General features: G+C 42.2%; 3 protein-coding genes and 1 long non-coding RNA gene across 7 annotated transcripts; 2 read left to right on the forward strand and 2 right to left on the reverse strand.

The window, feature by feature from the left end:
• Window positions 1-788: 788 nt before the first annotated feature.
• zgc:110366 (uncharacterized protein LOC550476 homolog) lies at window positions 789-111,935 on the reverse strand. 3 transcript variants are annotated; one of them, XM_067990577.1, is made up of 7 exons: window positions 111,752-111,932; window positions 63,738-63,986; window positions 57,382-57,483; window positions 29,272-29,363; window positions 12,560-12,619; window positions 11,232-11,328; window positions 2,768-2,853 (listed from the first exon to the last, which is right to left on the reverse strand). In XM_067990577.1, exons 1-6 carry the CDS (start codon window positions 111,825-111,827, stop codon window positions 11,233-11,235), a joined length of 675 nt encoding a protein of 224 aa, XP_067846678.1. In that variant the 5' UTR covers window positions 111,828-111,932; the 3' UTR covers window positions 2,768-2,853; window position 11,232. The 3 variants fall into 3 exon arrangements, with proteins under 3 accessions (XP_067846677.1, XP_067846679.1, XP_067846678.1); XM_067990576.1 differs by lacking the exon at window positions 11,232-11,328 and having other exon boundaries at window positions 789-2,853; window positions 111,752-111,935; XM_067990578.1 differs by lacking the exons at window positions 11,232-11,328; window positions 12,560-12,619 and having other exon boundaries at window positions 789-2,853; window positions 111,752-111,933.
• Window positions 44,504-61,106, forward strand: LOC137325451 (uncharacterized). The gene is made up of 4 exons (XR_010963881.1): window positions 44,504-44,588; window positions 56,811-57,076; window positions 60,041-60,196; window positions 61,022-61,106. It is a non-coding gene; the product is annotated as an uncharacterized lncRNA (long non-coding RNA).
• Window positions 111,936-111,939: 4 nt separating the features above from the next.
• On the forward strand, window positions 111,940-176,054 carry dph5 (diphthamide biosynthesis 5). The gene is made up of 7 exons (XM_067990575.1): window positions 111,940-112,225; window positions 121,219-121,343; window positions 126,009-126,117; window positions 165,832-165,952; window positions 169,011-169,050; window positions 171,124-171,227; window positions 175,780-176,054. Exons 1-7 carry the CDS (start codon window positions 112,091-112,093, stop codon window positions 176,013-176,015), a joined length of 870 nt encoding a protein of 289 aa, XP_067846676.1. The 5' UTR covers window positions 111,940-112,090; the 3' UTR covers window positions 176,016-176,054.
• A 26,357-nt stretch (window positions 176,055-202,411) lies between these two features.
• slc30a7 (solute carrier family 30 member 7) lies at window positions 202,412-286,967 on the reverse strand. 2 transcript variants are annotated; one of them, XM_067990579.1, is made up of 11 exons: window positions 286,801-286,967; window positions 286,479-286,580; window positions 261,433-261,546; window positions 260,356-260,443; window positions 257,449-257,575; window positions 256,502-256,654; window positions 254,190-254,246; window positions 253,852-253,987; window positions 207,856-207,946; window positions 207,604-207,753; window positions 202,412-204,961 (listed from the first exon to the last, which is right to left on the reverse strand). In XM_067990579.1, exons 1-11 carry the CDS (start codon window positions 286,878-286,880, stop codon window positions 204,914-204,916), a joined length of 1,146 nt encoding a protein of 381 aa, XP_067846680.1. In that variant the 5' UTR covers window positions 286,881-286,967; the 3' UTR covers window positions 202,412-204,913. The 2 variants fall into 2 exon arrangements, with proteins under 2 accessions (XP_067846680.1, XP_067846682.1); XM_067990581.1 differs by lacking the exon at window positions 286,801-286,967 and having other exon boundaries at window positions 261,433-261,541; window positions 286,479-286,558.
• Window positions 286,968-288,358: the final 1,391 nt, after the last annotated feature.

Genomic DNA, 288,358 nt, shown 5'->3' on the forward strand with positions numbered 1-288,358 from the left:
TGGTACTAGAGAGTAAATTTTCCAGTGCTCACCCATTTATGATTACTGTAGTAATTCCTGAAATACAATTTTTTTTATGGAATGTAGTTTTAAGTGAGCACAGATACATGCAACATAACAGTGAGCAACACCCCCACACAGACCTGGCAGAGTAGAGCTCATTTTCAAACTGCTGGTTGTGGATTGTTCAGTTTCAGGTTTTCAAACTGAATGGTACACCTCAGTACATCTTTACTTTCTAATACATTTATATTTACCACAGTTGTAAATGCAGTCCGTTCATTTACAGGCCAAAGTTCAGGGAAAAATTGTAGCTTATAGGAATTCTGATGAAGGATTCCACCAAAAATGTGAACCCATCTTTCTATTTCAGATGCTGACTGACCTGCTGTGCAGTTGTAGTTTTTAAGATGTTGTTTTTATCCCTTATTCACAAAGCTTTATGTGAATCATTTCAGTGCTACCTAAAAATTAGCAGAGTCTGTAAAGAGAATGTGGGAAGCAGCATTTGAGCTTCAGAGCATCAGCAGGACACCAATTTCAGGGCCATGTGCCAGTAACTCTGTGTAAACCGGCTGTTTGCCGATTAGCATTATCTGACTGTCGCTCTTTTTCTGTGGGTAGGTGCTTGGCACTGCCCTGTCACCTTCCCCAGATGCCCCAACTGAGAGCGGGATTCCAATGTAAAGGTTTTGTGGGCATCGGCCCCACAACCTATCATGATCTGGCACAGTGTGCTCATTCTGTCGTAGAAGAAGCTGCTAGCAAAGAAAGAAATAGAGCCAATCTAGGAACACCACATTATTTATTATAAAAATAACATACATCCTGGAATGATTTCAAGGCTGTTGTGTCATTGCAGGATTCAGATGTCATTTAGAACTACGCTTTGCTGTTGTACTTTGATACCACATGAATCTAGGGATGGACTGGACAGTCAATTTTTGAATTGGCTGTCAAAAAATTTCTAAAATTCAAACCTAACTTTAGGAAGGATGTGAAGGCCTTAGAGAGGGTGCAGAAAAGATTTACTAGAATGATTCCAGGGATGAGGGACCTCAGTTATGTGGATAGACTGGAAAGGCTGGGATTGTTCTCTTTAGAGCGGAGAAGGTTGAGAGGCGTTCAAAATAATAAAGGGTCTAGACAGAGTAAATGAAGAAAAATTGTCCGCATTGGCGGAGGAGTCGCAAACCAGAGGACACAGGTTTAAGGTGATTGGCAAAAGAACCAAAGGCGACATGAGGAAAAACATTTTTACGCAGCGAGTGGTTAGAATCTGGAATGCACTGCCTGAAAGGGTGGTGGAAGCAGGGTCAATTGTGGCTTTCAAAAAGGAATTAGATAGGTACCTGAAGAAGAAAAACTTGCAGAGCTACAGAGAAAGCGCGGGGGAGTGGAACTAACTGAAATGCTCTTGCAGAGAGCCAACGCAGGCTCGATGGGCCAAATGGCCTCTTTCTTTGCTGTAACCATTCTATGATTCTATTCTATGATTTTAACCTGAAAAGACGGTTTTCAAAACAGAAGCCTGTTTTTTCTCATTTATTTAGTGATGTATCTCATGATGCGAAGGCACTCATTGTAAAAGTTTCTAATGAATTTTCAGCAGCAAGGGAGAAAATATCAGAATCTCCCATTCCTATTCTATTCCCCATTAAGTTTTGGACTTTGCAATAGATGTCCATCTGAATTCCTCAATGACTTTGTCATCATACAGAGGTATCCATTATTATATATTTAATATAACCCATCTGAGAACAGATACAACTATTCTACAATTTGATGCAAATACATATAAACATTCTAATTAAATATAAACACTTGCAATTCAAGTAATTAATCCAGGATTACAACATTTTGTTAAAGGCAATCTGGTTTTTGATATGATTTGCTTGATCACATTAAATAATTATCAGGGGTTACTCTCAGTCTAGTCTCAGAGCCAAGCCCTAGAAGTTTCTATGAAAAAACACCAAAGTAACAAACTTGGTTTGGCACATCTAAACATTCTATGTCCTGCTGCATAGTTCAGCTCCCAGAACGTCAGGCATTCAAACAAGCAGTAAAACTGGGGGAAGCAGGGCAGGAAGATGTTCTAAATTAGCAAAAAGAAAAAATCCAAAAAGAAAATGCACAGAAATTCATCTCTGTGAACCTGACCCTTCCATCTCAGAGTGTCTCAGGTTAAATCACTATGTTTAAAATGATCTTCATTTCTTATTTCACTTTTAATTTCTCAATGGCTACTCCACATATTGGAATAAATGCAGCATTTGTCCTCTGCTTGCACCTGTATATGGGAGCATGGGTCTTTACTTGCAGCAGGAACTGAAAATAAGATGAAATGAAGTGGAAAGTGTAAAACAATCGCCCACTGATATTGCACTGAGTGTCAGAAATGGAATAGTCTTCAAAGTCCCAGTGCTAAAAAGTAAAAGTAAAATAAAAGATGTGGGTTAATGTAATCTTCAAGTTTAACCTTAGAAATTGCCTGACATTAGGGCGAGGGCACAACCCCGACTCTTATGAGACTTTCCTGAAGTACTCCTTTAACTGAAAAGATAAAACTAATCAACTGGCGGATTAAATTGTAACAAAGATAACAGAAATCCTCAATAAATGTGTCAATATATAATTTTTTTATACAACTCATTGTGGCCACAGACAGTGTCTCAAAAGCATTCAGTGGACATGTTCACATCACTGGGAGACATCCTTCTTGGCAGTAGGTGGTTCTGATTGAGATTCCTGTTCCTTCCATAAAGGGTAGCTCAGTGTAATCAGCTTTTTGTTACTTTTCAGTGAGTTTAGAAATATCATATCTTCTTTGCTGAGTGAAAAATTAAAGACCTGTAAAACAAATCACAGCCATGTGTTCCAAGTATATCACAAAAATACAGTCCCAATCCTGGAGATTTACAGATTAGCACTCATTGTGTGCGGTGGAGGCAATAAATTATTACAAAGGCGACTGTTATAATTTAGCTGAGATCATTACACGTGTCAGATTTCTAATGTAACCCAAGGAAACACCATTAACCTAATAGCTCATAAAATTATAGCTCAACAATTATAGTGCATTTTGATTTTAGTAGGCCTACATAATCAGAACATTAAAAAAAATGAAAAACATTTCACTTTGCATAGGCCTGGATTCTGTCACCCTCTAAAGATTACTCTCCATGAATGTCACCATCTGAAGACTATTTTCTCCAGACAGTACCCTCTGAAGACTATTCCCTGTGGATGTAATCCTGTGGGGGTAATATATTAGCATGGATTGAGGATTGGTTAAAGGACAGAAAACAGAGAGTAGGGATAAACGGGTCATTCTTGGGTTGGCAGGCTGTAACTAGTGGGGTGCCGCAAGGATCAGTGCTTGAGCCTCAGCTATTTACAATCTATATTAATGACTTAGATGAAGGGACCTAGTGTAATGTATCCAAGTTTGCTGATGATACAAAGCTAGGTGTGAAAGTAAGCTGTGAGGAGGGCACAAAGAGTCTGCAAAGAGATATAGACTGATTAAGTGAGTGGGCAAGAAGGAGGCAAATGAGTATAATGTGGGGAAATGTGAGGTTATTCACTTTGGTAGGAAGAATTGAAAAACAGAATATTTTTTAAATGGTGAGAAGCTGTTAAATGTTGGTGTTCAGAGAGATTTCGGTGTCCTCGTACAAGAAACACAAAAAGTTAGTATGCAGATACAGCAGGCAATTAGGAAAGCAAATGGCGTGTTGGCCTTTATTGCAAGGTGGTTGGAGTACAAGAGTAAGGAAGTCTTACTATAGTTGTACAGAGCTTTAGTGAGACCTCACCTGGAGTACTGCGTACAGTTTTGGTCTCCTCATCTAAGGAAGGATATACTTGCCTTGGAGGCAGTACAACGAAGGTTCACTAGATTAATTTCCGGGACGAGAGGGTTGTCCTATGAGGAGAGGTTGAGTAGAATGGGCCGATTCTCTCTGGAGTTTAGAAGAATGAGAGGTGATCTCATTGAAACATATAAGAATATTAGGAGGCTTGACAGGGTAGATGCTGAGAGATTGTTTCCCCTGGCTAGAGAGGCTAGAACTAGAGGACATAGTCGCAGGATAAAGGGTTGGCCATTCAAGACTGAGATGAGGAGGAATTTCTTCACGCAGAGGGTTGTGAATCTTTGGAATTCTCTACCCCAGAGGTCTATAGATGCTGAGTCGTTGAATATATTCAAGACTGAGATCGATAGATTTTTGGACTCTAGGGGAATCAAGGGATATGGGAATTGGGCGGGAAAGTGGAGTTGAGGTCGAAGGTCAGCTATGATCTGATTGAATGGCGGAGCAAGCTCGAGAGGCCATATGGCCTACTCCTGGCTCCTATTTCTTATGTTCATATGTTTCCCTCTGAAGACTATTCCCTGTGGATGTCTCCCTCTGAAGATTATTCCATGAACATTGGTTGGAATGGTTAATTTGATTTGGAATGTCTGTAGTGGCTCCTCAGTCAATCATATTTAGCCAATGTCACTTGGGTGCAAGTATTGTCTGCATGAGGAATCCTTTGCTCCATAAACTTCAGGTCATAGGAAATACATCTTTGTTTCTTATTGATAATGTGCTGGTGTACAGATTATATAACAATGCAAAGGAGGTAAAGAAAACACACTCACAGTATAAGAGTTATTGGAGGAAGGAAGAGTTCAGACCAAGCGTAAAGGCACACAGGACATTATCAGTGATCACATCTAGCACAATTCAATCTACATCGGATGCAAGATCAAGAAGAATGGGACTGTAATTGTATCTAAAACTGAATTAGCCCGAATGAGAAAAATAGGACTATTAAGTAAACCACTAGTGAATGCGGTATTTGTAGAGTCTGATGTGCATACCCAAGTTACAACCCCAGCTGCACCTAGCCTGCTGACTCGGTCCAGATTTACACATTAAGAATAGTCACTTGGCTGATGTCTTTGGAATTGTAGGACAGAAGAGGGAAAATTGCAGGGGAGAAACCTTTAACCTGAAGGTTGGGAGCCAAGTGCTTGGCTTTTTAAAGTTACCACGGTATCTTCATTTCATTGGTTAAAACGTACTAGTAGATAGTTTTTTGACCATTATCAATATACTTTGTGGAGCTGCAGTATCCTTTCTCCAGGTATTCTTATTTGTTAACTTCAGATCATCTTTGTATGGGATTATCAACCTATGATCTCAATTTTCTTAGGCTAAACAGGATCAGTAAACATAACTATAATAGTTTATATTTAAGATTTGCAAGCATAGTGCCCATGGAGTATTCACATATTAGGAGACCCGAGATCTCTGGTTAATGAACTTGTGTGTTGTGTCATGAAGTTAACAAATGGATTGTTTTGGGAAAGGGATCCTGCAATTTTATATAGTAACTTCTTCAGTGTAGTTTTACAATACCTTCTTTACTGCAGTCATATTTTTAAGGTGTAATTCTACAACATATAAACGGATGGTTTGTTGCAGTTTTGCTACGTATTCTGCAGACATTTTTAATGATTAGCTGATGGTGAAATCCTTCGGTTCAGTTAATTTTGACTACTTTATACACAAGACTAGTGTGTTGATGATGGTTTAAAATAAATGAAACAGAATCTGTTATAGAGTTTAAATGTTCCTGCTTTAATCTGGTCATAAAGTGAAGAGTAGGTAAATTAATGTAATATAAACTGATGGCATGCCTAATTTGCAATAAGCACCCGAAAAGGGGCTGGTGTTATGTGTAAGATGCACTTTGGGCAATCCTCTATGTCTGTCTAAGGGGAATTAATAAATTGTTTAAGGGGAATTAATAAATTGTTTTCAAAATGGGTTGAATTTATCCCTTGAGCGGTGTTTATTAAAGTAAGTATGAAACTTAAATTTGTGTGAGAACAGAAAATGCTGGAAATACACAGCAAATATATCTTCCTGAAATGAGAAAAGGCAGGTTAATATTTCAGGATGAGAATTTTCATCAGAATACCTGATGAAGGGTCTCAATTTGAAACAGAGACAGTCAAGGATGCAAAAAGGCCACTTAGCTCATCCCTCTAATTCTTCCATCTTAGCATTTAGCTGCATGAGTGTTCTTAATGTTTTTATCTCTACTACGTTGTCATCACAGGAGGTGGTGTGTGTGTGTGTGTGTGTGTGTGTGTGTGTGTCTGTAATAAATTATTCCAAACATTGATTACTCTTTTGAGAAAATAAGTTCTTATTGATTCTATCTGTTTTAAATTTATGTCCTTTGGTCCGACTTTCTTGGCTTACTTCAAGTTACATATATATAGCTCTAATATTGGGAACAATACATCAAGTGTGACTTTGCTGTCTGTTACACTTCAAGTGATGCACTCAATCTTCTATGTTGTACTTCAACAAGAAGTAAATAGAAACAAAGGAACTCTCTAGGATTACAAGATACTGGAGCCAGGATGTCTGCAGTCTTTTAATTGGCATCTGTATGAACCACTGTTTACTGAACAGCATATAGGCCGTATAAGCTTAAAAGCAATAGACACTTATACTTGAGCAGGAGAATAATACAAAGGAGTTCTCCTGGTCCCCTGGCCAACATTTATCCCTCAACCAACATCACCAAAAACTAATTTTCTGGTCATTTATCTCTTCGTTATTTGTGGGATCTTGATGTGTGCAGATTGGCTGCCATGTTTCCCTACATTAAAACAGTGACTACACTTGAAAAGTACTTCACTGGCTGTGAAGCGTTTTGGGATGTGCTGAGGTTGTGAGAAGTACTATGTAAATGCAAGTTCTTTCTTTGTGCATACTTCCTTGCATGTATGCAATGGTCTATCTCCCCACTGGTTAATTTAAAGTGTTAGGAAGATGTGGATGGGAATTTTGACTCCCTCCTAACATTAAATTTATAAAGTACCTGGGAGGGGGCTAATGACAGTGCACCAGTACAAAAGGCATAGAATGGCAGCATACAAACACAAAAAGGCACAATGACGCCAACATGAGCGGATAATGACAGAGGACAAGCGTAAAGTGATGCAGAGTGGCATAGCACCAATACGAGAGGCACAAAATGCCAACTCACAAAAATAAAGTGGTACAATGTGGCTGTTCCGCAATAGGAGGGGCTCAAAGTATCAGCACACAAACACGGCAGGACAGAGAGAGTGCAAACCAACACAGTGTCAGCACAACATAGGGCGGAGAATGACAACACACCAACTGTATAAACGTACAGAAGCACAGAGCAGCAGCACCAATACACAGTGACACAGAGTGGCATTGCACCAACAGAAAGCGATACAAAATAGTGCTGGAGCAGCCTGAATGGTAAATGGTGGCACTGCAACAGGAAGTGGTAGAGTGGCTGCACCACAATAGATGGTAGTATAGAGTAATAGCGCAGTGCACCAACGTGAGGGGCACAGAGTGACAGCACTCCAACACAAGGACGTGTATTAGAAGTGTTTCCATTGCCTTTGGGCTAGATTAGAAACTCAAACAACAGTGTCAGTACAGTAATGCAACTAATCACAACTCTAGAGAATTGGATATTTATGGTTAATGTCATTTTATGCAGTAAAAGTCCAGAAATGACAGGACTCTTGTGTGGTACCTTTTCTTTCACACCTCCTGTTCTATGGGTTTAACTACATCCTGCTCTGTGATCAGAAGGATACCTATAGATGAGAGAGGCCATTTGGCCCATGTAGATCATCTTTCCAACAGGAACTCACAATATCCCCCTCCCCAAATCAGAGCACTCAATTGCTTTTTCAATGACACCAGAGATTTTGCCTCCACTACCCATTACAGGTATTATCCATTATTTGAATGAAGTGCTTCTTGCTTTTTACCATTTTATACCAATGTCCCTGGTACAAAAAATATGTAATTTTGTCTCATTTTACTTAGTAGCTGTTCCTTTTAATATAGTCGCTGTACATAGGTAGTTTTAAAAAAATGACTGCAGTTCAGATCTCTGTGCCAAGTGTATTTTGATACATATATTGCAAAGTCAGTTCAAATTGGCTATTGAACTGTGGGCTTGAGAGGAGAAACCAAGCTGAATCTGGCAGTGATTCATGACAGCTAATTATTTTGAACCCTAGTCAGTTATGAAAAGTCATGAAAGATTATTTAAGTGGCTGGATCTATCCATTGAGTTGAGTAATCAGCAGGTAGCCAAATTGATTGGAAACTTCACAGGAAAAGATAAGATAGGCCACTAACTTCATCATCGCTGGGTCAAAATCCTGGAACTCCCTACCTAACAGCACTGTGGGAGAACCTTCACCACACGGACTGCAGCGGTTCAAGAAGGCAGGTCACCCCCACCACCTTCTCAAGGGCAATTAGGGGTGGGCAATAAATGGTGGCCTTGCCAGCGACGCCCATATCCCATGAACGAATAAAAAAAAAACTAACTAACTCACTTAGTCAGAAAAGACTGTACAAAAATATGGGGTCTGATGCATTCGAAGACTGAAATGGGATTTTACATAGGCATAAGATAGTCCAGTGCCCAAAAGCAATTACAAACAGGTTTGCAGTTCATTTCCCTGAGTGTGTTATTGAAAGCTTATCTATATCGCAAGACAAGCATAGACATGCTCAAAAGTATGGGGAGTTGAAATAATTTAGGATCAGAAGGTATAGAAAGACTCAAAAATATAAATATGCCCTTGCCCTGCATTTGTGCTTTAACTTGAAATAATGCTCGGCATTAACTCTTTCTAATCCACTTAATATCATATACCTTATAAGACCCGTCCTCATAAACCTCCTTTCAAAGTCGAAGAGTCAAGTTTCTCTAATCTTTTCTCATAATTCAGTCCTATTACAACTTTCTGGTTCTTCTCCACACCACTGCCAGGGTTGGCAGTATCTAATGTGCCTCACTGACCATAGCATCAGACATCCTCAGACTTAAATTCTATTGATGCTAATCTGAAACTTCACATGTGACTCCAATGCAAATGAAATGTGATACTTCCTTGAAACATATTTTGGTACAAAAATACAAAAGACCTGACAGGAACCTTATTTCTGGTGCTTAGACATTATTTACATTTCAGCAAATGATAAAATAATATCCCAGTTATGTCCCATAATGGGAAGAAGACATTTTTGGAAAGTAGGACTCCCTCTTGTTTGAACGTTTAAAAAAACCTTTCTCCCTTCCACTTTCTTCTCTCCCAATGCCACAAACCATCACAGCTATGAGGCCAGTAATGTGGTCTGCCCTCAGCCCAACACTGGTACTGGTTTGAATCTGTCCCTAGAAAATGTGAGATTACGTCTGGCCTCCGGATACTATCTCCCGTGACGGCTTGGCTGAGACCTGGGCTCCACCTATGTGGTGTCATGGGGCATGGATTCACATCCCAATGGTGCTGCCACTGTGCTGCTGTACTGTGAGCCTTTTCTTCTGCTCTGGTTATCTGCACTGATATAAAACGTATCACTAACCAGCAGCATATGGTGTGCAATATATCACATTTTCTTCTCCCTGCATTATAATAATTCCATTGTTTGTGGGGGAAATTGCCTGACTCTGCTGCAATTGTTTTGGTTGCTTGTGTTTTAGAGGTGGTGTGAACTTTGTGTTTTCTTTTGTTACACTCTGGGTGTGGCTTCTTTCACTATTGTCTTAGTCATGATACAGGATACCAGTGGTCATCTGAGTGACTGCATATTTTTGTACTGCACAATGGAATAAGTAGTCAATCGAGACAAGACATAATAGAAAAATAAAACAAACCGTTTTATCTTTAGGGCTGGGGTTTACTTGCACATATTTCTATTTTTATCACTGGTATGCTAACAAAGGTTAAATTAAAGAGAATAAAATTTAGGTACCAATTTGTGTAGAATCATAAAGTTATTAAACACTGATTACTAGGAAAGGAAGTAGCCTGTATGGGTGCATGAATAAAACATAACATTTAATATGAAAAGAGCAGTGGCATAAATGTGAAGCTCACCTCAGAGATCCTATATATCTAGAGAGCTATATAACCCTTTTGTAAAAGATCTCTCCTAAAAAGGAATAGAGAAGCTTCTCATATTTATTTTCTTAAGCAGTATTCAAAATCAGATAAAAATCTGCAAGCTGTGATATTTTCAAAGAGGTTTAAGGGTGTTGCCTGTGTAGACGGTTTGGCTGTTTAAATCACACATATGAAACATATGATTGTGCTTTCAGTCTCACTCAGCTGCAGTATTTTTCTACCACCTGCTATGTGATTAAATGATTAACCAGCAGAAGTCAATTAATTTTTTAAAGGTCAGTGGGAAAACTGACTGAAGAAATGTAATAATCCCTAGTGGGAATTCTCTAGGAATTCTTAAAATATCAGACAAGGAAAAGGATGTAACGAAATGAATTTGTAAATTGGGAGGTTGAGACGTTCCAGAACATCAGATAGCAAAGCTGACATTTCTAATAATTGATAATCAAATTCTGAGAAAAATCATGGACCTGACTTATTTTAAAGAGATGTGCATGCAGCTGCCTTTTTTTAAGGGTATAAAATCCCTCGGTTTTCCCTCTTTTTCTTGCTGGACATGCACTTCCTGTTGCTGAGAGGGTATATGGGGTACCTTGCCCTAGACATTTGACAATGGCGATCTTGAGAATGGTGATCTAGACAATGATCGGACAATGGCAATCTAGACAATGGCGATCTGCTTGGAAAACTGCAACAGCCTATCAGTGGGCTTCCCTTTGACTTTCTCTCTTTTCCTGTGGGGAGTTGCCTTGCCTCCACTCAGCATCTGCACAATAGCAAATATGAGGTCAGGAACTCAGCATAGTCAGGGGGTGGGGTGGGAAATCGAACCCGCCTTGCATCACTCCACATCATTGATGCTTCAACATGCTACACCACTGCTCCTGAATTTTATTTTTACCTTCAATAGCCCAGCACACTGCAATAGATAGCCCATGCAACTTAAAATACCTGGTATTATCTACAGTATATATTACATGCTGAGACAATAAAGGACTAGCAAAGTCCTATTTAAACAGGCCACTGTAACACAAAAAGACAAAGTCCTCGTTCACGACATTTGCAGTTGATGAATTCTGCTGTGTTACTTCCTGATGTTATCTTTGCAGAAAGTTGCTCAATGCATTTTCACAAGATCAACCCTTATAAAATTAAGTTTAATCTGTATTTCAAAATGAATACACCTGATAGTTATACTAATTTAAAAATGAACTGAGCGTAAATAAAATTGACATACATCACTCGATATCTGTAGGATCCCAGGACATATGCTGACCATCATGCATTCCATTTAGAACTGCAACATCATCCTCCGCAAGGGAAAAATGGAATACCTATGAGGTGCATGGTGTAGTGAAGTTAGTAGACTTTCATTACTCCTTAAAGTTAGCAACGCAGTGAGATAAAATGATGTGGAAACACCAGTATATTTTATTGAAAACAATAATCTGTAATTCAGCTTAACAATTTTCATACAGAATTCTACTGATCATTAGTGGTCTACTGAGGTGCTTTATACGAAACATTGCCTCAAATCATTTTATTGTCATCGACTGACAAACTTTTAAATAAAATTAGGACAATGCAGTGGTGCAGTTTGTTGGAGGTCCACCACACACAGGGGCAGGATGTGGGTTTGTGTCTGTCATTCCCTACACAAGCCACTGATCTTGTGAGCCAGCCATCAAGTTGGAGGGAGGTTCCAGCATCAGTTCCTCACAGAGAATCGATGGCTCATCCTAGACTCTATAAAACTGAAGCATTACTTACTCACTTTTGAATTCCAATCTGTTAAGATAAAGGCCAATATTCCATTAGCCTTTTTGCTTACTTTTTGTACCTGTGCACTAGCTTTTAGTGATGTGTACCTGAACACTCAAATCCCTTCCCTCCTCCAGAGTTCCTAGTAATGGAAATCGCCATTATGGAAATTCTGTTACTCACTGGGTACTTGCGTTCTGTGGCAGTAATTCTGTTACTTACTGGGTACTAACATTCTGTGGCTGTAATTCTGTTTCTCATTGGCACTAATATACTGGGGCCAGTGATTGTGACACATGGGTACTAATCTTCTGTGCCAATAATTCAGATTTGTTGGTGCTAACACCTTGCAGCAGTAATTCTGCCTCACGAAAACTCTGTGCCAGTGTTTCTGTGACACAGTTCTAATGCTTTCGGCCAATAATTCTGTCACTCACTGATATGAAAACTCTGTGCCAGTGACTGCAAATCATTGGTAATAATGCTCTTTCCTCGTGATTATGTGACTAGTTGCTGTACTACCACCCTGTGCCAGTGATTCTATGGTTCACTGGTACTCTGTGCCAGTGATACTGCGACGCATTGATACTAATGCTAAATCACTGATTAGCAATTACGCTGTGTGCCAATGTTTCTGCACATAGTGAGGGTTCAGTGGGGAGAAACCAACTGCCAATGAGGCACTTTATCTACAAGGATGGAAAAAAAATCAAAGTTTAGTGTGGGGAATGGTGCAGAGGGACCATTAGAATTCAATAATGTAAAGTGAGGAAAATATTAATAAAAATATTTTTAAAACCTTACCTGACAGTTTTCCCATATCCTTTCTTTCTTTGTAGACTTTGGAATGGTGACAACTCCATTCTTGGTTTAAAAAAAAGATAGTTAATCATCAAAGACTGACCCTAAACCTTTTATCCTGAGCCAACAGTTTTGTGAGCAATCATTTGGCTTCTCAGTCTCTTTACTCTGATATCATTTAAAGAGATCTTTTCTCATGCTAGTAAAGTAGGAAAAGGTCTAATGATAGTGGGTACATAAGAACATAAGAAATAGGAGCAGGAGTAGGCCAATCGGCCCCTCGAGCCTGCTCTGCCATTCAATAAGATCATGGCTGATCTGATCCTAACCTCAAATCTAAATTCATGTCCAATTTCCTGCCCGCTCCCCGTAACCCCTAATTCCCTTTACTTCTAGGAAACTGTTGATTTCTGTTTTAAATTTATTTAATGATGTAGCTTCCACAGCTTCCTGGGGCAGCAAATTCCACAGACCTACTACCCTCTGAGTGAAGAAGTTTCTCCTCATCTCAGTTTTGAAAGAGCAGCCCCTTATTCTAAGATTATGCCCCCTAGTTCTAGTTTCACCCATCCTTGGGAACATCCTTACCGCATCCACCCGATCAAGCCTCTTCACAATCTTATATGTTTCAATAAGATCGCCTCTCATTCTTCTGAACTCCAATGAGTAGAGTCCCAATCTACTCAACCTCTCCTCATATGTTCGCGCCCTCATCCCCGGGATTAACCGAGTGAACCTTCTTTGTACTGCCTCGAGAGCAAGTATGTCTTTTCTTAAGTATGGACACCAAAACTGTATGCAGTATTCCAGGTGCGGTCTCATCAATACCTTATATAACTGCAGCAATACCTCCCTGATTTTATATTCTATCCCCCAGCAATAAAAGCCAACATTCCATTGGCCTTCTTGATCACCTGCTGCACCTGCATACTAACTTTTTGATTTTCTTGCACTAGGACCCCCAGATCCCTTTATACTGCAGTACTTTCCAGTTTCTCGCCATTAAGATAATAACTTGCTCTCTGATTTTTCCTGCCAAAGTGCATAACCTCACATTTTCCAATATTGTATTGCATCTGCCAAATCTCCGCCCACTCACCCAGCCTGTCTATATCCCCCTGGAGGTTTTTTATGTCCTCCTCACTCTCCACTTTCCCTCCCATCTTTGTATCATCTGCAAACTTTGATATGTTACACTCGGTCCCCTCCTCCAAATCGTTAATATAGATTGTAAAGAGTTGGGGACCCAGCACTGACCCCTGCGGAACACCACTGGCTACTGGTTGCCAGTCCGAGAATGAACCATTTATCCCAACTCTCTGCTTCCTGTTAGATAACCAATCCTCCACCCATGCCAGAATATTACCCCCAATCCAGTGATTCTTTATCTTGAGCAATAATCTTTTATGTGGCACCTTGTCGAATGCCTTCCGGAAGTCTAAATACACTACGTCCACTGGTTCCCCTTTATCCACCCTGTACGTTATGTCCTCAAAGAACTCAAGCAAATTTGTCAGACATGACTTCCCCTTTGTAAAGCCATGCTGACTTTGTCCTATTAAATTATGTTTATCCAAATGTTCCGCTACTGTCTCCTTAATAATAGACTCCAAAATTTTACCCACCACAGATGTTAGGCTAACTGGTCTATAATTTCCAGCCTTCTGCCTACTACCCTTTTTAAATAAGGGTGTTACATTAGCAGTTTTCCAATCTGCCGGGACCTTTGCCGAGTCCAGAGAATTTTGGAAAATTATTACCAAAGCATCCACAATCCCTACTGCCACTTCCCTCAAGACCCTCGGATTTATCCGCCTTGAGTCCCATTATTTTACTGAGCACCAATTCCTTAGTGATTTTAATCATATTTAGCTCCTCCCCCCCTAGAGCCCCCTGTTTGTCCAGTGTTGGGATATTCTTAGTGTCCTCTACCGTAAAGACTGAAACAAAATATTTGTTCAGCATTTTTGCCATCTCCATGTTTCCCACCATTAATTTCCCGGTCTCATCCTCTAAGGGACCTATGTTTGCCTTAGCCACCCTTTTTCTTTTTATATAACTATAGAAACTCTTGCCATCTGTTTTTATATTTTTTGCTAATTTATTTTCATAATCTATCTTCCCTTTCTTAATCAATCCTTTCGTTACTTTTTGCTGTCTTTTGAAGACTTCCCAATCTTCTATCCTCCCACTAAGTTTGGCTACCTTTATATGTCCTTGTTTTTAGTCGGATACTGTCCTTAATTTCTTTACTTAGCCATGGATGGCTGTCATTTCTTTTACACCCTTTTTTCCTCAGTGGAATATTTTTTTTTTGAAAGTTGTAAAATAACTCCTTGAATGTACACCACTGCTCATGTACCGTCTTACCCTTTAATCTATTTTCCCAGTCCACTTTAATCAATTCCGCTCTCATACCATCATAGTCTCCTTTATTCAAGCTCAGTACGCTTGTTTGAGAACCAACCTTCTCACCCTCTAATTGGATATGGAATGTAACCATGTTATGGTCACTCATTCCAAGGGGATCCTTAACTAGGATATTATTAATTAATCCTGGCTCATTACACAGGACCAGGTCCAAGGTTGCTTGCCCCCTTGTAGGATCAGTTACATACTGCTCAAGAAATCCATCCCTAATACACTCAATAAACTCTTCCTCAAGGCTGCCCTGCCCAATTTGATTTGTCCAGTTAATATGATAGTTAAAATCCCCCATAATTATAGCTGTTCCCTTATTACATGCCCCGACTATTTCCTGATTAATACTTCTTCCAGCAGAGTTGCAACTATTAGGAGGCCTATATACTACGCCCACTAGTGTTTTTTCCCCTTATTATTCCTTATCTCTACCCAAACTGTTTCATTATCCTGATCCTTTGTCCCAATATCATTTCTCTGTATTACAGTGATTCCTTCCTTTATTAACATAGCTACCCACCTCCCCTTCCTTCCTGCCTGTCCTTCCTGATTGTTAAATACCCTGGCATATTTAATTCCCAGTCGTTGTCACCCTGCAGCCATGTTTCTGTAATGGCCACAAGATCATACCCATACGTAGTTATTTGTGCCGTTAACTCGTCCATTTTGTTACGAATGCTACGTGCATTCAGATAAAGAACTTTCAAATATGTTTTGTGACACTTAGTTCCTGCTTTTTTCCTTTTTTAACACTTTACCTTTTACTCCATACCTTCTGTCCCTTCCTGACACGCTTTCCTCTGTTTCCCTGCTCAGGTTCCCAACCCCCTGCCACAGCTTTGATGCTGGGTTAATCGCCTTACGCTTTCTAGTTTTTATTTTATCTGTCGTGCCTAAAGTACACTTTCTTTCCGCTGCTCTATGCTTTTCCCTCTCACTTGTTCTTGAACAACTGTTTGTACTATTTGTGTTGTAGATTTCCCCTGGGTCTTCCCCTCTCTTGCTGCTCTCAACTTTATTCCCTTCTGACTCCCCGCTCAGGTTCCCATCCCCCTGCCACTCTAGTTTAAACCTTCCCCAACAGCACTAGCAAACACCCCCGCGAGGACATTGGTCCTGGTCCTGCTCGGGTGTAACCCGTCACGCTTGTACAGGTCCCACCTTCCCCAGAACCGGTCCCAATGTCCCAGGAATCTAAATCCCTACCTCCTACACCATCCCTGCAGCCACGCATTCATCCTGTCTATTCTCCTGTTCCTATACTCACTAGCACAGGTACGGATAGAACTTTGCAGGCAAATGCAGTGGGCATGCTCCCTGTTTAATGTCTTCTTTTAACGGTTCAAATTAAGAAAAAAATACAAATTCTCCATATTTTCAGAAAAGGAGCAAAGATGTAAGGTGCTCTTTCTGTTTAATTTTCACTGTTATTACACTACATTCAGCAGGGATAGTACACCATATACAGTAGTTATATACAGCAGGGTTAGTACACCATATACAGTAGTTATATACAGCAGGGTTAGTACACTATATACAGTAGTTATATACAGCAGGGTTAGTACACCATATACAGTAGTTATATATAGCAGGGTTGGTACACTATATGCAGTAGTTATATAAAGCAAGGTTAGTACACTATATACAGTAGTTATATATAGCAGGGTTAGTACACTATATGCAGTAGTTATATAAAGCAAGGTTAGTACACTATATACAGTAGTTATATATAGCAGGGTTAGTACACTATATGCAGTAGTTATATAAAGCAAGGTTAGTACACTATATCCAGTAGTTATATATAGCAGGGTTAGTACACTATATGCAGTAGTTATATACAGCAGGGTTGTTGGAAAACATGAAACAAATAGTGGAAATGCTGTACTTAGAGAATGAGTCCCATTCCATTACCATTAAGTAATGGCATCTGGAGTTTAGCCATTCATCTTCAAAAGATAACTTCAAAATAAAGGTTTGGATTTGACATTGAGTATAATTTACTGAGACATTTTTATGTTTCCTGACAAATTGTACGAACAGGAAATATATTTTTTGCTGTATAGACTTTATGACATTACACTAAAACAATCCGACAACCAAAATTTCTGATGAGATCATCTGCAATCCTGAGTTATTTTACTTGACCTTTAACATGTTGAATTTTTGATTTTCTCCCCCCATTCCTAAAACACTGAGAAACTCTATGCTGAGACTATCCCAAACTCATGTAGGATACCTGTGCCAAATACCAAGCAAATCCACACCACACCAGATACCATCTCATTTCCTGCACAGGTCAAGGGTCACACAACAGAACAATGGGACCCTGCACTGGTCAACATCTGTATAGCGCACTGAAAGTCAGCTGGATTACTAAAGAATTCCACTAAACACATAAGAATGTGACACTCATTATTAATAAAAAAATGGCAGATACAGAGGATAAACAACAGACGATTAATGCTTATATTTACTGTTAAGTGACTATGGATTAAAGGAGAACATTACTGAGGAGCGAGAATTAGTAGATCTTTCAATGTAAGGTAGCAAATGTAACCCCGCTATTCAAGAAAGAAGGGAAAGAGAAAACAGGGAACTATAGACCAGTTACCCCGACACGAGTAGGAGGGAAAATGCTAGAATCTATTATATGCTTCTGTCTCTGTGCTCTTCTTTTCTTCTATCCTTTTAGGTGGATGGCATGGTGTGGAAGGCAGCTGTTGAGGGGCCCACATTTTCCAGTGGCGGGCACGAGTGCAAGTGTGGGGAGAATGTGATTTACAGGCCTCGTCAGCTCCCTCCTCATTTCCTTTCCTGTCCACACCCCACTACGGACTCCCCTTCTCACCACTCCTTTGCTTTCATCTTGTCCACGGCACCATCTCTTCTGCACGATCCCCTCATTCCCTGTCTTGTCCCCTCTCCCTCATGCACCAGTTACGCCTCTATCCCCACCGCCATTATGCAACATTTCTTGCTGCTCACTTCCCGTTAGCCCACATTGCGTTCTCTCCAGCCACATCCCCCAGCCTCCCTTTACCTGCCATCCACTCTCGATTCCTCTGCGTTCCTCCTCCTCTTTCCCTCAGTCCCTCATCCTCTGTTCCCTACTCCACTCACACCCACCCGTTCCCTTCTCTGTCACTTTCTCTCTTCCCATCCTCCCCCTTCCCCTTTCATCACATCCCTTTGTTCTCTATCCTAGCCCTTCCACCTTTCCATCCCGACCCTGTATTCCATCCCCTCCTATCCGATTTCCCACACTACCCTCATCCTTATTTTCCCCAACACCTTCCTACACCCTCCCACTACTGCGAACCCACAACACAAAGCTGGGAATTGGCAAGTTATTTTTGAAAACACTTAGTGCCGTAATCCGTGTTTAGTTTTGGAAACTGGTGAAGAAGAGGGAAGGAACGAACAGAGGTGTGGGATGGCCCAAGGGCAGACAGGCAAGCAATTCCTCCTATAGTCCATCATATCGCTCCACCGTAACATTCCCCACACCCATTATATTCCCTGTCTGCCTACCTGCTCCATTCCACTCCCCTCCCCCATGCTTCACTCCCCAGCCAGTGTCCTGGCGAGGAATGCCATAACAGATCTACTAGTTTTGAGACATAATTTTAAATTCAGGGTATACAGTAATGTATCAAAACCTTGAACAGCACATAAAATGCAACTATTTAAACTGTCGTGTTGGAAAGCATCTTACAGAGGATTTTACAACAGGAGCATTCTTGCTAATAACCAGCACAATGCTAGAGGAGAACTGTTGGTAGAATCCTTCACATTATCCACAGCAATTACAGCCAGTCTGAGAGAATGGAGTTTCTGTTGTTTATACAGCATTAATTTATTTACTTAAATGGAAGGAAACCATCGCAAACCGTTATAATAGTGATTACTCATTTTGGTTTCCCGTACTCAAAACGGTACATTTTTAACTGTCACTTGTGGTACGTGTCCTTAGCCAGACACCATTACTCACAAAATGTATTTGTGACTGGAACAGGTAAATGACACATGCTCTAGAAAATGTAACTTTTTTTTTGAAGAAGTGGATTGCTTGGCCGGAGAAACATCCTGCTCCACATCTACAGAACACTCTGTCCACCCAGACAATAATAATCTGGTCAACATTCAGCTTTCACTTACTACTAATCAAGATCTTAAAGGCCACGCAGAGGCAAGAAACAGAAACACAAAAAAAAAATGTATGCGGAAAAATAATTAGCAGCAGGAAAAGAGTTCACTAAGCAGACACATCCAGGACAGTAACCTTCCCAGTATTATGACTGGGACTGTAGTGTAATATCAGGAGTGAAACTTTGGGAATTGTAAAATGCTTGCTGTAGTCAGACATAGATTTCCTCCCTTCCCACCATCTTTAGATTTGACCTTTTTCAAACTACATTCCTCCAAGAAAGTTCCTGACACAGGAGATTACGTGGCTTTCGAGTAGGGTGGGGAGTGTATGTATTGTGATGCATAAGACATCACAATGGGACAGGCTGGATGGACCAATAGGTTTTTTTTTGTCTGCCATTTTTCGTCCGTTCGTCTCCCCAACATGGGAGATATGCTGCAGAGATGTACTTGGTGAAACAGGCAGCTTGATTCACCATGCATCTCCAATGAACAAACTCATTTCAAGATGTGGGGGGAGAAGTGCAGGCCTCGCGTGAGACTCAATCAAGAGTGTCACTCCCCTTCAGCTAGCTATCCAATTCAGTATGCTTCTTCACACAGGGCAAATTCCTCTGCTGTATCTTCCATTTCTCTCTGCCACCGTGAGGTGCTACACTGAGTGACCTGGCTGAGAACAAGCAGAGATTCTCACTGAAGGTTGCTGAGCTTGATTGCCAATCTCTGCTGGGATTCAAATCTGGCTGCCTGAATGGGAGTGCAATGCTCTACCACTAGAACTATTGGACTATGTACATTAATATACTTCAGCAAGCTGCAAATAAGTATAAGCCCAGGCAGGGGTGGGACTTAAATGTGTGAAATTGGCATCGAAACTAAATGATATTCTGTTTATTGGGGATTTCTGAGAACCCATCAGATCTATCCACCACTCCCTAAACCCTGAATATGGGCCCAGTGTTTAGCTATATTTAATATTTTGTTTTTATCAGCACAGTTTGGTTCTGTGCCAATCTACGGTGATTTTGATGCTATTATTGGCAATGTTAATTTCTGACTGAGTTAATATAGTTCTAATTGTAGTAGCACTGACTTTGCACGTTAGTGCCTTTATTTGGGAAGAAGACCCATTTAATATTGTTTACACTGACATTTAAACGCTATTGACTTGTGCAAAAGTTTAAACAGCCACAAGTGATGAGGAAATGAAAGGGACATTTGAAAACAATTTTGATCCATAGTTAGCTGATGTTTCAGTGAGATGTAGGGAATAAATTATACAAAATCAATTTGTGGCAGAGAAATGTGAAATACCTTTGAATATTTTCAGACAGAGTATGAAAAGTCCTAAAGTAACCTACTTAATACAAGTGCTCAAGAGACAGAATCGTTACAAAAATTACGTTTACCATTAATGGAGCTGAAATCCAAAATGTTTCTTTAAAAAAAAATTCTTAGGTTTTTATTTGCCTCTTTGGGACATGATGAATGCCGCCAATGGTATGGCAAAGTGAGGGGGTGCACAAAAAGCCAGAGTCAGAGGAATGCAGAGTTCAGGGTGTGTTGTAGGGGTAACAGAGATAGGGAGGGCTGAGGCCATTAAGGGATTTGAACACAAAGATGAGAATTTTAAATTGGAGGCGTTTGGAGGACTGGGAACCAACGTAGGTCGGTAAGGACAGGGGTGATGAGTGAGCGGGACTAATGAGCAATAGGATAAGGGCAGCAGAGTTTTGGATGAGCTGAAGTTAATGGAGGGTGGGTGATGAGACACCGGCCAGGAGCATTGGAATAGTCTAGTCTGGAGGTAACAAGGGCATGGATGAGAATTCCAGTAGCAGATGGGCTAAAGTAAGGGTGGAGACGGGTATTGTTACAGCGGTGGGAAGTAGGTAGTCTTTGTGATGGGGAGGATATGGAGTTGGAAGCTGAGCTTGGGGTCGAAAAGGGAGATGGAATCGGTGGCAAAAAATCCATGAGTTTCTTGCATTTGTGGAGGTGAGGGTGGAAGGGGCAGGGCAGAGGGGTTTCAGGAGATGATTAGTGGTGGAGAAAAGAAGCTGGGGGTTATCTTTGCTTTCCAGAATGACCCTGGAATAGCAAGCAGTTTTGGCGGAGAAGAGGGAGGCCTATAGCACTTGATGTGGTCTAGCCAGATCTGGTTTATTTTATATATTATATTTTCCTACCATGTTCACTACATTTTCACAGTGCATACCTGTTAGGTGAATTTTCCTAATTGTAGAGATACTTGATAGAAAGTAAATGATACACGTTGTTGAGTGGCAGTTTTCAGCAATATAAACCAGATGTTGGGCCGCATAACTCATTGGCAAATTCTAGATCAGATTACAAAAGTGGTTTATAATTGAGAGGTAAAATAAGAGGGAGCCACTGCCCGACTTTTTCTGATATTGGAATCGAGTTAAAGCAGCCAGAAGGTATGAGAATGGTCAAGTCACTGCAGTCAGTACATTTACATACTTGGAGACTCATTCTAAGCTTAACAGCAATGACAAGCCCATGTGGTACAATTATCAAACAATACATATTATGAAATATTCTTTGTTACTGTATGGTCAGATTGGCATAGATTTGATGTAATGTAAATATGTCTACAGAGGAAAAATAATATATTTTATCTGCAAAATTCACCATATCTTAACTGCAATTGTTGAGGACAGTAAACCAGTGAATATATTATCTGCTTATACAGATTAAACATTCAAAGATTTCAGTTAACACAGTTCTCTGAATGCTGCAGTTTATAATTCTAATGCTTTTCACATTTGTTTAAAAGAAAACTTTTCCAAGGTGATAGTTTAGGTGCTTCATTAACAAAGACTGTGTTAACTGAAATATTTGAATGTTTAATCTGTATAAGCAGATAATATATGCAGTTATCCTTTGGTGGTACAATCAATTGTGATTCTCAGCACTCCTCCCTTTTCCTTTTCCTCTCGATGACTCACTCTAACTGACTCTTTGGGGCATGTTCAGTTACGAGTGTACTGCAGCCTAACTAATAGTCCTTAAAGGGATCACAAGAGGCTGCTGAAGAACCGGTAAGTTTCTTACGTTTTACTTACCACAATGTGGAGCCAGAAGGAACAGGATTGCTCTTCGTAGCTCCACAGCATTACCGCGGGCTGCTGCCGGCCCAGGCCCCACCAGCCTCCCGATTGCCTCTCCCCTGTCCTAGGACTTGCCATGTGCGCTGGCTCGGTGTTCGAGCCGCCCGATTTTGGGAAGGCCCCAACTGGCGAGCTCGGTTTTATGGAAATGAGACCTGAAGCCCAATTTGGAACGAGCCTCGGGCTTCCGTATTTGGGCCTGATCAATATCTCCCAGGAAGAGAAGGGAAAGATTGGATGGAAAGGTCACATCTGGGCGACATCTGGCATCTGGCATCACCCAGGGGAATGGACAAGCTTGGTGTAACCCATATGTCTACCTTCTTGCCTGCAGGCAAAAGACCAGGCAGATGAAGAAAAGAGAATAAAGTAGAAAAATTAAAAGGAAATTTGAATACTCCATTAAAATAATGTTAATAAAAGTATCATATATATCTGTGATACCATAAAATGTAATCTTAACCTGGCTTCTAACGAATTTCAGTTCTAGCACCTATGTATTGCATCACAAAATATTTTTTACATGGAGGGTTGTTAGGACATGGAAAGTCCTATCAGAAACAGAGACATAAGCCAAATCCATTAATAGTTTTTAAAAAGGGAACTGGATAAACATTTGAGAAGAGGAAATTTTTAATGACTATGGCAAAAGGGCAGATAATGGGACTAAATGGATAGCTATTTCTGAGAGCATGATGGATTGAATAACTTCCTTGAGTGCTGTAAAATTCAATGATTCTATAAAATGGGGGTGGGAGAATGGACCCAAAAACAAAGCATGGAACAAAATAAAATCCATCAAGCATATTCCCCTCATAGACCACGTATACTCTACCACTGGCCCTACCCAACCCAGTTAACTGCCCAAGGAAAAGTGCAGCAAAATTTCTGAGGCAAGTCAAGCAACAAACATCATCAACGTATGTCTAAAATTAGAAAATATCCATTGGCCTCAACATTATGGTGCATAAGGATTAGCATACAAATGGTTAACATGTTTTTGTGCAATCCTTTTGCCTGCTTTTTTAACAGAGGCATAACCCATTTATTTCAAATGGGATGACTCCCCTGTATTTCACAATGCCATCTCAATATGTCCTGAGCAATTGTCCTTTATACGGAAATTGAACTGGGTTAGGAATGAAAGGCAGTAATTTCATGCTGGCTTCTTCTGACCTGGTGCTAAAAATTTTCAAGCATCTGACAATCTGATCAACAACTAACCTCCAACTGACCAGAACCTCCTTCTGACAACAATTAGACTTTGTGGCCTTAAAGATACAGGCCTGATTTTTACACAGCTGCACTACATATTGCATTACATGGTATAATACTTCTGTAGTTATAAAACAGTGTATTATCTGACTTACTGTAAGCAAAACCACATGAGAACAGCTAGTGTTATAAGTAATACTGACAAAAACTCAATAATTGAGGGCACAGTACTGTAAAATGTCCCAAACAATGTCTGTATAAGATTCCTTCCATCTACACGAAGTTACTTAGAAAAGCCACTACTTATGATATTTCAAAATTCTTTACATTTCTGAATCAGATTTGTGAAAGGCTTTATTGGTAACATTGCATTGAGAGTCAAGAAATCTAGTGATACTGAAAGCCAAATCTTTGCCGTCACATGCATGCTTGGATAAAAAACCATAGGGAAATGATTATAGTTTACATCATGAAGGAAAAAAAGTAATTTTGAGGTCAGCTACTTGTTTTATTGACCTATTTATTTTAGCACATTAAATGAATCATTGATGTAAACGACTAGCACATTAATAGATATTGGTGATGTATTGGTGATACAAATGAGATGTAGTCTCACAGCACTCGTGTGAAGTTTTCAACACAGAATTAGATTCAGTGCAAAGTAAAAGTGAATCCAGTACTTCTCTGCATATAGTTTTGCATCTGCTAAGAAACAGGAATTCATCAGGCACAAAGATGTTGACACACCCTTTTGCACAAAGTTAAACATGCAATGCTCACCGGCATTGCACATGATAAAAACATCTTTGCACACAGAAATGCTGCAAAAGTTCCAGATCACAAAAATAAATTGAACTTTTAATAATTATTCATTTGAAGCTGGGAGTTACATAATTAACGAAGCTGTAAAAAAAAATCCACTTCATTATAATCTTGATGCAAGTAATCTTGATGAAACAGATTTCTTGGTATGATGCTGTACTTGTTTTTTTGAAAAAGAGGTTAAATGATTTTATTGACTCACAACGGACTCACAACAAAGCACAAAGGAAGATGGTAGTGGTTGTTGGAGGCCAATCATCTCAGCCCCAGGACACTGCTGCAGGAGTTCCTCAGGGCAGTGTCCTGGGCCCAACCATCTTCAGCTGCTTCATCAATGACCTTCCCTCCATCATAAGGTCAGAAATGGGGATGTTCGCTGATGATTGCACAGTGTTCAGTTCCATTCACAACCCCTCAGATACTGAAGCAGTCCGTGCCCGCATGCAGCAAGACCTGGACAACATCCAGGCTTGGGCTGATAAGTGGCAAGTAACATTCGCGCCAGACAAGTGCCAGGCAATGACCATCTCCAACAAGACAGAGTCTAACCACCTCCCCTTGACATTCAACGGCATTACCATTGCTGAGTCCCCCACCATCAACATCCTGGGGGTCACCATTGACCAGAAACTTAACTGGACGAGCCAGATAAATACTGTGGCTACAAAAGCAGGTCAGAGGCTGGGTATTCTGCGGTGAATGACTCACCTCCTGACTCCCCAAAGCCTTTCTACCATCTACAAGGCACAAGTCAAGAGTGTGATGGAATACTCTCCACTTACTTGGATGAGTGCAGCTCCAACAACACTCAAGAAGCTCAACACCATCCAGGACAAAGCAGCCCACTTGATTGGCACCCCATCCACCACCCGAAACATTCACTCTCCCTTCACCACCGGCGCACTGTGGCTGCAGTGTGAACCATCCACAGGATGCACTGCAGCAACTCGCCAAGGCATCTTCGACAGCACCTCCCAAACTGGCGACCTCTACCACCTAGAAGGACAAGAGCAGCAGACACATGGGAACAACACCAACTGCATGTTCTCCTCCAAGTCACACACCATCCCGACTTGGAAATATATCTCTGTTCCTTCATCGTCGCTGGATCAAAATCCTGGAACTCCCTACCTAACAGCACAGTGGGAAAACCTTTACCACACGGACTGCAGCGGTTCAAGAAGGCGGCTCACTGCCACCTTCTCAAGGGCAATTAGGGATGGGCAATAAATGCTGGCCTCGCCAGCGACGGCCACATCCCATGAACGAATAAAAAAAAACCAAAACAGCAGGTGATTTTGCATCAGGCAAGGTTTCATTAATTGCAACGACAGATAACTAGCGAATCACAAAGCTTCCCAAGGAGCAAACAAACCACTTAACAAATATAAATTCTGAAAATTCCGTTAATCCAGCTGTGATGTGTGCACTAATTTAGAGAAAGTGAGCTTTACTAACTGGGGCCTGACTATTATTGTGGATTGTGTTCTAGTGAAATGGGATGAGCTTTCTGATCTTTTAGGACAGCCGAGTTTTGGGTACTCTTTCTTCACTTGATAATGCCTAATGAGCTGAGCACCAAGCATTACTCTCATAAGTGAACCCTCACACCCTATGAACTGAAATGTGACTTTCTACCCCCAAAATCTGGTAATGTACTGTTGCCCAGGGATTGAACAAAAACCTTCATTACTGTAATTAGCTCACTGAATTGACACAAGCCCTCATGTTCTCCTAGTCTTTGGATAGCAGAAGAATAAACACACTATCAGACTATGCAACTTGGGCTATGAACTAAAAATCGGGTTTAAAAGAAAGACTTGTGTTTATATAGCGCCTTTCACTACCTCCCAAAGCACTTTGTATCCAATTAAGTACTTTTGTTTTTTGAAGTGCCGTCACTGTTGTAATGCAGGAAACTCGACAGCTAATTTACGCGCAGCAAGCTTCCACAAATAGCAATGAAATAAATGAACAGATAATCTGTTTTAGTGATGTTGGTTGAAGGATAAATATTGGCCAGGACACCGGGGAGAACTCCCCTGCTCTTCTTCAAAAAGTGCCATGGGATCTCTTGCGCCCACCTGAGAGGGCAGACGGAGCCTCGGTTTAACGTTTCATCCAAAAGCCGGCACCTCTGACAGTGCAGCACTCCCTCAGTAATGCACAAAAGTCACAGCCTGGATTATGTGCTCAAGTCTCTGGAGTGGGACTTGAACCCACATCATGCTGACTCAGTGGCGAGAGTGCTACCAACTGAGCCACGGCTGACATTTATTAAAAGTATAACATATACAGTAATGGAAATCAGTATAGCAGATTTCACTTGTTTACAGAACTTTTGACTTACACCTCCTCAGGTAATAAAAGATAATAATAAATGTGACTTCACTTACTGTCTTAGTACTACTAAAACCAGACATAACTTATATGTGAGGCTTAATTTACCAACATGATGTCTCCAGTCTCTATTTTGATGGGAGAAAGCTGTCACGCATACCCTCAAAATTGCCCGCTGTTGGATACGGTGGATGCCAAAGGATCAGGACCCAAGTCCCTCAGGAGCTGCCCTACAATTTTTCATCTGTTGTCAGGACAAAGCCAAGTTGTGGCAGCCTTTTTTTAAAAATTCATTCATGGGATGTGGGTGCCGGTGGCAAGGCCAGCATTTATTGTCCATTCCTAATTGCCCTTGAGAAGGTGGTGGTGAGCCGCCTTCTTGAACCGCTACAGTCCGTGTGGTGAAGGTACTCCCAGAGTGCATTTAGGTAGGGAGTTCCAGGATTTTGACCCAGTGACGATGAAGGACCTGCGATATATTTCCAAGTCAGGATGGTGTGTGACTTGGAGGGGAACATACAGGTGGTGGTGTTCCCATAAGCCCGCTGCCCTTGTTCTTCTAGGTGGTAGAGGTCGCGGGTTTGGGAAGTGCTGTTGAAAAAGCCTTGACGAGTTGCTTTAGTGCATCTTGTAGATGATACGCACTACAGCCACAATGCGCCGGTGGTGAAGGGAGTAAACGTTTAAGGTGGTGGATAGGGTGCCAATCAAGTGGGCTGCTTTGTCCTGAAAGGTGTCGAGCCTTCTGGAGTGTTGTTGGAGCAGCACTCATCCAGGCAAACGGAGAGTATTCCATCACACTCCTGACTTGTGCCTTGTCGATGGTGGAAAGGCTTGGGGAGTCAGGAGGTGAGTCACTCGCCACAGAATACCCAGCCTCTGACGTGCTCTTGTAGCCACAGTATTTATCTGGCTGGTCCAGTTAAGTTTCTGGCCAATGCTGACCCCCAGGATGTTGATGGTGGGGAATTCCATGATGGTAATGCCACTGAATGTCAAGGGGAGATGGTTAGGCTCTCTCTTGTTGGAGATGGTCATTGTCTGGCACAAATGTTACTTGCCACTTATCAGCCCAAGCCTGGATGTTATCCGGGTCTTGCTGCATGTGGGCATGGACTGTTTCATTATCTGTGGGGTTGCGAATGGAACTGAACACTGTGAAATCATCAGCGAACATCCCCACTCCTGCAGCTATGTCCTGGGGCTGAGATGATTGGCCTCCAACAACCACTACCACCTTGCTTGCTAGCAGGACTCCTTGATGTGACAAACAATCAAGCTGGTTTAGCTCAGTCTCTGGCAACCAGGTTAACAATATTAAATTATTCTGTTAATTAAATGAGCTTGGCAAATAACCCTGATTAAGCCTTCCATCTGAACAGCGGTGACCAACTGCCTTTGAAGTGACATTTTATATACCAGATAGGAATGTGTACTCTCTCCAGCATAGGAAGAAACAAGTTAGCAGAGAGACACAGAGAACTGAGATTTTCTCTCAGCTTTCAGTATTCAAATTTAAGGTGAGACACGTCATAAATAAATAGATATTAAAAATAAATACTTACTTTTCATTTGAAATGTGACTGAACTCCCTGTCCATCACAAGCACATTCTACATAACCAATGGTGCTTTCTATGTTTCAGCTACTATAATAGGGATAGCTTTGCATAGTCATTTTTTGGGTTCTTAAAAAAGTACTTTTGACTGAATTTCCCGAATCCTAGAAGTTAGCAAGGGAGATATCCTTATTGGTATAGCATCTCTCAGTCATGCCTTTTGCAGTGTTTCATACTTTAGAATGATTGAATACCAGCAGTGAGCTATGGTCAACACTCCTGATTCACGACGGTACTGAAGCAGAACTTCACATTATGTAAGGCGGCAGCGCTACACAAAATGTCTGCTTCCAGACTGCCTCTAACCAGCTGTTCAACATGGTAACAAGGGGCGCCTGAAATCCACCAGTAAGTGTACTGATGTCTTTAATAACCTGAAAGGATTATGGGGTAACTCAGTAGAATATGCTTATTTTTTAATTACCTAAATAACAGTATAAAACCGTAGGCAAAATATTTCTGAAATGAAAAGTCACATGGTTACAAATGAGTCACCATGCTGCCTTTGAAAGTACCTCTATCCCAATGGGGTAGACAGGCGACCAGAGCTCTCCTACGTATACTTGGACAGCAAGCTAATGCTGATATTTACAGAAGTCTGTAACTCCACATGTGCAGGGAAAAGGTTGGCATTGTGGCCACCTGTCATTTCCCAGTGACCACAGGAATTGATTGGCTTGGAGATCTGTAATGTAGATCAAGAGCAAAAATGTTTCCTTAATGAGTTTATTTTTAAAAAATGCATATGTGGCATAATTTTCAGGTGTAGTCTGTAGGCGACAATGGGTCAGGGCTGAATGGCTGAGATTTAGGGATAGATAAATATTCAGACATTTTGCTCGAGGATCGGGGAGTTTATATGCAAAACTTCCTCAAGAAATTAAATAGACTGTATCATAGGATAGATTGTACGTAGTCTGTGACAGGAGCGAGCTTGACAGGATGACTGGCTTTTTCTCATTTCATGCTTGCTTATGCTCCTTTATTAAATATACTTCGAATGCTGCAGCCACTCACCTGATTGACATGTGGGATGAGGTCACAATCTTCCTTCAGCTGCTCTAAATGAGAAATGAGGAAATTGCTCACTCCAATAGATCGACATATCCCTATGAAAAAAAAATATGCTAGAGAATTAGTTACTTGTCAGAGGATATCCTGAATGTAAAGTACTTTTCAGGCTGATAAAGATGCAGATGCAGCAGTGTCTGTATAATAGGAATTTTCAGAGAAGAGCAGGAACTCCATTAGTAAAACCCAACTAGATATCATATCTTAAACGACTGTTCCATCAAAACCACATTAGGAAACAGTTTTCTAATACAAACATACTGCAGCTCCCTGGTGAATAAAAGCCTCACGATGAGTGCTGGGAAAATCTAATGAGGCATAAGCAAAAAAACAATCAGAAATGCGTCAGCATCAAAAGAAGGAAACTATGTTTTGTGCAGCTTGCCAAATTTATACACAACTGTAAGAATGAGGAACAAATGAAAGGGTCACAGACAAGGACACAGAGTTCCTAACAATCACAATCCCATTGGCAGTGTGATGGTACTGATTGTGCTGGATTATTGTATAACGCACAGCAAAATCTAAATAAGACTAGCATTGGCAGCCAAGTGGCAAGGTTGAAAGTTTAATTATAAACAAAATGACCAGTGAATTATAAGGGTGTTACTTTTAGTTCTTGTTAATACTAATGGAGCCAAAATTCCTTTTTTTCCCCAGAAATAGTCAAAATACCTTTTTTGTTGATATTAATGAACTACTAATAAATTGCAGGAACAAACATTTTTGAAACATGTTATTCATGAGAATGCGATTTTATCAGTGATAGCAAAAAAATAGCAGCCAATTACATTGGATGTAAAGCTTCTCAAGGAGCTAATGAGCCACTTAACGAGTATAAATGTTGAAAAGTCTGTTCATCCAGCTCTGTACAACAACTTACATTTATATAATGTCTTTAACATAGCAAAATGTCCTAAGGCGCTTCACAGAAGCGTTATCAAACAAAATATGACATTGAGCCACATGAGATATTAGGACAAGTGACTAAAAGCCTGGTCAAACAGATAGGTTTTAAGGGGCATATTAAAGGAGGAGAGAGGTGTAGAAAGGCAGAGAGGTTTAGGGAGGGAATCCCAGAGCGTAGGGCCTGGATAGCTGAAGGCATGGCCACCAATGTTGGAGCAATTAAAATCAGGGATGTGCAAGAAGCAAGAATTGGGGGAGTGCAGTGATCCCAGAGGGTTGTAAAGCTGGAAGAGGTTACAGAGATATGGAGGGCGAGGCCATGGAGGGATTTGAAAACAAGAACGAGAATTTTTAAATCAAGGCGTTCCCGGACCAGGAGCCAGGGGTGACGGGTGAACGTGATTTGGTGCAGGTTAGGATACGGGCAGCAGAGTTTTGGATGAGCTCAAATTTATGGAGGATGGAAGTACTGCACAACTGCAGTAGAAAATGGCTGAACAACTGAGAATCACAGAATCGTACAGCACAGAAGGAGGCCATTCGACCCATCGTGCCTGTGCCGGCTCTTTGAAAGAGCTATCCAATTAGCCCCACTCCCCTGCTCTTCCCCATAGCCCTCCAAAATTTTCCACTTCAAAGTATTTATCTAATTCCCTTTTGAAAGTTATTATTGAATCTGATTCCACCACCCTTTCAGGCAGTGCATCCCAGATAACAACTCGCCGTGTAAACATTTTTTTCCTCATGTCGCTTCTGGTTCTTTTGCCAATTTCCTTAAATCTGTGTCCTCTGGTTACCGAGAAGATCCCAGTTTACCCAGAAACCACTTATGCTCAGGCTTGTAGTGGCCATTTTGATTTTCCTACTCAAGAATAGTTTGATGTCAACAAGGTGATAGATATTAATTTCTAACACTTTGTACATGATTTATTTTGCAGCAAAAATGCAATATAAAACTTTTGCGTGTTTTATATAATCAGTGATGGTAACTTTTGGACATTATGGCACATTTATAGGCCAAAGGAAAAATTATTTTCAAAATTCCTAAAGCTTGATATGGAATTCTTATATTTTAAACAAGACTAATCTATCAGTTTAAAATATCACAAAGTAATAAGTACATCTAGGAATTTATAAGGAACATAAAATGATTGAGAAAAAAGAAAATCGCAGATGTTGTAAATCTGAAATAAAAACAGAAAATGGCAGAAATGCATAGTCAACATTTGAAAGAGAAAAATAGATTAGTGTTTCGGGTGGAAATCTTCATCAGAACAGGTGAGGAATCTCACTCAAACTATTAACCTATTTTGTCCTTCAGATTTGACCTGCTGTGCATTTACAGCACTTTCTGGGAAAACAATCCAGTTTTAATTAAAATTATATATTTTGATCTCACTGCATAATCATGTTATTACACAATGTTCACATATTTATCTTTCTGGAATAATATTGCTGTCCAATTTCTTTACATTTTTGATACAATCTGAACAGATGTGGGCCTCACTTCTTTGGAAGTCTGACAGCCTCACATTCCTTTCTGTTGCTTTACGCCCCAGTAAAGTTTTTATTAAAAACACAATTCTTGGGGCTGCCCAATGACTCAGTGGATAAGTGTACCATGTGGTGTGGTACTGAGATAATACATACTAGGAAGGTCCCAGGTTCAATCCTGAATGGTACTGCAGTGGCTGGTCTCAACCCAGGCAGCAATGGGGATGCTATATCTGGCCTCAGTGTTCCTAGGAAGGAGAGCAAGAAACTGCTAGGCCTCCCACTCCTAATAGTCATCCAGTGACCTCTACTGGAAAGCTTGTGTATGCTGATCAGTGTTGGGTGTGAAGTTCTCCGTGGTCGAATAGCTTGTCTGGGCTTCAGATGAAGAATGGTCACCTGACTGAGGCGCCAAAGGGCTGCGGGTGCCTGTGGACCCATGCCTCAGAAGGAATCACGACTTTCAAGTGAGGAAGGGAGACAATTACACTCAACTTTCTTGGACTCTTCTGGTCTGAGGTTCATCTTCTGATTCTGCTCCTCAGATGTTGAGCCCATGATCAATTAATTATGCATACTCTTGGAAGTTCTAAGGGTTTCTGATATGTTAATCCCTGTTCTCACTCATTTTGACAAGCCTGTTTGATATCTTTGTGAGACTTGCGAAATGCAGCAGTCATGCCACTGATTAAATGCCAAATGCCATCTTTATCAGTTAGGAAGTTTGTGCTAAAAAAAAAGTCCTCATTACAAATACAACTTGACATTATCATAATTTGGAAGTTATATTACTTAATAATACTTTATTCCCATCGGAGTTTCGGAGACAGCAACCCACATGTAGCCAATTAAACAAAATCGGGGGAAAAAAATCTGTACAACTTCATTTTGTTAAATAAATATGATGAGTGCCACTGATTGTATGGGTGATCCCATTAGACATGACAGTCTTTCAAGGAATCCAGCAAACAAGATACTATTACTGCATTTATATCAAGAGTGTACAAACCTGCTTAGTGTTATACATTGTGCAGCCACAGAATATTTTACTTTGTACATAAAGCTATCAGCAGGTCAAGATGATATCTGAGGCCCTTACACTGCAGCTAGAAACACTACATTAGATCTCAATTTCCCTGTTATGTTTTTTTTTTGAAAAGGGATGGCATATGATTATAGGGTCTCATATCTAGTGAGCATCAATAAGAATTTTTTTAAAATTTGGGATCTGGATTCTGTCAGAGGTTCATCAAACAAGGTTGACGAAGGGCATCTCTTTGGAAACTAAACCATCAGAAAGAAATTCCATTAATGAAGACTGCTACGAAGGGGCTGCAGCAAAACAGTTGAATCCCTGGCAACGAATGTGTTTGAGATTATCAGGACGATTTTAACCCAAACCTCCTGAAGTAGCCTCCAAAAACTTACCGCCTTGTTTCCGCTCCATTTCCACCCACTCCCACCTAAACTGCGCCCATTTTTCAAGTGGACAAGGTACCTGCCTGAGTCAGGCAGGAATCAAATTAATATTTGCAACACGGATCCCATGATGACATTAGGAACACAATGGCATTTTAACCGTTGACGTGGCTGCCCTGCTCAGTGAATCCTGATCTGCAGGAAGAACAGGCCCTGTAAGGTAAGTGTTATACTTTCTTTAGTGGGGCCAAGAGGACTAGGTGTGCTCCTTCGGGCTTCACAAGGAAAGTCTGGGCCTCTGCTCCCCTAGGATCTCTCTACCCAACCACACGATCCTACCAAAACCCATCCCTGCTCCCCCCCCCACCACTTACCGGAGTACTGGCGGGCGACCTCCGGGAAACCTGATTTTCGCCTGTCAGCAGCCAGCCAGCTGCCTCTTTACGCTCGTTTTGAGTGGGCAACTGGCTGGCGGGATGTAAATGAAGCCCAGGAGTTAAAATAGCCTGGGCTGCGAATTGATGACGGGAGGGGGGAGTTTGACTCTTGCCCCGCCTCCTCCGAAACCCCAATCACAATTAAAATCCGCCACTGTATAACTGCAGGACCATAAACAAGTGATCATATGAGATAAAGACTGGAACAAGAAAAGGCTATGAAGGCCATCTGACTAACCCCATTGTTCAGGACCTGTACAAGCTATTTTTAGCTCCCTCTTTCCATGGAATCGAACTCCACTCTACTCTGTCAAATACTTTTAATGGTTGAATTTGAATAACCATGAGTCATGAATGGAACAGCAATTTTTCATGAACCAACTCTTGGGTGCAGGAATTAAATCTGGCTTGAAATTCCCAAGTCTTCTTGCCACTTATTTTAACATTAATAAACTATCACCATGGCCCTATCCCCACAATGATGGCGTGGGGAGGGGAGGGGAGGGGAGGGGAGGATGAGAGGGAAGTGGGGGACTGGATTGCAAAACCTCTGTTGAGTGAACAGTGGCTACAAGAGCAGGTCAGAGGCTGGGTATTCTGCGGCGAGTGACTCACCTCCTTACTCCCCAAAGCCTTTCCACCATCTACAAGGCACAAGTCAGGAGTGTGATGGAATACTCTCCACTTGCTTGGATGAGTGCAGCTCCAACAACACTCAAGAAGCTCGACACCATCCAGGACAAAGCAGCCCACTTGATTGGCACCCCATCCACCACCCTAAACATTCACTCCCTTCACCATCGGCGTACGTGGCTTCAGTGTGTACCATCTATGGGATGCACTGCAGCAACTCGCCAAGGCTTCTTCGACAACACCTCCAAAACCCACGACCTCTACCACCTAGAAGGACAAGGGCAGCAGGCACATGGGAACAACACCACCTGCATGTTCCCCTCCAAGTCACACACCATCCCGGCTTGGAAATATATCGCTGTTCCTTCATCGTCGCTGGGTCAAAATCCAGGAACTCCCTACCTAACAGCACTGTGGGAGAACCTTCACCACACGGACTGCAGCGGTTCAAGAAGGCGGCTCACCACCAGCTTCTCAAGGGCAATTAGGGATAGGGCAATAAATGCTGGCTTTGCCAGCGAAGCCCACATCCCATGAACGAATAAAAAAAGTCCATAGGAACCAAATACAACTGTCAACTTGTAAAGGCAATATGGACTATGACCACTGGATGCATTTATCCTTAAGGAATGTGGATAATAGGTCTCTTGTTTGAAGTTAAATCTCTCTGTCCAGGATGTCAATGCACAAGACAGCCAGAACTTGTGCATTTACAGCACTGAACAAAAATTTTTTACCCTGAGACTATAGGCGGGAAATTGGTTTCATACCAGAAACCAATTTCATGGCCATAGTCTTAATGGCACCTCGATGCAGCTCGCCAGTTGGGGCCTTCTCAAAATCATCCAGCTCGGACACAGAGGCGGCCACAGGTAGGTCCTGGAAGGGGGGGGGGGGTGGGGGGGGGGAAATCGGGAACGGGTGGGGGAGTAGCGAATGAGAGGGATGAGCGCGGACTGGCACTCTTGCTCCTCTTGGCTCCACTTTAAAGTAAGCAAAAAAACCCAAAAGCTTACTTGTTCTTCGGCGGCCTCCAGCAGTCCCTTTAAGGACCACTGATTAGCCGCTGTAGACCCAGAAAAACTGAACGGAGCATGCAAAGTTTTTGCTGAATTTGGCATCGAGGTCCTAAAACAAGAGTTAGGATCCTGATTAGCATACTTAAGGGGCCCAATGCCGGTTTTGCCGGGCGCCCCGGGCACAGGGATTGTGCCCAGAAATTGGTCCCCCTACTTAATTTTCACCCATTTCCCCTCCCTATGACTTCCCAGGCAAAGAAGGGCTTCTTCCTCAGTGAAATCGCCTCTCTACTTCTCGCTCCAACCTCAGAAGCCTCCATCTCACCTACTAAGCATTTGGACACCTCTTAACTCTCCCACAAAGGCTCGGTGTCCATTCCTCCTTTGCTGTTCTTTTTATGTTAAAGGCACTGGATAAATGCAACTTATTGTTAATTATTTTGCCCTCTGTGTACTTTCCACAGCAATCAGGTCAGTGAAGATAGATGTTGTATGTTCTGCAAACTTCGCCTGTTCCATAATGAGAACAAACTACGTAATGTCAGGTTCTGATCAAAAGGACGGTAAAGGTAGAACATGCATGATTGGTGATGAAAAACATTTTCTGCGATCAATAAAAAAAATTTGAAACCTAGCTTAAATTAAATAAGGAAAAACTAAAGAGTTTACAGACACTAACATTTGGGTGTAAAATCAATGCACTGTTTTCTTAAGTGATGCAGCAGACATGTCTCAACCATGCTACAAGAAGAAGAAAAATAAATTTCAGTGGTCAGCCTCGGAGGACCATTATGTAGTGCAGGAGGGAAAAAATTAAAACGTTCCACTGCAAAAGCCTTTCAAGGAGATGGGTATCCCTGGGATTATTCCTGGTCACCTCAGGGATCAGCCAGTGGCGTGTGAAATATATTGAATAGAGAAATTTCTCTCCATTTGGACATAGCATGTCTGTTCCAACCACAAGTGTTACTTTATCTTTTTGACATTCTCCGCATTTGGCAGATTTATTGCTTTGTTCAAAGTACTTTCCCAACCTCAGTGTTTTTTTCTTAAACATCACATGTTAGTTCATCCCCACTCTGACTGTTTTAAAGACTTAATTAACCATACAGTTTTTCTCCAAATCCTACACTTTGTTCTCAGATATTTTCCTTTCTAAGAGCTGTATACATTGGCAACCTTCTGTTTAGTTAATGGAGAGACCGGGGATTCCCTCTTCACTTTGTGGTAATTTAAATCTGTGTTTCATAAATTCAATCTCCCATGCTAATACTTAAACTTCAGAAAAACTGCTGCTGTCCAAAGTGAAGGTAGAGACCATTCATCAGAATCAAACTTATTCCCAAAGATTCTGGGTAACAAAGAACAAATAAGAAAGGAAAAGCAAGGAAAAGAAAGACTTGCATATATATAGCGCCAAAGTGGTTTACAGCCAATAAAGTACTTTTTGAAGTGTAGTCACTGTTGTAATGTAGGAAATGCAGCAGCCAATTTGAGCACAGCAAGGTTCCACCAACAGCAATGAAATAATGACCAGATAATCTGTTTTTAGTGATGTTGGATGAGGGGTAAATATTGGCAAGGACCCAATTGTAGCTTTGCCTGAAGTCCCAACTCGTGTTTTTTTCCCCGATGGGGGGGGGCGGGGGGGCAGGAATCGTCCTCAGGAAGTGATCACTACAGTGCTGTTCTGTGAACTTCATTGAACTGCACTAATGAAACCACATTTATTGTGGAAGGTCTAAAATATTCTGAGGAATACAGTGCTATGGTTTCAGGCTTCTACCAGATATTTCTGTCATGCGCAGTGCCAAAGACCATTTCTAAGACTTTATATGCACAATATCTGTTATTAACAGAAACCCTTCTTACTATACTTAACTCATTGAAATCACATGAACCCTGTTGTGTTCTTCTTGAATAGCAGGAGAATAAACATGATCAGGCTATATGCTCAGGCTGCAAGCTAAAAATCAAGTTTATTACCAGTAAAAAGTAGATAGTAGCAGAAGATCAATACAATGGATTTCATTTGATTACAGATATCAAAAATAACAACGGTGTGACACTCGGCTAACTCTTTTGGTGATACTAAACCTGGACTAACATCCATAACATAAAACTTATACGCGAGGTTTCATCTAACTACTATGGTGTCTCTATAAGGCACCTCCACATGGGCAATATGGGGGGGCCCCCTCCCTTTGTCCCATCAAGCTTTTAGCCTCCTAGATTCCACACTCTGGAATTCCCTCCCTAAACTGCTCTGCCTATCCTACTCCTCCCTCTCTTTCTTTAAGACTCCCCTTAAAATCCACCTCTTTGATCAAGCTTTTGCTCACCCCACCTAATCTTTCCTTCTTTGGCTTGGCATCCAGTTTTCCTTGTGCCTTTGTGAAGCACTTTGGGATGTTGTTATACGTTAAAGATGCTATATAAATGCATGTTGTTCTTATAGTATGTGTGTTCTTGTTATGTTGCAACTCTAATCCCCACCCCAGATCAAGACTTTACTTATGTATTAAACGTTATTCCTCCACCACCATCTGTAGCTCTTGTGATCAAAAATGAATCAAATTCCTGACTACTGGTCTCCTTAGACTTAACATGCTCTTAGTTTTTTCTTTTTATTTATATATTATAGAGGTTACATGATAAGATGCAACTAACGACAACTCTAATGAGGACAGATGTATTGACAGTGGTTAATCGGAGCTCAAAAGAACTTGGAGATGTTGGTACCCAAGTGCAACAGGCAAGTCTCAGATAGTGCAATACATGCTCCAGCAACCCTAATTCAACAAGTAATGGTTAACTGGAAACATGGATGGAGTGCCAGGCTGGGAGTGGGTTTTGCAAGCGGAACTTTTTCCAGTATTATTCCAGAGGGACTTTTAGGATTGATACATTTTTTTTTTTAGGTGCAGCACAGCATTCTTGACAATACTAACCTTCATTTGAATCAAGCGTGATAAAATAATTTTCTTTTTGACCGATTTGGCATTCCAAGTAAAATTCAAAACACCCACATGTCATTTTAACAAGACCAAACAAGGTTATAGCTAATTAGGAGCATGAGTAATTATTGAGTGTTAACCGTCATCTGCTCAGGCTCCAACCTTCATAGAGTGCACCACTTCCCAGTAGGAAAACTAAAGCAAACATCGATCGTCCATATTTAGCATGCATATTTATTTAACCCTGTCACTGTCAGGTCTGATCATGAAGAAGTTCACTGAATTACACAATTTAGTTCTTGTGGTTATCTTCTTCATTAATTATTTTAATTTTTCTAAAATGACTGATTTTTATTGGACTGCATCAATTTAATTAAAATGTCACACAATAGCAAACAAAGAGATACAAACAGAAATATGGGTTAAAAGATTTTCTTAAAAAGCATTTGGTGCAAAAAGAAATTCTTCTTGTAATCTATACTTCATGTTCCTATTAGCAGCAACACTATACAGTGAATGGCTCTTAAAAACATATTTGATGAAAAGTAAAGTCTATTAAACTTGAAAAAAAAATCTAGGTTGATACAGTCCTCTTCAGACCTAAACATTAGTTTGTACTGTAAGATAACCATATTATCTGAAGAAATATAAAATAAAACAATTTGAACAAGCTATTATTTACAAAAAAACTCTATGAATGCTCCAAGTTAGGTAAGGGCATCCGGTTCCAATCTTTTGCGCACAGTACTGTAATTAGAAACTGACTTATAAGCAGAACCTGACTCTCAATAGCTGTATTGCTCGAAAACGTCATCATTGCTACTAACCTCCAGCTATGTTGTATTATGTATAATAAGCTCATCTTGCTGCATGGGAACCAAAATCTGGCAATCTGAGTAAAATTCCCGAATCAGAGTTCTTGGTTTTCACATTGGTACTTAGTCTGCTACAAAGTTCAGTACTGGTTAATACTCTGGGTGATATTGCTTGTAGCTTTTTGTGCTGTATCAATTTTCAGACCATAAAAACATAAATGATAAATGAAAAATCAAAGTGTAATGAAGATTTGAATTTTCCAATCATTTTGTACCATCAATCATTTAAGTGAAATAATTTAATAGTTTATTTGCAAACAAAATCCACTAACATGAGTTCCTCTCTGCGGTGGTTTTGAGAAATCCAATTTGTAACTTTGTAGGAGAAATCATCTTTGTCCTGTAGTGGATTTTTGATACCACTGTAGCCAGCTGCTGCTCTGTAGATGTGCTCATAAATCATAAAAATAAAAAATTTCAACTTTAATGAACCAAAATCACCTGGAAAGTCTCATGTCAAAGGGTTCAGGCACTGCTACGAGTGTCACACTCCAGGATTGAAAAGTAACAGCATTTCTCAAGCGGACAGATCTAGACTTAATTTCTCACAATCAAGCACAGCATTAGGGCACTTGGCAGAGGATTTTCCTCATGAGCAAACAAAAACTAAATTTAAAAAGGGTAGATTTCATCAATTTTAGTTGTCTCCCCATCCCTCTGCACATTGCACTTCAAGATCCTCAGCCTTATCTACAAATTCCTCCACAGCCTCACTTCTCCCTATCAATGCAACTTCCTCCAACCCTGCATCCCTCTTGCATTCCCCACTTTTCCAACTCCAGTCCATTGTGTGTTCCCTTCTTCCTACATTCTAGCCTTTAGCCATCTCTTGGATTTTCCCAAGCCCCTCTGCCATACTTAATACTTCCCAAACTTCAAAAGGCTCCTTAAAAACTGTCTCTTTAACTGCACTATACCATTCCCTCCAGTTCCCCTACCACTGCTGCTGGGATCCAACCCTGAACTGTAAAGCACCTTGTGACGTTATATAAAGAAGCTACAGAAATACAAGTTATTGTTGTTTTCATAATTTCCCCATGAAGGATAAACTAGATTTGCTTTCTGTTTTTGTGGTGGAAACACAGTTTCTCTGCTCTTTCAGCTGAATAGGAGAAGTTCTAATTTTGGTTTTGTGGACGGACTTAGTATTGCATTATGTAGTTTCATATTTCAGAGTCAGTATAATTACTACTCATTTGTTTCCTGTGTCCCTTTCCTGTCTCCTTATTAGCTCTCTCTGCTTTCCAAATAATTCTCCACTGTTTATTTAAATGAAAAAAAAAACTACACATTCCAGTTAATGTACATGGCAGCTTTTCCTTCTTGCTAGTACTAAAGCCAGGAAGATCGCTTTGGAAAACCAAGTCTAATCTCTATCACAGTATGACCAGTCTAACATGTTCAGCAGAATCCTAGTGATCCTCCAGTACAACTAATGAAATCATCTCCTAACAAACCTGAATATTTCCACTCTAAAACTATAAGCACAGAAGCAAACATTAATGGTAAAGAGTGTCCATTGCATCAAAATGAGTTTGCATTTTACCATCAGACCAAATGTTATCATTTGATAATGTAGTAAAATTAAAAACTGTCTTTATGTGAAAGCACCATCATGTGCACACTGGGAATTCTTTTTGAGATTAACATTTTATTGAGTTTTGAAGCAAAATATATTCAGTTTAAAACAAATACGGCAGGGAAATAACAGTGTAAAGTATCATTATACAAAGTATCACAGTACCCTTCAACTAGAAAAACAATGAGTAAAAGTGCAGAACAGTTTAGGCACTCGCCTTCTCCACTGGCACCTGGTTCAAATCCAGCTCAGACTGACTGAAATCCCCTGTCTCTAAAGGTCCTCTAACACAGATTTTCTCACCTTCAGGAGCATGAAAGTTCACAAAAGGTGCAGTTACACTGCATAAAGTGAGCTGAAAGTGAATCACTCTTGAGTTTGCTGTGGTTTGCAGAGCTCACTTAACGGCCTCAATTTAAACCCCACCCCACCGGCAGGAAAAGGTCAGGTCAGGGGTTAAAATCTTGAAAATCGTGATCCTGCCTCCAACCCTACACGTTGCCAGCAGGCAAGTCCTACTTAACATGCAAAAGTCACGGCCCGGTGTCACGCGGGACTTCAGGAACTTTTATTTAAATGAGGCCCTGTTGTAGTCCCTGAACTCTCTGGGTGCGTCGCCCACTACAGGACTCGCCTCTATCGTTCCCGCCCTTCCCCTGTAAAAATCAAGGCCAAAGTGAACAACAGAGCCTAACACAACTCTCATCCCGAGCTTTAATGAGTTAAGAATCGTGAGAAATGCGAAAGTGATATCCTAGCACTTTGGACAGTGGTGAAAGAGCTGTGAAAAATAAAGGAATTTACTTAGCAGTGCATCATCGGAGTTGATCTGGATCTTTTTTTGATTATACGAAGTGAATATTGGCACCACTGTTTGTTTTATTCATTCATGGGATGTGGGCGTCGCTGGCGAGGCCGGAATTTATTGCCCATCCCTAATCGCCCTTGAGCCGCCTTCTTGAACCGCTGCAGTCCGTGTGGTGACGGTTCTCCCACAGTGCTGTTAGGAAGGGAGTTCCAGGATTTTGACCCAGCGACGATGAAGGAACGGTGATATATTTCCAAGTCAGGATGGTGTGTGACTTGGAGGGGAACGTGCAGGTGGTGGTGTGCCCATGCACCTGCTGCCTTTGTCCTTCGAGGTGGTGGAGGTCGCGGGTTTGGGAGGTGTTGTCGAAGAAATCTTTGCGAGTTGCTACAGTGCATCTTGTAGATGGTACACATTGCAGCCATGATGCGCCGTTGGTGGAGGAAGTGAATGTGTAAGGTGGTGGATGGGGTGCCAATCAAGTGGGCTGCATTGTCCTGGATGGTGTCAAGCTTCATGAGCGTTGTTGGAGCTGCAGTCATCCGGGCAAGTGGAGAGTATTCAATCACACTCCTGACCTGTGCCTTGCGGATGGTGGAAAGGCTTTGGGGAGTCAGGAGGTGAGTCACTCACCGCAGAATACCCAGCCTCTGAATGCTCTTGTAGCCACAGTATTTATATGGCTGGTCCAGTTAATTTTCTAGGCAATGGTAACCCCCATGATGTTGATGCTGGGGTATTTTGCGATGGTAATGCCGTTGACTAACTTGATTGAATTTTATGAGGAGGTAACAAGGAAGGTTGATGAAGGTAGTGTGTTTGTGTAGTCTACATGGATTTTAGCAAGGCTTTTGACAAGGTCCCACATGGCAGACTGGTCAAAAAAGTAAAAGTCCATGGGAGCCAAGGTAAAGTGGCAAATTGAATTCAGTGGCAGGAAGCAAAGGGTAATATTCGACGGGTGTTTTTGTGACTGGAAGGCTGTTTCCAGTGGGGTTCCGCAAGACTCAGTACTAGGTCCCTTGCTCTTTGTGGTATATATTAATGATTTAGACCTAAATGTAGGGGGCATGATTAAGAAGTTTGCAGATGATACAAAAATCGGCATGTGGTTGATAGTGAGGAGGAAAGCTGTAGACCGCAGGAAGATATCAATGGACTGGTCAGATGGGCAGAAAAGTGGCAAATGGAATTCAATCCAGAGAAGAGTGAGGTAATGCATTTGGAGAGGTCAAACAAGGCGAGGGAATACACAATAAGTGGGAGGATACTGAGAGGTGTAGAGGAAGAGAGGAACCTTGGAGTGCATGTCCACAGATCCCTGAAGGTAGCAGGACTGGTAGATAAGGCGGTTAAGAAGGCATACGGGATACTTTCCTTTATTAGCCGAGGCATAGGATATAAGAGCAGGGAGGTTATGCTAGAACTGTATAAAACACTAGTTAGGCCACAGCTTGAGTACTGCGTACAGTTCTGGTCACCACATTACAGGAAAGATGTGATTGCACGAGAGAGGGTACAGAGGCGATTTACGAGAATGTTGCCAGGATTGGAGAATTTTAGCTATGAGGAAAGATTGGATAGGCTGGGGTAATTTTCTTTGGAACAGAGGAGGTTGAGGGGTGATTTAATTGAGGTGTATAAAATTATGAGGGGCCTAGATAGAGTGGACAAGAAGGACCTATTTCCTTTAGCAGAGAGGTCAATAACCAGAGGGCGTAGATTTAAAGTAATTGGTAGAAGGATTAGAAGGGAGCTGAGGAAATATTTTTTCACCCAGAGGGTGCTAGGGGTCTGGAACTCACTGCCTGAAAGGGCTGTAGAGGCAGAAACCCTCATCACATTTAAAAAGTACTTGGATATGCACTGGAAGTGCCGTAACCTACAAGGCTACGGATCAAGTGCTGGAAAGTGGGATTAGGTTGGGTAGCTCTTTTTACATACGAACATACAAATTAAGAGCAGGAGTAGGCCATTTGGACCCTTGGGCCTGCTCTGCCATTTGATAAGATCATGGCTGACCTAATTGTGACCCCAACCCTACTTTCCCATCTACCTACTATAACCTTTGACTCCCTTGTTAATCAGGAATCTATCTAACTCAGCCTTAAAAATATTCAATGACCCTGCCTCCACCGCTCTCTGGGGAAGGGAGTTCCACAGACTCACGACCCTCAGAGAAAAAAATTCTCCTCATCTCCGTCTTATATGGGAGACCTCTTATTTTTAAACAGTGTCCCCTAGTTCTAGTCTCTCCCACACGGGGAAACATCCTCTCAACATCTACCCGTTCAAGTCCCCTTAGGATCTTATATGTTTCAATAAGATCACCTCTCATTCTTCTAAACTCCAATGTATACAGGCTCAACCTTTCCTCATAAGATCACCCCCTCATTCCAGGAATCAGTCGAGTGAACCTTCTCTGAACCGCCTCCAAAGCAATTATGTCCTTTCTTAAATAAGGAGACCAAAACTGCACACAATATTCTAGATGTGGTCTCACCAATGCCCTGTACAACTGTAGTAAAACATCTCTACTTTTATATTCCATTCCCCTTGCAATAAATGACAACATTCCATTTGCCTTCATAATCACTTGCTGTACCTTCATACTAACTTTTTGTGATTCATGTACTAGGACACCCAGATCCCTCTGTACCTCAGAGTTCTGCAATCTCTCTCCATTTAAATAATATACTGCTTTTCTATTCTTGCTGCCAAAGTGGACAAGTTCAGATTTTCCCACATTATACTCTATCTGCCAAATTTTTGCCCACTCACTTAACCTATCTATATCCCTTTGCAGACTCCTTGGGCGCAATTTTGAAATGGTGGTGGGTTGGCAGCAGGGGTGGGGGGGGGGGGCGGGTGAAGGTGCGCATGGCAAACCCGAATAAAAAAGACTTACCGTTTCCGGCGCGATCGCAATGTCATTGATGGTGATTAAAATTCTTTCCGGGTTTCGCGCCCAGCAGCCAGCCTGATTGACAGGCTAGCTGCCGACAGGAGCTGCAACGCCGAGCGGGGTGGGGGAGAGAAAGAGAGAGCGAGACATCATCCGGCGCTGGAACAGAAGATCGGGGGCGGGAGAGGGGGACGATCGGAGAGGGAGACATCGGAGCAGGGTGGAAAGGTAGGTTAATTTTGTGTTTTAACTTTGTGCAATGGTTTGTTATTTAATTTATTTTATTTCTTTTTGCCTGATCCGGCCCTTCATGCCTGGTTTCACCAGGTATGAATCAGAAGCCGTGGGAAAGCTGCCCAGGTAAGTTAAAAATCGTTCTAACTACCTAATATGTCACAAGTAAAGTGCCGTAAGTACCTCAATGAAGTACATTTGGTTCTTTAACTATCACTACGCCGGCTTTAATTGCCGGCGGACTTCCAGATTCGGGACACCCGCATGCACACAGGTGTGTCTGTGGAAACTCGGAAGTCGGCGGGTTGCAGCCGGCTTCCGAACCCGCGCTGCATTTCTGCAATTTTCGCAGCCCCCCTGCCCCTAACGCACCCGCAATTTAAGTTTAAAATGTCTTCTTCACAACTTACTTTCCTACCTACCTTTGTGTCATCAGCAAATTTAGCAACCATACATTCAGTCTCTTCATCCAAGTTATTGATATAGATTGTAAATAGTTGAGGCCCAAACACTGATCCCTGTAGCATTCCACTCATTACATCTTACCAACCTGAAAATGACCCATTTATGCCTACTCTCTGTTTCCTGTTAGCTAACCAATCCTTTATCCATGCTAATGTTACCCCCTACACCATGAGCTCTATTTTCTATAGTAGCCTTTGATGTGGCATTTTGTCAAATGCTTTCTGGAAATCCAAGTACACCATATTCACAGGATCCCCTTTATCCATGTTGCTTGTTACTACCTCAAAGAACACTAATAAATTGGTCAAACATGATTTCCCTTTCACAAAGCCGCGTTGACTCTGCCTGATTGCATTGAGATTTTCTAAGTGCCCTACTATAACCTCCTTAATAATAGATTCTAACATTTTCCCGCCGACCGATGTAAGGCTAACTGGCCTGTAGTTTCCGGCTTTCTGTCTCCTTCCTTTCTTAAATAGAGGAGTTACATTCGCTATTTTCCAATCTGAAGGGACCCTTCCAGAATCTAGGGAATTTTGGAAAATACCAATGCACCTACTATCTCAGCAGCCACTTCTTTTAAGACCCTAGGATGAAGTCCGTCAGGACCTTGGGACTTGTCGGCTTTTAATTCTAAGAATTTTTTCAGAACCCTTTCCCTGGTGATTGTAAATGTTTTAAGTTCCTCCCTCCCTTTCACCTCTTGATTCACAATTATTTCTGGCATGTTATTTGTATCCTCTACAGTGAAGACAGATGCAATATATCTGTTCAATTCATCCACCATTTCCTTGTCTCCATTATTAATTCCCCAGACTCTCTCTCCAGAGAACCAATGCTCACTTTACTTACTCTTTTCCTTTTTAAATACCTGTAGAAACTCTTACTGTTTTTATATTTCTAGCTAGCTTTCTCTTGTACTCTAATTTGTCCCTTCTTATTATTCTTTTAGTCATTCTTTGCTGTTTTTTGTATTCTGTCGATTCTTCTGACCTGCCACTAATCTTCGTGGAATTGTATGCTTTTTCTTTCAATTTGATACTATCTTTAACTTCATTAGTTAGCCACAGATGGTACATCCTTCTCCTAGTCTTTCTTTCTCACTGGAATGTATCTTTGCTGAGTGTTATGAAATATCTCATTAAATGTCTGCTACTGCATCTCCACTGACCTATCCCTTAACCTAATTTTCCCAGTTCATTTTAGCCAGCTGTGTCTTCATGCCCTCATAATTGCCCTTATTTAAGTTTAAAACACGAGTCTTAGACTTACTCCTCTCCCTCAAACTGAATGTGAAATTCAATCATATTGTGATCACTGCTACCTAGAGGCTCCTTTACAATAAAGTCATTAATTAATCCTGTCTCATTACATATTACCAGATCGAGAATAGCCTGCTCTCTGGTTGGCTCTAGAATGTGCTGCTCTAAGAAACTGTCCCAAAAGCAGTCTATGAACTCATCTTCCAGGCTACCTTTGCCAATCAGATTCTTCCAGTCTATCTGTAGATTAAAATCACCCATGATTATCGCTGTTCCTTTCTTACAAGCCCCTATTATTTCTTCCTGTATACCCTGTCCTACAGTGTGGTTACCATTAGGGGGCCTATAAACTAGTCCCACAAGTAACTTCTTGCGTTTACTATTTCTTATCTCTACCCAAACTGATTCTACATCTTGGTCTTTAGAACGAAGGTCATTTCTCTCTATTATACTCATGTCATACTTAATAACAGAACTACCCCTCCACCTTTTCCTAGCTTCCTGTCCTTCCAAAATGTCAAGTACCCTTGAATATTCAGGTTCCAGCCTTTGTCATCTTGCTGCCATGTCTCTGTAATGGCTATCAGATTGTACATATTTATTTCTATTTGAGCTGTCAATTCATCTATTTTGTTACGAATACTACATACATTCAGATACAAAGCCTTTAGTGCCGTCTTTTTACTATTTTTTCAACCTCTAGCCTTGTCTGCTGGCACACTCTTAAGTTTGCATGCTCTGTCCCTTCTTGACACTCTCTGATTATCATTTCCTTTATTGCTACCTTGCTCTCATGCCTTGTCTTCTTTCTTTAATTTATCACATCTTCCCTTACTTGATTCCTCACCCCACTATTTAGTTTAAAGCCCTCTCTTCTGCCCCAGTTACACGATTCGCCAGGACACTGGGCCCAGCACGGTTCAGGTGAAGCTCCCACTTTCCCCAGTACTGGTGCCAGTATCCCATGAATCGAAACCCATTTCTCCCACACTAATCTTTGAGCCACGAATTTAACTCTCTAATCTTATTTACCTTATGCCAATTTGCTCGTGGCTCAGGTAATGATCCAGAGATTAATACCTTTGAAGTTCTGCTTTTTAATTTAGCCCCTAGCTGCTCATACTCCCTAAGCAGAACCTCTTCCCTCGTCCTACCTATGTCATTGGTACCTACGTGAACTATGAAATTGAATCCTCCCCCTCCCACTACAAGTTCCTTTCCAGCCCAGAGCAGATGTCCCGAACCCTGGCACCTGGCAGGCAACACAACCTTCTGGACTCTCGTTCTCGGCTGCAGAGAACTGTGTCTATCCCCCTGACTATACTGTCCCCTACTACCGCTACATTCCTACTAAGTCCCCCTGCTTGAATGGCTTCCTGTACCATGGTGCCACGCTCAGTTTGCTCATCCACCCTACAGCCCCTGCTTTTGTCCATACAGGCTGCAAGCACCTCAAACCTGTTGGACAATCGCAAAGGCTGAGGCTCCTCCACTTCCACCTTCTCGATCCCCTTACCTGCCTCGCTCGCAGTCACACCCTCCTATCCCTTACCACTGACCAATTCAGATGACCTTATCCTAAGGGGTGTGTCCACCTCACCTGGAACCGAGTGTCCAGGTATTTTTCCCCCTCCCTGATGTGTCGCAGTGTCTGCACCTTGACCTCCAGTTCAATGACTCTGAGCTGAAGCTCCTCAAGCCGCAGATACTTACTGCAGACGTGTTGCCCTGGATCACACTGGCATCCAGGAGCTCCCACATTCTGCAGTCACTACACATCACCTGCCCTGCCATCTTTATTATGTGTTAATTAATTTATTATTTTTCTTAATTAAATTTATAATTTATAAACCCTACTACTCCCAATAAGCTTTACAACTGCTAGTAAACCTTCTACTACTAAAACCTTACAATTACTAATTTACACTAGTTTTGAAAGTTAAATGAATCAAATACTCACCAACCAATCACTCATGTGTTTCCCTGTGATATCACACTTGGATTTTTCTCAGAACGTGGTGGGTGGCAGAGTCTGAACTCTCGCTTTCTCCGCGCTCGTAATATCACCGTTCTGGTCTCGCTCTTTCCCGCCACTCGCCAACTGAACTCTTGCTTTCTCCGCACTCTTTATATCCCCGCTCTTACCCGTCGCTTGCCGACTGAACTCTTGCTTTCTCCGCGCTGTTTATATTCAACCGGCACAGACACGATGGGCCGAATGGCCTCCTTCTGTGCCGTAAATTTTTCTATGTTTCTATGAATGTCAAGGGGAGGTGGTTAGACTCTCTCTTGTTGGAGATGGTCATTGCCTGGCACTTGTCTGCCGCAAATGTTACTTGCCACTTATCAGCCCAAGCCTGGATATTGTCCATGTCTTGCTGCACGCGGGCATGGACCGCTTCATTATCTGAGGGGTTGCGAATGGAACTGTACAGTGTGCAATCATTTGCGAGCAGACTCACTTCTGACCTTATGATGGAGGGAAGGTCATTGATGAAGCAGCTGAAGATGGTTGGGCGTAGGACCACTGTATCAGCCAATGAATTGGAGGCAGGGTGGGACTTGTGGTTTTAATTTAGAGTCTCCAAATATGACCAAAACTACAGTAAACAGAGTCTCCAGAGTACAGCAGGATTATTTCTCCAGCAAAATGCAGTGAGTGGAGGATAGTTACACAATACAAATTATGTGCGTAAAATCAATCCCAGCCACTTACAGCAGTGCGTGATTGACAGGGAAAGTACCCAATCATCTCCATTCTGTCCGGGACTTGTGGTGTTACTATACGCAGCCTTGATTATATTCGGCTTTGTTGACGCTGGCTGGCAATAATTATAATCTACGGATACGTTTATTTTGTGCAATAAATAGTATTTGTGTAAACTGGTAGTGAAGGTACCGATTTCACAACACTTTTTTAATATCAAGTTAGCATATTCCAGTGACAATTACATTTGGTAGTAGTGAATTGACTTATTTTTGCTCTTCAGGCAGATTTTTAGGTATGGATCATTAGGCTCCCCTCGAATCTGTGATCTATAAAGAACAATTTGCAAAACAAACTGCAGCATTTGGTGGGAAGAGCTCAAGCTTTGGTAGGAAAATTTACATAGTGGTGCGTAGAAGGAAACTGGAGCTGGGTAACCCAAGCTGCTCATAACCTCATTTACACTAAGAGAAGGGATATATCTTTTGAGTGTGAAACCACCAGATTCTCAGGGGGCTTTAAAGTTTTGCATAGATAGTGAAGTTGGAGTGTAAATGCAGCCAAAAATACCACAAATTTGACAGAACATTTTCAAAAGTTGACACCCATTGACAGGGAATATTGTCTATGATGATATATTGTCATTGTAAATGGCAAAATTATTTTCGAATGGAATACTTTTTTATTCTGATATATTCAGATCACAAAATAGCAGAACAGATCTCGACAAACACAGAGTATTAAAATAAACCAAGTATCACAACAGGTTCATTATTAGGTTTTCAATCATTCACATACAGATAACTGAAAGGCAACTTCCCTCTATTTTTCACCATTTTTTCCCCTCCAAATCATTTTAAAAAATTAATTCTCGGGACGTGAACGTTGCTGGCTAAGCCGGCATTCATTGCCCACCCCTAGTTGCCCTGAGAAGGTGATGATGGGCATTCTTCTTGAACTGCTGCAGCAGTTTGATGCTAGGCCACTTCAGAGGGCAATTATGAGTCAACTACATTGGTGGAGTCACATATAGGCCAGACTGGGTAAGAACGGCGGGTTTCCTTTGCTAAGTGATATTAGTGAACCAAAGGAAAATCAGCTAGGGTTCCAGTTTCTTCGCTTTCCCGGTAAATTTTTCCTAAGGACCGCCTTTTTGATCTCCTTTCTCCAAGAATTAAACCATTACTAAAACCTGAAAATACTGCTGGAAAACTACAAGGGGTTAACCACATGATTCTAGGCTTCAAAATATTTTAGGTGGCTTCAAGTGCCTTTTGCATCTAATTAATAACAGAAAAAAAAAATTCCACTGCATAGAATTTTTTTAAAACTATAGTCCCTGCATTCCACATAACTTTAAGTTTATGCCTTTATCTACATTTGCTTCATATTAGTAGACAATATATCACAAAATAAATTAAATCCAAACTCCAATTACGCAAATGATGGCAAACTGCAGCACAATAAAATTGCTCAGACCTATGAAGTCTTACTGATCTACAATGGACCTCATTGTGATTTAAAACGATGATGTAATCTATTTTCCTGTATCCCTATATGTTTAAACAGAAATATAATCAGACTCTGTTCTTTAATCATAAATTTCGCTACCAACATTTTTCCAATTTGACAGCTCTATACTGTATTTTCATCTTTATATCTTAAAAAACATATATAATCCAAGAGAACATTTAAAAGGTTCCTATTTCTTACATTTACAATATGTACTTTTAAGCACCTCTAACACCTAGAAGAACAAGGGCAGCAGGCACATGGGAACACCGCCACCTGCACGTTCCCCTCCAAGTCACACGCCAACTTGGAAATATATCGCCGTTCCTTCATCGTCACTGGGTCAAAATCCTGGAACTCCTTACCTAACAGCACTGTGGAAGAACCTTCACCAAACGGACTGCAGCGGTTCAAGCAGGCAGCTCACCACCACCTTCTCAAGGGCAATTAGGGATGGGCAATAAATGTTGGACTTGCCAGCGATGCCCACGTCCCATGAACGAATAAAATAAAATGAAATGGAAATAAGGAAAAGAACGTTGGGGTGAAATTGGGCCGTTCAGCGCCCTTTTTTTTGGTCGCTATGCGGACAACTAAGCCTCGAAAATGGGGTCCGAGATGCCTACACGCACACTTCCAATGGGAAGCGCGCAGGATGCTATCTTGGCAAAGGAGTTTGCGCGTGTGCCTCACAAACACCAGCAGCATGCAGAGTAGGGAGAATATGACGCGAATCAGTGTGCATCACTAACTTAAAGGCTAATGCTGCTATTTTGGAACTCCACACTCCATCCAACGCATTGTCTTGACCTCGCACAGCTGAATATGACTTAAACTGCATGAAGGACCCCTCACCAGTGTCATTTAAAGGGATGATAAAGTAGTTGCAGGTGAGTTGCTGCATTATTTCTTCTGGCTGCTTGTGCATTTGTACGTGCTTTTGGAGATAACCTGTACTTGGATAAAGTTTCAGTACTCTACAGGGAGTGGGCTGGCTGATTGACAGGCAACAGCAAGGGAATTGGCAGAGTGGTAGGGGTGGGAGCAGGAATGCTGTCATCCTGAGAGAGGACAGCAGGTTCGTGTTCCATGGAGCCACCACCATTTGCTGCCTCCTGTTATGCGCCACATTCTCCTGCAAGAAAGAGGGAAGTGTGTCAGTGAGTGTCTTGCAAGATATTTGGGTGATGTGGCAGCCATGGCTGAAATGCTACCGGCGTGTGTGAACTGTGAGGAGTTGTGGATGTGAGGCTTGCAACAGTGTGTGAGGGTGAGATAAAGCATATGATTTGAATGGTTGAGTGCTGATTGAAATAGATTGTTGGTAGGTGGGTGATGGGGTGTAGTGAATTGAGCAATGGATGAGGCTAGTGGTGCAGTTGGTAGATATGCCACTTGAAGCTTGAATTCACTCACCTTGACAATTCGTGTTAAATCACTGAACTTCTTCCTGCACTGCATCCATGTTCTTGGAGCCATGCTCCTTGCATTTACCTCCTTCGCTACTTCCTCCAACTGCTTCTTCAGCATATGTCTGCAGGGCCTCCTACCCCCCTGCGCATACAGAATGCCCATCCTTCACTCTACTTCTTGTACCAAGTCCTCCAGTGCATCATCAGCGAACTTTGGTGCATGCTGTCTCCCAGGCACAGCCATTCTTCAAAGTAGCACAGCACAGATTCAGTTTTGAAATGACTCCCACCACTGCTTGCAGCCACAATGCACCTCTCCTTTAAGAACTGTAGGCTGCCTTTAAGAAGCCACTTGCGATATCGGGGCCCCCTGCTGATGCGTGCAGCCAATCAACAGCACAGGTAGAGCTGGCTGCACACAGTAATCATTTAAAATAACAGGTAGCACGAATGTAAGGTGCTGCCTGCATCACGAATGTAAGGTGCTGCCTGCATCACAACGACCAGGTGTGGGTTAATTGCGCACCGTAATCCCCGCGCCTGTTTTCAGTTTAACCCTCGTAGTGTTTTAAATGGTATTCCTTACAATTCATAAAAGCCAAAGAACTGACATTTTACTGCTCAGCTATGTAAGCAATATGCTCCAATTTTTATGCCTTTGGCAATTTCTGACTCTCTTTTCTTTTCCTTTCCATTTATATTTATGAGAAGACTGCACAGATTATCCCATCAGTGACTGAAAAGGACTAAAACCCAAAGTCTGCAGATAGTTTCTGGGTCATACAAAGTTACAAAATTGGTACATTTAGGCAAATGTTTGCAGGTTGTGTGTTTAATCCTCGAGTCAGTACAAATGTAGAAGACCGTCTATTATTTACATTCGAGGTAAAATGCAATTTATTGTATTTTGTTAAATTAACTGAAATTAGCTGGGGATGATGGGCTGCTACAACTGATCTTACCGCCCCCTGCGTTGGGTGGGGAGGGGGAGGAAGGAAAATCAGCCAGGGTTCCTGCTACTAATCAATATATATATATTTTTTTATTCGTTCACGGGATGTGGGTGTCGCTGGCGAGGCCAGCATTTATTGCCCATCCCTAATTGCCCTCGAGAAGGTGGTGGTGAGCCGCCTTCTTGAACCGCTGCAGTCCGTGTGGTGACGGTTCTCCCACAGTGCTGTTAGGAAGGGAGTTCCAGGATTTTGACCCAGCGACAATGAAGGAACGGCGATATATTTCCAAGTCGGGATGGTGTGTGACTTGGAGGGGAACGTGCAGGTGGTGTTGTTCCCATGCGCCTGCTGCTCTTGTCCTTCTAGGTGGTAGAGGTCGCGGATTTGGGAGGTGCTGTCGAAGAAGCCTTGGCGAGTTGCTGCAGTGCATCCTGTGGATGGTGCACACTGCAGCCAAAGTGCGCCGGTGGTGAAGGGAGTGAATGTTTAGGGTGGTGGATGGGGTGCCAATCAAGCGGGCTGCTTTATCTTGGATGGTGTCGAGCTTCTTGAGTGTTGTTGGAGCTGCACTCATCCAGGCAAGTGGAGAGTATTCCATCACACTCCTGACTTGTGCCTTGTAGATGGTGGAAAGGCTTTGGGGAGTCAGGAGGTGAGTCACTCGCCGCAGAATACCCAGCCTCTGACCTGCTCTCGTAGCCACAGTATTTATATGGCTGGTCCAGTTAAGTTTCTGGTCAATGGTGACCCCCAGGATGTTGATGGTGGGGGATTCGGCGATGGTAATGCCGTTGAATGTCAAGGGGAGGTGGTTAGACTCTCTCTTGTTGGAGATGGTCATTGCCTGGCACTTATCTGGCGCGAATGTTACTTGCCACTTATGAGCCCAAGTGACCCCTAATGGAAAGAGAGTTCACAATACCTTCATCCCTTCCCCCCACGGTTAAATATCCACTGACTATGTTAACACATGAATATTGGCCACTTGGGTGCGGTACCAGGGGATTGCTGATGCATGTGAAATTCTACTCATCATGAATCACCACATTTGCAAGATGGAGATTGGAGGAAAAATGCAAGTTTGGGGGGGAATAAACTAACACCCCAAAGCATATTTTAATAACTGAATGACTTGCATTTCCTCAAAGTAGTGCATCAAGAAAGCATACAGAGTGCCCAGTCAGTAGTACATTTTCCTGATGTTGACTGGCTCCAGATTGGGTTGCAGGCCAATCTAAATTAAAATGAATTGGGCCACTCAGACGTAGATGGCTCTTTCGGTTATTGACGTCACCACAGTACATCTGGAGGGAAGGTTAGTACCAAGCAGATTCAAAAGAGAAGGAAATATGACTTTTTTTTTTACGAAAACATAACGAATATATTTAAAACAATGTTTACATGGACATTGGAAATGTACAGTGACCTGTACATACAACTGTGTTTCCTTAAAGTGCAATTATGCTTGTTGCAAAATAAGCCTACATCATGATCAGCAGTGAACTGTGATAAATATAACCGCAATGTGAGGCTGATCGGAATAACACACAAGTACAGATAATTATCATCTTATTGTGTAACATTGTTGAGAAGCGCATGGTACATTACAACAGAACTCACATCTTTCACTAGTTTCTCTTCTACGTCCCCACAGGCCCTCTCCGAGCTCATCTTGACCATGAGACCCACCTCCTGCTCCCTTGAACCTACTCCCACCAAAGTGCAGATCACTCAATTTCCCTTCCTGGCCACCATGTCAGCTGATAGTTAGTGGTTTCCCTCTCCTCGGGTACTGTCCCCCTCCCCTTCAAATCTCCCGTCATCACACCCCTCCTCAAAAAACCCACTCTTGATCCTCTTGCAAACTATCACCCCATCTCTAGCCTCCCTTTCCTCTCCAAAGTCCTTGAATGTGTTGTCGCCTCCCAAATCCGTGCTCATCTTCCCACAACTCCATGTTTGAATCCCTTCAATCAGGTTTCTGCCCCTGTCACAGTAATGAAATGGCCCTTATCAAAGTCACAAATGACATCCTATGTGACTGTGACCATGGTAAACTATCCCTCCTCATCCTTCTCGACCTGTCTGCAGCCTTTGACACGGTTGACTACACCATTCTCCTCCTCCGGGTGGGACTGTGTTCGCCTGGTATCATTCTTATCTATCGAGTCGTAGCTAGAGAATCACCTGCAATGGCTTTTCTTCCCCCTCCCGCATGATACCTCTGGAGTCCCAAGGATCTATCCTTGGCCCCCTCCTATTTCTTATTTACATGCTGTCCCTCGGCGACATCATTCGAAAACACAATGTCAGATTCCACATGTGCGCTGACAACATCCAGCTCTACCTCACCACCCCCTCCCTTCACTCCTCCACTGTCTCTGATTTGTCACATTGCTTGTCCAACATCCAGTACTGGATGAGCAAAAATTTCCTCTAACTAAACATTGGGAAGACCGAAACCAATGTCTTCAGTCCCCGCCACAAACTCCGTTCCCTAGCGCTCCTGTGAAGCGCCTTCGGACTTTTTCACTGCGTTAAAGGTGCCATATAAATGCAAGTTGTTGTTCTTCTTCTTGTTGTTGTTGACTTGTAGCATATTTCAACCTTACAATGAGTATTTTTAGTTATTTTAGTTCAAGAAAATTAGACACGATGATTGTAATAAATTGGATAGCCAGATGGTGAAGGACAGAATACCAGAGCCTGATCTTCAGTTGCTTCCAAGCCTTTAGTCACTGAGATCCACATTACCCACTCCACACCCTAGATAAGCTCTCACATAAATGGATACAAGAGAGTCCCCAATTGATACGCACCACCTGAATACAATTAAAACTAATTGATATAAATCATATGGATACAATTAACAATGATGTCATGTTGTTGACATACAAATGGGAATATGAAATCGCACTGGCACTAGTTTCTCTGTATAAGTATTATAAACTATAACAGTTAGAAACTTCAAAGACTGTCAGAGCTCCATAAGACTATAACCTTTGCTTCCTGCCACTGAGCCAATTTTGGATCCAATTTGCCACATTCCCTTGGATCCCATGGGCCTTGACTTTTTTGACCAATCTGCCATGTGGGACCTTGTCAAAAGTCTTGTTGGAGTATATCGAAAGTTACTAACTTATGCGTTTAGGATTCACTCAACAAATGCAATTAAACCGTTAAATACTGAATGCAGAATTCAGATTCATTTTATCATAGAATTTCTGCAGGTTATTTTTTATAAACCTGCAATATTTCATGTAGGGTTAGATGAAGTAGGGTGGGAGGAGGCTCGAGCAGAGTATAAACATCAGCACAGACCAGTTGGGGCGAATGTCCTGTTTCTGTGCTGTAAATTCTATGTTTTTTTTTATTCGTTCACGGGGTGTGGGCGTCGCTGGCAAGGCCGGCATTTATTGCCCATCCCTAATTGCCCTCGAGAAGGTGGTGGTGAGCCGCCTTCTTGAACCGCTGCAGTCCGTGTGGTGACGGTTCTCCCACAGTGCTGTTAGGAAGGGAGTTCCAGGATTTTGACCCAGCGACAATGAAGGAACGGCGATATATTTCCAAGTCGGGATGGTGTGTGACTTGGAGGGGAACGTGCAGGTGGTGTTGTTCCCATGCGCCTGCTGCTCTTGTCCTTCTAGGTGGTAGAGGTCGCGGGTTTGGGAGGTGCTGTCGAAGAAGCCTTGGCGAGTTGCTGCAGTGCATTCTGTGGATGGTGCACACTGCAGCCACAGTGCGCCGGTGGTGAAGGGAGTGAATGTTTAGGGTGGTGGATGGGGTGCCAATCAAGCGGGCTGTAATATGGTATGTGACATAGGAGAGTACTGAACTACAGACTATTTCATAACTCTCAGGATTTTGTAATAAACCTATGTCATTTATTCTTTCCCCTCTTTTAGGTTTCCCTTCTATTCCAAAACATCCCCAACCAAACGGGCACACAGAAAGCCTGGTGCTAAGTCTCTGTAACTGATGTTCTTCAATCATCCTACTATTTTTTCCTTCAACAAGTGCAGATGTATCTAGCCCCACTTTTAGCCTCCTCAGATGAGCTGTCGGAGATCGGAAACTCATTATATTGAGAACGATGGGCATGACCATCCATGGGTACACCACCTTGCTTGTGCCCCTCAAACATCTGGAATGAACATATGACAAAGGACAGGTAAAGATCAGCCGGTCTACTGAGCCTGTCCTATACTGCTATGGTGCAACTTCTGCACACCATCACCTGCATCTACCTCCCCCCACCCCCCAGTCATGCATTCCCTTGGGATCGGCAAAGAAATCAGAGAAAAAAGTTAGGCCATTTTAGGAAAATACTCCGGGAAATTATACAAATTGGTAGTTCAAACCTACTATCACTAATTAAAGAGTTAAAATAATCTTCTCAAGATACAAAGAAAGTACTTGACAGCAAAAAATATGCCAAGAGTCTTCAACATAATCCAGTTAATAACTATTACTCACCTTCATCATACAATTCTTCCATTGCTTGCCAAGTTTCAGCTCGAAGTTCTTGATTCGTTTTTCCCAGGGCAATTCCATCAGGCCAGTGCATGAGATAAAGATCTGAAATAGGAATATATGTACCTATTTGTTTATTCACTGAAGGAAACATGAATCAAAGCCAATGTTTAGAGAAATATATCAGAAGTACATGGAAGTGCTCTTGATGTGAATAGCAGCTGTACTGACAGTACTCTGGTAAACATTTGATGCAGTCAGATGCCATTTACCCACGCAGATCAGAAAACACCCCGTCTCGATGAGTGAATAATTCAAGATAAAAATTGTGTATTGATTCCAGTGCTATAAACCAGCATGGAAATTGATTTGCAATAAGATGAAAGCATTATTCATGTGGAGATGCTGGGACGATTAGGCAGGCCAGTTAAGCAATCAATCTGGGCAAGTTATGCTCAAATAAACAGCATCCCCATTGCATTGCCAGACCATTGGAAATGGTGAGTTTTTTTGGAACACTAACTGGTGCTGGAAATAAATAAGTTTACGGGTCTGAATATTTCCCTCTTACAGACAAACAGAAAATAAGACTTTTGTTGTAGGTTTGGCCAGCAACTAGTATTCTACATAAAAGCAAAAACCCAGCGGAAGTGTCATAGAACCACCATTCCAACCTCTATGCCAAAAAGCAAAGTAGCTGCCATTTTTGAACAGTTTTGCCTATACGTAAATACTTGTCATTTTTGATATATATGAAAATACAATAAAGGGTAAAGAATATAAAATACAAAAGAAATATCCATATTCTCAAGTTACTGCCGAGTCTGTGGGAAAATGTATGCAGTTTAGCTACTCTGTTTAAATCAAGCTGACTACCAGCTGATCTCAGGCTGGTGTTGATGACAAGCACAGAGGTCTTCATATTGCCATAGCTATCTCCCCAGGTAGAACAGGATGGATGATGGCAAGTGATTTGCAAAGGAAGAGAAATGCGACAAATAAATGCAGGCAGGGCTTTCTCTTCCTATATTCAATACATTGAGAACTCTTAGTTTAATGAAGGAAGTGTTGGGATAGTAAGCCACAACCTTGAAAAATAAGTGATTTTCAAAACATCGTCTGGCAAATCACTCAAAGCCACATTAAAATTGTTTAGTTGCAGTGGCTGAATTCACTGCCCGAGATCTGATTTAGTCTTAATTATTTAATTCTTCTTCATACTGTAAAATTCTACTGAACTTTTCAATTTCCATGTCAATATTCTGTGTCTTTAGCATTGCTGCTTCAAATTTTTTGTTTCCCATTTTTTTTCCTAAATCCAGTAATCGCCTTAAGCAAAAAAAACCTGCAAATGTTAGAAATCTGAAATAAAAACAGAAAATGCTGAAAATACACAGCAGATTTGCCAGTATCTGTAAAGATAGGTTAATATTTCAGGTGCCAACCCTTCATTGCAACATAGGTTGGTAAAATAATTTACTTCTCAATGAACAAAAATAAGAAAGTCATGCTTAACCTTTAGAAATCATTGGTTAGGCCTCAGCTGGAGTATTGTGTACAGTTCTGGGCACTACACTTTAGGAAGGATGTCAAGGTCTTGGAAAGGGTACAGAGGAGGTTTACCAGGATGATACCAGGGATGAGGGACTTCAATTATGTGGAGAGATTGGAGAAGCTGGGATTGTTCTCCTTAGAGTAGAGAAGGTTAAAGGTAGACCTAATTGAGGTATTCAAAATTATAAGGGGTTTTGATAGAACAAGTGGGGAGAAATTTTTTCCTCTGGCAAGTGGGTCAGTATCCAGAGGTCATAGATTTAAAATAATTGGCAAAAGAATTAGAGGGGAAATGAGGAGACATTTTTTCACACAGAGTTGTTAAGATCTGGAACAGACTACCTGAAAGGGTGGTGGAAGCAGATTCCAGAGGAACTTTCAAAAGCCAACTGGACATGGGCTTGAAGAGGACTAATTTGCAGAGTTACTGGGAAAAAACTGGGGTGTGGGACTAAATTGGACAGCTCTTTCAAAGAGCCGACACAGGCTCGACAGGCCAAATGGCCCCCTTCTGTGCTGTAAGATTCTATGATTCTATGGACCAGCACCACACAGTACCCAAAATCAGCAGCTAGACACAAGAAAATCTCTGCCAGTCTCAAACTTTCAAGATGTACAGAAGCTGCTCCCCTGTGCCAGATTTTGTTTGACAGCATCATGTGAACACACTGTACAATTTATAGCAATGCGACTAGGCAAACAGAGCAGCTGAATAGATGCTAGTACTGTATCTACAAAATTACAATACGTTGCCAGTCCTGCAATATATTGGGAGTAGTCCAATATCTGGGAAGTACTGCTATATATAGGCAATACAAATTCTGGGCATGTAATGTCTAGGGAGCACTGCAATGCCTGGGAGTATAGTGACAATTCTAATTCAAAAGACGTTGCTAATGTAAAACTTGAATTGCTTCTATTTTGAGATGGATAAGTGTTATTACAAATATTAATAGAATCAATAGTCTACTGCATTTGTTTTGTACACATTTGACTTCTTATGCCTGTAAAAATACCCATGAATGAAAAGATTACATTGTTCTTTGGTGACATACTTCATGAAAGTTGTATACACTGGAAAGAATACTAAATTTTATTTTCTGATCAGAAATTAGGGTTAACTACACAAGATGATCGGTACTTGTTTATAAAAACTCAAAACATAGAAAGAGTTCAAAAGAAAATTGCTGGAAATCAGAAAGAGGATCAGCTTCTGAAAGGTCATGTTCCAGGTGGACCCCTATACACATAAACGTGCATACAAGTGAGTTAAACAAAGGGTAACATTGTGTCTGAGAGAGACAGTGTGAATGAGCCAAAGAGTAAGAGTGAGAGAGTGAGAATGTAAAAGCAAGTGACTGTAAGAATGCGATTCCGAGTGAGAGTGAAGGACAGACTTCTCGATAGTACTAGGTGTTAATCACACATTACTGTCTGGCATTCTGTTAGTTTTGTGATTTAATTTGGTCCTTTAATTTGAATTATTGTGTACATATTGTGTGAAGTCAACACCATGCCAGTTACATAATTATTATTTTTTGACTCTGGTAGTAGGACTGTACAACAACAGGAATTTTGTAGCCTGGTGGGGTTTATTTTTGGCATACGAATCCAGCCCCCAAATTGGTCCCTTTTGACCACACTTGGTCAAGTGAGCATGTTAATGCCCAAACCTCTGCCAATGGCACTCTGAGCATTGTGGTAGGAAGCACAAGAGTGACCTGGGGACATCACTCCCTCCTCTTCCCCATGGGGAAGCACCTGGCCTATGCTCAGCACCTCCTCATAGCAGCGTGGCCAAGATCGGGAATTGAGCTGCATTCACAGGACCCTCCCATTATATGGCAAGGCAACCACCTGCTTTTTATGTTGCAGTAGAGATGGAGGTTTTACTTTGGCTCGTTGTTTAAGTACAGGACAGCACGTCAGGCACAAAGGCAGGTTGCAGCATCCTGTACCTTGCTTACGCCACTTTCACAAAGTGATGGGTTAATTTAAATTTTGCAAAATAAAAGGCCCTCTTTGAAAAGCAAAAGATTGGCACGAAAAGCTTGCATTGATTCTATTATTGAAACTCCTGTTTCCACAGATGAACACACTACTTAATACGAGAAAAATATGTGGTTATTTGCAGCTATCCCACACAGAAGGTAACCATTTTATCTCACCCTCACAGCTGCTTAGTCACTTCCCTGCCGACCTCTGACACTGGTCCTACATACCTCAAACTTTCAGATTTATGCCAGAAAAATATTTAAAGTGTTTACGGACTAAAATGAAAGATTACCTTATGGAAAATAATGGAATTCTTGGACCTTATTGTTTGATACATTTTTCAGTAACTCCTTATCAGTACCATTGGTGAGTACAAATTGCCAGCTTTCTCCCTGATGAGGCTCTTACAAATTCAAAACAATACTATGTCCTTCATGTAACAACTACAGTTTGCAAAAGACGGAAATAGGCAGGCACTACATTCAACAATACAAATGGTGTACTTTGAAAGCTTGCCCTTTAAAAAGATTACAGGCAAATTCCCTCAGTATTGTTTGTTCAGCTGCTCACTGCCAATAGCACAAATACCAGCTTCCTAATTAAAACCTTTTTCCTGACATCACATCCTGCCTTTTAAAACATACAAAAAGCAAAAAGAGGGCGAACATCAACTTTTAAGACATTAGAATCTTTAAGAACTTGCAGTAAATTTCACAAAGTGCATTTACTTACAGTTCTGTAATCACAACTAAAAAAGACAATATTATGTAAAATTATTTCTCCCCTCTATGATACTAATCAAAAAAGCAGTGCTGAAGATGAACAAGTAGGCACAAATAAGAACAAAATTGCTGGAAATACACAGCAGATTAATCAGTATTTAGAAGAAAAAGGTTAATGTTGCAGGTGGGACCATTCATCAGGAGTGTCTGATGAGTCTCATCTGAAATGTTAATCTGTGTTTCCCTTTAAGATGCTGACTGACCTGCTGTGTACTTCCAGCACTTTTGTTTTTATTTCAGATTTCCTGCAGTTTTCCTTTCAACTATAGGTAGATAGAGGGCTATTTTGGCAAGTATGAGTGTGCTGAAAATTATAGTGTAATAATAACAGGGAATTTTAATATGCTATAACTGGATGAAAAAAAGCAAGACCTTGCATTTACATAATGCCTTTCACAACCTCAGGACACCCAAAAGTGCTTTACAACCAATGGTGTACATTTGAAGTATAGTCACTGTTGTAATGCAGGAAACGCAGCAGCCAATTTGCACACAGCGAAGTCCCAAATCTGTTTTAGTGATGTTGGTTGAGAAATAAATATTGGCTAGGACACCAGGACAACTCCCCTGCTCTTCTTCAAATAACGCCATGGGATCTTTTATGTCCAACTGAGAGTGTAGACAGGATTTAACATCTCATCCGAAAGACGGCCCCTCCAACAGTGCAGCACTCCCTCAATACTGCACTGAAGTGTCAGCCTTGATTACGTGCTCAAGTCTCTGGAGTGGGGCTCAAACCCACAGCCTTCTGTCTAAGAGGTGAGAGTGCTACCACTGAGCAAAGACGGACAAGGATGAATATCTGTAAAGGGACTGAGAGTTAAAAGGACAGTTATGATGGAACCCTTGTGGAACATCATGGCCCCTAGGCTTTTGGGAGCACAATTAACATCATGCCAAATAAGAAAGCTGGTATGAGATGAACAGTGTGGGATGTAAGGTGGAGTGGATGCTCTGGGGTTTTGCACAACTTATCTTTGTGGGGAGGGCAAGGAGAGTCACTCTTTGGGAGATGAAATGGGTACGGTACACAATAGAGTGGATTGTACGTGGCCTGTGGGTGTAATGGCTTGTTTTTATTCCATGTGTTTGTGATATTCTCTTGCAAGTGGTCTTCCTTGTGGGAGGCCTAGAGATTGCAATAATTCAACTGAGTGGTTCCAAAAACATAACAAGCCAGGAGGGAAAAGTTTGAGCAGTTTATGAACACTAGCAACTGGACTGAATTGATGATTTTAAACCAACTGTCAGATACAGAATTTTTAAAAAATAACATTTTTCAGCTTTCTTTATTATTTGACAGACAAATTGAGTAAGGTAAACCCTGCACACGATGATGGCATAGGATCTCAAGTTATATGGGATCATGTCACTGGCAGTGAGACACAGTGGAAAAATATAAAAGAACAGTTTTGTTGTTAACTAAATATTACCAGCATTTCAGTGACATCTGTTTATAGTGTTTATGGATGGTTAGTTTTTTCAATGTTTTCAAACATCTATCTCTGACCCCTCTGACAAAGGTCATAACTAGACTGTAAAATAAATTGGATTTGGATCAATTGGTCTGGAAATGGCATTACATCATCAAAATAAAGCACGTTAAGGAGCTGTCTGCCTTCATTTGACATTGAAGTAGAGTTGCTAATATTGCAATTCTGCTACCAAAATCTGTCAGGTCAAATTTGTAATTTGGAGTAGCACTCCCACGATTTTCTGGGTAGCCATTTTGTAAGTGGGTGGCTCGAGAAGGATGTAGCTGAAGGTTCCTGCACACCTGTACCCTGACCTTGATAGGCTCACTGTCACAAATGTCACTGCAGCTGACCTGGACACAGGGGGAGGGAGTCTAGCTGAATCAGGAGGGAGACAGGGCCACTAAAATTTCCCTAACTGAAAAATCTAAAAAAAATAGTACTCACATGAAGAAGAAGTTAAGTTTATACCATAAAAAGTACAAACAGCTCCTTAACTTAAACCTTACTATTAAATCATTTTTTAAAAACTTGTTTGGGTCTTTGTTCATACCAATATAATCCACACCGAGTCTTTTACAGGACTCCAAACATGCTGCTTTGGTGGTTCCATAGCCATAGTCCCCAGGCCAAAGTTTTGTAGTTATCCACAGGTTCTCCCGATTCACGCCGCTCTCTCTGATTGCTTTCTTCAGATGCGATTCACAGCCATATCTTTTTGCAGTGTCAATGTGACGAATGCCACATTCTTTTAGGGCATACACAACTGAAGAATGGGAATAGCCACCGTGATGTGATGTACCTGAAAGAAAACACGAAACAAAAAAAAGAGTTGGTTTATGACAAGTAAGATTTCAAGAAGTTAGAAGTGTTACCAGTTAGTTTCAGGAGATTTAATCACTATAGCTTACACACAGCAGACCCGAATCTTTGTTAAATGTTGATTTTTGGTACACTGGTTAAACAAAGCAATCTAAAACATTGCTCCTCCTTTACTCCTTAACCAACATTAATAAAACAGATTATCTGGTCATTATCTTATTGCTTTTTGAGGGACCTTGCTGTGCGCAACTTGGCTGCCACATTTCCTACACTACAACAGTGACTACATCTCAAAAATACTTCATTGGCTGTAAAGCGCTTTGGGACGTCCTGAGGTCATGGAAGGCACTATATAAATGCAAGTTCTTTCTTCTTTCTTCCTCTCACTTAGGTATGAGTGCTCTAAACTGTGGGATACTTCTTTCAGCAATTTGAACATTAATTTTGTTGAAATTAGTAGTGTCCCTCCAAACAAGGCCTACAATGTAGCTAAAAAGTATTGTGAGATTATTCACCTTTTAGTTATTGGTCTGACAATGTTCATGAATGGGGGGTGGGATGGGGGGGGGGGAAGAGAAAGAGAGAGAGAGCGGGAAACATCTACAGCATTAAATTTCAGCAGTGAAATGGAGATGGAAAGCACACTGATTGTAGGGCAGTTATTGCAAGTTATCTGACATAGCCATTTTCTTCACCATACCGTATGGCACTTGGAGGCTTTAACTGTCATGGAAACAGGAGATATGAATTCTGACAGTGAAATTTCAAAATAGGTAAAAGCAAATCTATATAATGAATAATATTTGGAAGTATGATTGAGGATGTATCTCAGGGCTCAGGTGACCGAATAAACAGTTTCAGCTTTGCTTTATTGGTTTTATGTTGCAAATAAAGGACCTTAAGTAACATATTCACAGTCATTGTTAATTTTCTATTTGGCCTCTTTATGAAAAGGATCACTGATTCAGAGAAGTTGCTCTGAGAAACAGAGTGTAAAGATACGAATTCTGCTTGTAAACTCTTCAATATCTACATTTGTGCAATACCTTAAAGCCAGTCATAAGAATCCCACATTACCATAAAGTGCTTATTGTACAAATGCCAGAACGTTTTTAAAAGCTGAAGATTTTGCTCCTTTCATGAAATTGGATGCACAGGCTTCTCATCCACAGCAAAGTTACTTGATTTCAGTTTTCTGAATAAACACACTGCCATCTGAGGGGATGATTTAAGATAATGACACTTTTTTTTCAGTGCTGAAATCCAGTTTTAACTGGTCAAATTTACACAGCAACTGAAAGTTTCTTTCTTTGACCATCAATCTTTAACTAACAGACAATGTTGCAAAAATGCACATGTTTATTTACATAGAGCTACACAAGATAAATGCAATAACATTGCAGGCGTCACGTGGTCAGAATGTCACATGATCAAACTTCCAGGAATGCCGCCAACCACAGTTGGCAACCCTACTCCCATTAGAAAATCCAGCAGCATTTTGAATATCCCCGATGGCTTTGGCTCCAGTACTCTGCCTGGAAGATTCTTCCTAATGTATTGTTTTAAATTTACTTTTCACTAATTCAAATCCTTTAGCATTACACTTTTGGCTTACTTTAAAGTAATATTATGGGTTTAACTTGTCTGCACCATTTAATATTTTAGATTCCTCAATCAGATTACACTAAACCCAGAGACCAACAATGTGGACGGACAACTGACAAAGAAACCATTTTAAGATTTATTTCAACTCATGGAAGCACCTGAATTTATTCAGCATTTGTAAAGTGTAAGAAAAATACTTTCCTCCATTTCCAGTGCAGCTAATTACCAGCAAAACATCTGTCTGACCCTGATCTTGCTGACATCTCACCATTGTAATTCATCTGACACATGTTATACTCAGCACTGCAAGATTTGAAAATGTTCATCACAATGACCCAAATTAATCTCAAACTACAATACACATGTGCACTGTAATTACACGCAGCAGTGCATGCATTATAATTAGGTACTAGAGTATGTATAATTTTCAAAACCTGAACCGCCCAACATGTATTTTGATGCATTTTCCTTCTAAACGTCATGCCAAATAACAAGTATGGTGCAGCTAAATCAACATGACCCTAAAATAAAGGATTTTCCTGTAACTGCTTTTGTTTCAGTGATCTTCACAGTAAGTCGGATGATATGCTGCTATATAGGGTCAGGAGTGTTAAGCCATGTAACACACAATGTATTCGTTTTCTGTAAGGTGCAGCCATGTCCCTATAATGCCACAAAATTATAATTCATATGTTAACATAGCCTCAGGTCATTCAGAGTTTAATTGTTATTTGGCCAGGGAATTTTGCAAATTGGAATGTGCTTGTCAGTCTGCAGTGGGACATTTGCAGATGTGTCATTTTCATTAGTAATAAACAATAGATGCATCATGCTCATTATGTACATGCGCCTTGCTGATGATGGTCACACTTCTCGACTGGATTCATTGCCTCAATTGGAAAAGTTGTAGTACAGATGCAAAATGCACCATTGCCTGTCGCTGCCCCTACCATGGCCTCTTTACCACTGGAACTCTTATATATGCCTTAAAATCGCCTCCTAACTCAACTGACTCTAATGCTTTCCTTGCTGACCTCCCATTCTTCATCCTCCAAAAACTCCAATTTGTCCAAATCTCTTCTGTAAGTCCCACACTAAACCTGCTTGCCCATCACTCATGACTTCATTGACCCACACTGGCTCCTTATCCCCCAATAAATTCAATTCAAAATCTTTGTCCTCATCTATAAATCTGTCCACGGCTTTGCCCCACCTGGTCTCTGCAGTCTCCTTAGTCCTATATCCTGTCCTGAAAGCCCTGTCCCTCTGACACTGGCCTTTTGTGCATCCTTTCTTCCCTTCACTCCACTAATGGTAGCAGAGCTTTCTTCTGCCTTAATCCTACTTTTTGTAACTCTCTCCCTAAGCCTCTCTGCCTCACTCCTTTCACTTTTAAAAACTTTCTCAAAACCCATCTCTCTAAACAAGTTTTTGGCCACTCCTCCCAATCTATTTCTGGCTCGGCAACTATTTAAGAAGTGCCTTGGAACCTTTATTTATTTTACATTAAAATTGCAAGTTCTCATTCTCTGATTCAAACTAGGTTCTATTCTACATTCAGAAATTGACCAACAATAACGGAAAGATTCAGTTCTCATAACTCCTTGTGTCCAATATAAAGTGGTTTAAGTTAGCATGATATAGGAGGATGTAAAAAAAATTAACTCTGGTTATACAATTGGACTGCAAGAATGGAATGCCTTTGCAGACAACACAGTGATGTGTTTGTTGGGACAATTAATGAATGTGCTTTTAATGCAGTCAAATTTATAAAAGGCATTGTGGAACACACACAGGCAAAAGCCTTTGCGAATTTGCTGCCAGCTCACGAATCGTTCCTTTTCAGCTGATTCTTTCCCACCGTTGTCTAGAACATTTCCCATTACCAAACAAATTGTTTTCAGATGCTGTGTTCCACACAGCTTCCTTAGAAACCATTTTTTTTATATAAGGAATTGTGGCTTTCCTCAATAGAAAACTCCAGCTGTGAAAATGCTGCATTTCTGGCATATATTATACCCCATTAATAGGGTTCAACAAATCTTTTCTCTCTGAAATAATGTCTTGTGACTGAAGCCTAGCTGTTACGGGATGCAAATGTGGTGTGAAGTATTTTTACGAAGTTCGGTCGACACTTTATCATCATTGCACACGTTAAATGGTATTTACTGTCACATTAGACCCATCAAAATAAGAGGAATGGCAAAGCAGATTACCTGGCGGACAGATTTTATGTTTGGTCAATTTAATGTTAAACACCACCACCCTTGGTACAATCTGTTACACCATGTAAATAACCTAACATTTCTATTAGGCCAATTTGAATAATTAATTTTAATGTCAATAATCCAGTAGGCACTTATGAAAGGTATGGAGCTCAAGGGTTACTGTGCAAATAAAGGGAGTTCCACAACATATTTTTAAGCATTGCTTCAAGAAGTGAACTTATGAAGTGTCTGATGAAATGCAAAATAAACACAATTTAATCTCCTGCAACTGCTGAATTCATGATAAGCAGTTTGCACCTCTTCAATTAATAAGTGAATTTTTAAAAAACATTAAAAAATCTTCCATCACAGAGGGGTTTGAAAACAATTCCCCATTTACTTTTATACTATTCACAATTCTAAGAACAGGTTGTCTCAAAAAAATGCTCAAATGTGCCCTGAAGTACAGTACAGTGATATTTGTAGGTCACACAAAAAGAGTTGGACCCACAAACAGTTCTTTATTTCAGAAGTTGCTTTGTTTAAAAGATTGCTCAAAGTGTCACACAGGAGGAGTAGTGAACAAAAGCCTATCCAACTCACTGATAGAAACCAGAGGTCAGTGCGGCTGTGACCAATTCAAAATGGAACGAAAAGAATGCAAAGCTTTTCAAAGTTCTTCGCAATATTCACTTCAAGAACAAAAGGGCTTTCACACTGGCTCTGAGCCTAGTTCTGTTGCTATTTTATTCCACAAAACATAGTCTCTAAAAACAGCAGGATAGACAGCCCCTAACAGATACGATTGAAGTATTCAGTAAAATACTGTTAACAAAGCAAAAAAAAGTTCTCCAAGAGAACTGGCAACTATAGAAATTCTGCCTAGGACGCAGACAGTTGTTGAAAGAAGGCTACTTATAATGAGCTAATGAACTACCCTGTCCTGAGGAAGATCCGAAATACAGTAGGAGAAACAGTTCAAGCATGCAGTGGAAATCATTAAATGTTCTGTTATACCAAACAGTGAAGAATGGTTTTCACAATTTTTCCTCCACATCATTTAGCAAATAGTTGTTTCCTGAAGCTTATGAGAAAATGAATACGCTGAGTGGGAGTTTCCAAGGGCAACTGATAAAATTGCTACTGTCCATTTTCACCATTTGCATGAAAAAAACCCTAATACGACGATGTCTGTTATGTGGACTTTATACAATGTGGCCTTTTTTCTTGATCACAACAGAAGAATAGTAGCCAGTCAATCTGTCAGTGTGGCAGTTTTTTTTCCCTTTTCTACTTTTCTCCCATCCTATTCTGAAGGCAGTGACTCATGCTGGGGTACAATTCCATAAGCACCAGCAGCCCTCTGGTACTTCACCCAAGTGTCCATTCCTTATGGACAGTGAGTGTAAGTAAGTTATTCAACTAGGGGGTTTATTACAGCCAAGCCTGATTGTTCCTTAAGTAATGTTCAGGTACCTGTTTCAAGCAGTTAGTCACTGAACAGAAATCGGAAGCAGGAGCTCTGGCTGATTTTTTCCCCTCCCTAATTTGGGGTGGTGAATCACAGCACCCATACTGCCACCCTGGCTGGAATCAACTATCGGCACAGACTGGGAATTGTACCTGAGATCTTCCTGGACCGCCTGATCAGTAGCCACGGAGACCATCATAGAAACTGTGTTCTCAGCTTTTTAAAACAACTTTGTAAATCTTTCAAGGTAGACGCAATGAAAATTTCATTGCTGATTTATCATCATCCCCTAAGTACAAGCTGTAGTATCCCTGGTGCAAAAGCCCCGTCAACTACTTACCCAAGAAATTTAGGTATGAAACAATAGGAAAAAAATCAAATACAACAAAAAAAAATATTGGGAAACCTAGTGAAGGACACCACCAGGGTTCGAAACTGCAGGAAATAAGGCAAGGAGAATTAGCAATTGAGGACATCAAGCTTTAGTTTTAAAAGCCTGAGGATTGTAGGAGAAAGGAGAGAGGTAAGGGATGTCAGCATTGCAGTCCTAGGGGAAAAAAAAAAGTTAGTGTGGGAGACAGTGCAAAGAGTTCAACAAAGTGAGGTTGTAAGGAAGAGGAAGAGGGTCCAGAATGCCATATTGCAGTTTAGGATGAACCAGAGATGAGGTTCCAGGAGCAGCACTGGCTATAGCAGTAGCCATAAAATAGTGAGAGAAAAAAAGGTTGATAGAGAGGACGGAAGCTAGAGGTGCAAAAGCTTTTTCGTGTTTTCTGTCCAGAAATGCATGAGTTGTGTTAGAAGGACCTCCTCAGATATGAGAGCAGTATTCAAGTCTTGGGTGGGCTTAGACTTCAGGAGAGTTAATAGTTATCAAGAAGAAAACATGAGTTTGGCATGAAGGAGGAAATCAAACTTTTTGGAGGCAGCTTCAGTACTGGAGGAGATGCAGGAATTCCATTAGGTCAGAAGCCAGAGGATAACAAAGGATGAAGAAAGAACAACAAGTTATTTCAAAAAACAAGGCAAGAGATGGTAGGTGCTGACTGAACTTATAAAAGACATGAAAAAGCAATGTCTTGGAAGAAGTGCTAGCTATATATTTAGATGCAAAGAAAAAGAAAGAGAAACAGAAAACGTGAGAGCACAAGTCATAGGAACATAAGTAGGCCATTTAGCCCCACAAGCCTGTTACACCATTCAATGGGATCATGGCTGATCTGTGTCCTAACTCCACATACCCACCTTAGCTCCATAACTGAGCTAGCATCAACTGCCGTTTGTGGAAGAGAGTTCTAAACTTCTTCCACAAACTTCTTGTGTGTAGAAATGTTTCCTAACTTCACTTCTGAAAGTCCTGGCTCTAATTTTTAGACTATGTCCCCTCGTCCTAGACTCCCCAACCAGCAGTAATACTTTCTCTTTATCTACCCTATCAGTTTCCCTTAGTATCCTGAAAACTTCAATCAAATCACCCCTTAATCTTCTAAATTCCATAGAATCGTTACAGCACAGGAGGCCATTTGGCCCATTGAGCCTGTGTCGGGTCTTTGTAACAGCAATCCAGTTAGTCCCAATCACCTGCTCTTTCCCCGTAGCCCTGCAAATATTTTCTCTTCAAATATTTATCCAATTCCTTTTTGAAAGCCATGATTAAATCTGCTTCCACCACTTTTCAGGCAGCGCATTCCAGATCATAAATACTCACTGCATAAAAAAGTTTTTCCTCACGTTGCCTTTGTTTTTTTTGCCAATCTCCTTAAATCTGTGTTCTCTGGTTCTCGACCCTTCCACCAATGGGAACAATTTCTCTTTATTTACTTTACCTAAACCCTTCATGATTTTGAACACTTCTATGAAATCTCCTCTCCACCTTCTCTGCTATAAGGAGAACAACCCCAGCTTCTCCAGTCTATCCATGTAAATGAAGTCCCTCACCCCTGGAACCATTCTAGTAAATCTTTTCTGTACCCTCTCTAAGGCCTTCACATCCTTCCTAAAGTGTGGTGCCCAGAATTGGACACAATACTCCAGTTATGTCTGAACCGGTGTTTTATAAAGGTTCAACATGACTTCCTTGCGTTTGTACTCTATGCCTCTATTTATAAAGCCCAGGATCCCGAATACCTTTTTAACTGCTTTCTCAACCTTCTTCAACAGCACCTCCCAAACCCGTGACCTCTACCACCTAGAAGGACAAGAGCAGCAGGCACATGGGAACAACACCACCTGCACGTTCCCCACCAAGTCACACACCATCCCGACTTGGAAATATATCGCCGTTCCTTCATTGTCGTTGGGTCAAAATCCTGGAACTCCCTTCCTAACAGCACTGTGGGAGAACCGTCACCACACGGACTGCAGCGGTTCAAGAAGGCGGCTCACCACCACCTTCTCAAAGGCAATTAGGGATGGGCAATAAATGCTGGCCTCGCCAGCGACGCCCACATCCCGTGAACGAATAAAAAAAACCTGTCCTGCCACCTTCAAAGGTTTGTGCACATGTACCCCCAGGTCTCTCTTTGAAATTGTACCATTTGGTTTATATTGCCTCTCCTTCCTGAAAAATGTATCACTTTGCACTTCTCTGCATCAAATTTCATCTGCCATGTGTCCGCCCACTCCACCAGCCTGTCGATGTCCTCTTGAAGTTTATTGTTATCCTCCTCACTGTTTACTACACTTCCAAGTTTTGTGTCATTTGCATTTTGAAATTGTGCCCTGTATACCCAAGTCATCAACATATATCAAAAAGAGCAGTAGTCCTAGTACCGACCCCTGGGGAACACCACTGTTTACCTTTCTCCAACTCCAAAACAACTCATGCAGGGGGGAATGGGACTGACTGGATTGCTGTTACAAAGAGCCGACACAGGCTCGATGGGCCAAATGGCCTCATGTGCTGTAATGATTCTATGATTCCATGGAACTTAGAAGATTAAGGGGTGATTTGATCGAAGTTTTCAGGATACTAAGGGGAACTGATAGGGTAGATAAAGAGAAACTATTTCCGCTGGTTGGGGAGTCTAGGACTAGAGGCCATAGCCTAAAAATTAGAGCCTGGACTTTCAGGAGTGAAGTTAGGAAACATTTCTACACACAAAGGGTACTCTCTGTTCCCTGTCACTTAGCCAATTTCGCATCCATGCTGCCGCTGCCCTTTTTATTCCATGGGCTTCAAACTTGTTGACAAGCCTATTATGTGGCACTTTATCAAACGCCTTTTGATAGTCCATATACACAACATCAACCGTCTCTGTTACCTCATCAAAAAACTCAATCAAGTTAATTAAACATGATTTGCCTTTAACAAATCCGTGCTGGCTTTCCTTTATTAATCCACACTTGTCCAAGTGACTATTAATTTTGTCCCGGATCATTGTTTTAAAAGCTTCCCCACCACAGAGGTTAAACTGACTGGGTTGTTGTTGCCGGGTTTATCCTTACACCCATTTTTGAACGAGGGTGTAACTTTTGCAATTCTCCAGTTCTCTGGAACCACCCCCGTATCTAAGGAAGATTATGGCCAGCACCTCTGCAATTTCCACCCTTATTTCCCTCAGCAACACAGGATACAAGCATTTCTAGTAACTCCTGTTATCAATTTTCACCCCATCCAGTATCTCAACTACCACCCCTTTTACTGTGACTTTGGCAGCATCTTCTTCCTTGGTAAAGACAGATGCAAAGCATTCATTTAGTACCTCAGCCATGTCCTCTGCCTCCATGCGTGGATCTCCTTTTTGGTCCCTAATCAGCCCCACTCCTCCTCTTACTACACGTTTACTGTTTACATGCCTGTAGAAGAATCATAGAAGTTTACAACATGGAAACAGGCCCTTCGGCCCAACATGTCCATGTCGCCCAGTTTATACCACTAAGCTAGTCCCAATTGCCTGCACTTGGCCCATATCCCTCTATACCCATCTTACCCATGTAACTGTCCAAATGTTTTTTAAAAGACAAAATTGTACCCGCCTCTACTACTGCCTCTGGCAGCTCGTTCCAGACACTCACCACCCTTTGAGTGAAAAAATTGCTCCTCTGGACCCTTTTGTATCTCTCCCCTCTCACCTTAAATCTATGCCCCCTTGTTATAGACTCCTCTACCTTTGGGAAAAGATTTTGACTATCTACCTTATCTATGCCCCTCATTATTTTATAGACTTCTAGAAGATCACCCCTAAACCTCCTACTCTCCAGGGAAAAAAGTCTCAGTCTATCCAACCTCTCCCTATAAGTCAAACCATCAAGTCCCGGTAGCATCCTAGTAAATCTTTTCTGCACTCTTTCTAATTTAATAATATCCCTTCTATAATAGGGTGACCAGAACTGTACACAGTATTCCAAGTGTGGCCTAACTAATGTCTTGTACAACTTCAACAAGACATCCCAACTCCTGTATTCAATGTTCTGACCAATGAAACCAAGCATGCTGAATGCCTTCTTCACCACCCTATCCACCTGTGACTCCACTTTCAAGGAGCTATGAACCTGTACTCCTAGATCTCTTTGTTCTATAACTCTCCCCAAAGCCCTACCATTAACGGAGTAGGTCCTGGCCCGATTCGATCTACCAAAATGCATCACCTCACATTTATCTAAATTAAACTCCATCTGCCATTCATCGGCCCACTGTCCCAATTTATCAAGATCCCGTTGCAATCCTAGATAACCTTCTTCACTGTCCACAATGCCACCAATCTTGGTGTCATCTGCAAACTTACTAACCATGCCTCCTAAATTCTCATCCAAATCATTAATATAAATAACAAATAACAGCGGACCCAGCACCGATCCCTGAGGCACACCGCTGGTCACAGGCCACCAGTTTGAAAAACAACCCTCTACAACCACCCTCTGTCTTCTGTCGTCAATCCAATTTTGTATCCAATTGGCTACCTCACCTTGGATCCCGTGAGATTTAACCTTATGTAACAACCTACCATGCGGTACCTTGTCAAAGGCTTTGCTAAAGTCCATGTAGACCACGTCTACTGCACAGCCCTCATCTATCTTCTTGGTTACCCCTTCAAAAAACTCAGTCAAATTCGTGAGACATGATTTTCCACTCACAAAACCATGCTGACTGTTCCTAATCAGTCCCTGCCTCTCCAAATGCCTGTAGATCCTGTCTCTCAGAATACCCTCTAACAACTTAACAACTTTTGGATTCCCTTTTATGTTAGCCGCCTGTCTATTCTCATACTCCCTCTTACTTCCTTTTTCACTTCTCCTCTGAACTTTCTATTTTCAGCCGGGTTCTCACTTGTATTATCAACCTGACATCTGTCATACGCCCCCTTTTTCTGCTTCATCTTACTCTCTATCTCTTTCGTCATCCAGGGAGCTCTGGCTTTGATTGCCCTACCTTTCTCCCTTGTGGTAATGTATCTAGACTGTACCCGAATCATCTCCTCTTTAAAGGCCGCCCATTGTTCGATTACAGTTTTGCCTGCCAATCTTTGATTCCAATTTACCCGGGCTAGATTCATTTTCAACCCAATGAAATTGGCCCTCCAATTAAGTATTTTTATTCTAGATTGCTCCTTGTCCTTTTCCATAACTAATCTAAACCTTATGATACTATGATCACTGTTCCCTAAATGTTCCCCCACTGACACTTGCTCCACTTGACCCACTTCATTCCCCAGAACCAGATCCAGCAATGCCTCCTTCCTCGTTGGGCCGGAAACATACTGATCAAGAAAGTTCTCCTGAATACACTTCAGAAATTCCTCCCCCTCTTTGCCCTTTATACCATTACTATACCAGTCTATATGAGTAGAGTTGAAGTCCCCCATTATCACTACTATATCGTGATACCTGGGATTCCAGGGAATACAACCCTAGTTTGTGTAATCTCTCCTCATAATTTAACTTCTGGAATCCAGGTATCATTCTAGTAAATCTACGCTGCACTCCCTCCAAGGCCAATATATCCTTCCTAAGGTGCAGTGCCCAGAACTGAAAACAGTACACCTCGGTGTGGTCTAACCAGGGCTTTGTATAGCTGTGGCATAACTTCTACCCCCTTGTATTCTAGTCCTCTAGATATAAAGGCCAGCATTCCATTAGACTTTAAAATGTCATGGACAGGCACAGAAAATAATCATAATTATCTATGTACATGGACTCCTAAGTCTCTTTGGGCCTCCACTGTTTCGAGCTTTTCACCATTTGGAAAGTGCTATGATCTATCCTTTTTAGGTCCAAAGTGGATGACCTCACACTTGCCGACATTGAAATCCATTTGCCACAGTTTTGCCCATTCACTTAATCTATTAATATCTCTCTGTAATTTTATGCTTCCCTCTACACTGCTTACAATGCTGCCTATCTCTGTGTCATTGGCAAACTTGGATATGTGGCTCTCTATCCCATCATCTAAGTCATTAATAAATACAGTGAATTGTTGAGGCCACAACACAGATCCCTGTGGAATATCACTAGTCACATCCTACCAATTTGAGTGCCTGCCATTATCCCTACTCTCTTGCTCCTGCCGCTCAGCCAATTTCCTAACCAGGTCAATAATTTGCCCTCAATTCCACGAGCTTTAACTTTAGTTAAGTCTCTTATGAGGGACTTCATCAAATGTCTTCTGGAAGTCCATATAAATAACATCCATAGACATTCCGCTGTCCATTACTTTAGTCACCTCTTCAAAAATTTCAATCAGGTTTGTCAGGCATGACCTATTCTTAACAAATCCATGCTGGCTCTCTCTGATCAGCTGAAAATTTTCAAGGTGTTCAGTCATTCTATCCTTAATTATAGACTCTAGTAATTTACCAACAATAAGACCATAAGAGCATAAGAGACCATAAGATAGGAGCAGGAGTAGCCATTTGGCCCCTCGAGCCTGCTCCGCCATTTAATGAGATCATGACTGATCTGATTTTTACCTCAACTCCACTTTCCCACCCTTTCCCCATATCCTTTGATTCCCTTGCTGATCAAAAATTTGTCTAACTCAGCCTTGAATGTATTCAATGACTCAGCCTCCACAGCTTTTTGGGGTAAAGAATTCCAAAGATTCACGACCCTCTGGAAAAGAAATTCCTCCTCATTTCCATCTTAAACGGGCAACCCCTTATTCTAAGACTATGCCTCCTAGTTTTAGATTCCCCCATGAGGGGTAACATCCTCTCAGCATCTACCCTATCGAGTCCCCTCAGAATCTTGTATGTTTCAATAAGATCTCCTCTCATTCTTCTAAACTCCAATGAGTATAGACCCAACCTGTTCAATCTTTCCTCATAAGACAACCATTCCATACCCGGAATCAACCTAGTGAACCTTCTTTGAACTGCCTCCAATGCAAGTATGTCCTTCCTTAAATAAGGGCACCAGAACTGTATGCAGTACTACAGGTGTGGTCTCACCAGCACCCTGTACAGCTGCAGCATGACTTCCCTGCTTTTATACTCCATCCCCCTAGAAATAAAGGCCAATATTCCATTTGCCTTCTGGATTACCTGCTAGTTGTTAGGCTAACTGTTCTATAATTCCCTGGTTTCCCTCTCTCACCTTTCTTAAATAGCGGAGTGACATGCGCAATTTTCTTCATGAGGTCAAATAATTTTAAACAAAAGCAAACAAATTGAATTTTGACAGTTTCTCAGGTAAATGTAAAGGCTTTGATTATCATCACCTGTGATTAATGACAGCTATGCTAACTAACAGTATGTAAGGAACTTAAGGAGGCAAAATTGTTCTGCTCCCCCCACTTCCTAGTATCTACTACTCACCCCCAAGACCACTACTCTGCTCCCACCCATTCACTTCCCCCAAGTGGCCATTGCCCACCTTCCACACTGTTAACAGCCCACCACCAATAATCTCTCAGCTATTCACTACCTTCTGCAAATATTAACTACTCGCAACCGCCCAAGTTGTTAATTTGCCGTAGCTACCAACCTGAATTTTTTTTAATATTCATTCATGGGATGTTCACGTCGCTGGCGACGCCAGCATTTATTGCCCATTCCTAATTGCCCTTGAGAAGGTGGTGGTGAGCCGCCTTCTTGAACCGCTGCAGTCTGTTTGGTGAAGGTTCTATCACAATGCTGTTAGGTAGGGAGTTCCAGGATTTTGACCCAGCAACGATGAAGGAACGCCGATATATTTCCAAGTCGGGATGGTGCAGGTGGTGGTGTTCCCATGTGCCTGCTGCCCTTGTCCTTGTCCTTCTAGGTGGTAGAGGTCTCGGGTTTGGGAGGTGCTGTCGAAGAAGCCTTGGCGAGTTGCTGCACTGCATCCTGTAAATGGTACACACTGCAGCCATGGTGTGCCGGTGGTGAAGGGAGTGAATGTTTAGGGTGGTGGATGGAGTACCAATCAAGCGGGCTGCTTTGTCCTGGATGGTGTCGAGCTTCTTGAGTGTTGTTGGAGCTGCACTCATCCAGGCAAGTGGAGAATATTCCATCACACTCCTGACTTGTGCCTTGTAGATGGTGGAAAGGCTTTGGGGAGTCAGGGGGTGAGTCACTCGCCGCAGAATACCCAGCCTCTGACCTGCTCTTGTAGCCACAGTATTTATATGGCTGGTCCAGTTAAGTTTCTGGTCAATGGTGACCCCCAGGATGTCGACGGTGGGGGATTCGGCGATGTCAATGCCATTGAATGTCAAGGGGAGGTGGTTAGACTCTCTCTTGTTGGAGATGGTTATTGCCTGGCACTTGTCTGGCACGAATGTTACTTGCCACTTATCAGCCCAAGCCTGGATGTTGTCCAGGTCTTGCTGCATGCGGGCACGGATTGTTTCATTATCTGAGGGGTTATGAATAGAACTGAACACTGTGCAATCATCAGCGAACATCCCCATTTCTGACCTTATGATGGAGGGAAGGTTATTGATGAAGCAGCTGAAGATGGTTGGGCCTAGGACACTGCCCTGAGGAACTCCTGCAGCAATGTCCTGGGGCTGAGATGATTGGCCTCCAACAACCACTACCATCTTCCTTTGTGCTAGGTATGACTCCAACCACTGGAGAGTTTTCCCCGATTCCCATTGACTTCAATTTTACTAGGACTCCTTGGTGCCACACTCAGTCAAATGCTGCTTTGATGTCACCATTCAATACACCTCGACCCCAAGTACTCACTATTTTATTATCCCCCAAGTACTCTCTACCTCAACTACTTGCCATCCCTCCACTCCTCACTCCACTACCCTATGTACCCACTACTTTCCTCGCCAACTATTGATTATTCTCCCCAACCAACTCACTACCTCCCAAAAACTATCACTTCCCCAGCTATCTTATCTGCTCCCATTTTCCCTCCCAACAAACCCAACACCCTTCTCCCAAACAATGTATAAAATACATATCTTATAAAATACAATGTTCTCTAATTTTCCATGATCTACGACCTACATATACCATGGGAAATTCAATTATCTGTAATGTATTAAAAACAGGCCAATAGTACTCAGTTCCTATTAATTCTTGTCAGATACATTTCACATTTTTTGATTGAAATAAAAAAATAAAATCATAACTAACTATCCAGACTCATCTATAAACATATAGTCACAAAAATCTACCAAACCTGAAAGTCAAGCCATTAAAGCACTCAAGATCATTTTAAATCTTTATCAGCTGCCATATATGTGTTTGCTCACTAACTCCGGTATTTTATGGTCAATAAGATTTTTTACATAATAAACACAAAAAATAAATGTCACCATATCCTTAAATTTACCCACAAAATTATTTTTTTCTACATTTGAGGATATTTTTTAACGTTTTTATTTGAAGGCCTGTTTGAATACAAGAAGTCAGGGGCTGCATCCTGTGCTGCAGCTCCTCATTTTGGGATTTGTATCCACTTTATCCATTTGTCCAATAATAATTTTGCAAGGTTTATGGTATTGGAACATTCTTTAATGTTTTTCATAGCCTTAATTTGTTTTGGATATCCACGGGTGGCTATCGCACGTCAGAGTACTGACCTCATCCCCCCACCCCCCCAAACAACCCTGTGATACGTAATTCTACAGACTTTTTTAAATTGCGCATGTGTGATTCTGGTCCTATTCACGATCTTTAATACATCTAAAAATAAATCTAATGTTTTTTTTCCATGGACTCTGACCTGTTTCCCCTCAATTGCACATGCAGAACCCCTTGCTTATGTTGATGATGCTATCCTCTCTATTTTTTTTCCTTCGAAGATTGACGATCCAAAAACTCAATTTCATAACTTTATATATTAAAGAGCTAATTTTAACAGGCACTGACCCCTCCACCAGATGGTACATGCACAATCCAATGCACAAGCTTAATAGCACTGAGGCCCCTCCATCATGCAAGCAAAATTCGCCATGACTTCTATTTTAAAAGTGTAGTATAGATATTAAAAGGGAATTTAATATGGTAGAGATATTGTCCATCCTTTTCAGGATATTTTCTGGTGATACCTGATCACTATGCATCATACATACAGAGCAAAAGAGCACTGCTATCACCACTGCTGACTGGGCATGTGTAATCTGCCTAATGTACTGCAGGCCCATTTTATTTTTTGGGTCGTTTCTTTTTTTTTTATTATAAACATTTGTGGATCTGGACAAGCTAGGTCAATGGACAGAGAAGTACTAGATGACATTCAACATGGATCAGTGCACAGTCGTAAGTATAGGTGGAACGATGTAGAATTACTGAAGGGAGTCCAGAGGCGGGAAATGAAGCTGATTCCTGAACTTGGAGCGAGGGCAATGTTATGAGTAAAGGTTGTTTTCCCCGGGAATTTGCTCTATGTAGAAACGAAGGAGGCAAACTTTATCTCCCATAGTGCCCAGGACTCAACTTTTTATGGATTGCTAGAGCAGTTGTCAGAAGCAGCAGAAGATGCACCCTTCTCTCCTACTAGCCTCCAATAGGCCCCACAATTAGCAACAACTTGTCCTCAGCTCCTGCCACAAACCCTGCTTCCTTGGAACTGATTCCATCTCCCTCCCTAGCCATGTCTCAGGCCAAACCAGACCATTCACAACCTTGGCATGCTGTTCGACCGTGATCTGAGTTTCAGACCATATATCCTTTCCATCGTAATGCCGTTTATTTCCACCTTCTCAACACTGCCCGCCTCTACCTTTTCACGGCTGAAACCCTGATACTTCCTCTGTCTCGACTATTCCCACCAGTCCCCTTGCTGACCTCCCTTTTTTCACCTTCCATAAATACAAATTCTATATGGAGGTCTGGGGCATGCATCCTGACCGACACTAAATTCAACTCACTCGTCACCCCATCCTCGCTGTCCTATATTGGCTCCCTATCCTCCAATGTATTGAACTTAAAATCCTCACCCCTGTCTTTAAATATCTCCATGGCCTTGTCCTATCCAATCTCTGCAGTCTCCTCAATGCTATATCCCCCCGCTAAACACACTATTCCTTTTAATTCTGGCCTTTAGTTTATCCATCTTCCCTTTGCTCCATCATTGGTGGCCTGGGTTCTACTCTGGAATTTTCTTCCAAAATCTCTCCCCCATTCTCGCCTCCTTTAAAAACCTTCTCCAAAACCACCTTTCAGTCACTCCTCCTAAGCTCTCCCTTTCTCACTCAGCATCTGTTTTCCTTACGCCTATCTGTGAAGCAACATGGGCTTTTTAAAAAAAATGTTAAAAGGATTATATAATAAAGGAAGAGAGTGGTGTATGGAGCTCTTGGGTCTCTGCTTCAGTATTGCTCCCCAGGGGTCCCATCATTAATATAATAATGTAAGTAGCCTAGAGCTGAAATTTTGTGCAAAATCCCCTGCGCATGGATTGACGTAGTGTCCCCAGGCTGTGATCTACATTCACTATGACATTGGAGACATGATTTTCTGCCAAATGCCTGCTCCCAAGCTGTCTTTGACAAACAGCTTGAAAACATAAGCACAAAAGAGGACCAAGGCAGACTAAGGGGCGAATAGGCACCTGCCATATTGCCTTTAGAATTATACACCATTTCAGTACAATAACCTTCTCTAATAGCAGTTTAAAAGTTAAACAACAACCAAAAGGATATTGTACAAAACAGGATAGCAAAAGCTGGTTTTAAAAATATTTAGATAGCTACTTTGCAAAAAAAAAACACTTTATTTTGCAAATGTATGTTTGTTTTAAGTTTTTTAATTAACTAACAGTAACCTGTTAGTGACAAGTTAGTTATTGGAGTCATAAAGCCAAGAGTGAGGATTGGTCCAGTTTATACAGAACTAAAAAAAGTTTAACAAACTGCTACAAGAACATTTGTTTGTGAAGGACACAATTAGGTCACAAGATTAATAGTAGCTACAAATCCCACATTTCCCATTCTATCCAGGCAGCAGCTCAACGACACCTTCCAATACTAATCACAGCTGTATTCTTCCACAAACCAAACTCACTGCAATCTCCCCAAGTAATCCATTGATGAAAATGTACTGCCGTTGTGATTTCTCTCATTATTCAGGGTATTTAGAGGCCCATTCCCACTCTGCTAATTTTGACATATAAAGAGAGAAAGACACTTAAAGGTCCACGGTCATTAGGGAGAACAGGTCAGGACTGTGAATGTAAAAGTACAGGGCAAACATCCATATGCTTGTCACACATTTAAAGAGTTTAGAAACTTCTGTTTGTAAACTGCAAACTCTGAATAGAGGGCCATTGAAAATATAATTATATACTCAGACCCTTCCACCACTACCAATCTATCTATCTATATACATAAAGAAAGAACGTGCATTTATATAACGCATTTCACGACCTCATGATATCCCAAAGCGCTTTACAGATAATTAACCACTTTGGAAGTGCAGTTACAGTTGTAATGTAGGAAACGCGGCAGCCAATTTGCGCAAAACGAGGTCCCACAAACAACAATGAGATAATGACCAGATAATTTGTTTTAATGATGTTGGTTGAGGGATAAATATTGGCAAGGACACCAGGAGGAACTCCCCTGCTCTTCTTCAAATAAAGCCATGGGATCTTTTACGTCCACCTGAGAGGACAGACGGGGCATTGGTTTAACATCTCATCCGAAAGACGGCACCTCTGAAGTGCAGCACTCCCTCAGTACAGCACTGAAGTGTCAGCCTGGATTTTGTGCTCAAGTCTCCAGAGTGGGACTTGAACCCACAACCTTTTGACTCAGAGGCGAGAGTGCTACCACTGAGCCACAGCTGACAAAAATTAAAGGTTTTGCATCTGGCAAAGTGCATAATATGTCCAAAGCAGGCAAAGCTTCGGTTGCTTTATAGTGAATGTGAAATTTGATCTAATCAAAAAACACAGACTTATGTCATTATTTCTAAAAGAAAAACTTTTGATTCATAAAAAAATGATGCAAACAATTCCCTGAAATTCTTTTTCCTCCCAATTCCTTTGAGCAGCCATGTTAGTTTTACATCTATTCCACTATTTAACCCTAAACACAAAAGTTATATTACAAACATAAAAACTTGTATGGGCTTCCATATATGCACAGCCTCAATGCCCCAGTGAGTTTTTAGCCAATGACAATTATAAAGCTTTTTTATGCCTGGCAAAAAAAATCCTACAGATCACTACTGAGATTAAGTCAAAAAACTACTATATATTTCTCCACTCTCCACTGCTAAAATAATTAGATCCATCAATCATAATCAAATCTTTGCATATACTGTGCCACACATTAAACATGTAGAGTAGAACTATAAAACATTTTTGTCCGTGTAAAATTATTCATTGGATTCTCTCTCACTGGCACACATTGGGTTCTGGTCAGTTACTGCTGGCTGTTTCTGCACGTTGCACAGAATACACATTCGAGTCTGGCTTATTGTCACACCTCAGGACTAGGCGAAGGTCTTAATCTGGGTAGTTTGATTACAGCCATTGGAGTTGGCTTGGGGCCTATCCAAAGTGTTTGGCACCGATCAATGAATCAAACCATCTCTTTCAATTCAAACATCCTATGATCTTTTTGTGGTAGTGAATGACAGCTGTGCTGTGGGTGGACACAAAGTCTGGTCTGTGAAAGGGGCAAGGGCAATAATTCTTTGTAGTCTCAGCTCTGTGGCCAAGTGCTTTGATTCTGGGCTTATATTTGATAGCCTGCGGTCAGTTCACCAGTCTGAAACCAGCAGAGAGACTGGGTTAGGCAGAGGCTCCGTGGTGGCGTTTTGTCATGCAATAAGAGCAGTGACTAAGGTTCAAAGGTCATTTTATGCTAAGTATTAGCGCAGAAGAAGTCTCTTTGTTGTTTTGACATTGAGAATAGGCAAGTTGGTAATTACTGTAAATATACTGTCTGTAGTTAGTGCTATTCATTCAACTGTATAATGTTAATTACATTGGTCTATTGGTTTATAGCTGAGCCTAGATCCGATAAAGTGTACATTCTTCCACTTGTGAAGTTAAGGAGACCACTTGTTGGCATGTGATTATATACCAGTAACCCAGAGTACAGTACCAAGGGTTCTCTGTTTGACCGCTGCGTTTTGCTACATTTATTAGGCTGGTAAAGGCACATTCTCGTTTGTAGGGGACCCAAGGTCCACTTACAGGAGCGGTCAATGAGGCCAAACCCAAGCAGGAAAAAAAATAAGTGTCATTCATATCAAAAACTTAATCATACTAATTTGCTGAAATATAGATCAGAAAAGATACCAGAGAAAAGCCATCAAGTTCAAACATTGCAATTTGAACCGATCATATCACTCAATTTCTTTTTTCAACTTAGTTCCAGCCACTATCTCGATTTCCGACCCAGCTGATTATGTACTTGGATAAGTAACATTTATAACACAAGAAACACATATAAATACTCGAATAATAATTTGCACTAAAATCATTAAGCATACTAATGAGTTAATTTTAGAAATCCCTGGAAGAAGTTTCCATTATAGGGACTTGTGCCTATAACCCCCGTCTCCCACCCCCGTCCCCCCCGCCACCTTTGGGTCTTGGATTTCACTTGAACTGTAGGGATTTTCAGCTGCTGATTGACATGGTCGGGCAGTGAATGACAAGCCCAGTCATGTATCAGGCGTACTCAATTTTCGACCCTTGGACTTATCAGATTGAGGATGGCAAATATATCAAGGGAAATGGATGGATAGTAAGTGACTTGGAGGAAACAAGATCATCAAAAGCAGAGGAGAGGGAACTGTTCAGCAGGTCAACGGTGGCAAGGACAAGAGGGATGGAGGGCCAAGTCAGCTAGGGGAAGGAGGGGGAAGTTAGCAGGGTTGGAGGAAGAAAGGGAGATATGGGTAGTGAGAAAGATTAGCAAGTGGTCAGAGACAGCCTTATCAATGATCAAGACCTCGGAAGTGTAGAAGTTATGTAATGGCATGGTTGAGTGGTGGCCATGGGTGAGTGTGTTTAGATAAAGGGCAAGATTGACTGAGGACAGGAGGACACAGAAGTTAGAGGAGCTTGGGCTGGCAGAGTTTAGGTGTAGGTTGAAATCACCAGGGATGAGGAGCCACTCGGTGCAGAGGCTAAGGGAGAAGGTCTTGGCAAGGAAGGCACGGTGGGGTTTGGGAGGGCCGTAGCTAACAAGGATTTTAAACATGAGGCAGAAGGGCTGGAAGAGGATGAGGTACTTGAGGGATGAGAAGGTACCAAGTTAATAGGGAGAAGGAAGCAAGGTGGGCAGGGGATTGATTGAGGAGCCGGCAGAAAATCAGTGACTGATCCCAAAATGATACTGGTCTTTTTAAAGGCTTTATCTACCTGCACTACTTTCTTCATTCCCATTCCTCTCAAAAAATATTACCTCACATTTCTTCACCTTAAATTGCATCTGCCACTTCTTTGTTCATTTCACTAACCTATGTCTATTTGAAGTCTTTATAGTCCTTCTCACTGTTCGAAAAAACCTTCTACTTTTGTGTCACCGGCAACTTTCGATCTTGTGCTCCCCATGCCCAAGTCCAAATCATCTATAAACTGAACAAAAGTTGACATAACACTGATCCCTGGTGTACATTACTTCCAACCCTTCTTCAATCCGAGCAACACCCATTTTGCCTAACCCTTTGTTTCTTCTGTCAACCAATGTTCTATCCATGCTGCTGTATTTTCTCTTATGCTGTATACCTCAATTTTTGTACCAAGTCTCCTGTGACACACTTATCAAACACCCTCTGAAAATCCAGATACATCCAGTATAATTTCTTTACCTATCCAATTGGTCACTTATTCAAAAAAACTCCAAATAATTCCATGCTGGCTGTCCATGATTAATCCTTGCATTTCTAAATTCTCAAAATCCTTAATTCAAATAAAATTATTAAGAGTTTGTCCATGACTGAGTTGCTCTACAGTTATTTTTATCCCGGTTATGTGCACATTTGGTTAAAAACAACTTCTTGGGCAAAATACTGCAATGTGCTGGGTGCCCAGGGAACCACATTTTTTTTATTTGATCATGGGATGTGGGCGTCGCTGGCAAGGCCAGCATTTATTGCCCATCCCTAATTGCCCTTGAGAAAGTGGTAGTGAGCTGCCTTCTTGAACTGCTGCAGTCCCTGTGCTGAAGATTCCCCCACAGTGCAGGTAGGGAGTTCCAGGATTTTGACCCAGCAACGATGGAGGAACGGCGATATATTTCCAAGTCGGGATGGTGTGTGACTTGGAGGGGAACGTGCAGGTGGTGGTGTTCCCATGTGCCTGCTGCCCTTGTCCTTTTAGGTGGTAGAGGTCGCGGGTTTGGGAGGTGCTGTTGAAGAAGCCTTGGCGAGTTGCTGCAGTGCATCCTGTAGATGGTACACACTGCAGCCACGATGTGCCAGTGGTGAAGGGAGTGAATGTTTAGGGTGGTGGATGGAGTACCAATCAAGCGGGCTGCTTTGCCCTGGATGGTGTCAAGCTTCTTGAGTGTTGTTGGAGCTGCACTCATCCAGGCAAGTGGAGAGCATTCCATCACACTCCTGACTTGTGCCTTGTAGATGGTGGAAAGGCTTTGGGGAGTCAGGAGGTGAGTCACTCGCCGCAGAATACCCAGTCTCTGATATGCTCACAACACGAATGGATGGTGTCCTCAGTGTGAAGACGGGACTTCGTTTCCAAAAGGACTGTGCGTTGGTCACTCCTACCAATACTGTCATGGACAGATTCATCTGCGACAGGTAGACTGGTGAGCACGAGGTCAAGTAGGTTTTTCCCTCGTGTTGGTTCGCTCACCACCTGCCGCAGGCCCAGTCTCGCAGTTATGTCCTTCAGGACTCGGCCAGCTCAGTCAGTAGTGGTGCTACCGAGCCACTCTTGGTGATGGACATTGAAATCCCCCACCCAGAGTACATTCTGTGCCCTTGCTACCCTCACTGCTTCCTCCAAGTGTTGCTCAACAGTGAGGAGGACTGATTCATCAGCTGAGAGAGGTAGGTAGGTGGTAATCAGCAGGAGGTTTCCTTGCCCATATTTGACCAGATGCTATGAGATTTCATGGGGTCCGGAGTCAATGTTGAGGACTCCAAGGGCCACTCCCTCCTGGCTGTATATCACTGTACTGCCACCTCTGGTAGGTCTGTCCTGCCGGTGGGACAGGACATACCCAGGGATGGTGATGGAAGAGTCGGGAACGTTGGCTGAAAGATTTGATTCTGTGAGTATGGCTATGTCAAGCCGTTGCTGGACTAGTCTGTGGGACTGCTCTCCCAATTTTGGCACAAGTCCCCACGTTAGTGAGGAGGACTTTGCAGCGTCGACTGGGCTTGGTTTGCCTATGTCGTGTCCGGTGCCTAGTGGTCCGATGCCGGGTGGTCCGTCCGGTTTTATTCTTATTATGACTTTTTGTAGCAAAAAGCTACAAAAGATTGTACAACTGAGTGGCTTTTCAGAGAGCAGTTAAGAATCAACCACATCTGGAGTCACATATAGGCCAGACCAGGTAAGGAGGGCAGGTTTTCTTCCCTAAAGGACATTAGTGAACCAGATGGGTTTTTACGACAATCCAGTAGTTTCATGGCCACCATTATTGATACTCGTTTTTTTTATTCCAGATTTTTATTTAATTAATTGAATTTAAATTCCCCAGCTGCTGTGGTGGGATTTGAACTCATGACTCAGGATTATTAGTCCAGGCCTCTGGATTACTAGTCCAGTAACATAACCACTATGTTATCGTAACCCTTAGGTACATATATCCTTTTAGGGAAGGAAATGGGGAGATAATTGGTGGATAAAAATTGTGCAGAAAAGAAAAACTATTTGCCTGACACAATCAATTCCATAACAGGACTCCTGCATTAAATTGCATGTATGCCAAATCATCATAAAAGATATATTGTTGGCTAAATTTCTACTGTAACATATTGTATAAATTACACAGGAATGTAACTCATCACATCTCTGCATGTACAGGAAGCGACATGATGCATAAAGGTCCCAGAAGTGGCTTTTTGAATATTTGCTATGAAGTCAAAATGATAAAGTAAAGCAAAATTAGTACAATTCTTCTGGTTTAATGTTTAGTGGACAGCAATTTCAAATCCGGTCATCTAATGTGCAAATTGAATATATTTAAAAGTTGCTATAAACACAAAATATACCATTAGCATTTCAACAAAAAAAAATTTAAGGTTGAGATTTGTTTTTAAAACAAAATTTATGGTCAAGCTCTCCATTTCAGTCACCCAGTGCCTGTATCAAATACTCCCAGGCCAGAATGAAGACAAGCAGGGAGTAAAACTCCTTTTTCTCTACCCCAACATTGAGCCCCAACCGTAGAAAAGCATTTCTTACAGTACCAATGTAACAATTTTCCATTTCACAATGCAGCCATCCCATGGTCTGATGGGCAATTTTGTTCTGAATTATGGGCAACATGTTTGGAATAATGTTGCCACAGAGCAAACAATCTATGGGGTGTACACCATAAATAATTCAGCATTCCTACCACGTGATCCAAATGGCTCTGAACTAATGAAAAACACCACATCAGCAGACTATGTAGCTCAGGCTAAAAACTTCCCATTTGTGTTAATTAAAAAGTACAATTATAAAGAAACATGAATAAATCAGCAAGTTAAAAAATACCAATACAATCCATGATTTTAACTGTTAATTTAGGTTTTGGAAAACAGTTTAACAAAAATCTTTTGAAGTGCTTTTCATGTAAGTGCACAACTTTGTTCTCACAGAGTCCTGCCTCAGTGCAATGACTTTTACATGCAACAGAACTACATCAACTGAACTATAAGACCAAGGGAAAGCTTGCTATATATATTTCCAGAAATCAAAAGTCAGAACAAAGGCACAATGACAGGAGATAGCTCGTGCATCATGTTGACTGGCAGCAACATCCTGCGTCTATTTGAACTAGGAATGTTGATTCCGACACAGTGTGTTTTTCAAATGCTCGTCAGGTACTTATTTTTGATGGTTCAGCCATTGGGGATAATGATAGCATCTCAACCTCCAGTGACAACCTTATGTATATTAATATATCACAAGAATAAGATGTTCGACCAACCAATCTGGGTCCAACGAGGAACTGTTTACAGACAAAGATATGAACAAAAGGTAAAGCAAAGCTCCCCTGTATTTGAATGTCAAATCCAGACAGCTCATGCATTCTTTCCTTCACAAAGACAACAAAAATCTCTCCCAGAAGACAGTCACAGAGACTATTTTAATTGTTAGAATACTTGGCATAGCTACAAATGTCTATAAAATAATATAGATTCTGATGATCTGAAACAAGACGAATCCTTACATTTGTCACGGAAGGCATACTGGGTACAAGGATGTTATATGGTATAATACATTCAACTATTTGGTGATTTCAATTACACAATATTTGTGGCCCAAGTATGCACGTTATCTCATGTGGAAGGAAATTTGGAATAAAGAATTTATTGACCCTATGTGAGCCAATAATTCAAATACAACATCGGTTCCAGCAATTACCAGCTGTTCAACAATAAATCAAACGGTGGTCCACTCGCTCGATCAGGAAATGCTAGCTGTAACCGGGGAAGCTCTCCCGCAGTCTAAGATTCTAGAATGTCAGCAGTACAAAAGTATTTCAATGCAATTACACAACTGACTTACAAAAAAACCACACCTAAATAAACTGCATTTATATTGGCGCCATTGGAATCTGGGAGACCAGTTTCTGTGAGTTCTACTAAGGTGTTTATGCTACCAAATCCAGCTTCCTTATTCAAGCATCAGAATCCTCGTCCCAGTTTTCTGGGGGTCTACAAGTCTTTCACCTGGATAAGGGAGCTAGATTGAGCACCTAAAGAGTGGGCTCCAGGGCTCCCAAAATCTGAATGAAAGAGTGGTAATATAAAAACAACTATTGAGTCAAACAAACCTTTCCATGGAAGCCAAGTCCCTAGAGCCAGAATCACAAACTTTCCATCGCTGCACCCTCTCCTTAATAACCAGCATACATACAGTCTATAATTGTGCACATAATCACTGTACCGTCTTCCCTTTAATGAAATAACCAACACACACACACGCACACAAAATCATAGTCTTTTCTTCCCAGTAACCAGCGCACGCGCGCGCACACACACACACACACACACACACACACACACAAACAGTTCTGATAACCAGCATCGACACAACCCTTCACTGCATTCTCTCTCTTCAGGGTAATCAATGCACACACAGTCCATACTACACCAGACCATTGAAAGAACAAACACCTCTACACAAGACCAAAATTCCATTCAGTATAAGGAAGTTTTTTTCAATGATTGCAAGAGTCATACACAATACATTGTATAAATAGGATATACACTGCATGCACGGTTTTTGAGCAGTTTTATTCTAGTGTGGAGACTTCTGTAACTCATGACATTATATGTTCTCCTTGATTCGTACAATAAATGTAGTTAACAGCAGCTTCAGATGCAGCACCTACCATTAATTGAGCAACTGTTATCAAAATTGCTTCGCACAGCCCTAATCAGCTGCATATATGAATGGAATAATGTAAGGAATCTTATAACACCAGGTTATAGTCCAACAGTTTTATTTTAAAATCACAAGCTTTAGGAGATTATCTCCTTCGTCAGGTGAGTGAGTGAAAGGTTCTCAAATCGCATATCTTATATTAGGCTGGGACACGATCACACCTATCAAAAGGTGTCACTGGTGTTCAGACAGGTTAGCCATGGAAAACAGTACATCCCACTATACTGAATACACAATGGGTCAGATTACAAAGCCAGAGAGAGAAAAAGACCCAAAAGGCAGACAGAGAGAGAGAGAATGTCCAGCTGTATTAAAAACAGATAACTTTTTTTTCCCTGCTGGTGGGGTTACGTGTAGCGTGTCATGTAACGCTACACGTAACTCCACCAGCAGGGAAAAAAAGTTATCTGTTTTTAATACAACTGGACATTCTCTCTCTCTCTCTCTCTCTGCCTGCCTTTCGGGTCTCTTTCTCTCTCTGGCTTTGTAATCTGACCCATTGTGTATTCAGTATAGTGGGATGTACTGTTTTCCATGGCTAACCTGTCTGAACACCAGCGACACCTTTGATTGGTGTGATCGTGTCCCAGCCTAATATAAGATATGCGATTTGAGAACCTTTCACTCACTCACCTGACGAAGGAGATAATCTCCGAAAGCTTGTGATTTTAAAATAAAACTGTTGGACTATAACCTGGTGTTGTAAGATTCCTTACATTTGTCCACCCCAGTCCATCACCGGCATCTCCACATCATATGAATGGAATAACAGTGATAAATACTTCTGAACTTCTCATACTGTAATATCAATGCTATCTGAAACACTGACAAGCCACAGGAAGTTCAAAGCTGACCTGTTATAGTTACAGGAGGAGCCAACACTGACTCAACAACTTCAGATATCCCTTTTTCACCCTAAACTCTGGGGAAAGTGATGGATATCAAAATTATGGACCAGATTAGCAATGCTTTAAGCAGAACAAAATTTTTTTAAAAATAGTGCTAGTTTCACAGCCTCTGGTTACTGGTAGTCATAAGATCTATTTTATTCTTTTAAGCTCCAGAGTTCTTTCTGTGCATTTATAGTGCAGTGATTATGTACAGCAGAATGGAGGGGGGAGACTGACTGCGCATATTACTTTACTTGTGGGAGTTGTGACCTCAGCACTGCAGTCCCCTAATGCATGAGGTGATTTTAAAAGTAGGACTGAAGTGGTTAAGTGTCCCTAGTCTGAACTCAAATATTGGTACTTTGATCCTTCCATCTTGACCCAACTGTAATTCTTTGTTATTTTCATCTACATTTTTAAAAATTGTATTTCAGGTGGGGTAGCTGTGTTAATCAGGAATAACATACTGGCTGTTGCAAGAAAGGACATAACTAATAAAAAGAGATAGAAACATAGAGTCATAGAATGATACAGCACAGAAGGAGGCCATTCGGACCATCGTGCCTGTGCCGGCTCTTTGAAAGAACTATCCAATTAGTCTCATTCCCTGCCCTTTCCCCATAGCTCTGCAAATTTTCCCCTTCAAGTATTTATCCAATTCCCTTTTGAAAGGGATTATTGAATCTGTTTCCACCGCCCTTTCAGGCAATGCATTCCAGATCATAACAACTCACACAGTAAAAAAAATTCTCCTCATCTCGACTCTAGTTCTTTTGCCAATTACCTTAAATCTGTGCCCTCTGGTTACTGCCCTATCTGCCACTGGAAACAGTTTCTCCTTATTTACTATATCAAAACCCTTCATGAATCCAGACAGAATCCATATGGATTGAGATAAAGGATAGGAAGGGATTGGTCACACTATTAGAGTATACTACAGACCACCAAATAGTGGAAAGGAAGCAGGGTGAGAAATATCTAGGCAAATATACAAAATGAGTAGAAAATACAGAATCATAGTCATGGGGGATTTCAACTGCCCCCAAATAAACTGGCAGGTAGAGGGAGTGAAAGGGGAGAAGGGGGGAGAGTTTTTACAGTGCGTGCAAGACTCCTTTCTGACCCAGTGGGCCCGATATTAGGAGGGCGGCGGGTTCGCAGCAGGGTGTCGACTCAGAGCGTGGATAACGCGCCCAGTGAAATCGGGGTGCTCTGCACGCAATCGCAGGCTAATTGAAGCCACTTACCTTTGCTTCCGGATTTCGCGCTGGAAAGCTGCGCAGCAGGCGGACTGCGCATGAACAACATAGGCTGTCAGCTGGAGGAGCCCTATTTAAAGGGGCAGTCCTCCACTGACTGATGCTGCAGAAAATAGGAAAAGTTACAGCATGGAGCAGCCCAGGGGGAAGGCTGCTCCCAGGTTTAATGATGCCTCACTCCAGGTCTTATTGGATGGGCTGAGGAGGAGGGGGGAGGACAGAGATCTTCTCCCCGGTGGGCAGGAGGAAGTGGCCTGCCTCTGCCACCAAGAAGGCCTGGCTCGAGGTGGCAGAAGAGGTCACCTGCACCACCAACATATCGCGCACCTGCATACAGTGCAGGAGGCGCTTCAATGACCTAAGTAGGTCAGCCGAAGTGAGTACACTTACTCATTCCCCTACACTCCGTCTGCCACATCACCGCCCCCACCCCACATCTCCTTCTGCACAGCCAACACTCCTCACACCCACTCAAAGCTCATCCTCATCTTACCTGCACTTACTCACCTCGCCAGTACTCATCCCACCACTACCACTCAACCCAATCCTCATACAATCTCATGGCTCTATCTCATACTCACCCTCTCATGCATCTCTTTCACGGTCAGCCTCACTCAACCTGCCACTACCTGTGCTGCAGCCACAGGGCATGCATCACATATGCGCAGTAGGAAGCATAAGGAAAACGTGTCATGAGCATGAAGAGGATGCACAGGGTGTTTGAGGGTTTGTCATGGTTTTTACTTATATTGAATTTCTGATCAACTCACATTACATATTATATTGGCACCACTACTGCCACGTCTTTGCGAATCTTGTTTGGTTTGTGCAATAATGCCCTTTCCTGAGGATCACTATGAAGACTCACAACTGATGCCACCCATTGTGTCACTGCAGAGTGTATTTGCAGGGCTCTTTTCTGCAGACGACTGAGAGACGTCGGTGATGTCCCCGGTGGCACCCTGGAAGGATGCGGAGGAGAAGTTGTTGAGGGCAGTGGTGACTTTGACAGCGACAGGTAAGAAGATGGTGCTCGGGCCAGCCGGGAACAGCTCGGCATGAAGGAGGCTGCAGATGTCCACGACTACATGTCGAGTGACTCTGAGCCTCCGTGTGCACTGCTGCTCAGAGAGGTCCAGGAAGCTGAGCCTCGGTCTGTAGACCCTGTGGCAAGAGTAGTGCCTTCTGCGACGCATCTCTCTCTGCCGTTGCACTCCCTCCTGCTATGCAGGTGGATGTATCACAGCACTGTGTTGTGGGGCTCCACGTGTCAGAGGTGGACGGCGTGGCCGGCGAGGCTGGTGATGCTGTTCATCCTCCAAAGAGGTCATGACTGCAGCTACGGCGGCCCCCATCCAGAAGATGTACATTTGAGGGGGTCCGCAAGATAGGTAAATGTGTCTGGACACTGGGGTAAGTGTGCAAGTTGGTGAATTTTATTGTTAGGAGGAGGGTGGTGGAGGACAAACTTTGTCCAAAGTGACAGAGTGGCCTCCTGCAATGAGTGAGGGTCTCCGGCCCCCCACACCTGTCAAATGGACCTCTGCAGCTGCCACAGGCTGATGGCTGTAACACATCCATTTCAACTGGGAGTGTTTCCCCCAGTACGGGAAACAGTCCCAGTTGCCTTGAAAATCCCACCCCTCCTAAAATATCATGTTAATCAGGTCTGTAAACGACCTGAAGTACCTAAATAATTACCTTAAGTGGCATCCAGCCGGCAATTAAAGCCGGCGGGAGTCCCACATGCGGGGGCTGCGCGCGCATGTCAGCGCGTCACTGGGGAACCCGAAAGTGGGCAGGTTGGAGCCGGGCTCCGGACCCACCCCGGGAATCCCCAATTTTCGCAGCCCCCCCTGCCACCCGCTCGGGGGTGCAAAAATCGAGCCCAATATGTAAGAAGCCTAACAAGGGAGGAAACATTGCTAGGCCTAGTAATGGGAAATTAAATGGAGCAGATAAGAGAAGTAAGCGTGGGAGAACATCTAGGGAGTAGTGATCACAATATAATAAGGTTTAAGGTAATGACAGAGAGAGATAGCTGGTACAAAGACCAAGGTAATAGATTGAAAAAAGTCAACTATGAGATAATAAGTATGGAGCTAAGGAAGGTAAACTGGAGAAAAATATTGGCAGACAAAGAAGTAGAACAACAGTGGGTAATATTTAAAAGAGAGATTGATTAGAGTTCAGGAAAAATATATTCCACTAAAAAATGAGAACAAACTAGTCAAGAATGAGATGCCATGGATAATAAAGAGGTGAGGATAAAATTGAATCTTAAAAAAAAGACATACTCAAAGTACATAACAATAAAGGGAAGGTGATAAGAGGGAATATGATCTCAGGAAAGAGCTTAATAAGTCAATTCGGAAGGCAAAGAGGAAAATGAAATGACAATATCAAAGATAATAAAACAAAATGGTAAAAGTATTCTATAGGCACATAAATAACAAAAGGAGAAGTAAAACAGGGATAGGGCCACTCAGAGATGAGTAAGATAAACTTACAGGGGATGATACTGAAATGGCAGGGATACTGAATTGATACTTTGCCTCAGTTTTCACCGAAGAAGCTAACAGGAAATGAACAATGGTAAACGTCAAGAGGTTCAACAGTTCAGATAGAAAAAAAGGAGGTACCAGCCAAACTTAAGGAACACAAAACCCCAGGTCTAGGTGGATTGCACCCTCAGATACTCAAAGAAACTAGAGAGGAGGTAGCAGAGGCACTAGTATCCATATATAAAAATTCAATATGAAAAGGAATAGTGTCAGAGGACTGTTGAACAGCAAAGGTAATTCCTATCTTCAAAAGGGGAAGAGAGAACTAATCCAAGGAACTATAGACTTAACATCAGTGGTAGGAAAGATACTAGAAACGTTGTTAAAAGATGAGATAACAAAACATCTAGAGGCTGCCTCCCAATAATAACAACCAGAACTTGCATTTATATAGCGCCTTTAACATAGTAAAACATCGCAAGGCACTTCACAGGAGCGTTATCAAACATAATTTGACACTGTTGAGTGAGGAACCACAGACATGATCATGGCACTGGCCATCCAATTTCTCAAATAGGAATTGTTAACATGATACAGGGGAATGAAACCAAAAAGAGACAAATAATTTTGTAAATAATAGTCAGAAATGTAGGTCCTTTGATGGCTTAGCAGAGATTTGCACCATCTGTTGTAGCGCTAAACCTTACAGACCAGGAAGGTCCTATGCTTAATCTGCTGAGTTAACTGATCTCAACTATTCGAATCATAGAGCACAGAAGGAGGCCATTTGACCAATCATGTCTGTGTTAGCTCTTTGAAAGAGCTATCCAACTAATCCCACTCCCTTGCTCTTTCCCCATAGCCCTGCATCCTTATCTTATTGAATTCTTTGAAGAAATAATAGAAAGAGTAGACAAGGGCAATGCAGTGAATGTGGTATACATGGACTTTCAGGAGGCCTTTGATAAGTTGCCACATAAGAGGCTCATAACAAAAGTCAGGGCATGTGGGCCAGGTAGAAGAATAAATTGAAAGATGGCTACATTACAGGAAACAGAGGGGAGAAATTGGAGGTATGGTGTTGAAATTTGCTGGATGCCAAATTTGGGGGTATAGCTAATAACGTGGAGGACTGCACCAAAATACGAGAAGATGTAAACAGGCTTACAGAATGGGCTGATAAATGACAAATGAAATTCAATATGGTGGTGAAGTGTGAGGTGGATCATTTTGGTTGAAGGAATAAGGAAGCCACTTATTCCTTGGAAGGTAAAAACTAAATGGGGCAGAGGAGCAAAGGGATCTGGGAATACAGATACATAAATCGTTGAAAGTAGCATCACAAGTTTATACGGCCATAATAAGTGCAAACAAAGTATTGGAGATCATTTCTAGAGGAATAGAATACAAAAGCAGGAAGGAACTGTTATATTTATGTAGGACCTTGGTTAGACCGCTGAGTACTGTCTGCAGTTCTGCTACAAAAAGGATATTGAAGCACTGGAGAAAGCACAGAAAAGATTTACAAGGACGTTATCAGAATCGAGAGGATGCAACTATCAGGAAAGATTGAGCAGGCTGGGGCACTTTTCTCCGGAGAAAAGATTAACAGGAGAGCCAATTAAGGTCTTTAAAATTATGAAGGGGTCGATACAATATGCAGGAACTGTTTCCACTTGTGGGTGAGTCCAGAATAAGGAGGCATAAATATAAGATAGCTACTAACAGATCAAATAAAGAATTTAGGAGAAATTTCTTTACACAAAGAGTGGCGCGAATGTGAAACTCACTGCGACATGGACTGGTTGAAGCAGATTGTACTGATGCATTTAAGGAGGCTTAATGTATACAAGAGGGAGAAGGGAATAGAGGTACATAGTGGCGGGGTGGGAAGAGGTAATTAGAGTGGGAGGAGGCTCGTGTGGAGTATAAACACCGGCATAGATCAGTTGGGCCAAATAGTCTGTTTCTGTTCTGTAATTCTACGTAAATCAATTTTAACAGCACAGGAAACAGACACAAAGTCAGGCGATATATTGACAGTGTCTCAGAAAAAATTCTCGCCGCAGAATCTTCAAAACTATTACAGTGCCAAAACAGTAAAGACATTTTTAAACATTAGTTTTCCCCTGCGGAGCTTCCAGGACAGAAAGCCCCTCGTATTGGAGACATTGGCATTCCCGTCAGAAACATATCACCAGAGGCTTCAACTTGTACAAGAACAGGATGGAAACAGCAGACTGTGGCGACGGCCTATTCCCTGAAAAATTCTGGCTGAAGTTAGGGGATTCTGTAACACTATTATGATTGGTTGGATAGGTTCAGTGTTTATTGAAATGCTAGACTTCAGTGCAAATCTTCACTAGGTTCCCAAAGCAAAATCTTACCTTTTTTTAGGGAAATAAGAAAAAGTATTAAAAACTCTATAATGCTTTTTGACTAAACAATAATTAGTTCTCGATGTTTCCTTTCACCTCTTACAATCCAAGATGATTTCTACATTGTGAGTTGGACTGTGAACTCCAGCTAGTGATGGGCCTGATAAAGCACCCAGGGCCGTTACAAATACCTTAGTTACCTGAATGCTCCGTGAACTGTGCAGTGTTCAGTACACAGCAGCAAGGACAAACATGGGCTGAGTTAGCAGTCACAAGCTATTGTCCATTTTATTTATCTGAGTGGACATGGGTCTTATTCTGTGGTCTGTGCTATCCTGCAAAAGGTTAAAACTGTTTCAATAAAACTGACAATCCCCTCCCTTGAATTACAGTGGCTGTCAGCTGATAAACAAGTGGTAATAATGATTCCGAGCTTTCACTATTTTCTGGGTAAAGCAAAAAGCAGAACCACCAGATACCGGGTGAAGCACCAGAGAGAAGCATTATATACAGGGTAAAAGACCAGAGAGAGGCATTATATATCGGGTAAAGCACCAGAGAGAGACATTATATATCGGGTAAAGCACCAGAGAGAGGCATTATATATTAGGTAAAATACCAAAGAGAGACATTATATACAGGGTAAAAGACCAGAGAGAGGCATTATATACTATGTAAAACACCAGAGACAGGCATTGTATACTGGGTAAAACACCAGAGACAGGCATTGTATACTGGGTAAAACACCAGAGAAAGGCATTATATACTGTGTAAAAGTACAAAAACAACTCGCATTTATATGGCACCTATAATGAAGGGACCAAGTATAATGTATCCAAGTTTGCTGACGATACAAAGCTAGGTGGGAAAGTAAGCTGTGAGGAGGACGCAAAGAGTCTGCAAAGGGATACAGACAGATTAAGTGAGTGGGCAAGAAGGTGGCAGATGGAGTGTAATGTGGGGAAATGTGAGGTTATGCACTTTAGTAAGGAAAATAGAAGAATGGAATATTTTTTAAATAGTGAGAAACTATTAAATGTTGGTGTTCAGAGGGATTTCTCAAGGGCAATTAGGGATGGGCAATAAATGCTGGCCTTGCCAGTGACGCCCACATCCCATGAATGAATTAAAAAAAAAAGATTTAGTGTCCTCGTACACGAAACACAGAAAGTTAACAGCAAGCAATTGGGAAGGCAAGTGGTATGTTGGCCTTTATTGCAAGCAGGTTGGAGTACAAGAGTAAGGAAGTCTTGCTGCAACTGTACAGGCCTTTGGTAAGACCACACCTGGAGTACTGTGTTTTGGTCTCCTTACCTAAGGAAGGATATACTTAGAGGCAATGCAATGAAGGTTCACTAAATTGATTCCTGGGATGAGAGGTTGTCCTCTAAGGAAAGATTGAATAGAATGGGCCTATATTCTCTGGAGTTTAGAAGAATGAGAGATGATCTCATTGAAACATATAAGATTCTAAAAGGGCTTGACAGGTTGAGTGGATGTTTCCCCTGGCTGGAGAGTCTAGAACCAGGGGACATAGTCTCAGGATAAGGGGTCAGACATTTGGGACTGAGATGAGGAGGAATTTCTTCACTCGGGGTCGTGAATATTTGGAATTTTCTATGCCAGAGGGCTGTGGATGCTCAGTTGTTGAGTATATTCAAGACTGAGATTTATAGATTTTTGGACTCTAAGGGAATCAAGGGATATGGGGATCAGGCCGGAAAGTGGAGTTGAGGTCGAAGATCAGCCATGACCTTATTGAATGGTGGAGCAGGCTCGGGGGGCCATATGGCCTACTCCTGCTCCTATTTCTTATGTTTCTTATAACATAGTAAAACGTCCCAAGGCACTTCACAGGAGTATTATTAAACAAAATTTGACAACGAGCCACATAAGGAGATATTAGGACAGGTGACCAAAAGTTTGGTCAAAGAGGTAGGTTTTAAGGATCGTCGTAAAGGAGGAGAGAGAGGTAGAGGTTTAGGGAGGGAATTCCAGAGCTTAGGCAGCTGAAGGCACGGCCGCCAACCGTAGAGCGATTAAAGTTGGGGATGCGCAAGAGGCAAGAACTGGAGGAGCGCAGAGATCTCGGAGGATTGTAGGGCTGGTGGAGGTTACAGAGATAGGAAGGGGAGAGGCCATGGAGGGATTTGAAAACAAGGATGGGAATTTTAAAGTCGACGCATTGCCGGATCGGGAGTCAATGTAGGTCAACGAGCACAGGGCTGATGGGTGAAAGGGACTTGGTGCGAGTTAGGATACGGGCAGCAGAGTTTTGGATGAGCTCAAGTTTATGGAGGGGGGAAGATAGGGGGCCGGCCAGGACAGCATTGGAATAATCCAGTCAAGAGGTAACAAACGTATGGATGAGGGTTTCAGCAGCAGATGAGCTGAGGCAGGGGCAGAGACGGGCGATGTTACGGTGGTGGAAGTAGGTTGTACTGGATAAAGCTCCAGGGACCGGCATTATATACTGGGTAAAATACCAGAGAGAGCCATTATATACTGGGTAAAGTACCAGAGAGAGTCATTATATACTGGGTAAAGCTAACGAATGAGGGACGCTGATTACCAAGTAAACCATGTTAGAGAACCTCTCTGGATACATCGAGGGCATCCTGAAACCCATCGTACAGGGAACCCCCAGCTTCTGTCGCGACACTACAGACTTCCTACAAAAACTCAGTACCCACGGACCAGTTGAACCAGGAACACTTCTCACCACGATGGACGTCTCGGCACTATACACCAGTATCCCCCACGATGACGGCATCGCTGCGACAGCATCAATACTCAACACCAACAACAGCCAATCTCCGGAAGCCATCCTACAACTCATCCGCTTCATCCTGGATCACAATGTCTTCACCTTCGATAACCAGTTCTTTACCCAAACACACGGAACAGCCATGGGGACCAAATTCGCACCCCAATACGCCAACATTTTCATGCACAAGTTCGAGCAGGACTTCTTCACTGCACAAGACCTCCAACCAACACTATACACCAGATACATCGACGACATTTTCTTTCTATGGACCCACGGCAAGGAATCACTAAAGAGACTACACGATAACATCAACAAGTTCCATCCCACCATCAAGCTCACCATGGACTACTCCTCAGAATCAGTTTCTTTCTTGGACACACGAATCTCCATCAAAGACGGGCACCTCAGCACCTCACTCTACCGCAAGCCCACGGACAACCTCACGATGCTCCACTTTTCCAGCTTCCACCCTAACCACGTCAAAGAGGCCATCCCCTATGGACAGGCCCTGCGAATACACAGGGTCTGCTCAGACGAGGAGGAACGCGATGGACACCTACAGACGCTGAAAGACGCCCTAGTAAGAACGGGATATGACGCTCGACTCATCGATCGACAGTTCCGACGGGCCACAGCAAAAAATCGCATAGACCTCCTCAGGAGACTAACACGGGACGCAACCAACAGAGTACCCTTTGTCGTCCAGTACTTCCCCGGAGCGGAGAAACTACGCCATGTTCTCCGCAGCCTTCAACATGTCATCAATGAGGACAAACACCTCGCTATGGCCATCCCCACACCTCCACTACTCGCCTTTAAACAGCCACCCAACCTCAAACAGACCATCGTTCGCAGCAAACTACCTAGCTTTCAAGAGAACAGCGTCCACGACGCCACACAACCCTGCCACGGTAACCTCTGCAAGACATGCCAGATCATCGACACAGATACCACCATCACACGAGAGGACACCACCCACCAGGTGCATGGTTCATACTCCTGTGACTCGGCCAACGTTGTCTACCTCATACGTTGCAGGAAAGGATGCCCCAGAGCATGGTACATTGGCGAGACCATGCAGACGCTGCGACAACGGATGAACGGACACCGCGCAACAATCGCCAAACAGGAGGGTTCCCTCCCAGTCGGGGAACACTTCAGCAGTCATGGACATTCATCCACCGACCTTCGGGTAAGCGTACTCCAAGGCGGCCTTCGAGACACACGACAACGCAAAATCGTCGAGCAGAAATTGATAGCCAAGTTCCGCACCCATGAGGACGGCCTCAACCGGGATCTTGGGTTCATGTCACGCTACACGTTACCCCACCAGCGAACAAATGTTATCTGTTTTTAATATAATGGGTCATTTGCTGGCTCTCTCTGCCTTCCGGATGTTTCTGCCTCTCTCTGTTTTTTTTCCCTGTTTGTTTTTTTGTTGAATGTGTATTCGGGGGTTCTGCAGGTGACACCTCTCTGTCTGAACACGGTGATTGCCTTGGCAACGGGCAGTTGCAGGGGCAGTCTGTAAACACCATGTATTGTTCTATATGTATAAATGCGTAGGCTTCAAGGAGCTCTTGAAACATTTGCCTGAGGAAGGAGGAAATCTCCAAAAGCTTGTGAATTTAAAATAAAATTGCTGGACTATAACTTGGTGTTGTAAAATTGTTTACAATTGTCAACCCCAGTCCATCACCGGCATCTCCACATCATGTTAGAGAAAGGCACTGTTTATTAGGTGCAGCTGACTGCAGAGAAACATCATTTGCTACATAAGCCACATTCAAAAACTGTAAACTGGGTAAAATGCATTTGAAAGAGACACTGTACTGGATAAAGCTGACTACAGAGTGCAACCAATTACTGGGTAAAGCCAACTGCAGAGAGACACTGGGTAAAGCATATGATAATGAGACATGATTTACTAGGTAAAGCATACTACAAATGTGCACAGTGTACTAGATATAGCACATGACAGGGACTCCCCATTTACAGGATGAAGCTGATGCTACTTCTGGTCTTGATAACAGTTAAGTTATTCAGTAACAATAGTGTTTCTATGTACTTGCCTCATGTTTTCCATTAAACAAAGACTAGATCTTAATGTTTCTTCCCCCAAAGTAATCTTTACTAAGGTACTCCATCTACTCCAGCAGCAGTGACACTTAAGTCACTCTATAATCATTGAACTATTTACAGATATGTACATTATTTAAGAGGATTAGTGAACAGAATCACCAATGACGTTACCCATTTATAGCTGACTTTCCCCCGCCCCGCCCCCTACATAGTTCCCCAAAAATTTTTTTAAAACAGAGTAGGAAAGAAAACCACAGGGTTTGGAAGACTTATATCAACTTAGATAAGTAAATTCAGAGTGTGAAAGTTTAAAGGGACCACATTTAATAAATAAATGAGTCAGGTTTCTCTTTCTAATGAATCGCCCTGGACATTGTTCATCGGTTACTGTTTTGTATTACATTTCTACTCAAGCCTAATTGACATTTTAGAGATTACCATTTTTCTTGGCTATGGGTGCAACGATTGGTTCTCGGCTGCAGAAGATGAACCCACTCACCTGTCCATATATGTGATGTCAGTGTGAGATATGAATATATCTGATAGGTGAATGATACTCTCAAGGTTAATAATTTTCACTGGGACCACTGACATGTACTTTTAGCTACAGCAAGCATTGAAAAGAGATCTTGGACTGTGATAGGGTAACTAAAATGGATCCAACTATTTATTTAGAAGAAACAATGCCACATGGAACATGGTGCAACTACATAAGCAGTAGACGCATACATAGAAAGCACTGAATTTGCTATTGAGAAACGTCTTGATTGACTTATAACCCAGAGAGTCAGAGGCAAAGCAGCAAGAGAACAAGCTGGGACTCGTAGTATTAGCCTACACCTCCAACAGCAAAATCACACTCGCTAGAGGCCTTTCTCCAGTTTTGGTCTTGCTAACCTGTATGGAGCTTCCCAGCCTAAACGCAAAGGTAGTAACTCCCAACAAAAAGTCTTGTGACTTTAAAATAGAGACACAAGCGCAAGTTTATGTATGAACAGTTGTTTAAGTTTGGATCTGGTGCTGTAGAAACTGATCTAAAATATACATGGGAAGGTTTCTACAGGAAGCGGAGACAGTCAAAGAGCAAAAGAAAGACAGAGGCCATTCAGCCCATCTACCTCATTCTTTCATAGAAGCCTATGATTCCTCCAGTCACAGCAACCAACTGCCTCTTGAATGATTACAGAGATTTACCTCCACTACCCTCCTCGAAGAACTTTCCAGCTATCAAAACTCCTTGTATGAAGAAGTGCTTCTGATGTCAATCCTGAACTGCATTTACTAGTTTGTTCCCTTGTGCTGTAGTTATAATTTAATTTGAAACAATGATTGAGATTAACCGTTTCTATTCCACCATATACCTCTCTAAGTTCCCCCATCATCTGTGCCTAACGTCGGTGGGGAAACTTTTAGAGACAATAATTCGGAGCAAAATAAATTGGCACTTGGAAAAGTATGGGCTAATAAATGAAAGTCAGCACGGATTTGTTAAAGGAAACTCGTGTTTGACCAACTTGATTGTGTTCTTTGATGAAGTAACGGAGAGGGTTGATGAGGATTTTTTTTAAAAATTCGTTCACGGGATGTGGGCGTCGCTGGCAAGGCCGGCATTTATTGCCCATCCCTAATTGCCCTTGAGAAGGTGGTGGTGAGCCGCCTTCTTGAACCGCTGCAGTCCGTGTGGTGACGGTTCTCCCACAGTGCTGTTAGGAAGGGAGTTCCATGATTTTGACCCAGCGACAATGAAGGAACGGCAATATATTTCAAGTCGGGATGGTGTGTGACTTGGAGGGGAACGTGCAGGTGGTGTTGTTCCCATGTGCCTGCTGCTCTTGTCCTTCTAGGTGGTAGAGGTCGCGGGTTTGGGAGGTGCTGTCGAAGAAACCTTGGCGAGTTGCTGCAGTGCATCCTGTGGATGGTGCACACTGCAGCCACAGTGCGCCAGTGGTGAAGGGAGTGAATGTTTAGGGTGGTGGATGGGGTGCCAATCAAGCGGGCTGCTTTATCTTGGATGGTGTCGAGCTTCTTGAGTGTTGTTGGAGCTGCACTCATCCAGGCAAGTGGAGAGTATTCCATCACACTCCTGACTTGTGCCTTGTAGATGGTGGAAAGGCTTTGGGGAGTCAGGAGGTGAGTCACTCGCCGCAGAATACCCAGCCTCTGACCTGCTCTCGTAGCCACAGTATTTATATGGCTGGTCCAGTTAAGTCTCTGGTCAATGGTGACCCCCAGGATGTTGATGGTGGGGGATTCGGCGATGGTAATGCCGTTGAATGTCAAGGGGAGGTGGTTAGACTCTGTCTTGTTGGAGATGGTCATTGCCTGGCACTTATCTGGCGCGAATGTTACTTGCCACTTATCAGCCCAAGCCTGGATGTTGTCCAGGTCTTGCTGCATGAGGGCTCGGACTGCTTCATTATCTGAGGGGTTGCGAATGGAACTGAACACTGTGCAGTCATCAGCGAACATCCCCATTTCTGACCTTATGATGGAGGGAAGGTCATTGATGAAGCAGCTGAAGATGGTTGGGCCTAGGACACTGCCCTGAGGAACTCCTGCAGCAATGCCCTGGGGCTGAGATGCTTGGCCTCCAACAACCACTACCATCTTCCTTTGTGCTAGGTATGACTCCAGCCACTGGAGAGTTTTCCCCCTGATTCCCCCTGATTCCCATTGACTTCAATTTTACTAGGGCTCCTTGGTGCCACACTCGGTCAAATGCTGCCTTGATGTCAAGGGCAGTCACTCTGTGGTTGATGTTCGACTTTCAAAAGGCATTTGGTAAAGTATCACATAATAGACTTGTTAGCAAAATTAATGCTCATGGGATTAAGGGGACAGTGGCAGCGAGGATACAAAAATGGCTAGGGGATAGAAACCAGAGAGTAGTGGTGAACAGTTTTTTTCAGACTGGAGGGAAGTATGCAGGGGTCAGTATTAGGACCACTACTCTTTTTGATATATATTAATGACCTGGACTTGGGCATAGAGGGTATAATTTCAAAGTTCGCAGAAGACACGAAACTCGGAAATGTAGTAAACAATGTGGAGGATAGTAACAGGCTTCAGGAGGACATAGACAAACTGGTGAAATGGGCAGACACGTTGCAGATTAAATTTAATGCAGAGAAGTGTGAAGTGATACATTTTCATAGGAAGAATGAGGAGAGGCAATAGAAACTAAATGGTACAATTTTAAAGGGGGTGCAGGAATAGAGAGACCTGGGGGTGCAGATGCACAAATCTTTGAAGGTGGCAGGACAAGTTGAGAAGGATGTCAAAAAAGCATATGGGATCCTGGACTTTATTAACAAACACACGGAACAGCCATGGGGACCAAATTCGCACCCCAATACGCCAACATTTTCATGCACAAGTTCGAGCAGGACTTCTTCACTGCACAGGACCTCCAACCAACACTATACACCAGATACATCGACGACATTTTCTTTCTATGGACCCACGGTGAGGAATCACTAAAGAGACTACACGATAACATCAACAAGTTCCATCCCACCATCAAGCTCACCATGGACTACTCCTCAGAATCAGTTTCTTTCTTGGACACACGAATCTCCATCAAAGACGGGCACCTCAGCACCTCACTCTACCGCAAGCCCACGGACAACCTCACGATGCTCCACTTTTCCAGCTTCCACCCTAACCACGTCAAAGAGGCCATCCCCTATGGACAGGCCCTGCAAATACACAGGGTCTGCTCAGGCGAGGAGGAACGCGATGGACACCTACAGACGCTGAAAGACGCCCTAGTAAGAACGGGATATGATGCTCGACTCATCGATCGACAGTTCCGACGGGCCACAGCGAAAAATCGCGTAGACCTCCTCAGAAGACTAACACGGGACGCAACCAACAGAGTACCCTTCGTCGTCCAGTACTTCCCCGGAGCGGAGAAACTACGTCATGTTCTCCGCAGCCTTCAACATGTCATCAATGAGGACAAACACCTCGCTATGGCCATCCCCACACCTCCACTACTCGCCTTTAAACAGCCACCCAACCTCAAACAAACCATCGTTCGCAGCAAATTACCCAGCCTTCAGGAGAACAGCGTCCACGACACCACACAACCCTGCCACGGTAACCTCTGCAAGATATGCCAGATCATCGACACAGATACCACCATCACACGAGAGGACACCACCCACCAGGTGCACGGTTCATACTCCTGTGACTCGGCCAACGTTGTCTACCTCATACGTTGCAGGAAAGGATGCCCCAGAGCATGGTACATTGGCGAGACCATGCAGACGCTGCGACAACGGATGAACGGACACCGCGCAACAATCGCCAAACAGGAGGGTTCTCTCCCTGTCGGGGAACACTTCAGCAGTCATGGACATTCAGCCACCGACCTTCGGGTAAGCATACTCCAAGGCGGCCTTCCAGACACACGACAACGCAAAATCGTCGAGCAGAAATTGATAGCCAAGTTCCGCACCCATGAGGACGGCCTCAACTGGGATCTTGGGTTCATGTCACACTACACGTAACCCCACCAGCGAACAAATGTTATCTGTTTTTAATATAACGGGTCATTGACTGTCTTCCTTATCTCTCTCTCTCTCTCTTTTTTTTTGGGGGGGTTTGTATATTCGGTGGCCTTTTTAGGTGACACCTTTCTGTCTGCTCACTGTGATTGCCTTGGCAACGGGCAGTAATCACCAGGCATTGTTCTGGGATTTTAAAATGCGAAGGATTCGAAAATGTCATTTCCACACCACCTGAGGAAGGGGGAATCCTCCGAAAGCTTGTGGGATTAAAAATTAAATTGTTGGACTATAACTTGGTGTTGTAAAATTGTTTACATTTATTAACAGAGGCAGAGAGTACAAAAGCAAGGAAGTTATGCTAAACCTTAATAAAACACTGGTTAAGCCTCAGCTAGAGTATTGTGTTCAATACTGGGCACCACACTTTAGGAAGGATGTCCAGGCCTCAGAGAGGGTGCAGAAGAGATTTACCAGAATGGTGCCAGGGAGGAGGGACTTCAGTTATGTGGAGAGACTGGAGAAGCTGGGGTTGTTCTCCTTAAAACAGAGAAGGTTAAGAGGAGTTTAGATAGAGGTGTTCAAAATCATGAACGGTTTTGATAGGGGAAACTGTTTTCAGTGGCAGAAGAGTCAGTAACCAGAGGACACAGATTTAAGGTGATCGGCAAAAGAGCCTGAGGCGACATGAGGAAACATTTTTTTACTCAGCAAGTTGTAATGATCTGGAATGCACTGAAAGGGAAGCAGATTCAATAGTAAATGGAAGGAGATTCAATAGTAACTTTCAAAACGGAATTCGATAAATACTTTAAGGGAAAAAATCTACAGGGCTATAGTAAAACGTCCCAAGGCGCTTCACAGGAGCGTTATCAAACAAAATTTGACACCAAGCCACATAAGCAGCTATTAGGACAGGTGACCAAAAGCTTGGTCAAAGAGGTAGGTTTTAAGGATTATCTTAAAGGAAGAGAAAGGAGTTTAGGGAGAGAATTCCAGAGCTTAGGGCTTAGGTAGTTAAAGGCACGGCCGCCAATGGTGGAGCGATTAAAATTGGGACTGCGCAAGAGGCAAAAATTGGAGGAGCGCAGAGATCTCGGAGGGTTGTAGGGCTGGAGGAGGTTACAGATATAGGGAGGGGCAAGGTCATGGAGGGATTTGAAAACAAGGATGAGAATTTTAAAATCGAGGCGTTCCCTGACAGGGAGCCAATGTAGGTCAGTGAGCACAAGGGTGAACGGCACTTGGTGCGAGTTAGGATATGGGCAGGAGAGTTTTGGATTAGCTCAAGTTTATGGAAGGTGGAAGATGGGAGGCCAGCCAGGAGAGCATTGGAATAGTCAAGCCAAGAGGTAACAAAGGCACGGATGAGGGCTTCAGCAGCAGATAAGCTGAGGCAGGGGCGAAGATGGATGATGTTACGGAGGTACAAGTAGGCGGTCTTGCTGACGGAGCGGCTATATGGTCGGAAGCTTATCTCAGGGTCAAATAGGATGCCAAGGCTGTGAACGGTCTGGTTCAGCCTTAGACAGTGCCCAGGAGAGAGATGGAGTTGGTGGCTAGGGAACGGAGTTTGCAGTGGGGACTAAAGACAATGGCTTCGGACTTCCCAATATTTAGTTGGAGGAAATTTTTGCACATCCAGTTGGACAAGCAGTGTGACAAATGAGAGACAGTGCAGGGGCCGAGAGGGGTGGTGGTGGTGAGGTAGAGCTGGATGTTGTCAGCGTACATGTGGAATCTGACATTGTGTTTTCGGGATGATGTTGTCAAGGGGCAGCATGTAGATGAGAAATAGGAGGGGGCCAAGGCTATATGGAGCACTACATAGCTTCAGCATGAGGACCTTAAGATGTATCCTCTACTGGTTTGGCAATGTAACTGAGTATTCTGCTTGTTTGTTGATTGCTACTCCACAATGACTGAATTTAGTAACTGCTAGGTTCACTCCCAGATATCTTAGTCTTTCCCTTGGCTATCAGACTTAATGGTCTCCCTCCCCCCCCCCCCCCCCCCCATTTAGTATCTATAAATTTGACAAACTTGCACTGTGTTTCGGAATACAAATTGCTTACATAAATTAGAAACAGGAGGGCCCCCCCGCACAGATATCAACTCACTACACTTCCCCAGCCTGATGTCATTCCTCTAATCAGTACCCACATCCTCCTATCTTTCAGCAAATTCCTTAACCACCTCTAAGTTTTACCTTAAGCTTGTACCATCAGTCTACTCTCAATCATCAGAAAAGTGATGGAAGCTGTCATTGACAGTGCTATCAAGCAGCACTTACTCACCAATAAGCTGCTCACTGATGCTCAGTTTGGGTTGCGCCAGGACCACTCGGCTCCAGACCGCATTACAGCCTTGGTCCAAACATGGACAAAAGAGCTGAATTGCAGAGGTGAGGTGAGAGTGACTGCCCTTGACATCAAGGCAGCATTTGACCGAGTGTGGCACCAAGGAGCCCTAGTAAAATTGAAGTCAATGGGAATCAGGGGAAAACTCTCCAGTAGCTGGAGTCATACTTAGCACAAAGGAAGATGGTAGTGGTTGTTGGAGGCCAATCATCTCAGCCCCAGGATATTGCTGCAGGAGTTCCTCATGGCAGTGTCCTAGGCCCAACCATCTTCAGCTGCTTCATCAATGATCTTTCCTCCATCATAAGGTCAGAAATGGGGATGTTCACTGATGATTGCACAGTGCTCAGTTCCATTCACAACCCCTCAGGTGATGAAGCAGTCTGTGCCCGCATGCAGGAAGACCTGGACAACATCCAGGCTTGGGCTGATAAGCGGCAAGTAACATTCGCTCCAGATAAGTGCCAGGCAATGACCATCTCCAACAAGACAGAGTCTAACCACCTCCCCTTGACATTCAACGGCATTACCATCACCGAATCCCCCACCATCAACATCCTGGGGGTCACCATTGACCAGAAACTTAACTGGACCAGCCACATAAATACTGTGGCTACAAGAGCAGGTCAGAGGCTGGGTATTCTGCGGCGAGTGATTCACCTCCTGACTCCCCAAAGCCTTTCCACCATCTACAAGGCACAAGTCAGGAGTGTGATAGAATACTCGCCACTTGCCTGGATGAGTGCAGCTCCAACAACACTCAAGAAGCTCGACACCATCCAGGACAAAGCAGCCCACTTGATTGGCAACCTCCACCACCCTGAACATTCACTCCCTTCACCACCGACGCACCGTGGCTGCAGTGTGTACCATCCACAAGATACACTGCAGCAACTTGCCAAGGCTTCTTCGACAGCACCTCCCAAGCCTGCGACCTCTACCAGCTAGAAGCACAAGGGCAGCAGGCACATGGGAACAACACCACCTGCAGGTTCCCCGCCAAGTCACACACCATCCCGACTTGGAAATATATCGCCGTTCCTTCATCGTCGCTGGGTCAAAATCCTGGAACTCCCTTCCTAACAGCACTGTGGGAGAACCTTCACCACACGGACTGCAGCGGTTCAAGAAGGCGGCTCATCACCATCTTCTCAAGGGCAATTAGGGATGGGCAATAAATGTTGGCCTTACCAGCGACGCCCACATCCCATGAATGAATAAAAAAATTTTTAAGACTTTCTAACATCCACTTAGAATATCATTCCTTCAAAAAAGGCAAGGAGTGTCAGGAAGAATAACCCCCAAAGTCTCTTTACACCAAGTCCTGGTCACATAGTCTGAATTCATTCTGTAAATCTACACTAATGGACTGAGTGAAGCTGTCCCATTTACAATGTTGATAATTTTATTTCCTGTTTGCACATGTGGTGGCACTACCTATGTCAAAGCATACAGGTGTTCTTTATATCAGCACCACTTCACAGAACTGCACCGAATTTAAGTTTACAGTTTCAATTAGAGTTCAGATATAGAGGGAGGATGAACTTGTTCTGACCTCCAATTTTTTTTTCTATTTGTTCATGGGATGTGGGCGTCGCTGGCGAGGCCGGCATTTATTGCCCATCCCTATGTTAGTGTAGATGAGTTAAAGAAGAAATAGATACTTCACCTAGTTGGAGAAGATAGTAGGTTTCACAAAAAAACACTCACTAGTTTGGAGAGGCATTTTCTTCAGTTCCAGGTAAGGAGAATAACCACACCTTTTCCACAATAGCCTCATGTACAAGAGATTCAGTGACATTTTTGCAAAACAAGGTACCTCAACCTAACAAGCAACATCATATTGAAATGTTTGCAAACAAAAATTATTTGCTTAAGATTTTTCAATAAAGACAGTACCTCTCTAATGAAATTGTATGTGAAGCTCCTGACTGCATATATCCTGGAACATTTGGAAAATGCTGGAGATGGACAATATGTCAATCAACATCTGAAACAGAGGTGGCCCTAGAGAAGGAGCACGCCAGTACGCTCGAGGCATTCCGCGACCAGCGAGAATCGCAGGGACTGGAGTGTGTACTGGACACCGGAGATAATAATTATTTAATTTGATAAGTGTCCTTTGTCTTTTGTATGATTTGGGTGTTTATTAGTGGTGCCCATCTAAAAAGGGGGCACTTTTGTTAGATTCTTTGGTTGATGACACTGAGGCAACCCAGTGTCTCCTAATGGGTGTTTTAGGAAAGGCATCTGAAACAGAAAGATGTTTCAAGTGTGACCTTTCATCAGGATTTGTAAAAGATTAATTTATCTTTCCCTTTCTAACTAACAAACTGTGCCTTGCCAGCATTTCCTACTTTTATTTCAGATTATCAGCATTTATGATGTATCTTTTTGAATCTGCACATACTGAATAGTGTAGAAAGTGGTTAGTTTTTCACACCATAAGCAAGCAGCGTAGAACATAAATAAAGAGCAATATGCAATTTCCAGAACTCGCAATGTTGGGGGAATTATTAGGTGCAACATTTATGATCAGATGCTGTGCAACACATGAACCTGAGTTTATTTTGCAGACTTAGATACATCAAATTAGGTCACATTTTTAAACCAGCAGGAATGATTTTACCAGGCTTGAGCTACTTTGCGGGAGATGCACAATATGTCAATTAGCCTCTAAAACAGAGGTGACCCTGGAGAAGGAGCATGCAGTGCAAGGAACAGGTTGGAGTTTGCATCCAGGTTACAGTGAGTAAACCAGTCTGGACTCAAGGCCACAGACACATTACATAACTCACCAAGACCGAGTATTGGGACTTTCAACCCATTCGCCAGCTCCACTGTCGGAATCCCAGGCCCCTCTATTCCATTCATTCCCGAATTTCCACTTTTAAAAAAAAATAATTTCACCCTTTGCCCAGGGATCCCGTTTCCTAAGTTACACGGTCGTAAAACGCCGCGAAGTAGCCGTGGGTGTTTTGCGGCTCTGCCGTAATCCGGTGTGTCGTCATGGTGATGGCGAAAGGAGCGGGCTGGCTATTGACGGATTAAATACCACATTTATTAACGATATTAATGCTGTGAACGGATACTCGCACTAAAGACGGAGGTAGATTCCGCCCTAGTGATCCCTCGGCATGTTGTATTTGATCGGCCTGGGGCTGGGGGACGCCCGGGACATCACCGTGAAAGGGCTGGACATCGTGAGGAGATGCAGCCGTGTCTACCTGGAGGCTTATACCTCGCTCCTCACTGTCGGCAAAGAAGCGCTGGTATGTGTCCAATGGAGCCAGCACGTCCTTTTAAAAAGATAACATTGTCCTCTAATGCAATGTACCGGGTTCCCTGTGAACAAATGGTTGTGTTTCTACGTTATGTTGTTGTTAGGGTTCCTAATGACCTAGTATCGAATGAAAAAGGAATAACATACTGATATATCATTATGAAGTAGCAGTAATAATGTGAATTGTACACTGCACCTCCAGCGCCTCTCAATTTATCACAGGGGATCTGGAAAAACGCTAATAAAAATTCAAGTAAATAATAACAACAACAACTTGCATTTATAGAATGCCTTTAAAGTAGTAAAATGTCCCAAGCATCTTCACGAGCGTTATCAAATAAAAATTGATACCAAGCCACACAACAAGATATTAGGACAGGTGACCAAAAGCTTGGTCAAAGAGGTAGGTTTTAAGGAGTGTGCGTCTTAAAGGAGGAGAGCGAGGCGGAGAGGTTTAGGGAGGGAATTCCAGAGTTTAGGACCCAGGCAGCTGAAGACACGGCCTCCACTGGTGGAACGAATAAAATCGGGGACGCACAAGAGGCCAGAATTGGAGGAGCGCAGAGATATTGGAGGGTTGTAGGGCTGGAGGAGGTTACAGAGATAGGGAGGGGTGATGTGATGGAGGGATTCGAAAACAAGGATGAGAATTTCAAAATCGAGGCATTGCCGGACTGGGAGCCAATGTAGGCCCGTGAGCACAGAGGGGATGGGTGAATGGGACTTGGTGCGAGTTAGGATACGGGCAGCAGATTTTTGGATGAGCTCAAGTTTATGGAGGGTGGAAGATGGGAGGCCAGCCAGGAGAACATTGGAATAGTGAAGTCTAGAGGTAACAGAGGCATAGATGAGGGTTTCAGTAGCAGATGAGCTGAGATAGGGCGGAGACGGGCAATGTTATGGAGGTGCAAGTAGGTGGTCTTGTGTTGGAGCGGATATGTGGTCTGAAGGTCATCTCGGGTCAGATAGAATGCCAAGGTTGTGAACGGTCTGGTTCAGCCGCAGACAGTGGCCAGGGAGAGAAATGGAGTTAGTGGGTAGGGAACAGAGTTTGTGGCAGGGACTGAAGACAATGGCTTTGGTCTTCCCAGTATTTAGTTGGAGGAAATTTTTGCACATCCAGTAGTGGGTGTCGGACAATAGTGACAAATGAGAGACAGTGGAGGGTCGAGAGAGGTGGTGGTGAGGTAGAGCTGGGGGTCGTAAGTGTATATGTGGAACCTGACATCGTGTTTCCGGATGATGTCGCTGATGAGCAACATGTAGATGAGAAATATCTCCACTGTTATCAAACCTTACCTTAGACAAGCAGAGTTTTAAAATTTCTGCCAAACTAAAACATAACATGGATGTAACAGTTTTGTTTTTAGTGATTGCTGGCCATCTAGTTGTCAGAAACAGAAAATGACAAAAATGAAGTACATCCAAAATCTCCAGCATGTAGTATGCAAGTTATAACAAATAGTGATTTCAAGGCACAAATCTGATCTTTGGTTTCAGATAACTGGTGAAAATCTAATGGAGGGGTTCACGTGATGCTATGAATGAGTGAGACAAACGTAAACCCTCAATTAGATTAACTTTGTAATTACTTCCTGATATTCCTTGTAACATTGTGTTCAGTTAAATTACAGCTTTGGAATGCAGTGGTGGGATATTTTAATGCTTTTAGTCCAGATCCATAGTGTGCACTGCATGCATTGTTTGCATTGTGAGAATGATCACACAGGCGATGTGACAATAATATTAAAACAAAAACAGACACTCAAGATAAATACATTCTACTCTTAGTTTGAAATTGCTTAATTCAAATGATCTGTTAATTCAAAAAAAAATTTGGAGCAAAAAATGCCTTCTGTGCTGTTTTATTTGAAGTGCTTAATTCAAACTACTAGACTATTCAATTTTTTTTCAAGCAAAACATGACCTTGAATTAGCAGACGTAGACTGCGTTGTGGTCATCTTCTTGAAGTGCCAGTTTCCCTGGGGAGGATAGGTTGGACTGTATCATGGTGTGGCCACAAAACTCTTCAGCTATGTTTACTCCTTTTTTCGGGTGCTAAATAGAGACCTGGACTTATCGAAGGAAATCTCCAGATGTAATTCTTGGTTAGAGTGGTAAATGCATCATGCAGTGCTGTACTGCACTGTGCAGACCAGGAACGCCTTGAGTTTGGTTCCTGGTGTGTGCTGCATTAGCTGTTCTCAGTGGAAAGGACATGTCAATCAGCCTTCGTGTCTCTGGGCTAGGGAATATTCAGCCAGGGTTCCTGCTCCTGCTCAATGAACCCTACTGGAAAGTGTGGATGTCTGGTGAAGTTTGTACTGGGCTTTTCTCTGACACTCTCCGTGTTTGACTATCCTGCCAACCATTATCTCGTAAAACGGGTACGGTAGCATAGTGGTTATGTTACTGGACTAATAATCCAGAGGCATGGACTAATAATCCGGAGTCATCAGTTCAAATCCCACCACGGCAGCTGGGGAATTTAAATTAAATAAAATCTGGAATTAAAAAAACTAGTACCAGTAATGGTGGCCATGAAACTACCGGATTGTCGTAAAAACCCATCTGGTTCACTAAAGCCCTTTAGGGAAGGAAACCTGCCGTCCTTACCCGGTCTGGCCTATATGTGACTCCAGACCCACAGCAATGTGGTTGATTCTTAATTGCCCTCTGAAATGGCCTAGCAAGCCACTCAGTTGAACAATCTCGCTAAAAAAAAGTCACAGTAAGAAAAAACCAGACGGACCAACTGGCATGGGACCGCTAGGCACTGACACGACAAAGGCAAACCAAGCCCAGTCGACCCTGCAAAGTCCTCCTCACTAACATCTGGGGACTTGTGCCAAAATTGGGAGAGCTGCCCCACAGACTGGTCAAGCAACAGCCTGACATAGCCATCCTCACAGAATCATACCTTTCAGCCAACGTCCCAGACTCTTCCATCACCATCCCTGGGTATGTCCTGTCCCACCGGCAGGACAGACCCACCACAGGTGGCGGTACAGTGATATACAGTCAGGAGGGAGTGGCCCTGGGAGTTCTCAACATTGACTCTGGACCCCATGAAATCTCATGGCCTCAGGCCAAACATGGGCAAGGAAACCCCCTCCTGATTACCACCTACTGTCCTCCCTCAGCTGATGAATCAGCCCTCCTCCATGTTGAGCACCACTTGGAGGAAGCAGTGAGGGTAGCAAGGGCACAGAATGTACTCTGGGTGGGGGACTTCAATGTCCATCACCAAGAGTGGCTCGGCAGCACCACTACTGATCGAGCTGGCCGAGTCCTGAAGGACATAGTTACCAGACTGGGCCTGCGGCAGGTGGTGAGCGAACCAACACGAGGGAAAAACCTACTTGACCTCGTCCTCACCAATCTACCTGTCACAAATGCTTCTGTCCATGACAGTATTGGTAGGAGTGACCACCGCACAGACCTTGTGGAGATGAAGTCCCGTCTACGCACTGAGGACACCATCCAACATGTTGTGTGGCACTATCATGGTGCTAAATGGGATATATTCAGAACAGATCTAGCAGCTCAAAACTGGGCATCCATGAGGTGCTGTGGGCCATCAGCAGCAGCAGAATTGTATTCCACCACTATCTGTAACCTCATGGCCCAGCATATTCCTCACTCTACCGTTACCAACCAGTCGGGGGAAAAACCCTGGTTCAACGAGGAGTGTAGACGAGCATGCCAGAAGCAGCACCAGGCGTACCTAAAAATGAGGTGAAGCTACAACACAGGACTACATGCATGCTAAACAGCGGAAGCAACATGCTATAGACAGAGCTAAGTGATTTTTTTTTTTTATTCGTTCATGGGATGTGGGCATCGCTGGCAAGGCCGGCATTTATTGCCCATCCCTAATTGCCCTCGAGAAGGTGGTGGTGAGCCGCCTTCTTGAACCGCTGCAGTCCGTGTGGTGACGGTTCTCCCACAGTGCTGTTAGGAAGGGAGTTCCAGGATTTTGGCCCAGCGACAATGAAGGAACGGCGATATATTTCCAAGTCGGGATGGTGTGTGACTTGGAGGGGAACGTGCAGGTGGTGTTGTTCCCATGCGCCTGCTGCCCTTGTCCTTCTAGGTGGTAGAGGTTGCGGGTTTGGGAGGTGCTGTCGAAGAAGCCTTGGCGAGTTGCTGCAGTGCATCCTGTGGATGGTGCACACTGCAGCCACAGTGCACCGGTGGTGAAGGGAGTGAATGTTTAGGGTGGTGGATGGGGTGCCAATCAAGCGGGCTGCTTTATCTTGGATGGTGTCGAGCTTCTTGAGTGTTGTTGGAGCTGCACTCATCCAGGCAAGTGGAGAGTATTCCATCACACTCCTGACTTGTGCCTTGTAGATGGTGGAAAGGCTTTGGGGAGTCAGGAGGTGAGTCACTCGCCGCAGAATACCCAGCCTCTGACCTGCTCTCGTAGCCACAGTATTTATATGGCTGGTCCAGTTAAGTTTCTGGTCAATGGTGACCCCCAGGATGTTGATGGTGGGGGATTCGGCGATGGTAATGCCGTTGAATGTCAAGGGGAGGTGGTTAGACTCTCTCTTGTTGGAGATGGTCATTGCCTGGCACTTATCTGGCGCGAATGTTACTTGCCACTTATGAGCCCAAGCCTGGATGTTGTCCAGGTCTTGCTGCATGCAGGCTTGGACTGCTTCATTATCTGAGGGGTTGCGAATGGAACTGAACACTGTGCAGTCATCAGCGAACATCCCCATTTCTGACCTTATGATGGAGGGAAGGTCATTGATGAAGCAGCTGAAGATGGTTGGGCCTAGGACACTGCCCTGAGGAACTCCTGCAGAAATGCCCTGGGGCTGAGATGATTGGCCTCCAACAACCACTACCATCTTCCTTTGTGCTGGGTATGACTCCAGCCACTGGAGAGTTTTCCCCCTGATTCCCATGGACTTCAATTTTACTAGGGCTCCTTGGTGCCACACTCGGTCAAATGCTGCCTTGATGTCAAGGGCAGTCACTCTCACCTCACCTCTGGAATTCAGCTCTTTTGTCCATGTTTGGACCAAGGCTGTAATGAGGTCTGGAGCCAAGTGGTCCTGGCGGAACCCAAACTGAGCATCGGTGAGCAGGTTATTGGTGAGTAAGTGCCGCTTGATAGCACTGTTGACTACACCTTCCATCACTTTGCTGATGATTGAGAGTAGACTGATGGGGCGGTAATTGGCCGGATTGGATTTGTCCTGCTTTTTGTGGACAGGACATACCTGGGCAATTTTCCACATTGTCGGGTGGATGCCAGTGTTGTAGCTGTACTGGAACAGCTTGGCTAGAGGCGCAGCTAGTTCTGGAGCACAAGTCTTCAGCACTACAGCTGGGATGTTGTCGGGGCCCATAGCCTTTGCTGTATCCAGTGCACTCAGCCGTTTCTTGATATCACGCGGAGTGAATCGAATTGGCCGAAGACTGGCTTCTGTGATGGTGGGGATATCGGGAGGAGGCTGAGATGGATTATCCACTCGGCACTTCTGGCTGAAGATGGTTGGAAACGCTTCAGCCTTGTCTTTTGCACTCACGTGCTGGACTCCGCCATCATTGAGAATGGGGATGTTTGCAGAGCCTCCTCCTCCCGTTAGTTGTTTAATTGTCCACCACCATTCACGACTGGATGTGGCAGGACTGCTGCCCTTGTCCTTCTGGGTAGAGGCGGGTACAATTTTGTCTTTTAAAAAGCATTTGGACAGTTACATGGGTAAGATGGGTATAGAGGGATATGGGCCAAGTGCAGGCAATTGGGACTAGCTTAGTGGTATAAACTGGGCGACATGGACATGTTGGGCCGAAGGGCCTGTTTCCATGTTGTAAACTTCTATGATTCTATGATTCTAATCATCAGCAAAGTGATGGAAGGTGTCGTCGACAGTGCTTTCAAGCGGCACTTACTCACCAATAACCTGCTCACCAATGCTCAGTTTGGGTTCCGCCAGGACCAATTGGCTCCAGACCTCATTACAGCCTTGGTCCAAACATGGACAAAAGAGCTGAATTCCAGAGGTGAGGTGAGAGTGATTGCCCTTGACATGAAGGCAGCATTGGACAGAGTGTGGCACCAAGGAGCCAGTAAGATTGTAAGATTGAAGTCAATGGGAATCAGGGGGAAAACTCTCCAGTGGCTGGAGTCATTCCTAGCACAAAGGAAGATGGTAGTGGTTGTTGGAGGCCAATCATCTCAGCCCCAGGACATTGCTGCAGGACTTCCTCATGGCAGTGTCCTAGGCCCAACCATCTTCAGCTGCTTCATCAATGACCTTCACTCCATCATAAGGTCAGAAATGGGGATGTTTGCTGATGATTGCACAGTGTTCAGTTCCATTCGCAACCCCTCAGATAATGAAGCAGTCTGTGCCCGCATGCATCAAGACCTGGACGACTTCTAGACTTGGGCTGATAAGTGGCAAGTAACATTTGTGCCAGACAAGTGCCAGGCAATGACCATCTCCAACAAGAGAGAGCCTAACCACCTCCCCTTGACATTCAACGGCATTACCATCAGCGAATCCCCCACTATCAACATCCTGGGGGTCACCATTGACCAGAAACATACCTGGACCAGCCATATAAATACTGTGGCTACAAGAGGAGGTCAGAGGTTGGGTATTCTGTGGCGAGTGACTCACCTCCTGACTCTCCAAAGCCTTTCCACCATCTACAAGGCACAAGTCAGGAGTGTGATAGAATACCCTCCACTTGCCTGGACGAGTGCAGCTCGACACCATCCAGGACAAAGCAGCCCATTTGATTGGCACACCATGCACCACCCTAAACACGGCGCACCATGGCTGCAGTGTGTACCATCCACAGGATGCACTGCAGCAACTCCCAAACCCGCGACCTTTACCACCCAGAAGGACAAGGGCAGCAGGCACATGGGAACAACACCGCCTGCACGTTCCCCTCCAAGTCACACGCCATCCCGACTTGGAAATATATCGCCGTTCCTTCATCGTCGCTGGGTCAAAATTCTGGAACTCCCTACCTAACAGCACTGTGGGAGAACCTTCACCACACGGACTGCAGCGGTTCAAGAAGGTGGCTCACCACCACCTTCTCAAGGGCAATTAGGGATGGGCAATAAATGTTGGCCTCCGCAGTGACGCCCACATCCCATGAACGAATAAAAAAAGAAAAATACGATTTTTAAAAATTGTTCCAAAATTACTATGTGATGCTTGACCTCCCAATCGGAGCGGTCACCTCTAGTATTACTGTGGCTGGATCTCTTAGGTTGTGTCAGCATCTGCTTTTGGGTTGGCGGGTGGAGGTGGGGGGTGCTGGGAATGCTGGAAACTGAGCTCATTTTGAGAAACAGCATATAAATGGCCACTTTGCATTGTAAGAAAAAGAAACTTAGAAGTAATATTTTTAATTTTCCCTGAAGCTCAGATGGTTAAGCCAGTGAGTATCGAACCATAAGACCAGAAAGGCCCTAGTTTGCATTCCCTGCTCCGTACTGAGTACGTTGATATCAGCCAGGGTTATTGTAAGGGCATGACAAATTGCTTCCATGCTCCCATTGTCCTGGGTTAAAGGGGAGAATTCGACTGCATTCCCAATCCTGATTGCTCTTCAGCTGAAGATGACTCAAAATCCTTGAGTGTTTTCACTCTGTTTAAAGAGTGAGCACAATCCCTATTTCCATGATTTATGATGTGGAAGCATTAGTTAATAATGATCAGGTTTTAGCGAATTTTCATCAGTAACAAAACAAACCTCAGTAGGCTGATTCCGCAAAGCTCCAGTGGCGGGATGGAGTGTTGCCGGTGACGGGTGTGAGACATAAAATCAGATATGTAACCTCATGCATCCAACTTAGGAATAGAGATATCTGGAGGTATATGTACTCAAATCATTGAAGGTGGCAGGGCAGGTTGAAAAAGTGGTTAAAAAAGCATACGGGATCCTGGGCTTTATAAATAGAGGCATAGAGTACAAAAGTATGGAAGTCATGATGAACTTTTATAAAACATTGGTTCAGCCACAACTGGAGTATTGTGTCCAGTTTTGGGCACCGCACTTTAGGCAAGGTGTGAAGGCCTTAGAGAGGATGCAGAAGAGATTTACTAGAATGATTCCAGGGATGAGGGATTTTAGTTACGTGGATAGACTGGAGAAGCTGGGGTTGTTCTCCTTGGAAAAGAGAAGGTTGAGAAGAGATTTGATAGAGGTATTCAAAATTATTAACAGTCTAAACAGAGAGAAACAGTTCTCATTGGCGGAAGTGTCAAAAACCAGAGGACATAGATTTAAGGTGATTGGCAAAAGAACCAAAGGTGACATGAGGAAAATCTTTTGTGCACAGCAAGTGGTTAGGATCTGGAATGCACTGCCAGAGTGGGTGGAGGAGGCAGATTCGATCATGGCCTTCAAAAGGGAACTGGATAAGTACCTGAAAGGAAAAAAAATTGCAGGGCTGCGGGGATAGGGCCGGAGAGTGGGACTAGCTAGATTGCTCTTGCACAGAGCTGGCACGGACTCGATGGGCCGAATGGCCTCCTTCCGTGCTGTAACCTTTCTATGATTCCCAAATGTTGCTATTTTGGACATGCAGATTAGGTTGATTGAATTGCAGAACAAAATCTTTTTTCAAACACCATCATTGCCCATTTTATCCACAAAACATCGGGGAAACTGACCAGTGGCTCTTTATTGAAATGGTATGCATGTCAAGCCAGAATTTCGGCGACATGTTTGATAGGCAGATCATAGGAGCCAAGCTATATTTTATAGTGAACATTTAAAAAGAATGACCTTGGACAGGTTATGGTGAGTGAATTAGCCTGTGGCAACTTGATGCATTTTGAGGCATCAGCTGAGAAATATAGGCACATTGGTAACCAAAATGGAGGCTGGACCGATGCCTAGAAATGGTTCTTTTTAATTGCCAGAGTCATGTACTCAGCTATCCGAATAGATAAATTATGGCTAATTGGAATTGAATTCTCTTTCTTCTACAGGAAGAATTTTATGGCCGTGAACTCATCATTGCAGAAAGAGAGATGGTCGAACAAGATGCTGATGAAATTTTAAGGGATGCTGCTGATAATGATGTTGCCTTTCTTGTGGTAGGAGATCCGTTTGGGTAGGTAAAGCATTAGCTGTTAAAGTTTTCTCCTATACATCTGAAATTCACATAAACGTAGGAAGATAAGTTATGCATTCCATCATTTATTTAAAATACACCAGAAGTAATTTGACAGCTGCTCCTGGTGTCCATTAGATCCCTTATCTATGCATTTGTGTGTAGACTGATTCACTGAAATAGATGGTGATATATTGCAAGTAGTGATGGAAAGTGATATAGAGAAGGGCAATTAAAGTAGCGATTAGACCATGTTTAAACGGAACCTAGCTTTGGAATTAGTTGAAATCAAAGATTGTAAAAGCAGTGAATGGAAAGCGATCTGGATTCTTCAAGTTGAAGTTGTTGTGGTTTTGGTGAGTCTGCAGTTATGACCTTTGCTTTGCAGCATCAGCCTGGTATTGTTACCTCGAGGGGCCATATGGCCTACACCTGCTCCTATTTCTTATGTTCTTATACTACAGGGGATATCTGCACTTGAAACCTAGTCTGGCATTTGATAATGGATTATTAAATAAATATGAATAGTATAATATCTAGGGAGTGGTCTGAATAGATGTAGAGAGAGCCAGTTACAATATATATTATTGTTCTTTTTTCATCCTGTTTGCTGCACTCCATAAATCACAGCCTGTAAGGTGTACCCTGTTAAATTTGTAATGGTATAAATGAAGCAGTCCCTGCCCGCATGCAGCAAGACTTGAACAACATCCAGGCTTGGGCTGATAAGTGGCAAGTAACATTAGCGCCAGATAAGTGCCAGGCAATGACCACCTCCAACAAGAGAGAGTCTAACCACCTCCCCTTGACATTCAACGGCATTACCATCACCAAATCCCCCACCATCAACATCCTGGGGGTTACCATTGACCAGAAACTTAACTGAACAAGCCACAAAAATACTGTGGCTACAAGAACAGGTCAGAAGCTGGGTATTCTGCAGCGAGTGACACCTCCTGACTCTCCAAAGCCTTTCCACCATCTACAAGGCATAAGTCAGGAGTGTGATGGAATACTCTTCGCTTGCCTGGATGAGTGCAGCTCCAACAACACTCAAGAAGCTCGACACCATCCAGGACAAAGCAGCCTACTTGATTGGCACCCCACCCACCACCCTAAACATTCACTCCCTTCACCACCGGCACACCGTGGCTGCAGTGTGAACCATCTACAGGATGCACTGCAGCAACTCGCCAAGGCTTCTTCGACAGCACCTCCCAAACCCGCGACCTCTACCACCTAAAAGGACATGGGCAGCAGGCACATGGGAACAACACCACCTGCACGTTCCCCTCCAAGTCACACACCATCCCGACTTGGAAATATATTGCCGTTCCTTCATTGTCGCTGGGTCAAAATCCTGGAACTCCCTACCTAACAGCACTGTGGGAGAACCTTCACTACAGGGACTGCAGCGGTTCAAGAAGGCGGCTCATCACCACCTTCTCGAGGGCAATTAGGGATGGGCAATAAGTGTTGGCCTCGCCAGCGACGCCCACATCCCATGAACGAATAAAAAAAGCCACAATTTTGTAAAATGCATTAAGTCTGAAATGTTGATGTTTAATATTTCAGTGTGCTTTTATTATGCTTAGAACAGTTAAACTTTGGAAGATAAGGGTACGGCCAAATCCTAATAAATGTATCATCACTTTGCCAAGAAATAGCCTCCTTGTTTCAGGATTTCTGTAACTGGGATATGAAAAGCCAATCAACAAATCTTTGATGCATAGCCTATTTACTAATCGATTTAGTGATACATTCTTTTTATTATGATTGAAACACAAAAATGATTGCATTCCTAAAATCTGCTATTGCCTCTCTACGGCACTTTAGCACCCAATATTGATATATTTGCTGTGCTGATTATTAAACAGATATTTGTGGGGGATTTTGAGGTTAGATTAGGACTGTATTTACTCATATTACATTTGGGTTATGAATACTAAACAGTGGGAGTGAATAAGAAGGTGAAAGTGATTAAGAAGCAGTTTGGTCTGTTGGTCAGATGTGTTCTCCATGATATAGGTTCAGATGATGATGGCCATTCAGCCAACTTAGAATCATAGAATTATATAGCACAGAAGGAGGCCATTCAGCCTATGGTGCCTGTGCTGGCTCTTTGAAAGAGCTATCCAATTAGTCCCATTCCCCTGCCCTTTCCCCATAGCCCTGCAAATTTTTCCCCTTCAAGTATTTATCCAATTCCCTTTTGAAAGTTATTAATGAACCTGCTTTCACCACCCTTTCATGTAGTGTATTCCAGATCATAACAACTTGCTGCATAAAAAAAATTCTCCTCATCTTGCCTCTGGTTCTTTTGCCAGTTACCTTAAATCTGTGTCCTCTGGTTACCGACCCTTATACTTGACTTCACCGTGCCAGAATATCATCCCTACCGTCTTCCTATTACAACATTTAGTTGTTTTTAAAAAATGAGTATAGTGTCAAACACTCTTCCAGCTGTTTGTCACTCTGTAAATAAATACTTTCTGATGTCTGTCCTAAGTTTGTCCTTCATAAACCTTTGCTCTCTAGTCCCCATACCCTGGCACAGCTGAAAATATTGTTTTGGGGGAGTTTACTTCCTCTACCCTGTTAAGCATTTTATATAGCTCCATACGGTCCCCCTCTGAGGCATCAATTTCCGAGGCAGAAGAGCTTTAGGATATCAATTCGCTCCTCATATAACTCTTGTTCATCTGGTATTTAAAGCTTGACTTTTAACTGGTGTTCTATTGCCCTAACATTCTGGGTCGTGTTAAGTATATTATGATCCCTGCAGATACTAGTTACACAAAAAGTCACCTATTCTCGGTTTATTAATGTGTTGTATTTCAGCATTGAAGGGGAATTTTCACAAAGTACACAAAATTTTCAATTTGTTCCTCATATAGCTTTAGCCTCTGACCAAGCAATCAGCCTCATTGCTCTCCACTGCACCTACTCCAGACCCTGGGAACCACGTATATCTGGAGTTGGTTGTATAACTAAAAGTGATCCAGATTTAGTGAGCACTAAGTGATCTTGAAAGGAAAGCTTTGTATAGTTTGAGTGAAAATTCCTGTTCAATATTGAAATACAACTTTAACACATTAATAATGCGAGAATGGCTGTCTATTTTCATGCAACTGGTATCCTCCGGGCTTGTGATATACTTCACACTACCTGGAACATTATGACTGTAGGAGAACACCAATTACAAGCCAAGCTTTAAACACCAGATTAACAAGAGTTTTTGTGTGAAACTTCATCTGCTCACCTGTGTAAACAGGTATGGATTGTGTATAGACGTCACTTGTTACTTGAAAACTATGTGACCTGTAAGTTTGTTAAAGAAAATATGCAGCAAGTGATGCAATTGATTCTGTAAAAAAAATGTCAAACCCATGTAACCTATTCCTGGCCAATGAATTGCTGCAGAACTGACGCTAGTGAATGGGACAGCTACAAGAATACTTACTCATTTGTATGAATGAAGTGCAATTATCTACATGCACCTGTCCAGGATGTGTCTGGTGTAGCGCCAATTACTGAAATGAAATGACAGTGTTTGAAACTGTGGATATTTTCAAAATTTGTGACTGACAGGTGCACAGTATTGGTCGATGGGTTTAACTTTTTCTGAAGGGCATAAATGCCTGACCAGAAATAGTGAGAGATAACTGAATCCATAGTAGCTTTTAAAAGTGAGATGGATAAATATTTGCCAAAGTAGCATTTTAAAGGCTACGGGGCAAGAGCAGAGGAATGGGATTAGGTGGAGAGCCCTTTCATAGGCACAAAGGGCCGAATGGCCTCCTTCTGTGCTTTAAGGTTCTATGATTCTATGAAATGTAAAAGTTTTGGAATTCATCACAAGGTCTGACATCAGCATTGTAAGGTTTAGTAAAAACTATTGGGCACCTTTGTATGAGCCGTAGACACCACCCCATCCCTGACAGATTGTCAAGATAACTCCAACATTCATAAGACATCTATTCCTTACTTCTTGATTTACCTCATTTTATGTCTTAATCTTTTCACTTTAGTGGTGTCCTGCATGATGGCCCTTGGGCATTTGCCTATGTTTCTCAGTTTTAAAAAAAACATAAGAAATAATGGAACAAGAAATGACCATTCAGCTATCTACCTGATCATGAATTCTATCCCGCCATTTTAATCTGCTGCAAAAAGTTCTGCATAATACTCCTCAGTTTCCAACGGTAATCCGAGCAAAACTGTAGAATATTTCCACTATTCAAACCTGTTCCAGAGCAGCAAAGTTCTACACAAAGGGTGGGGTTCACTTCTACAATTCCCAATCTCAGCGGTGAGGGGGCACTGAGTATAGGCCAAGTAGTTCCCCACAGGGAGGAGGAAAATTCTGCCCCACCACTAGTTTTAAAAAAGTATTGGCAGAGGCCTGAAATCAGATTGCTTGCCTGTGCATGGTGTGTAACACAGGGAGACTTCAGTAGAAAGGGAAGGAGGCAATAATGTAGTAATTTAAAAACCTTCAAAGGGAGAGCCCTGTCTCCTTTTAGATAGAAACCTGTAATAGATTATTGGCATAGGATTGATTAGATCAGGGATGGGGTAGAACTTGATAAGAGATCTTTTGTAAGTTGAATTGTGAGTCAGTTATAGTGTTTAATTCACTACATTCTCAATGTTCTCCTGCAGGGCAACAACACATAGCGATCTAGTTCTGCGAGCAGTAAAGGCAGGAATTCAGTACCATGTTGTACACAATGCTTCCATATTAAATGCAGTCGGATGCTGCGGTCTACAGGTAAAGCATTCTTAACTCTGCTTTCTCAATTTAAAAAAAGTGCTGCCATCTGTTCCAGCATTCTGAATTTCTTGTATCACAGGTCAACCCCCTTGTTGTAGGTATCTATTTTTGGCGAAAAATATTACAGGTCCAGGTGGTAGATATATATTCTGGTTGTTTTACTGAATATCTTTGTGATAAAAGCTGGATTGTTTTCTAGACACAAGTTTTAATTTTACTTCTTTCCCCCCGCCCCACCCCATCCCACAAAAGACGAGAAGAGATCTGTGTATTTTTCTTATCTGTTTGATGGTTGCTGGTGATGTAAGTAACTGGTAAAATTTTTTGTTGTATTACAACTAAATGTCAGGCTTCCTATTATCAGACTCACTTCAGAATTGGTTACATGTTTGTGTCTGTCTATAAACATTAACTTAAAACCTCAGTAACTTATCAGAGAGTTCAATCTCATAAAAGACTTCCTGTCATCAAACATTGGGTTTATTTCACAAACTTACATGCTGTGACCCTTGTTTGTGTCTCCTCTAACATTGATCTGTCACTTCAATAGTTTAAACTTTTCTTATGATAAATTAACCTCATCAGTTACTTCTCTCAGAAAGCTTAGTATTGCTTTAACAAATAATAATTTTTAACAGGATAAATAATTGAGGCTGTGTCAGCCATCCCTGATTCTACATAAGGAGAAGCGTAAATGGCCCATTGGCAACAGCGGTTGGGGCCAGTTCAGCTAGTTATAGAACTTGAACTAGAAAAGGTCTTGGGCATGATTTTCAGGTCTTCAGTTCAGAAAGAAGGAGTGAATCTGTGGGGAAATTATACCTGTAGGAGGGTACTAAATCAGAGGACAGTGGGCAAACAGTAATATGAGGAGTGGTAGGGACATTATCAGCTGGGAGACTGCTTGGAGCAGGCTCTCTGCATCCAACGTTGAGATGGGGTGGAGAAGAACAACAGAGCATTCCTGATATCCCTGTTGCATATCTTGAGACAATTTAAAACCAAGGCAACTCACTCCATTGGCAACAAATGATGACCAAAGTTGAGAATAAAGTGTAAAGTTCCACTGGGCAAAGGTCTCTCAATCCTTTGACTTCTAAAGACCACTCAACTCTATTGAAAACTATCTTAATATCCCAGGAGAGCACCAGGCTAGATTCCTGTTTTAAAAAAAACTGGCCATATGAATTGTGTTGAGAAGATGCCCTTCATTACTACATGAATTCCTCCTGTAGATAAACCCTATCTGATCAGGATGGATCAGCTTGTGAATCACATTATTGGAATGGGTTGCCAATATAGAATTATTGAGTCATACCGCCTGTGCCAGCTCTTCGAAAGAGCTGTACAATTAGTTCCACTCACCTGCTCTTTCCCCATAGCCCTACACATTTTTCCTTTTAAAGTATATATCCAATTCCCTTTTGAAATTTATTATTGAATCCGCTTCCACCACCCTTTGAGGCATTCCAGATCATTACAACTCGCTGAGTAAAATAATTTCTCCTCATCTCCCTCCTAGCTTTTTTGCCAATTATCTTAAATCTGTGTTCTCTGGTTACCTACCCTCTTGCTAGTGGAAACAGTTTCTCCGTATCTACTTTATCGAAACCCTTATAATTCTGAACACCTCTATTAAATCTCCCCTTAACCTTCTTTGCTCTAAGGAGAACAATACCAGCTTCTCTAATCTCTCCACATAACTGAATTCCCTCATGCCTGGTACCATTCTGGTAAATCTCCTCTGCACCCTTTCCAAGGCCTTGACATCCTTTCTAAATTGTGGTGCTCAGAATTGGACACAATACTCTAACTGAGGTCTAACCAGTGATTTATAACGGTTTACCCATATCAATTAATATATTGTAATATCTTGGCATAAATGTTACAATGGCATTGGCCAATAGGAGGCATCAATCAGATGGTTCTTGCCTTTCTCAATATGAGAGAGGGACACACCTCTCCAACTAGTTTCAGTAATTTACTGGAACATATTTGTAGAAAGTGTAAGTCAGTTAGGTAGCCATTGGATCCAGGAGCCTTGCAAGGACCTAATGATCATGAAAGTGACGGAAGAATCAATTAAAGTAGAGTCATCTTCGTTCCAAACAAGAAAGGCAGTTATAGTAGGTTGAAGTTCAGCCTGCAATTTATAGAGCTCAGAGTAGAAATGATGAAACTATGAGTTAATACCAGCAGGGGAGGTGAGTTTCCAATCATTCTTTGAGTTCACCCCTTGGACAACTTGATCTCTCTACTGATTATGCAAGATAGGCATGGAGTTGACCTGTGGTATCTGCATGCTCATAACAGTGGTGCTGGTCAGCAAAGTTAGACATTAACTTTAGAGTCCATGAGAGAAATACCACAACACACCTGCACTCCTGATGACTCTGATGCTGATTTTCTACATTTTGTTCTCCTTGCTTCCTCCACCTTCCCTATCCTGACTCCCACCCTACTACCATCTCTTCCCGCCCCCCCCGCACCCTCACAAAGATTATTTCCACCTTGTTTCCCAAAAGTTACAGCTAAGTAAAAAGATGAAGCTGCAGATTGGGCAGTTACCGTAGCTTCAAACAGAGACATTTTATTAGGGCTAGTGGGTCTCATTTCCATACTGATTTTCCCCAAAATCTCGGTGAATTTTTAAACCTGTAAATTGTGCATTTTTTTTGTGCTAAGAAGTACACCTTTTTTGACAGGATTTTGAATGGTGGCAGTAGAAAAAGAATTGACATTTTCCTTTTTTAAAAAAGGTGTGATTGTTTTACCTGTATTGTAGAGAATCAATACGGTACACAATACATTGAAAAAGGTTAAAATATGATACAATTAATGGTGTCTATGAATACATATTCAGTATTATACTTCAGTAAAGTTGGATGTTCTGGCTGATATACAAGGAATTCTGTTAAGGAGAGTTTTTTGTGATATTTTGTAATCATAGCTTGTTTTTGTTGGATATATGGGTGTATAACTTACTGTATGTAGTGGGAAAAATAAGCTGTTTACTTTTGGTGTACAATGTTCATTTCAGTTTTAAATCTGGACTAGTCTATTGACCTTGAGATTAAATGTCTGTGTCCCCAAAGAACATTTTTGTTGTCTTTACCACGTCAGAATCCAAAACTGCAGAAAATCTTTATCATTTTCCCCAGGTTTCCCCTCGTTGGAGGTTTCAGGCTTCCCCCAGATACTGGATATAGATCATCTTGTGGTTACCAATGCTTCTTGGATTTTTTTTCATGCTAATATATAATGATTTTCCATCAGAATTCCAAGGAGATTGCATATCGTGTCCCAAGGAATTTTTTATTTGACAGCTATTGATGTGTGGTTTAACTGGTGAACCGTTTCCAAAATATATAGAAAGAACCCTAGAGGGGAGGGTTCCTCTGTGCACTAGGTGTAACAAAATCATAAACACATTTTTGATTTCATGAGCATATAGAGGAAATCCCTTCACAGTATTTTTAAAATTTTATTTCATCTAGTTAGTGTAGAAATATTTTGCACTGGGTAATTTTGGTTTTAGGGAACTTGGGGAAGTTATGATATGACATGCCACACTCCATTTCTCCCACTCATTAGAAATTTGCTGTTATAAGTGCTATGACTAATGTTCTTTGTATTTTAAATGGCACTTTTTAATTATTCCATATGGTATGTCATGAGGTTGGAGATAATGGGGAACATTTTTCTCTGTTTTACTTTGTGACAAAATCTCTTGGAGTATCAAGTAGGTTTTGTTTCTTTTTACTCACAACGGCTTTTTCACTGAGATTAGCAAATGGAGGAAAACACAGCCCATTTTCAGAGTGTGCTCATTTTACTTTGGATAAAAATGTCAAACATTACAACTTCCTATAGTGGTCTGTCTTGGATGGGTCAAAAGACAAAGCTTTTGGTTTGGCATAACAGTTTATCAGTGCCTAGAGGCAATCCTTTTATCCTGGAGGGAAATCTACATGAGATGTAAATGACATCAGTCAAGCTATGTTTTCAATGAATCAATTTGTTAATTTCATTTCAGTTCTTTCCAATGTGTTTAGAGCATGTGATATTTTTCTAAGTGGACTGCTTCTACTTCTGATTGTAATGTTTGTAAACATTTGGCATTTCCAGATCTAACAAAGTGTTGATTTATGTAGATCTAAAGTAGTGCTGTCAAACTCAATTTACATGGTGGGCCTGATCAGAGATCCTGGCGCTTGGCATGGGCCACATCCAGCAAAACTTATTTAGACGCACTGGGATAAAAATTAGTATGCGTTTCGCGTACTAATTTTTTGAGTGTAAACCGGGTGCAATGTATACCAATTTCTGGGCGCACAGCCCTGCACCTGGTCTGTGCTGGCAGCATGCTCGCTGCCATATTGGGCCTCACTGTTTTTAGGCGGCCGCCTGAAATCAGCGTTGGATCAATTTAAATATGCAAAGAAGGGCCCTGCAGCTGTTTCAGGTCCCTTCTGCAAAATATGTGAAAAACTAGGGTCTCACCAATTTCACCAACCCCCCCTCCTGAGTCCCAATCTCACGACCCCTAGTCTCTGTTCACCCAGTCCAGCCCCGTCCAATTACGCAACTCTCTCCTCCACAAGCCGGTCCTGTTTCCAGTCACCCCAAGTGGGTGCCGGCTCTCTATGCCGGGGGGCGGGAGGGGGACGCGCTACAGTGGCAAGAAAAATAAAAGGCGCAGGCTGTTAGAAGCAGTGCCCGGAAGATTCATGTCTTATTTCAAAAGACTTGGCAACCTTAAGCGCAGGGCATCACGGGCCAGATGAAACTGTTCCACGAGTCGAATCTGGTCCGCAGGCCGTATGTTTCACACCCCTGATCTAAAGCTATTCAGAAGGAATGGAGATAGGTAACATCTGCATAAGATAAAGTTCATCCTGGTGGTGTTTCCTCTCAGGGAGCAGTTCTCTAATAATATATTTTTAGGTCACTGCTAAGAGAAATGTTTGATCCACAGTTTAGAGATGGTTTCATTTTTTGTGGATCCGAGAAATAGTTGTGTTATTGAAAGTATCGTGGAAGATTCCAATCTTCAACATAAAGTTATGTCATTTAGTTAATGTAGCTGCTTGGTGATGTTTGCCTTTCTTATAGGAAGCTTCAGACCCTGGATTTCTACAATAGCTGATTCTGCTTTTTCTGTTATCTCAGAAGACGCAAGTTCCTAATCTGAATCCTGAAGCTCAGGTAAAGCTAAATTATACAGAAAGGTTTTTTTTTATTCGTTTCATGGGATGTGGGCGTCGCTGGCAAGGCCAGCATTTATTGCCCATCCCTAATTTTCCTTGAGAAGGTGGTGATAAGCTGCTTTCTTGAACCGCTGCAGTCCGTGTGGTGAAGGTTCTCCCACAGTGCTGTTAGGTAGGGAGTTCCAGGAGTTTGACCCAGCAACGATGAAGGAACAGCGATATATTTCCAAGTCGGGATGGTGTGTGATTTGGAGGGGAATGTGCAGGTGCTGTTGTTCCCATGTGCCTGCTGCTCTTGTCCTTCTAGGTGGTAGAGGTCACAGGTTTGGGAGGTGCTGTCGAAGATGCCTTGGCAAGTTGCAGCAGTGCATCCTGTGGATGGTAAACACTGCAGCCACAGTGTGCCGGTGGTGAAAGGAGTGAATGTTTAGGGTGGTGGATGGGGTGCCAATCAAGCGGGCTGCTTTGTCCTGGATGGTGTCGAGCTTCTTGAGTGTTGTTGGAGCTGCACTCATCCGGGCAAGTGGAGAGTATTCCATCACACTTCTGACTTGTGCCTTGTAGATGGTAGAAAGACTTTGGGGAGTCAGGAGTTGAGTCATTTGCCACAGAATACCCAGCCTCTGACCTGCTCTTGTAGCCGCAATATTTATGTGGCTGGACCAGTTAAGTTTCTGGTCAATGGTGACCCCCCAGGATGTTGATGGTGGGGGATTTGGTGTTGGTAATGTCGTTGAATGTTAAGGGGAGGTGTTTAGACCCTCTCTTGTTGGCGATGGTCGTTGCCTGGCACTTGTCTGGCGCGAATGTTACTTGCCGCTTATCAGCCCAAGCCTGGATGTTGTCCCGGTCTTGCTGCATGTGGGCACGGACTGCTTCATTACCTGAGGGGTTGCGAATGGAACTGAACACTGTGCAATCATCAGCGAACATCCCCATTTCTGACCTTATAATGGAGGGAAGGCCATTGATGAAGCAGCTGAAGATGGTTGGGCCCAGGACACTGCCCTGAGGAACTCCTGCAGCAATGTGCTGGGGCTGAGATGATTGGCCTCCAACAACCACTACCATCTTCCTTTATGCTCGGTACGACTCCAGCCACTGGAGAGTTTTCCCCCTGATTCCCATTGACTTCAATTTTACTAGGGTTCCTTGGTGCCACACTCGGTTAAATGCTGCCTTGATGTTAAGGGCAGTCACTCTCACCTCACCTCTGGAATTCAGCTCTTTTGTCCATGTTTGGACCAAGGCTGTAATGAGGCCCGGAGCCGAGTGGTCCTGGCGGAACCCAAACTGAGCATCGGTGAGCAGGTTATTGGTGAGTAAGTGCCACTTGATAGCACTGTCGACAACACCTTCCATCACTTTGCTGATGATTGAGAGTAGACTGCAGGGGCAGTAATTGGCCGGATTAGATTTATCCTGCTTTTTGTGGACAGGCCATACCTGGGCAATTTTCCACATTGTCGGGTAGATGCCAGTGTTGTAGCTGTACTGGAACAGCTTGGGTAGAGGCACGGCTAGTTCTGGACATGGAGTTATACTGCCATCTTGTTAGAAGAGTGACAGGGGAAGGGTTCTAGAGAACCGATACAGTTTACCAAATGTTCTTGCTGTCTCTTTCTATTTATCTTGCTTTTTCCATCCGTTTTCTCTGCTCCTTGACTCCTTTCTGGAATACTGTTTCAAGGCATGTTCATGAACCCCACCTAAGTGGCCACTGTATGTGTGAGCCTAAACAGTGAGTGTCACCAAGCTATTTAACTGTAGCGCTCATCACTGCTGCATCCAATCTTGTCCTCGCCCAGCAGGCACCTTTAGATAGCGATGAGGACCAGGAATCTTAGTTGATTTTCCCCTCCCTTACCCAGAGATGTTGAGGTTAACTATAGCATCCCTACCACGTTCAGATTCAGATCAGCTAACTCAGGAAAGACCAGGGATCAAACTGGAACATTTCTGATCACTATGGCTCACCCATTTCCAGTACAAACCAGTTGTTATATTTTTGATCTCTTATGATTTAACTATTCTCATTTTGAGGAGACATAATTACACATTGCCCATGTTGTCTCAATTGGTATACAATTTACCCACTTGTCTCTGTAGTATTTATTTTATTTGTGATCAGCCATTAAGTTCTCTGATGTACAGGATCTCCTGGACGATTTTACTCTGAGCCATTGTGTTCATTCTGTCTTTGCAGGAGCGATGGCCTCTACTGTGGGAATTTTTGTGTTTTTTTTGTTTGCTTCTGTAAAAGCTGTGATTTGTCTTTTTAAATGATGTTTTGGCACTCCTCAATGAACCTCTCCTCCTTTTAGAAACTTCTTCAAAGCCCATCTCTTCGACCAAGCTTTTGGTTGCCCCCTCCTAATTTCTCCCCTCCTGCCGTGGTGTTCCTGTAAAGCACGTAGGAACGGTTAAAGGTAAAATATAAATGCAAGTTGTTGTTCCACAGGGCTGACAGAGTCTTCTGGAGTACTCTTGGTTTCTAACTATTCTGTGAGAAATCTGGAAGATGTGTTCAGATGCCATCAACATGCTTGTGACGTTGTATTGATGCATCTTATTTTACTTGCAGACCACAATAAAAGAAAGAAATAACAAATCTAGATGAGAATGTAAATGCATAGGGGAGAAGGTGGTGATAAAATCTTTTGTATTTATACACAGTGTGAATGGTGCTAGCTTAGAGTGAAATTGAAAGAGAGCTAAGGGTTTTAATGGACTCTGTACTCAATGGCTGGGGATTTCTGCTTGTGAGCTCACCAATTTTTTTTTCTCTCTCAAACCTCTTTCCCATTCATTTTACAGGACAGAAAAATCTCTGGCTGGCGAGCACTTAAGTGGAAAACCTCAGCCTAAATATCTAGACACTAGAGCAGCAATTGTCTGATCAAGTAGAATGCTGACTGTGTTAAATCAGTAGCGTATAAATCTAGAGGATGGCAGGCTGAAACTATAGAGTGTTCTGGTCGGACCACACCCAAGTCACGTGTCTGGTTTTGTTACCAAGGCATAAAGGACACACTCAAGCCTCAGAGGTGGTGCTGAGGAGAGCTTATTAGGCTTGATCTTTTTTTTTATTCGTTCATGGGATGTGGGCGTCGCTGGCGAGGCCGGCATTTATTGCCCATCCCTAATTACCCTTGAGAAGGTGGTGGTGAGCTGCCTCTCTGGTGCCAAAGGATTGAATTATGAAGAAAGTCTGGAGAAATTGAGCTCTTCAAGCGTAAAATGAAGTGCTTGAGAGTGGACCTATTAAAGGTATAGAAAAGCTAAATCTGGATCACTAGTTCAAAGTGAACATAAGCAATAGGACAAGTAGTTTCAAAAACGGTGAGTCATTCAAGAGACAGTTGGATGCTGTGATGGGAAATTATTGGCTTTCTAGATGAATAGTCTAATGGGACAAATTGCCTTCCTCCTCTATTTATCTTATGGCACCTGTGTATCCTAAATCACAACTAGTTTTGGGTTATTTGGCCTATCAACAGTGAGGGTTTTTGACCTGAAGTTGGATTTTGGTCTATTTTGAAACTTGAAGTACAATTAAAATCATCTCCTGGAACATGTTCCTTTTATCTTCAGAATTTCCCTCCTCTCCTGAAGATGGATGACATGCCCTCCAGAACCGCACACAAGTGGTGATTCTTCATTTGTGGGTCCATACAGGGAACATCAGCAGGCCCTCCACCCTTGTTGGGGCATTGCACCCAAATACAGTCCAGTATTTGCAAAATGCCCAAACATGCAATTCCAGGAGAGCCACTGATGGTGATCAGGAGTAAAGTCCTAGCAAATTTGTTTCTCCTTCATATCCTGGAGTCACTGAAGCTAATTGTATACCATTGGACTGTGACTGGCTAATTCAGCACAGACTGCAACAGCAACAACATTTATATAATGCTTCTCAAATGCTGTGAGATCTCTGAGCTCTTTACAATAAGGAAGAAAAGGATATATTGAGCATAGCATAGCAAAGGGGAATGGAGGGGCTACAATGGGGAACCAAAGGCATGGTCAGAGAGGAGGGTCTTGAGGTATTTCTTGAAATTAATGAAGATGGCGGCAAGGCGGAGGGAACTAAGTGCAGAATTCCAGAGGGTAAGAGCACAGTGGTTGAACAAGCAGCTGTTGTTGGTAGAGTGGAGTCAGCTCTGGGTGAGGAGGGGTCCAGTGTTAGAAGAGCAGATGGCATGTGCAGAGATGCAAGTCAGGAGGAGATTACTGAGGTAGGGTCAGGAGGAGATTACTGAGGTAGGGTCAGGAGGAGATTACTGAGGTAGGGTCAGGAGGAGATTACTGAGGTAGGGTCAGGAGGAGAATACTGAGGTAGGGTCAGGAGGAGATTACTGAGGTAGGGTCAGGAGGAGATTAATGAGGTAGGGTCAGGAGGAGATTAATGAGGTAGGGTCTGGAGGAGATTACTGAGGTAGGGTCAGGAAGAGATTACTGAGGTAGGATGGGGCAAGGCCATGGAGAGGTTTGGAAACAAGAACAACGATTTTGAAATCAACACATTGGGGCATGGTATGCCAGTGGAATTTAGAGAGGATAGGGTGGTGGGAGTGTGGGATATATTCTAGGTGAGGACATGGACCGTTGCATTTTAGATGAAGCTCTGGGTGAGGAGGGGTCCAGTGTTAGAAGAAATGCAAGTCAGGAGGAGATTACTGAGTTAGGGTCAGGAGGAGACTAGTGATTGAATCCCAGCTGTTCCAGGTTGAATCATTAATTTGGGAAGTTTGGTAATAAATTGGGGCAAGCAATCATTGTATCTATTATTTATCAATATTAGTGTTTTACCAAAAACCTTTCATAGCTTCGTAGTAAATATTTCTTGTTGATTTTTCCATGAAGGGAATCATTTGGCCCAACAAGCCCATCCCTTTTGATTGATTTCACTTCACGTTCTCCCAATTTTCCTCAATCCTTTCTTTGTCCAGAAAGATATGTTTCCTCTTAAACCCATTTCTATTTCTGTGGGCTTCTCTTATTCCTAGATTTGCCGTATGGAATTTCCTTGTGGGTTCGAACGGACGAACTTGCATTTATATAACACCTTTCACTATCTCAGGACGTCCCCAAGCTGTTTACAGCCAATTAAGTACTTTTAAAGTGTAGTCACTGTAGTAATGTAGGAAACACGGCAGCCAATTTGCGCACAGCAAGGTCCCAAAAACAGAAGTGTAATAATGACCAGATAATCTGTTTTAGTGATTATCCGATCTCCTGCTGCAACTTCAGCACAAGATCAGCGGAAACCCTTCAGCTGAAGTTACAACAGGAGATCAGGAAAACCCCCGTGGAAATTCTACCCCTTAATCTTTAATTTAGGCCCCATATTATTTGAACCTTTTGCAATAATGAGCAACATGATTGGATTAACTTGGTCATTCACCTTCACTGTTTTGAAAACTTCTAACAGGTCACCTTAAAGTGGTCACCTATTTTCCAAAAAACACAACCAAACTTCCTGAACCTTTCCTCATATAACTTTTTCATTGCTTGATTTTGTACCCCTTCAAAGGTACTAATATCCTTTTTGTGATTTGTGACTGGAACTGCACACAGTGCCCTAGATTGGGAATGAGCAAAGACTGAGAGCAGTAATGCAAATTCGATTTGTTCTTTGTTCCTTTCATCCAGTAGATTGTTTGCCTTTTTACTATAATCTGTTCTATCCAGTTTGAAGAGTTCCCAGCATTGGCGCACCCTCTGTTTCCTGTTTTTAAGCTAACTTTCTGTTCAGCGTCCTACTTCACTCCCTGTTTTACGGCTGCTTACCTCAGCCATTAATTGTCAATATGGAACCTTGTCAAAACGTTTTCAAAAACAAAGTATATAACATCAGCCGCATTTCCTGTGTCCACCATGTCACTAATGACTTTCTTATCTTTAATCCATGCTGTTTGCTTTTTAAAATTTTCTCTCATTTGATCCCTTAAAATACTTTTTGGAGATTTTTTTCAACAACTGATGTTAAATTTACTGCTCTATAATTTCCAGGTTTGTCTCCTGACCCTTTTAAAATAAGTATTATCATATAAATTTGATGTGTATATATAATTTTTGGTTGCTTCTTAATTCTTTCAAATTCTTTTTCCTTAAATGGGAAAATCAGATGTTGAGAATTTGTCTGTTGATTGAGTGTATCTCGTACACATATCAAAGGCAATGGTATTTTCACACCCACAGGAAAATCCTCAAGTGGTTTCCATATTTTTATCTGCAATCTTACAGCTCTGTCCCACCTCCCCATCCCAAGTAGAGCAACCGACTCGTCTCGAATGGTGATGTTTTACTGTGATCTCCATTCTCTCCTGCCTACGTATGTCCCAAACCTATTCATTTTAATAGGACTGCTGATAATAGAAATGCATTTGGGGTATGACTCTGTTCCCTCCCAGCCCCGCACCCACCTGTCCCATCGTTCCCCCTTAGAATCCCTAAAATCCAATTTACACCTCCCCGCCCCATAGCATTGACACCATCCTCACCAGTTGCATCTTGTATGACTTTTACCATAGACCATGTTATCTCTCCTTTTCTTGCTTGACCTGTCTGCTGCTTTTGACACTGTCAACCATTGAGTTCGTCTCCCTTGTTTCTCTTCCATGGTCCAATATCATGTGATAACCTGGTTCTTTTTTTTAATATGGACACTTCATCTCAAACAATTTCTCCTTCCATGCCTGAACAGTTACCTGTAGTGTGCCCCAGGGTTCCATCATCAGTCACCTCCTGTTACTTACATGCTACCCATTAGTGACATTATCCATTATTGTAGGATCACCTTTCACATCGTTGACTTTAAGGCTATCACCGTTCTGTCTGACTGTCTCTCTGACATCAAATCTTGGATAAGTTGTAATTTCTTCCAGCTCAACATCAGCAAAACTAAAGCTATCCTTTTTTGGTTCCTGTTGTTGTCATTAGCACCTACGATGCTCTGGCGATGCTTCCATCAACCTTTCAAGCTACCCACTCAGGCTGGAGCAGCTGCTCTGCAACCTCGTTGTCTCTTTTCACCATCCGTTGCCCTTTATGCTCTGCATCCACTCAATTTTTTAGACTGCATTTTTCCATTTCAGGAACATTGCCCATTTACGTTCCACCTCTTTCTTTCTGCCGCTGAAACTCTAACCCATGCCTTTATCACATTGAATATTAACTCCTTGAATATCATTACTGGTCTGCTCCTTTCACAAACTTCAATGAATCCAAAGCTCTGCAACCTGAGACCTTTCGCATCTCAGATCACACATCTTCGCAAAGCTCCACTGGTTCCATGTTGCCCAATGTACTGATTTCAAGCTCTTTGTCCTAGCTTACAAATCATTCCACACCCCTGGCCCATCTCACTCCATCCACATTTCTCAGCTTGCTCGGTTTTTATTCATGTCTTCGGTCCCTTGCCTTAATTCTTTTCTCCCAACTTGATGTGAAAACCGAAGTCAACTGTGATAAACATTATGATGTTGTATACCTAGACTTCCAAAAGGAATTTGTAAAAGTTCCATATGAAAGGTTACAAGTTAAGTTCAAAGCTGTGGGGATTTAGGGCAGAACTTGGGAATGGATCAGCAATCAGCTGAAGGGTAGAAAACAAAATGTACTGATTAGGAGAGTAATATCAAGGTGGGGATAAGTACTGAGTGGGATGCCCCAGGGCTCAGTGTTGGGACCACTACTGCTTCTGATTTGCATAACTTACTTGGATTCAGAAATTCAATGCAAATTTGCAGACAGTGCCAATCTTGGAAGGGCAGTGGAATTGAAGGAGGCAGTCGAGAAATTACAGAATTAGATAAACAAAATATCTGGGTGGGGCAAACAATGGCAAATGAAATGTAATTTTTTTTATTCGTTCATGGGATATGGGCGTCGCTGGCAAGGCCAGCATTTGTTGCCCATCCCGAAATGCCCTTGAGAAGGTGGCAATGAGCCGCCTTCTTGAACCGCTGCAGTCCGTATGGTGAAGCTTCTCCCACAGTGCTGTTAGGTAGAGAGTTCCAGGATTTTGACCCAGCGACGATGAAGGAACGGCGATATATTTCAAAGTCAGGATGGTGTGTGACTTGGAGGGGAACGTGCAGGTCGTGTTGTTCCCATGTGCCTGCTGCCCTTGTCCTTCTAGCTGGTAGAGGTCGTGGGTTTTGGAGGTGCTGTCAAAGAAACCTTGGCGAGTTGCTGCAGTGCATCCTGTAGATGGTACACACTGAAGCCACGTGCGCCGGTGGTGAAGTGAGTGAATGTTTAGGGTGGTCGATGGGGTGCCAATCAAGCGGGCTGTTTTGTCTGGATGGTGTCGAACTTCTTGAGTGTTGTTGGAACTGCAGTCATCCAGGCAAGTGGAGAGTATTCAATCGCACTCCTGACTTGTGCCTTGTAGATGGTGGAAAGGCTTTGGGGAGACAGGATACCCAGCCACTGACCTGCTCTTGTAACCACAGTATTTATGTGGCTGGTCCAGTTAAGTTTCTGGTCAATGGTGACCCCCAGGATGTTGATAGTGGGGGATTCGCTGATGGTAATGCCGTTGAATGTCAAGGAGAGGTGGTTAGACTCTGTCTTGTTGGAGATGGTCATTGCCTGGCACTTGTCTGGCACGAATGTTACTTGCCACTTATCAGCCCAAGCCTGGATGTTGTCCCGGTCTTGCTGCATGTGGGCACGGACTGCTTCATTATCTGAGGGGTGCGAATGGAACTGAACACTGTGCAATCATCAGCAAACATCCCCATTTCTGACCTTATAATGGAGTGAAGGTCATTGATGAAGCAGCTGAAGATGGTTGAGCCTAGGACACTGCCCTGAGGAACTCCTGCAGCAATGTCCTGGGGCTGAGATGATTGGCCTCCAACCACCACTTCCATCTTCCTTTGTGATAGGTATGACTTCAGCCATGCAGACAAGTACAGAGCTCAAAGCTCAATATGTCCAACCATTGCAAAGCAGCAACCAGCAAGGCCAATAGAATATTCAACTACATAATCAAAACAGTAAAATACATCAAAGGAAGTTGTGATCAAACTCTATAATGCTCTGGTCAGACTGCACCTTGAGTACTGTGATTATTTCTGGTCACCTAATGTTAGGGATCGGAGTTATGAGGAACAGCGGAAGAGACTTGGGCTTTACAACCTGGAAAGGAGGTATCTGAGAGGTGACCTTATTGAGGCACATAAGATACTAAATAGTGTGGAAAAGTTTAATGGATTACTACTTTAAATTAAGCTGTGGCAGTAAGACAGGTGGGGGCAGTTCAGACTAGTAAAAAGTAACTGTAGGACTGTTATCAGGAAGTTTTTCTTCATGCAAAGAGTGATCAACACTTGGGATGGACTTCTAGGCTGAGTGATGGAGGCAAACACCCATTTCAAAAATCATTAGATGGAGCAAGGGGGAGACTGTAGGGTTATTCTGGAAGGATGAATTAAGATGGGCCGAATGAACTTCCCCATTCATTAATATCTTGTGATATCCTCTTTTTCTTCATGATTGTGTGCCTTGAAACATTCTCATACATGAGGGGTGCTACACAAATGTTGTTGATGGGGATGGGGGAAGAGAGAAAGTTTTCATTGAAAATTCTCAAACAAAGCATCTCACAACATATATGAGGGATGAGAATGACATCAGGATTGGTTCATGCTCCCTGCAGTACATATTTTGCAATTTACTAACTTTGAACACAGCAGTAATCAGACAAGGTCAGAAAAGCCTGGTCCTGTTCTGTGATTGACATCATCGGCTGTAATGTCAGACATAAAATAGGAACATAGGAACAGGAGTAGGCCATTCAGCCCCTCGAGCCTGTTCCGCCATTCAATTAGATCATGGCTGATCTGTATCTTAACTCCATTTACCTGCCTTGGTTCCATATCCCTTAATACCCTTGCCTAATACAAATCTATCAATCTTAGTTTTGAAATTTTCAATTGACCTAGCCCCAGCAGGTTTTTGGGTGAGTGAGTTCCAGACTTCTGCTACCCTTTGTGTGAATACGTGCTTCCTGACTTCACTCCCAAATGGTGAAATTTTGATTATTTAGTTTAATTTTTATTATTTAATTTTTTAACTTCAGCTCTTTAATTTTGTTCATTTTTCCTGTATTTCTTAAATCCAAAGGCTTTGATTCAGGACAGAGGTAAAGTTAACTTGAAGTGTAACAGTACTTGCATTTATATAGCACCTTATCCTACTGAAATATCCAAAGCACTTCACGCACACCTAATTATGTTTGCGGTGCAATGACTTTTGCTATGAAGGGAAACGCAGTAGCTATTCTGCTCTAGCACTAGTAATTTTTTTTGGTGCTATTAGGTGAGGGAGGAATTTTGCCAGGAAACCAGAACTGTTTCCTGTTTGAAAATTCAGAAAAATTGTGTTAACGTAAAAAATAGGCACCACTCTACCACACATTTGGACTTCCCAACAGTGGCTTTTGAAGATATGTTTTTGTTTTGTTAGCAGATTTTCCCATTACAAAAGGGTTGTTAATCCTTCAACAATAATTGCCGTATGATACAAGCCCGAGTGGTTACTAAGTAACAAGCTTTAATAGATTGACTCACAACAGCATCTCTGTCCTTATCTCCTAGTTGTAAATCATCCCACCCCCATGCTGACTCTTTGTTGAACAACTCGGGATAACTTTGCGTTAGTACACCCACACCCTTTCACCTTATAGGCACACTTAGGTGCAGTCTCCCCTGCTCCCACCCCTGTACTTGCTTTGGTTACTTTGGTAAAGTTTTGAAATAGTAAGCTTTGGTAAATTGCTAAAAAAGAAAGAAACAAAGACTTGCATTTATATAGCACCTTTTACAACCCCAGGACTTCCCAAAGCACTTTACAGCCAGTGAAGTACTTTTGAAGTGTAGCCACTGTTGTAATGTAGGAAATGCGGCAGCTAATATGCGCATAGCATGGTCCCACAAACAGCAATGTGATAATGACCAGATGTTCTGTTTTAGTGATGTTGGTTGAGGGATAAGTATCGGCCAGGACACCAGGGAGAACTTCCTCTGCTCTTCTTCTTTTACATCGACTTGAAAGGACAGACAGGGCCTCGGTTTAACATCTCATCTGAAAGACGGTGCAGCACTCCCTCAGTACTGCACTGGAGTGTCAGAATAGATTTTGTGCTCAAGTCCGTGGAGTGGGGCTTGAACCCACAACCTTCTGACCCAGAGGCGAGAGTGCTACCACCTGAGCCATTACTGACACCTAAAGCTGTGATGCTGTCGTTTTCTGTATTTTAAACTTTGGTTGTGATTTGGTCCCCTCCTACAACTGGTTAATGTACCATTTCCCACAGCTGGAGACTAACCAATAATTTAGAGTCTTCAAAAAGGAAGTCCACATCCCATATGCTGAGTACAGGGTCTCGCTGGAAATAGTGAAGACATGCATTTGTGCTGGAATAACTTTTTTTGTTGCAAAAATGCAATAATTTTACAGCTCAAACATCTACAACATAGAAAGAGCTATTTTATCACCAAACATATTGTGGTTCACAGTAACCAATAACCCACTGAAATGACTTTTTTGGTAACACAGCAGTAACCACACAAGGAAAGAAAAGTCTATTCCAGTTTCATAGTTAATATTACGGGCTCTGTTGTCAGTGTGAAGTTCCTGTTCTTTAATTTTGTTTACCTTAGCCACATTCGTAAAATACATCTGCTTCACTTCACTGCATTATAAACAGCTGTAGTCTCTTTGTGGTAACCAGTATTATTAGTTATATAGTTTGACGTGATGAACCATGCACGCAGTATCAAGTGTCGACAGCCAGTACAAGCAACTCTATACTATAGCCAGCCGTTGCCCTGTTTAATCTCCTGCTTGACTATATTTAGAAATTTTTACGGATGTATTGGTATGCTTTGTATTTCTCAGTTGTAGACTTTGGATGTGTGCGTTTTTTTATAAAAGATTCAATTCCCTACCATTCTGCTCTGTGCAATCTTAAATCCCAGTATAAAAAGTTATTTGTCGTAAGTGGCACTGTTGGGGCTGATTAGTCAGATGATATTGTGCACCTGCCCATGTAATATAGGGTTTTGTTTCCATGAGTTACGTTGCTGACTCCAAAAGTGCAAAAAAGCATTATTTAACTGGAGGGAGGGATTTTTCCAAGAGAAGATTAAAATAAAAACCTGGTAGAAATTATCTGGCAAGACTGATGTCATTGGCTGATTGTGGATCTGTTAATGTAATTTTCACATTTTATAGGGCCCTTGAATAATGTACATATTTTAATCGAGAGTAAGGCTCACATTTTCAAATGACAAGGAACAGTTTTTCATGGGCCATTCTTCTAAACTCTCTGATTGGAGGAAACCACTCGTATTTTTATGTCTATAGAATTCAGATATGTTTTACAATGAACAGACAAAACACAATTTTTAGTGCATGACCTTTATGAATAGCTGGCATTGTAGTTTAAAGCAAAAGCATCAGAACACAATTTACAGTATTTTTAACAATTTAATTAAATTCCATCAGACCTCAAATCACTCAACTTCTACTCCCTTTGAAATACAAAGGCTGAATCTCTATCACCTTCCTATGATGTGGCCTGGAAAATATTTAAATTTTTCCGACACACAGGCCTAGAAATTGGTTGACGCTGCGCCCATTTTACGGGCATAAAATGGGCGCCAAAGCATCCAGTATGGCGGGCGGCGTGCACACGAATATTCCAGGCCGGAAGTGCACAGCCCACCATATTGGTAAAGGAAGAAAATGAGCCGCCCGGGGCCCGCACCTGAAACAGGCGTTGGGTCCTTTGCATATGCAAATAAAGGGCCGAACACCTGTTCGAGGCTGTCTTTGCAAAATTGGTTTTCCCTGAACACAGCCAGTGCCGGGCCGACTACGTTCAGAAAAACATTGATCGAAATGCAACCTAACCAGTGACCTTTAAAGAGCAGGGGTGCTCATCCCGGCTTCACTGCAGTGCCAACGACTGTTGTCGACTCCCACTCAGCCCCATCCTGATTGCCTCCTCCCCTCCAAATCACCTTCCTTCTCTCTGTCGATTGTCCACCCCCACCAGGACCGACCGGAGGATCGTTCCCAGCGAAGCAGCAGCCCAAAATCCAATGGCAATTCGCCAGCAAGCTGCCTGGGGTTCCCAGCATGCATATCGCAACTCGCCGGTCTCATTTAAATGAGGCCCGAGGCCCAATATCGGGTACTCCTTGGGCCTACCTATTCCAGTGCAGGGACTGTTCCAATTTCTAGGCCACAGTTTTATCATTTCTCTAACCAACAGCTACTCCCTCTAACTTTTGGTTCCACCCTTTATCCGTCATCTATTGGTATTCTTGGTCTCACTAACTTCTCTGACCTCAAGTGAATTCCCATATCTCCTTCATTTCTGCCTCCAAAAAACTCAGTTTCCACTGTTATGTGAAACACTTCTTTTTACCTCAATAACCCTTAACTCTCTAAGAGGAACCAGTCCGTTCAAGACTCAGATACTGCCCCAATCTCTGGAGATGCTCTTCTAACACCTCTCTCACACTCATGTACAGTATAGAAGACATAGTTTGTTATCTGATAGGCGATCCCTCTGTAATCTCAAACCTTCACCTTTCCTTTCACAGCCTTTCTTGTCTATGTCCATTTTACTGATACTTTTATGACCTGAACTTTCTTCTCTTGTCATTCTAAGCTTCAAACAAACTGGTCTACAAGCCGTTCTTTCTTCTTGCATCCTTACACTGTGTTGAAATCTAGACTCTTATTTGTCAGGTTTCTCCGAACTCCCACCATGTCTTTTTTGAAGGCTGGTTGTCCAAAACTACAAACATTGTTCCAAATGTAGCCGTGCCAATGATCTGTACAGGGTTAGAATAACTTGATTTAGTTTGTAATTAAATGATGCTCAAGATGTATCCTAGGACTCGCTTGGCTTTATTGGTAACATGTTCATTGACTGGAACTTTTCACTGAATTGTCAATAATGACAGCAAATTCCTTTCTCTTTTTGCACCTTTGCTGACTGACATGTATAACATGCTGGAGTTTTCTTTGACTGAGTTCACTGGGAAAGTACGTAACTAAAATTGAAACTTGGTCTGGATGTGCAAAAGGAAAACTGGAATTAAAATTAAATGTTAAAGAAAGGTCAAGAATTCCATATAAACACAAAGCTGGAGTCTGGCCCCACCTAAAACACGATTCCAATGCGCCCTTAACTGGCTGCATGCACAATCCATCTCTGCTCAATCAATTTGTTCTCTAGATTCAGGAACTGTCCCTCTAGATTGGAAAATTGCACATGTCACTCCGCTTTTTAAGAAAGGAGAGAGAGGGAAACCGGGGAATTATAGACCAGTTAGCCTAACATCTGTTGTGGGGAAATTGCTGGAGTCTATAATTAAGGATAGGGTGACTGAACACCTCGAGAATTTTCAGTTAATCAGGGAGAGCCAGCATGGATTTGTGAAAGGTAGGTCATGCCTGACAAACCTGATTGAATTTTTTGAAGAGGTGACTAAAGTAGTGGACAGCGGAATGTCAATGGATGTTATTTATATGGACTTCCAGAAGGCATTTGATAAGGTCCCACATAAGAGACTGTTAGCTAAATTAGAAGCCCATGGAATCGAGGGAAAAGTATGGACTTGGTTAGGAAATTGGCTGAGCGAAAGGCGACAGAGAGTAGGGATAATGGGTAAGTATTCACATTGGCAGGATGTGACTAGTGGAGTCCCGCAGGGATCTGTCTTGGGGCCTCATTTATTCACAATATTTATTAACGACTTAGATGAAGGCATAGAAAGTCTCATATCTAAGTTTGCCGATGACACAAAGATTGGTGGCATTGTAAGCATTGTAGATGAAAACATAAAATTACAAAGTGATATTGATAGATTAGGTGAATGGGCAAAACTGTGGCAGATGGAATTCAATGTAGACAAATGTGAGGTCATCCACTTTGGATCAAAAATGGATAGTACAGGGTACTTTCTAAATGGTAAAAAGTTAAAAACTGTGGATGTCCAAAGGGACTTAGGGGTTCAGGTACATAGATCATTGAAGTGTAATGAACAGGTGCAGAAAATAATCAAGAAGGCTAATGGAATGCTGGCCTTTATATCTCGAGGACTAGAGTACAAGGGGGCAGGAGTTATGCTGCAGCTATACAAAACCCTGGTTAGACCGCACCTGGAGTACTGTGAGCAGTTCTGGGCACCGCACCTTCGGAAGGACATATTGGCCTTGGAGCGAGTGCAGTGTAGGTTTACTAGGATGATACCCGGACTTCAAGGGTTAAGTTACGAGGAGAGATTACACAAATTGGGGTTGTATTTTCTAGAGTTTAGAAGGTTAAGGGGTGATCTGATCGAAGTTTATAAGATATTAAGGGAAACAGATAGGGTGGATAGAGAGAAACTATTTCCGCTGGTTGGGTATTCTAGGAGTAGGGGGCACAATCTAAAAATTAGAGCCAAACCTTTCAGGAGTGAGATTAGAAAACATTTCTACACACAAAGGGTGGTAGAAGTTTGGAACTCTCTTCCGCAAACGGCAATTGATACTAGCTCAATTGCTAAATTTAAATCTGAGATAGATAGCTTTTTGGCAACCATAGGTATTAAGGGATATGGGCCAAAGGCAGGTATATGGAGCTAGATCACAGATCAGCCATGATCTTATCAAATGGCGGAGCAGGCACGAGGGGCTGAATGGCCTACTCATGTTCCTATGCTATCTCCATAATCCGGCTGCCTGCACAATCCATCTCTGCTATCGCCATGATCCGCTGCATGCACAATCCATCTCTGCTATCTCCATGATCCGGCTGCATGCACAATCCATCTCTGCTATCTCCATGATCCGGCTGCATGCACAATCCATCTCTGCTATCTCCATAATCCAGCTGCATGCATAATCCAGTTTCATGCACAATCCATCTCTGCTATCCTCATAATCCGGCTGCCTGCACAATCCATCTCTGCTATCTCCATGATCCGGCTGCATGCACAATCCATCTCTGCTATCTCCATAATCCGGCTGCATGCACAATCCATCTCTGCTTTCTCCATAATCCAGCTGCATGCACAATCCATCTCTGCTTTCTCCATAATCCGGCTGCATGCACAATCCATCTCTGATATCTCCATATTTTGCAAGGGTGCAGAAATCAATTGGAGGGATTCATAGCATCACCCATTCTCAAGGGTTTTTTTTGTTAACCCTAATGCAGAGGATAGAAAATGGCCATTCCCACTACTGTACTGGAACTCCAGGCCATTGTTTTAAATTGTGTAATTCAGTTTTGGTTGCTCACTAAATAATATAAATGTATTAAACACTATCAGAGCCCTTAGGGGGGGGAAATGCATTTTCTAACAGTGAAATGTTTAAATCTTTTTTCTATCATAACAGGAAACACCTTTGCTGTCTTTTCTTGAAGCTGATCTTCAATCTGATCAGGGCATGCATCAGATGATGCAGGTTGAGATATGGGAGAGGATGCTGGATTATATCTGTTAGAATTGGAATTTTAATTTTGGGAAAATAATTCTTCCTAATTGTTGCAGCAGTTTTGGCTTGAGAAATCATTTTTTTAAATTACAGCTGTGTGTCTCCTTCTTACTTTCCATTTCCATAATTGGTATTCAGCTAATATGTAACACTCCATGTTTAGCCCTTTTGAAGATTAGAGTAATATCTCTCTGCACTGAAATAAAATATAAGTCTTGTTTTAAGAATTTATTCATAGAATTCAGTGGAGAGCTCAGGGTAGTGTTTCCTGTAAGGACTTAAAGAAACTCATTACCAGTAGAAAATAGACACTACTGCTGGTAAAGAACAAAGAAAGAAAGAACTTTCATTTATATAGCGTCTTTCGCATCCTCAAAAGTCCTAAAATACTTTACATCTAATGAATTGCTTTGAAAATGTCATCACTGCTGCTTTGTAAGCAAACGTGGCAGTCAGTTTGCGCACAGCAAAATCCCACAAACAGCAATGAGATAAATGACCAGTTAATCTGTTTTGGTGGTGTTGGTTGAGGGGTAAATGTTGGACAGGACACTCCTGCTCCTATTCAAACTATGCCGTGGGATCTTTTGCATCCACCTGAACAGGCAGACCAGGCTTTGGTTTAATGTTTCATCCGAAACACAGTATTTACAATAGTGCACTGAAGTGGAAACCTAGATTATGTGCTCAAGTATCTGGAGCGGGGGTTGAACCCATGGCTCCCAACTCAGGCGAGAATGTTACCACTGGGCCAATCTGACACAGCTGGTAAGAAATGCAGTTATTTATTTACATTTTTCAGATTCAATATATGCGTGTGTTCATGCCTTAGTTAATGAATCCTGTCAGGATATAAAGCAAAGTGAGCAGCATCAGCCCAGTAGTGTAGTGTGAACCACACTAAATAGTTTAATTTAAAAATATGATTGCCATGAAAGCACAGGGCTGGTTTCCTGTCTGTCTGAGCACACAACTCCAGTCTTCTAAAAGGAAAGAAAAATGTAAAATGAATGATGTGTTAATAAGAGCTACTTTAACTTTCACTCATTATTGTGCCAGATCATTCCGATTACAGATGCAGGAAGACATTGCCCATATAGATGCCAAGTCCAAAACTGTTTTAGCTGGTGAAGGCTATGTGGACTCTTTGCCAAAACAGAGCAGTGACATCACTGTTTAGTGGGAAATCTAGTTTTATATATTTCTTATTCCATTTTTTTTGTACGTCGTTGAGTTCTCAAAATGCTCTCATGAAGAATGTTGTTCCACTACATGTCCCATGCAAGTTACAGCTATGTGGCCTTACAGTGACGCTTAATGTTCACTGAAGTTTGTTGTCTAGTTTCTTCACGTATTGCTCTGTCTGTTGTAGTTATTAAATCAGGGGTTTCCAGAGCTCTGTTCCTTTTCCCACTCTGTTCTTTCTCCATATCAATGAACTACTCTAAACATCTACCAGCCCTATCTATATTTTTGCTGATAAATCCGCTATTCATTAATCAGCTTCCTTTAGATTACACACCACTTTCATTCCTCACAAAACACAGTGGTTGAATCACTACATCTTGAACTCCTCCATATCCTTTGGGTAATGTAAATCTTGTTTCTTTCAATTCTTAAAAGACATTCTTTTCACATCTCTCACAATTCCAAACAGATATTTACTTTTGGCTCCACCATTACTCTTTCTTCAGTTGATATTCTTTGCATTACTGTTTCATCTGATCTCAATGGATCGTCCCTATCTCTGTTGCTAAAGCTGCTTCCAAGAAGCTTGTTTTTCTCGTGCCAAACACTTCTTTTCCCCTCAATAACTCTTAAGCCTGAGACTGGGATATTGTTTCCAGAACTCCTCTCACGCGCCTGGACAGGATACAAGAAGAACATTGTCACCTGTCTGGCGATCTTACTTTTGACTCTAGCCTCCTGCATCACAACCCTTTCTGTCTCTAGTGATATAACCAATGGTCATTGCTTCTTTGAACTTTCTTTTCTTGCTCCACTAAGCTCCAAAATTGCCAAGTATTATTGAAAGATATCTCAGTTGAGGACAAATGAAATGCTTTTCAAAATACAATATTAAATAAGCAAGATAACCATGTACCCAAGAAAAATAAGGGTAAGCTAAACAAGCAGTCCACAAAATGTATGAATTAAAATTTCCTACCGAACACCACTGTGGGAGGACCATTACCACTAGGACTACAGCGGTCAAGGAGGAGACACACCACCACCTCAGGCCAGAGGGGACGGGCAATAAGTGCAGCCTTGCCAATGTTGCCCACATCCCGAGAACAAATTTTTAAAAAATTTAAATGGAAATATAGAAATATTTAAAAGGGATATGGGGATAGGGAGGGAAAGTGGAGTTGAGGTAGAAGATCAGCCATGATCTTATTGAATGGTGGAGTAGGCTCGAGGGGCCGTATGGTCACTCCTCCTCCTATTTCCTATGTTCTTATGAAATAAGGCCATCTATACAAAACCTACAGGGAAAAAGAAGGGAGAGAACTTCGGGAGTAGTTAGAATTCTAAAGGATAAAAATTGTGATAAATTCAAAGATGAGTTAAAATAATTAATAAATATTTTCTACAAATATAAAGAGGATATTGCTAACACTATCCAGTAATTGTTACACACTAAATTTCATAGACAATTTAGCATATATCCCATTTATCCCAATTGTGTTAATCTTCAGGGTGTTGAAGGAGACGTAGGGGAAAATCTATGGTGAACTGACTCATTGAGGGAAGGAATTATTGATGATGTTCCACTGGACTGGAGCAAGCAAACATATAGTACCTATATTTAAAATGGGGACAAACCTGACCCAGGTGTCAACAGGTTCATTAGCCTCATATCAATAACTAGCAAAATAATGGAAAAACATTGTTTTACAATTCAAAAGGGAATCGCATATATACTTGAAAAGGAAAAATTTGCAAGGCTATGGGAAAAGAGCAGGGGAGTGGGACTATTGGATAGCTCTTTCAAGGAGCCGGCACAGGCACAATGGACCGAATGGCCTCCTGTGCTGTAAGATTCTCTGATTCTACATTCTAAGAAGTGGACAGGAGAAGTACCGACACAACAATAGCCTAATGACAAACAGCGAGCATGGATTTAGAAGGGGAAAATTCCGCCTAACCATGAGGACATTACAAATAAGCTAAATAGTGGAACTCCATAGTTTATTTGGACTTTCAGAAAAGTTTAGACAGTTTTGCATGAAATAATTCTAATTAATCTAAAAACCTTGGGAATCCAGAATAGAACGTAGTACTGGATATGAAATTAGTTAAAAGATAGCAGACAGGCAGTACTTGTGAGAGGAGTAGTGTCAGATGGAAGGTGGGGGGAGGGATGGTGTTGAGAAGAATTCCACAGTAGTCTGTGCTTTATCTAATCTACAGATGCTGAAACAAATTGTAAACTTGTCAATTTTGTAGACAAGACCAAAATAGGAAGAATATTAGGAACAGAAGATGCAGTTAGTGATTTGTAGGGAATTTGGATCAATTGTGCAACTGGGCAGACAAAAAAAACAAATAAAATGTTAATGTTTGACAAATATAAGGCATTGCTCATTGGGTGCATTAAGGTGCAAGATCAGCATTGTCAGAGGGAGACTTTGAAAGGTACCTGGGAGTAATAGCGAACTCTTCTCTTTGTCACTGACCAGATAATCTGACAAAGCAATTAGTAAAGATAATAGAATGTTGGAATACAGAGCCAGACAGGTTATGCTAAGCTTTATAATGCACTGGTCTGACCATATGTGAATTACTATATTCACCTGTAGTCATCACTACAGAAAGAATGGAGATACATTGGCGAGGGGGGTAGGGAAGGGCAACAAGAAGATTGCGTGTAAATAGGATGATTTATGAGCAAAGATTAGAGATACTCTCACGTGCTAGGATTTGGAGAAAAGAAGTTTAAATGGAGATGTCATGAGCTATATAAAATATAGCTACTAAAAGGTATTCCTGGACTGGGCAAATACAATAAAGAGAATGTGCTGCTGGCGGCTCATCATTTACCACCATTTTTAGTAGAATATGTGAAGTTAAGTGTCCCTGAGGGTGCAGGATCCATCTGAGATGTACAGACAGTCGTTGCTAGTGGCAAGAAGATTGGAGACCTTTATAACAGGTCCCCTCTCACAAACCCTAGAACACACCCTTGCAGAAGGAGATGGGGTTATGCCAATGCAAACATATCACCTTCAGCTGTACAGAAAAAGTGACCCAACCTACCAACATCTCTGAAAGGGATTGGATAGCCCTGTTTCCCCCAGTCCAGCTGTGCTGCTGCACCCATGTTTGCTAAGATCTGTACAAATATGCATAATTAGGCTGTCAATATACCCTCCTGTAAATCCCAACATGAGAATATATGCTGATACTATGTGAGTGTGCAAATTTTTATATGAAGAACAAGTTTAAGAAATTTTAAAAATTGCTTTTACCTAGACCGTTAAATGTTAACCAGTTTTCCGCTTTAAACCTGTAATCTGCTTGTTTGTAATGTTTAGTTCCTTGAATTAATATGTTGGGGAAAGTATATATTAAAAGGTGTACCCAGAAGATTGCTTGAAAGTAAGTCAAGCTATGAGGAGAAGAGGACATAAATTTAAATTAGTGAAGAGTAAATTTAATATTCATATTAGAAAGATTTTTTTTAACTCAAAGGATGATAAATGCTTGCAATATGTTGTCAGTCCCAGTAATAGAAGCGAGAATATTAGGGGAGCCAATATACTGTTGGATGTTGGACTGGGTGAGTTATACTGGAGGAATGAGCATAATTGGGCCAAATGGCATTTTCTCATCCTTGACTGGTCTTCTGTGGGCCTGTCCCACAGGCTCTTCCTCCTCTCTGTTGAAATCATACCGTTCTACTCCCAACTTATTTTTCCCCAGGCCCTCAAAAGTGTAGAACATTGTAGTTCCCAGTGTCTGCCTTTCATCCTGTAATCTACAAGCTTTTAAAACCCAAGATTGGAATCATCGAATCTTACAGCACAGAAGGAGGTCATTCGGCCCATTGTGCCTGTGTCGGCTGTTCGAAAGAATTGTCCAATTTAGTGCCACATCCCAGCTTTTTCCCCATAACGCTGCATATTGGACCTCTTCAAGCAGAAGAGGTCCAATATGCAGCCTTTCAATTGCCTTTTGAAAGTTCCTATGGAATCTGCTTCCACCATCCTTTCAGGTAGTGCGTTCCCGATCTTAACAACCCTCTATGTGAAAACATTTCTCCTCATTTCCCCTCTAGTTCTTTTGCCACTTATTTTAAATCTATAACCTCTGGTTACCGATCTACTTGCCAGAGGAAACAATTTCTCCCTGTTTGCTCTATCAAAACCCCTCATTATTTTGAATACCTCTATCAGTTCTCCCCTTAACCTTCTCTGCTCTAAGGAGAACAATCCCAGCTTCTCCAATCCCTCCACATAACTGAAGTCCCTCTTCTCTGTTATCATCCTGGTAAACCTCCTCTGTACCCTCTCTAAGACCTTGACATCCTTCCAGAATTGTACACAACACACCAGCTGAGGCCCAACCAGTGATTTGTAAAGGTTTATATGACTTCTTTGTTTTTGTATTCAAAGCTCACATTTACAAAGCCAAGGGCTTGATTTTAAAAGTAAAAAACAGGTGGGTTGGGGCGGGGGGACATTGAAAATTGCCTCCATTTCAGACCCACCTCCAACCCGCCAATTTCTGGTTTTCAACGGGGCGGGATGCCAGTCCGCTCCCAGGAGGCGGGTCGGGCTTTAAAGCCTTTCAAGGAAGCTTCAGACCTCCATTTTTAACTAATTCCTAATTTCAACTCCGGGTGGCCGGGATTCCCGGGCCTTCTGTTTTATGCCTCGTGAAAGGAGGCGAGAAGGCACGAGACTGCAGATAAGTGCCTAGAAAGGCACAGCTTGTGGGCCCGGAGGAGCAGGAGTGCTTCCCCCAGACCCAACAAACCTACCTGCGCGGACCCCCGACCCCGATCCTCCCTCTCCGACCCCAACTCCGACCCCTGACCCCGATCCCCCGATCCTCCCCCTCAACAATCGCGGACTCCCCGATGACCCCCGATCCCACACCCCCATGACTGACCCCTGATCCCATCCCCCATGACTCGCGACCCCTTTGCCCACCTGTGCCCATCTATGACCACCTGTGCCCATCTATGACCACCTGTGCCCATCTATGACCACCTGTGCCCATCTATGACCACCTGTCCACCTGTGCCCCTTTCCCACCTATGTTCCCCCCCCCATGTAAACAAAGACTTACCTGCAGACGTCCTCTCCCTGGCTGGTCTCCTGTCCGACTGAGATCAGCCGGTCAGTCGGACGGGAAACCGATAAAAAAAAATAATAGACGTCCTTGCGTCAAAATCGTAAGACTTTCCGGGAAACTCATACTAATGGGTTTCCCAACCTCAAATTGACCACCCCGCCCCCTTCCCAGCTCCGTTTCAAAATTGAGTCCCAAGTATCCCATATGCTTTCTTAACCGCCTTGAAAGATTTGTGAATATGCACCCCCAGGTCCCTCTGCTGTTGCAACCCCTACAAAATAGTACCGTTTAGATTATACTGCCTCTCCATGTTGTTCCTCCCAAAGTACATCACTTCAACACTTATCCACATTAAATTGCATCTGCCATGTGTCTGCCCAATTCACCAGCCTGCCTATGTCCTCCTGAAGTCTGCTACTATCCTCCTCACTATTTACTACATTGCCAAGCTTTGTATCATTCACAAACTTCGAAAGTGCTGTCCCTATACCCAAGTCCAGGTCATTTATATATAACAAGAAAAGCAATGGTCCTAATACCGACCCCTGGGGGAACCCCACTGCATACTTCTCTCCAGTCAGAAAAGCATCCGTTCACCAATACTCTCTGCCTCTATCCTTTAGCTAATTACGTACCCTAATTAGTGTCACCTAATCACCACTTCCTGATTTAACAAACCCCTTCCTTACTCTTTTCAATTTTGTTGGCATACTGCACTATGGGATTTATCTCTTCACCTAGGTTCTTCAGTATATTAAAAGAGTGAGCAGGCTGAGGGTTTCTGGGGAGGCAGCTTGTCCACGCACACAGTGTAATGCTACGAGCAAGCAGGTTTGTGTGGACTGAGTTGATCCCTTCCCCCTACACTGAGATGCAAAGCCTCACTTCCAGTTTCACTTCTGTAACAGTGTTCCATTTAATGGATCAATTGAGAGATAACAGTTGCCCAGCTGAGGCTGGTAGATTTGAATGACAGAAAGTTTTGAGTCTTCAAGTTATGTCCTGTTTGGAAAGTCAGTGCTTGTTGCGACGCTACCTGAGTTAGTGCTGGAAACATACAAAATGTAATTTCTGTTGAAAAATTCATGAAAGCTTTAATATTCAGAGATACATTTGTATAGCTAACTTAGAAATTTATATTTAGAAATATATTGCTTATTTGTACTTGCAAAACTCAATGTACAGTTTCATAGCATATACTGAACACTATGTATGCTACACACTCACATAGTCTATTGCCATGTTTATGTATTTCTGTTAATGATTTTTGAAAGTCAAACTCCAGTCCAAAGTTGGTATTGCACCAACAACGTTCATACAGTTTAACCCCATTCACAACAAGATTTGTGTGTGGTGGAAATAAATGGGTTGGTTTGCTGGAGTTCATATATGGGGTTGGAACTGCATTGATCCTGACTTCGCTGCGTGTTGGTGGCTTGGTAAATTTTTTTTTGTGAAATGATTTTGTGGGAGTCACAACCCAATTCTTGTCCCAGTACAAAATTGCACTGAATTCCACACTGATTTGTCAATCTTCCTGAGGCCACAGGATGGCTGGTGTGGTAAATGGAAATATTGTACCACTGGTGCACTAAGGATGCTCTTCTGAGGTTGGAGTTGAGGTACATTGTTGGGGTGGAGTAGAGAGCGCTTTATTGTGCATCCAACTTGTATTTGGCTTGGGAATACTTGATATTGACACGAAGCCCCCAAAGTGGAAAGTGTTCCATATCTCAGCAATATTGTCCAGTAATTGATAAGTATATTATTTGTGTTTAAAACACCCTAGACAGCCATAATCTTTCCTCTTGTTTCATTCCAAATATTTTCCTTGCCTTGCTTCCATTGTTTGCCTTGTCAGCTTTTTTATGTTCTTGCTGCAGTTTCTCAGAAGCCTCTGTTACCAGTAATGAGCTCAGGGTGAGCTGCTGCAGTTTGGAGCCATTTCAGTTAAGAACATAAGAAATAGGAGCAGCAGTCGGCCACATGGCCCCTTGAGCCTGTTCTCCGACATTCAATCAGATCATGGCTGATCTTCGACCTCAACTCCACTTTCCTGCCTGATCCCCATATCCCTTGATTCCCCTAGAGTCCAGAAATCTGTCTATCTCAGCCTTGAATATATTCAATGACTCAGCATCCACAGCACTCTGGGGTAGAGAATTCCAAAAATTTACAACCATCTGAGTGAAGAAATTCCTCCTCATCTCAGTCTTAAATGGCTGACCCCTTATTCTGCGACTACGCCCCCTAGTTCTAGACTCTCCAGCTATGGGAAACAACCTCTCAGCATCTACCCTGTCAAGCCCCCTTATAATTTTATATGTTTCAATTAGATCACCTCTCATTCTTCTAAACTCCAGAGAGTATAGGCTCATTCTACTCAACCTCACCTCATAGGACAACCCTCTCATCCCAGGAATTAATATAGTGAACCTTCGCTGCACCGCCTCTAAGACAAGTATATCCTTCCATAGAACCATAGAAAAGATACAGCACAGAAGGGGGCCATTCGACCCATCGTCTCCTTATCTTAGATAAGGAGATCAAAACTGTGCACAGTACTCCAGATGAGGTCTCAGAAAAGCCCTGTACAATTGTTGTAAGACTTCCTTACTTTTGTACTCCAACCCCCTTGCAATAAAGGTCAACATTCCATTTGCTTTCCTAATTGCCTGCAGTACCTGCATGCTAACTTTTTGTGTTTCTTGTACCAGGACACCCAAGTCTCTCTGAACACCAACGTTTAATAGTTTCTCACCATTTAAAAAATATTCTGTATTTCTATTCTTCCTACCAAAGTGAATAACCTCACATTTCCCCACATTATACTCCATCTGCCACCTTCTTGCCCACTCACTTAACCTGTCTATATCCCTTTGCAGACTCTTTGTGCCCTCCTCACAGCTTACTTTCCCACCTAGCTTTGTATCATCAGCAAACTTGGATACATTACACTAGGTCCCTAGCCTAGTGAGTAGGCGAGAAGGTGGCAGATGGAGTATAGTGTGGGGAAATGTGAAATTATCCATTTTGGTAGGAAGAATAGAAAAGCAGAATATTTTTTTAAAAGGTGAGAGACTAAGAAATGTTGGTAGTCAGAGGGATTTGGGTGTCCTTGTACACGCATCACAGAAAGTTAATATGCAGACACAGCAAGCAATTAGGAAGACAAATGGTATGTTACCCTTTATTGCAAGGAGGTTGGAGTATAAGAGTAAGGAGGTCTTGCTGCAGTTATATTGGGCTCTGGTGAGACCACATCTCGAGTACTGTGTACAGTTTTGGTCTCTTTACCTAAGGAAGGATCTACTTGCCTTAGAGGTGGTGCAATGAAGGTTCACTAGATTGATTCCTGGGATGAGAGGGTTGTTCAATGAGGAGAGATTGAGTAGAATGGACCTATATTCTCTGGAGTTTAGAGGAATGAGAGGTGACCTCATTGAAATGTATAAAATTCTTAGAGGGCTTGACAGAGTAGATGCTAAGAGGCTTTTTCCCCTGGCTGGAGAGTCCAGAACTAAGGGTCATAGTCTCAAGATAAGGGGTCGGCCATTTAGGACCAAGATGAGAAAAAATCTCTTCACTCAGAGGGTTGTGAATCTTTGGAATTCTCTACCCCAGAGCGCTGTGGATGCTAAATCATTGAGTGTATTCAAGACTGAGATCGATAGATTTTTGGACACTAAGGGAATCAAGGGATATGGGGATAAGGCAGGAAAGTGGAGTTGAGGTCAAAGATCAGCCATGGTCTTATTGAATGGCGGAGCAGGCTTGAAGGGACGTATGGCCTACTCCTGTACCTATTTCTGATGTTCTTATATACCTTTTTTGTAAACATTTTCATTGGACAAAGCAAATGGTAAAAATGTTCACATTTCATGCTTTGGATTACTTGTCATTTTTAAATTGAAAACTTTATTTCTTCTATTGAATCCACAGTTGTGTTCTGGATTAGTGCTTCTGGGAATTTTGTAAACTTTGTATAACCTGCTTACACTATTGATCTGATTTTAATTTGGATATGTAGATTTGACCCAAGCCTGTACAGGGCCTGTAAATTGCACTCGTTCAAGGTTTCCAAACTCTCTCTTTCCCATTTTTTTAAAAAGAGAGTGGAATGCGGGGAATCTGTTTAGACCTGCAAAATGTATCCACAAAAGGTCAATAGGTCAGTAAAAAATATTAGCTTTGTGGTACGTAATTGCTGCATCTACAAGCCACTGTGAGCTTTATATACTTTGTACCCTCTCCTCCTCTGCTGAAGCCATTGATTCCTGGTGTACTATTCTGTGAGTGACCGATGCCCTTATTTCCGTGCCCCCCCCCAATGTCTATGCCTTGACAGTGAATGTCAGCGAGCTATTTGATCATGCAGGCTGGGGGCTTTACAGCCTACATCTATCCTATTCTCATCCAATGTCCTCATACTTGCACTTTCAACAGAGGCTGTGGTTGTCAGTTAGGAATGGCAACAGTGCCCATTGTTTCTCCTCCTCACCTGGAGCTGAGGCCAGGTGTAGCGCCTCTACCGCTGACCTGGTTGAGATCAGCTACCTCAGCACATACCGGTGATAAACACTAGGACCTTTTTGGTCTGAGTAGCTCAGTTAATCACTCAATAAACTCACTGTCATTGGAGAGTGGGTGATGTAGGAGGTAGGATTGTGTAGATGCTGTTTCTTAGCTTCCAGTGGATGAAATGCAGTCAGTCGTAGTACTAACAAGGTGTTAAATAGACAAGAACCTGAACATTTTAACACTTTGTCCAGACCGGTAGCAGAAAAGCCATAGGAATGCTTTTTATCCTGTTGAGTAAATTAAACCATTATTCAAAGCTAGGGGATGTCACATTACACATGTGATACATAGATAGAGCATAGTAACATTCAAGCACATCAGGAAAGGATGTTGAACAAGATCGAGAAGGTAAGAATTTGTTCCTCTTCTAGTCCTTGTCATGATCCTTGTCATTCCCTGACTGAGAGGACAAGTGGGCAGCCTGTTTACAGACTTTGCCAGTGCCACTCTGCACCCAGCCTTTAAGCAGTGTGTAGAAACATCTGGGTTTCACTTGCCCTCTGATCTCCCCTTTTTAATACAACTGAACTGCCTTCTCTCCACTTGGTCCTTCTTCCTGTAAATACAGCTAAAATGGGAAATCAGCAATATGAGAAATTATAGTGTGTAGCCCATCCTTTGCAACCTGCATTGAGATATCATCACGCCAATGGGGCATGCCAATGCAAGGATGAGATCAAATGGGCTGAAGAACTTTATTCATTCAAGTCTATCTTGCCAAGAGGACTTACATATGATGGTTTAGGTCTATTTTGGGAAGTTTGTACTACATGTGGTTTCCATGCCATTATTTTTTTAAATGTAAAAAGTACTTCTGTTTTGATGTTTATCTTCACAGCTAGTATTGTAAAAGCTATTGAAACACGAGGTACTGGTGCAACAATACTGAATAAAGGAGAATGAACTAACAATTCTACGAAATGTAGAGATTAGATTCTTAATATTTGGTTTTCATAATCTTACCAGAGATCCCTCAATATGTTTGCTCTTTTGCCCTGCCCAGCTGAGGTCATTTGATCATACAGCCAAATTCTTGCAGCTTAGTGCTGCCAATGGAAGATGGGAAAGGTTCCCAACAACTGCACTAAATTCTGCTAGGTAGGCACTGGTGGCTGTCAGACTCTACTTGTACTGTGATGTGAATGTCACCTTATCTCCAATCTTGAAGAGGGCAAATACAAACTTTGGACCAGTTTTGTGCCTTTTTGTATAAACATTATTTCACATGTATTACAACAGTGACTACTCTTCAAAAAGTACTTCATTTGGCTGTAAAACGCTTTGGGAGGTCCTGAGGTTGTGAAAGGCGCCATAGAAATACAAGCCTTACTTTCTAACTGTTAAAATGCCTCCCTTTTTTATGCGATAAACGTAGCCTATTCTTGACCAAGTGTATTGACCTTCAGTGGAATCTAAGTGACAGTCTACACCCCAATTGTGTATTGTGTATATTTTCAAGTATTTAGTTAAAGCAAAAAAATCCAGGCTGATACTTCAGTGCAGTACTGAGAGAATGCTGTATTGTCAGAGGTGCCATCTTTCAGATGAAACATTGTACCAAAGCCTCGTCTGACTGTTCAGGTGGACGTAATAGATCCCATGGCACTATTCAAAGAAGAGCAGGGAGTTCTTCCGGCCAACATTCCTCCCTCAACCAACACTATCAAAAAACAGATTAACTGGTCATTCACCTCATTGGCCACGTTTGCCTACATAACTTTGACTACATTTCAAAAATAATTAATTCGCAGTGAAACGCTTTGGGACATCCCGAGGGTGTGAAAGACTATATCATTGCAAGTTTATTCTTTGTTTAAAGGTTTACTTTATGGAGGTTATACTTTGCCCAGCAGTTCCACTAATACTCTGAAATACTCAAAGATGTAAATATAAAACAACATAGAAAAGATACTGCCAGTGATGTCAGACTGACCAGTCAGTATCAAGTCAATGTGAAACTGTCCATAAAGCTAAACAAATACTAAAATATATCTCGAGGGCATTTGACTAGAAGTAAAACAATATTCTAAATGCGACTACAAATGATCTTGTACAGATCACTGGTGAAGTCATATTTAGAATATTGTGAGGTTTTGGGTGCCTTACTTTCAAAAGGACGTCGATGTATACAAGAGGGTTCATAAAAAAAGGACAGAAATGATTGTGGGACTGAAAGCTAGGTTGCGTTGCTGATCTTGTTAGTATTGATGGGGGGAAAAAAAATGAGCAGGGATATGCTCTACATTTTTAATGTGCTGAAAGACATGGACCGACACGGAGCAGGAATTGGGAGCTCCTCTACCGAGAAAGGAAAAATCAGAGGAAGATCCCACCCCAGCTCTTGTGTGCTACCTAATCACCTCTTTCAGAACAACATTGCAGAAGATAATAGAGAGGGGGTTTACCTATTTTCCCAGTTGAGGCTGATGTATCATTTTTTTAAATTCGTTCATGGGATGTGGGCGTCACTGGCAAGGCCAGCATTTATTGCCCATCCCTAATTGCCCTTGAGAAGGTGGTGGTGGTGAGCCACCTTCTTGAACCGCTGCAGTCTGTGTGGTGAAGGTTCTCCCACAGTGCTGTTAGGAAGGGAGTTCCAGGATTTTGACCCAGCGAGGATGAAGGAACAGCGATATATTTCCAAGTCGGGATGGTGTGTGACTTGGAGGGGAACGTGCAGGTGGTGATGTTCCCATGTGCCTGCTGCTCTTGTCCTTCTAGGTGTTAGAGGTCGCGGGTTTAGGAGGTGCTGTCGAAGAAGCCTTGGCGAGTTGCTGCAGTGCATCCTGTGGATGGTACACAACGTAGCCACAATGCGCCGGTGGTGAAGGGAGCAAATGTTTAGGGTGGTGGATGGGGTGCCAATCAAGTGGGCTGCTTTGTCCTGGATGGTGTCGAGCTTCTTGAGTGTTGTTGGAGCTGCACTCATCCAGGCAAGTGGAGAGTATTCATCACACTCTTGACTTATGCCTTGTAGATGGTGGAAAGGCTTTGGGGAGTCAGGAGATGAGTCACTCATAGAGTCATAGAGTTATACAGCACGGATAGAGGCCCTTCGGCCCATCGTGTCCGCACCGTCCATCAAGCCCTGTCTACTCTAATCCCATATTCCAGCATTTGGTCCGTAGCCTTGTATGCTATGGCATTTCAAGTGCTCATCCAAATGCTTCTTGAATGTTGTGAGGGTTCCTGCCTCCACAACCCTTTCAGGCAGTGAGTTCCAGACTCCAACCACCCTCTGGGTGAAAAAGTTCTTTCTCAAATCCCCTCTAAACCTCCCGCCTTTTACCTTGAATCTATGTCCCCTTGTTATAGAACCCTCAACGAAGGGAAAAAGCTCCTTAGTATCCATCCTATCTGTGCCCCTCACAATTTTGTACACCTCAATCATGTCCCCCCTCAGCCTCCTCTGCTCCAAGGAAAACAAACCCAATCTTCCCAGTCTCTCTTCATAGCTGAAGCGCTCCAGCCCTGGTAACATCCTGGTGAATCTCCTCTGCACCCTCTCCAAAGCGATCACATCCTTCCTGTAGTGTGGCGACCAGAACTGCACACAGTACTCCAGCTGCGGCCTAACCAGTGTTTTATACAGCTCCATCATTACCTCCCTGCTCTTATATTCTATGCCTCGGCTAATAAAGGCAAGTATCCCATATGCCTTCTTTACCACCTTATCTACCTGTTCCGCCGCCTTCAGGGATCTGTGAACTTGCACACCAAGATCCCTCTGACCCTCTGTCTTGCCTAGGGTCCTCCCATTCATTGTGTATTCCCTTGCCTTGTTAGCCCCTCCAAAGTGCATCACCTCGCACTTTTCCGGGTTAAATTCCATTTGCCACTGTTCCGCCCATCTGACCAACCCATCTATATCGTCCTGCAGACTGAGGCTATCCTCCTCGCTATTTACCACCCTACCAATTTTTGTATCATCAGCGAACTTACTGATCATACCTTTTACATTCATATCCAAGTCATTAATGTAGACCACAAACAGCAAGGGACCCAGCACCGATCCCTGTGGTACCCCACTGGCCACAGGCTTCCAGTCACAAAAACAACCTTCGACCATCACCCTCTGCCTTCTGCCACTAAGCCAGTTTTGTATCTAAAGTGCCAAGGCACCCTGGATTCCATGGGCTCGTACCTTCTTGACCAGTCTCCTGTGGGGGACTTTATCGAAGGCCTTACTGAAATCCATGTATACCACATCCACTGCGTTACCCTCATCCACACGCCTAGTCACCCCCTCAAAAAATTCAATCAAATTAGTCAGACATGATCTTCCCTTGACAAAGCCATGTTGACTATCCCTGATTAATCCTTGCTTCTCCAAGTGGAGACTAATTTTGTCCTTCAGAATTTTTTCCAATAATTTTCCTGCCACTGATGTTAGGCTCACTGGCCTGTAGTTCCCCGGTTTTTCCCTACTCCCCTTCTTGAATAATGGTACTACATTAGCGGTTCTCCAGTCCTCTGGCACATCCCCTGTGGCCAGAGAGGTTCTGAATATATGTGTTAGAGCCCCTGCAAATACCCAGCCTCTGACCTGCTCTTGTAGCCACAGTATTTATCTGGCTGGTCCAGTTAAGTTTCTGGTCAATGGTGACCCCCAAGATGTTGATGGTGGGGGATTCGGCGATAGTAATGCCGTTGAATGTCATGGGGAGGTGGTTAGACACTCTCTTGTTGGAGATGGTCAGACACTCTCTTGTTGGAGATGGTCATTGCCTGGCACATGTCTGGCGGGAAACCCAAGCACCAACAACGACTTGCATTTATATAACATCTTTAATGTAGAAGAACATATCATGGCACTTCACAGAAGTGTAAGGAAATAAATAGATGCTGAGTCATAAAATGAGATGTCAGGAGAGGTGACCGAAAGCTTGGTCAAAGAAGTGGGTTTTGAGAAGAGAGTAAAAGAAGGAGATAGAGATGGAGAGGCAGAGAGGTTTAAGACGTGAATTCCAGAGCTTGGTGCCTAGCCAGCATTAAGTACACCCACCATTGGTGGGGTGATGGGAGGGGTAAGGGGGATAAACAAGATAAATAAGAGGAACTGAGAGTTTGGGAGGGGTGTTGTAGCACTGGAGAAGGTTACTGAGATAGAGAGTGATTTAAACTCCATTTTTAGTTTTTAAAAAAGAATTCATAAACAAAATGAGAGTCATGGATTATGTGGGTGCAGGTTATTTAACTTAAATGGAGATGACAGAACTAGTGTGCTTAAGGACAAAATAAGCAAGTCTCAGTGAGTTGCTGACATTGTCAGTTAACAACTCTTAAAGAAAAAAGATCTGGTGAAGTATCTGGTTTAGAATAGGACTGAAGGTTATGGACATAAGTGTAGCTATAAATGATCAAGTACTCTACAACCATGGTTCCTGTGCTGCTGACATCATGTGAATGTCATCTGTGGTATGCAACTGATCAGGGTGAAATAATGTTGATTGTAATATTAAGCTGATGTCTGGAGTTTCCGTTGTTATTTTCAGGGGTGATGAGGTTTTCTTCACTTGGAAATTTTATCGTTTAACCTGTGGTTATTCACTTTTTTCAGGAATTGAAATAATTTGGAGCAACCATTACATGCAAATTATGTTTGGTCTGTCCAAAGGAGCAAATTCAGTGAGCCAAATAGCCTTCTCTAGTTTTGTGCATTCCTACATTCTTAGAATTGTTACAAAGATGTTTCTGTTTCCAAATACAGTTAAAATTTAAACTTATTTTTTCACTGCTTCCACTTACTTGTAATCATTTGATATGTATATCTTTAATCTCTTATGGGACTGGTCAACAAAAAATAAATTCCTGACGCAGTCAAACTTTCTGATAAGGTTACCAGCTGGTAAACAGCTTTTGAAAAACCCTCCAGTGAGGCAGTGGTCCATATTTATGTTCTCATTTCATTGTATTTTTACAGTTTTTAACCATACTAATGTTTTAAAATCAAATACATGCCAATCAGACAAATGCGCCCACTACTCAGGCCATGAGCAATGTAGTAGTGGTCTATTACTAGAAAGAGAAGCACCCAAACAACTAAATCGGAACAATGATTAGTATGTTCATGAGGGCAAAAGGATACCTCATATTCTTTTGTAGGCTTCAAGACTATTAGCAGTGGAAAATAACACTTTAGCTATAGTCATTCTAAAGACTGAACTCAGTCCAATGTAACAGTGTTGCTTCTACTTCTGCCAAGGAGTGGGTGTGGTTTTTTGAGGGATGAATACGTCTGTCTCCAAATAGCACTCAGAACGCTTAACAACATAGGAACCTAGCCACATTCTTACCATATCCTTCAATCTCTTCTCTTTCCACAAATGAACCAACTTATGCTCTTCACTTCAATAACCTTCTCCTGTAACTCATGCAATTGGTCTGTTCGCCTTTGTGTGGAAAAAGTTCTTCCAGGCTTCCTTTGTTATTCCTAACTTCTTATTTTTTAGTGTGCATCCCTTGGTATTTGATCCCTTTGTAATAGCGAACAATTGGCCTGGACCAATTTTGTGATCTTGAAAAGTTCAGTTAGGTGTTCTCATATTCTGTCCTTTTCCCTAAGGGAACAAGCCTATATTCCTTACCATTCCTCATAAATTAAATTCCTGATAACTAGAATGATCTTCACTTACTCTCTGCATGCTATCAAGGACAGTTGTGTCCCAAGTCTGCTACCTATCTTTTCTGTTTCTCATTATCAGATTCCCAGCTTGATTTGCATTTTATTCACAATCATATGGTTGAGTTTTAGAGAAATACCAAAATATGTGACCAACATCCTGACCTTGGCCCACATCTCTGTCAGGAATTGGGGGAGCATTCCCCAACCTTTTCGTTTTGAATCAATGAGACTGGCATTGCAGGAAGTCTATTTATTCCTATCCAAAAGCAATTTTTTCCCCTCTTCATCTGCAAAACTAAAATGAAAAACTGGAATTTCCGTCAAATAACTTGTGACATGTAAAAAATATGACAATTTAAGTTAACTTGCAGTATGTAAAACTGGTGTGTAACTGTGTTGTGATTGTTTATCCATTCATAAGAATGCATCTGTGTCAATTTTGGTCAAGTATTTCTTGATATTTTTTCCTAGTTGTACAATTTTGGAGAAACTGTATCCATCGTGTTCTGGACGGAGACTTGGAAACCTGAAAGCTTCTATGACAAGATCAAAAGGAACCGGCAGATTGGAGTTCACACATTATGCTTACTCGGTGGGTGACATTTGTACCTTTTGCCCTCTGCCTGCATTGCTTTGTACAACTAAATCTTGGAGTTTAAAATGCTTTGCTGATGTTGATTTGCCAGAAATGTTTTATTTCTCAACCAACTATAGCTTGAGAGTTGGAGCTTTTGCATGCACTAGTCATTTGCTCACCTCTGCCTGTAAATGCAGATGCTTGGGTACCAAAAGCAGTTGACACAAAGCACCTCTCGTGCACCCTAACCTGCCCATCCTCGTCTTCTTCCCAGCACCTCACAAAGCAGATTCCATTAGGAAACCCATTAACACTGTATTGTGGCTATAAGCAAAAAAAAAATCTATAAAACAATTGGCACAAAGGTTTATGAAAACCTAATGCCAAGAATCAAAAAACAGACAAAAAATGATTAACAAGTGGCCTCTAATGTGCTCAAGCAATCTCTTTGGCTTTTTAAATTGACTCACATGTGCTGCTCAGTGTCTAGCAACCCTGAACACTCAGTTGCTACAGATGTTATTTTCAGTTGCCATAGACACCATGTTAATGGCAGAAAAAAGATGCGGGAGCCATTAGATGGCATTCATGAATATTAAAATGAAACTTCTGCCCATTTCATGTGGGATCTTCCTCTGTCCGTTTCCTGACCCACTTGAAATGTGCATTATGTGCAAATGGGCTGGAGACCCAGCATTATGGGTCTCTGCCCCTTTTTCCTCATTCCCCCACTCCCCCTTGACTTGCATCCTGAAAACTGGCGCATACAGAGTGTTGGAATAAGGCAAATCACCCCCTAAATCTTCAATTTTGCCATTTTTGGGCTTGTGTCTTGCCAAAATCAAACATCTGTCTTCTGTTGCAGCCACAAAGTTCCCCCACATGGTTTCACATTTTTTGCATGTGCACATGCACGTACAAGTGGTTGGGGTAAGTTACATGAAAATACATGCAATTTTCAAGTAACAATGGCAAAAGTTTTTCTGACTAAAAATTGCATCTTTTCCCAAATATTAATTCTCATGTGTGTATTCAGTATCGAATAATGGATGATGATGGTTCAGGCCATTATGTACACGAATGGCACAGCCACGAATAAACGTATAAGTGAAAACCAACAAAACTCATCATAAAGCCACCCTTACAAGGTACTTTTCCGCTGGGGAGGAATGAGGCACTGCAACACTGAACAGGTGTTTCATGTTAATGCAAAAATACAAAAAAGTACCCTACATAATCTAATAAAGTACATGCATGTGCAGTTTTCAAGGGTCCAATTTGGCAGAAACTCCAAGGATTGCTGAAGATGGCAGAATGTGGTGGTAAAATGGTTTGACATTTAGTTACTATAACACATAATATGTTTTTAATCACCTAATTTAGAATGCTGCTGAATGGTAGATTTGCTTAGTCTTGGCACTATGCTTCTATATTTGGCAGAATAGCCTGTTTTACAAGATAGTAACGGGAATGTAAAGCAGATAAGTTTGTAAAGAGGCCAGTTCCATCAGTGGAAAGAAGGTAAATCCTCCATTAAGGAGTCATTATCTTAATGGAAAATTGTTTAGCCAACCTTTTATTAACTGTATACAAATGCATAATGAGATATCATCATGTCACTTGAACATGACATTATCATGTAAAAGATTATTCAAGGCACTTCTCTCTCCCAAACAAAAAAGGTTTCCAAACACTTTCTAATGAAGACAGTGTCCCTTTAAGTGTTGGCTTGATTTCAATAATTGTGGATTTTTTAAAAGACTCAAGTAAATCATTTAAGATTCCAATATTGTTATGTTAAAATACCATAACTTTAACCCTGTGACATTAGCAATTTTTCTCAGAATGCCGGCCTCACTTGTTTTATGTTTGTTGGCGATCTACCAACATATATATTCTTGCAAATATGTGCTTCAGTAAGTGCTCTGGGGACAGAAATGCCGGAGGGTCCTTGGGTTAAATGCAATATATCTATGTCTTCAGCACTGAGTATAAATATTAAATCTTGTAAAGATGGTGCCTGGAATGGGACTGAGTCAATTACACAGGAAGTCCCAGGTTTCTCCTCTGGTCTGTGTGGAGTTAGCTGATCTCAGCCAGGGCATCAGTTGAGATGCTACAATTGTCCTCAGTGCCTTTGGGATAAAGAGGAAATATCAGCCAGATTTCCAACTACTGACCACTGTCTTCTAGAAGGTGGACATCAGGTGAGTACAGGATCAAAATCACCTGATCCTGTACTCACCTGATGTCCACAGCAAGTGTGATGTTCCCCATGCTGTCCTGATATTCAGCTAGGGTTACACATGAGGAATGAGTATTTACTGGAGGACTGAAAGTGCCGGAGAAACCATATCCTACCAATAGTCACACTTTTAAAGGGAGTGGGGGGAGAACATGGGGGGAGAATGGGGAAGAAATTAACTCTTATCCATAGAGGTAACATCATTTAGGTTCTTGTACCTGTAATGTACAACTTTACACATCAGAACTCAGGGGTTCCAAAGGTCATAAAGCATCATTTATTTAATATGGAACTATAGTTGAAGGAACCAGTGCATTTTCCCTTTATTGCTACAGTATGTTAATGCTCAAATGCACTACCAATAAAACAATTTCAGGTTTTAGTTGTGTTTTCTATTAAGTAACAGATGTGCTTAGCAAGTAAATAAAGATCCATTTTACTTAGTGACAATATTTGCTGCCATTAACTGAAGTCCTTTTTTGTGCAGTGTGTGGGTGTTTTAATATCTGATGTCACCTGCTCTTTGAGCGTTAAATTCAAGTGAGGAGAGGTCACAGGGTTTCTCTTTCATTCAAAGGTAGATAAATGGGTCTCTTCACACTCTGGTGTTTAGTCATTTCACATGAACGATGAGAAGGAACGTCTCAAATAAGTGGAATTAGGCCCCTGCTAAGTTTTAATGGCTGTTGAAATTATGTACATAAATTCACAGAGTATCTTAATGTTTTCCCATATCTTGGGGGGCAAGCAGTCTGAAACTCAAGTGTAGATCTGGGCCGTTGATTTTTTTTCTTCTAAATAAACTTTCTTTTTATATCTTCTATGCAGACATCAAAGTAAAGGAACAGTCACTGGAAAATCTAATGAGGTAGGTTTCCCCTTTGTTTAAGAAGCAGACGATTGTGATATTCTCGTATCCACTCTGGGGATTCTACATTTACCCATTTTGGCACATATTGCGTCTGCAGTATAATATACACACTGTTACAGTTGGTCATTCGAAGCTGAACATGAATTAAACAAAGTATTTTGCTAAACTTGATTACCTCACTGATGCAAAGAAAATCAGTTTCCCTTGTCACTAAATTGCGCGGATTGTGTAAAGTTAGACAAGTAATGCCCAGTAGATTGACACTCAAGCTAACGTCGACTGTTTTCAAGTTCTCATTTAAAATAGAAATCCCAGACAAACTGGAAAACATCCAATGAGAAGCATTTGAAATTATTATTTCAGTTGTGTTCATTTTGAATGACAACTTTGTTAACTTGTGTTTTGATTTGGATCAAACAAAGAATTTGTGGTGGCATCAGTTTAAGTGTTCATTACAAATTACAATTTAAATCTGTAGCAAAATTGTAACATCTTAACTGGACAGAAGCAACCGTTTTTAAAATGTTTCATAATAAAGCTATTGTATCACATTATTAGAAATATTTCACGGGTGCTGTAAGTGTAGAATTAAGACCAGCTGATAAAATATTTAGTTCCTTGTGTAACAACATTTTATTTTTCCCCACTTTCCTGCAAGTCTTTTTCCCCTTTCCCCTGTTCCGAAGGGAGTAATTTATCATGGTTTATGGTTCCATGGGCACTAATGGTCCCCTGATGCCTTGCCTGAGTAGCCAGTTTTCTTATGGACAGTGGTGGTGAGGTAATCACAGCCCAGCTCAATCGGACACTTTCATTGTATTTCCCCTACCACTCTAGCCAGGCTCTCTACCCCCTCCACTACCACCCCAGCTGAGATCGGCTACCTAAACATGGACCAGGGATTGAATCTAACACCTTTCTAGCCTACATGGCTTAGTATCACACCATGCATTTCTTCAGTGAGCTGTCGGGGAGATGCAACATCATTCTTTTGTAACATCAGTATCTAAAATTACAGCTTTACTGCTGAGGTTCAGAAGTGAATGATGAGAAGGGGTCACTCATTTTTTTGCATGTTGTTCGTTGTTTGACATTTATCTCTTGATTATTTGTCTAGATAGCTCACCTGATAATTCCATTGTTCAATTTTCATTGAACTGCAAAGTTCATATTTCCTCTTACTTAATGCTAGGTTCTAGCAGTAAGTTTTCTCTTTTATTTGTTACACCCATTTTGTAATCGGGTTAGTTTAATTAAAAGAAAGGATATACTTGCCATAGAGGGAGTGCAGCGAAGGTTCACCAGACTGATTCCTGGGATGGCAGGACTGTCATATGAGGAGAGATTGGGTCGACTCGGCCTGTATTCACTCGAGTTTAGAAGAATGAGAGGGGATCTCATTGAAACACATAAAATTCTGGCAGGATTAGACAAATGCAGGGAGGATGTTTCCCCTGGCTGGGGGGTCCAGAACGAGGGGTCACAATCTCAGGATACGGGTTAGGATATTTAGGACTGAGATGAGAAGAAATTTCTTCACTCAGAGGGTGGTGAACCTGTGGAATTCTCTACCACAGAAGGCTGTGGAGACCAAGTCACTGAATATATTTAAGAAGGAGCTAGATAGATTTCTAGACACAAAAGGCATCAAGGAGTATGGGGAGAGAGCAGGAATATGGTATTGAGATAGAGGATCAGCCATGATCATATTGAATGGCGGAGCAGGCTAGAACGGTCGAATGGCCTACTCCTGCTCCTATTTTCTATGTTTCTATGTCTAAAAACCCAAGTACAGTATCTTGTAATATTTCATATAAGCTTTTTTAAACCAAAGTGGATATTCAAGTTTGAAAAAAATCTGATTCTTTGAACAAATTTATGTTTTTTTTAAAAAAAGTAGAAGTTTAAATCAACCAAGACATTCCTCTTTGATTTCAAAGTGAACAAGAGAAACTGCTATAGTCCTGCTGTGATTTTTTTTCATAACTTTGGTGGAGTTGAGATGGATGAAGTCTGAATTATAAGAAAAGGAGGGGAAAATGCATTTTAATGGTTAATATTTATTGATAGGGGAAAGAAGGTCTTTGAACCTCCCAGGTTCATGTCTGTAAATGAGGCTGCAGAACAGCTGCTGGAGATCATTGAAAACCAAAGAAATAAAGGAGAGGAGCTAGGTGAGTATAACATTTTCTGCGTTTATAACCGAGATTGAACAGGGTCAATAAAGACAAAAAGACTCTAACTTGTTGCAGCTGGAGTGTGGTCGAAGAACAATTAAAAAAATTAACTGCTGCAGTATTTCCCCTTAGACATCCTTCAGGGACATCAGTAATAGCTACGGTTTGTATTGTGATTGTGATCTTTCTTTCAGTGTGTTGTGTCTAATTAGCCTGTGATGTAACAAAGAATCCTACACCCTACGGCAAGTTTGAGATGTGAAAATACGGTCATTTAATTTGAGTTGTTTTACATTTTGAATGTCATAGTCCAAACTGTGTTTGGAATTGTAGTTCCATAATTGTCTTTGGGCATTTTTACTCGCGTCTTGGTACAGTTGGGCAGTATTAACCTTTTGAACACTTTAATAGTTTTTAAAATATGCATGTCAAAATATAGATCAAAATAGGGGAAAGAAAGGAACTTAAAGCATCATCACTATCTTCCATAGAACCATTACTCCAAGACGTCGGGAAATGTAGCTATATTTCCATACCATCCATCTACCTCCTTTCTGCCCTTATACCCTTAAGAAACCACAACAGCTTGCATTTATATAGCACCTTTAATGTAACAAAATATCTCAAGGTGCCTCACAGTTGGGGGAAATAGGAGGGAGTCCAGCGGAAGTGACCAAAGGTGCTACCAAGGTGGTAGGTTGTAAGGAGGATTTTGAAGGTGAGGAGACATGTTGCAAGACAAAGGGGTTTAAGGTGGGAGTGCTAAAGTGCAGGAGCAAGATGGCTGAAGGCTCTGCCACTAGTGGTAGTGAAGAAGTAAAGCTGACCCCCATGCTTATGGATTATGCTGCCGAGGGCGATATATAGATAAGGAATAGGAGGGGGCAAGGATGGAACACTAGGATCACCAGAGGTGACTGAGTACACGAGGAGAAGTCATTGCAGTAATGTGCTGGCACGCTGAGACAGTTAGGAATGGAACCATAAGACGTCAATCCCACAGAGGAAAGGTGGTGAAGGAGACTAGTATGGTCAACCATGTCAAAGGCTGCAGGAAGGTGGAAGAGAATTAACACATAGTGGTCTATAGTCACACAATGTTGTTGGTGATTCTGACCAGGCAGTGGTTGGGATGGAAGCTGAATTGAAGGGATTAAATGGGGAGCGGCAAGAGAAGTGGACATGGAATTGGGCATCAGAGGAAAAAAGGGAGTTTGAAGATTTGGCACTAGTTACAGACAACAGAAGGGTAAAGAATAGGGTTTTTAAGTGGAGGCATAATAACAGCAGGTTTGAAGGTGGGGGGAACAATCCCTGAGGAGAGTAAGCAGGGAAAGGACAAATGCAGAGTAAAGCTCCCTCTACAATGCTCCAACAACTCTCCTTAATACAACCTCTGTTGAGCACTCCCCACACTATATATGCCCTACTGCATTGAATTGAGGGCAGTTTTAGAAACTGAGCTGAGACTATCAAATAAAAATTCCTGCAACTCTGTATGTAGAAATCTATTTTTATCTGTCAGATATATCGACTCAGTCTAGTGTCTCTTGAAACGAAGACTGGAGTAAATATTGCACAATTTACATTAACAATTCAACCATAACTGCACTGCAGGTTTTCCAGCTGAATATCCTTACACCTCATTAAGAAAATGTTAAATGCTCTAAATACACTTGGTTGCCTTCTCTAAATTGAACCAGGGCTCATGTACAAACAGCCAAACTCAACAAATATCCTCTGATCAAGCAAACACTATCTTTATTTGCATTTCACAGGAAACATGTTCAACCTTCCTGTTTTCCCCCCTTCCTCAGTCCAGCCAAGCCCAGTCTCCAGTATTGTGTCTAGTTAGGATCAAATTAATATGCTGTGTTTGTAATTCCACCCAGATGCTCTGAGCATTACATATATTTTGTGTTCCTATAATCTTTGTCCTCTTGGGAAGTGATCCAAGTATATTTGTACCTCCAAGTTTGATAATTGAATAATAGTCTGATGTGATGATTAACTTTGTGATTTGCATGTGATGGAGGATTAAAACCTTAAACTCCTGTTGTGAAGCTGATCTCAAACTAAATCAACTGATCTGCAGTTGTTGTCCCGAAATGCAACCTTTAGCAGAAACCTGCTGAGTAGGTCAGGAAGAAAAAGTGAGTATCCCTGGTACTTTGTCCCTGTGTGAACAGAGACTAAAAATCAGACTCACTTTTTCTGCATTAATGCAGTGTGTATCTAAAATATAAATTATGGGGAGTGTGAATTCCTTATGGCTTTTACATTAGATGTAAGAAGTTATTTGATTGTGTTATATAATTAAGCCAAAACCTTCTCATTCTTAATTAAAATACTCTTATTTAAAATGTATCCCTTCCTGTTTTTCCTATAATACACTTACCAAGAATATTTCCTCAAACAGCAGATTTTGATTAGAAAGCAAAAAGTAAGAACATGACTAGATTTCCAGTGCGTCAGCCTTGGCTCAGTGGTAGCACTCTCTCCTCGAGTCAGAGGGTCATAGGTTCAAGCTCCACTCCAGAGACCTATAATCTATGCTGACCTATCAGTGCTGTACTGAGGGAGTGCTGCACTGTTGGAGGTGCTGTCTTTCGGATGAGATGTTAAACCGAGACCCCGTCTGCCCTTTCAGGTGGATGTAAAAGATCCCATGGCTCTAATCGAAGAAGAGCAGGGGAGTTCTCCTGGTGTCCTGGTCAATATTTATACTTCAACCAACATCACTAAAACAGACTATCTAACCATTAATCACTTTGCTGTTTGTGGGACTTGCTGTATGCAGATTGGCTGCCACGTTTCCCTACATTGCGCCACTTCCAAAATACCTAATTGGCTGAGGTCATGAAAGGCGCTATCTAAATGCACATTCTTTGTTTCCTTTCCAGAGTTTACCCTATCTTATTATAGTAGGTAAATTTCCCTTCCGATACATAAAACGTGGAGAGGGGAAGAAGAGAAGGGAGATTTCAATTGTTTTTCAGGCTGTTAGTCCATAAACACTAACTTCCCCCCTCAGTAACTTATAAACACGAATTTGAACCATTTCCTCTCACTGGCTGCTGCTTTCTTTTCAGAAGCAGACTTGCTGAGAAAGGTCACCATCCTGTTGCTTATTTGTAAACTCTCATGGGTCCCCTCAGTAACCAGCTCTTTGCTGGATTTTCACCACACTTCCTGCGTGGCCTGCCATCTACCTGGATTTCTTCAGAAACTGGGCACTATGGGCATGATTTTGACCCGAGCCGGGAAGGGGGCGGGGTGGGTCAAATTGCAGACGGGAAACCCGGAAGTACGGGTTTCCCGGATGTCCTTATGATATTGACGTAAGGACGTCTTTTATTTTTTTTGTCGGTTTGCCGTCCGACAGGCCGGCCTGATTGACAGGCTGGTCCCAGTCGGGCGGGAGACCAGCCAGGGAGAGGACGTGTTCAGGTAAGTCTTCAGGTAAGTCTTTGTTTGTATGGATAGTGGTGGTGTGGGGCATGGGTTGGCACGGGGGCACCAGTGGGCATGGGGGTCACAGGGGAGCAGGAGTCAGTCATGGGGGGAGAGATCGGGGGTCAGTCACAATGGGGGGGTGTCAGGATCGGGGGTCCGCGATCATTGGGGGATTGGGGGAGAGGTCTGCGATCAATGGGGGGTCGCTGCAGGTAGGCTTGTGGGCCTGGGGGGAAGCACTCCTGCTCCTCCGGGCCCACAAGCTGTGCCAGAAAGGCACTTAGCTGTTCGTTTCGGGCCTTCTCGCCGCCTTTCACGTGGCATAAAAGAGAAGGCCTGGGAACCCCGGCCCCCAGGGGTTGAAATTGGAAACTGTAGAAAAACTGCAACCTCCTTGAATGGTTTTAATCTCCCACCCTGATGAAAACCGGAAGTGGGCGGGTTGGGGGCGGATCTGAAATGGTTGCGATTTTGAATGCACTCCTGCCCCCAACCTACCCGTTTTTCCCTTTTAAAATCGAGAAATAAGAATTGTCATTGGTGGGTATCAACAACCCTTTGGTCAATGGTTTGTCATCTCAATCATTTTAAAATCATTTGATTAGACTTTCTGCAAACTCAGGGGGCAGTTTAGCCTCGTTAGATTCTCTTTGAAAATGGGTTCATATGGCTTAGTGGCTAAAGGTACTGCCTGATATACTGACCGAAACAGGCCAGGAAGATCCCACTATCACCATCAACAGACAGACCTGTAGCCAGCAATACCTCACCCTAATATCACACAGCTCAATATGCAGTCTCCATTCATAAGTAACGTATGGAAGTATGTAATATCTATATTTTTACTGCTGGTTGTTTATCCACAGTTCAAGTGGACGTAATATGAGAAAAACCTCCACAGTTAAATTGGCATTGCGTGGGAACGGGGCGGTAAGTGCACTGAAACAATTTTAACGCACTTAGCGCTCCATTCGCGCTGGGCTGGTTGGGTTAAAATCGCCGCCTAGAAGTTCAGTCTTGTTCATTGGTGAATATGTTGAATGCTTTTTTAATGTCCAGATGTGTGATCCTGTTCTGTCTTTCAATAATGCAGCACTGACTGAAGAGACCATGTGTGTTGGACTGGCCAGAGTGGGTGCCAAAGACCAGAAAATTGCAGCTGCAACCCTACGGCAAATGGCGAAGGAGGATCTAGGTGGCCCTTTGCATTCCCTGATCATAACAGGCCACATGCATCCTATGGAAATCGAGATGCTTAAACTGTTTGCTGTGGATAGTTCAAGTTTTAATAAACTTATAACACTTGATGGATCAACGTATTACTCGTAGGAAAAAAATAAAATGCAATTTCAAGTCTTCATTTTTAAATTTTGTGTTTCCTTGAAAGTAGAGGAAAAACTGGAGTGTCTGATAACAGAAGTGATAAAGGAGAGTTCTGTTGAAAGGTCTACATCTGAAACGTCAACTGGTCTGTTGTCTCCACAGATGCTAACTGACCTGAATGTTTCAGGTTTCAAGCATCTGCAGGTTTTTTTGCTTTTTGTTTATAAAAGGCAAATCCCTGAATACATTAGTTTTAAAATTATAAGGAGTTATGGTGGGATTCAATACTTAAGCTAAAAGCCGTTAATAAAACCTCCCTTAGTAATCGAGTGGGTAAAGACACTTTATTTATTCATTCATGGGATTTGGGCATCGCTGGCAAGGCCAACATTTATTACCCATCTCTAATTGCCCTTGAGAAGGTGGTGGTGAGCCGCCTTCTTGAACTGCCTCCAGTTCGTGTGGTGAAGGTTCTCCCACAGTGCTGTTAGGAAGGGAGTTCCAGGATTTTGACCCAGCGACGATGAAGGAACGACGATATATTTCCAAGTCAGGATGGTGTGTGACTTGGAGGGGAACGTGCAGGTGGTGGTGTTCCATGCGCCTGCTGCCCTTGTCCTAGGTCAAGGGTTTAAGAGGTGCTGTCGAAGAAGCCTTGGCGAATTGCTGCATTGCATCATGTAGACGGCACACACTGCAGCCACGGTGTGCCAGTGGTGAAGGGAGTGAATGTTTTGGGTGGTGGATGGGGTGCCAATCAAGCGGGTTGCTTTGACCTGGATGGTGTCGAGCTTCTTGTATTGTTGGAGCTGCATCCAGGCAAGTGGAGAGTATTTCATCACACTCTTGACTTGTGCCTTGTAGATGGTGGAAAGGCTTTGGGGAGTCAGGAGGTGAGTCACTTGCCGCAGAATACCCAGCCTCTGACCTGCTCTTGTAGCCACACTATTTATGTGGCTGGTCCAGTTTAGCTTCTGGTCAATGGTGACCCCCAGGATGTTGATGGTGGGGGATTCGGTGATACTAATGCCATTGAATGTCAAGGGGAGGTGGTTAGACACTCTCTTGTTGTCTGGCACGAATGTTACTTGCCTCTTATCAGCCCAAGCCTGGATGTTGTCCAGGTCTTGCTGTATGCGGGCACGGACTGCTTCATTATCAGAGGGGTTGCGAATGGAACTGAACACTGTGCAGTCATCAGCGAACATCCTCACTTCTGACCTTATGATGGGGGCGTGGTCATTGATGAAGCAGCTGAAGATGGTTGGGCCTAGGACACTACCCTGAGGAACTCCTGCAGCTATGTCCTGGGGCTGAGATGATTGGTCTCCAACAACCACTACCATCTTTCTTTGTGCTCAGTGTGACTCCAGCCACTGGAGAGTTTTCCCATGATTCCCATTGACTTCAATTTTACTAAGTCTCCTTGATGCCACACTCGATCAAATGCTGCCTTGATGTCAAGGGCAGTCACTCTCATCTCACCACTGGAATTCAGCTCTTTTGGTTGGTGTAACACTAAGCCATACACACCAAAATGTCCCACAGTTACTTCTCTTTATGTACTGAATTGGTTCATCTCTTCCAGGGCAGCAGATAGGATGCTACAATTGGCATCCGCATCCCTTGAGTAGGGAGGGTAAAATCAGTTAGCGTTCCTGCCCCTGCTCACCATTTGGAGAGTCCTGCTGCAAGCGTGTGTGGGTATATATTGGAAAGGAGAAATTTGCAGGGCTATGGGGAAGGAGCAGGAGAGTGGGACTAATTGGATAGCTCTTCAAAGAGCTGACACAGACACGATGGGCTGAATGGCCTCTTGTGCTGTATGTTTCTATGATATCAGGGGAGCAAAGGATGAGCCAACCTTCACTGTTTAGGTTCACACCTAGAGAACTGAGCAAGGTATTGGAGGATTTCTGGCACATGTTGAATCAGATCCGATGAATTACTGCCTTTATGAGCAAAAGGGAGAAAATTGTTTGCAGCTAATCAAAGCAGTGAATACCACATGTATGGAAACCTGGAATTGTTGCATAGGTTTGGAGGAACACATCATGAGGAAATGTAAGGAATACCACCAGGACCAGAGGCTTTATTGGAATTCAGAGAGCAGAGGATGCAGACCCGGTGATGACTAAACTGGAGATCACTCATAATAATCAGACAAAATGGACCAATAGAGTGAGGTTGCTTATTAAGATTAGAGCTAGTCTTGCTCCAGTTCAGAAATACTGAAGCAACGTTACTAATATGCTTTGAATACAGATCATCCTGAATTATCCCTCAATAATTCAACCTTGAATTGTCTATTCATTGTGGTCTAAAATCACCAGTCTATTATGCACTCCTCAGCTTCTTCTTTCTGCTTTTAAGAACATAAAATACAAAATGAAGGAACAAACCAATCAGTATCTGTCGTAAAGTGTGGGCTTGGACAATTTGCACTGTATGTACTTTACCCAATTTAATCACCTGAGTTACCGCAGGTAAAACTTCCAAGAGGATAAAACTGGAAATGTCTTCCTGTTCCTCAATGGTAATGGAGCACAAATCCCAGTCTATCTATTTAACATTACACTCTACAGTATTCAACTCTATCTGGTTACATTCCACTAATCATATACCCATGATCCCAACAGCACTAGAACTACAGTGTTCCATGGAATATTTGGTTATCTTTGTCTATACTTATTATTACAACAACTTGCATTTATATAACATCTTTAATCTAGAAAAAAATCCCAAAGCTCTTCACAGAAGCATAATCAAAAAATGGTCACTGAGCCAAAGATGGAGATATTAGGAGGGGTGACCAAAAATTTGGTCAAAGAAGTTGGTTTTAAGGAGAATCTTAAAGAAGGAGAGGGAGATGGTTCGGTTTAGGGAGGGAATCCCAAAGAACAGTGCCCAGGCGGCTGAAGGCATGGCCGCTATTGGTGGGCAAAGGAAAGGGAGATGCACAAGAAGTCAGAGGATTTTAAATTTGAGGCATTGGGGGACTGGCAGCCAATGTATTATTTATGTTAGGCAAGGGTATTAAAGGTTACAGAACCAAGGTAGTAGATGGATTTAAGATATAGATCAACCATGATCTAATTGAATGGCTGAACAGGCTCAAGGGACTGCACAGCCCACTCCTGTTCCTACGTAGCTCAGTAAGGATAGGGGTAATGGGTGAACAGGCAGCTTCAATTCTATTCTTAACCAGATATTCATCTAGCTCCTGTTTAAAGATTTAGTAGAAAGCATTAACTGCTTTTAAAGGGAACTGCTGGGACAGATTTTCTATAGGGTAAGAGGAGGTGTAGAATCATCTTTTTGTGATCACAATTCAAATTGTATAACCCACTTTATGTCTTTGAAGAACTTGCCCAACTTTTTTTTCTAATTAAAAGATCTTCAATGCTGTGAGCCTTATCATAATTTAAAATTTTTAAGACCATAGTCATCACTGTTACTCTTCTAAAACCTTCTCAAATGAATCATGGACTTTTTGAAGTTAGGATGCCCAAATTTTCACAATAATCCAAATTTAGCCTTACCAGTAAGTATATATAGGATCCAAATAACCATTCAACTTATGATCAGGGACCCTTGTAAAGAAGGCCCACCACCACCTTCTCAAGGACAACTAGGAATGGGCAATAAATGCCAGCCTTGTCTGTGACACCCACATCCCGAGAATGAAAAAAAATACATCCCACTATTCAATTGGCTTAATTGATAACAGTTTTACATTGGACGCATTGAGTGAATGGTCAGTAATTATATCGCAATGCTGTTCCTTAACCCTCAGTCAATAGATACCTACCCATATGTTTCCTGTACCAGTGCATTTACTTTACATTTATTCATCTAAGATTTAATGTGCAATTGCTTAATCTATCCATTTAGTTTGGCGAAATCCATTTGAAAGTTATTGATCCATCTTCATTAATCAGCTGGCTATGCAGCTTAGGTAATTATTGGTTTTATATTATTCATGGATAGGGCTGCACTCCCTCAGGAATTTTGGTCAAATTTCACAATTTTTATATGCTAGAAAGGACAAACTTTCTGGGTTGTGTACAGATCTAATTTAAAAAATGATAAATAAAAGCTTAGTATCAACCATGTCCTTTTTAATGGGCAGGTGAAATGTTTTTTTTAAAAAACAATATCCTTGGTAAACAGAAAATACTGAGAAAGAAGCAGGTTAAATGATATCTTTAAAGATTAGATCAAGAAATCAGCCAAGCCTTTTGCTAAATCCACTCAACATTTAAATCTGGCAATTTTAAAATCATTCTTCGATTTCACCAAAGGCATGAAACAGTTATATTGTTAAAACATTTGTATTTAAGCAGTTGTTTTTGATGATGAGGCATATCATTTAAAATGCAATAAAAGTGAAACCACAATCCTGCCTGTGATGTTAGGACGACTTTGCTTTCCAGGGTCTGGGCTGCTGTCCTGTAGTTCTTATTTACCATTCTGATCACAATATTGATCCCACTATTATTAGTTATTGTCTCAAAGGCAGGATCTTTACAAACTCAGATAATTAAAACTAATCCAAGTCATTTGATTTGAGAGGGCTGGATTTCAGTGGGGTTTTTCTGATATCGTGGATTCTGTGCAACTCATCTAAAATCTATACCCTTTTTCTGAAGAGTATAAACAAGAAAAGAGCCAGAATAGAATTTCCAACAGAACCCTCTTTTGCCAAGCCAGTTTTTCAGTTAACTCCAGTTAATTTGCCATTAATTCTAAACATCTCCAATTTGCCCTAAAGCCACAGATTTTCAAATTCCATTTAAATGCCCGCCAACTAAATTATGTCCACCAAATGCACTGATTTAGTTACCCCCTTAAAAAGAATTCCAGTAGATTTGTGGGGCTTTAATCACTATTGCACCTTATTGTTTCTAAGGCCATGTTGACCTCGCCTATGTTCTTTAGATAGATAATGGCATAAAACTTGAGCACTTTCATCAATATGATTTTAGAGCCACTGTTAAGATTTTAGAGTCACTAGACTAAGGGATATGGGGCTAAAGCGGGTATATGGAGTTGGGTCACAGATCAGCCATGATCTCATTGAATGACGGATCAGCCTCGAGGGGCTAAATGGCCTTCTCCCGTTCCTATTTTCCTATGTTCCTATGACCTATAATTCTCCAGTTGATGTTTCACTCCTTTTTTGAAACTTGGGATATAATTCCTCCAGATCTTGGACACAGCACCTGTCTTTCTGGAGCTCTGAAAGATATTAGCGGGGCTTCCTCAATTGCTCTGGGGATTTATACAGGAAATAACTGAATCATACAGATCAGGAAGGTGCTACCAGATCAGTGCTGATCTTGACCAGAATGGCGGTGAGGTGTTACAATATGTCTGAGCATCCTTAAGATAGGGAGGAGTAATTCAGCTAGGTTTCCACGCCTGGTCAACCTTCAGTAACCCTTCTAGGGGTGCACGTATATGCACTTAGGGTGAGGTCAAGATCAGGCTAGAGTCAAATGACTTGTTAACACTCACCATCAAGGCTCACACATGAATAATGTTCACTAACGTAATGGATGATAATCAGCAACCAGGAATTGTAACCCAGTAAGGACTCTTCCTTTCGGAGAGGATGGGTGGGAAATTGGTAAGAAAAAAGTATATGAATTTATAGTGTTGTATTTCCTTGAGGATTCTAAGGTGTATCACATCTGATTCAGATTCCTTGTAGGCTTTGAGTTTCTTTTTAACTCATACTTTGTTGACTTCTATTTATGTTACATATTCATGAGAGTATTTGACTGAATCTGCAGCTTTCATTCAATGTAGAGTGATGTGAAGAGTTAGCGTAACGCATCTGCCAATTTATAAATCTTAATTATTTCTACCCAGCTTATTCCCCACCTGGTCTTTAACATTGTACCTACTAAATACATAGCTGACAATGTCTGGATACTTTTCCTTCTCTTGTAAATTCAACATTCTGTGTTTTACGTTGATCAGATAGGGTTGTTTTTTGAATTATTGATTATTTAATCATACCTCTGGATAATTCTAAATTCTATTTGGCCTTCAACTATTCTTTCAGTTGAGGATATCTAGACTCAAATTAACTTATTTTTGAGATAAGTCTGCACCTCCATGTTGCACTGAGCTCTTTCCAGCCTGATGTGAAATCAAGACCCACATGTTTCTTCATCAAAATCCGCTGGATTTAGTTTGAATGTATGTCGTCACATGATAATTGTAGATACATTTTTAAATATTGAAATTTACAAGTGAAATATGAACATGTTATGATTATGTTTCTGTTTGATTTCATTTGCAGAGTTTGGTACTTTTTGTTGAGAAAACTGGTTATGATTAGACCAAATTTAAGCAAATTTTGCTACTAGTTATAAATAGATTAGTTAATTAACTGCTAGCAAAAGAAGATGGGAGGATATAATCCAGGCCTTTACAATTCTGAGAGGCATAGATGATGTAGATGTAAGTAGTCTATTTGAGTTGTACTGTGAGCACAGTATTAGAACACACAGGTTTGAATTAACCAGCTTCAAGTAAGACTAGAGATTGCAAGGAACCTTATGGAACTGACTCCCAACAAAACCATTTCATGCTGTGTTGATTAACTGCTTTAAAAAGAACTGGATAAATATCTGGCTAGGGTTTAAATTGAAGATTATTTGGGTAAATATAGCAAGAAGTGATCAAATACTCTTCTGACATGGTGGTTTTTCTATTGCTGGGACTATGAAGGTGCTATCCATACAGGTGATTTGCCAGATTTGAATGATATGGATGTGGGTGGCTATTGTGGAACTTTGCCTGCTATCCATGGGAGGAGGGAGGGTCAGGAAGAAGATTTTTAAAACTTTCCTTACAATGACTAAATAAGTGTGATAGTGTCCATAATATGGTAGATTTTATATGGTCTAGAAGGATCAGACTTGATGGGCCAAAAAGCCTTTCCTTGTTCTATGTTGTCTTGTGTAATAAACCAGTTACTGTTAGTAATAAATGCAACATTATTAGTAGTAAATCATTTTACTGGTGCTGTTATTAATAAACAGGACACTATAAGGAAATATAGGTTTAGAAGGTATTTAGGGGAACCAGGCTCGAAAGGGTTAAACAGTCAAAACTTTAGCTGAAACTACTGCACCATAACATAGACTGCTTTTAAATTAACTTACTGCAGCTGCAGGCATTAACAGCCATGGGAATCTTGTTATTGCAAACTATGGGAGGGATATAATGGTACCCCCACTCCTTCAGACATACTGGAATACTGAAGCTAGCTAGTACTCCCATTACGTTCAAGGCCTGTAGGATGATTCATCAACTGCAGGGACAAGGAAACACTGTGTAAGAATCTTGTTATTGAGAATAAGGAGAGATAAGGGGGGGGGCCACAAGGCATTGTAGCTGCAGTAAGTATTAGGGATGTTCAAAATCCAGTTGGATGCTAAGCTGAGTGAGTTAGGGTACATGGAGTTGAGCTTTGATGCAGTGAATGGTCTTTTTTTTTCATTAATTTGTCTTATATTCTTATAGATATTGTGCTTCCAGCCCTTTCCCAAAGGCACTTTTGGTCCAAATGCTTTGAAAATACCTTTTGCATTTTTGCCTTGTGGGAACTATCTGCCCTCTTACTGCCTCCCAATGACATGATGTTGAGTGAGGAATCACAGACATAATCACAGCACTGGCCATCCAACTTCTCAGATAGGAACTGTTAACATGATACAGGGAAAATCAAACCAAAAAGGGAAAAAATAATTTTGTAAATAAATAAGAGTAAGAAATGTAGGTCCTTTGATGGCTTAGCAGAGATTTGCACCATCTGTTGTAGTGCTAAACCTTACAGACCAGGAAGGTTCTATGCTTAATCTGCTGAGTTGACTGATCTCGACACATAAAATCATAGAATAATACAGTACAGAAGGAGGCCATTCGGCCCATCGTGCCTGTGCCAGCTGTCTGGAAGAGCTATCCAATTAGTCCCACTTCCCTGCCCTTTCCTTATAGAACTGCATTTTTTTTTTCCTTTTAAGTATTTATCCAATTCCCTTTTGAAAGTTCCTATGGAATCTGCTTCCACCACCCTTTCAGGCAGTGCATTTCAGATCATAACAACTCACTGCATCAAAATGTTTCTCCTCACCTCCCCCCTGGCTTTTTTGCCAATTATCTTAAATCTGTGTCCTCTGGATACCAACACCCCCTGCCATTCAAAACAGTTTCTCCCTATCTAGCCTATCAAAATCCCACATAATTTTGAACACCTCTATTAAATCTCCTCTTAACCTTCTCTGCTGTAAGGAGAATAATCCCAGCTTCTCTTGTCTCTCTACATAACTGAATTCTCTTAACCCTGGTACCATTCTGGTAATTCTCCTCTGCACCCTCTTCAAGGCATTGACATCCTTTCTAAAGTGTGATGCCCAGAATTGGATGCAATACTCCAGCTGGGGCCGAACCAGTGATTTATAAAGGTTTAGTATAACTTCCTTGTTTTGTGCTCTATGCCTTTGCATATGTTACAGCTGTAAATTGGTTGTTTTCAGGACAAAGCTAACAGTCTGTGTTAACTGGTTTATACTTGTGTTGCAATCAACGTGTAATTGCACATAATAGTGTCTTACTCCTGAGTGAGTGTTAAAGGCCGTGGATATCGTCTGGTCACCGCATAAATATTTCAGCTCAACCACCTGTTGTAGTAAACAGAATTTAAAGCAAATAGCCTCACCTCATAAGTAAATATTAAAAAATAGAGATTTTCTTATGATTTGAAACACAACGGATCTCCCTGTCAATGAGTGCGATCCAATGTGGTACTGCTGGATACTGGATATGTATGTTTGTGCACATATAAGGTGACAACAGGATCAGGCTTGACTGTGATGCCTCCTGTGATTCAAAAGCCTGTCAATATTCACTGTGTAGGCTTGAGCAGGAAGAAGGGCTCTTGGACGAAGTAATTGGGGACCATCTGTAGCTATGAATTGTACCTTAGCATAAGTCAGTATCTTCAGGAGAGGAGGAAAGAAAATTAGCAAAAAGAAATACAGTGGGGTGTTGGTGACATGGAGTGGGTTTGGGGAAAGGGGGAAACACAGTGGGGTGTTGGTGACGTGGGGTGGGTTTGGGGAAAGGGGAAATACGGAGGGTGCTGGGGATGTGGGTTGGGTTTGGGGAAAGGGGGGAAATACAGGGGCTGTTGGTGACATGGGGTGGGTTTGGGGAAAGGGGGGGAATACAGGGGGGTGTTGGTGATGTGGGGTGGGTTTGGGGAAAGGGGAGTGGAGGCAAGTTGGCATTTGTGGTGGAGAGCCTTTGTCAGAATACTGTGCTGGCAGAGGGACCAGTGACCTTGGCATTGGCCCAGTTTGTTCTCTTCTCGTGTCTGGCGAAGTTGCTGTGTTTTGCCAGCATTTTCAGTTTCAATTTCAGACCTGATCTGCAGGTTTTCTGCGTTTTTTATTTCTCCTGCTTTTCCCTGGGCAAGCCTCTCTCTGCCTTGACTATTTACATATTCTTTTATGTGCCTTTAATTTCTTCAAGGCTTTGTTTCTATTGTTTGACTGAGGTGATCTTTTATATAACTTAACCTGCTTTTCTTTCACCGATCCTCTCTCTGATTGGAGTATATTTTTGTTTTCCTCCTTTTATTTCTGATTCTATTAAAATGCTTATTTGTCTTTGATTTTTCAGTGCTGACACATTGTCCTGACTTTTTTCTCCACAGCTGACCTGCTGTATGTTTCCAGCATTTTCTGGTTTTATTTCAGACGTTCATGGGTGTTTTGTTTTATTACAGGCACAAACAATGCAAGGCTAAGAACTGCCAGACCGCACCCGGTTTATTTCAAGACTCTACACTTACAAAGTTTGCTTTTAGATTCTAATAGCCTCTGATTTACTAAGTAGAAGTTGCCATCATAAACAGTGGTTGATTCTGCTCTCGTAGAACTAACGGTCTCTGGCATTGAAGTGCTGTAACATTCTGTGCAGCCACATATTTCTGGGTCAAAAGCAAAATACTGCGGATGCTGGAAATCTGAAATAAAAACAGAAGGTGCTGGAGAAGCTCAGCAAGTCAGGCAGCATCTGTGAAGAAAGAAACGTTAACTCTGTTTCTTTCTCCACAGATGCTGCCTGACTTGCTGAGCTTCTCCAGCATCTTCTGTTTTTATTACATAGTTCTGGGTAGTTGTTTACATTTTGGCATTGCCTCATTAAGATCAGGATTGCTACTTCCCAGCCCACAAGCCTTGATGGGATCTAAGTCGAGTTTACATTCTGTGATGTTATTTTTAATGAGTTATTTGATGTTCATTTGGTGACTACACAATGAGTTCCTGTTCTGATTCATGATGTTATTCTTCCAGGAATAATGTGACCATACATACTCTCTCAGACATTCAACTTGCTAAATATTTCTCAGTTTGAAAGGGCTATGATTTACTGTGAAACCAAAGAGCCTGGATTAGTGCCTAATCAAATTTTAGTTTTCATCTACAGTCCTTCACAATGTTTTGAGTAGATTAAATGGCAGAGACTCCTTTCATTGGATCATGAATATCTCAATATTGCTCAGGCGTATTGTGGGAGAGACTAGAAATAGGGGCCACAGTTTAAAAATAAGGGGTCTCCCATTTAAGAAGGAGATGAGGGCAAATTTTTTCTCTCAGAGGGTCGTGAGTCTGTGGAACTCCCTTCCCCAGAGAGCTGTGGAGGCAGGGTCAATGAATATTTTTAAGGCTGAGTTAGATAGATTCCTGATTAACAAGGGAGTCAAAGGTTAGAGTAGGTAGACGGGAAAGTAGGATTGGGGTCACAATCAGATCATCAATGAACTTATCAAATGGCAGAGCAGGCTCGAGGGGCCGAATGGCCTACTCCTGCTCTTAATTCGTATGTTTGTATGTTCGTAACCTTTTCCATCACTTCTCCAAAGATATCTTTGGAATAGTTTTATTTTCACATCCTGGGACAAGAATTAGAAATTCACTCACCCTCTCAGCCCAGTTCTCAGGCACTGCTTTGAATGTGAGATGCAAGAAAGCAATCATTTTAATGTTAGTATAATATTACTCTGGTAGGTTAGCACAATAAAGATAAACTAATTGAAAGAGCTCGGTTTAAGAAACAGAAGTATGTATTACATTTATACGTCTGTTGCAGTTCTGTAATATTGTCCAAGGCTCCAGTGATGTGGAATTTGCCACCATCTTTGGCCAAGATTTCAAAGCAACCAATAGCTCAGGCTGGCTCACAAGGACAGGAAATCATGTGCAGTGTGCCCACGATTTACCAATATGCACTCCCAGTGGACAAGGCTCCGTGCCAGGAGCGTGCATTCAGAAAATTGGCCCTATGATGTCAACGATAGTATGAGAGAGTCTCTCTGCCTTTCATAGAATGTAAGGAATCTTACAACACCAGGTTATAGTCCAACAGACTCACTCACCTGATGAAGGAGATAATCTCCGAAAGCTTGTGATTTTCAAATAAAACTGTTGGACTATAACCTGGTGTTGTAAGATTCCTTACATTTGTCCACCCCAGTCCATCACCGGCATCTCCACATCATTTCATAGAATGTATTAAGAGATGCAGGTACTTTTATTGAACTGACAAAATATTGAAGTACTACAAGACCAGGCCCCTACTTAAAGCCCTACCGTATAAATGTATAAGTATATGCAATCAAGGCTATTACCTCTGTGTCCACTTGCATGCATACATTGGCTGACAGTCTGGACCCAAGCTCCTCTACCTATCTTTTGGTTGAATCCTGCCTCTGCTCTGACCCTCTCCACAGGAACATAGGAACAGGAGTAGGCCATTCAGCCCCTCGTGCCTGCTCCGCCATTTGATAAGATCATGGCTGATCTGTGATCTAACCCCATATACCTGCCTTTGGCCCATATCCCTTAATACTTTTGGTTGCCAAAAAGCTATCTATCTCACATTTAAATTTAGCAATTGAGCTAGTATCAATTGCCGTTTGCGGAAGAGAGTTCCAAACTTCTACAACCCTTTGTGTGTAGAAATGTTTTCTAATCTCGCTCCTGAAAGGTCTGGCTCTAATTTTTAGACTGTGCCCCCTACTCCTAAAATCCCCAACCAGCGGAAATAGTTTCTCTCTATCCACCCTATCTGTTCCCCTATCTCCCATGTTCCTCCTCTTCTCTGCCATCAATACTCCAAATCTTCCTTCCTCCTTATTTTCTGCCACGTGCCCCACATTGGTTCCCCCACCTGACTTAGTGCTGCTCCCACACTGATCCTCTGCTACCATCATAGGCTCAATGAGCACATGGTAGTGCAGAACCTGGGCATGCTGCTTTAGCCCAAGATGAGTTACCTTCTCCACAAATGCTCTGTCACCAACACCGCCTTATTCCATCTTTGCAACATTGTCCACCTCCACCTCTAGCTCTTTCCCCCTATCGCCAAGACCCCAATCCGTGCCTTTATTACCTCAAGACTCAATTTCTCCAATGTCCTCCTAGTTGGACTCTGCTTGCACTCTCCACAAACTAAAGCGCATTTAAAACGGAGTGGCGGGAGAGGCGAGCACCGAGCTCACTAGCAGTGATGAGTGCAAGGACCTCAGACTGGAAGGGGAGGTTAGAAGTGGTGAATAATTGGAGAGTGCCATGGTACATGACTGGTTTGATCATCTACTGCCATAACCACCTCAAACAACATCAGCTCTCCCTTTCTGCAACAAAATCTTACTACTCCAGGATCATTCTGAAGAGGAAGGACGATTTCAAGTACCTCTTTATCACATGCTATCTCCTTCAAACCCCTCTCTTCTCCATCCTCACTTCTAATGCCAGTGGAAACAGCTCATAGATATCTTCAGCTCCACAACTGAAGCTATCCAGCCAGTTCCCTCAGCTTTCTCCTGCTCTCCTCCAGCACACCTTCCCTTACCCCAGCTCTGATCCCACAACACTCAATAACTTCTTTTCCATACAGCCAGCTCTCATCAGACTCCTTTGCTCCATGAAACCCTTTCAATTCAGCTCTTGACCACTCAACTGCTTCTCCTCAGCGCAATGTTCACTGACATTGTAAAGTGCTCACTATCCGCAGGCATTATTTCACCCTTCAGCGTTGCCGTCATCATCCCTTTAAAAATCCCATCATTGACCTCTCCGTCCCTCCCTCACCTGTTACCGTTGACTTCATCAACCTCCACTAGTTCCCTGTCCTCCATACGTTCATTTTAAAATTTTTGTCCTCTTTTAAAAATCCTCCATAGCCTTGCTCCACCCTACCAATGCAATCTCCAGCTCTATGTCCTAATTCACACCCTCTGCTTTCCTCACTGGCTTACTGTGCACCCCCTCCCTCTGCTCCACCACTGATGGCAGGTTCTGGATCCATCATGCTCCTGCATTATGGAATTCTCTTCCTTAAACCCCTCCATCTAGCCGCATCGCTCTTCACTTTCAAAAGCCTCCTCAAAACCTGTCTGATTGACCACTCTTCAGCCACCCCTGCCACTTTGTTCTAATTCCTGCTTGCTATCAGTTTACCCTCTCCTCACCCAGTGAAGCAGCTTGGTACATTTTGCTGTCTATGTCTCCATATATCCCAGTAAGCTTTATGAGATTCTAACGTCCCACAGAACCACAAGGGATCACTTCACCATTAACCATCCCACTTCTGTGGAAAATGAATGGCCATAAAAATTTGAAATTGTAAAAAGGCAGTTTTGTTCCCAGAGACCGAGTCAGCGTGGCCTTGTTATACATACAGAATACATTTGGGTAAATAAAAAAACTCATGAGGTTCCTGGAATGACCCATTATTTCCCCTGGAAACATTCTGTACTTCACTGTGTCTCAATGTGTATCCTCTATGGAATTATTAAGAGGGTACAGACAGACGAGAGTGTTTTGCATTACATAACACCCTTCACTCTCCAGTTCCTTAAATGTCTCCTAAGTTGGGATCCAGGTACCCTGGTTTATTCAGTACTTCACCAACTTCACTTGTTCCACAACTTGCCTTTTGAAAAACAAAGTTTTAAAAAGAAATGATCCCCTGTTTCTAAATCCTGTACTGAAATTTGACCTGGTTTCAAATGAAACTTCCTTCGAGGATGATGCTGCTGGTTGTTTATATATTCCCAGGGAAGTAGCAGGAGCAAATTACATTTTCATCAGCACTTCCTGATTCACATGTCATAGAATGGCTGCTGCTATTTATAATTACTGGAAAAGATTCCTGGTATCAGAGCAGTGTTTAGTGCCGATGTTGATGCTGATATGACTCAGGGGGTGGGTCCCACTCTTTAAAGCTATCCAGCTTATCAAAGCATCTCTCAGCCTTTCTGAACTTGAGTTATTAAAATCACCATGCATCATAATGAGCCCTAAATATCGCACATTGATTTTCTGTTCAGTTTTGAATGGCTACATGAAGCTAAAACACAATACCTTAAACAAGGAACTACCGTTCAATTATCACAATGTTTAATATTAAAAAAGAGTTGTCTGGCCCATGTTTGTTTTCTGCAGTGATCAGTAAAAAGGGAGCTGACATAAATAGAAACATCCAGTGAAGAGGCAGCACAAACATGATGTGCCAAATGGCCTCTTTCTGAACTCTGAACTTCTAAATGTCTATGGCGCTCTCTGTGTCCAGGAAAGGGAGAGGCCACTTCTATTCCTGGGACAGCTTCAAACGGATTGACCGCTGAGATACCAAGATCCCCCAGATGAACATTTTCTTTTTGTTAGGAGAGATGATATATTTTGGAGATATTATTGATGCAACCACTCATTTGCCTGACAATCTCCGATATTATTACTCTATTGACTGGGCCATCTGAAGGCACTACGACAAAGCACCATAACAAAGATTTTGGGACCAATGGATTTAGTGCCCAGAATAGGTCATTTTGGCACATTATAGCAAGGAGTTAGCTCCCACTGAGCCCACCCACGAGGAACCAGCTAAAAGAGAAACAGATATTACAGGGAGACCGAAACAGCGAAATTGTCCATATCCCTCCTAACAATCCACAAAAAACTACAGGGCCAGGCTAGGAAAGTTGAATAACAGTGATAATGAGAACCATCTTGAAACTGAACCTTTACACAGGGTGATCCCAATGATATCAAGGGAAAAAATTGCAATTCCCCTGAATCAATCAATGTTGGACAATTTCCTATGGTGTATGAAGGATGTCTGAGTGACAACGAATTATTGAGGTATTCTGAAAATACCATAGGGGACAAAATGCTACTTAGTAAAGAGACCTCTGCTTGAGCAGTAACTGAGACTCCTGTAATCACTCTCTCTCCCAGACACATGTTTTATTTGTGGCAAGAACATAATATCCTGCCAGGCCTGGAAATGCAAGCAGCTCCAAGCAGCTACTTTGATTTGCACGAGCACCAGTGATAGGATTGTAGGCCTCACCTTTGTTAAATGGAATGCCAATTTAAGCAGGCGTGTATCCTTATGAAAGTTGGAGCACTGTGATGTACTTTTTTTCCCCGCAAAATATGACCTGCGTGTATGAGTTTGGGGGAGTAGGGATGCTATTTGCAAAACTCTTTAATCTAATATGATACTGTTGGAGGTCTGGAGGGCTTCTCACAACTGAAGAAGTGGAGTTGAGGTGGTCCTCAGCAATGTACATGCCTCTAATATCCATTCTGGTGCTAATTGTACATCTTGACTCATTTTGGAAGTTTGCCAATGTTTTTTGATAGTTAGGTAATGAGCAAGGAAGATCATGAGCAGGTTTAGCTGCCTTAGCCTCTCAATAGTGTGTGTTGCCAGGCTCCGAGTTGATTTGTGTCTGTTAACGTTATATTGCCAAATAAATCAGATAAACCAATTGAGAATATGATTTATTCAGTGCACAGGATTGACCTGGTACTAACCAAACGATAGTGGATGCCGTAGATAGAAAAGTGCTGCATTCTACAGCACTGACATCAATCACAAAAATTGTTCAAATGATGTAAACAAAAAAAATACATCCTCATATTCAAGCCACAGTTTTCTTGGGCCAACCTGATATTGAATCCAGGAGTGATAAAAATGCAATTTGAAACTTTACTTCAAAACTGGGGTTCCTACATTATTCCCACACGAGCAGGATGAACATGTACTAAATGATACATCCTACGTCAAGGAATCCACCGTCCAGGAAGCCATTAAATTCTTCCACAGAAGGCAGAGGGAGTGACTCATGTCATATGCCTGGAAAGGATTAGGGGCAGCTCAGGTCTGGATAGGTCAAATATCTTGGAATGGCATGTGCCCAATTGCCAGCTGACTGTGTGCCAGCGTTATACCACCAGAACATACCAAATTCCCTGAACCTGGATTGAGTTTACTGCAAGGTCAACGTGAACTCTTATCGGCACAGGGAGATAATATCCCGTCTGTTCTGATGCCAGCTCCATAAATAGAAACATGATAAGAGTCCCAATATTACTCACAGGCCTATGATATGATGAAGAACACCCATTAACAAATTGTTGAAAATATGTCGATTTTATAAATGACTCCAAGGTTCAGAAGTCTGGAATCAATCTAAAAACTCTTCTTAAAAATACAATCTTGCAGCTTCTACAATATCCAGAACAGAGGATTACTTTTCAACGTCTGTTACCAGAAAAAATTGTAAAAATTTTCTGTTCTTGACCAGCTCAAGTAGATTTATATTAACGGTATATTTCTTCTTTTGGTCCCCTAGTTTGGCTTGCATTTAATAATCTCCAAATCAAACTACTGAGAAATCTGCACCTACCTAGAAGTAAAGGGAATTAGGGGTTACGGGGAGCGGGCAGGAAATTGGACATGAATTTAGATTTGAGGTTAGGATCAGATCAGCCATGATCTTATTGAATGGAGGAGCAGGCTCGAGGGGCCGATTGGCCTACTCCTGCTCCTATTTCTTATGTTCTTATGTTCTTATGTTACCTGGAGAGTTTCTGTTTACCCATTACGCAGAGCACACTCTCTCCATTTAGGGACACATCCCACGTTTCCAAATCCAGAAAGAGCAGCAGAGTCAAGGTTTTAGGGATCTCCAAGTGCGCACACTAGTACTGCTTGAGTTTAACCAGCTAAAACCATGCAGCTTACCAGAGCTGCTTCCCTTTGGTTGTCCAGCTAGGGTCATGCTGTCTTGCAAGATTATCTGGTGCCAAGTGGGAAATGTTCTATTCCCAATGACAGGTCTTCAAGCTCCATTAGTCAGTCAGGTTGGCTGGTCAATCTTCAGCAGTGTCTTGGAGTATTGCATGACTGCTTAGTTTAGGTATTGGTTTATTGAGTCTGCCACAGAGGTTTGTTCCAAACTTTCATCAGCACATGTATCATCTTGGGGCTACTTCATCCCAGAGAGATTCTGCTTACATCTCCCTAAGGGTGATAGGCACAAGTTGGTTGTCAGTCAACCAACAAGCCTTGCAGGTGGACAGTAGGTACCAGGAGCTCCTCACAATCAGCACAGCAAGCAGCACAACTCATCATAAGTGTAAGAATTATAGTGAACTATTAGGTGACTGGTTAAAGTTACATAATCATAGGGGTGTAATTATGAGTATGGATCTGATTGGGGCCTTGTTACAAGAGGAATTCTGCTTGGCTCCATTTTGAGACTGATGTTTTTCATTTTCATTAACGATTCAAAGGAAAAATTAAATCTTCACTTTGCGGATGATATAAAGATATGCATGGGGATTATATTACCATTACCAACAAGCCAGGGGATCAACCCTGGTTCAATGAGGAGTGTAGAAGAGCATGCCAGGAGCAGCACCAGGCGTACCTAAAAATGAGGCGCCAACCTGGTGAAGCTACAACACAGGACTACATGCATGCTAAATAGCGGAAGCAACATGCTATAGACAGAGCTAAGTGATTCCACAACCAACGGATCAGACCAAAGCTCTGCAGTCCTGCAACATCCAGTCGTGAATGGTGGTGGACAATTAAACAACTAACGGGAGGAGGAGGCTCTGTGAACATCCCCATCCTCAATGATGGCAGAATCCAGCACATAAGTTCAAAAGACAAGGCTGAAGCATTTGCAACCATCTTCAGCCAGAAGTGCCGAGTGGATGATCCATCCCAGCCTCCTCCCGATATCCCCACCATCACAGAAGCCAGTCTTCAGCCAATTCGAATCACTCCACGTGATATCATGAAAAGGCTGAGTGCACTGGATACAGCAAAGGCTATGAGCCCTGACAACATCCCAGCTGTAGTGCTGAAGACTTGTGCTCCAGAACTAGCCGCGCCTCTAGCCAAGCTGTTCCAAAACAGCTACAACACTGGCATCTACCCGACAATGTGGAAAATTGCCCAGGTATGTCCTGTCCACAAAAAGCAGGACAAATCCAATCCGGCCAATTACCGCCCCGTCAGTCTACTCTCAATCATCAGCAAAGTGATCGAAGGTGTTGTCGACAGTGCTATCAAGTGGCACTTACTCACCAATAACCTGCTCACCAATACTCAGTTTGGGTTCCGCCAGGACCACTCGGCTCCAGACCTCATTACAGTCTTGGTCCAAACATGGACAAAAGAGCTGAATTCCAGAGATGAGGTGAGAGTGACTGCCCTTGACATCAAGGCAACATTTGACCGAGTGTGGCACCAAGGAGCCCCAGTAAAATTGAAGTCAATGGGAATCAGGGGGAAAACTCTCCAATGGCTGAAGACATACCTAGCACAAAGGAAGATGGTAGTGGTTGTTGTAGGCCAATCATCTCAGCCCCAGGACATTGCTGCAGGAGTTCCTCAGGGCAGTGCCCTAGGCCCAACCATCTTCAGCTGCTTCATCAATGACCTTCCCTCCATCATAAGGTCAGAAAAGGGAATGTTCGCTGATGTTTGCACAGTGTTCAGTTCCATTCGCAACCCCTCAGATAACGAAGCAGTCCGTGCCCACATGCAGCAAGACCTGGACAACATCCAGACTTGGGCTGATAAGTGGCAAGTAACATTCATGCCAGGCAATGACCATCACCAACAAGAGAGAGTCTAACCACCTCCCCTTGACATTCAACGGCATTACCATCGCCGAATCCCCCACCATCAACATCCTGGGGATGACCAGAAACTTAACTGGACGAGCCAGATAAATACTGTGGCTACAAGAGCAGGTCAGAGGCTGGGTATTCTGCGGCGAGTGATTCATCTCCTGACTCCCCAAAGCCTTTCCACCATCTACAAGGCACAAGTCAGGAGTGTGATGGAATAGTCTCCACTTGCCTGGATGAGTGCAGCTCTAACAACACTCAAGAAGCTCGACACCATCCAGGACAAAGCAGCCCGCTAGATTGGCACCCCATCCACCACCTGAAACATTCACTCCCTTCACCACCGGCACACTGTGGCTGCAGTGTGTACCATCCACAGGATGCACTGCAGCAACTCATCAAGGCTTCTTTGACAGCACCTCCCAAACCCACGTCCTCTACCACCTAGAAGGACAAGGGCAGCAGGCACATGGGAACAACACCACCTGCACATTCCCCTCCAAGTCACACACCATCCGAACTTGGAAATATATCGCTGTTCCTTCATTGTCGCTGGGTCAAAATCCTGGAACTCCCTTCCTAACAGCACTGTGGGAGAACCTTCACCACACGGACTGCAGCGGTTCAACAAGGCGGCTCACCACCCCCTTCTCAAGAGCAATTAGGGATGGGCAATCAAAGCTGGCCTTGCCAGCGACGCCCACATCCCATGAACGAATAAAAAAATAATTTATACCAATTTAAATAAGTTGCGTGAATTAATGGGCCATTGTGTGACAGATGTAATTTAATGTGGGCTGGTGTAGTACCACACACTTGAGGTGAGGAAATACCCACTAAAGGTAATAGATCAAGAAAGAGATCTGGTGGTAGTAGTTGACCACTCATTATAGGGAAAGCAAATAAGGTTTTAGGTTTTATAGCCAGGGCCAGTGTACAAGACAAAGGGTACTATTCTTAGGCTATCTAAGGCCCTGGTATGTCAACACTTTGACAAATTTTGGTCTTTGCACATTGAGTCACTTTAGTCCTCTGAAAAGAAGCTCAACAAATTCCTCAAAGAAGAGGACATTTCCTGTTATAGAGGTAGGTTGGTAGCTTGTTGTGATTGTGATGCATCATGGGCAACCACATTCTCCCGAAGTATTGGGGAGTCACAAAGGAGTTTTCCACATTTTTTCCAGAATTGTCCACAAATATTTTTCCGATCGCAGGAGGTAGTGTTGCTGCGGGCTGGGTGAATGGCATGTGAGGTTGCATCATTGACTGGGTCTGGATGGGGCCGGCTTAATATTATTTTCTCATCCTCTTTTTCCCAAGACTGGGAATTTCCTCAGTGCTGCTCCTGCTCCACTGAGGTAACTTTAGCGGTAGTGCAGCAGAAACTCTGTTTACTCTGCACTACTGGCAAAGATACGGCAACAGAGCAGGAACAGCTCCAGGAAATTCCCGGCCCATATGTTGGTGTGCCTATAAAAAGCCTTTTTATTGGCCTTATTTTGCTCCCCTCTTGACCTTTCTAATCTTTTTTGTAGCATTCCTATTTTTTATATATTGTCCTGTCTTTCATTTTTATTTTCTGCCCTGTAAGCACTTCATGCTTTTTTTAAAAAAAAGACTTTCACATTTAATCTATCTCCAAAAGACTTTCAAATGTAATCTATTTCCTTATTCATCTGTGGAATCTTCAATACATTCCCTTTTTTCTTTACTGGAATGTACTTAATTTGTGCCCTTTCTGACTCCTGTTTAAATATTTCCCATTGCTGATCAATGGTTCTATTTGTCAATTTTCTTCCTATTCAATCTGGACAAAGTCTTCTTTTAATCTCACTCTAATTTGCTTTTGGCCTCGACTTCTTTTCCCTTTTCTAATTTTATACTCAACTCTTGTTATATTGTGGTCATTGCTTCCCAAATGTTCTCCTACATTTAGCGCACCGACTCGCTCTATTTCATTACCCAGAACGAGGTCAAATAGAACTTTCTTCCTTGTTGGAGCAGCAACATAGTAACTGAGAAAACACTCCTGATCACGCTGCAAAAAAAACCCTCCCCTTCCTCAGCATAATTTCCCTAACAAAGTCTATTTTTGGATAATTAAAATATGACAATTATAACTGTTAATTTACACCTCTCTAATTTGTCTACAAATTTCATCTTCAATTTCCTAATCACCGTTCAGCAGACTATAAAATACTCCCGATAGTGTAACAGATCCCTTGCTATTCTTCAGCTGAATTTGAAGGAATTCTGTTAGGACTGCATTTCTATTTAAATCTTCGTACTCTAGTTTCATATTACCTCTAATTAATACTACTACCCCTCCCCCACTTCCTCCCCCTATCCTTTTTAAAACGTTTTAGACACACCTATTTAGTTGCTGATCTTGACCCATCTGTAGCCATGTTTCTGTTAATGTTATATCATGACCTATTTTGCGATGAAGACACAAGGGGCTCGATTTTACCGTCGGGTTTCCTGTGGGTTTCCAGCGGGGGGGGCCCCGAAAATCCCAATATCCAGTCACGTGACCGGATCGCGCCACGATCCCGACCACTTCCGGGTTCCCCGATGACGTGCGGGGCTGCGTGTGCGGCCCTCGCTGGTGGGAATCCCGCAGGCAATTAAAGCCAGCGGGGTTCCACTTGAGTGTACTTACCTTGCTTGTTGAGGTCATTAAATGAGCTGAATCAGCTGTCAAAAGAGGAAGTGTGGGATTTTACCTTCAACGCAGAGTGTTTCACACACTGGGGGAAACAGTCTCCCTCCAACCAGGTGTGTTGCAGCCAGCAGCCGGTGGCAGCTGCCAAGGTGCACTCCATGGGGGGGGGGGGGGGGAGAGCCCTCACCCACGCAGGAGGCCACTGCGTCACATAGGGCAACCCCTGCCCCCCACCACCCCCCACCAAGCCAGAGGACAGACCGACGCGAAACCGCAGCCCCAGTCCGAGGAACTACCCACCTACCCTGCACAACCCCTCAGACCAACACCTGCCAGATGGGTGGTGCGTGGACACCCTCGGAGGACAAACAGCATGACCAGCCCCAGCAGCCTCGCAGTCCACGCCATCCGCCGCAGAGCCGTGGAGCCCCCCAACACGGTGCTGTTGCACGCCCACCTGCACAGCAGGAGGGAGGGCAACCGCAAAGAGAGATGCGTCGCAGAGGGCACTACCCTCGCCACAGGGTCCACAGACCGAGGCGCAGCTCCCCGGACCTCTCCGAGCAGCAGTGCACACGGAGGCGCAGATTCACTCGACATGTAGTCGTGGAGATCTGCAGGCTCTTTCATGCAGAGCTGCTCCTGGCTGGCCCCAGCACCAACTGCTTACCTGTCGCTGCCAAAGTCACCACTGCCCTCCACAACTTCTCCTCCGCATCCTTCCAGGGTGCCACCGGGGACATCGCCGATGTCTCTCAGTCGTCTGCGCAGAAGAGCCCTGCAAATACACCTGCACCTACTCTGCAGTGACACACTGGGTGGCATCAGTGGTGGGTCCTCATAGTGATACCCAGGAGCGGGCATTATTGGACACAACAGACAGGATTCGCGGAGACATGGCAGTGGTGGTGCCAATATAATGTGTGATGTTTGTTGCTCTGAAATTCAATATAGGTAACACCCATGGCAAACCCTCAGACACCCTTGTGCATCCCCTTCATGCTCACGACACGTTTGCCTTACGCTGCCTACTGCACATATGTGATGCATGCCCTGTGGCTGCAGCACAGGTGGTGGCAGGTTGAGTGAGGCTGGCCGTGAGGGAGATGCACGAGAGGGTGAGTATGGGATAGAGCCATGAGATTGTATGAGGATTGGGTTGCGTGTTAGTGGCGGGGTGAGTACTCGCGAGGTGAGTAGGTGCAGGTAAGATGAGGATGGGGTTTGAGTGGGTATGAGGGGTGATGTGACAGAGTAGTGTTGGCGGTGCCGAAGGAGATGTGGGGTGGGGGCAGTGTTGTGGCAGACGGAGTGCAGGGGAAAGACTTCGTGTTCTCACTGTGGCTGACCTACTGCGGTCATTGGAGCGCCTCCTGCACTGTATGCAGGTGGGCGATATGTTGGTGGCACAGGTGACCCCCTCTGCCACCTCGAGCCAGGCCTTCTTGGTGGCAGAGGCAGGCCGCTTCCTCCCGCCCGCCGGGTGGAAGATCTCTGTCTTCCCCCCCCTCCTCACCCCATCTGATGATACCTGGGGTGAGGCATCATTAAACTGGGAGCAGCCTTCCCCCTGGGCTGCTCCATGCTGTAATTTGTTCCATTGGTTGCAGCATCTGTCAGTGGAGGACTGCCCCTTTAACTAGAGAGCCTCCAGCTGACAGATCGTACTGCGCATGCACAGCCCGCCCGATGCGCAGACCAGCAGTGCGGAGCCCGGAGGAGCAGGTAAGTGGCTCCAATTAGTGGATTGCCTGCTACGATCGCGCGGGCAACCCACTAATTTCACCGGGCGCGGAGGCCACGCACCCAAAACCCAACCCGCCGGAAACCTGCAGGCCTGCTAAAATCAGGCCCAAAGTGTCTGCAAAGGGATATTGACAGGTTAAGCGAATGGGCAAAAATTTGGCAGATGGAATATTGTTGGCCAGAGGGTGGGAAAATGTGAAGTCATCCACTTTGGGAGGAAAAATAAAAAAGCAAAATATTATTTGAATGGAGAAATACTACAAAATGCTGCGGTACAGAGGGATCTGGGTGTCCTCGTACACGAAACACAAAAAGTCAACATACAGGTGCAGCAGGTAATCCAGAAGGCAAACGGAATATTGGCCTTTATTTCTAAGGGGATGGAGTATAAAAGCAGGGAAGTCATGCTACAACTGTACAGGGTGCAGGTGAGACCGCACCTGGAGTACTGCGTACAGTTCTGGTGCCCTTATTTAAGGAAGGACATACTTGCATTGGAGGCAGTTCAGAGAAGATTCAATAGGTTGATTCCGGGAATGGAAGGGTTGTCTTATGAGGAAAGATTGAACAGGTTGGGTCTATACTCATTGGAGTTTAGAAGAATGAGAGGAGATCTTATTGAAACATATAGGATTTTGAGGGGACTCGATAGGGTAGATGCTGAGAGGATGTTACCCCTCATGGGGGAATCTAAAACTAGGGGTCATAGTCTCAGAATAAGGGGTCGCCCATTTAAGACGGAAATGAGAAGGAATTTCTTCTCCCAGAGGGTCATGAATCTTTGGAATTCTTTACCCCAAAAAGCTGTGGAGGCTGAGTCATTGAATACATTCAAGGCTGAGTTGGACACATTTTTGATCAGCAAGGGAATCAAAGGATATGGGGAAAGGGCGGGAAAGTGGAGTTGAGGTAAAAATCAGATCAGTCATGATCTCATTAAATGGCGGAGCAGGCTCGAGGGGCCAAATGGCCTATTCCTGCTCCTATCCCTTATGGTCTTATGGTCAATACGGAAGGTGCATCTGTTGTTTTTCAACCTTTAGATATTTTGCAATTTTCCTCCTTTTTGGGGATTTAAGTTTCAAAGTAAATCGTTCTGATATCAAATTCTCCCTGATGTCCCTGTCCACTGCCTGGGGCATCTCCTCCAAGTACAGGCTGGTGAGATTCCTCCTCTCCAGACAGTACATGTCCCCTATCTTCACAAACATCAAGGGTCCTGCTCTCTGGATTGAGATGTTGGTGTAACATGCAGCATTGTGACAGATAGATTACACACTTTCACCTCGTGCACTGGGATCACTCAAACACGACGGGCTTAGTTTCAGCATCTTGGATGCCATGGTAGATCACACTGAGGCTCTGACATGGTTTGCAGAATATCCATCATCAGCTAGGATTTTAAACCTGTGATGCCCCAGAAACGAGGTGCGCATCGCCTTTCTCAAAGACCTGTAGGAATGTGGATTTGCCTCTGGAATACATTACCGGCTGGAGTGGTGGGTGCTGACTCTCTGCTCGCCTTCAAGAGGGAGCTGGACCGGTTCTTGACTGGAGCAGAGATCGCATCATATAGAAGGTAAGTGTTGTTATAGATAACACTCAGTCCATGTGATCTCCTGGACTGGTTTTGATCACCTGAGGGGTAAGGAGAGAAATTTTCCAGCGTAGTTTTTCCCTTACTGGCTCTGGGTTTTTTCTCTGTTTTTTGCCTCTCCCAGGAGATTACATGGCTGCAAGGGGGCGTGGGGGAAGGAGGGAGGAAGTGTCAGTCATGATGGTCCGGCCATCTTGTGTGGGGCAGGCTTGATGGACCAGCTGGTCTTTATCTGCCTGTCAATTTTGTATGTTCGTATGTCGATACGGGGAGGGAGCAGGAATATGGTATTGAGATAGTGGATCAGCCATGATCATTTTGAATGGCAGAGCAGGCTCGAAGGGCCGAATGGCCTACTTCTGCTCCTATTTTCTATGTTTATTTTAATCAATGGCTCTAATCACATCAATTTTGTTTCTTATACTTTGTGCATTAATATACTGTTGTTTAACAGTAGTTGAACCAATCTTTTTTCCATACACATGTCAGTAAGAGAACTTGGATTTATATAGTGCCTTATTACATCCATAGGAGGTCAAAGTGCTTTGCAACCATTTGATTTATTTTTGAAGTGCAGCCACTGTTATGCAGTAGTGCAAGAAGGTGATAAATGCAGATGGTAGAAAACAAATCAAGGAAATCTTTTCCAGGGAGTTTATAGGATGCATTGAGAATTATGCCGTGTGCCACGTTAATGAACAAAAACCTTAAAAACATTCCCTATGGACCATGTGGCCTTTGGTAAACACCTACCACATGAAACAAAACTATTGTCACACTCAAGTGAGGGAATGTGTGGTACATTTTGTCAATTAATCAGAGAAGTCTGAAGATCAACCAATTAAAAAATTCCTCCTGTAATGGCCACTTACATGAGGTACATTGGCATGTTTGCAAATTAATTTTTTTTGAATACTCCATTCTGTTCCACCCGCCAAAAGATTTGAACAGTTAGTGGAGAGTTACTATCTCAGTGCAGGCACAGTGGCCAGTAGTAAAGATGTCTGTCTTTTAAATAAGCAATTTATTTTTAAAGTTGAGATAGGGCAGTTTGTTTTACAGATCTTGAAGAAGAGATGTGCATAGATCTGAATGTTAATTTTTGGAAAGAACTTGCATGCTTAGGAAGAGATTTATGAAGCTTAGTTGCAATCTGCTGAAGTTATTGATTACAAGTTATTGTTCACTCTAACATGCCAATGTTAAGTGATCTCAGGGTTTTAAAGAAGTATACGTGAGGACAGAAAGTAATAGGGAGCAATGTTCCATAACTTAGCATTAAATCCAAAGGGGCTTGTTAGTGTTAGTTACTCTTGCAAGGGAAAATAAAAAGAAAATTTTGAAAAACTTGCACAAAGTACTGCAGTTGTTGTCAAAATATTTATTATGCATATTTCTGTAAGTTCGACAAGTCGTTTGATAAGACAATTTACTGTAGAGACTTTACTTCATCATAGTTGTGTGTACTTCAAATTGCTTTGGTGATGTTTATCAGTCTGTTTTAAAATATTAAAAATACTGAGTCTCTTTTTAAAGGATCTCCTCAAGAGATTGATCTAGAATGATTTTAAATCAACCAGAAAAACTACTAAACAGCTCAAGACCCACAAGTGGGATTTTAGAAAGTTCAGTTTAGCGGCTTTGAACAGGAAAGACCTCTACAGTCTGACAACCATATTTTTTAAACAAAATAATACAACTCTCTTCTCTCCTCAAATGCCCAATTAATTCCTGGGTAGAGGCAAAGGCTTGGTACAGTACAAAGAACCCCTTTGATTTAATGTTGAAAATGTTCCCAGAAGCAGCAATAATGCATTATACAGCCAACAGAGTGACTATTCCATTTAAAGTGAACAGCAATAATTCCCTACCAACACAATATAAATACTTTTGCTTTGATGCACTAGTATTTATTGAAGTTTATCAGATAAACTTGCCCTGTACGAATTATTCACACATTTTGTCTGCAAGTGTCTGAAAGCCAATACCCACTTACAGCGCGTGAATTGTGAGATACAAACCTGGAATGACCTGAACTTGAGCAAACCACATAATTGTTTTACAGATAGCCTCTGGGGAGGGAGAAGGGAAAGTCTGTGCAGTACCATCATTTTATCCTGCACAGACAGGGTCTGATTACAGCTTGTGTGTGTGTAAACATTTCAATCATACTAAGGTTTCCAAGCTGTAAACATTTGCTTTGGACAATGCAGTTTTGGCAACCGTTGCAAGATACTGTATTATACTTCCAATTCATTTCCCTATGCACCGTATTTAACCAACAAACACCTTCATTGCTGGATGAATTCCAATAACTTACAAAAGTAGATTTTGTTCACTGTTGAAACAGCTAAAACAAAATGAAATCTTTGTCTATTTTCTAAAATGCAACCACACTGTAGTCTTTTGCTTTGCGCCCAACCCTATCACAGACACTAGTGGAATTTTGCCTTATTCCTGGCCAGTGATGGACAGTCAAAATGACTCTGGCCAATTTTTCCTGATGCGCCACAGGGCACTGATTAATTGTTAATCCTCTCATTATTACTCTGCAACTTAATGGACTCAATTTTTTGAAGCTAAGTTCCATCAGCATCACAGTTTTCCTGCAGCCTCATTAATGTAACAATTTATTGAAAAAAAATTATCCAATCACTAGTTCCATATTAAAAAAGTTGGACTTGATTGGCGTATTACACCCGTTTAAAATGTACCAGCACTAATATAAATGAGAAACCACTTGCTCAACTAATCAACTCATAACAGGCCCATTCCTTCTGCAACTACTGACATTGTTAAGGTCTCTCTTTGAATCTGCTATGACTGTGTAAGTAATTTATAATGTTTATTTTCAGTGTTTAAATCTGCAGTTTCACTGAATTTCACCTATAAAAAGATTAGATTACCTGCAAATAACCAGTGCCAAAGTAGGAGTCAGGACTCTTATCATTTTTTTAAAATTACTGTTAACATTTTATGACAGAATATTTTATTTCTGATGAGATTCAAGTCTGGCTGTCCAATCTTTGCGTGGATCCTCTGCTGCACTGTCCGATTTCACCCTCAGCCCAATCTAGGATGAACACACAATAGTCACCTCTGTGCAAAATTGCCATGACGCAGGTGGAATTTCTTTATATCCAGCAGCATATAATGGACAGCATAACAAAGGACTGTCTTGAGAATAAACTACTGATCTGTATCTTGCTACCACAAAAAGGATAAGTTCTCTAACCTCCTCCCCCTCTAAAAAAATCTATTAAAATCCATTAGAACCATGCTGATCACCATGATGTACACCACTGGCCAATGATTATAAAACTTGTCCCAATGTGTCCAGTATCCACTTTCTATCCTCCAAATATTAGTTCTTGTCCACTGTAAAAAGGCACTTCAGAAACTGAATATGGTTCATTTCATTTAACCTGTATAGCATACAACTAATTAGAAAAAATTTAGTACATAGCAGAATGATAGCAAGGACAACAATATTTACAAGAACAGGAATAGAACTGAACTGTGGGAACACATCTGTCAAATAGGACGATGGATTATAACACCACAATTTTTGGCTTATCATACAACAGAACACCGACTCAGTTATAATTCCTTGATGAAGTCAAGATGAAATAAGACACTTCAGGCCTAAAGGTGGCTCCAGATCAAGCAGGTACCGACTACGCACATTACTTCACTATTCCTTGACTTGATTGAGAAAGTCCTTCCACTGATGCAAATAAATAGTGCTCTGTCCACACTCAGGCTCACTGTACAGCGGTGGTGTTTCAATCCAATGACCCAACAGCAGTTAAAACTATTTCCTGATCCCAGAACCAAGGGTTTGGACCTATGTGTTTTTAAGACATCTTTACATAGCTGCAAAGTCAATCTGGACATAAAGCTGTCTTACTCCTGCCTGCAAATAAAAGGGACAAAAAACAAATTAGTTTATTACTTCACTTCAATGGGTGGATAAAGTAGGAATGTGTTTCATGCCCCACCACCAACATGTCTCAGTTATCAGCAAATAAATTCATGTTTTCCTTTTTAATTAAACAAAAATATAAAATTTATAAAAGTAAGTTTAATAACCAAAGTATTGTGAAAGTACATGTTTGCGCTAAATATTATACTACATCATGTTCTAGTACATGAATGGCTTTGTAGGTGTTGCTTGAGGAAACTTTTGAAGCAACATGGTTCTGTGCACTTGCCTCTGCAATTTGCTGCACAGTAAACGCACAGTTGCAGCTGTGCCACCAGGGAAGATACCAAGTGGAGGGAGGCATCAAAGGCTCTGTATGCACTATCTACCAGCCAACAAAAGGACAGCACAGAGTGAGGCTGGAACCACCCATTCCATTAGAAAGTAACACAGGATCCAGGAAGGAAGGAATGAAAGCTAAATCATTTTACCCTTTTAAAGATCTATCTACATAATATGTTTCCTATTTGCTTTCTGATTGCTGCTGACCAGATCATCATTAAGATTTAACTTGATCAGCCAAGCCAATGCTGCTGAAAATGTAATGTTAGTGGCAGATTATAAAACGGCCAAATTTACAAAAATGACAGTGGACTTGAGTAAGATTGACTGGGGGATCCTATTAGACCGGGATAATTGCAGCAAAGTTGAAAAATGGAGTACTTTTAAAACCATTTGCATGCCTAAAGAAGCCATGTATGCAAGGTAAGCTATTCTGACGAGATTAGGGATAGGTATCAGTATGGCCAAGGAACAATGGAAAAGATGATAGTGGATAGGTGTGGCAATGATAACAAGGACTTTATTAGCTATGTTAGGAGTCAGAGAGCCATCAAGGACTGTGTAGGGCCATTGAGGGATGCTGCAGGGCAGATTTTAGTGGAGCTAAAGATATGGCTGAGGTTTTAAATGGGCACTTTGCATTGGTCTTCATTACTGAAGATTATGCTTAGTTACGAGTACTGTTATACAGAAATTATGTTAAAAATGAACGTGTAGAAGTGGATGCAGAAATAGCTCTAGCTAGAATTAGGGTTCTTAATGCAAATCAGGCTGCTGGCCTTGATGGCAATTCACCCTACGGTGCTAAAAGAAATGGGGATTGTGTTATGTGAGCTCACTGAAGCCTGGGATTGTTTACATGGACTGGAGAGGGGACTGTGTGGTGCCAATATTTAAAAAGGGCACTAAGTCAGAACCAGTAAATTATAGGCTCATTAGTTTAAGTTCAGTTACAGGCAAGTTGCTAGAAGATATTGTTAGAAATGCATTGTATGATCATCTAGAAAGAGCAGAGGTTATTAGAGAATCTCAGCATGGCTTCTAGAAAAGGAGATCCTGTCTCATGAACTTGACTGAATTTTTCTTTGAAGAGGTTACAAAGTTGGTGAATGATAGAAGTTTGGTATAGACTGTGTACGATGATTTTCAAAAATTCTTTGGCAAAGTGCAGAAAAGGCTGCTAAGTAAGGTTGCATCTTAAGGGATTGGTGGGCAGATTTTAGTTTGATAGCAAATTGGTTGCATTTGCGCCGCAAAGGGAACTCGAGGCCCTGGAAAAGGTCCAGAGGAGGGCCACTCAATTGATACCCAGTTTAAAAGCCCTTAGTTATCAGGACAGGCTTAGAGAAAAATGTAGACTTTGAGGGGGATATGATTGAGGTCTTTGCATAACTGCGGGCTGGATAGATGGTGTGCGTAGGTTGCATCATGTTGGGATGGGGCCTGTTGGACTTTTCCTATACTTTTTCATATGTACGTAACTAATCAAATTGCAGAAACAGAAAGCAGCCACCACCTATGGACACCTGAGACAGCACTTCCAGAAACTACACTGACAACAGCATCAAGTGAGCATTTCCACTTGGTCTTGGGAATAGAATGGCCCAAACTCCCAACAGGATACCAAACACGAGAAACCGGCAATTCTTTCTTTCCCTATGCTTTGCACACTGCCGGTGAGAATGGCCTCAAGCTCATCAGTTGCTGAATACCCAGCCTCCACACTAAAGACCCTGCACCATCTGTGAGTAACATCACAGGAGATCAATTAGTACACTTAAAAACATTTTTTTGAGGCAAACCATACTCAAAATGAAGCATTTTTTTCTGTTTCCACGAAATACATCAAAATAGTTGCACCGAAGTAATAGTGCTTTGTTGGTTTATATAAATGACTCATTAAAGATGTGTCAAATCCAAACAGTAAGCTCATTCTCCAGTGTATTACCTCTCAGCATTAATTTTTATTGGATACAGAATGGCTGCTTCCTTTGAGTTTCTGTGAACATTCAATCAGGTGAATTTATGTTGGTCTGCACTGCCATGGATTGAAAGCAAAACTCTTTCATATTTAACATACATTTGCTTACACACAAATGACAGAATCTTGTTTACAATTCCAGCGAGAAGCATTTCCTAAACACCAAAGAGATTCAATTTGATGAGAACCTTGAGCTTGGAGTTATCATGAAAGTAAGTAATTCTTAAAAGGTCACCAGCAATTTTTGAACCTTGCATATGGGCAAAGAGAAACATTCTTATAGAACAGCATAAACTTTCTCTTGACATACCTGAGTGAAAATGTTGTGCGTTTGGCTCAAAATCCATCGTGCATCTGCATCAGGAGCTACCAGAAGCTTTACTGTGCCGATATAAACTTCACTACACAAGGTCCAGAAGTGGGGATCATTTAAACTGTAAACTCCTTGCAAATGCTGAACCTGGAAGAGCAAATGAGAGATTGTGAGTTCCAGTTCAGTGAAATACTAAGTGCACTCTTTGTTTTCCCCAGTCATACTGCATATAACATCCATTCTACGTACCCGCTGGTAGCACTGGGGCAGCATGTGATCCAACGATGGAGGAGTGCGCTGCATTAAAATCCCAATGGATTGCTTTAAGAGTGGAACAACACTGTCAGAGAAAAAGATCACAGTCAGAAGAATTTTCCTCTTTTACAACACCATTAAACTCCGCTCTGCCCATCACTGCTTAGAAATGCACATTATATTTTAGCTTCCACAACAAATTATTTATACCAGTACAGTTCTAGGGCACACATGGTACTCATTACTGCCAAATCTCAAGATAAAAGGTAGTTATGACAAGGGAAAGCCAGGGTCTAACATGCATTTAGTGCACTTTAACACTCCAATATCATGTTCTAAGCACCGATTCATTTTTATTGTTTTCAACTGAAACTAATTTCTAAGTGAATGTTTTCCATTCACTCAGAGCAGTGCTTCTTCACCAGATGACTGCACCACTTTGCTGGATACAATACACGTGAAAATGCTACATGGTCTTTGTTTAAATTACAGATGTGTAATTTCACCAGCAATAAGCAATGTGAGGTTATGAACTCATTATAGGAGGCCACTACTTTTCTCAACAATTAATCCTCTCTCAGGAGTACCTCATTAGTGTAGGCACGAAAGCAGGGATTCATGTGAATCAGAGGTCTACATTCCTGGCAGTCTGTAAAAGCCATCCCACTGATAATGGTGACAGTTTCAGGCACTGCAGATTTGGAGAACACATCTGCACTAGCCCCTAACTTGGCATGCTGTGGTTTCCCCCAGATTTATTTTTCTTTTTTCAGTCAGTCCCCATGCAGCTTGATAGCCGCTAGGAGGAAGGGCGCTACATGGGAGGATTAGAATGATCAGGTTTTTTGAAAGGTAGGTCATTTCTCACTAACTTAATGTGCCAGTCACTGAGGTGGCAGATAGAGGAGGTTTAATGGATGTTTTATACATGGATTCTCAGAAGGTGTTTGATGAGGTTCCACACAAGATGTTGCTAAATAAAACTGAGCTGCATAGAATTGGAGGCAACCGTGTGGACAGTTAGGAAACTGGTTGGGAGGTAGGAAGTGGAGATTTGGTATAAAATGGACATTCTTGGATTGGCAGATATTGAGAAGTGGTACCCCCCAGTGACTGGCAGTGGGGACCCGCCTTATTAAACTGAAGAAATGTCAAATAAAAACAAGCTGGAGATAACATACACATAAATAAATAGATAACTAGGATTTGGACAGAGAGGAGATTATATCCAATTTTGCAGATGATACTAAAGCTAGGAAGTATAGTAAAGTGTGAAAAAGAGCAGGAAATTACAAGAGGAAATAGATAAAGTGAGTAGGCAGAACAACAGCAGACGCAATCTAATGCAACAAAGTATAAAGTTGTACACTTTGGACGCAGGAATGTCAGATGGGGGTACGCGCAGGGAGAGGGATAGATAAAGAAAGGGATTTAGGAGTCTAGGTACTTAAGTCATTAAAACTAGCTCCCAGGTGCAAAATGTGATCAAAAAAGCCAATGGGAGGCTGGGCTTCATCAAGAGATATAGAACATAAAAGGAAAGAATAGCTACTGTAATTATACAAGGGGTAAAAACAGAAAATGCTGAAATGCTCAGCAGATCAGACAGCATCAGTGGAGAAAGAAACAGAGTTAATGTTTCAGGTCAATGACCTTTTGTCAGAACTGGAAGATGTTTGAGATTATATAGTAATTACACAGAGCCCTGGACAGCCCTGATTTTTAAAAAAAAAATTCATTCTCAGGATGTCGGCGTCGCTGGCAAGGCCAGCATTTATTGCCCATCTCGAGTTGCCCTGAGAAGATGATGGTGAGCCTTCTTCTTGAACCACTGCAAGCAGTCTGATACAATGGAGTGGCTGGCTAAAATAAGCAGGAATAAAAACAGAAAATGCTGGAGAAGCTCAGCAAGTCAGGCAGCATCTGTGGAAATATAATAAGCAGGTGTGGCTTGCTAGGCCACTTCAGAGGGCAGTTAAGAGTCAACCATGTTGGTGTGGGACTAGAGCCACAGATTTGCACAGTTTACAACATAGATGCTAGATTTGTCCACTTCTAAGTACGAGTCCAGCGTTTGTAATTCCTCCTTGACATGAAGCCATGAAGGTACTTGAATATCTGTTCATTCATATATAAATGTGGCCTTTCAAACTTTCAGGTTGCAGTGGCCTAGTTGAACACATTCTTTTCCCTTTGTGGTAACAACAGAAGCTAAAGAATCAACTTGTTTCAATACAAAACAACCCCATATGTTCTGAATATAATATCCCCTGGTTGCAGCCTTGGAGACCTTCCAGTGATTGGCGTGGGGTCCCATTTATGCCTGGAGCTGGGTCATTGGTGCTGTAAAGTTGACCTACATGCTCAATGATAAAATTCCCCATTATGGTAATTTGGATCTAACATACTCTGATGTGGTACTTCGAGCCTTTCTCTCCACTAGAACTGGATTGTGTGCCTGTGAAGATTTCCAATTTCCTTTTGAATTTGGCAATTGGAAACTTCACTGAGGTGCAGGTAAAAATTTTATGTAAAGAGTTGCTTGGGCTTTATATAACTTCTACATAGAAGAGCAAGGGAGTTTTCCCAGGTGTACTGGCTAATACTTATCCCTCAACTAACATCACTAAAACAGATTATCTGGTCATTATCACATTGCTGTTTGTGGGACCTTGCCGTGCACAAATTGGCTGCCGCGTTTCCTACATTACAACAGTGACTACACTTCAAAAGTACTTAATTGGCTGTAAAGCACCTTGGGATGTCCTGAGGTCATGAAAGACACTATATAAATGCAAGTCTTTCTTTCTGTTTTCAAATTGGCACAAGAAGCTACTTATTTGGATCCTCAACTAATTGTTGGCCTCTTTCTAAATAAAGGGAGAAGGAAACACTTCATCATTCATGATGAAAATAGTCAAATAAAGATCTGGAATGTGGTGCTTCGTGTGCACTCACTATGGGCATTTCTTTCACTTCAGATTCCTGGTTCTGTGATTAGCGTGATTAGCAGGGCTCATACACAGACCATTCCTGAAATCCACCTTAGTTGCAAGTAACAATATTTTCACAACAAATACTGCTTATGGGTTTTTCGCTGCATTACAACAGTGACTACACTTCTAAAGTACTTAATTGGCTGTGAAGCGCTTAAGGACGCCATGAGGTCATGAAAGGCGCTATAGAAATGTAAATTCATTCTTTTTTTAAAAAAGCACTGACAGTACATTTGACAACAACAGACATACACAAAGTCACCAACTGAACAAAATGCTGATTAGCTTTGAAGACACAAAACTACAGGAAAATACCATGAAAATTTATCATCTTAGGATTCATTTTTTGTGTCACTGAATGTGAATACTGCACTTAATATATCCCACTACTAGGATATATTAAGTGCAGTAATTCATGATTTTATATAGTGACAGCATAATAATTGGGGTGGGAGAAGAGAAGGGGAGCTCTTATAAATGTCAATTTTATTTTCAAATGTTATTAATTATGAAGTTTTATTTCATATTTAAAGACTGAAGCTACTTTTCACTGGTACGTTCTGGTCTTCTGATCCGCTTACAATTACATACTGAACGAAAGGAAGAACCTCAGCCAATCCCCATGTAACTAAATATATCACAACCCCCTGTAGGCATCAAACTAAAAAACAAGCCAACCGTGCTTCCACACACAGCACTCTACAAACACCACCAACCGTGCAGCTCAGGAGCCCAAATGCTTCACATTCAATTAAAAAGATACAGTTCCATAAAATTATCCCTACTTCAAAAATACATTATATAGATAGGTGTTTAAAAGCACAGTTAAAAATATAATGAACATTTTTTATATAATTAATAATTGCTCAATTACATAAATTTTGCAAGAGAAACTCATCTCGTAAAAACAGGAACTTTATGTAGCCCAGTCAGCAGAAAATAACTACTTTTTTTTTATTATTTATTAGATTTGAGCCAAAGAGGAGGTCCATTGCCACAGATGAAAAATATGAAGATCATAGATGCAGGAGAAGCACTCATTGTTTATCTGAGTCATGGACAATATTTGTAACTATCTAGGTGGAATGAAAATGAATCACTCCTGTGCCCATTAAAGTCCATTGTGACATAAGGTTCCAGTCGCAATCCTGTTCCTAACGGACTAAAAACATTAGGAATAAAAATACTCCGCTCCTGGATATTTGGTGCATCCATAACTATTTAGAGGTAAATTAAACCTTTTGCTTAATTTACTGATACCCGAGCTGGAATCTCACGACGTGATAAATGAATGCCATTGGTATTTGACATTGGTACCAATTGTGCCTCCATAAACTTTCTGGAACTAATGCCATAAGAGTAAATGTTTGACATAATTTGATTGGGCAACTAATGGCCAGTCCTTTTTTGTATTTGGGACCGAGAAGGTCTTTTTCATGGGATGTGGGCGTCGCTGGCAAGGCCAGCATTTATTGCTCATCCCTAATTGCCCTTGAGAAGGTGGTGGTGAGCCGCCTTCATGAACCGCTGCAGTCTGTGTGCTGAAGGTTCTCCCACAGTGCTGTTAGGTTGGGAGTTCCAGGATTTTGACCCAGCGACAATGAAGAAATGGCGATATATTTCCAAGTCAGGATGGTGTGTGACTTGGAGGGGAACGTGCAGGTGGTGTTGTTCCCATGTGCCTGCTGCCCTTGTCCTTCTAGGTGGTAGAGGCCGCGGGTTTGGGAGGTGCTGTCAAGGAAGCCTTGGCGAGTTGCTGCAGTGCATCCTGTGGATGGTACACACTGCAGCCACGGTACGCCGGTGGTGAAGGGAGTGAATATTCAGGGTGGTGGATGGGGTACCAATCAAGCAGGCTGCTTTTTCCCTGGATGGTGTCGAGCTTCTTGAGTGTTGTTGGAGCTGCACTCATCCAGGCAAGTGGAGAGTATTCCATCACACTCCTGACTTGTGCCTTGTTGATGGTGGAAAGGCTTTGGGGAGTCAGGAGGTGAGTCACTTGGCGCACAATACCCAGCCTCTGGCCTGCTCTTGTAGTCACAGTATTTATGTGGCTGGTCCAGTTAAGTTTCTGGTCAATGGTGACCCCCAGAATGTTGATGGTGTGGGATTTGGCGATGGTAATGCCGTTGAATGTCATGGGGAGGTGGTCATTGCCTGGCACGAATGTTACTTGCCACTTATTAGCCCAAGCCTGTATGCTGTCCAGGTCTTGCTGCATGTGGGCACGGACTGCTTCATTATCTGAGGGGTTGCGAATGGAATCATCAGCGTACATCCCCATTTCTGACCTTATAATGGAGGGAAGGTCATTAATGAAGCAGCTGAAGATGGTTGGGCCCAGGACACTGCCTTGATGAACTCCTGCAGCAATGTCCTAGGGTTGAGATGATTGGCCTTCAACACTCACTACCACCTTCCTTTGTGCTAGGTATGACTCCAGCCACTGGATAGGTGGTCTGGAACTTAAGGGTAGTCTTGTGTAGTCTGGTGAAGGAGAGTGTATTGCAGTGAAAAGGCAGCTACCTCGGTTTGGACCTGAAACTATCTGTGTAATTTGTTGGTTCTATTACAATTTGGACAGAACTATAACTTCTGATCAACAAAGGGTAATATAGGACATGTTGGTCTGAAAGGGGTGCAGAATACAAGGCTTATGAGGACAGACTATTTGGTTCACTTTCCAATGATTTGCATGCAAGCCTTTTTTGAATATACCTGGAACATGCTCAATAATGCTGCTAAATACAGGTGGATAAAATTCCCCATTACACCCAATAGGTGGGTCTAACATACTCCTTTCTTTCTAGTAGAACTAGATTGTTGCTGATGGACATTTATAACCTGCCTTTGAACCCAGCACAAAACTGAAGACCTCACTTCAATCTGATTAAAAGGGTTTTTGGGCCATTATACAGCTTTTGCATTCATAAAATGTTGTCGTGCGAGGTTGTTCATTGGCGTTAGTTCACTTGTTGCTCTTTCCCTACATGTAGCAGTAGATGTGCGTTCGTGATCCTCATCTGATTCTCTTTTTTTTTTAAAACCCAGACTTTGCTTTGGCCATATATACACCAGTTTTTCGAGCCTGTGCTTATACTTTCCCAAAATTATTGACAGAATACACAAACACTAAAACCAGCAGCAGACACTGAGGATTCTCTGTGCCTCATTTGGCAGTGGGGAAGGTTTTCTGCAGAAACTTAAAAATCCAACATAATGTGTACAAAGTTATAGGATGCAAAATGCATCTATGATTTCATCATGCAAAAGTTAACAATCGTCCCTGTGTCTTTGTGGCACTGAGTGGAGGCCACACAGGGAGGAAAGATTGCCTCAGATTACTCGCATGCCCCTAACAACAGCTGAAGCCAAAGCAACATTGTCAGAAGCCCAGGAGCGGGTTACTTGCCGCCTCAACTTGGCATGTTCTGTGGTGCGAAAATAAAATAAAATATATTTTTGTATAGTGGTTCATGTTATAAACTGACATAAAATTGTAAGATATAAACTCAAACATTTATAAAAGACAAAAACTGAGTGTAATGTATCCAAGTTTGTCGACGATACAAAGCTAGGTGGGAAAGTAAGCTGTGAGGAGGACACAAAGAGTCTGCAAAGGGATATAGACAAATTAAGTGAGTGGGCAAGGTGGTAGCAGATGGAGTATAATGTGGGGAAATGTGAGGTTATTCACTTTGGTAGGAAGAACAGAAAAACAGAATACTTTTTAAATGGTGAGAAACTATTAAATGTTGGTGTTCAGAGAGATCTGGATGTCCTTGTACATGAAACACAGAAAGTTAACATGCAGGTACAGCAGTAAAGAGTAAGGAAGTCTTGCTACAACTGTATAGGGCCTTAGTGAGACCACACCTGGAGTAGTGAGTTTTGGTCTCCTTACCTAGGGAAGGATATACTTGCCTTAGAGACATTGCAACAAAGGTTCACTAGATTGATTCCTCAGAGGACGACCTTCTCATCCCAGGAAAGATTGAGTAGAATGGGCCTATACTCTCTGGAGTTTAGAAGAATGACAGAAAATCTTACATGTTTCAATGAGATTACGAGACGGTTTGACTGGGTAGATGCTGAGGCTGTTTCCCCTGGCTGGAGAGTCTAGAACTAGGGGACATAGTCTCAAGATAAGGGGTCAGCCATTTAGGACTCAGATGAGGAGGAATTTCTTCACTCAGAGGATTGTGAATCTTTGGAATTCTCTACCCCAGAAGGCTGTGGATGCTGAGTCGTTGAGTATATTTGGCTGAGATCGATAGATTTTTGGACTCTAGGGGAATCAAGGGATATGGGGATCGGGTGGGAAAGTGGAGTTGAGGTCTAAGATCAGCCATGATCTTAGTGAGTAGGCTCGAGGAGCTATATGGCCTACTCCTGCTCCAATTTCTTATTTTTATATATCTTATAGACACAATGTAGAACCCAACAGAAGGAAGAATTAATTTTTAAAAAATATACATTTCATCAACATTACTGAACATTAGAAATAGAACTGCAGTATAACTAAGAGATACTATGCAGCAGTTTAGTTTTTTTTTTAAAGTGACAAGAATGTGATTTCATTATCTGTACAGAATTATGCAAGGAATCTTACAACACCAGGTTATAGTCCAACTGTTTTATTTCAGGTGACGAAGGAGAAAGCCTCCAAAAGCTTGTGATTTTCAAATAAAACAGTTGGACTATAACCTGGTGTTGTAAGATTCCTTGCATTTGTCAACCCCAGTCCATCACCGGCATCTCTACATCATGTACAGAATTAGATGACAGTGGGTGTGGAAGTGGTTATGGCTTGATGCTAAATTTGATACACCATATACAACTTGATAAAATTAAATATTTCACAGAACTGGTGCTCCTAACCAAACATTTTCCTATGAAGGAAAACTTCACTGTACATGCAGTAGAGTTTAAACTTGTTAAAAAATGGACCACTTTGAAGTGCATGATACTTTCAGTTTACCAAATATGATGAAAGTTCCCCATGGGTTGCTGTACATTTTTAAAATGTTGGACTATAAATTCAGCCACACAGCGCCCGTTTTTTGGGTGCTAACCAGCATACTAAGCTGCCAATATGGTGGGCAGGTAGCAGGCACGCATTTCCAAATGGAAGTGTGCCACCCGCCCTATTGGTGGAGGGGTTGTGCTGGCTGCAGGAGCGCACGCCTGCAACATTCAAAGTCAAAACACTGTATATAAATTAGGGTCCTGCACTTCACTGATGATTCTCCAGCAGCTCTGTGCAGCTTGATTAAAACGAGGCCCGAGATCGGGGTGCCTTGGGCCTCACCATTCAGGCACAGAGAATGTACCCTGTGCCCCCAAAAATGGGTCGCCCCCATTTCTACCCCATTATCTCCACTTTGCAAGGATCCTGCTACAGCTTTGATGAGATCACTTTCATGGAATGAACAACTATAAAGGTCTGCAGCATTTTGTCAAACAATTGACATTGAATGAAAGAGCCAAGCAAAATAAAAAGTTTATTAAATAACACAGTTAGCTTGACATTGTGTTTTTAATACAAAAATACAACATTTGCAAAGCAGAAATGACTGGCAGTACTGGCAATTTTTTCATCTCGTTGCAGCATTTCTAAATATCTGATGTATTTCTTTTAACTGAAAGTAAGAAATCCTTTATATATCACCTTATATCTCAAAGAACTTCACATACAGTGAATTACTTTGAAGTGCAGGTTATGTAGGCAGAAATAAGAAATTCCTCTGATCTATCCTTTAGTCTGAGTCATTGTCACATGAAATTTGTGCATCAACATATGCCCAAGTATGGCTCATCTTCAACTCGTGACTATTGGCATTGCCTACTTTTAAAAAAAAGTTGCAGTAGAATACAAATCCTCAACAAGTATTCAGATGATTGCATTCTCTCCCAACTAAGTTCTTGACACTCGACTGAAGGAGACTGTAACTATTAAATACTATGTGGCATGGAGTACATGCTGTGAATGAGCCCAAGAATTTCTTCCCTTCCTGAGAAAGCAGCACTATCTGCACTGAAGCGTTAGCTCAGTGTTCTCAGTTGCAGTGTTTCACTTCAGTCATTGTTGGGTAGAGTGTCATTAATATGAATATTCTTCCCTATCTGTTCAAAATTCATATTCCATAACGCACCTTCCAGGAGATAAACCAGAGCATGTAGTTTCTGTGACAAGGCAAGTCTAAATAGGCCTAAAATACCTACAACTCCCTCAGTATCAGAGCAGAGTGAGTGGCACTACCCAACAATATATTTTTATTTTTTAAAAAAACTTTCGAACAGCAGAACCGAAGGGTGCGTCGGAGTGGGTCACCATACGGATAAGTGTCATCCTCGGCCAGCCCTGGTCTGGCTGTTTCCATGACCCATTGGTTTTGATCATAGTGCACAATTGGACTATATTTTTTGCACAGCCTGATCATCACGCTTCAAATATCCCTCAATATCCCTGGATATAGAGTTTTCAGGCAGGATAGAGTGGGTGATAAAAGAGGAGGGGTAGTATTATTGGTTAAAGAATCAATTACAGTTGTGAGAAGGGATGATATGCTAAATGGATCATCAATCGAGGCCATATGGGTTGAGCTAAGAAATAAAAAAAGGGGCAGTCATACTACTAGGAGTGTACTATAGGGACATGGAAGAACAAATATGTAGGCAAATTTCTGAGTGCAAAAATAAGAGGGCAATTATAGTAGGGGACTTCAACTACCCTAACATCAACTGGGATTCAAATAGTGTGAGGGGCACAGAGGGCAAAAAATTCCTGATCGGTGTCCAGGAGAACTTTTTTAGCCAGTACGTGACAAGCCCAACAAGAGGGGATGCAATTCTAGATTTAGCCCTGGGAAATGAAGATGGGCAAGTGGGTGAAGTGACAGTGGGTGACCATATTGGGGATAGTGACCACAATTCAGTTAGTTTTAGCATTATTATGGAAAAGGACAGAGTTAAATCAAGAGTAAACGTTTTAAATTGGGGGAAGGCAAATTTTACAGAACGAAGAGGTGATTTGGCAGAAGTGGACTGGACACAACTACTCGAGTAGAAATCAATGGCAAGCCAGTGGGAGGCACTAAAAAGTGAAATTCTACAGGTATAATGCAGACACGTCCCCTCAAAGAAAAAGGGTGGCACTGCCAAATTTGGAGCGCCCTGGTTGTCTAGAAGTATACAGGGCAAGATAAAGCAGAAAAAGAAAGCTTATGACTCTCACAGAAAACTAAATACTGCAGAAAGGAGTATAGAAAGTACAGGGATGACATAAAAAAGGAAATAAGGAAAGCAAAGAGGGCATGAAAAAATATTAGCTAGTAAGATTAAAGAAAACCCAAAGATGTTTTATCAGTACATTAAGAACAAGAGGATAGCTAAGGAAAAGATGGGACCTAGCAGGGATGATAAGGGTAACTTGTGTGTAGAAGCAGAGGATGTGGGTAGGGTTTTAAATGAATATTTTGTCTCCGTATTCACAAAGGAAAGGGATGATCGGACGTAGTAGTTAAAGAGGAGAGGTGTGAAATATTGGATAAGGTAAACATAACGAGAGGGGAAGTACTAGAGGGACTGGAATCCTTGAAAGTTGATAAGTCACCAGGGCCAGATGGATTGTTTCCTAGGCTATTGAAGGAAGCCAGGGAGGAAATAGCGGATGCTCAGAGGATCATTTTCCAATCCTCACTAGATACAGGGGAGGTACCGGAGGACTGGAAGACTGCAAACGTAGTACCATTGTTTAGTTCGAGGGAAAGGCCGAACAATTATAGGCCGGTCAGTCTTACCTCGGTGGTGGGCAAACTATTCGAAGGAATACTGAAAGATAGGATAAACTGTCACTTGGAAAGTCATGGTTTAACCAGGGATAGTCAGCATGGATTTGTTCAGGGAAGGTCATGCCTTACAAATCTGATTGAATTCTTTGAGGAAGTGACAAGGAGGATTGATGAGGGTAGTGCAGTAGATGTTGTCTATGTGGATTTTAGTAAGGCATTTGACAAGGTCCCACATGGCAGACTGGTCAGAAAGGTAACAGCCCATGGGATATAGGGAAATGTGGCGAATTGGATCCAAAATTGGCTCAGTAACAGGAAACAAAGGGTAAGTGTCGATGGATGTCTTTGCGAATGGAAATCCGTTTCCAGTGGTGTGCCACAGGGCTCAGTGTTGGGTCCCTTGCTGTTTGTGGTATATATTAATGATTTGGACTTGAATGTAGGGGGCATGACTGGCAAATTTGCAGACGACACAAAAATTGGCCGTGTAGTTGATCGTGAAGAGGATAGCTGTAGACTCCAAGAAGATATCAATGGGTTGGTGGAGTGGGTGGAAAAGTGGCAAATGGAGTTCAACCTGGAGAAGTGTGAGGTAATGCACTTAGGGAGGGCAAACAGTAAAAGGGACTACGCAGTAAACGGGAATATATTGAGAGGGGTAGAGGAAGTGAGAGACATTGGAGTGCATGTGCACAGGTCCCTGAAGGTGGCAGTACAGGTAGATAAGGTTGTGAAGAAGGCATACGGAATACTCTCCATTATTAGCCGAGGTATAGAATACAAAAGCAGGGACGTAATGATGGAACTGTATAAAACGCTGGTAAGGCCACAGCTGGACTTCTTCAAGCGGATGGGATCCTGGACTTTATTAATAGTGGCATAGAGTACAAAAGCAAGGAAGTTACGCTAAACCATTATAAAACACTGGTTAGGCCTCAGCGGGGTATTGTATTCTTTGAGCCGGCGCAGACACGATGGGCCGAATCGCCCCCTTCTGTGCTGTATCTTTTCTATGGTTCTAAATGGACCATAATCCCAATAGCCCCTTTACAAATATGCCTGCTGGAACAAAGGCCTGAAGTGTTCCTTTAAGTTACTGAATGGGTGCAATGTTAGGTCATACAAATCCTTACAAGTTCAAATCCACCAAAGATGTCAACTTCCATCACCATCTGCAGAGCAGTTTTTTTTTAGGCAATAATATCACAGATGATCAGTAGGAGGCATTTGCCTAAACTTTATTCTTTGGCAAATAGCAGCAGAATTCAAGTGGGTCAACTCAAGATTCTTCACTAAATGTACCATTAACCTGTCATGGATACAAAGGAGTTGACCATCTTCTCCCATTATCTGCGCCTGTCCTTGGGTCCAAGTATATTGGACATCAAGACCATCACCTGAATCCAGATCAGATATATATTAATGACCTGGACTGGGGTGTAATTTCAAAGTTTGCAGATGACACAAAACTCAGAAATATAGTAAACAATGTGGAGGATAGTAACTGACTTCAGAGGACATAGACAGACTGCTGAAATGGGCAGACACATGGCAGATGAAATTTAACACAGAAGTGTGAAGTGATGCATTTTGGTAGGAAGAATGGTACAATTTTGAAGTGGGTGCAGGAACAGAGAGACCTGGGGGTGCACATACACCAATCTTTGAAGGTGGCAGGACAAGTTGAGAAGGCTGTTAAAAAAAGCATATGGGATCCTGGCCTTTATTAATAGAGGCATAGAGTACAAAAGCAAGGAGTTGCACTAAACCATTATAAAACACTGGTTAGGTCTCAGCTGGGATACTGTGTTGAATTCTAGGCACCATACTTTAGGAAGGATGTCAAGGCCTTCGAGCAGGTCCAGAAGAGATTTACTAGAATGGTACCAGGGATGAGGGATTTCAGTTATGTGGAGAGACTGGAGAAGCTGGGGTTATTCTCCTTAGAAAAGGGAAGGTTACGGAGAGATTTGATAGAGGCGTTCAAGATCATGAACAGTTCTGATAGAGTAAATAAGGAGAAACTGTTTCCAGTGGCAGAAAGGTCAGTAATCAGAGGACACATATTTAAGGTGATCGGCAAAAGACATGAGGAAACATTTTTTAAAAAAAACAGCGAGTTGGAATGCACTGCCTGAAAAGGGTGGTGGAAGCAGATTCAATAGTAACTTTCAAAAGGGAATTGGATAAATACTTGAAGGGGAAAAAATTACAGGGCTATGGGGAAAGAGCAGGGGAATGGGATTAATTGGATAGCTCTTTCAAAGAGCTGGCACAGGTATGATGGGCTGAATTGCCTCCTCGTGTGCTGTACCTACTATGATACTATGAAATCGTATTTCACCATTGCTAAACGGACACACCTGAAATCACGTACATTTGCCAAGTCCCATTCCACTGTGCATTACCTTACATTTACATTTAAATCTAGCTGCCATTCTTTACCCCACTGCTTCCTTGTATGACACCTGGCCACAGAGCTTGTCTTCATTAGTAAAATTTAATACAATTGTACTGCTCGCCTCCAAATCATTTATGAATAGCGTGAACAGCAGAAAATTGTTATAGAACTCCACTAATCATTCCCTTTTCCCCTGGTGAAAGCTTTTTCCATTTATCATCAACCTTTCCAATCTATTATAAAACCAGTTTCTATCCAATTAATTAATCTGCAATTCTATGAGCTTCGATTTTTCTTAATGCCTCCAAAAGTGTTAAGGAATTATATCCACGAGACTGAACTAGTTCAGTTATGTCCTCTAACAACGCCAGGAGTTCAGTAAAGCATGACCCATGTTTCTAACTCCACACCGTCTGTCCTTTGTACTTTGGGTTAGCATTGCAGCATCCCAACTTTCAAGCATTTTTGTCACCAGATTAATTCCTCACTTTTACTGGAAGAGGGAAAACCATCCTTATTCTACAGCGTTAATAAAATAAGCCACATCGTTCACTACAATACAGATTTGCAATTATAACTCTTTCCTTAAATTCATGAATTTGTGTTTACTTGGCAGAACTTTATTTATATTGATCCCCAGTGTCATCTACTTCACAAAAACTAAAAGTACATTATCATGTATATATAAATAACTTTCTGAAAAGATGCCAATTATGAAATGTCACAGTAATTAATTGAGACATTTTGAAAAATGTCCAGGAGATTTCTTGACAAATTGCAGTTTCTCCAACATTCATACGAGACCACAAATCAGCCAATATCTCAACATAACAGACTAGAACCTCAAAACAAAAAAACTACAGCAACAGCTATGATTTTAAGGAAAAGGTGTGATTGCTGTAAACAGGATACTTTTAATAATGTGAAACATTAACTGTCGACTATCTAAAGATGAAAGATAAATCTTCACTGTTATTTATTCCAAACTGCCAAGTACTCAACAGAAATTCTTCTGCAAATAGACTGAATTCAGAAAACCATGTTAACATTGCAATATAAAACAAGACTTCTAGCAAACAGACAAATGTGTAACATTAGTCTTGCCTAACCAATAAACCACAACGGAAGTATTTTTAAACCGTGTACATTTGTAAACTACAAAGCCTTCTGAGAAGTCACAAGCATTATGAAATTTATGATCCTTTCAAACAAACTCTCCTGTGCCCATTGTTGGGTAGATTCAGTGTCATTAATATGAATATTCTTCTCTATCTGTTTAAAATTCATATTCCATAATGCACCTTCCAGGAGATAAACCAGATTATGTGGTTTCTGTGATAAAGAAAAGGCTCAGATAGGCTTAAAATACCTACAGCTCTGTCAGTATCAGAGCAGAGTGGCACTACCCAACAATATATCTATTTTTAAAAAACTTTTGAGCAGCAGAACTCATGGGTGCACCGGAGTGGGTCTCCATACGGATATTAGATGAACGGATGTGTAAGAGCAGGAATATACCCTTCTCTTTCCAACCGGATAAGTGTCATCTGCAGCCAGACCCGGTGGGGCCGTTTCCATGACCTTGGTTTTGATCATAGTCCACAATTGGACTATAATTTTATCATATCCTGATCATCATGCCTCAAATGGACCATAATTCCAATAACCCCTTTACTACTATACCTGCTGGAACAAAGGCCTGAAGTGTTCCTCTAAGTTACTGAATGGGTGCAATGTTAGGTCACACAAGTCCTTACAAGTTCAAATCCACCAAAAGTGTCAACTTCCAGCACCATCTCCACAGCAGTTATGCTTTTTTAGGCAATATCACCACAGATAGTCAGGCATTTGCCCAACCTTTATTCTTTGCTAAATAGCAGCAGAATTCAAGTGGGCCAACTCAAGATTCTTCATTAAGTGCACCATAAACCTGTCATGGATACAAAGGAGTTGAGCATCTCCCCCATTATCTGGACCTGTCCTTGGGTCCAAGTATATTGGGCATCAAGATAATCACCTGAATTTCTCTGAATTCAGATCAGCTTCATTTCAGTCTAAGGCTCCTGGTGGATGTTCTCAAAACACTCTGGAATGGTCAATTACTTCGTGTGAGGCATTGCATTCCAGCCATGTGGTGCTATATTCAACTCCTCCTAAGATCCACTAGGGCCCATATACTGTGGCAGATAGCCCAGTCATGTAATTTCTACGGTGAAGGCAGGATACAATCTTCCAAACGTGACCGCATTTTTGGAATTGTGTGCACGTTTTCTTTGCGGGAAGTTCCCTTATGTTGCAAGCTTTCTCCCCCAACCCCATGATATCTGGGGAGGAGAAAGTGGCTCTAGTAAGGGCCTTGGTTGGCTATGTTCTTCGATCCAGGGATCTTGGACCCTGGGATCCAGTTCTTTAGCTCTGTGTGTGTGCAGTACGTTTAGTTATTGGGTTTCCGGCCCATATTACATAGTCAAGGATTGTAATCAAGAGTTGTATATAAAGACTAACTGGGAATTTACTCATTAGTTGGTTCCACCCCAAAAGTTTCCAGTGGACAGATTGCTCTAAATTCTAGTCATGAGGACTGTTCTAAATCTTCCCATCCCCTATTACTGATATACTGCATTAACATCTGTCCAAATACTGTACTGGATGTTAATATTTGATTTCTCTGCTGTAGGTGTGTGATGTGTATTTAGACATAGGTAACCTTGCTGTTGCATTGTAACGTGTTACCTACTGTTTCTTGACAAATAAAATTAAAAGTTGGGGAAAAAATGTGGCACTTCATACGGCAAAACTAAAATCAAGCAGTACTTTATGTGGTTGACGCTGGAGGTTCTTTTTAAATTCTAAGACGAGTTTCTCTTTTTGATGTCACTTTCTTTTTACAGGCCTGATAAGCACCAGCTTCATGCAGAAGAAGAGAATGGCAGGCATGGCAGGCAGAAAGGATGACCACTGAGAGGCCACTCACAACAAAATAACAGGTTTAGAGAAGTCTAGTGTTGTTGAGAAGTCTTGAGGTGTTCAGAAGTCTCATCAATATCTTAGGCAGCAAAATGTTAGAAGAGGATGGCTCAGATTTCACATCATACTCCACATCACTGCACTGCTGAAACATTAGATTCATGGTCTGCAGTACACTGAACTCACCCACAACATCAAGCAAATTGGAAGAGATCAAGTCCATAATATGGCAACTGCTGATCCCTAATCCACTCACTGTATTCCAGGCCTCTCAGTGCAACCCCTTGGACCTAGGAACAGCAGCTTCTCTGAATTGCTGTACAAAGTTGTGGGTCTACCAGGCTTTAGCCACTCTGGAAAATAAGTCCAGTCAGTGAGGGCTATCTAGATTCTATAATTAAATCAGGTTAAGCACTAAAAAAAATATTGATTCTATACCTAGAGCATGGTGACAGAAAGTAGCACCTCTCTGGTGAATCCAACAGAGTTCTTTGGGGAGGCACAATGATGCCAGGTATCTGTTTCTTCATGCTACCCTCAGTGTTGGTTGAGATATCGCCTCTTCCATCCCCAATACATATGTATTCCCCATTCTTTCACAATACAATTATCAATATCCATAATTACTTCTCCTTAGCAATCACCCTCCAGTCTCTTTCTAAACCTTGAACTCTGCAGAATGTCAGCCTCACTGGATTTATAGCATTACTAAATTGTAACCTAAACAATGAAACCCACATAAATGCACAATTGGGCATTTACTGCTGTAACACTGAATCTGCAGTGCCCCGCAGGGTTACTGGAATAATTGCACCCAGAAACAGTATTGCTTTTTGGACAATTTTTCATTTTCTTTCACCCATTCCATCCCACTCTCTCCCCAATATTAACAATTCCTGAATGACAGCTGTCATCCTCGGTTAAGAGTAACTCTCAATCCTTCTGCCAGGGGAGACTGCAGTCCAGGGCTATTCTCCTTCACAAATTCCCTCAGTGTGCATTCTTAATCTCCATGCTCTGTTCTCCACCCTCCAAGCAACACCACACAGAGTCCCTCTTGGTAAATAAATTATAGTGTGCCAACCTTTGGGAGGTGCTGAGGCACAATTAATTTGAAATGTCATGTTACAAAAGAATCTACATTTACTTTGTTTAAAGTACTCATAATATGCTTTTGTAACCCGCTATAAAAATCACCCTAAGATCTGTTGGTGTGAAGCCGCACACTGTAACTAGAAGCACAGCTGTGAATTTTCACTTATTTTCTCCACTAGCCAGCTGAAAACCAGCATTTGGAGAAGTCAGTTTCACTTGTGTCTTCCTGTGTTTCGATCAAACGAATGAGTTCCATGCAGATAAAATTTGCTACCTGCCATTTTTTAGCCCACTGCTTAACTGCTCCAGATCTTTGGGATGTACATTTTCTTTTTACGACACCTGGCCACAGAGCTTAGCTTCATTAGTAAACTTTAATATATTTGTATCACTCTCTTCCAAATCATTTATGAATAGCATGAACAGCAGAAAATTATTGCAGAACTCCACTAATCACTGTATTTTTCCCTGGTCAAAGCTTTTTCCATTTATCATCACCCTTTCTACTCTTATGAAAGCAGTTTCAATCCAATTAATTAATTGGATTCATTGGCATTAATCAGCATCCCAACTCGCAAACATTTTTGTCACTACCAGATTAATTCCTCACTCTTATTGCATGAGGGATAACCATCCTTATTCTACAGCCCTAATAAAATAAGCCACGTCGTTCGCTACAATACAGATTTGCAATTATACCCCTTTCCTTAAATTCATGAAATTGTGTTTACTTGGCAGAACTTTCTTTATATTGATTTCCAATATCATCTACTTCACAAAAACTAGAGTATATTACACACAAATATGAGAGAAACGATTACAGGCTATTATCTGTAAAGGAAACTCACTACACTAACACAATAAATGGTTTCCTTAAATGCAAGGTCCATATTGGCTATTGCCTCTTCTCTCATCATGCATACGATCACATATGTTGGTTATTGCCTCTCCCCTCTACATGCTTGTGATCACACCGTTTGTTTGTCATTCATTGGCTCTCTTCATGCTTGCAGCCACATGACTTCTTGGTCATTGCCTCTCCTCTGTCAATGTTATGATCACATTGCTTGGGATACCCTTGAAGTCTCAATCCACAGGATGGCTGGTTGGATTTGGGAGTTGGTCGACCATGTCTGTTGCTGTAAGACACTGAATGTTCTCCAGTTGCGCAGGGAAATTGTCCATGAGTAGGGTAATATTTCCGTCTCACTTCCAGACTCACTTCAAAAAGTTTCACTGTCACTTGAGTCTTTTTGTTGCTTTTGTACGTCTTTGGTAGCGTTCACCACATTCACCGCACATTGTAGTTTCTCAGATTCACCAATGCACATTACAGGCCTTTTCTCTCCATCGATACTGAGCAAATGCCTGGAGAATGTAGTCCCGTTGGTTGTTTTCCTACCTGAGTTTTATCTCTTAATACCAAGTGTTTTGTTGAGTTCAAATCAGCACAGCAGGCCAAAATCACTCATTTAAAACATTCTCTGGACAGTAAACATGAGAAACTTGGTAGGGCACTGATCCTCAGTTATTTGCGGTATTAGAATTGGCCGCATTGCTGACCAATCAAAACACCATGCCATGCAGCTTCTTGAAGCAGTGAGGTCAGGCAGTACTTTCTCTGTATTCGTCTTTGGCATGCCCAAGTTAGGAACAAACTTGTCATCCCTTTTCCAAGAACAGGGTTACTTATTGTTCTCATTTGGGCAAATCACTATCAGTGTCTCTAGTTGTGGAAAATGATTACATAGAATTATACAGAAATTACAATACAGGAACAGGCCTTTTGGCCCAATCAGTCTGTGTTGGTGTTTATCCTCCATGTGAGCAGTAGTCTTAATTCTATGTGCCCACCCTGTTTCCATATCCCTTTTTCCATCAAAAACCAATCTAACCTATTCTTAAATGTTGATATGATCTCTGCTTTAATCACTAACTCTAGTAGTGAATTCCATAGTTGTTTCTCATTTGCTTGATTGAGCATATCCACTGATTTGGCATTCTAGCAGTTTTGTCTCACTGTTCAGGCACATTTACAGTGCATTCAGTGGCACTCTGCACCTTTAAGCAACTTTAATTTTCTTTCCTGGTTCCGCTACGGACCTAGGTAACAACTAAATTGGATGTAATTTCCACGTGTTTTGCTTCACTATTTCTCTTGTGCTTCCTGCCCACAGAGCAAACTAATCGAATTGACTGTCAAATCACGTGCACGCCACAACATAGTGTTGAAACATCAAAGAAAATTGCAGTGTCTTCCATGAAGAATTAAATGCGGATCACAGAATGACATGCCATTGAATAAGCTAAACTCTGGTCAAAAAAATGCTTCAATATATTGAAGGTGTTTTTGTTAACGTGAAAACCAATGCAATTTAAACACAGAGGGTCTAAGACTACGTAAAAATGTCAATATCCCAAAATATCAAAGCTCGTATGGAAACTTCAGTGGATTTCATGAAATCAAATGCATTTCAAAGAACTTTAACCTGCTTTGGAATAGGAATAATGATCAATCAAAAATTTCACTTTTGCTTTTTATGATGTTCTCTGACCTCATTGATGGATTAACTGCCGTTCTGGGTACTTATCATCATGCATATATAAATAACTTTCTAAAAAGATGCAAATTATGAGACATCACAGTAATTAATTAAAAGACGTTTTGAAAACGTACAGGTGTGATTTCTTGACACATTGAAGTTTCTCCAACATTCGTACAAGACCACAAATCAGCCAATATCTCAACATAACAGACTAGAACCTCAAAACAAAAAAACTACAGCAACAGCTATGATTTTAAGGAAAAGGTGTGATTGCTGTAAACAGGATACTTTTAATAATGTGAAACATTAACTGTCGACTATCTAAAGATGAAAGATACATCTTCACTGTTATTTATTCCAAGCTGCCAAGTACTCAACAGAAATTTTTCTGCAAATAGACTGAATTCAGAAAACCATGTTAACGCTGCAATATAAAATACAAAGCAAATAGACAAATGTGTAACACTGGTCCTACCTAACCAATAAACCACAACAGAAGTATTTTTAAACCGTGTACATTTGTAAATTTCAAAGCCTTCTGAGAAGTCACAAGCTTTATGAAAGTTATGATCCTTTCAAACAAACTCTCCTGTGCCCATTGTTGGGTAGATTCAGTGTCATTGATATGAACATTCTTCTCCATCTGTTCAAAATTCATATTCCATAATGCACCTTCCAGGAGATAAACCAGATTATGTGGTTTCTGTGATAAAGAAAAGGCTCAGATAGGCTTAAAATACCTACAGCTCTGTCAGTATCAGAGCAGAGTTGCATTGCCCAACACTATCTATATATTTTTTAAACTTTTGAGCAGCAGAACTCAATGGTACATCGGAGTGGGTCTCCATATGGATATTAGATGAGTGGATGTGTCAGAGCAGGAATATATCCTTTCTTTTCCAACCGGATAAGTGTCATCTGTGGCCAGCCCTGGTCTGGCTGTTTCCATGACCCATTGATTTTAAATCATAGTGCACAAATGGACTACATTTTTTTCACATCCTGATCGTCATGCCTCAAATGGACCATAATCCCAATAGTCACTTTACTACTATACCTGCTGGAACAAAGGCCTGAAGTGTTCCTCTAAGTTACTGAATGGGTGCAGTGTTAGGTCACACAAGTCCTTACAAGTTCAAATCTACCAAAGATGTCAACTTCCATCACCATCTCCAGAGCAGTTATGCTTTTTTAGGCAATATCACCACAGATCGTCAGGCATTTGCCCAACCTTTATTCTTTGTAAATAGCAGCAGAATTCAAGTGGGCCAACTCAAGATTCTTCATTAAGTGCACCATAAACCTGTTATGGATACAAAGGAGTTGACCGTCTTCCCCCATCATCCGGGCCTGTTCTTGGGTCCAATATATTGGGCACCAAGACAATCACCTGAATCTCTCTGAATTCAGATCAGCTTCATTTCAGTCTAGAGCTCCTGGTGGATGTTCTCAAACACTCTGAAATGGTCCATTACATTCCAGCCATGTGGTGTCTTATTCAACTCCTTCTAAGATCCACTAGGGCCCATATACTGTGGCAGATAGCCCAGTCATGTATTTTACATAGCGGAGGTAGGATACATCCTTCCAAACATGACCACACTAACATCTGTCCAAATACTGTACTGGATGTTGATAGTTGATTCCTCTGCTGTAGGTGTGTGATGTGTATTTAGACATAGGTAACCTTGCTGTTGCATTGTAACATGTTACCAACTGTTTCTTGAAAAATAAAATTAAAAGTCGGGGAAAAAATGTGGCACTTCATACGGCAAAACTAAAATCAAGCAGTACTTTATGTCGTTGATGCTGGAGGTTCTTTTTAAATTCTAAGACTAGTTTCACTTTTTGATAACACTTTCTTTTTACAGGCCTGATAAGCACCAGCTTCATGCAGAAGAGGAGTGGGCAGGCAGAAAGGATGACCACAGAGTCCACTCACAACAAAGTAACATAATTAGAGAAGTCTAGAAGTGTTGAGAAGTCTTATCAATATCTTAGACAGCAAAAAGTTATAAAAAGATGGCTCAGATCTCACATCATACTCCACATAATTGCACTGCTGAAACATCAGATTCATGGTCTGCAGTACACTGAACTCACCCACGATTTCAAGCAAATTGGAAGAGATCAAGTCCATAATACAGCAACTACTAACCCCTAATCCACTCACTGTATTCCAGGCCTCTCAGTGGAAACCCCCTGAACCTAAGAATAGCAGCTTCCCTAACTTGCTGTACAAAGTTGTGGGTCCACCAGGCTTAAGCTGCTCTGGAAAATAATTCCAGTCAGTGAGGGTTACCTAGATTCTATAATTAAAATCAGGTTAAGCACCAAAAAGTATTTATTCTATACCTAGAGCATGGTGACAGAAAGGAGCACCTCTCTGGTGAATCCAATAGAGTTCTTTGGGGAGGCACAACGATGCCTGGTATTTGTTTCTTCATGCTCAGTGTAGGTTGAGATATCTCCTTAATACATATGTATTCCCCGTTCTTTCACGCTGCAATTATTAATATGCATAACAACTTCTTCATAGCAACACCTGTGCCCACCCCCACATCTTTCTAAACCCTGAACTCTGTAGAATGTAAGACTCACTGGATTTATAGCATTACTAAACTGTAACTCAAACAATGAAATCCACATAAATGCAGCAGCACGGAATCTACTGTGCCTCGCAGTGTTATTGGAATAACTGCACCCAGAAACAGTATTTTTTGATAGTTTTTCATTGATGCAAGGAATCTAGATTTACTTTTTAAAGTATTCACCATAATATGCTTCTGTAACCTGCTATAAAAATCACCCTAAAATCTGTTCGTGTGAAGCCACTCACTGTAACAAGCACAGCTGTGACACCGAGCCACATAAGGAGATATTAGGACAGGTGACCAAAAGCTTGGTCAGAGGTAGGTTTTAAGGAACATCTTAAAAGGAAGAGAGAGGTAGAGGGGTTTAGGGAGGGAATTCCAGTACTTAATGCCGAGGCAGCTGAAGGCACAGCCGCCAATGGTGGAGCGATTAAAATCAGGGATGCGCAAGAAGCGAGAATTGGAGGAGCGCAGAGATCTCTGAGGGTTGTAGGGCTGGAGGAGGTTACAGACTTAGGGAGGGGCGAGGCCATGGAGGGATGCGAAAACAAGGGTGAGAATTCTAAAAATCGAGGCATTCCTGGACTAGGAGCCAATGTAGGTCAGCGAGCACAGGAATGGTGGGTTAACGGGTCATGGTGTGAGTTAGGATACGGGCAGCAGAGTTTTCGATGAACTCAAGTTTATGGAAGGTGGAAGATGGGAGGCCAGCCAGGAGAGCACTGGACTAGTCAAGTCTAGAAGTATCAAAGGCCTGGATGAGGGTTTCAGCAGCAGATGAGCTGAGGCAGGGCGGAGACGCACGATGTTATGGAGGTGGAAGTAGGCGGTCTTGCTGATGAAGCGGATATGTGGTCGGAATGTCATTTCAGGGTCAAACAGGACGCCAAGGTTGCAACCAGCCTGTTTTAGCCTCAGGTAATGGCCAAGGCGAGGGATGGAGTTGGTGGCTAGGGAACGGAGTTTGTGGCAGGGACCGAAGACAATGGCTTCGGTTTTCCCAATATTTAGTTGGAGGAAATTTTTGCTCATCCAGTACTGGATGTCAGACAAGCAGTGTGACAAATCAGAGACAGTGAGGGGTCAAGGGAGGTGGTAGTGAGGTAGAGCTGGGTGTCGTCAGCATACATGCGGAACCTGACGTCCTTTTCAGATGATGTTTACGAGGGGCAGCATTTAGATGAGGAATAAGAGGGGGCCAAGGATAGATCCTTGGGGACGCCATTGGTAATGGTGCGGGAGCAGGAAGAGAAGCCACTGCAGGTGATTCTCTGGCGATGACTCGATAGATAAGAATGGAACCAGGCGAGCACAGTCCCACCCAGTTGGACAACAGAGACATGTTGGAGGAGGATGGTGTGGTCAACCATGTCAAAGGGTGCAGACAGGCAGAGAAGGATGAGGAGGAATAGTTTACTACGGTCACAGTCATATAGGATGTCATTTGTGACTTTGATAAGGGCCGTTTCAGTACTGTGGCAGGGGCGGAAACCTGATTGGAAGGATTCAAACATGGAGTTGCGGGAAAGATGGGCACGGATTTGGGAAGTGACAACACATTCAAGGACTTGAGAGGAAAGGAAGGTTGGAGATGGGCGGTAGTGTGCAAGGACAGAGGGGTCAAGGGTGGGTTTTTTGAGGGGGGGGGGGTGAAGACAGCAGATTTGAAGGAGATGGGGACAGTACCTGAGGAGAGGGAACTGTTAACAATATTAGCTAACATGGGGGCCAGGAAGGAAAGTTGGGTGGTCAGTAGTTTGGTGGGAATTGAGTCAAGGGAGCAGGAGGTCGGTCTCATGGTCAAGAAGAGCTCGGAGAGAGTATGAGGGGTGATGGGAGAGAAAGTAAAGAAAGATGTGAATTCAGGGATAGGGCGGGGGGAACCGTAGGGGAAGTTTGGCTTGGTGGGCTAGTGGAAGGGAGGGAAGCGGCAGAGGTAGCTGAACAGGTGGTCTCAATCTTATGACAAAGTGGTCCATGAGCTCCTCACACTTGTTGTTGGAGGAGAGGTTGGAGGAGGCAGAGGAGAGGGTTTTAAGAAGACGGTTTGTAGTGACGAGAAGCCGGGGGTTATCTTTGCATTCCAGGATGATCCTGGAATAGTGAGCAGTTTTGGCAGAGGACAGCAGGACCCAATAGCGCTTTATGTGGTCCAGCCAGATCTGGCAATGAATGGCTGTATCAGCTGTCTGCCATAAATGTTCAAGTCTAGCTACACCATTCAAACCTGGCCTCCTGCCCTCCATGGACAATAGTCATCTCCCAGTCCCAGCAGAAGAGGAACCAGTGTACCTCATCCCCTCATACTATACAGAATCATACAGCCTCAAATCCTGTATCTCTTTTTTGCACGTTTTCTTTCTTCTCCTAAAGTCATGAACTCCTACTGGCACATTCCTCCAAAAGTACCTGTTACCATCTGGTACCTCACTCAAGTGTTAAGAGCCTCAACAACAAATATCAGCAGACTTTGAGGGCCATGACAGCCAAGTCCAATCTTCTTCTCATGTGCTGTCCATACATGTGCACTTTACTGCAGGAGTTACTGTATAGCAATAAGGAATGGGAATTCTGGCTAACTGTCCCACCCTTGGCCAAAGGCACTCAAGACCATTAACTACAACCTCAGCTGAGATTATCCAACAATTGAGACAGAAACCTGGGACTGAGTCATAAAGGGACCTTTTTTTCCCCCTCAGTTCTGGAATCATTCTTGTGAATCTTTTTTTACCCTCTCCAATGCCTCCATATTCTTTCTATAATAGAGACCAGAATGATGCACAATACTCCAAGTGTGATCTAACAAAGGTTCTATACAAGTTTAACATAACTTCTTTGCTTTTCAGTTCTATCCCTCTAGAATGAACCCTAGTGCTTGATTTGCTTGTTTTTATTAACCTGCGTCACTACTTTTAGTATATCTAGACCCCTCGATCACTTTGCTCCTCTATCCCATTTAGAATCTTATTATCCAAGCAATATGTGGTCTCCTTATTCTTCCTACCAAAATACACCACCTCACACTTATCTATATTGACATTCATTTGCTAATTACATGCCCATTCTGCAAGTTTATTAATGTCCTCTTCCATTTTAACGCATTCTTCCTTTGTATTAACTACACCCCCCAATTTGGTGTCGTCTGCAAATTTTGAAATTGTACTTCCTATTCCCCGAGTCCAAATCGTTAATGCAAATTGTGAACAACAATGGTCCCAGCACCGATCCCTGTGGAATACCACTTCCCACCTTTTGCCAGTCTGAGTAGCTACCCTTAACCCCTACTCTGTTTTCTGTTGTGCAGCCAGCTAGCTATCCATTCTGCTATCTGTTGACGACGGTAGTGCGGTTGATGGGTGTATGGACTTTCAAACGGCATTTAATAAAGTACCACATAATAGACTTGTTAGCAAAATTAAAGCCCATGGGTTTAAAGGGACAGTGGCAGCATGGATACAAAATTGGCTAGGGGCCAGAGAGCAGAGAATAGTGGTGAACGGTTGTTTTTCAGACTGCAGGGAAGTATACAGTGGTGTTTCCCAGGGGTCAGTATTAGGACCATTGCTCTTTTTGATATATATTAATTACCTGGACTGGGGTATAGAGGGTATAATTTCAATGTTTGCAGATGACACGAAACTCTGAAATGTAGTAAACAACGTGGAGAATAGAACAGACTTCAGGAGGACATAAACAGTCCGGTGAAATGGGCAGAAACATGGCAGATGAAATTTAACGCAGAGAAGTGTGAAGTGATGCATTTTGGTAGGAAGAATGAGGAGAGGCAATATAAACTAAATGGTACAATTTTAAAGGGGGTGCAGGAACAGAGAGACCTGGGGGTGCACATACACACAAATCTTTGAAGATGGCAGGACAAGTTGAGAAAGCTGTTAAAAAAGGATATGGGATCCTGGGCTTTATTAATAGAGGCATAGAGTACAAATGCAAGGAAGTTACGCTAAACCTTTATAAAACACTGGTTAGGCCTCAGCTGGAGTGTTCAATTTTGGGCACCACACTTTTGGAAGGATGTCACGGCCTTAGAGAGGGTGCAGAAAAGATTTACTAGAATGGTATCAGGGATGATGGACTTCAGTTATGTGGAGAGACTGGAGAAGCTGGGGTTGTTCTCTTAGAACAGAGAAGGCTAAGGGGAGATTTGATAGAGGTGTTCAAAATCTTGAACAGTTTTGATAGAGTAAATAAGGAGAAACTGTTTCCAGTGGCAGAAGGGTCAGTAATCAGAGGACACATATTTAAGGTGATTGGCAAAAGAGCCAGAGGCGACATGAGGAAACATTTTTTTTTTAAAAACGCAGTGAGTTGCAATGATCTGGAATGCACTGCCTGAATGGGTGGTGGAAGCAGATTCAATTGTAACTTTCAAAAGGGAATTAGATAAATATTTGAAGGAAAAAAAATTACAGGGCTATGGGGAAAGAGCAGGGGAATGGGACTAATTGGATAGCTCTTTCAAAGAGCCGGCACAGGCACGATGGGCCAAATGGCCTCCTCCTGTGCTGTAACTACTATGAAACTATGAAATCGTTCTTCATTCTTCACCATTGCTAAATAGACACACCTGAAATCATGCACGTTTGCTGAGTCCTATTCCACTATGCATTACCGTACATTTATTTTTACATGAAAATCCATCTGCCATACTTCACCCCACTGCTTAACTGCTCCTGATCATTTTGGATGTACATCTTCCTTTTATTACACTTGGCCACAGAGTTTCACTACATTAGTAAATGTTAATACAATTGTATCACTCTACTCCAAATCATTTATGAATAGCATGAACAGCAGAAAATTGTTGCAGAACTTCACTAATCACTGCTGTTTCCCTATGTCAAAGCTTTTTCCATTTATCATCACTGTCTCTAATCTATTATAAAACCAGTTTCTATCCAATTAAATAATCTGTAATTCTGTGAGCCTCAATTTTTCTTAATTCCTCCAAAGGTGTGAAGGAATTATATCCACAAGACTGCACTAGTTCAGTTATGTCCTCTGAGAACTCCAGGAGTTCAGTAAGGCATGACCTATGTTTCTAACTCCACACCTTCTGCCCTTTGTACTTTAGGTCAGCATTGCAGCATCCCAACTTTCAAGCATTTTTGTCACTAACGGATTAATTCCTCGCTCTTATTGGATGAGGGAAAACCATCCTTATCCTACAGCCCTAAAATAAGCCACATTGTTTGCTACAATACAGATTTGCAATTGTACCCCTTCCCTTAAATTCATGAATGTGCGTTTACTTGGCCGAACTTTGTTTAAATTGACCGCCAATGTCATCTACTTAAAAAAAACTAGAGTACATTACTCACAAATATTACAGTGAAACCAGTACAGGCCATTATTTGTAAAAGAAACTCACTACACTAACAAAATAAACTGTTTTCTTTAAATGGAAGGTCTATATTGGCTTTTACCTCTTCTCTCATCATGATTACGATCACACTGTGTTTTGGCCATTGCCTCGCCTCTCTTCAGCTTGTGATCACACCATTTGTTCGTCATTAATTGCCTCTCTTCATGCTTGTGACCACATGACTTCTTGGTCATTGCCTCTCCTCTCTCAATGTTATGATCACATTGCTTGGGATACCCTTGAAGTTTCACATCTCCTCGATCCACAGGATGGCTGGTTGGATTTGGGGGTTGGTCGACCATGTCTGTTGCTGTAAGACACAATGTTCTCCAGGTGCGCAGGGAAATTGTCCACGAGTAGGGTAATATTTCTGTCTTCTTTTCCAGACACACTTCAAAAAGTTTTACTGTCACTTAAGTCTTTCTCATAGAATAAAAAAAAATTACAGCACAGAAGGAGGCCATTCGGCCCATTGTATCTGTGCTGGCCGAGAAAGAGCTATCCAGCCTAATCCCACTTTCCAGCTCTTGGTCTGTAGCCTTGTAGGTTACAGCACTTCATTGCATATCCAAGTACTTTCTTTTGTAAAAGCGATGAGAATTTCTGCCTCTACCACCTTTTCAGGCAGCAAGTTCCAGACCCCCACCACCCTCCAGGTGAAAAAGATTCCCCTCAGCTCCCCTCTAATCCTTCTACCAATTACTTTAAATCTATGCTGCCTGGTTATTGACCTCTCTGCTAAGGGAAATAGGTCCTTCCTATCCACTCTAGCTAGGCCCCTCATAATTTTGTACACCTCAATTAAATCTCTCCTCAGCCTCCTCTGATCAAAGAAAACAGCCCCAGCCTATCCAATCTTTCCTCATAGCTAAAATTCTCCAGTCCTGGCAACATCTTCGTAAATCTCCTCTGTACCCTCTCTAGTGTAATCACATCTTTCCTGTAATATGGTGACCAGAACTGTACGCAGTACTTCAGCTGTGGCCTAGTGTTTTATACAGTTCCAGCATAATCTCCCTGCTCTTATATTCTACGCCTCGGCTAGTAAAGGAAAGGATCCTGTATGCCTTTCTTAAACGCCTTGTCTACTTGTCCTGCTACCTTCATGGATCTGTGGACATGCATTCCAAGGTCCTCTACACCTCTCATTTATTGAGTATTCTCTTGCCTTGTTTGCCCTCCCCAAATGCATTACCTCACACTTCTCCGGACTGAATTCCATATGCTACTTTTCTGCCCACCTGACCAGTCCATTGATATCTTCCTGCAGTCTACAGCTTTCCTCCTCACTATCAATTACATGGCCAATTTTTGTATCACCTGCAAACTTCTTAATCATACCCCTTACATTTAAGTCTAAATCATTGATATATACCACAAAAACCTAGTACTGAGCCCTGCAGAACCCCACTGTAAACAACCATCCAGTCACAAAACATCCGTTAACCATTACCCTTTGCTTCCTGCCACTGAGCCAATTTTGGATCCAACTTGCCACTTTCCCTTGGATCCCATGGGCTTTTACTTTCCTGACTAGTCTGTCATTTGGGACCTTGACCAAACCCATGCTAAAATCCATGCAGACTACATCAAATGCGCTACCCTCATCGACCCTCCTTGTTACCTCCTCAAAAAATTCAATCAAGTTAGTCACACACGACCTTCCCGTAACAAATCCATGCTGACTGTCCTTGATTAATCCATGCCTTTCTAAATGACAATTAATACTGTCCCTCAGATTTGTTTCCAATAATTTGCCCACCACCCGAGGTTAGGCTGAATGGCCTGTAATTACTCGGTCTATCCCTTTCTCCCTTTTTAAACATCGGTACGTTAGCAGTCCTCCAGCACCATGCCTGTAGCCAGAAAGGATTAGAAAATAATGGTCAAAGCCTCCGCTATTTCCTCCCATGCTTCTCTTAATAGCCTGGGATACATTTCATCCGGGCCAGGCGATTTATCTACTTTCAAAGATGCTAATCCCCTTAATACTTCCTCCCTCAAAATGTTTTTGTCGCTTTTATACGTCTTTGGTAGCGTGGATACATTCTCCACACATTGCAGTTTCTCAGATTTGCCAATGCACGTTAGAGGCCTTTTTTCTCCATCTATGCTCTGCACATGCCTGGACAATGTAGTGCTGTTGGTTGTTTTCCGACCTGAATTTTTAAAAAATCTCTTTTAATGCCAAGTGTTTTGTTTAGTTCAAATCAGCACAGCAGGCCAAAATCACTCATTTAAAACATTCTCCAGACAATAAACATGAGAAACTTGGTAGGGCATTGATCTTCAGTTATTTGCAGTATGAGAATTGGCCGCATTGCTGACCACTCAAAACACCATGCCATGCAGCTTCTTGAAACAGGGAGGTCAGGCAATACTGTCTTTGTAGTCGTCTTTGGCAAGCCCAAGTTAGGAGCAAACTTGTCTTGCCTTTTCCAAGAACAGGGTTACTTATTGTTCTCATTTGGGTAAACCACTATCAGTGGAAAATGATTACACAGAATCATATAGAAATTACAATACAGGAAGAGGCCACTTGGCCCAATGTGCCCACCTTGTTTCCATATCCCTTTTTCCTTCAAAAACCTATCTAACCTATTCTTAAATGTGGATATGATCTCTGCTTTAATCACTAACTCTAGTAGTGAATTCCATAGTTGTTTCTCATTTGCTTGCTTGAGCATATCCATTGATTTGGCATTCTAGCAGTTTTGTCTCACTGTTCAGGCACATTTACAGTGCATTCAGTGGCACTTTACACTCTTTAAGCAACTTTAATTTTCTTTCCTGGTTCCGCTACGGACCTCGGTAGAAACTAAATTGGATGTAACTTCCACGTGTTTTGCTTCACTATTTCTCTTGTGCTTCCTGCCCACAGAGCAACGTAATCGAATTGACTGTCAAATCACATGCATGCCACAACATAGTGTTGAAACATCAAAGAAAACTGCAGTGTCTTCCATGAAGAATTAAATGTGGATCACAGAATGACATGCCATTGAATAAGCTAAACTCTGGTCAAAAAAATGCTTCAATATATTGAAGGTGTTTTTGTTAACATGAAATCCAATGCAATTTAAACACCAATGGTCTGGGACTGTGCAAAAATGTCAATATCCCAAAATATCAAAGCTCATATGGAAACTTCAGTGGATTTCATGAAATCAAATACATTTCAAAGAACTTTAACATGCTTTGGAATAGGAATAATGATCAATCACAAGTTTCACTTTTGCTCTTTATGATGTTCTCTGACCTCATTGATGGATTAACTGCCGTTCTGGGTACCTATTATCATGTATATATAAAATAACTTTCTAAAAAGATACAAATTATGAGACATCACAGTAATTAATTAAAAGACGTTTTGAAAAACGTACAGGTGAGATTTCTTGACACACTGCAGTTTCTCCAACATTCATACAAGACCACAAATCAGCCAATATCTCAACAGAACAGACTAGAACCTCAAAACAAAAAAAACTACAGCAACAGCTATGATTTTAAGCAAAAAGGTACGATTGCTGTAAACAGGATACTTAATGATTTGTGAAACATTAACTGTCAACTATCTAAAGATGAAAGATAAATCTTCACTGTTATTTATTCCAAACTGCCAAGTACCCAACAGAATTTTTTCTGCAAATAGGTTGAATTCAGAAAACCATGTTAACATTGCAATATAAAACAAGACTGCAAGCAAATAGGCAAATGTGTAACACTGGTCCTGCCTAACCAAAAAACTACAACAGAAGTATTTTTAAACCCTGTACATTTGTAAACTTCAAAGCCTTCTGAGAAGTCACAAACATTATGAAAGTTATAATCCTTTCAAACAAACTCTCCTGTGCCCATTGTTGGGTAAAATCAGTGTCATTAATATTAATATTCTTCCCTATCTGTTCAAAATTCACATTCCAGCACCCACCTTCCAGGAGATAAACCAGATTATGTGGTTTCTGTGATAAGGGAAAGGCTTAGATAGGCTTAAAATACCTACAGCTCTGTCAGTATCAGAGCAGAGTGGCACTACCCAACAATATATCTATTTTTTAAAAAACTTTTGAGCAGCAGAACTCAAGAGTGCACCGGAGTGGGTCTCCATAGATATTAGATGAATGGATGTGCAAGAGCAGGAATATATCCCTCTCTTTCCAATCGGAGAAGTGTCATCTGCGGCCAGACCCAGTCTGGCTGTTTGCACGACCCATTAGTTTTGATCATAGTGCACAATTGGGCTACATTTTTTCACATCCTGATCATCATAACTCAAATGGTCTATAATCCCAATAACCCCTTTACTACCATGGCTATTGGAACAAAGGCCTGAAGTGTTCCTTTAAGTTACTGAATGGGTGCAATGTTAGGTCACACAAGTCCTTACAAGCTCAAATCCACCAAAGATGTCAACTTCCATCACCATCTCCAGAACAGTTATGCTTATTTAGGCAATATCATCACAGATGGTCAGGCATTTGCCCAACCTTTATTCTATGGTAAATAGCAGTAGAATTCAAGTGGGCCAATTCAAGATTCTTCATTAAGCATACTATAAACCTGTCATGGATACAAAGGAGTTGAGCATCTCCCCCATTATCTGGGCCTGTCCTTGGGTCCAAGTATATTGGGCATCAAGATCATCACCTGAATCTCTCTGAATTCAGATCTGCTTCATTTCAGTCTCCTGGTGCAGGTTCTCAAACAATCTGGAATGGTCCATTACTTTGTGTGAGGCATTGCATTCCAGCCATGTGGTGCTATATTCAACTCCTAAGATCTACTAGGGCCCATATACTGTGGCAAATAGCCCAGTCATGTAATTTCTATGGTGAAGGCAGGATACAATCTTCCAAACGTGACCACATTTTTGGAATTGTGTGCACCGTTTCATTTTGGGGGAAGTTCCCTTCTGTTGCAAGCCTTCTCCCCCACCCCCATGATATCTGGGGAGGAGAAAGTGGCTCTAGTAAGGGCCTTGGTTGGCTATGTTCTTCGATCCAGGGATCTTGGACCCTGGGATCCAGTTCTTTAGCTCTTTGTGTGTGGGTGTTGCATAGTGCAGTACGTTTAGTAATTGGGTTTCCGGCCCATATTACATAGTCAAGGATTGTAATCAAGAGTTGTATATAAAGACTAACTGGGAATTTACTCATTAGTTGGTTCCACCCCAAAATTTCCAGTGGACAGATCGCTCTAAATTCTAGTCATGAGGACTGTTCTAAATCTTCCCATCCCCTATTACTGATATACTGCATTAACATCTGTCCAAATACTGTACTGGATGTTGATATTTGATTCCTCTGCTGTAATGTGTGATGTATATTTAGACATAGGTAACCTTGCTGTTGCATTGTAACGTGTTACCTACTGTTTCTTGAAAATTAAAAAGTTGGGGACAAACGTGGCACTTCATGTGGCAAAACTAAAATCAAGCAGTGCTTTATGTGGTTGATGCTGGAGGTTCCTTTTTAATTCTAAGACTATTTTCTCTTTGTGATGTCACTTTCTTTTTACAGGCCTGATAAGCACCAGCTTCATGCAGACGAGGAGGGACAGGCAGAAAGGATGACCACTAGGAGTCCACTCATATCAAAGTAACAGGATTACAGAAGTCTTGAAGTACTTCAAGAAGTCTCATCAATATCTTAGATAGCAAAATGTTAGAAGAGGATGGCTCAGATCTCACATCATACTTCACATCACTGCACTGCTGAAACACCAAGTTCAGTATACTGCAGACCATGAACTCACCCACGATTTCAAGCATACTGGAAGATCAAGTGCATAATACGACATCTGCTGACCCCCTAATCCACTCACTATGTTCCAGGCCTCTCAGTGGAAAGCCCTTGAACCGAAGAACAGCAGCTTCTCTGAATTGCTGTACAAAGTTGTGGGTCTACCAGGCTCCTGCTGCTCTGGAAAATATGTCTAGTCAGAGAGGGTTAACTAGATTCTATAATTAAATCAGGTTAAGCACTAAAAAGTATTGATTCTATACCTAGAGCATGGTGACAGAAAGTAGCACCTCTCTGGTGAATCCAACAGAGTTCTTTAGGGAGGCACAATGATGCCAGGTATCTGTTTCTTCATGATGCACTCAGTGTAGGTTGAGATATCTCCTCTTCCCTCCCCAATGCACATGTATTCCCCATTCTTTCACACTACAATTATTAATATCCATAACTTCTCCATAGCAATCACCCTCCGGTCTCTTTCTAAACACTGCAGAATGTCAGCCTCACTGGATTTATAGCATTACTAAACTGTAACCTAAACAATGAAACCCACATAAATGCACTATTGGGTATCTACTGCTGTAGTACGGAATCTGCAGTGCCCTGCAGTGTTATTGAAATAATTGCACCCAGAAACAGTACTGTTTTTTGGACAATTTTTCATTTTCTTTCACCCATTCCATCCCACTCTCTCCCCAATATTAACAATTCCTGAATGACAGCTGTCATCCTCTGTTAAGAGTAACTCTCAATCCTGCTGCTAGGCAAGTCTGCAGTCCAGGGCTATTCTCCTTCACAAATTCCCTCCGTGTACATTCTTAATCTCCATGCTCTGTTCTCCACCCTCTAAGCAACACTGCACAGAGTCCCTCTTGGTAAATAAATTATAGTGTGCCAACCTTTGGGAGGTGCTGAGGCACAATTAATTTGGAATGTCATGTTACAAAGAATCTACATTTACTTTGTTTAAAGTACTCATCATAATATGCTTTTGTAACCCGCTATAAAAATCACCCTAAGATCTGTTGGTGTGAAGCCACACACTGTAACTAGAAGCACAGCTGTGAATTTTCACTTATTTTCTCCACTAGCCAGCTGAAAACCAGCATTTGGAGAAGTCAGTTTCACTTTTACGTCTTCCTGTGTTTCGATCAAACGAATGAGTTCCATGCAGATAAAATTTTGCTACCTGCCATTTTTTAGTCCACTGCTTAACTGCTCCAGATCTTTTTGGATGTATATCTTCCTTTTATGACACCTGGCCACAGAACTTAGCTTCATTAGTAAACTTTAATGTAACTGTATCACTCTCCTCCAAATCATTTATGAATAGCATGAACAGCAGAAAATTGTTGCCAAACTCCATTAAACACTGCTTTTTCCCCTGGTCAAAGTCTTTTCTATTTAACACCCTTTATAATCTATTATAAAACCAGTTTCAATCCAATTAATTGGATTAATCGGCATTAATCAACTTCCCAACTCTCAAACATTTTTGTCACTACCAGATTAATTCCTCACTCTTATTGGATGAGGGATAACCATCCTTATCCTACAGCCATGTGATCACACCATTTGTTCATCATTCATTGCCTTTCTTTATGCCTGTGATCACATGACATCTTGGTCATTGCCTCTCCTCTCTCAATGTTATGGATCACATTGCTTGGGATACCCTCGAAGTTTCACATCACCTCGATCCACAGGATGGCTGGTTGGATTTGGGGGTTGGTCGACCATGTCTGATGCTGTAAGACACTTAATGTTCTCCAGGTGAGCACAGAAGCTGTCCATGAGTAGTGTAATATTTCTGTCTTCACTTCCAGACCCATTTCAAAAAGTTTTACTGTCATTTGAGTCTTTTTGTTGCTTATGTACGTCTTTGGTAGCAAAGTGGATACATTCTCTACACATTGCTGTTTCTCAGATTCGCCAATGCATGTTAGAGGCCTTTTCTCTCCATCTATGCTAAGCAAATGCCTGGACAATGTAGTGCTCTTGGTTGTTTTCCTACCTGAGTTTTTATCTCTTAATACCAAGTGTTTTGTTTAGTTCAAATCAGCAGAACAAGCCAAAACCGCTCATTTAAAACATTCTCTGGACAGTAAACGAGAAACTTGGTAGGGCACTGATCTTCAGTTATTTGGAGTATGAGAATTGGCCGCATTGCTGACCACTCAAAACACCATGCCATGCAGCTTCTCGAAACAGAGAGGTCAGGCAATACTGTCTTTGTAGTCATCTTTGGCAAGTCGAAGTTATGAGCAAACTTGTCTTGCCTTGCCTTTTCCAAGAACAGGGTCACTTATTGTTCTCGTTTGGGCAAATCACTGTCAGAGTCTCTAGTTGTGGAAAATGATTACATAGAATTATATAGAAATTACAATACAGGAACAGGCCATTTGGCCCAATCAGTCTGTGTTGGTGTTCATCCTCCACATGAGCAGAAGTCTTAATACTATGTGCCGACCCTGTTTCCGCAAGACCTTTTTCCTTCAAAAACCTATTTAACCTATTCTTAAATGTTGATATAATCTCTGCTTTAATCACTAACTCTAGTAGTGCATTCCATAGTTGTTTGTCATTTGCTTGCTTGAACATTTCCACTGATTTGGCATCCTGGCAGTTTTGTCTCACTGTTCAGGAACATTTACAGTGCATTCAGTGGCACTCTGTACACCCTTTAAGCAACTTTAATTTTCTTTCCCGGTTCTGCTGCGGACCTGGGTAGTAACTAAATTAGATGTAATTTCCACGTGTTTGCTTCACTATTTCTCTTGTGTTTCCTGCCCACTGACGTCACAGCAAACTAATCCAATTGACTGTCAAATTACGTGCATGCCACAACAAAGAAAATTGCAGTGTCTTCCATGAAGAATTAAATGTGGATCACAGAATGGCATGCCATTGAATAATCTAAACTCTTGTCAAAAAAATGCATCAATCTATTGAAGGTGTTCTTGTTAACATGAAATTCAATGCAATTTAAACACCAATGGTCTGGGACTGTGCAAAAATGTCAATATCCCAAAATATCAAAGCTCATATGGAAACTTCAGTGGATTTCATGAAATCAAATACATTTCAAAGAACTTTAACATGCTTTGGAATAGGAATAATGATCAATCACAAGTTTCACTTTTGCCCTTTATGATGTTCTCTGACCTCATTGATGGATTAACTGCCATTCTGGGTCCTTATAATCATGTATATATAAAATAACTTTCTAAAAAGATGCAAATTATGAGACATCACAGCAATTAATTAAAAGGCGTTTTGAAAAACATACAGGTGTGATTTCTTGACCCACTGCAGATTCTCCAACATTCGTACATGACCACAAATCAGCCAATATCTCAACAGAACAGACTAGAACCTCAAAACAAAAAAAAACTACAGCAACAGCTATGATTTTAAGCAAAAGGGTGTGATTGCTGTAAACAGGATACTTTTAATAATTTATGAAACATTAACTGTCGACTATCTAAAGGTCGAAGATAAATCATCACAGTTATTTATTCCAAACTGCCAAGTACCCCACAGAATATTTTCTGTGAACAGACTGAATTTAGAAAACCATGTTAACATTGCAATCTGTAACAAGGTTTCAAGCAAATATACAAATCTGAAACACTGGGTGTTGCCTAACCAATAAACCACAACGGAAGTGTTTTTAAACCCTGCACATTGTAAACTTAAAAGCCTTCTGAGAAGTCACAAGCAGACTATAGCTATGAAACTTATAATCGTTTCAAACAAACTAAATTCCTCCAACAGTGCAACTGGAAAGTATGAAATTATTTGCTACTTTTGGTACCATTAAAGTCTTTTAGAAATGTTATTCCTTTTGTCGTCTTCATTTAACTCCAGCTTCAAAACGTGGGGTGTGCTCCAATTCAAATGTTACATCTTCAGCTATCAGAAACGAGTGATTAATTATAAGATGTTTTAAAAAATGTACAGGTGTGATTTCATAATCAATATGAACTTCACAACCAACTCTTCCAGCAGTTAGAGGTCAATTTACATAACCACAGCCCCTCTGATCCTGTTAGAGCCACGCTACAGTGAGGCCCTTCATACTGAAGCTGTTCTTGTAGTTTGAGAACACAAATCATGCAAGGTACATCAGAATTGTAATGAAGGGACTACAACAATTGGAAAAATAAATCTCACTAGTTTTTTTTTAAGTAAAGTTAGAATATCACTAAGTATTAATGAGCTAATTGGAATAGGATGTCAGCTCTCTTCTGCACCTGAATTAAGTGATCTGGGAAAGTGCAGTTAGAAGGAACACAAACATCATTTGCCCTTTTTAGGTGAATTTTGTTCATCTTTGAGGTCAGAGATGTTAGAGATGTTAATGTTGGGAAATGTAACGCCCTTACATTTCAGGCACCGGTGTCAGTGTTAGCCACTCCAAGACTAAATTGTATTTTTAAAAAATTTGTTCTCTGAACATAGGGCAAACTGGCAAAGCAGCATTTTTATAGTCCATCCCTAAATGCCTCATGAAACTCATGCCTCCTTGAATTCATGCGGTCTTTTTCATGGAGAATGCTGCAATTCTTACAGGATTAGATACACAAAAAAAGATTGCTTTACGCCGTTCAAACAACATGCCGTAACACACTTTCTGACAAATGGCTTGTATTGCACCAATGTGACACTTTTCCATTTTTCACACCAGCCATTTGTGGCCTGAATGATAGTCGATTTTGTACTGGGTATCTATGCCAAGTAGGGAATACATTGAGATTGCTCCAAAATTGCCAGTAATAGGCGTTACTGTGCCATGGTAAACGAAATTGCATGGAGACTTGTTCCAAACTCATTCATTTCAAGCAAGATCCTTATAGGCAAGGGGCAAAGAAGACTTTCATGCCATCGGTCTGGATTTGAAGCCAGGTCCTTGAAGTGGAAAATGAATGTCTAAATCGTTGCACCATCCAGGCCTCTACTTCCATCCAACACTTTAAATTTTAGCTCATATTTTATCAATAGGCATTAACGGACCCTCAAAGGGTGAATTAAAAAACACAGCCCTTCACTGTTGCTGCTAAATAGTTATTGTCACAATCACAACGGTAATGCTAATTATCTGTGTTGCTTTTAGTTCTAAAACTTTAATCCGCAACAGCTTTAATGTTACTGAAGGCAAGCTTTCTAGCCGTTAATGCATATATTGATTGTGATGCAAAGCACTTTACAATTGTTTTAAGACCCACTTTGAAAGAATTTCAATATTTTGTGAGCTTATAAAGAAAGAGTGGGTGTTTTTATAGCCCAGGCAACAATTAAGGGGATACTAAAGAATTTTGACGACAATTAGTTTTTCACAGTAGAGATTATGAACCAAGAAGGCATGACTGCATTGTTAAACGATCATGAAGATGGTATTACATCTTACATTAATTTCTTCAAAGATGGTTTGGAAATTAAAAAATGTTAAATCTGCTGCTACTTGCAGTTAATCATGTTGAATTAATCAATCAATCATAATGGCCTGCTGCTTCCACTCATTTTATCTGAATAAAATATAACTGGTGTCATTTTGAGCTGATTGATTATTAGGAAATGGAGGCATTGTTTTAATGTTTTCTTTAAGTTGTAACAAAGTGCATTAATCCCCTTAAAAACTCAATGTATAGTCATTGTTTTACACCAAATGTTCCGTTTATACAGGATTATTATTCAGTTTGGATCAAGTGGATTTGATTCAAACTGAAAGTATTGGCAGAGTCTACCCACAACACTATCCCAACCCACTTCACATGACAGGCAGCATCAAGTCACCAGCCCAACACATGAGCAGTGGTTTTCTCCTCAGACACCAGGTGCCCAGGGATTCGAATAACATTGTTTATGCCGGTCTGACTTCCCCCAGATACACGTGCAGTCAACTTTAACAGCAGCATCAGAGGAACTACAAGTTTCATTACAAATCAGTATGATGTGAAACTGCTTAAAATTTAGAACAATTACAGATTTATAGCGATAGTAGAAACGGGGCTGGATGTTCCACTTTTTCCAAACAGTCTTTGAACATTCAGGATTCTAATCTGTTATTATATTGTCTTTTCATCTTTGGATTTATAGATAAACACAGAAAATAAATTTAACACAGGAAAGCCATTATAACTTTTGAAAACTAAACACAAGATACAGACAATGCATTACTTTTCATAGAATTTACAGCACAGAAACAGGCCATTCGGCCCAATAGGTACATGCCGGTGTTTACATATTTCTTCCTCCACCTCCTTTTCACTACTTCCTTTTTGTACTGCTATTTAAAAGTGGCAAAACCAAAGCAACATTAAAAAGGTGCTGGGGACGAGCAAAGGGAACAAAGGGCATTAAACAATCAAAGAATTGATGTTGTCTCACAAACTGCATGCCACCGTGAGGCAGCAATTCTTTTCAACTTGGAAAAGAATTTCCAAAAAAGTACAAGATGCATAATCCAAAAATGGACACTGAGCCAAAGGAGATATTAGGAGGGGTGACCAAAAGCTTGGTCAAAGAGGTGGATTTTAAGGAGGGTCTTAAAAGAAGAAAGAGATACAAAGGGGTTTAGGGAGGGAATTCCAGAGCGTAGGGCCTAGGGAGCTAAACGCACAGCTGCCAATTGTGGGGCGTTGGGAAGGGGATTGCATAAGAGGCCAGAATCAGAGCAGCAGAGAGTTTGGGGCTGGGGATCGAGGGTCTGTAGGAGGTTACAGAAATAGGGATGGGTGATGACATATTAGGATTTAAACGCTTAAAAATAACAAACTTGCATTTATACAGTACCTTCCACGACCTCACGACATCCCATAGTACTCCACAACCAACATCCTTTACAGCCAATTAAGTACTTCTGAAATGTAGTCACTGTTGTAATATAGGGAAACGCAGCAGCCAATTTGCACACAGCAAGGTTCCACAAACAGCAATGAGATAAATGCCTAGATAAATCTGTTTTCGATGGTGCTGGTTGAGAGATAAATGTTGGCCAGGATGAGAATTTTAAATTTAGGGTGTTGGGGGAACCAGGAGCCAATGTAGGTCAATGAGAACAGGGTTGATGGGCGAGTGGGACATTATGCAAGATAGGATAAAGGCAGCAGAGTTTTTGATGAGCTGAAGTTTACAGATAAGTGGTTATTGGAGCTGTTCAGGAATTTTGCCCTATGGATATGTGACACTTTGCAGATGAACTAAACAAATAGTGCCATACTCGAGGTTTCACAGGACTGAAACAGAACAAAGTTTTTTTGCAAGGACGCTGCACTGTAAATGTTAGTACAGAAATGTATACAATGGACCAGAATTTGCTGTCAAAATAACGGTGAGGCTAATGGCACTCGCATTATTTATGCGTAAATGGTACAGCTTCAGGCGAGGGGCAGATGTGCGGTTAAACGCAAATATCCAAAAGTTACAGTCTGAGTTGTGCCGCCCCACTGTTCGCTTTGCGAAAATGGCATCGCGCTGTCTGCCTCACCACTGAAATGCACTGAATGGTGTGAAGTTGCTGTATTTGCATGGTAGATACGAACTAAACCCGCTACAGAAAAGTTAAGTACCTTTTTAAACACATGATAATAAATGTTAATTACTACCAAACAACCTCCCAGGCACTGAAAATTAACTATTACAAGTGTGGAGACTCATTCCTTCAGGTATTAATTGTTGGAGATTTTTAAAAATATAAAATTTTAAATTTAAAAGAACTTTTCCTTTGTCTCTTTTTTTTCTCTCTCTCTTAATGCAATCTTTCTTTCCCTCTCTTTATTTCTCTTTCTGTACCTGATTAGACATTGAATTCATCCACTCTAATTTACACTTCCTTCTTTCTGAACTTGTGTTAATTATTTCTCAATCCTTCAATCTGGTTGGTTAAGGAAGTACACTGTTCACTCTGGTCCCCGATGCAGTTTCCCTCGCTGTGCTATTATCAGCTCACACTTTTAGCAACTTTCCATGTAAAGAAGTGTAAAAACCTAAACTGCAAGGGCAAGTCTAACTAACGACAGAAGCCGTTAGATGCTCTGCTACAGCAAAATCTGGGCCAATGCTTTTTGACCCCTTAATTATTCTCGCAAAATCAGAAAAAATTTTATAAAATTTAAGAAGGCTTGAATTAGAGAGTTCAGGCAAATCTTTTGTCAAACTATGCCGTTTTTACTTCACATTACCAGACTCCATGCTATTAACTAATTGGAACTGACAATGAACATCTGTAAGTGGTTAGGAAATAAAAAATGATGCAGATTGTGAAATAATGAAATTTGTTAAGTACAAAATTATTTTTCCTGTGGGTTATAAAAATGCAGAGTAAGTGATGACTGCACAAAACGTGACAAAAGGATAATTGAAGGCTACATTTAGACCAAAATCCAGAGCTTGATTTACACACTAGAGGTGTTCAAGGCTCACCTGGTGATTAGCTGGTTATTTTGGTCAAATCTCACAGGAGGAATAAAAATTATAATTTGCATTTCAACAGTTTGACTTAAAAAATATTTGTACTGAGCAATAACTTTTCCAGTTACTAAGCTTTCTATAGTGCCTTTAATGTACAAAAATGTTGCAAAGAAGCGCAAGGAAAAATGGATGCTGCGCCAAAGCAGGAATGATCAATACCCAATAACATAATAACAGTCACCTATGTATCTTAGATAGGGGCTTAGATAACAAATGAGAGAGTTTAATTGGTTTATAAAGTTAATCTGGACTCCCATGACTTTGTTACTATCTCACTCATTCCTTGCTATTCGCTTATCTTCAGCCAAAAGGTCTGCAAAGCAACCTGCTCTCATGTTAGCTCCATGGTGTCTTGTTCTATATAGGAAAATTTTCTTTAAAACTAACACAGCTTTTGCAATTGTTCCCAAATTCCATGACATTTTCAGGACCATTCACGATCACGCATGGTCAGAGAATGAGATCTACGCTGCAGCACTCTGCTCCTTATGTGAGGTAATTGCTGCCCATTGGTACAAACATAGGCCACAATTTACAGGAAAATTCCATACATTATAAAATCATATCCTGACTAGTCAGGACAGGGAACTGCTGATCTCTGCGTGGGAGAGCTGGGAGGATACAGCCACTCTTAGTGTGCAACAGCTGGAAGTCATTTATCTCGTGGATGTGGCCTTATGCAGCTCAAAGATTCCAGTCTAGCTTTGGGCATGTATGTGTGTGAAATTGTAGTAGGGGGTGGGGAGAGAAGGGAAAGAGAAAGAGGAGACAAGAGAGTTATTTGGCTAAGTGAACGAGTTGGTTCTTATGTAAGCAGAATATTTTTGACTTTATAAGCCAAATGCCAGTTCCCTCAAATGGTTCCTACTTCAATTTTTAAAAAATTGTCTCAGGCATACAGCAGTTAACTCTCCAACACTTTGCAATTAACTGCTTGGAAAAGGGAAATAATTCCTCTGAAATTACCCTCTCCCTGGCTTGCTTTTCCTGTCCCAGATTCTGTCCTGAAAAATTATACAACAGATTTTAATAGTTTTTTTTGGGGGGGGGGGGCGCACAGATTATTAAACTAGTTCCAACTAATTACCAGGAAGCACACAATTTTTATTATTTCAACTAGTTTTTTTTCCGGTTTTAAACAAGAATAAATTTGAAGGATCAATTTAAATTCAAAACTAAATGAGAACGCAAGTGAGTGCAAGCAGGATAGAGAGCTGTTACATGCAAGATAAAGAAAAAAATGCTAATTTTCACCACACCTTCCAAGACTGCCACCTGTATGACACAAAGTATACAGCAACATAAAACAATATGTAACCAGATAAGCAGAGAACAGAGTACTGCTACAGCCAAGAGACAGTAGCAATGAGAGGCCTTCGCCAAAATAAAATTCTTACATTTAAGTGAGGCAATTTCAGTCCCGTTTCCATTTCACTCTGCTTAAATCTCAGCAGAGTACCACTTATTGTAGTACTAATGTTGTCAATAGGATTTCAGTGAATCAAAAGAGAGAGTGAAATTTTCATATTATATCTAACTGAACTGAAAATCACCTGGTAGCACAATTAAAGATTTTGTTCTTCCAAACTTGGGTTACGTTTTGAGAGTGTATTATGATTTATACAACACTAGCATAAAGCACTGGTTGTTGGTGAATTAAGCTTACCACACATTAAATAGAGTTGACTTGATTAAGATTTTTCATAAAGTGGATTTGTATGTGGACACTAAATAAGTCTGGTAACACTACTAAATACCAGTCACACGATGGGGGTACCAGATACAATGAGTGCAGCTCAAGTAAAATTAAAATTGCCAGCATTATGTTTATTCCTGTCCCAGCACAAAGCTCAAAAGGATTTCTAAAATGTATTTGTGTTTTTGAAGAAGTTGTTCATAGACTTCTAGAAAACTTCTATTTATATGGCCCCTTTCATGTCCTCAGGATGTCCCAAAGTGCTTTACAGCAATTAATTACTCTTGAAGTGTAGTCACTGTTATGTAAGTAAACGTGGTAACCAATGTCTGTACAGCAAGCTCCTACAAACAGCAAATGAGAAATTAACAGTAGATCTGTTTTGGGTAATATTGGTTGATGGATGAATGCTAGCCAGAACACCAAGGGAAGCTACCTGCTCTTCAAATAGTTTCATGGGATCTTACACGGCTACCTCAACAGGCAGATGGGGCCTCAGTTTAACATCTCATCCGAAACACAATATCTCTGAGAATAAAGCACTCATTCAGTACTGTACTGCAGTATCAGCATAGATATATGCTTCATTCATGGAGTGGGGTTTGAACCAGAAACTTTGGACCAAGAGGGAAGAGTGCTATCCTCGCCCATCTTCTGCATAAATCAAAACACAGGTTCAACCTAGTTTGGAACATTATAAAACAAGGGCCTATTGCCAGAGCAGAACCAGTGCTAGAAACAGACTAGCAAAAGAACTAAACTGTTAATAAACCTGAAGTCTAGACTGACACACTTAGTTGAGTAAGTTCACTTAATCAGTAAAATTTCTTCAAAGTTCAGATGGTGGGTCTAGAACTGAAACATTAACCCCTCTTCTTACACAATGGGCCTGTTATGTATTTCAAACATTTTCTGTTTTTGTTGTGATCATTCAAACCTCAGCTTTGAGCATCCCCTAGTGGTAACAACCATTTTTGCCATTAGTAAAACTGCTCTCCTGCAGTTCGTTTCCCACATGAATATTATTATTCAATGTGGGAACGAAGTGCAGCAGTTTGTGGTAGATAATAGAGCGGATTTTATTTACACTGTATAAAAGGATGTGACAAAACAGAAAGGCGAGTATTTAGAAATAAATCAAGAAACTAAAATCTGATACAATATGTAACTTATAAGAACATAATAGCAGCAGGAGTAGGCCATACAGCGGCTTGAGCCTGCTCCACCATTCAATAGGATCGTGGCTGATCTTTGACCTCAACTCCACTTTCCTGCCCGATCCCCATATCCCTTGATTCCCTTAGAGTCCAAAAATCTATCAATCTCAGTCTTGAATATACTCAACAACTGAGCATTCACAGCCCTCTGGGGTAGAGAGTTCCAAATATTCACAACCCACTGAGTGAAGAAATTCTTCATCTCGGTCCTAAATGTCCGACCCCTTATCCTGAGACTATGTCCCCTAGTTCTAGACTCTCCAGCCAGGGGAAACATCCTCTCAGCATCTACCCTGTCAAACCCTCTCAGAATCTTATATGTTTCAATGATTCCTCATAGGACAACCCTCTCATCCCCCTTTCAATCAACTAGATTGATTCCTGGGAAGAAAGAAAAAGTGCTGTCGTGGGATAAAACTGGAGGCAAGGAGAGTGAATTTATACCCCTTCCTACTACTGCTTTCTGCCCTTCAGCTGTTTGCTGACTTTAATCAACAATTTACTTTCTGTGCACTTAATGCATTTGCCAACTGTATAGATAAGTTTAAAAAAAAATAAAAACTAAAAAAAATGGTGGAAATCGAAGGTCAGAAAGGAAATGGGGAGGATGAGGATACAAGATTGATGGAGGGAGCTGGCAGTGGCAGATTAAGAAGGAAGATTGGGAGGGCAAGTGGTCAAGTGAGATTGGCGTGAGGAGAGGGGAGGCTGGAGGCTTGGTGTCTGGGTGTCAAAGTATGTTGGAGAACAGGGGTAGAGGACAATGGAGCCCATCAGTTTTCACCCAATGCTGGTAAATTGGTCAAGAGAAGCCAGGACCTAAAGGGGGACAGGAAAGAAGAGCTTGGTATGTGAATACCTAACCATTAGCATGATGGAACTAGGAATGACAGGAGAGGTTTTATTGGAAGTGCGTCCATGTACCCCACACACACTGACTCCAAGCACATTTAGTGTGAGCTTGTCTACACCAATTTAACTGTATTCTATTACAGTCGCTATGTGACTCTATGCTGCCCTGCAAGAACTCTCACAGAAACACCCAACAAACTAACAAAACTAGAAACACAAAAACTCCAAGTTACTCACCTTATTCCTATGAGGAAAGAAATCAACATGGAGCAGATAGGATCTGCTATCATAAGGCCATAGTTCTGCATCAGAAGAGCAGATATTATTACACCTATACTGCCAAGTGTGTCTGCCACAATATGCAGATAGACTCCTATAATGACAAGAGGGGAAGACATAATTTTATGATTTTAAGCAATATCATTTTTGATTTATATTACTGAAAACCTCCTACATTTAGAAAATGAACAATAAGGTAAAAAAAATTGCTTGTGCAGTTTTTTTGATAAAGGAATAATGAAGTTCAGCTTGAAGAGTTAGTGAAAATTTTAATGCAAAATGATCAATTCACAAACCTTCTAAAATCTGTTTACTGGATCCTTTTGCTTTAAGGGTATCACATTGGTGATCTTCTGTACAGAAAAACATAGTAACCATAGTTACAAAACTACAACATATGCATTGATAGAAGACTTCCAGTGAGTTACAAGGTAGTTGCATAATTGAGAGTTCCAGGAGATATCAAAGAGCAGTTTGTGGCATCTAAATCTTGATGTCTATTTGCTTAACTGAGTCACTGGTTTTGTAACTCAATGGTTAAAGACAACTTCAGCAATTATTTTGTGAAAAACTACTCAGGTGCTAGCTTGAAATCAATAAATGGAATTGATTGCATTTAGTCTCTGGATATCAGCATGTGCACATTACTGATCATACAACTGTAGTAAGGGGTTTATGCATAGAGCAGTGAAAAGGGCAAGAAACAAGTTAAAAATGTGAAATGTTGTTCCCCCCCCAAATTGCAGTGCCCCCTTTAATTCGTGCTCAGCTGCTATCTTCCAGTATAGCTCAGATATAAACTGGATGTAGTTTTAAGTGTTCTGTAATCTATCAGCTTCATAACCAAACACAGAGTGCCACCAATAGAAAGATTAAGCATCAGGTTGTTTTACACATTGGCAAGTGATTTACAATTGTGCATAAATACAGAAGATTTTTTCCTCAGGGTTTTCCAGGGTTGGACATACCAGGAACTGCATGTTTCACTCATGCGCATTTGCCTCGTGTTAACAGAACCAGAATGATTGATCTAATCTTTAAACATAAAGTTCTAAATTGTCGGAAATATGCTCAAAATCATTAGCTGCAAACTATATACTTAGCTTTTCCAATAAAAAAGGCTCTCTTTCCCAAACATAGTAATTAAAATACTATTTCTCCTCCTTCTGTTTCTTAAGGTATTACATTGTGCGGAGGTATTCTTCCGTGCAGATCTTACACCTTCCAATACCTCACACAAATGGCATTGCTTATGTGTAGCTAGGCAGTCAACATCAGTAGACCATTTGAACTAGATTCTATCCTCTCTTTTGCATATATTCACACTTCAGCAGGCTTATTAGACAGCAATCAGGAACAAGAATCCTAGTCAATTTGATCATCCCCACCTCAGGGATGCTAAGACCAACTAAAAACAGCTGCCCTGGCCGAAATCAATTTGCTCAGCAAAGACCAGCGATCAACCCAGGAGCCTTCAAGGTCTGCAGGGCTCAGAACACCACTATTGGTGCATTTATCTATTGAGCCATTAGGTAGTTCTTAAGATCACACTAAGTTTATGCCATTACAACATGTTTTGTCTCTGTATTGCAAGTGTTACAAAAATTAAGATAGTGTATCGCTTTAGATCATAATTTCATTCTGATCCAGCAGAGGGACCTGGGGTACAGGTCCACGTCTACAAAACATTAAAGGCAGCACCTCAGTTTGACAACTGTAAAAAAAAACTAATAGAATTCTAGGTTTATCTCAATAGGTATAGAATATAAAAGCCAAGAGGTAATTATGAGCCTATATAAAACTTTAAGACCTTAGTTAGAGTATGGTGTGCAATATTGGGCTCCACATTATGGGAAGGATATTGAAGCTTTAGCGAGGGTACAATGCAGATTCACTAGGATGCTGCCTGGTATAAGGAAATACAAATACGAAAAAGACTTGACACTTTTTTTTTTAAGAATGTTGCAGATTTGGGGGCGATATAATAGAAGTGTTTATTATAAAAGGATGAGACAGGGTAGCTAGAAACAGACTGTTTCCAGTAGTTGAAGGGTTAAGAACAAGGTACTATTGATACTAGTTTAAATGTGAGAGATTTAGAATAGAAGACAGGAGAAACTTCAGAGGGGCTGTGGAATTCACTTCCGGGGTTACTGGTTGAGGGAGAAATTGTGTCAACATTCAATATTAGATTGGATAAGTGGAAGAAGGAAAAGGGGTTTGGGAACAGGGTGGGTAAATGTGATTGGAACTGTTTGCTCATGTGGAGGGTTGGACCAAATGGCATGTTTGTGTGTTGTGGCTTCTATGTGACATGGTCAGTATTTCAGAGTCAGTCACAGCCCACTAGAGTAAACACAAAACCTTTCATTCCCTGAACTGTGCTTCATAAATACCAATCATCTGATACTTGACACCTAACAAAAATGAACCCATTTTATCCCAAGACATTACATAATAATAATGATTATCTTAGTGGGATATGTCACTGGAGATAAATCCAAGGACAGAACAAATTAGGCATTATGTCAGTTTTCTGACCAATAAACAAAACATTCACCAGGTGCAACTTCAGATTCATGAAGAGAACTGGCAACACATAACTCACCATGACAGTGCTCCTGAGCATGGGAATGCCCATGCCCATGGCTATTACCATGGGTATGTACAGATCTGTGTTCGTGACTGTGGCTGTGCCCATGTTCTCCGTGACTCAGTCCAGGAATTCCTCCATTGAAGAGTGAGTGACTATGGCCATGACCTAATGCAATAAACAAAACACAGTAAAGCTTATTAAAAACTATACATGTCTTTGAATGTGAATATCAAACTTAAATACAAACGAACAAAGCCATCTGTCAACTGGTTTAATCTGTAAACCCTTCTACGCATGTCCATTGCACATTGCAACATAAAAATAGAAATAAGCACTCAGCACAAGGAGTCGCTTTGCCAGATCTGATCGAAAAAGTCACAGTGGCATGAACCCCTGTATCATGACTGGTTGAACAGTCATAATCCTTTAAGTCTGGAGCTCCTCCTAGTGGCTCAATGAGTAACTAGACCAGCTCAGGCCAAGGCAACAGTAACCTACCAACGAAGAGCACATGTGAAATGTCAGACGAGAACAGAAATGAGATTAGCTGCAATGCCCCAACAGTCAAATAGCCTATCAACACTTGCTGAACTGGCTCATACACAAAGAACTCAAACAAAGGTTGTAGGTGCCTGTGCAAGCATAACCCAGCAAGAATCAGCACTTCTAATTTGCTGATTCTGACTTACATTTTTCCCACTTTGGGAGAGGGAGGGGGAAAAGAGAAAAAACAGGAATCTGTGTAAGTCAGAATTAACAAATTAATGTTTTAGAAATAACAGCAAACACAACTAAACAAAACACTTCACACTAAAAATAACTCTTCTTGCTAGTGTTTCAGTCTTTCAATCTAAAATGTTCCTTCCCATGATATTATGTGTCTTATTTCACCTATTCAAAGAAACTAACAATTTGAATACTTGCAGGCAACGTACAAATTTATAGAATTGTTCCCTTACCACCATCGTGAGAATGTCCATGGCCACCGTGTTTAAATACAAAAATGCCAACCAAATTCACCAGAAACCCAAGCACAGAGACAGACAGCAGTCGCTCGTGATGCACATCAGGGGGTTCCAGAGCTCTCTGAAAAACAATTGGAGATAAAAGAACTAAAACTTGATACAGTCTTACAGGTTGAAGAGTGACTGGTGAGAGGGGGCACAAGTTCAATCCCACATTCTTAAGAGTTCCTGATCTCGAACACACTGCTGCACAAGGCTCATCTCTGATGCCATTGAACTACAGTCAGAAATGTATACAGGCCTTTATAATCAGTTCACTTTTGGAGAAACAATTCACTTGATGAGTTGCTGACCAGCTGACAACACACGAGAAAGGTTCTGCATCACAAAGAATTGGCTGTGTTTTCTAGCAAAGTTGTTAAATGTTTTACTTTATTGTAATTTAAATATCAACTAACTGTACAGAAGAATAATTCCTGCTCAAGTCATCACCACTTTATATTGCAATTGTCATAAAGCTTATTGCTGGAATAATTTTATTTTGCACATTAAGTTTTTGTAAAATTGTCACAAGTGAAAAAAAGTCCCCAGATTACACAGGAACAAGAACACCTGGTCACCACATTACAGGAAACATGTGATTGCACTAGGGAGGGTACAGAGGACATCCATGAGGATGTTGCCAGGACTGGATAATTTTAGCTATGACAAAAGATTGGATAGGCTGGGGATATTTTCTTTGGAACAAAGGAGGCTGAGGGGAGATTTAATTGAGGTATATAAAATTAGGACAGGGCTAGATAGAGTTGATAGGGAGGACCTATTTCCCTTAGCAGACGGATCAGGGACCACGGGTCGTAGAGTTTAAAGTAATTGGTAGAAAGATTAGAGGGGAGCTGAGGAGAAAGTTTTTCCACCCAGAGGATGGTGGGGGTCTGGAACTCACTGCCTCAAAGGGTGGTAGAGGCAGAAACCCTCAACTCATTTAAGAAGTACTTGGATGTGCACTTGAAGTGCCGTAACCTACAGGGTTACGGACCAAGTGCTGGAAAGTGGGATCAAGCTGGATAGCTCTTTTTCGGCCGGCATGGACACGATGGGCCGAATGGCCTCCTTCTGTGCCGTAACTTTCTATGATTCTAACACCAACATAAAAAAGGCGTATACCCTCCTAGCCTCATTTAAAAAAGAAATTCAGCAAAGTACAGAGAAAGAGACAATAAATCACTTCCCTTAAGTTAGTTATGGAGTGATACACACTTATTTTGAAAGCAGTATTAGTTTTTTAAAAAAAACAGTATTTGCAATATGATAAAAGGAGATAAACACAGGGTTGTAACTGCACTTCATACTACCCACTGTAGTATATGGATGAAGAGCAACATCCAGTGCACATATTGTTAATTATGTACAACAAACGATATTTTAGGATTCATTCCAGGACTATGTGAAATCCCTAAAAAAAGGGAAGGGGCATAAAATGGACTGAAAGTCTCAAAACCCCCGTAAGTTCCAACTACCAGTTTAGAAAAAAAGTTTGGTCACTTGCGTAAATGACAAAATATGAAACCTGGGGGGGTGAATACAAGGCTGACATCCCAAGGATATTACTGCCCTTGAGCGGGCGCAAAGATGAACAACAATGATAATTCTGGGTATCAGGAATTTAAATTATGGACGAAAAGCAAACAAATGAGTCAGTTTTGTTTGGAAAGAGGAGACTTTTGTTTCTGTGGAGGGAGGCAGGATTGAGGGATACTGAATGTATGTAGGGGCAGGGTCGATCAAAAAGGGATGGCTTGTACATTTTACACAAACACATTATCTGAGTGCCTCTGTCCTTGTTTACAACTAAGTGAGCTTGTATGTTACTCCAACAAAAATAATGTTCGATTGGAAGGACAGATATGTAGCTGAGTTTTACTTAGTGGTTACTTTTTTGTCCTGTGGTGATCTCTATCTGGTCAATTAATTGTCCTCCTTCACTGCAACACATTACTTAGGGAGAGGGCTCTCGATAAAGCTGCTACAATACTCCATGGATAGATTCACCTGCGGATCATCCCTTACCCCAAGTAAGTTAGAAGCAGGAAGTTAAAAGAAATCTTCCACACGAAGGATTATTCAAACATTGAATGCTTTGCCATAAGTGGCTACTGAGGCAGAGACTACAAAAAAAATTGGATAAGTATTTAAAATATATTATATTATATATAAAATGATATAGAAGAGTGCAGGGAAATTGGATTAGAGTAGACAGTCCTATTTAAACAAGCACAGGCAGAGTGTGATGAATTGTTTCTTTTTGTGCTATAAATTCTAGGTTCCTGTAAGTGCCCAGTGATTTGTTCCTGTGATGGCCCAGCTGGGATCAGGGACCCCACCCATTTCCACAAAGATCCTACGCTACAACTGTAACCCAGCCCACCCATACTCGCTGTCTCGGGTCACATAGAAAAATGAAGTACTACAGGGTGCATGTGCTCACAGTAGTGTTGCCAAGCAAGGGGGTAATGACTTCAGGAGAGGAGAAGGGGAGGGATGGAAAATGGACACCACTTCTGAAGATGATATAACTGAATCTGTACAGTTAGGTACGAGGTGAGCCACTGACCTATGATTTCACTGAAATTCCACGCCGTTAGGAGCAAAGTAGCACATATATCACCGCCACATTTTCTTTTAATCTAGAAAGAAAGGCCCAGCAAAGAACCCTTTGCCAAGTGACTAACAGTCTGCAAATTCCAATAATGCAGATTGCATCTAAACCAAACTGACACTCAATCTTCCTATAGCTACAATTCAGACTTAATTATAAAGTATTCCTTCCAAGACCCAAGAGGAATTTGCTGGGAGTGAAATTCTAGAGCTGACATATAACCACATTTTTTATTAACCAACCTCTATTCCTTCTGAGAAAATGAAAAAGGCTGTGAAGATCAGAAATAATCCATTCACAAATCCAGCCAGAACCTCTGCTCGGACATATCTGCCAAAGGAAACAAAATACAGACAAAGGAATAGAATAACATTTTGCTACCACATGTCCAGGAGCATCAACTGGTTTCTTCAAATCGATAAACATGATTATTTTTAACAATCAGAATGAAAATGATGGTGCATTTGCCACTAATAGCACACTGAGGCTTGCCCAAATCAAGTGCTTGTTTGAGAGTCCTCTATTTTTCCCATGCTGTCTACACATTGCTTGCATTGCCATGACTATAGCAATGTAATGTTGACTCTTAGCTGTGTTTTAATTTCTTTTTGGCACGTTTACATTTTGTCTACAAAATTAACCATTTCTTGATCCCAAATCTGGATGCATCATACAAGCGTATAGATAATAGCATCAGCTTGAAACCCCAAGCAAAATTAAGGTGATAAAAAAGCAAAGAATTTAAGGGTCTGTCACACTGGCTCATCTCGTGATGCCCACATGGTTTCAGTCAGACGCAGATGCTCACAGAGGAGCCACCGTCAAAGTGGTTAAAGAAGCTGCAATTTTGGACATGTATGCTCTGGTGCACAGAGATGAATACATCATTTATACTTTTGGGGGAAGTGAACCATATGAAAAATAATTTTCAAGAGTTAGCCAACAATGCTCCAGCATGCTTAATAGTGGTGGGTTACAAAGCAGTACCAACATTCGGCTGTGAAACGGTGGAGGGTGGGACCAGAGAGGGGAAAATAGGAGAGAGGAGGAAATTGTCAAATTTTTGTTTTAGTTCAGTTAGAAATAAAAACCAAATCAATTGATTTATGACTTTTTTGTGGAGAGAGGAGGGAAGAATTTAAATTTATCCAAGAGATCAAATCAATCTCTGGTCCAGTTTGTGGTTCTATTAACAGTTGTTAATGCAGCAACCACCCTGAAACCCACTCATCTCAGATGGAAGGGAAAAGAGGAAATGCTTGACTGCTAAATATATGCATCTCTACGCAATCAAATGTTATAAGCCCACCAGCTCTTACCCATAGGAAAAGGTATCATTTGACCTCCATCGGGAGATCACAGATGCCGCCAGTCCAGCCAGAAGGGCAGTGCAGTCAAAGAACATGTGGAACGAGTCCGAAATGAGACCTAAACTAAAGCACAACCGAACAAAGTCACAGCACATTTCCAACAGAGCTCCAGAGTTAGTATGTTAAAATTCAATCTCAGACCTGCAATGAAACAGTCGTCTTTCAGACAATTACAAACTTCTTCCTTCCCCACCCAAGTCTGTTGGAAATGGATATGTTCCAATGCAATGGGGTAGCTCAGAGTGATTTCTCCAATAGCTTTTTCTTCCTCCCCTTGAAGTACCGATCTTCAGGTTAGTGCCTCAAAACAGCAAGGCCAAGATGGGTGAAAATGGGGAGAGAGCAAAGCCATCTGAATTCAGGTGACTAATCCGAAAGTTTATAGCCCAAATGAATGGTCACCTAACCTAGTTTAATCCTCACTACCCTCCCCGAGGGCTACACATAATCTCTGAGCAGCACTGCTCTAGCTATGAGGGACAAATGTAAGGAATCTTACAACACCAGGTTATAGTCCAACAAATTTATTTTAAAATCACAAGCTGTCCCAACATAGTATAAGATATGCGATTTGAGAACCTTTTCATTCATTCATCTGACGAAGGAGATAATCTCCGAAAGCTTGTGATTTTAAAATAAATTTGTTGGACTATAACCTGGTGTTGTAAGATTCCTTACATTTGTCCACCCCAGTCCATCACCGGCATCTCCACATCCTAGCTATGAGGGAGGAAGAGGAAGAACTTGCATTTATATATAAAAAAAAATACTGCAGATGCTGAAATCTGAAAGAAAAACAAAAGGTTCTGGGAAAACTCAGCAGACCAGGCTTGCATCCTTTGCCACAACTTGCTTTGTCCACAGATGCTGCCCGATCTGCTGAGTGCGTCCAGTATTTTCGGTTTTGTTTTCATTTAATCAACACCCTGGTGCGCTAGTGAGTGCGGAAATAGGAGCGTAGTGCAGATGAATACGTGGCTGGAAAGATGGTGCAGGAGGGAGGGCTTTAGATTCCTTGGGCATCGGGACAGGTTCTGGGGGGAGGTGGGATCTGTACAATCCGGATGGTTTGCACCTCAACAGAGCCGGGACCAATATCGTCGCAGGGAGGTTTGCTAGTGCGGTTGGGGAGGGTTTAAACTAGCTTGGCAGAGGAGTGGGAACCTGAGCGTAGATTCAGAAGGGAGAGAAGCAGAGCAAGAAATGGATGGCAGAAAATTATTAAGCGAGGTTGGAAGGCAGAGGAAACAAAGGCTAGAAAATAGACAACAAACAAGTTTGGCAGTGCTTAATGGTATATACATAGAACCATAGAAAAGATACAGCACAGAAGGAGGCCATTTGGCCCATCGTGTCCGCGCCGGCTCGAAGAACAACCAGGTGCCCATTCTAATCCCACCTTCCAGCACCAGGTCCGTAGCCCTGCAGCTTACAGCGCTTTAGGTGCAGGTCCAGATACTTTTAAAAAGTGTTGAGGGTCCCTGCCTCTGCCACCAATTCGGGCAGCGAATTCCATACACCCACCACCCTCTGGGTAAAAAAGCTTTTCCTCATGTCCCCTCTAATCCTTCCGCCAATCAGCTTAAATCTATATCCTCTAGTTCTTGAACTCTCCGCTAGGGGAAACAGGTACTTCCTGTCTACTCTATCTAGGCCCCTCATAATTTTGTACACCTCAATCAAGTCTCCCCTCAACCTCCTCTGCTCCAAGGAAAACGACCCCAGCCTATCCAATATCTCCTCATAGCTGCAATTTTCAAGCCCTGGCAACATTCTTGTAAATCTGCTTTGCACTCGCTCCACAGCAATAACGTCCTTCCTGTAATGTGGTGACCAGAACTGCGCACAATACTCCAGCTGTGGCCTTACCAGCATTTTACACAGTTCCATCATTACATCCCTGCTTTTGTATCCTATACCTCGGCTAATAATGGAGTGCATTCCCGTTTACTGCGTATTCCCTTTTATTGTTTACCCTCCCTAAGTTCATTACCTTACACTTCTCTGGGTTGTACTCCATTTGCCACTTTTCCGCCCACTCCACCAACCCATTGATATCTTCTTGGAGTCTACAGCTATCCTCTTCACCATCAACTACACGGCCAATTTTTCTGCCGTCTGCAAATTTGCCAATCATGCCCCCTACATTCAAGCCAAATCATTAATATATACCACAAACAGCAAGGGACCCAACACTGAGCCCTGTGGCACACCACTGGAAACGGATTTCCATTCGCAAAGACATCCATCGACTTTTACCCTTTGTTTTCTGTTACTGAGCCAATTTTGGATCCAATTCACCACATTTCCCTATATCCGATGGGCTTTTACCTTTCTGACCAGTCTGCCATGTGGGACCTTGTCAAATGCCTTACTAAAATCCATATAGACAACATCCACTGCACTACCCCCATCAATCCTCCTTGTCAGTTCCTCAAAGAATTTAATCAGATTTGTAAGGCATGACCTTCCCTGAACAAATCCATGCTGACTATCCCTGATTAAACCATGCCTTTCCAAGTGACAGTTTATCCTATCTTTCAGGAATCCTTCTAATAGTTTGCCCACCACCGAGGTAAGACTGACCGGCCTATAATTGTTCGGCCTTTCCCTCGTACCTTTTTTAAACAACGGTACTACATTTGCAGTCTTCCAGTACCTCCCCTGTATCTAGTGAGGATTGGAAAATGATCCTCTGAGCATCCGCTATTTCCTCCCTGGCTTCCTTCAATAGCCTAGGAAACAATCCATCCGGCCCTGGTGACTTATCAACTTTCAAGGATTCCAGTCCCTCTAGTACTTCCTCTCAAGTTATGTTTACCTTATCCAATACTTCACACCTCTCTTTAACGACTACATCTGGATCATCCCTTTCCTTTGTGAATATGGAGACAAAATATTCATTTAAAACCCTACACACAAGTTATCCTTATCATCCCTGATAGGTCCCACCTTTTCCTTAGCTATCCTCTTGTTCTTAATGTACTGATAAAACATCTTTGGGTTTTCTTTAATCTTACTAGCTAATATTTTTTCATGTCCTCTCTTTGCTTTCCTTATTGCCTTTTTTACGTCATCCCTGTACTTTCTATACTCCTCTAGGCTTTCTGCAGTATTTAGTTTTCTGTGACAGTCATAAGCTTTCTTTTTATGCTTTATCTTGCCCCGTATACTCCTAGACAATCAGGGGGCTCTAGATTTGGCAGTGCCACCCTTTTTCTTTGAGGGGACGTGTCTGCATTATACCTATAGAATTTCACTTTTTAGTGCCTCCCACTGGCTTGCCACTGATTTCTCCTCAAGTAGTTGTGTCCAATCCACTTCTGCCAAATCACCTCTTAGTTCTGTAAAATTTGCCTTCCCCCAATTTAAAACATTTACTCCTGATTTAACTCTGTCCTTTTCCATAATAATGCTAAAACTAACTGAATTGTGGTCACTATCCCCAATATGGTCACCCACTGTCACTTCACCCACTTGCCCATCTTCATTTCCCAGGGCTAAATCTAGAATTGCATCTCCTCTTGTTGAGCTCGTCACGTACTGGCTAAAAAAGTTCTCCTGGACACCGATCAGGAATTTTTTGCCCTCTGTGCCCCTCACACTGTTTGAATCCCAGTTGATGTTAGGGTAGTTGAAGTCCCCTACTATAATTGCCCTCTTATTTTTGCACTCAGAAATTTACCTACATATTTGGTCTTCCATCTCCCTTTCGCTATTCAGGGGTCTATAGTACACATCTAGTAGTGTGACTGCCCCTTTTTTATTTCTTAGCTCAACCCATATGGCCTCAATTGATGATCCATTTAGCATATCATCCCTTCTCACAACTGTAATTGATTCTTTAACCAATAATGTGGGGTAAGGTAGCATAGTGGTTATGTTACTGAGCTAGTAATCCAGAGGCCTGGACTAAAATCCAGAGTCATGAGTTCAAATCCCGCCACGGCAGCTGGCGAATTTAAATTCAATTAATTAAATAAAAATCTGGAATTAAAATACTAGTATCAGTAATGATAGCCATGAAACTACCGGATTGTCGTAAAAACCCATCTGGTTCACTAATGTCCTTTAGGGAAGGAAACCTGCCGTCCTTACCCGGTCTGGCCTATATGTGACTCCAGACCCACAGCAATGTGGTTGATTCTTAATTGCCCTCTGAAATGGCCTAGCAAGCCACTCAGTTGTAAAATCTCGCTTAAAAAAAAGTCATAATAAGAATATAACCGGACGGACCACCCGGCATCGGACCACTAGGCACCGGACACGACAACGGCAAAACACCAAGCCCAGTCGACCCTGCAAGGTCCTCCTTACCAACATCTGGGGACTTGTGCCAAAATTGGGAGAGCTGTCCCACAGACTAGTCAAGCAACAGCCTGACATAGCCATACTTACAGAATCATATCTTTCAGCCAACGTCCCAGACTCTTCCATCACCATCCCTGGGTATGTCCTGTCCCACCGGCAGGACAGACCGACCAGAGGTGGCGGTACAGTGATATACAGTCAGGAGGGAGTGGCCCTGGGAGTCCTCAACATTGGCTCTGGACCCCATGAAATCTCATGGCATCAGGTCAAACATGGGCAAGGAAACCTCCTGCTGATTACCACCTACCGTCCTCCCTCAGCTGATGAATCAGTCCTCCTCCATGTTGAGCACCACTTGGAGGAAGCACTGAGGGTAGCAAGGGCACAGAATGTACTCTGGGTGGGGGACTTCAATGTCCATCACCAAGAGTGGCTCGGTAGCACCACTACTGACCGAGCTGGCCGAGTCCTGAAGGACATAGCTGCCAGACTGGGCCTGCGGCAGGTGGTGAGCGAACCAACACGAGGGAAAAACTTACTTGACCTCGTCCTCACCAATCTACCTGTCGCAAATGCATCTGTCCATGACAGTATTGGTAGGAGTGACCACCGCACAGTCCTCGTGGAGATGAAGTCCCATCTTCGCACTGAGGACACCATCCAACGTGTTGTGTGGCACTACCACCGTGCCAAATGGGATAGATTCAGAACGGATCTAGCAGCTCAAAATTGGGCATCCATGAGGCGCGGTGGGCCATCAGCAGCAGCAGAATTGTATTCCAGCACAATCTGTAACCTCATGACCCGGCATATTCCTCACTCTACCATTACCAACAAGCCAGGGGATCAACCCTGGTTCAATGAGGAGTGGAGAAGAGCATGCCAGGAGCAGCACCAGGCGTACCTAAAAATGAGGTGCCAACCTGGTGAAGCTACAACTCCGGACTACATGCATGCTAAACAGCGGAAGCAACATGCTATAGACAGAGCTAAGCGATTCCACAACCAACGGATCAGATCAAAGCTCTGCAGTCCTGCCACATCCAGTCGTGAATCGTGGTGGACAATTAAACAACTAACGGGAGGAGGAGGCTCTGCAAACATCCCCATTCTCAATGATGGCGGAGTCCAGCACGTGAGTGCAAAAGACAAGGCTGAAGCGTTTGCAACCATCTTCAGCCAGAAGTGCCGAGTGGATGATCCATCTCAGCCTCCTCCCGATATCCCCACCATCACGGAAGCCAGTCTTCGGCCAATTCGATTCACTCCACATGATATCAAGAAACGGCTGAGTGCACTGGATACAGCAAAGGCTATGGGCCCCGACAACATCCCAGCTGTAGTGCTGAAGACTTGTGCTCCAGAACTAGCTGCGCCTCTAGCCAAGCTGTTCCAGTACAGCTACAACACTGGCATCTACCCGACAATGTGGAAAATTGCCCAGGTATGTCCTGTCCACAAAAAGCAGGACAAATCCAATCCGGCCAATTACCACCCCATCAGTCTACTCTCAATCATCAGCAAAGTCATGGAAGGTGTCGTCGACAGTGCTATCAAGCGGCACTTACTCACCAATAACCTGCTCACCGATGCTCAGTTTGGGTTCCGCCAGGACCACTCGGCTCCAGACCTCATTACAGCCTTGGTCCAAACATGGACAAAAGAGATGAATTCCAGAGGTGAGGTGAGAGTGACTGCCCTTGACAACAAGGCAGCATTTGACCGAGTGTGGCACCAAGGAGCCCTAGTAAAATTGAAGTCCATGGGAATCAGGGGGAAAACTCTCCAGTGGCTGGAGTCATACCTAGCACAAAGGAAGATGGTAGTGGTTGTTGGAGGCCAATCATCTCAGCCCCAGGGCATTGCGGCAGGAGTTCCTCAGGGCAGTGTCCTAGGCCCAACCATCTTCAGCTGCTTCATCAATGACCTTCCCTCCATCATAAGGTCAGAAATGGGGATGTTCGCTGATGACTGCACAGTGTTCAGTTCCATTCGCAACCCCTCAGATAATGAAGCAGTCCGAGCCCGCATGCAGCAAGACCTGGACGACATCCAGGCTTGGGCTCATAAGTGGCAAGTAACATTCGCGCCAGATAAGTGCCAGGCAATGACCATCTCCAACAAGAGAGAGTCTAACCACCTCCCCTTGACATTCAACGGCATTACCATCGCCGAATCCCCCACCATCAACATCCTGGGGATCACCATTGACCAGAAACAGAACTGGACCAGCCATATAAATACTGTGGCTACGAGAGCAGGTCAGAGGCTGGGTATTCTGCGGCGAGTGACTCGCCTCCTGACTCCCCAAAGCCTTTCCACCATCTACAAGGCACAAGTCAGGAGTGTGATGGAATACTCTCCACTTGCCTGGATGAGTGCAGCTCCAACAACACTCAAGAAGCTCGACACCATCCAAGATAAAGCGGCCCGCTTGATTGGCACCCCATCCACCACCCTAAACATTCACTCCCTTCACCACCGGCGCACTGTGGCTGCAGTGTGTACCATCCACAGGATGCACTGCAGCAACTCGCCAAGGCTTCTTCGACAGCACCTCCCAAACCCGCGACCTCTACCACCTAGAAGGACAAGAGCAGCAGGCGCATGGGAACAACACCACCTGCACGTTCCCCTCCAAGTCACACACCATCCCGACTTGGAAATATATCGCCGTTCCTTCATTGTCGCTGGGTCAAAATCCTGGAACTCCCTTCCTAACAGCACTGTGGGAGAACCGTCACCACACGGACTGCAGCGGTTCAAGAAGGCGGCTCACCACCACCTTCTCGAGGGCAATTAGGGATGGGCAAGAAATGCTGGCCTCGCCAGCGACGCCCACATCCCGTGAACGAATAAAAAAAAAAATGCTACCCCTCCTTTTTTTATCACCCACTCTATCTTGCCTAAAAACTCTATATCCAGGGATTTTGAGCTGCCAATTATCTCCCTCTAAGCCAGGTTTCAATGCAAGGAGTCTAGTTAATAAGGCAGATGAGCTGAGGGCACAGATAGACATGTGGAAGTATGATATTATAGCTATTACTGAAACATGGCTTAAAGAGGGTGAAGGAATGGCAGCTCAACATTCCTGGTTACAGGGTTTTCAGACGAGATAGAGAGGGGGTGGCATTATTGGTTTATGGGTTGAACTGAAGAACAAAAAAGGGGCAATCACACCTTGGGAGTGTACTATATACAGAGGGAGAGAGAGAAGAGCAAATATGTAGGCAAATTTCTGAGAAGTGCAAAAACAATAGGGCAGTAATAGTAGGGGATTTCAACTACCCTAATATTAACTGGATTGGAATCAGTGTAAAAGGTATGGAGAGCACAGAGTTCTTTAAATGCATTCAGGAGAATTTTTTAAGCCAGTACATAGCAAGCCCAACAAGAGAGGGGGCAGTTCTAGACCTAGTTTTAGGGATTGAAGATGGGGAGGTGGAAGGGGGTATCAGTGGGAGAGCATTTTGGTGGTAGTGATCATAATTCAGTTAGATTTAGCCCAGTTATGGAAAAGGATAAAGATAGGCCAGGAGTAAAAGTTCTCAATTGGGGGAAGGCCAATTTTACTAAGCTGAGATGTGATTTGGCAAAAATGGACTGGAAACAGCTACTTGAAGAGAAATCAGTGTCAGAGCAGTGGGAGTCATTCAAGGAGGAGATAGTGAGGGTTCAGAGCAAATATGTTCCCACAAGGAAATAGGGTGGAATTCCCAAATCTAGAGGCCCCTGGATGTCATGGAGCATACAGGGTAGGTTAAGGCAAAAAAGGGAAGCTTAGGTCAGATACCGTGAGCTCAATACTGCAGAAAGCCTAGAGGAGTATAAAAAGTGCAGGGGGCAAATTAAAAAGGAAATTAAGAGAGCAAAGAGAGGGCATGAAAAAATATTGGCAAGTAAAATCAAGGAAAACCCAAAGATGTTTTATAAATATATAAAGAGCAAGAGGATAACTAAGGAAAGAGTAGGGCCTATTAGAGACCAAAAAGGTAACCTGTGTGTGGAGGCGGAAGATGTGGGTATAGTTCTTAATGAATACTTTGCATCTGTCTTCACAAAAGTGGGGGACGATGCAGACACTGTAGTTAAGGCGGAGGAGTGGGAAATATTGGATGTGATAAACATAGTGAGGGAGGAAATATTAAGGGGATTAGCATCTTTGAAAGTAGATAAATCGCCAGGCCTGGATGAAATGTATCCCAGACTGTTAAAATAAGCAAGAGAGGAAATAGCAGAGGCTCAGACCATCATTTTCCAGTCCTCTCTGGCTACAGGCATGGTGCCGGAGCACTGGGGACTGCTAATGTTGTACCGTTGTTTAAAAAAGGGAAAGGGGTAGACCGAGTAATTACAGGCCAGTCAGCCTAACCTTGGTGGTGGGCAAATTATTGGAAACAATTCTGAGGGACAGTATTAATCGTCATTTAGAAAGGCATGGATTAATCAAGGACAGTCAGCATGAACCTGTTAAGGGAAGGTCATGTCTGACTAACAACTGAATTTTTTGAGTAGGTATCAACGGGAGTCAATGAGGGTAGGGTGATTGATATGGTCTACATAGATTTTAGCAAAGCTTTTGACAAGGTCCCACATAGCAGACTGGTCAGAAAAGTAAAAGCCCATGGGATCCAAGGCAAAGTGGCAAGTTGGATCCAAAATTGGCTCAGCGGCAGGAAGCAAAGGGTAATGGTGAACAAATGTTTTTGTAACTGGACGGCTGTTTCCCGTGGGGTTCCACAGGGCTCAGTACTAGGTCCCTTGCTTTTTGTGGTATATATCAATGATTTAGACTTAAATGTGGGGGCATGATTAAGAAGATTACAGATGATACAAAAATTGGACATGTGGTTGATAGTGATGAGGAAAGCTGTAGACTGCAGGAAGATATCAATGGACTGATCAGGTGGGCAGAAAAGTGGCAAACGGAATTCAATCCAGAGAAGCATGAGGTAATTCATTTGGGGAAGGAAAACAAGGCAAGGGAATACACAATAAATGTATACTGAGAGGTGTAGAGGAACAGAGGGACCTTGGAGTGCATGTCCACAGATCCCTGAAGGTAGCAGGACAGATAGATAAGGCGGTTAAGAAGACATACGGGATAGTTTCCTTTATTAGCCGAGGCATAGACTATAAGAGCAGGGAGGTTATGCTGGAACTGTATAAAACACTAGTTAGGCCACAGCTAGAGTACTACAGTTCTGGCCACCACATTACAGGAAAGATGTGATTGCACTAGAGAGGGTACAGAGGAGATTTACGAGGATGTTGCCAGGGTTGGAGAATTGTAGCTATGAGGAAAGATGGGATAGGCTGGGGTTGTTTTCTTTGGAACAAAGGAGGCTGAGAAGAGATTTAATTGGAGTTATATAAAATTATGAGGGGCCTAGATAGAGTGGATATTTCCCTTAACAGAGAGGTCAATAACCAGGGGGCATAGATTTAAACTAATTGGTAGAAGGATTAGAGGGGAGCGGAGGAGAAATTTTTTCACCCAGAGGTGGGGGTCACGAACTCACTGCCTGAAAGGGTGGTAGAGGCAGAAACCCTCAATTCATTTAAAAAGTACTTGGGTATGCACTTGAAGTGTCAAAACCTACAAGGCTACAGACCAAGAGCCGGAAAGTGGGATTAGGCTGGATAGCTCTTTATCAGCAGGCACAGACACGTTGAACTGAATGGCCTCCTTCTGTGCGGTAAATTTCTATGATTCTATGATAATGTCTTTTGTGTAAAGAAATGTCATAAAGCACTTCATAAATATACACAAGGAAAACAGAGTTGAGCTAGGGAGAGATTAAGAGGGGTGATGCAGAGACTTGCAGCTCTGTCTGCAAAACAGTCAGCATCAACATGATCACTAAACAGGATTCATCAGTGCCAACAGTTCATTAAAATATCATTCTGATGTAAATCAGCTTAAAGTAGTGGTCACTAAATTTAGCCTCATATTTATGAAGCCAGTCTGAGTTTCAGAGTCCACAGTTACTGCATTTAAAGTAATTTAAAAATCACTAAAGCAAATGCAATCAAAACTGGACAGAAGCACTAAAATCCCTTTACAGATCATGAATATCAATGGCCTAGGCTACAAAGGGAGGATTGATTCGTATCAGTTTACAGTAAACAGGCCCACAGTGAGTAGCCTCCTCCTCTGTTAGGAAATCTTTGCAAAAAGTAGTTTAATATTTCTTCCCATTTCATTCCTGCCATTTCTTTCCCAACTCTTATCCTGGAACTTTAATCCATTTACTTGAGACATGGTTCTCCCATCATTACTCATAAAAGTGGTTGAAGGCTTCTCCAATCTATCAACAGATTTACACATTGAGCAGATGACCCAATCAGCTTGGGCTGATAAGTGGCAAGTAACATTCGAGCCAGACAAGTGCCAGGCAATGACCATCTCCAACAAGGGAGAATCCAACCACCTCCCAGTGACATTCAATGGCATTACCATTGCGAATTCCCCACCATCAACATCCTGGGAGTCACAATTGACCAGAAACTTAATTGGACCAGCCACATGAATACTATGGCTACAAGAGCACGTCAGAGGCTGGGTATTCTGCAGCGAGTGATTCCCCTCCTAACTCCCCAAAGCCTTTCCGCCATCTACAGGGCACAAGTCAGGAGTGTGATGGAATACTCTCCACTTTCCTGGATGAGTGCAGCTCCAACAACACTCAAGAAGCTCGGCACCATCCAGGACAAAGCAGCCCGCTTGATTGGCACCCTATCCACCATCCTAAACAGTCACTCCCTTCACCACCAGCGCACTGTGGCTGCCATGTATACAGTCTACAGGATGGTACATCTACCGTGACCTCTACCACCTAGAAGGATAAGGGCAGCAGGCACATGGGAACAACACCACCTGCACGTTCCCCTCCAAGTCACACACTGTCCTGACTTGGAAATACATCGCCATTCCTTCATAGTCACTGGGTCAAAATCCTGGAACTCCCTTCCTAACAGCACTGTGAAACATAGAAAATAGGAGCAAAAGTAGGCCATTCGGCCCTTCTCCACCATTCAAAATGATCATGGCTGGGGCCCAAGCACTGATCCCTGCGGTACCACACTAGTCACTGTCTGCAACCTGGAAAAAGACCCGTTTATTCCTACTCTCTGTTTCCTGTCTGTCAACCAATTCTCAATCCATACCAGTATATTCCCCCCAATCCCATGTGCTTTAATTTTCCACACTAACCTCTTGTGTGGGACCTTATCAAAAGCCTTATGAAAATCCAGATACACCACATCCACTGGTTCTCCCCTATCTATTCTACTAGTTATATCCTCAAAAAACTCCAGTAGATTTGTTAAGCATGATTCCCCTTTCATAAACCCATGCTGACTTTGTCCAACCCGTTAATGCCTTCCAAGTGTTCTGTTATCACATCTTTTTATAACAGACTCCAGCATTTTCCCCACTACTGACGTTAGGCTAACTGGTCTGTAATTCCCTGTTTTTTTCTCTCCCTCTTTTTTTTTAAAATAGTGGGGTTACATTTGCCACCCTCCAATCTGTAGGAACTGTTCCAGAGTCGATAGAATTTTGGAAGATGATCACCAATGCATCCACTATTTCCAAGGCCACTTCCTTTAGTACTCTGGGATGTAGATTATCAGGCCCTGGGGATTTATCAGCCTTTAGCCCCATTAGTTTCCCTAGCACTTTTTTTTTTACTAATACTAGTTTCCTTCAGTTCCTCCCTCTCACTAGACCCTTGGTTCCCTAACATTTCTGGGAGGTTATTTGTGTCCTCCTTTAGGAAGACAGAATCAAAGTATATGTTTAATTGTTCTGCCATTTCTTTGTTCCCCATTATAATTTCCCCCATTTCTGACTGTAAGGGACCTACATTTGTCTTCACTAATCTTTTTCTCTTGACATATTTATGGAAGCTTTTACAGTCAGTTTTTATGTTCCCTGCTAGTTTACTCTCTCACTCTATTTTTCCCCTCTTAATCAATCTCTTTATCCTCTTTTGCTGAATTCTGAACTGCTCCCTATCCTCAGGCTTGCTGCTTTTTCTGGCAATTTTATATGCCTCCCCTTTGGATCTAATACCATCCCTAATTTCTTTTGTAAGCCACGGTTGAGCCACCTTTCCTGTTTTATTTTTGCGCCAGACAGGAATGAATAATTGTTGTAATTCCTGCGCACGTTCTTTAAATATTAGCCATTGCCTATCCACCGTCATCCCTTTTAGTAAAGTTCCCCAATCTATCTTAGCCAACTCGCACCTCATACTATCGTAATTTCCTTTATTTAGATTCAGGACCCTAGTTTTGGATTCAACTACTTCACCCTCCATCTTAAATGAGGAATTCGATCATGTTATGGTCACTCTTCCCTAAGGGACCCTGCTCAACAAGATTGTTAATTAATCTTTTCTCATTGCACAATACCCAGTATAGGATCACCTGTTCTCTAGTTGGTTCCTCAACGTATTGGTCTAGAAAACCATCACGTACACACTCCAGGAATTCCTCCCCCACAGTATTATTGCTAATTTGGTTTGACCAATCTATATGTAGATTAAAATCACCCATGATTATAGCTGCACCCTTCTTGCATGCGTCTTTAATTTCCTGTTTAATGCCCTCCCCTACATCTCCACTACTGTTGGGGACCTATAGACAACCCACACCAACGTTTTCTGCCCCTTGGTGTTTCTTAGCTCCACCCATACAGATTCCACATCGTGATATTCCGAGCCAATATCCTTCCTCGCTATTGCATTGATTTCCTCCTTTACTAACAACACTACCCCACCTCCTTTCCCTTTTTGCCTGTCCTTCCTAAATATTGAATACCCCTGGATGTTCAGTTCCCATCCTTGGTCACCCTGCAGCCATGTCTCCGTAATCACAACTATATCATAACCGTTAATATCTATCTGCGCTGCTAATTCATCTAGCTTATTGCAAATGCTTCGCGCATTAAGACACAATGCCTTTAGACTTGTCTTTTTAAGATTGCTAGTCATCTTAGTTTTATTTTGCACTATGGCCCGATTTGTTTTCCACCCTTGTTTTCTCTATTGCTTCTTCCCTTTCTGTCTTTTGTTTCTATCCTTGTTTCCCCCTCCTCCGTCTCCCTGCGCAGGTTCCCTGTCATTCTAGTTTAAACCTTCCAACAGCACTAGCAAACATCCCCGCGAGGACATCGGTCCCGGTGCTGCTCAGGTGTAACCTGTCCTGCTTGTACAGGTCCCACCTTCCCCAGGACCAGTCCCAATGTCCCAGGAATCTAAATCCCTCCCTCCTACACAATCGCTGCAGCCATGCATTCATCTGGTCTATTCTCCTGTTCCTATACTCACTAGCACGTGGCACTGGTAGTAATCCTGAGATCACTACCTTTTGAGGTCCTGCTTTTTAATTTATCTCTGAACCTTCACCACACGGACTGCAGCGGTTCAAGAAGGCGGCTCATCACCACCTTCTCAAGGGCAATTAGGGATGGGCAATAAATGCTGGCCTTGCCAGCAACACCCATATCCCATGAATGAATAAAAAAAGAAATAATCACACCAGACAGGTCCCAGGTTTGCTCACTAATCTCTGCTGTGTTACATGAGCTCAGTCAAAACAGCAGTAGGGGCTTTACATGTATGTATAGCACCCATGGGCTAAAGATGGGATAATCAGCCATAAATGGGTTTGGTTTTGATGCTCCCCGAGGTCAAAAAGCCTGCAGATGCTCATTGTCATGATTCACACATGAATAATGACCACAACCGGTGAGGCGCCGGCAGCGGGACGGGAGTCCATGTAAATCTAAGGCAAGTCATGGCAGCAGAGCTCGCACCTGTGATATGCTCCTCCTGTACTATGTGAGAATTCATGGACACTACAGGTGTCCCTGGCGACCGCGTGTGCAGGAAGTGTGTCCACCTGCAGCTACTGGCTAACCGCATTTGAGAGTTGGAGTTGCAGGTGGATTCACTGTGGAGCATCCACAATGCTGAGATTATCGTGGATAGCACATTCGGTGACGTGGTCACACCGCAGGTAAAGATTACGCAGGCAGAAAGGAAATGGGTGACCGCCAGGCAGAGTAAAAGGGCTGGGCAGGTAGAGCAGGAGTCTCCTGGGGCCATCTCCCTCTCAAACAGATATACCGCTTTGGACACTGTTGGGGGAGATAGCTTATCAGGGGAAAGCAGCAAGAGCCAAGTTCGTGGCACCATGGGTGGCTCTGCTGCACACGAGGGGAGGAAGACGACTGGCAGGGCTATATTGATAGGGGATTCAGTTGTAAGGGGAACACATAGGCGTTTCTGCGGCCTCAAACGTGACTCCAGGATGGTATGTTGCCTCCTTGGTGCTAGGGTCAAGGATGTCACGGAGCGGCTGCAGGGCATTCTGGAGGGGGAGGGTGGTAGTAGTCATAGTCCATATCGGTACCAATGACATAGGTTTTTTTAAAAAAGGGACAAGGTCCTGCAAGGTGAATTTAAGAAGTTAGGAGATAAATTAAAAAGCAGGACCTCAAGGGTAGTGATCTCAGGATTACTACCAGTGCCACGTGCTAGTGAGTATAGGAACAGGAGAACAGACCAGATGAATGCATGGCTGCAGGGATGGTGTAGGAGGGAGGGATTTAGATTCCTGGGACATTGGGACTGGTCCTGGGGAAGGTGGGACCTGTACAAGCGGGACGGGTTACACCCGAGCAGGACCGGGACTGATGTCCTCGCGGGGGTGTTTGCTAGTGCTGTGGAAGGTTTAAACTAGAATGGCAGGGGGATGGGAACCTGAGCAGGGAGACAGAGGCGGGGGAAACAAGGATAGAAACAAAAGACAGAAAGGGAAGAAGCAATAGTGGAAGGCAGAGAAGACAAGGGTGGAAAACAAATCGGGCCATAGTGCAAAATAAAACTAAGATGACTAGCAATCTTAAAAAGACAAGTCTAAAGGCATTGTGTCTTAATGCGCGAAGCATTTGCAATAAGCTAGATGAATTAGCAGCGCAGATAGATATTAACGGTTATGATATAGTTGTGATTACGGAGACATGGCTGCAGGGTGACCAAGGATGGGAACTGAACATCCAGGGGTATTCAATATTTAGGAAGGACAGGCAAAAAGGGAAAGGAGGTGGGGTAGTGTTGTTAGTAAAGGAGGAAATCAATGCAATAGCGAGGAAGGATATTGGCTCGGAATATCACGATGTGGAATCTGTATGGGTGGAGCTAAGAAACACCAAGGGGCAGAAAACGTTGGTGTGGGTTGTCTATAGGTCCCCAACAGTAGTGGAGATGTAGGGGAGGGCATTAAACAGGAAATTAAAGACGCATGCAAGAAGGGTGCAGCTATAATCATGGGTGATTTTAATCTACATATAGATTGGTCAAACCAAATTAGCAATAATACTGTGGGGGAGGAATTCCTGGAGTGTGTACGTGATGGTTTTCTAGACCAATACGTTGAGGAACCAACTAGAGAACAGGTGATCCTATACTGGGTATTGTGCAATGAGAAAAGATTAATTAACAATCTTGTTGAGCAGGGTCCCTTAGGGAAGAGTGACCATAACATGATCGAATTCCTCATTTAAGATGGAGGGTGAAGTAGTTGAATCCAAAACTAGGGTCCTGAATCTAAATAAAGGAAATTACGATAGTATGAGGTGCGAGTTGGCTAAGATAGATTGGGGAACTTTACTAAAAGGGATGACGGTGGATAGGCAATGGCTAATATTTAAAGAACGTGCGCAGGAATTACAACAATTATTCATTCCTGTCTGGCGCAAAAATAAAACAGGAAAGGTGGCTCAACCGTGGCTTACAAAAGAAATTAGGGATGGTATTAGATCCAAAGGGGAGGCATATAAAATTGCCAGAAAAAGCAGCAAGCCTGAGGATAGGGAGCAGTTCAGAATTCAGCAAAAGAGGATAAAGAGATTGATTAAGAGGGGAAAAATAGAGTGAGAGAGTAAACTAGCAGGGAACATAAAAACTGACTGTAAAAGCTTCCATAAATATGTCAAGAGAAAAAGATTAGTGAAGACAAATGTAGGTCCCTTACAGTCAGAAATGGGGGAAATTATAATGGGGAACAAAGAAATGGCAGAACAATTAAACATATACTTTGATTCTGTCTTCCTAAAGGAGGACACAAATAACCTCCCAGAAATGTTAGGGAACCAAGGGTCTAGTGAGAGGGAGGAACTGAAGGAAACTAGTATTAGTAAAAAAAAAAGTGCTAGGGAAACTAATGGGGCTAAAGGCTGATAAATCCCCAGGGCCTGATAATCTACATCCCAGAGTACTAAAGGAAGTGGCCTTGGAAATAGTGGATGCATTGGTGATCATCTTCCAAAATTCTATCGACTCTGGAACAGTTCCTACAGATTGGAGGGTGGCAAATGTAACCCCACTATTTTAAAAAAAAGAGGGAGAGAAAAAAACAGGGAATTACAGACCAGTTAGCCTAACGTCAGTAGTGGGGAAAATGCTGGAGTCTGTTATAAAAAGATGTGATAACAGAACACTTGGAAGGCATTAACGGGTTGGACAAAGTCAGCATGGGTTTATGAAAGGGGAATCATGCTTAACAAATCTACTGGAGTTTTTTGAGGATATAACTAGTAGAATAGATAGGGGAGAACCAGTGGATGTGGTGTATCTGGATTTTCATAAGGCTTTTGATAAGGTCCCACACAAGAGGTTAGTGTGGAAAATTAAAGCACATGGGATTGGGGGGAAATATACTGGTATGGATTGAGAATTGGTTGACAGACAGGAAACAGAGAGTAGGAATAAACGGGTCTTTTTCCAGGTTGCAGACAGTGACTAGTGTGGTACCGCAGGGATCAGTGCTTGGGCCCCAGCTGTTCACCATATATATCAATGATTTGGATGAGGGAACTAAATATAACATTTCCAAGTTTGCAGACGACACAAAGCTGGGGTGGAATGTGAGCTGTGTGACAAGTTGGGTGAGTGGGCAAGAACATGGCAGATGCAATAAAATGTGGACAAATGTGAGGTTATCCACTTTGGTTGTAAAAACAGACAGGCAGATTATCTGAATGGTGATAGATTGGGAAAAGGGGAGGTGCAATGAGACCTGGGTGTCCTCGTACACCAGTCGCTGAAAGCGAGCATTCAGGTGCAGCAAGCAGTTAGGAAGGCGAGCAGGACCAGGACCAATATCCTCGCGGGGGTGTTTGCTAGTGCTGTTGGGGAAGGTTTAAACTAGAGTGGCAGGGGGATGGGAACCTGAGCGGGGAGTCAGAAGGGAATAAAGTTGAGAGCAGCAAGAGAGGGGAAGACCCAGGGGAAATCTACAATACAAATAGTACAAACAGTTGTTCAAGAACAAGTGAAAGGGAAAAGCATAGAGCAGCGGAAAGAAAGTGTACTTTAGGCACGACAGATAAAATAAAAACTAGAAGGCATAAGGCGATTAACCCAGCATCAAAGCTGTGGCAGGGGGTTGGGAAGCTGAGCAGGGAGACAGAGGAAAGAGTGTCAGGAAGGGACAGAAGGTATGGAGTAAAAGGTAAAGTGTTAAAAAAGGAAAAAGCAGGAACTAAGTGTCACAAAACATATTTGAAAGTTCTTTATCTGAATGCACGTAGCATTCGTAACAAAATGGACGAGTTAACGGCACAAATAACCACGTATGGGTATGATCTTGTGGCCATTACAGAAACATGGCTGCAGGGTGACAACGACTGGGAATTAAATATGCCAGGGTATTTAACTATCAGGAAGGACAGGCAGGAAGGAAGGGGAGGTGGGGTGGCTATGTTAATAAAGGAAAGAATCAGTAATACAGAGAAATGATATTGGGACAAAGGATCAGGACAATGAAACAGTTTGGGTAGAGATAAGGAATAATAAGGGGAAAAAACACTAGTGGGCGTAGTATATAGGCCTCCTAATAGTTGCAACTCTGCTGGAAGAAGTATTAATCAGGAAATAGTCGGGGCACGTAATAAGGGAACAGCTATAATTATGGGGGATTTTAGCTATCATATTAACTGGACAAATCAAATTGGGCAGGGCAGCCTTGAGGAAGAGTTTATTGAGTGTATTAGGGATGGATTTCTTGAGCAGTATGTAACTGATCCTACAAGGGAGCAGGCAACCTTGGACCTGGTCCTGTGTAATGAGCCAGGATTAATTAATAATGTCCTAGTTAAGGATCCCCTTGGAATGAGTGACCATAACATGGTTACATTCCATATCCAATTAGAGGGTGAGAAGGTTGGTTCTCAAACAAGCGTACTGAGTTTGAATAAAGGAGACTATGATGGTATGAGAGCGGAATTGATTAAAGTGGACTGGGAAAATAGATTAAAAGGTAAGACGGTACATGAGCAGTGGTGTTCATTTAAGGAGTTATTCTACAACTTTCAAAAAATATATATTCCACTGAGGAAAAAAGGGTGTAAAAGAAATGACACCATCCGTGGCTAAGTAAAGAAATTAAGGATAGTATCCGACTAAAAACAAGGACATATAAAGGTAGCCAAACTTAGTGGGAGGATAGAAGATTGGGAAGTCTTCAAAAGACAGCAAAAAGTAACTAAAGGATTGATTAAGAAAGGGAAGATAGATTATGAAAATAAATTAGCAAAAAATATAAAAACAGATAGCAAGAGTTTCTATAGTTATATAAAAAGAAAAAGGGTGGCTGAGGCAAACGTAGGTCCCTTAGAGGATGAGACCGGGAAATTAATGGTGGGAATCATGGAGATGGCAAAAATGCTGAACAAATATTTTGTTTCAGTCTTTACGGTAGAGGACACTAAGAATGTCCCAACACTGGACAAACAGGGGGCTCAAGGCGGGGGGGGGGAGCTAAATACGATTAAAATCACTAAGGAATTGGTACTCAGTAAATTAATGGGACTCAAGGCGGATAAATCTCCTGGACCTGATGGCTTACATCCTAGGGTCTTGAGGGAAGTGGCAGTAGGGATTGTGGATGCTTTGGTAATAATTTTCCAAAATTCTCTGGACTCGGCAAAGGTCTCGGCAGATTGGAAAACTGCTAATATAACACCCTTATTTAAAAAGGGTAGTAGGCAGAAGGCTGGAAATTATAGACCAGTTAGCCTAACATCTGTGGTGGGTAAAATTTTGGAGTCTATTATTAAGGAGACAGTAGCGGAACATTTGGATAAACAGAATTTAATAGGACAAAGTCAGCATGGCTTTACAAAGGGGAAGTCATGTCTGACAAATTTGCTTGAGTTCTTTGAGGACATAACGTACAGGGTGGATAAAGGGGAACCAGTGGACGTAGTGTATTTAGACTTCCAGAAGGCATTCGACAAGGTGCCACATAAAAGATTATTGCTCAAGATAAAGAATCACTGGATTGGGGGTAATATTCTGACATGGGTGGAGGATTGGTTATCTAACAGGAAGCAGAGAGTTGCGATAAATGGTTCATTCTCAGACTGGCAAACAGTAGCCAGTGGTGTTCCGCAGGGGTCGGTGCTGGGTCCCCAACTCTTTACAATCTATATTAACGATTTGGAGGAGGGGACCGAGTGTAACATATCAAAGTTTGCAGATGATACAAAGATGGGAGGGAAAGTAGAGTGAGGACGACATAAAAAACCTACAAGGGGATATAGACAGGCTGGGTGAGTGGGCGGAGATTTGGCAGATGCAATACAATATTGGAAAATGTGAGGTTATGCACTTTGGCAGGAAAAATCGGAGAGCAAGTTATTATCTTAATGGCGAGAAACTGGAAAGTACTGCAGTACAAAGGGATCTGGGGGTCCTTGTGCAAGAAAATCAAAAAGTTAGTATGCAGGTGCAGCAGGTGATCAAGAAGGCCAACGGAATGTTGGCTTTTATTGCTGGGGGATAGAATATAAAAACAGGGAGGTATTGCTGCAGTTATATAAGGTATTGGTGAGACTGCACCTGGAATACTGCATACAGTATTGGTGTCCATACTTAAGAAAAGACATACTTGCTCTCGAGGCAGTACAAAGAAGGTTCACTCGGTTAATCCCGGGGATGAGGGGGCGGACATATGAGGAGAGGTTGAGTAGATTGGGACTCTACTCATTGGAGTTCAGAAGAATGAGAGGCAATCTTATTGAAACATACAAGATTGTGAAGGGGCTTGATTGGGTGGATGCGGTAAGGATGTTCCCAAGGATGGGTGAAACTAGAACTAGGGGGCTTGATTTTAGAATAAGGGGCTGCTCTTTCAAAACTGAGATGAGGAGAAACTTCTTCACTCAGAGGGTAGTAGGTCTGTGGAATTTGCTGCCCCAGGAAGCTGTGGAAGCTACATCATTAAATAAATTTAAAACAGAAATAGACAGTTTCCTAGAAGTAAAGGGAATTAGGGGTTATGGGGAGCAGGCAGGAAATTGGACATGAATTTAAATTTGAGGTTAGGATCAGATCAGCCATGATCTTATTGAATGGCGGAGCAGGCTCGAGGGGCTGATTGGCCTACTCCTGCTCCTATTTCTTATGTTCATTGCAAGAGGATTTGCGTACAGGAGCAGGGATGTCTTACTGCAGTTTTACAGGGCCTTGGTGAGACCACATCTGGAGTATCGTTTGCAGTTTTGGTCTCCTTATCTGAGGAAGGATGTCCTTGCCATGGAGGGAGAGCAACGAAGGTTTACCAGACTGATTCCTGGGATGGCAGGACTGACATATGAGGAGAGATTGGGTCGACTAGGCCTATATTCACTAGAGTTTAGAAGAATGAGAGGTGATCTCATCAAAACATATAAAATTCTAACAGGACTAGATGCAGGGAGGATGTTCCCGATGGCTAGGGAGCCCAGAACCAGGGGTCACAGTCTCAGGATACGGGGTATGCCATTTAGAACCAAGATGAGGAGAAATTTCTTCACTGAGGGTGGTGAACCTGTGGAATTCTCTACAACAAAAGGCAGTGGAGGCCAAGTCATTAGATGTATTCAAGAAGGAGATAGATATATTTCTTAATGCTAAAGGGATCAAGGGATATGGGGAAAAAGTGGGAACAGGGTACTGAGTTAGACGATCAGCCATGATCATTTTGAATGGCGGAGCAGGCCCGAAGGGCCGAATGGCCTACTCTTGCTCCTATTTTCTACGTAAGTCACCCAATGCCTCTGAAATCTTACCCCAAAGAGTCAATGCCTTCAGGACAGGAGAGATAGGGGGAAATCCAGACGGAGAAAAAAAAAAGGTATCGAATCCCTAAAAATTGATATGAACATCTGACTACATCGGCAATGAAGCTATCAAACAGATTTGTTTTTTAAAAAACTTAAAACACAAGTTTTCTGAAGCTATTAATGATGGACTCAGTGCTGTGGAGGTTGGTAAGATCATGAAATTCGCAAGGAGTATTCAGCATAAGAACTGAGGGGCAATGATGAGCCTATATAAAATCTTAATAAGACCCTAGTTAGAGTACTGGGCGCAGTTTTGGGCTCCACACTATAGGAAGGCTATTGAGGCTTTAGCGAGGGTACGACGCAGATTCCTTAGGATGCTGCCTAGCACAAGGAAATACAAATACGAAGAAAAACTTGGAAAATGGGCTATTTTTTGTTAGAACAACAGAGATTACAGGACAATATAATGGAAGTGTTTAATATTATCATAGGATGGGATAGGGTAGATAGAAACAGACAGTTTCCAGTAGAAGAGGAGTCAAGAACAAGGGGGCAGTTACAAGATTAAATGCAAGAGATTTACAACAGAGGGTAGGAGAAACTTCTTTACACAGAGAATTGTGAAGCTGTGGAGTTCACCTCCAGGGTTACTGAGGCAGAAACTAGATCAACATTCAAAATTCGATTGGATAAACAGACGAAGGGATATGGGAACAGGGTGGGTAATTATGATTCGAACTATTTGCTCGCATGGAAGGTAAACGTCAACACAGACTAGTTGGGCCCAATAGCCTGTTTCCAAATTGTAACTTCTATACATTTTAACGTATATCCTCAGCAAACAAGTAGAAAAAAAAAAGAGATTAGCTGTCAGCTGTGGCTCAGTTGGTAGCACTCTCGCCTCGGAATCAGAAGGTTGTAGGTTCAAGTCCCACTCCAAGGCCTTAAGCAAACAACCTAGGCTGACTGTGCAGTACTGAGGGAGTGCTGCACTCCTTTGGATGAGGCGTTTAACCGTGGCACAGTCTGTACTCTCAGGTGGGCGTAAAAGATCCCATGACACTACTTTGAAGAAGAGCAAGGGAGTTCTCCCCAGTGTCCTGGCCAATATTTGTCCCATAACCAACATCATTAAAACAGATTATCTGTTCATTGTTCTTTGTGGGACTTTGCGGTGTACAAATTGGCTGCCATTTTCCTTACATTTGAACAGTGACTACACTTCAAAAGTACTTTATTGGCTGTAAAGCACTTTGGGGCGTCCTGAGGTCATGAAGGGCACTATATAAATTCAAGTCTTTCTTTTTCACAAACTACAAGGTGACTAATCTCTGGAAAACTGATCTTATGAGGCTTCCAATTAATTAGATTTCTGCCTTTCTGTTGAGACATTAAAAGTTTTAACTGCCACTTAGATGGATGTAAAAGATTACATGAAAGAATATGAAATTGACTTGGTGTCCTGGCCAACATTCATCCCTCAACCAAAACAAATTAGATGGTTGTTTATCTCATTTACTGTTTGTGGGACCTAGCTCTGTGCAAATTGGCTGCCATAATTACCTACAAAACAGTGACTATATTTCAAGATGTGGAGATGCCGGTGATGGACTGGGGTTGACAATTGTAAACAATTTTACAACACCAAGTTATAGTCCAGCAATTTTATTTTAAATTCACAAGCTTTCGGAGGCTACCTCCTTCCTCAGGTGAACGTTGTTGGAAATGAAATCCTCGAAATGAAATCGATTTATAAATGCGATTTCATTTCGAGGATTTCATTTCCAACAACGTTCACCTGAGGAAGGAGGAAGCCTCCGAAAGCTTGTGAATTTAAAATAAAACTGCTGGACTATAACTTGGTGTTGTAAAATTGTTTACAACTATATTTCAAAAGTAATTAATTTGTTATGATGTCCTTGGGATGTCTCAAAGCATATCAATAACACTGTATATATGCAAGCTCTTTCTTTCACATCTGACAATGATCTCACAAACAAACTGATATACCAGAACCAAGTCAAACATTACATTCTATCATAAAAACAGAAAATGCTGGCAATACTCAGCAAGTCAGGCAGCATCTGTGGACAGAGAAACAGAGTTAACGTTTCAGGTGGACGACATTTCATCAGAACTGGAAGAAGTAAAGATTTAACAGTTTTTAAGCAAGATCAGAGCCGGGGAAAGGGGAGGAAAGAACAAAAGGGAAGGTCTGTGATAGGGTGGAGGGCAGGAGTGATTAAATAACAAAAGGGGTGATGGTGCCAGGCAAAGGGGGTGATAATGGGACAACAAACAAAAGATGGGTCTAGAGGAGGTGTAAACAGCAACAGCAGAACCATTACCAGCACCTGCTGTCCGAAAAAAATGGGAGCAGTGGTTATGATCTGAAGTTATAAAAATCTATGTTGAGTCTGGAAGGTTGTAAAGTGCCTAACCAAAAGATGAGGTGCTGTTCCTTGAGCTTCACTGGAACTGTGTAGAAAGCAGAGGACAGAGTGGGAGTGGGACAGAGAATTAGATTGGCAAGCGATCGGAAGTTCAGGGTCACACTTGCAGACTGAAAGGAGGTATTCAGCAAAGCGGTCACCCAATCTGTGATTGGTCTCCCCAACATCGTGAGCAGTGAATACGGTATACTAAATTGAAAGTAGTATAAGTAAATCGTTGTTTCACCTGGAAGGTGCCGTTGGAAGCAGAGAGGGTGTTGGAGGTGATGGAAGAGTGGACCAGGATGGTCAACACTGATTTCAATAACTTCAGATCATAATCACTGCTCCCATTATTTCAGACAGCAGGTGCTGTTTACAACTCCTCTAGACTCATCTTTTATTTCTTGTCCTGTTACCATCCACTTTGCCGTGCGCCATCATCCCCTTTGTTATTTATTACTCCTGCCATCCACTCTATCAGATCTTCCCTTTTGATCTTTCTTCCCCTTCCTTGGCTCTGTACTTGCTTAAAAACAGCTAAATCTTAAACTTCTTCCAGTTCCGACAAAAGGTCATCAAACTGAAACATTAACTCACTGATGCTACCTGACTTGCTGAGTATTTCCAGCTTTTTCTGTTTTTATTTCAGATTTCCAACACCTGCAGTATTTTGCTTTTATTATATTATGATTGACCTGTTACTGGGCTGCATTAGGGTTAGGGTGTCAAGGTGCAAATACCCCAGCACCTGTGTCACAGTAGCCTGAGCCACTAACAGGGAAACCAATCCATTACATTGAATCTGCAGCATATAAAAGGCCATTCGGCCCAACTGGTCTATGCCCGTATTTATACTCCACACAAGCCTCCTCCCACTCTGCCCCATTTCCTCTCCCTCATGTATGTATTAAGCATCCCTTTAAATGTGTATAGTATTACATAGAGGAGAGCAGTGCATGGACCAGCTTGGTGCTCGTTAACTCTAGTCACCAGTTTGTGGATGTGACGGTTTAAGTCCTGGCTGCGGGGGAAGTGCAGTCGGGCCTTGGCGTTTCCCCCACTTCCTCCTCGGGAAGGGCGACGTGGCAAAGGAGCAGAGCTGGGCCCAGTCTCCCTCGGCTCACCTGTTGCTCCAGATCCCGTACAGCAGCTCCACGAAAGCGAAGGAGAGGTTCAGCAGCAGAAAGAAGAACAGGTTCCGGGATATGGAGTCCGACAGGATGGACCTAGGAAGGAGGAATAAAAGTAGTCAACGGGAGAGGCCCAGGCAGCCCCGCCCCTGCACATCTCCCACACTCGGGCTGCATACAGCCCAGGTCCAGGCCTGGGCCTAGGCCCCGGCGAGACACCAACTGCAGGGCCCGCCGGTGGAGCCGGGCGCACTCGCAGCGTCTACCGGCACCTCCCAGACCTCTCTGTATCCCCGCCGCCGCCGCCGCCGCCTACCTGAACCAGCCCGAGACCTTGCGCAGCAGATTGAGTCGCGGCGGCTTGTACTCATCGTCCTTTATAGAGAGGGGTAACATGGTAACTACGGGCCGCGGCCGCCGCTCCACGGCAACAGCACTGACTCACTGGTCGCCGCAACTTCCTACCGCCAGATCGAACGGCCTCTGCCGTACGGCGCTCAGGGCGCAGGCGTTATGCCGTACGGTAGCCCAAGTGGAGCATCGCGATGCCGTATTACAGTCGGACAACGCTGCCATTCATTTTCATTTGTAAACAATTTTACAACACCAAGTTATAGTCCAACAATTTTTATTTGAAATCTACAAGCTTTCGGAGGCTTCCTCCTTCCTCAGGTAAATGTTCAGGAGCTCCTGAACATTTACCTGAGGAAGGAGGAAGCCTCCGAAATTGTTGGACTATAACTTGGTGTTGTAAAATTGTTTACAATTGTCAACCCCAGTCCATCACCGGCATCTCCACATCATTCATTTTCATTGATTCTTCGAGTTTGAGTCTGTTGCTCACTTTATGTTATGTAGCTACAATGGGCATGCAAAGGGGCATTGCCTCGCCATAACTTAAGCTGTAGCTATACGCAATATTCCATCGGTTGCCTTATAGGAAATAAAACACAAAAGTGCATTTTTTTTTACACAGTGGTGAATTTAGAAATCTTTACATGGGGGAAAAGGAGCAAAATTTATTTCCTACGGGTGGACTTGGGGCATACCTCTCCAGAAAATTGATTATTGGTGCATTTTGAGATGTACATTGATGCAGCAACTGAAGCCAAAAATAACTTATTTTGGAATGGTTTTATGTACACAATATTTAAATGTTAAAATGAAAGTAGTTGTTACGAGATACAACTCACTCTTCATTTTTGCACTATCAGAAAGGAACATGCCAGGCCTACACCTACAATAGAAAAGAGTTGTTTCCTCCAGAATTGAGGGGGGGGGGAATCATGTGAAAAAGAATTAAAAAATACAAATGGAAGTCCTACCTCTCTACTACCAAAGCAGTGTTGACCCACATCTAAAAATCATAATAGATATATTATCTACTATGATTATTTTTTACAATAATGGATTCCACTATAACATGTTTTCAAGTTGAAATGGTTAAAAATACCACCTTTCCAACCTTTTTGATTCATTTTTGGGGTCTGGACATCGCAGGAAAGGCTGGCATTTATTGCCCATCCCTTATAGGGAAGTGTGAGGTCATCCACTTTGGACCCAAGAAAGATAGGTGAGTGCATTTTTTTTTTTGATTAAGCGCCTTAAAAAGCAGTGTTGAGATGGGATGGGGAATACATATAAATGTGCCCCTCTACCAATGACACTGGGTCAACCCATTTCATCTTGAATGATCAATTTCTAATCCCAATTAAATCATTTTATTCTTTGTGTCTATTAAGCACTCCAGTCCTGCGTTGCCTACCGGTTGCGGAAATCCTCAAGCGTACTGGCAGACACTGAATGCTGCTTCATTTAGTATTTTCCAAATGGTGAGAAGCTAGGAACTGTGGACAGCAAAGAAATTTAGGGGT

The sequence above is a fragment of the Heptranchias perlo genome, chromosome 9 (genome assembly GCF_035084215.1).
Source record: "Heptranchias perlo isolate sHepPer1 chromosome 9, sHepPer1.hap1, whole genome shotgun sequence".
NCBI classification, from domain to species: Eukaryota; Metazoa; Chordata; class Chondrichthyes; order Hexanchiformes; family Hexanchidae; genus Heptranchias; species Heptranchias perlo.

What these genes read in the sequence shown, in the direction of transcription:
- slc30a7 (XM_067990579.1), bottom strand. Translation starts at nt 286,880, where the DNA reads ATGTTACCCCTCTCTATAAAGGACGATGAGTACAAGCCGCCGCGACTC. An exon ending in TGCTCAGGAGCACTGTCATG is followed by an intron (nt 254,247 to 256,501) that starts GTGAGTTATGTG and finishes TTTTCTGTACAG; the next exon opens with AAGATCACCAATGTGATACC. An exon ending in CGCACAACATTTTCACTCAG is followed by an intron (nt 204,962 to 207,603) that starts GTATGTCAAGAG and finishes TTTTATTTGCAG; the next exon opens with GCAGGAGTAAGACAGCTTTA.
- zgc:110366 (XM_067990576.1), bottom strand. Translation starts at nt 111,827, where the DNA reads ATGAATGGAATAGAGGGGCCTGGGATTCCGACAGTGGAGCTGGCGAAT. An exon ending in AGTCCCAATACTCGGTCTTG is followed by an intron (nt 63,987 to 111,751) that starts GTGAGTTATGTA and finishes GTTTTCTTTCAG; the next exon opens with GTACATCACATCACGGTGGC. An exon ending in TCATCCCACATGTCAATCAG is followed by an intron (nt 12,620 to 29,271) that starts GTGAGTGGCTGC and finishes TTTTAAACCAAG; the next exon opens with AATGGAGTTGTCACCATTCC.
- dph5 (XM_067990575.1), top strand. Translation starts at nt 112,091, where the DNA reads ATGTTGTATTTGATCGGCCTGGGGCTGGGGGACGCCCGGGACATCACC. An exon ending in CTGTCGGCAAAGAAGCGCTG is followed by an intron (nt 112,226 to 121,218) that starts GTATGTGTCCAA and finishes TTTCTTCTACAG; the next exon opens with GAAGAATTTTATGGCCGTGA. An exon ending in TCACTGGAAAATCTAATGAG is followed by an intron (nt 169,051 to 171,123) that starts GTAGGTTTCCCC and finishes ATTTATTGATAG; the next exon opens with GGGAAAGAAGGTCTTTGAAC.